The sequence below is a fragment of the Phyllobates terribilis genome, unplaced genomic scaffold (genome assembly GCF_046119375.1).
Source record: "Phyllobates terribilis strain yellow unplaced genomic scaffold, ASM4611937v1 Scaffold_1__5_contigs__length_1240528914, whole genome shotgun sequence".
Lineage (NCBI taxonomy): Eukaryota > Metazoa > Chordata > Amphibia > Anura > Dendrobatidae > Phyllobates > Phyllobates terribilis.
Genome location: NW_027362761.1, coordinates 813,315,388 through 813,531,967, shown reverse-complemented (window position 1 = coordinate 813,531,967; position 216,580 = coordinate 813,315,388). Strand labels below are relative to the sequence as shown.

General features: G+C 44.2%; 2 protein-coding genes across 2 annotated transcripts; one reads left to right on the top strand and one right to left on the bottom strand.

The window, feature by feature from the left end:
* Nucleotides 1-14,103: 14,103 nt before the first annotated feature.
* NUP54 (nucleoporin 54) lies at nucleotides 14,104-61,346 on the bottom strand. Its single transcript, XM_073637291.1, has 13 exons — nucleotides 61,176-61,346; nucleotides 59,054-59,155; nucleotides 36,577-36,666; nucleotides 35,573-35,719; nucleotides 35,000-35,229; nucleotides 27,589-27,776; nucleotides 22,663-22,859; nucleotides 19,945-19,999; nucleotides 18,459-18,552; nucleotides 18,262-18,369; nucleotides 17,430-17,549; nucleotides 17,105-17,215; nucleotides 14,104-14,660 (listed from the first exon to the last, which is right to left on the bottom strand). Exons 1-13 carry the CDS (start codon nucleotides 61,219-61,221, stop codon nucleotides 14,532-14,534), a joined length of 1,617 nt encoding a protein of 538 aa, XP_073493392.1. The 5' UTR covers nucleotides 61,222-61,346; the 3' UTR covers nucleotides 14,104-14,531.
* A 7,060-nt stretch (nucleotides 61,347-68,406) lies between these two features.
* On the top strand, nucleotides 68,407-165,456 carry SCARB2 (scavenger receptor class B member 2). The gene is made up of 12 exons (XM_073637278.1): nucleotides 68,407-68,727; nucleotides 80,241-80,398; nucleotides 105,241-105,388; nucleotides 105,768-105,968; nucleotides 114,013-114,104; nucleotides 120,440-120,559; nucleotides 123,966-124,144; nucleotides 124,820-124,938; nucleotides 143,530-143,603; nucleotides 149,238-149,289; nucleotides 154,806-154,964; nucleotides 158,124-165,456. Exons 1-12 carry the CDS (start codon nucleotides 68,611-68,613, stop codon nucleotides 158,163-158,165), a joined length of 1,461 nt encoding a protein of 486 aa, XP_073493379.1. The 5' UTR covers nucleotides 68,407-68,610; the 3' UTR covers nucleotides 158,166-165,456.
* The last annotated feature ends 51,124 nt before the right edge of the window (nucleotides 165,457-216,580 follow it).

Genomic DNA, 216,580 nt, shown 5'->3' with positions numbered 1-216,580 from the left:
GCCAGAGGTCACTTCTTAAAGTATGTCTATGAGAGCCAGAACGAGGCTTTCATAGACTTACATTGAGAATTTGTGACAGTTAGCTGTGACTTCTGGTCAGTCAGGTACTGCGGTCACAAAATGGCACAACAGGACTGAAGCAGTGCTGGGAAAAGCAGATAAGTATAATACTAGGGGCAGGGAACAGACAGTGATTCCACTCCAGTGGATAAAAGTTACCAAGTGGTGAGTGGTCTTTATTCCTCCACATAATGACTGCAGCAACGTTTTGACCAGTATGGTCTTTTTCAAGCTGACTCGTTTGAGGGCAGTGCTAGAAGCTGTGGGACAGCGCTGGTGTCACTCACTACTTTTATCTCCGCCCCCTGATGATATCTTCTTTCACAGAAACTATGGCAGTGGTGGAGACAGAGGCAGAGAGCCAGTGCTGCACTCACATCTGCCACAGAATCCATTACGTAGGATCCACAACATCTTCAGAGGAGGCAGCGAGTAACTGCAGCGCTGCCCTCTGTGAAGTCCTGTTCCAGGAAGGACGATGGATGATGGACACTGGAGGGAAGTGAGTGCAGCCTCAGCCTCCTGTGACATCATGTTTGAGACTCCTCTCATACAAAATATCACAGGAAGAACAGTAAAGAAAAAAAACACATTTAGAGATTAGCAAAATAAAGCAAGTTACAAATGTAGTTAAGGTGTAAAGATAGTTAGAAAATATATTTTAGGTGCCTGCCGGACCACCCAACTAAGTCCAATATATACAGACTTCGATTCATCATTTGTGTTTTTGCTGAGTGACTTTTCTTTTGTTTTCTGGTGTTGCCATTTTTGCACCAAATTTTTCAACATGGTGCAAAAATGGCGCATAAAATTTTTTGTCAATTGCAATTGAGATTACTTTTTTCTTCAGAGCACCCGAATAGACCAGTGAGCGACCCCTCTCTTTTTTCTATTAATCATTTTTGGGATCCCGCTCCTGGAGCATTGCAGCAGGTACGTGTTCACACTATTAGAAGTTTGACAGCCTTTTTTTTCTGACCATGTGTCCCTCCCATTCAGTCACAGGTGGTTTTAACTAGCTCTACCAGCCCATACATTGTAGGTTAAAAGCCCAAGCAGAGACATATTGTTCATACAGGCTTACAGCCCAAGAGTGGCATATCCAGTGGTAGAGTAGCGTAGTTTCCCATCATACGAAGGTGACCTTGTCGTGGTTGATGGGCACACATAAATTGGCCAAATTATGCGCAAAAAACCTTCATTTTTCAAAGTGACATTAGTCTGGATACAATATTTCTTATATATTCATGTATGGAGTGCCGAAGTTCTTTTTGCAATTGAGATTACTTTTTTCTTCAGAGCACCCGAATAGACCAGTGAGCGACCCCTCTCTTTTTTCTATTAAAATTTTTTGTCAATTACCCTTTTTGCACCTTTTTAGAGCAAAAAGTTGCATGCTCCTTTAAAATGTCACATGCTAGTGTTCAACTGAGCAAAAATAAAATTATAAAGACTCCAGTACTGGTGTACAATTTTGCAAGCATATTGCGACATTTCGAAAAGTCACAAATGAATTAGTCCAAAATATCTGGATAACCAAAACCACACCCATGAAACAAAACAAGAATACAAAAAAAAAGAAACAAAGTTAAAAAAGGAGCAAATTAAATAATGAATAAAGTGCAATCAAAAAAGCAATTACTAAGGTATGTGAACCAAAAAGCGCTCCATAAAATGAACATAATTTACAGTAATTTCAAAATTACTTTGCTGTGCATGTTCCATCTCGTATATCACGTATTTTAACCACTTCGGGTTTCGGAAATCTTGAAGCGGATAAAAGTAGTGACAAGTTCATTCTTAACCGTATATAGTGAGAAACACCGGAGGTGAAGCCACTGCAAGAATGGCAGCAAACTCACCTCACTAAGTAGACTGCTGGTGTTTTCCTGAAGCTGTTTCGCCTGGGAAATCTCAGCAACTACTCTGCCATCTAAATTTTTAATGGTATTTAAAGAAAAGTGCAAGTGGCGGACAAGGTAAGGTACTTGTGTTAGAGGCGACTTAGGCTATGTGCGCATGTTCAGGATTTCAGTGCTGAAAATTCCTTAAGGTTTCTGCCTCTCTTAGCAGGAAAAAAGCTGCAGAAAAAACATGTTTCGCCGCGATTTTGATGCATTTTTGTACATCAATTAACGCTTTTTGGAGCTAAATAAAGAAATGTTCGGCATCACTTTAACCCTTGGATTACCATCAGACTTGGGATGAGTATATTGGTTAATTTAAATTATTAAAGAATGTGTCTGTTGTATTTCAAATAAAGTGTTTTACTCTGTGTGTGTTTATTTAACTCTTTACTTTAGTTTACTTAGGGTAAGTAATGAAATGAGAAACCAAAAAACAAAACATTCCCTAATCAATTATACTAGCCCAATGGTGTACCAAATGGTATATAATCAAAAGCAGACGGGAATTTAAGAAAAACTGTGGGATCAGTTTGTAGGAGATAAAACAAATTTTATTTGATATAATAAATATACAACATAGAAAATATCAGTTAAAAATGGTTTGGAATGACAAAATGTACTGCAATGGCACTATAGAAAAAATTGGTCAAAGTATTTAGATGAACCAATAGAAAATAAGTAGAGACACATGGGATCCTGCTCAAACTGCATATGGCTTCCTAATTAGACTGCTCTAATAGAATTGCAAGGCAATAAATTAGATGCCCAGCAGTCAATAAAAAAGGGTTAATGATATGCAGCCTGATTATATCTTGTCTGCATAACTTCCTAATAAGGCTGCTATGATAAATTGCAAAGCAGTAACGTGTATGCCTAACTATCGATCAAAAAGGGTTAGTAGTGTGTAGCTAGATTCTGTCTAGACTGTGTGTCAGAAAAGAACTAGAAATAGCTTAAATAGTATTATATAAAGATAGGTATTATTACTAGGGACCCGTGCGACAGCCTAGAATACTGTTCAAACTACATGCAGCTTCCTAATAAGGGCTACTCTGAGCTATAATGAAGGGCAACAATATTTATGCTCAGCAATAAATCAAAGAGTTAATAGTATGCAGTCTAATTCTATCTTATCCATAAGTCAATGACCGGATAAGGGCAAGATATAAGGCATAGGAATACCTTGAGTCATGGTGTACTGAGGAGCAGGTGGTAAAGGATCCGTGCGACAGCCTCGACGCGCGTTTCACCTTCCGGCTTCGTCAGGAGGCGTGGTTAGAGGTTAAAAACAGGGGCTATTTGAGTGAATGGGTCTGGGCCACTAGCGAATCGGCGCGCAACACGTCATGTTGCTCCGCCCCGTGGCGCGGCCAGCCGGCGTCCGCAGGAAGCGACTAGAAGGAGGACAGACGTCATCCCCCCCGTCGCCCCAGCAACCCGCCCTGCCAGCGATGCCACACGGCGCGAGCAGCGCATGTACGCGGCGCGTCTGCGCTGTATGGGGACACAAAGTATGAAAATCAGGTAGATATGTCTATCAGTTTGTGCCCCAATATTAGTCATAATAGATCAAAATAGGAAAAAGGTGTGTTATATTATATCCCACAGAGGCTATATGGCTAATCCATTAGAACATAATCAATATCTGATGTAACGTACAGTACTGTGCTAGATACAGGGTTACTATAATTCATAGAGAATCCTATATCATAAGTGACAATGCCCTAATCCATACAGGAAAAAATTTTTTTTTGGACAGGTTGCTGGCTATTAATCTTGTGTGTACGTCTAAAGATATAAAAAGAGCTACGAATCAGTATTGATATTGAGCATGTGCTCGTCAGCACTATATGTATGGGGGCAATCGCAGCACAATAGAATTACTGTTAACATTGCTCCCAGCCACACAGACCGTTCGGTCATGCACATGCAACATGCACATATTGGCATAGAATGCCCATACAGGATAATACACAAAACAGGCCAGTATATGCAAATAACGACCTAATTATATGTAACAATAGTATACATGGACAGCAATAAATTATATTGACAAGACATAATAATGAATTAAGCTAACAAGCCATAGTCTAAAATGACAGTAGTTACATCATAATGTGCAGGTCAGATAAATAGAAATTATTTTAAGTGCTTGTCAAGTGGAGGCAGATGGTTAATAGCTGTCGGTCCAGAAATTAAGGGCAAACAAGATGTTCTATGTTCTTCAAACAGCTGTATAATGGAGAATCGTGGCCCAGAAAATTATAGTGCTAGAAAAAAGTCAATAAACAACAAATTAGACACTAATACACATAAAACACATATCTGGCCCATGCAATTAAAATAAAGTGCAATCGAGGAAATTAAAGAAAAGATTTGAAACTGATGGCTTCATTAAGGCCTTTGGGGACTAGCGCATCCAAAGTAACCATCCATTTGGTTTCCTTTTGCAACAATTTCTGTCTAATATTACCACCTCTGATCCCTGCGTATACGTGGTCAATGCCACAAACTGCAAAGCCCTTAGGGTTGCAATTATGATGATCAAAGAAATGTCTAGGAATCGTTTTAAGTAGATGGGGTTCGGTACTGTTGGTTGCATTTTTAATGTCCCGGATGTGTTCTTGGATCCTTGTTTTTAGCAGTCTAGTGGTCATACCTATGTATATAAACCCACAGGGGCATTTTGCGTGGTAGACCACTGCTTCAGTATCACATGTAATGTGATGGACCATTTTGAAGTCTCTATTATTTTTAGAATTAGAGAAAAATTTAGTCCTCAAGATATATTTACAGGCCGAGCAGCCTCCACAGGGGGAGCAACCCCAAGGAGGACCAGGGCTGTCAAACAGGAATTTGCTTTTAGGTGGCACGTAGTGACTTTTACAGAGTATGTCGCCCAATGTGCGTGATTTACGCCAAGTAATAGATGGGTGTTTTGGTAGTTCATATTGTAAGCTTCTGTCAGTGCGTAGCACCGACCAGTGCTTGGATAGAATCATCCCAATATCTTTCCAATTATTACAAAACGTGGTGATAAATCTTGGTGGGGCATGTGTCAGTCGACCTCTATTCTTGTTGCTACTGCCCTGTCCCATAAGGAGGGCTTGTCTGAGGTGTCTGATTGACACCTTTTCATCACCAAATAAAAGGGTTAGGTATCAGCTAAACCCAATCTCATTAGCATTCCCATTCATGTAATTTCTGGGGCAGCTGTGAGCTGGTATTGCCTAGGAAGGTGCCATTAGGCAAACATGTTCCCTGGCTATTAACAGCTCACAGCTGTTTTAGTACAACAAAATAACAATGACAGATAGGACCTTGGATGTAATAGGGGGCATACCACTGAACATTATATAAACCAGAGAACCCATAGGTATTATGAAAAAAAAAACAAAAACAAAACATAATTAAAACACCATATGTTGACTAAAAGAGATAAATGCTTTATTTATGTATTTTTCTAAGAAATAACACATAGGTATAAATAACGTGTGAAAAGACATAACATGGGCATGTGAGGCAGCATGGGATAGATAGAGACACAGCTGGTATCAAATTCACATTGGACCTATAATAGGTCACATAGTCCAACCCATACAATCCATTAATCACAGACAATGTGTGCAGAAAAAGTTAAATAACATAGATCAAGTGACCTATAACAAGTCACAGTATAAACAACCATCAGAGGTTTTTTCAGCAACACATAAAAAGTACAAACATCACATGGAAAGGGTTAAGTAAGACATACTTAGTGAAAGTAAACAGGTGACCAGCAGTGCCAGGGGAGGCCCCGACACGTGTTTCCGTACTTCCTCAGGGGGCGTGGTGGGGTGTGTGTGTATACAGGGCCTCTTATATACATATGGGTCCCATGTGAAGCAATTAGTTACTGACCAATAGCGGCGCATGTCGCCGCATAACAGCAGACATTGGTGACAGCGGCGCGGTCTCAGGCGGCGTCCAGGAAAAGGGGAACTCCCCCACTGACGTCACATGTTCCGGGACGCTGCCCACCCGAGATCGCGTCGCGGCAGCATCCGGCGCATGCGCACAAGGTCGGACCACAGGAATCGATCATGAGCATATAAGGAATAAATATGGAGCAGGACAGACTACTCAACAACGGAGAAGGAGATACATCATATCGGTGGAGTGACAAGTGTCACCCCATTCGCCCTGCACCAAAAGGTCATGCCTATAATACATAGCAGATGATGTTGCAATAAATGTCCATACTAAATAGGTATCCATGTCCGCTGCTTATCCTTAAAGGGAAAGAGTTCTATTTAGATTCAACAAATTTGTCATCCAAAAACAATCAGGTTCTCTTCCAATGGTCAGATAGGGCTCCAGATATAGAGAGAGGCCGGGGGAGATAAAAGTGAGCTGAAAATAAAAATAAAAACACACACTTACTAAAAGACAGACTGAAAAAAGAGAGATATATGGGGCAGAAATGCAGAGATAAATCGATAAAAAAAATATATATATATAAAAAAAATAAATAAATAATATTATTAAAACAGTATATATAGGGGGAGGGGGGGATTTATTGTTACCCCCCTCAAAGTGCACCAGGGGGAGGCATCCAGGTAGGAGGACTTCTAAAAATCATGTCAAAAACAGTCACAAGAGAAGTAAAAACACATACTAAATCTAATGGGTGAATCCCATAGATAATAAAGTAGCCAAAAAAACATGGGTCATGCCCGGAGGGCGCCCGTGTACCGAGGAGGAGGAGACACGGAGGGGGCAGATGACCACCAATGGCTAGAGAAAGGGGGAAAAACTCAGTCGTTTGTTTAGGCCTGCTGGTGACATAGTTCCCAGTCTATAGATCCAACGGCATTCTAATTTGGCCAATGCCTTCTTTACATCACCTCCTCTAAGGCCCAAATGGACCCGATCAATGCCGCAGATCTGTAGACTCTTAGGGTCGCAATGATGATATTGCTTAAAATGTCTTGGCAGGGTCCAAAGTGATGATACATCCTCCACCTCCCCAGCCCCCAAAATGTCCAAAACGTGCTCCCTCACGCGTCTCCTCAATTCCCTAGACGTGAGCCCCACGTAGATGAGCCCACATCTACAGGTGGCATGATAAATGACACCAACGCTGCTACAGGAAATATATTGCCTGATGTCAAAAACTCTCGTGCCATCTGCATTGGAAAATGTTTTAGTCCTGACTATGTTTCTGCAGGAGAGGCAAGAGCCACAGGGATAGCAGCCCCATTTAGGGTTACCAACATTAAAGGGCAGGGCGCTCTGGCGTACATAATGACTATGCACTAGAGTATCCCTGAGAGTCCTGCACCTCCATGCCGTCATGAGAGGACGATCCGGCAAAAACTCCCGGAGACTTTGGTCAGTTTTTAAGATCCGCCAGTGTTTATCAAGGATGCCCCTGATAGCGTGCCACTGATTATTAAATGTAGATTTGAACCTCACCACGGGTTGGCCGGTAGACCCCGAAGGCGGCTTAGGTGCAAGTAGCTCTTGTCTGGAGGCTCGCTTCACCCTCTGATAGCCCCTCTTAGTGCTCCCCTGGCACTGCTGGTCACCTGTTTACTTTCACTAAGTATGTCTTACTTAACCCTTTCCATGTGATGTTTGTACTTTTTATGTGTTGCTGATGGTTGTTTATACTGTGACTTGTTATAGGTCACTTGATCTATGTTATTTAACTTTTTCTGCACACATTGTCTGTGACTTATGGATTGTATGGGTTGGACTATGTGACCTATTATAGGTCCAATGTGAATTTGATACCAGCTGTGTCTCTATCTATCCCATGCTGCCTCACATGCCCATGTTATGTCTTTTCACACGTTATTTATACCTATGTGTTATTTCTTAAAAAATACATAAATAAAGCATTTATCTCTTTTAGTCAACATATGGTGTTTTAATTATGTTATTTTGGGGTTTTGAAAATACCTATGGTTTCTCTGGTTTATATAAAGCTCGCAGCTGTTTGTTTAGCCACTATGTCCACACGATCAGTAACCAGCAGCGCTTTGGACGCAGCGTATTATAGCTGCGTCCAAAACGCTGTGTTCTAGTGTCACACTTTTGTTGTCAATACAAGCGGATCCACCGCATATAATGACATTTCAATGGGTCAAAATCTGCAGCGGAGACTGGCATCTCCACTACAGAAATTGACAAGCTGCAGGTGAGTTTGGGTATGTGCCCACAATCGGGAGCCGCTGCGGATTTGAAGCTGCGTATTTATGCAGCGTCAAACCCGCAGCGTCCAGATGTTACAGCATAGTGGATGGTATTTCTAGAAATCCCATGTCCACTATGCGTGCATCTGAGGCTGCGGATCACCCGTGGACACTGACATGCGGCGCATCTTTCAGGACCGCAGCATGTCAAATTCTCTTGCGGAGCTGCTAGTCTCCACAACAGAAATTTGACCACTAGAATGTATACTTTTTTTGATCAAAAATAGTTCACTAAGTACCCTATATTTCATATGCAACTTTGCTTTACATTTATATATAATGGTAGGGTATGTGATAGATTTTTTGTCTTTTGTAGTTTTTGTATCTTTTTGCTAGTGTGAACATGCTCCTATTTCTTGCATGTGTACCATCTTAGACCTCAGTTCACATTTCTTGTTTTTTTGTCTTGTTTGCATTCTGTGCAAATTAGGGGTGTGGCATCCCCCTTGTTGAGCTGGTCAGTATATATGTAGCTTACCACGGGCTTAGGTGGTCTGATATTGGGACCCGGTTCTATTTGTCTACCCTTTTATATGCATCACTTCAACTCTGATATACAGTAAGGTTTTTAATATAGACAGTGTAGGACCGTCCCAATTAGGGTCACCTTGTCGCTGGTGGGACGGCTTGTATACTTTTTTTGATCAAAAATAGTTCACTAAGTACCCTATATTTCATAAATGTTCCCTGGCTATTAATTACAGCCCACAGCTGATTGCTTAGCTTTTACTGGCTAGATTACAGGGGGACCCCGGAAAAAAAAAAAATAGACTTAGGGTCCCCCTATAAAATTTAACCCGCAAAGGCTAAACAGACAGCTGCAGGCTGATATTAATAGCCAGGGAAGGGGCCATGGATACTAGCCCCCTTCGCGGCTAATAATGTCAGCTCTCAGCAGTCTCAGAAATGGCGCATCCATAAGTTGTGCCAAATCTGGCGCTTAGTCTCTGCTCTTCCCACTGCCGTGTAGCGGTGGCGAGTGGTGTAATAAGGTTGGGGTTCATATTAGCCTTGTATTGGCAGCTGACATGAAGCCCAGGTTAGTAATGGAGGGCATCTATAAGACGCCTCCATTACTAACCCCGTAGTAAAGGTTTTCAAAGGTTTTTCAATAAAGACACGGCCAGAATAAAGTATTTTATTTAAATAAAATTCCACACGATTTTAATAATTTATTTAAAAATAAAAAACACCATATACTCACTTAACGCCTAATCCTTGAATCCCTCGTCTCCTAGAAAAAAAAAACAAAAATAAAAAAACAACCATATCCTTCACCTAGAAAAAACCTGAGTCTGGACTGAAACGTAAATTGATGTGCATGCAAAATGTAAATGCATGTTCACATAAGGCCACTAGACAGAGAAAAACCAAAGACAAGCAAAATACCCAAATAACTGGAAATAAATGGATAAATCGCACAGTGCAAAAATAATAATAAAGGGTATTTAGTTAACATAATTTTGATCAAAATAATGTAAAAGCCATCCCTCCACGTCACGGTAACCCTTATGGGACAGTCCTAACTCTAATATTAAAACCTTACCATTTGTCAAGTGACATACATATGGATAAGGGCAGAGAGACTGAACCCCTAGTAGAAGTATAGACCTGAGGCAGAATGAACCTTTCAGCTCAGACAAAGGGCGGCCACACCCTTATATGTACTAAAGCACACTAAACTACAAAGAAAAAACCTGAGAGTCTGAACTTCCATATCCTTCACCTGTCCACTGTCATGACAATCTGGGTCCCATGGCGATCCGTGTCACTTCTACAGCAGCCACATCAGCAATCACTATATGACTGCTGTAGAGGACAGCACTGTATACACTGACAGGAGTTTAATCACTCCTGTCAGTGTATAGTGCTGTGCTGCAGGCTGAGTTCACCTGAGTTCATCAGCTGATCAGCTCTGGTGACCTTATTTAGTTCATCAGTGTTGCGTAGGAATATTCCCACACAGCATCGATGCCGTAACGTGAGGTCCCGGAGCTCGTCAGCTGATCTCCAGCTGATGAACTCCGGTGAACTCAGTCAAGGCAGCGTAGCAATGTACACTTCCGGGAATGAGCGCACTCCAGTTATTGTATAGCCGGCCGCCGGGTGATGGGGTCGCCAGGGACATCAGGAGGACGGCGGACAGGCGAGAATAAGGTGTTTTTATTTTAATATAGATCTTTACTTTTTTTCTTTTTAAAACAACGCACAGACGCCGGTTAAGGAGACTACTTCTCCCCTCTGCCGTGCCTGCTCCCACTGTTATCAGCGGGAAAGGCGGTCGGATGATGGGAGTAGTCTTCTTCCTTGGCCCGGGTACCATTCTTTGTGCGGCGTATTTCACTCATCGACTTGAATTGAGTCAGTCAAAGACGTAGCAAACATCCGCAGCAAATACACATTTTTATACCTGCGTTTTTGCTGCGGATTTGACTGACTCAATTCAAGTCTATGGGTGTAAAACACTGCAGAAACGCTATAAAGAATGGATATGCTGCGAATTTAAATGCAATGACAATCATGTCAGGAAAATTCCTGATCATGTGTACAGCACATCAGGATTATCATTACCTGGCACACGGATTACCTATTATTTCTGGTGCATTTCCGCACGGAAAAAATGCCGCGTAAACACATAAACGCAGTGTGCACATAGCCTTAACATTTCGGCCCGCTCCTGGGCCTTGTTCACATAGTCACTCTGGGAAAGGCTGGAATGTTTGGAGCAATATGTGAGGAATCCCCTTTTTGACCGGGCAGCACGCTGTGCGGTCGATGCCCACCATGTGGCTGCCACTGCAGCACTTGGAGCTTCTCTTATGCAGGTCGTGTAACCAGTAGCCTTTTTGGTAGCTCCCATCTTTTTTTTGCCCCATTCAGAAACAGACAGGCTCTCTCTCTCTGATAAATACAAGTTCACTCCTCTGATAAGGCCTCGATATTGAGGCAGAAACCCATTGGGTGGGCCATTTTTTAGGGGTTTATCTATTTATAATAGGCTGCACTTGGGTACTGCTCTTGCGAGAGCAGGAGACTTGCAGGGCATGACAGGGAATATTGATTTTGGCTTCTGGTATTTTTGAGAATTCGCTTAGTACCCTGAACTCACTTGACATGTGAAGCCCTGGGTGAGATTGTGATTTTATAATGAGCACTGGCACCATGAGCACTTTATCATATGATGTAAATTTTTATCATATTTGACTATGGGCGTGGATAGGAGTGAATATTCATTTTCTTTAATGACGGGCACAATGCAAGTCACAGTTGCTGGCTCCTGCAGCTGCTCGGCAATCATGTGTGCCCGCTTGTTAAAGAGAATGAACATGGGAGTGGAGATAAATAAATATTCAGTCTAATAGCGGGCACACAGGATCGCCAGGCAGCTGCAGGAGCCGGCGGCTGCGACTGACAATGCGCGCGAGCACAGTGAAACTGGGAACTACACAGCTTCACAGCATGTGCAGAGGAGCTGCTCGTCACGGCGCATGTGCAGTGGAGCTGGGAATTACACAGCTTCACTGCGCACACGTGGGGAAACACTCGTCCCAGCGCTGCAAGCTTAGCTGGCCATGACATACTGTGCATGCGCTCCATACTTACACCAGCGCAAGCCGGGAGCAGAATTCAAATGCGTGGACAGCGCCAGCCCTGACTGAATGCGAGAGTCACACCCCTATGACTAAACAAGTCGGTATAATTTCCGTATATAAAGTGCTTTATATTCATGATATTAGCGCAGATTTTAATGAAAAAAGCGTGTTAGTGATGCACTTTGCATCACTAACAACGCAATGGGGGCAGTTTACATAGTACACAGGACATGACAGGTTCCCTTTAAACAATCGGGGCAGACCACATAATGAATATATAAATTCTTGAAGAGCTATATATACGCATATAAATGTATATATAGGGCATGTACCATATTTTTCAGATTAGAAGATGCACTTTTTCCCCCCAAATTTGGGAGGAAAGAGGGGGTGGGTCTCATAATCCAAAATCCAAGGGGTAATGTTTCTCTTTGCAGAGAGTGACAAGTCAAGCATGCCAAAGTGAGGAGATTTTTAAAGCTGCAATGCTCCTCTGGGAAATATGCAAATTGTCTCTTTAGAGAGGAAGAGGATTAGAACTCTATTGCCACCTATAGGAAGTAGCAATCCTAGAAGTCAATATTGACTCTCTAACGAGCCTTGTCACATGACTTACGATAAAAGCCAGAACATCAATTTGCAGACACTGTTTCAGCGTACAGCCCCTCGTCAGTGCAAAGTGTGAGATTTGATTTGACTGGGTGAGAGGTGTCAGACTGGGATCCAAAGGGTAAAGTTTCTCCTTGAAGAGTTTGACATGTCAAGCATGCCACAGTGATGAGACTTTTAAGCTGCAATACTCCTCTGGGAAATATATAAATTGTAAGTCATGTGACAAGGCTCATTAGAGTTGATAATGGCATTTAGGATTGCTACTTCCTATAGATGGCACTAGAGTTCTAGTCCTCTTCCTCTCTGAAGAGACAATCATAATCCGAACATATGTTACCTGTGGCGGCGGGGCAGCGGGATCACAGGAGCCATGGTAGCTGATTCAGGAGGTCGGCAGAGGAGCACCACCATTTTATTTAAAAATGTTTTTTTTTCCCCCCATTTTCCACCTGGGTGCATCTTATAATCCACAAAATACGGTATATAAATATACACCGGTAATATTTTAGTGGTCCGCAAGTACACTTTCTATAAAAGGCAGCATTCAAAAGCATTACACCCAGTCTGGAATAAAGTATTTGTTTGATTTTAAGCTAAGGAACTTTTGCTGTTACAATTATATAAATATATACACTGCAGCCTTTTTCCATACCTGCCTAAAACTTTGGCACAGTAAAGGACAAATGCTTTTAAAAATAGAAGTGTTAATAGTTTATTAACATAATAAAGATTAAATGAACAAATTAGAAATCTAAATCAAATCAATGTTTGCTGTGACTGCCCTTCTTCAAAAAGACATCAAAGTATCAATTCTTATAGGAACACTTGCACACAGGTTTTTTACGGAACTCGTTCCAGGGTTCCAAACATTTTGAAGAACCAACTGCAGATCTTCTGTGAATTTAGGCTTGTGCAAATCCTTCTCCTTGTAATTCCACACAACCTCAATTATCTTGAGATTAGGGCTCTGTGGGGGCAATACCATCACTTCAAGGACTCCTCTTTCTTCTTTACACTGTATGTTGGAGGTTTTTGTCTTCTTACAGAATAAATTTGGAGCCAATCAGGCGGCCCTCTAAAGGGAATGCATTATGGATAAGCATTTGCATATTTCTCAGCATTGAGGACACAATTAATACTGATCAGATTGCCAACTACTCACAGAAACCTCCACCATGCTTAACTGTTACCTGCAGACCTTACAACCTACATATGAAAGTGATAATTCTCATTGGTTTGGTACAATTAGTTACTCATACACCTGACTATAATCCTACAAAATCCCTGACTTTCTGCAAGTGTGCCTAGAAGAATTGATGCGGTTTTGAAGGTAAAGAGTGATCAAACCAATTATTGATTGGATTTAGATTTCTCTTTTGTTCATAACCCTTTGACTTTTGTTAATAAAAAAAACTTAAATCTTCAATCAAACTTTATCTGTGCTGTAATATATATATTTTTTTCATATATAGATATTCACCTAGCCACCTATCATGAGATAGCAGAGAAGGAGTGTTATATACACTTTGGGTTGTGGGAAATATAGTTTACTATAGATGGGGAAATAAGTTGGGAAGTACTAGTTTAACATTTTCTTGAAAGGCTTCTTGTTTATCAGGGTACTTTCCATTACAAAATGTTTGTCAGTTTAAGGAACCAGCTAATTTACAGACTGAAATGATAAAACATACATAATCCGTAAGAAAAATATTTATTCACTAAATACGGTATTTCCAATAAGACCTCATATTAAATATAAACATTAAAAAAATCAAAACAGTGTTGATGTATAACTGTCCTAACACCACTGACTAACGCCCAAGATGGCATCTGATAGTTGTTTCTGCATGTCACCATTGTGGTACCAAATAAGGCTATGTTTAGCTTTTTGGATTCACCGTTTTGGAAAGAGAAGTTTTTATCATTATGCTGAAGATAATGTATGTGACACTTTTGGCGAGAGACAATTTGGAAGATAATATATTTTGTGCTGTCCCGAATACAATTTCTTTATTGTCAAAAGGGAACCCGAACCTGTTCAACGGCTTATTGTTCTAGAAAATGAAATGAAACTTTTAGTACAATCAATGTCCTCAAGAGAAAAGAAAAAGTTTATTGCATCAACTGAACATTCCTCCACGTAAAGGGACGTTATCATTCAGTCCTTGCTCAATCAGCTTGATGTCTTCCAAGTCATCTTTTATTATGTTGATTAAATGGCTCAGTCCTTCTTGTTGCTGCTTTAAGTGCTAAGTGGAAAGAAAAAAAAAAGTATTATCTAAGCACATTTGGTAATAGCATATCAATTTCTAATAATCTCACAGGATAGAGTAAAGAAGAATGGATCCAATCAAAAGTAGAAAACAGAGGTGCGTAAGGTAGACTGAATATTAGATTCTAGGTCTGCCTGAAAGAACATTAAATCCAGAGGCTCAGCTAGCCATTAAAACTCAGCCTCAATCAGGGTCCAGATAGGATAGCTGCACTGTAGCGTGTCACCACACCATCAGGGGAGAAGCTTTTACTGACTAGTTGAAACCAAGAGAGAGAGTGTCCTATAATCCAACAAGAAGCAACATAACAGTCTGGTACATTGACTGCATGATGTATATTATTAAATACACTGCTCACAACAAAATACGGCAACACTTAAAATCAACTTTGGATTGGGTAACATATCAACAGTCAGTAGAAACCAAAATCATCAACTGGGGGCCGGATACTAAATCACCCCAAATATTAAAGTAAAAAGGGCAGATCCAATTACCATGAATTTCATCATCATATAGCCCCCATTTGCCTGTATGCACTCCCAGCAACATCTGGGTGTCCAAGGAAATCTCCCAGACGTGGATCAGGGCACCAGAGAGCTCTTGGACCGTCTGTGGCACTATACAGCATCAGATGCACTGATACATAACATTTTAGAGGTTCTCAATTGGATTCAAGTCTGGGGAACCTGAGGGCCAGTCAAAGGCATTATTACCTTCATCATCCATAAACTGCCAACACACACTAGCTACGAGGTTGGGCATTGTCCTGCACAAGGAGGAACCAAGGGCTCACTGCACCAGCTTAAGGTGCCACAATGGGTTTGAGCATTTCATACCTAACAGCAGTCAGGGGACCATTGGCTATCATGTGGAGTTGTGTCCTACCCTCCAAGGATGTGGCTCCCCAGTTTTCAATGACACACCGGTGTCTCCAGATTCTTTCAGGTCTGTCAAATCCGCAGTGTGAACATGCTCTCAAGCCACAAACTCATTTGTACCAAAGCAGGTAAAATAAATAGTTACTTATTTTTACAACATGCCCAGATTACTGTCTCTGAAATGTAACTGAATTGGGGTTATACTGTGATGTGCAAGTGATCTCTTCATTTTTTTGAGCAGATTATCAAAAAAATATATTATAACCCTACATTTTCTATTAGAAAATATCACTAGCATAAATTATAATTCCCCTTGTATGCTTTAGAGAAAACCTGTCACTTGAACAAAAAATCAAGTTAAATACCCTGTAAAAATCCCTCTGCTCCCCTGATTCTACTGCTCCTTTCAGTTTTTCGCTGCATCACTACATTGCAGAGAAATGCACATTCGTTGATTTTAGAGCAGTGTGTGAAATCTCTGCTTTTAAACCAACTGAGCATTTCTTCAGTCTTCTCTGGGGTGTGTAATTTCACGCCTCCCTCACAGACTCTGCTGTGAATCACAGCTCTGCATCAGATCTAGCAGCCTCAGTCTGCAGTGACTGGCAGTGTCTGGGAGGGACAAATTTAGGCACACACCCATGAGGAAAGCTGAAGAAATGCACAACTGGTCTGCAAGCAGAGATTTCACATACTGGGCTCTAGAAGAAACAAATGTGAATATCTCTGCAATGAAGTGATGTAGCACAAAATAGAAAAAAAAAAAAAAACAGAATAAGGCTAACTAAATGATTTTTACAAGGTAATTACATTTTTTTTGAGCAAGTGATAGGTCCTCTTTAACAACAAATCTATATAAAAAAAATTTATGATTTATTGGAAAATTCATGGCGTTAAAAAGTAGACAAAAAAAAAAAAAAAAAAAAGATTGTGAGTGACTGCTTTAGGCCTCATCCAGTCATCCGTGTTTCACGTACATGTTCCATATATGGTTTTCAGGGAAAGAATATGTACTTAAAGTTTATAGGGATGTTAACGTGTTTTTTTGGCGCGGACCATGTGTCTGCAAAAAAATTACATAGACATGTGTTTTTTTTTTGTTTTTTTTTGTTATCGGCTCTTCTGATGAAAATCACCCATATAAGTCTGTGGGTCCATGAAAATCATGGGCAGTACCTGATGACATCAATATGCCATACATGTGTTGTCCGTGATTAATAAAGCAATGTATAGGAGAAGCTTTGCAATTTCTATATTTCTCCATACATGAAGATCACTGATGAAACACGGATGGTAAAAAGCACACTGACTGAATACTGATGACACGCATAATTTTTTTTTGCATACATGAAAAATCAGTGATGTCTGAATGAGGAATTATTCGATGGATGAATTTTTGACGACTTTTGTGGAAAGCTAGCTATTAGACTTATCCCTGTTGGTCACCTATGTTCTTGAGGATTCTAATGTAAATTTTAGATGATGGTTTAAACAAGTATGGCATAAAACTACTGAATGGCAAACAATGTCATGTAATCTTACCTGCTTAATTTCCCTCAATAGATCTCCATCTACATAATATTTTTCTTCTGATCGCACTGCTCCAAAATGATTCTGCATTCTGATTTGGGACATTAGTTCATTGAGCCTTCCCTGCAAAGCAAAAGCAACAGTGGGGTCATTCTGTATATGCCGCTAGAGACAGAGAACGGCATACAGCAAAATTCATACTTGCACAACGGTTCACCGTCAACTAGATTCCTAATAAAGAGATTATTTATACTATAATTATACATATAATATATACATACAATATAATATAATATACACATACACACACACACATGAATATAATGACTAGAGTTACCTTGAACTGAGTGGGTGCATTAAGTTCAGATTGGATAGTGTCCAGCTGCACACGAAGCTGTTCCTCCTCCGCTTGAATGGCAAATCCACCCTTCCGCTGAATTTCTTGCTTTATTAAAACCTGGTAAAATTGTTGTGCAAGTCTACACAATTACTATTTTAACACATTCTCAACAACAAATCAGTAAATGTGTAATGGACTTATGTTTCCAAAAATGCAGTGAATAAAATCTACAAGAAAATAAAACAGCAGAAAGAAAATTAAAATATAACCTATTTACCACACAGTAGGGCCCAATTCATGAAGATCGGTGTTGTGTATGCCAGTCCTAATGAAAGTGCGTGGTGGAGTAAGATCTTAACACTGGCGTGCACCTTCAAGCGCCTCACCAGAAATGTTACTCCAGTCAGGAACTAAAGTACATTTCCGGCATAAGCTAAGCCTCTAAACTTAAGTGGTATAACTTTTGAAGAACTTGTTGGGCAGGCAACGCCACTAACATGCTCCATCCAAAACAAGAGTTCTGGCCAAAACTGGAGCCGAAAGTTGTACATAAATTTAGCTACTTTAATGAATCGGCCCATCATGTGCAAATCAGACTCAATAAGCAGGGATAATGGAATTTGTGTTTGAAAGCATGTACATTAACAAAAAAAATACCATATATGAAGACATATGAGAAGTCGTTACTGAACATGACCCAAGGAATATAGGGGTTCACAAAATATCAAGGCCTACCAGAATCCCCCCCCCAAAAAAAGACAAACAAGAACCATTGTTCCTATTCAATGACATGCTACTACTCCCTCCCCCAAAAAGGGCAAATTTGTACCTGAAGGACTCTGTGAGAGAGTTCCATTAATTTCCTCTTGTACTGCGCAATTTTTGCCATTGTGGTTGCCTGATTTTTCTGTAACTCACTTATGTCTTCGGAAATAATCTAGAATTGGAAATTAAAATACAGAGAACTTGCAGATGAGTAGATTATCTCACTAAGAAAAAAAAAGGAAATACTGGACTAAACCTTACATCTAGCCTGGACTGGTGCTGCTTTGTCATTTGATCTTGTACTTTTAACCTTCTAAGAAGTTCCTTGAAGCCGACCATAGCAACAGGGATCAGTCTGGGGAAAAAAATAAAGACAGCATGCAATCCAATGTAATGCTTCAATAAGCCTGCAAGTAGAAGGTACGCAGAAGAAGCTTCATTACAGCCTAGAATCAGTGAGCACCATGGTTGTTGCTCTACAGAGGTCTTCTATGAGCATTGGTCCAGTCTATAACCAAAATATACATTTCCTATCCAGCTGATACATAGACATTTTAAATGTCTGTTATTTTTACTTCCACTAGGTTTTATAAGTTGTAGAGATCCCACACTATAGGAGCTCAGATGCTAAGTTACAGAACAGTTGGGTAATGGGCAGAGAAATGGAAAGTAACAGTCATCTGGTCCTACAATCAATAGGACAGGTGCATGATACCCCCCGCTTGCACAAGTGGCCCGGTAGACATCAGTAAATTTGATGTCATTGGCATCGCTCAACTAATAATGTAGAGAAGAGCAGAGTGAGAAAACCAGCATTAGAGAACACAAGCTAAAAAGAAAAAAAAATTGAATTTTTGTTCCTTTGCAGAGCCAGAACACTTGAATAAGAGACAAGGACACCAGCTAAAAAGGGTGGAAATTATGAGGTAGAGCGAGTTGGGTAAGCCCCCACAATCAGAACGTTATACCACGGATTGGAGAAAAAGAGGTGTTCTCAAGTTTGAAAGTGATCTCCAATCCATGGTATAACGTTCTGATTGTGGGGGGGTCTTACCACGGTGGCCCCAAGCGATCTTAAAAACCGGGGCTCTTCAGATTCTCGGCTGAATTGATCAGAGGGTCGATCATGCGCACTACAGTTTTATTAATTCTAACTGGAGTGCCGAAGATCAGCTGAGTGCTGTGCTTAGCAATCTCCGGCACTTCCAATAAGAATGAATGAAACGGTAGTGCGCATGATCGACCACTGCTCTATTCAGCTGGGGCTCTGGATCGCTGGAGGCCACGGCGGTCGAACCCCCCGTGATAGGAAAGTTATCCCCTACACCTGTGGATAGGGGATAAATATCAAGCTTGAGAACACCCTTTTAAAGGGACAAAAAAAATAAGTCATGTCGTGGATTTGAAACCATGAAGCATGTCCTCAAATGTACACTGGTTTTTATTAAGACCAACTCACATAGAATGCCCGATGCTTTCGCTGTGAAGTCTACACACAAACTCCACAACTAATTTGCTACATGTGAACACAGTCAAAGGTCCAGTAAGAGAAGGATCTGATGCAAGAAATGACTGGTGGTCAGTCAAATAATACTGGTAACAAAAAAGTAAATAATGTAAACAAAACAGCACTAGAGGGACTCCAGCGTTATATGTAAAGCTCGCATCAATTCTGGATTGTTGTCAAATACATTGGTTTATTTATAAATGACTGAAATAAAAAAGTAATATGTAACAAAACACTCACCTATCTGGTTCAGGGTTATCAATTTTTGCTTGGTCCCAAATGACTGGATCCACACCTTAAAATAAAAATTAATACATTAAGAGCACTAGCATCTTCATTACTACATGAAAAAGGTCTGGAAATGAAGAAGGTTGTCCTGTGTAATGTGAAAGCATTGTATACTTGACAGACACGTGGTTACATTTAAAAATGGGTTAATATTATTACAAAACCCAGGGTGAAAGAAAACAGGTGAACTGTGTATTTAACCTCTTCATGACCGGAGCATTTTGCGTTTTCGTTTTTTGCTCCCCTTCTTCCCAGAGCCATAATTTTTATTTTTTTATTTTTTTCTGCCAATATGGCCATGTGAGGGATTATTTTTTGCGGGACAAGTTGTACTTTTGAACATCATCACTGGTTTTACAATATCGCATACTGGAAAACGGAAAAAAATTCAAGTGCGGTGAAATTGCAAAAAAAGTGCAATTCCACAGTTATTTTTTGAGGTTTTTTTTTACCACATTCACTGAATGCTAAAACTGACCTGCCATTATGATTCTCCAGGTCATTACGAGTTCGTACACACGAATCATGTATAGGTTTTTTATTTAAGGAGTGAAAAAAATTCCAAAGTATGCTTAAAAAAAAAAGAACAAATAAAGTAGCACACTGTAATACTGAGTATATAGATATGAAATATGAATAGCATAACTGCTGTAGAAAATAGAAATTAAAAATTTTCATTTATTTCTATTTTCTACAGCAGTTATGCTATTCATATTTCATATCTATATACTCAGTGTTACAGTGTGCTACTTTATTTGTTCATTATATATGGGAGGTAGCTGCTCTTAGTAAGCACCTGTTCACACCTATTGCTTGTAGTGGAAGTGCCGTCATTTTCTCGGTTACTAAAAAAAAAAAAAAAAAAAGTCACCATTTTCCGAGACCCATAGCGCCTCCATTTTTCGGGATCTGGGGCCGGGTGATGGCCTAATTTTTTGCGCACCGAGCGGTCGATTTTATTGATACGATTTTGGGGTAGATCCGATGTTTTGATCGCCCGTTATTGCAATGTTGCGGCGACCAAAAAAAAAGTAATTCTGGAGTTTAGAATTTTTTTCTTGTTACGCAGTTTACCGGTCGGATTAATTCTTTTTTTATATTGATAGATCGGGCGATTCTGAATGCGGCAATATCAAATATGTGGGTTTTTTATTGTTTTATTTTGAATATGACGGTGATTTAAACTTTTATATTTTTAAAAACTTTTTTTTTTTTATTACTTTTTGCTTGCTTCAATAGTCTATAGGAGACTAGAAGCAGCACTTGTCTAATCGCCTCTGCTGCACACAGGCGATCAGATCGCCTGTATGCAGCAGACGCGCTCACTTGCTAAGAGCGCCGACCACTGGACGGCGCTCATAGCAATCTGGCAGTGACAACCACAGGGGTTTCCTGCAGACCCCGGGTTGTCATGCCAACCCATTGGCGACCCGCAATCATGTGACGGGGTCGGCGATGGGCAGGGGCCAATAACGTGCTTTCTGGAAGCGCGAGTTAAGTGCTGCCGTCAGAAATTGACAGCGACATTTAACTGGTTAACAGCCGCGGGTGGATCGCGATTCCACCCACGGCTGTTGCGGGCACATACAAGCTGTATAGATCAGCTGACGAGCCCGGAAAGGTGCAAACTCAGCGCCGGAGCCCGCACCAAACAGGGGAATCTGACATGGGGCATACTACTACGCTCCACGTTAGAAAGGGTTAAAGAGGTTGTCCATGTTTTTTTTTGTTTTTTTTACACTATGGCCATGAAAAGTAACAAGCAAGTAGCTGCCAACTGCCTACCTGTTCTACGCGGCGCTGTCACAGAGTGGTGACCAACTGCTCCTGCCAGCGATTCAGCTGCTCCATGTCAACAGAGCAGCTCTTCCGCTCGGTAGACGGGCGTGACTGTCAGCATCATGATGACTTACTTTAGCTTTCCTGCAGTTAGGCAGCAGGGAGCCGGCTGTCAATCAGCATGACTTCAGCAGTCATTCCCCGGTTAACGGAGCTGAGTGGAGAAGCCGCTACTCTGTCGATGTAATGTCAGCTAAAGCCGCTGAATAGTTGGCAGAGATTAGCGCCGGGTTAGATCTTAGGCACATTGTAAAAAAAAAAAAAAAATTGTCCCAGATATCCCTTTAATGTGTAGCCAGCAATGAAATCAATAAGAAACTCATTTAAATGGCAGTGATTTTTCTTGTACTCAAAAAGCTGACCGATATTCATCAGCACTTTGGATCTGATTTTCATCACTGTTTGGTTAATGTGTGTTTTACCATAACGATTTTTTTTTGCGTACTAAGTTTTTTTGAAGCTTCTCCTATCAAACATAACATAAAAGTCAGACAGCACACAGATGGCATCAGAGTGCGGTCGAATTTTTTTTCCACGGCCCAATAGATTGGCATTGGCGAGTTTGTTCCAGGACTCGAATCAAAATTGGACATGTCTCTGCGTTTTGGGGAGGACTACTCCGTGCACAAGAATACAGGGACCTTTGAACAGCCCCATAGATTATAATAAGTACTAGTTTTATCAGTGAAAAACATTTATGTTAAAAACTTAGGTCTGAAGGAGCCCTAACTGAAAGGACAAATTTATTATCAGAAATGATAATTCAGATATATCATGCACATAGAAAAACCATCAAGGATTATGGATCTTGCTATGTAAGAGAGTTCTTACCAGCTGGTGGATTTTGAAGAAGCTGTTTGATCTGTGCTGGGGACAACTCTGTTCGTGCAATGGTTAAAGTGACTCCAAGTTGCTGCAAATTCGATTTGATATTGTTTTGATCAAAGTGGTTGTTTAAAATAGTAGCTGAAACTCTTCGGGAGGTGCCATTAGGGGAGCGTTCCACTACATAGATGATCACCTCTGTTCTACAAAGTATAATGATGAAACAATTTGGAATGAGAAAAGAGAATGTCATTCTATGAATCACAATGCAAACGGAACTCTCTAACAGTGTCTAGGCAGGACATAACAGTAATGTAACAGCAGAAGTCGGAAACAGACTGAAAAGCTAAAGTGGGGTCTGTAAAATTCTCAAAGTTTGAAATATAGTCCAGTTCTACATATTAACCAGTGCGGTGTATCTGAGTTTATGAACAGTGCACTATGGAGGGAGTAATATATTTTGCCTGATCTATATCAAACTGATGATACATTTCTGTATTGTACCCTAACCAGGCCAATAATACTGCATATTTTACTGCTGGGGCTGGTTATTATTATTAACCCCTTAAGCCCCGCGGGTGGTTTGCACGTTAATGACCGGGCCAATTTTTACAATTCTGACCACTGTCACTTTATGAGGTAATTACTCTGGAACGCTTCAACGGATCCCCCTGATTCTGAGATTGTTTTTTCGTGACATATTGTACTTCATGATTGTGGAAAAATTTCTTCGATATCACTTGCGTTTATTTGTGAAAAAAACGGAAATTTGGCGAAAATTTTGAAAATTTTGCAATTTTCAAAATTTGAATTTTTAAGCCCTGAAATCAGAGCGATATGTCACACAAAAGAGTTAATAAATAACATTTCCCACATGTCTACTTTACATCAGCACAATTTTGGAACCAAAATTTTTTTTTGTTAGGGAGCTATAAGGGTTAAAAGTTGACCAGCGATTTCTCATTTTTCCAACAAAATTTACAAAACCATTTTTTTAGGGACCACATCACATTTGAAGTCACTTTGAGAGGTCTTTATGACAGAAAATACCCAAAAGTGACACCATTCTAAAAACTGCACCCCTCAAGGTGCTCAAAACCACATTCAAGAACTTTATTAACCCTTCAGGTGCTTCACAGGAATTTTTTGAATGTGGAAGAAAAAAAATGAACATTTAACTTTTTTCACAAAAATGTTACTTTAGACCCAATTTTTTTTATTTTCACAGGGGTAACAAGAAAAAATGGACCCCAAAATTTGTTGTGCAATTTCCCCTGGGCACGCAGATACCCAATATTTGGGGAAGAAACACTGTTTGGGCGCACGGCAGGGCTCGGAAGGGAAGGAGCGCCATTTGACTTTTTGATTGTAAAATTTGCTTGAATAATTAGCGGACACCATGTTCTGTTTGGAGAGCCCCTGTGTGCCCAAACTTTGGAGCTCCCCCACAAGTGACCCCATTTTGGAAACTAGACCCCCCAAGGCACCTTTCTAGATGCATAGTGAGCACTTGGAACCCCCAGGTGCTTCACAAATTGATTCGTAAAAATGAAAAAGTGAAAAAAAAAACACTTTTTCATTTTTACGAATCAATTTGTGAAGCACCTGGGGGTTCCAAGTGCTTACTATGCATCTAGATAGGTGCCTTGGGGGGTCTAGTTTCCAAAATGGGGTCACTTGTGGGGGAGCTCCAATGTTTGGGCACACAGGGGCTCTCCAAACGCAACATGGCGTCCGCTAACAATTTGAGCCGATTTTCCATTCAATTTGTTAGCGGACACCATGTCGCGTTTGGAGAGCCCGTGATGTGCCTAAACAGTGGAGCTCCCCCACAAGTGTCCCCATTTTGGAAACTATACCCCTCAAGGATTTTATTAAGGTGTATAGTGAACATTTTGAACCCAGAGGTACGGCACAGAATTTGTTTACATTAGGTCATCATATTGAATAAGTTGTCATTATTCTTGAGCGCAAGTGCTCGCTACTTGAGTTTGCATCGGGTACTCAGGTATGCACCATGTACAGCGTGTGCTCGAGTGACATGCTCGAGTCCCTGCTCCGCATGTTTCACGGTTATTAGGCACCCAAAAAAAAACATGCGGGGATCGCTCGTGCATGGCAGGCAATCCCCGTAAAGTTTTTTGGCCGCAAAGCATATGGGGCAGAGACTCGAGCATGTCACTCAAATACCCACGATACTCAATGCATACCAGAGCACCCGATGCAAACTCAAGTAGCGAGCACTTGCTCTCAACACTAGTCACCATATCGTCATCTTTTTTTCTTACTTTTGAAAAAAATCCCAACCCCAGCCCTAGCCCCAGCACAACCCTAGCCCCAGCACAACCCTAGCCCCAGCACAACCCTAGCCCCAGCACAACCCTAGCCCCAAACCCAGCCCTAACCCTAGCCCAATCCTAACCCAAGAGTTTATTTTTGACGCCGTTCCTTGTGCGGTATAAGTGATTAGACGACTTTATTCTTCGGGTCGGTGTGATTACAGCAATGCCAGAATCATATGGGGTTTTTATGACTGACAGCTGTCACACACTAAAAGATGCATTTTTTGTAAAATCTAGTTTTTGCATCGCCATATTTTGAGAGCTATAATTTTTCCAGATTTTGGCAGACAGTCATGTGACGGCTCGTTTTTTGCAGGATGACTTGACGTTGTTATTGGTGCCATTTTCAGGCACGTGACATTTTTTGATCGCTTTCTATTCCGATTTTTGGGAGGCAGAATAAACAAAAACCAACAATTCAGGAATTGTTTTTTTTTTTTAATTTTTATTCTGTTCCGCGTGTGGTAAAATTGATGAGGTAGCTTTATTCTTCGGGTCAGTACGTTTACAGCGGTACCACATTTGTATAATTTTTCTATGTTTTGGCGCTTATACACAATAAAAGCTATTTTATAGAAAAAAATATTTTTTAGCATCGCTTTATTCTGAGAGCTGAAACTTTTTTATTTTTCGGCTGATGGAGCTGTATGGCGGCTTGTTTTTTGTGGGACGAGATGACGTTTTCAGCGGTATCATTTTTATTTATATGCGTCTTTTTGATCGCGTGTTATTCCACTTTTTGTTTGGCGGTATGGTGATAAAGCATTGTTTTTTGCTGCGTTTTTTTTTTTACCGTGTTCACTGAAGGGGTTAACTAGTGGGACAGTTTTATAGGTCAGGCTGTTCCGGACGCGGCGATACCAAATATGTGTACTTTTATTGTTTTTTTTTTTATTTTTTTTATAATAATATTTATTGATGGGTACATTATATTTTTATTTTTGGTGTATTATTTTTTTTATTTTTTTATAATATTTTTTGCACATTTTTTTTTTTTTTTTTTTCCACTTTCAGACAGTTTGTACACCTTATTACTTTGTCCCACTCTGGGACTTTCACTTTTTTTTTTCTGATCGCCTGCATGGCATAGGAATGGAGCACCATCCCTATGCCATGCAGGCTGTCAGAAGTGCACAGTGTTAAGATTGCTTAGAGATGCACTGCGCATGTCCAAGCAATCTTCCTGCTCTCTGGTGACCCGGATGTTGTCATGACGACATCGGGTCGTCATGGCAACACCCGGGAAGCCGCTGCAGTCTGCGCTGGAAGCCGGAAGAGGAGGTGAGTATCGCCGATCACCTCCCCTTGCCCCCGCAATCGATTTCGATCGACTTCGATCGCAGCATAGCGGGGGTTAATGTGCTGGGAGCGGTGCAGGACCGCTCCCTGCACATAGTACCGGGTGTCAGCTGTGACAATCAGCTGACACCCGGCGGCAATCGCGCCCGCACAGCGCGCGCGATCGCCATGACGTACTAATACGGGTCTGGCTCTTAAGTCCCAGGGCACAGACGCGTATTAGTACGTCAAATGTTATTAAGGGGTTAAAGCATATACTAAATGGATGCAAAATGAACAGCCTAGTTTTCCAAATGAAAAAAAAAAATTGTTGAGTTAAAGATGTATTTTTTGAGGATTTCTGTTTTAAAATGGATCCATTTAATTCCAGAGGACGGTAACCTCGGACCCACAGGCTGAAACTATTTTGTCGGCCCTCTGGCGTATTCCAGGTGGACTACAATGCCACTGACAGCACCAGGCCGTTCTTTGTGGGCATAGTTAGCACGTTCTGCGCTCCTGTCCTATGTGATGTGTCCCCTATGTTCTGTATGCACCAGCCTCCAAGAATCCTATAGGATGTACACAGCATTCACAGTGTATGCTACGTGATGTATAAAGCAGTCACAGTCTGTCCTATGTGAAGTATGCAGCAGTCTCTGGGTATCCTATGTGGTATATACAGCAACCACAGAACATCTTACGTCATGTATAAAGCAGTCTTCATGTCTCCTATGTGATGTATATACAGAGAGAGACAGAGATATATACATACATACACACACACACAAGTCTCTCCAATGAGATGGATCCACGTGACTGTCCTGTTAAACCCACATCATATCCTATTCTGATTTGTTCTTTCAGATCAGAACCAGCCATTTAGGGTATGAGAAAAGTTAACCATCTGTTTTGAATGGAACCATTTTTTTTTTTTTTTTTTTTTTGCAGGCACAAAAAAAAGAAAGTCGATGGAAAATGTACAAGTGCAGATACCATTCCATGGAACAACTGATTTCAAAACTTGATGGTGAAGGAACCTAATTTAAAGAGTTTGCTCAAATTTATACATACTTGCTCAATATACATCTAAAAAACACATATATATGTCAGATCTACCAGAGGTAGAATCACATTCAGGTCACTGTTAGGTGATTTTTAAATTAGGGGCTAATAAGACACATGGGGGTTATGGACAAACTCTTTCATACATACTGTTTGTGCAATGGTTGCCATTTACATTTCTTGCTTCTCCAACAAACAAATAAACCATTTTCAGGATCTGTAGAGAATATCAAATTTCATTGCTTACTGGTCATCTGGTATCGCTTTCACCCCCTCAACATTGACAGTGAGGGTCTGGTGTCCTCCCAAGACTTTGTGCAAAGATTCTACTAACTGCTGCTGCTGAGCACGGATGTCGGCTTCCTTCTTATTAAACACAAGTTCCACAAGACCATCTTCATCCTTGTTGTTCGGAATGCAACTGAAGCCAACGGACTACAGGAAAACAGTAAGAACACTTACTGATATATATTCTGTTAGCAAATGAGAAACACAGTATGGGGAGATAAGAATATAAAGGGTAACTATAACTGTCCACCCTTACAGTGCAGAAAGATACAGGTAGATTGATGTGTGGTATAGTATAGACAATTGTTTCGCCAAATGTGCTGCCTACATCTCTCTATCCCAATATATACATATATCGAAACATACTTGGCAAAATCAAGATTTTTGGTACTCACCGTAAAATCTGTTTCTCGACAGTCTTCATTGGAGGACACATAGAAATATGGGATAGTCTGCTGCCACTTGGAGGCTGACACTATTATTACATTCTAAATTAAAATTGGCTCCTCCCCAGCAGACTATACCTCACCTGCTAGCCTCAGGCTCCCTCAGTTAAGTGAGAAAGCTGTAGGAGAAGCAAAAACACTAAAGCATTTGGACAAAAATAATTCAATTACAACCAGAGAGAAGAAAACAACATAAATGCACGCCCAGCCAGGCAACTAAGGGTGGGTACTGTATCCCTCAATGAAGACTATTGGGAAACAGATGTTAAGGTGAGTACCAAAAATCTTAATTTCTCGGTCGCTTCATTGGGGGACACAGAATTATGGGACTTCCTAAAGCTGTCCCTGGGGTGGGAAAAATAAATAATATACTGTTACCACAAAATTTTCCACTCTTGCTTAGTCCGAAGCCTGAGCAACTGCCGCTTACAAAATCTTCCTGCCAATACTTGCATCTGCAGAAGCCAAGGTGTGGACTCTGTAAAACATGGAGAAGGTATGTAATGATGACCAGTAGCTGCTGAACAGTGTTTCAGCACCGATGCCTGGTGGCAAACTGCCCAGGGAGCACCCACTGCTCACGTAGAGTGCACCTTAACCCTGAAAGGTTCGCTCTATAGGCCTGAATGATTGTTGTTCTAATCCAAGGAGCAATCGTTGTTTTAGAGGCGGCTAGGCCCCTGTGAGGGCCATCTGGTATGACAAACAAGGAATCAGATCAGAATGTCTAATTGGACGGTGGCTGATAAATAGCTCCATATGGCCCTGACAAAATCTAATTTGTGCAGCGCTTACTCGATCGGATGAGAAGGCGCAGGGAAAAAGTAAGGCAAGACAATGTCCTCGTTAAGGTGGAAAGCCGAAACCACCTTGGAGGGGGGGGGGGGGGGACACACACACACACACAAAAGGTCTCAACGCTACCTTTATCCATCCTGGTGCATGATGAGGAAAGGTGCGCAACAAGAGAGGAGCAAGCTCTCATACTCTCCTAATCGAAGTGATGGCTATAAGGAAAGCTACTTTGTAGGCAAGATGAAGAGCATAAATCTCTCAGGGCTCAAATGGTGGAGACTGAAGAGCCTTCAAGAATAGATTAAGGTCCCACGGATCAAGGGGAGTAGCGCGCACTAGACCACCCTAAGAAAAGTCCTGACCGGAGGTCTAGAGCCCACATCTCTCTGAAAAAAAGACAGCCAAGGTGTACACTTGTCCTTGGAGACAACCAAGCGTCAATCCTGACTGCAGCCCTGACTGCAAGAATAGCAGTACAGGAAGAGAAAAGGAACTTGGAGAAATTCCAGAAAACTCAAAAGTGAAAGTAAGTGCAGTGATAGATGCGCAGTGAGGAGGGCTTCCGTGCCCGGACCGTGGTTTGGATGACCGATTCTGACAAATCTGCTGCCCTCACAATCGTGGCTTAAACAGCCATACCATTAAATTGAGCCACTGTAAATTCTGGTGGAAGAAAGGACTCAGACAGAAGATTTGGACGGTGAAGTAGAGTCCAAGAGGTATCTGCCAAAAGGTTGATCATGTCCACGTACCAGGCCCTCAGAGGCCAATCTGGTGCGATGAGGATAACTGGAATCCCTTCTGCCTTGACCTTCTTGAGGAGCCTGGGCAGAAGAGGTAGAGTCGGGAATAGGTAAGGCAGGAAGAAATGGGATCAGGGAATTGCCAATGCGGCGGTCGTGACTACCTGAGGATTCAGAGATCTTGCAAAAAATCTTAGTACCTTGTGGTTTAGTCTGGATGCCAATCAGACATCTGGTGTGCCCCACCAATGACAAATCTGCTTGAACACCTCTGGATGAAAAGCCCATTCTCCTGCCACTACCTGCTGGCAGCTCCAGAAGGCTGCCATCCAGTTGTCCACTCTGGGTATATGAACCGTAGAGATCAGAGGAATTTTGTCCTCTGCCCATCTCAGTATCTCTGCCACCTCTGACACGGCGGACAGACACTGCATCCCTCCTTGATGGTTGATATAGGCCACTGCCATGGCATTGTCTGACCGGATCTTGATGGGCAATTCTAGCACCAGGTGCTTCCAATGTATAAGAGCCAGACGGACGGCTCAGAGTTCCAACACATTGATCAGCAGGAGTCTCTCTGAACCGACAAGTGGTGGAAGATGGCCCCCTCACCCGATAAGGCTGGCATCCGTGGTCAGAACCTGCCACTGGATGGGGCGATCATGGATTAATAGGGGCGACGTCAGCCACCACCTGAGAGACTGGCAACAGTGAAGTGGAAGTACTGGACTGTCTAAAGACTGTATTGACCTGTCCCAACAGGCCAAAAGTGAATTCAGGAGGGGCCTTGAATGAAATTGTGCAAACGGGACTGCCTCGAACATCGCTACCACCTTCCCCAGATTGTTGTTTGTCCAGATGAAGAAGTTTTAACACTTCGAAACGCGTTGACAAATAAACCGCATTACTTGGATTCCGGTCTTATCCTTCGATGGCAGAGCAGGTTAACATATTAATTTCCACTTTCTTCCTGTAAGAAAGATTGACACTTGTACCTTATCGAATATCATCCCTAGGAACCGAAGCCGCATTGTTGGAATGAAATGTGGACTTTGCCATGTAGGCAATCTATCTGAATTGTTCCAGAAAATCTAAAATCTACACACTCTCCACATTCTGGGAAAAGGAAGGAGCATTGACCAGAATATCGTCCAGGTAGGGGTTTACCACACCCGCTAGTCAAAACCATGACTGGGGCCAGGACCCCTGCAAAAAACCCTGGGCGCAGGTGCCAGCCTAAAGGGAAGGGTCCTGAACTGAAAGTGATCCTGGTTGGCTGCAAAGCGAAGATACACGAAGATAGGAATCCTAAATGTCTATCGAGGACAGAAACTCCCCAGCCTCCATGGACGCCGCGACTGACCAGAGCGATTCCATCCTGAAGTGGCACAGCCGTAGCCATTTGTTCAGCCCTCTTAGATTAAGAATGGGTTCTACCGAACCATCCTTTTTGGGGATGACAAATAGGTTTGAATAGAATCCTCTGAAATGTTCTGAAGGAGGAACCCTCATGATTACTCCTGCTTAAAGCAGGTAAGCTATCGCTTGATCAAAACTGGCTCTTATACTGAGGGAAGTGATGGGACGAGATCTGAGAAAACGATCTTGCGGGAGAGCGACAAACTATTCTGTAGCGAGAAGAGATGACCTCTCTGACCCATAAATCGCTGACTGCCCCCAGCCATGTCTCTCTGAAGAGGAGGCAGCTGCCACCCATCCAAGAAGAATACTCAAGCGGGGGCTGCCCGTCATATACTAAGTTCTTTACTGCTTCTGGAACCAGAGGGCTTACCACCCGGACCGAGGGGACATCCGGTGGGAGTGGGTTTAAAGGATGACCTCCGGAAAACTCAAATGCAGGAAACGGACGAAAGGGGCAAAATTGCAAAGCCCCTTCCCCGTACCCCTTTCTTCGAAATGGATGGTTGGGCCTAGCCTGGGGAAGCAGAGTGCTTCTGCAGTGGCGTCAGCAATGATCTTGTCTAGTTTAGTACCGAACAAGCGATACCCCTGGAAGAGCAAACCTGTAAGCGACTTCTTTGAAGCAAAATCAGCTCTCCATACCTTGAGCCATAAAATATGATGAATGGCTACACAACTGCTTGTCGCCTGGGAAGAACATTCAGCTGCATCTAATGATGTCGAACCAAAATATCTGTCTATGCGATCTGAGCCGCAATATCTGCCTCCTGGGAACCAGCCAGAATACTGCGCCGTAACTACTTTGCCCAAGCAGTAACTGCCTTGGATACCCAAGTAGCAGCGAAAGCAGGGCAAAGCCTGATGCCTCAAAGGCATATATAGCCACAGACTGTATACATCTGTCTGTGGGGTCTCTAAGTGCAGCTACCTTAGAAAGATGTAAGGTGGTTGTCCTGGATAGGCGAGATACGGGCGTATCTACCACAGGCAGAGCAGAGAAAGATACCACCAACTCCACTGGAAACGTGTGCAACACCTCCATACAACTGCATTTTTGAAAACTCCTGTCAAGAGTATTCCCATGCCTTCTGTAGGACTTCTCCAAATTTCTCACGGTAAGAAAAAGATCTAGCCACGCACTTGCCTCTCCTAAAGAAGTCTGTTTCAGTGGAGTGCGTGGAAGGGGTCACCTGCCAACACCCCTAGAGTTGAGTCAACAGCCAACGTCAAACTTTCTACCATCTCCCTCAACTTCCCCATCTGACATAGGTCTAAAATGGACTCTGAGCTGGAACTTGAATACGAGAATTGGTAGGGCGGCGGGGGGAGATCTTGGACGTTTTCCGAGAGGGAGACCTGGAAGATGAGGAAAAGTATGTCCGCTGGGACCGAACATACTGGTGCAGCGTGGCAGGGGGGGGTTCGACTCACTCATACCGGCGGTTGGGACTCCTGGAGCATCCAGGACACCCTAGTTAGTTTGGCTACAGACTGGGCTAGATCACAAGCCCAAGCAGGCGGGATTATACTCTCTGACATTACAGAGGTCCCCTGACCAGGTATAAGCAAGGAGGGAGGTGGAGGCATACAGGAGGTACAGTAGACCACCGACTGCCCCACGGAAAACTTATTACAGGCTAAGCATGCATAATAAGTGACAAGCGCGGGCTGCGCCGAAGGGCGTGCAAGGTCTTCTCTGGATTTTGACATTATAAGAGCCAAAGAGCAGGAAAAAAAAATGGACTTTGAGCAATGCTTTAAGAAAAGTTGCTGAGGAGAACCAATAATAAGCTCCCAAATGTGAACAGCCTACCCTGTCCGCAGTCCCAGAAGAGGACCCATGTCACTGGCATCCATTATGCTTCTGTGAGTGCCGGAAGCAGGACTATGAATGAGGCATCGTCAAACTACTGCCGCACTATATACGGCAGTAAAGCGCTGCTGATAAGACGGCACGTCCGGCTGTAGGCTGTGCGGATTGGTCGACTCAGCGACAGCGCGGACTGGCTACAGCACGCCAGAGAATCTGGCTGGCCAGCAGCGGCACAGCTGCAGCGCTGCCATAGCAGCAGTGATGCCACACAGGACAACCACTCCGGGGCACAGGCGATGCCGCCGAGCAACAGCCGCATGCATTCCATCCCACCTTACCTAGGTAATCACACGGCCACAACAGTGAAATGTTACCCCACCCGGCAGCGCACTGGAACCCCGAACCGCAGGAAGGACCTGGCAGCCGGGCATGAAGACTCGAGCACTCCTCGTAACCAATGACTGCCAGCAGTCTGTACCCTACTAATAAGTAAAAAAAAAAAAAAAAGGGAGCAGGGGAGGGGGAAAAAGTGAGGAAGGGAATGGGAGAGAGGTGGTGGGATGGGGTGAGGGTCACACAAACACACAACAGGGCTGTACTTACCTGGCCTGAATACCCAGAATCCAATCTTCTGCTCCATGCAACAAGCGCACGCTATGTGGGGCGGGTGGGCAGGAGCTAGCTGGCTTACGAACCGCCATACTGGTGCTAGCTGGTCCGGCCATACTGACGTGAGAGGATACAGACTGTACAATTATAGCCTGTACGCTCAGTTACTGTGTAGGTGAAACAGAGTGCACAATTACACGCTGTTACACTGAACACGATCCAGCTGAAAAACACAGAAGCAACACAGTTAACGTCCAACGACTAAGACAGGTCTGCGACGGACCTTGCATCCTACTAACACTACACAAAACTGAGGGCGCCTGAGGCTAGCAGGCGAGGTATATTCTGCTGGGGAGGAGCCAATTTTCATTTAGAATGTAATAGTGTCAGCCTCCAGGTGGCAGCAGACTATCCCACGGCTCGCTGTTTCCCCCAATGAAACAACCGAGAAACTGATACAAGTCTTGTACCCAGTGCACAACCTAAACTGAAGGTAATCTGTCACCAGGTTATTGCTATGTAATCTGAGAATAGAATAATGTAGAGGCAGAGAACCAGATTCCAGTTAAGTATCACTTCTTGGACTGCTTGATGCAGTTTTGATAAAATTCCTAATTTCTCTGCTGTAGATGCAGCAGTGCTCAGAATGCTGAGCAGTGTATAACCCCATGCACACCACTGATTGACAGCTTTCTGTGCACATGATCAGCAAGCTGCCAATCAATGGTGGGACTGGGCTATACAGAGTAGCAGGACTGCATGGCACGTGACAGCTAGTCCTGCAGTAACCATCTCCTGCTGATTGTATTGAAACTACAGCAAGCTGCTGAGCAAGTGACACATTGCTGGAATCAGGCTCTCTGCCCCTACATTATGCTGCTCTCAGATTAAAAGAGACAGATTCCCTTCAATCATTCTCTCTGTGATTTTTATTACTGGAGTCATAGAGTGCCCCTGATTACACTGTCACTCTGAACTAGCCATAATACATATATGTGACTATAATTGCATAGTGTGACATGATTGAAGTAGTTCTCTGTCACATGCCTGAAAAACCGGCACTCAGTAGAGCATCACATGGGATTCCAGCGTCAATGCACCACAGTAGACAGGAGAAGCCACACGTCTGAAAATGTAAACTATTAGATACAAGTAAAGGCTGACCCAAGTGAAGAACAAATATATAAAAAAAAAAAAGATAAACCTCTCAGCCATTTGCTGTAATTAGAGATTTAGGAGCTCAAAAAGACCTGCTCTATATACCAGAAACAGGGTGGAGCCCTCAATCTAGATCTCTGAATTCTGAAGACGGGTTCGTTCCCAAAGGGCATGTGCCCCAAAGTTATAAAATGCCCCACACCAAGCTTCTTTGAAGAAGTACTGATAATAAGTGTGATAATTTTAGGGGCATCCCTATGGCAATGATGTTGGAAACAGCTGCTATTAATCTGCAACAAAACGATAAGTTTCCACTAAAATAAGAAACCCAAGTTAGAAGACAAAAGCTACAGCACGATGAAGTACATGGATTCAGAGGTTTACCTTAAACCTACAAAAAGGATTTTCCTGGGTGAACTCCACAGGTGGAATGTTATTATTGAAGTATCCTTTCCCAGTTCCCCAAAAAGCTTGAAGTTGGTTCCACTTGGCCAAGATGGCATCTCTCTCATCCCCAAGCAACGTTGGTGCGGACAGTGCGCTTGCCGTATTGATCAGCTGATTTGACTGTTGAGGATTTTGCACAGGTTGGTTGAAAAGACCACCGCCGAGGGCTAATCAGAGGGAGACAACACGTGACATAATGCCATTATGAAGAGTTATGTGTAAGCAAGTAAAAGGAGAAAAATGCTAAGAGCACCCATACACATTAGTGAAAAATCTAATTCTGATTCTCCCTTGACAGATAACGTAGTGATAGAGGAGCGGAGCATGCTGCCCCTCTACTGAAAACACATGTACACTTTGCCAAACTGAGCATGTGTATGGTAATTAGGAGAAATAGAAGCCAGTCAAAGAACTGGTTGGCAGCCAGCATTTGAAGGTGTATGGGCACTTTAAGAAGGTACATCAAAGACTCCCAAACTAGGGAGTGACAGCACAAGACTGTATACTAACCGCTCTGTTGCTGCTGTTGAGGTTGGGCGCCAAAACCGCCAAAGCCCAGGCCAGTTGATAACCCAGTATTGAGACCAGTGGTTGCGCCTGTTGTACCAAAAGCACTTCCAAATCCAAATGCTTTGTTTTGTGTGTTACCAAAGAGACCTAAGCATCCACAAAAGAAGAGGGATTTCATTGTATGAATTTGTCATTACAGGGAAGATCGCCAATTCTACTGACTGGTCTGCAGTGGAGTCAGTGACGTATTATGCAGACCATAGTACGGGTGGGGCTCAGGTTGTGCAACCAGCAGCACTCCACTCATTAGATGCCCCAGCACATTACTATACACTTTTAAAACAATGTAGCGTCACACTTTGTAAGTGAATGTCATACCTTTTCAACGCAACTTAGTATTTAACATAATTTAAACTGCAATTATTAATCATTTTTTACGCTCACGGGGAATATTGGCTGTCTGATGGCGTTCTACAAGCACAGCGTCCGTAGTGGTTCTCACAACTGTGACTGGCACCTATTTATTAACCGAAGTGGTAACGTACCGTGCCACTTCCTTTTTTTCTTTTCAACTTATCTCAGTGTTTTCTGCAGGTCTCCAAAACATTCGATGTGGATCCAATGACAGTAGTTTCTTAGTTCCCCTTTTACCTCATCCAAGTTGGTGGTTAAAGCGCTAGTGACCCTCACCAATCAGACAATGATGACAGAATCTAGTCATATGCCATCATGGGATTTTAAGGGTTTATCTCAGTACAACTGCTGCACAAACACAAAATCCAGTATATTGCAATATACTAAACTAGTCTGAGATCTAAGACAGATGCTGTACCTGTCTCTAGTATTTTGGCTAGGGTTCTCATCAAAGGCTTGTACCACATACACAATTTTTTTTCCCTGTGCCACTCATTTCCTAATTTGTTGTACTTCAAGACATGGGAAAAAGGGAAACCTTGTATTACAGCAAATGTCTATTCCCAACACTAGATGTGCAAATCCCTTACCGGTTGTGCCAGTGTTGGTTGGAGCGGAGAAGCTAAAGCCAGTGCTAGAAGGTGCTGTAGTTGTTGTTGCTCCAAAGCCTCCAAATCCACCTGAACCAATAAAGAAGAAACATAAAAGATATGAAACTGAAATCTTTTTTGGGGGAATTGTTTGCATCCAAAAACTGACCAATGATAAGATGAATAGCCGGCAAAACAAGTGAAAGAACAAACATACAAATGAGGAAGATGGCTACAAGAGGATGGCGGTGTTATTTTACCAGTTGCCAAATTTGATAACTCAAAATAATGAAGCTCTTCACAAAAATTAATTGGGTAAAAGCTCTGAAGTTTTCCTATTCTAAAAAGCAGGCAATTATCTTTTTTGTAATTTAGTCGCTTGCTGATAATACAAGAGAGTTGAAATTTGTGGAGCTCTGCGAGCTGGCATTACCACAGTACCTAGCATGGGGAGACCCCTGTATTTTTCTAACGATTCTGCCCCTTTCCGCTTTAAAGGAAACCTGTCACTCGATTCATGCTGCCCAAACTACAGGCAGCATGAAATCAGAGCCTTGCTGCGAGAATGCAGTCAGGCATGTTTTATTCAGAAATGCTCCAGCATTTCACATAAAGATCCGGCCGGGGACAATAAGAGACCACGCTAATCCGTTGCTGCCCCCAACTAGCTTTTCCTTGCCCTACTCTAGTTGATTGACAGGTCTCTGTAGGAAGAAACCTGACAATCAACCTGGAGCAATGCGGGGAGATGCGGGCCTAGGACCATAGACAGAGACAAAACTAGTTACAGATCTTTCAACTATGGCTGCCTGTGGCTTGGGTAGCATGGATCAGCTGACAGGTTCCCTTTAAGCAGAGATCACCAAGCTAAATTAGGTGGGCTAGCCGCACACTTCAGCATGTAGCTCTGCGCCTGCTCACTCCTCAAGCCCTACAATCAGTGTACAGAGGCAGAATATTAAAGGGAACCTGTCACCAGAAAAACGCTATTAACCTACAGACATTTGGTTAACCTGCAGGTTAATAGTGTTACTAACCTGCCCGGCGCCTGCACGTAGCCAAACACTGCAGGGAGAAAAAGTATTTTATTCTCCACAGTAGTATTTTGGTTCCAGTCAAGGGGGCAGCTCCGGCGCGGGTTCAGTCACTGCTCGGCAGTAACGACGCCCCCGGCCCTGACTGACTGCCGACCCTAATGCAGAACCAGTGTCCGTCAGGGCCGGGAGCGCGGTTACAGCCTCCGCTCTGTTTTCTTAGAGCGGTGACTGAACCTGTGCCGGAGCCGCCCCCGTAACTGAAACCGGAATACTGCCGGGGGGAAAAGGTCATTGTGCATTGATGTCCTTTGCTCTGCCTGCAGTAGAGCTTTTACTAGCAAAGAGGAGGAACAGACGCCGCAAGGACGCCCATCGGACCGGACATAGTCTCATTGAAATACAGCGCGGGAGCAAATCAAAAGGTAGGCAATGTAATCATTTTTGAAATGCAGAACAGCAGCAAAAAAAGGTGGTGCCATTTGTTGGAATACTAAAAAACTGGTGAGGTTCCCTTTAATGAGATCAATGAAAAGCCTTGGAAAAACAAAAGCAAGCAAAAAATATAGGTGCAATCAATACACAAAAAATATCACCCCTACTAGGAAGAATTGTTTGAGATAATCATAGAAAAGCAGCATGACAAACACAATAAGATAAAATGCACAGGACTGTGAACTCTGTCAGGGAGTACCTACTGTTTAAAAGGGTTAAAGGATACACGTCTCCTCCTTTAAACCTTCATAAAGTAAAAGGAGACCAAAATATAAAACCCTTTGTCAAATATATAGAGTTAAAAAAGCTAAAACATTCCAGTAGGATCTAGTGATAAATCTGGTCATTTTTTTTTATAAAAAAAGAAAAAAAAAAAATGGAGTGAAGTCAGGCTCTCTGCTGTCTCACTATTTGACAGCTGTGTACAACTTCCTGTATCGGAGCTGTGAGATACCACTATATGGTGTGGGGGAGGGCACGAGATTTGGAATGTGCAGCATGGATATAAAGAGGGGATCTGTGCTTACTTCATGCTGGATGTAGTTCTGAGATGGATTCCTGTGTATTATGGAACAGCAGGAGGCAGCTAAAAACCACAACGGACAGATTAACCGTTTACAGGAAGCGGATTTCATCTTTTCCAGTTTTCCAGACGTTTTGCAAGCAATGATGTCCCCTTCGTGCAGATTAACCTTTTACAAACAGCTGTATCCTGCTCTTTTATCTGGGCTGCATTGTACACAGGGACAGCTTATTACATGGCTAATAAATAATATTTAGTATAAAGTTTAGGCTATTGGTTGAAGTTGTGGCAAATTGTCGAGTGATGTGCTTCATTGATTCAATGTCCATAGGGATGTATTGATTAAAGAATTCACCACATTTGTCTTTTGCACTCGCTTGTAAAGTGAAAGAGTAAAACCAGTGCCCCTGTAAGGGTATGTGCGCGCGCTGCAGATCTAGTGTTTTTTTTTTTTTTTTTTTTTACAAAACCTGAAGCAAAGCCTGACGCCAGCAAAGTGAATGAGAAACCTGAAGCGTCATGCACACATTAAGTATTTTTGATTTGCAGATTTAGTGCAGAAAATAAATTGCAGCATATCAATTCTCTGTGCGTTTTTGCCTGTGTCTTTCGGGCACTGAAAAAACGTAACTTTTTTTGAGGCTGTGTTTTCCTGCCAAGAGATGTAGAAATGGTGCAGAAATTTCTGCACCAAATACTCAACGTGAGCACATACCCTAGAGAAATCATCTGATTTGTTAATGACATATTTAAGAAAGGTCTTATAATTTCATCTACTTCTACTGCCACTTTTTATAGGTCCTCTTTAAAGGGTTTTTCCAGTTAAAGGATACTGACAATTTATCTCTGGAATAGACTTTAGATATGTCAGTTATATGGCACACTACTGTTAGAAATAAATGAAAACATTTACAGGTGCATCTCACAAAATTAGAATATCATCAAAAAGTTAATTTATCTCAGTTCTTTAATCCAAAAAAGTCAAACTCATTATATAAAGTCATTACAAACAGAGTGATCTATTTCAAGTGTTTATTTCTGTTAATGTTGATGATTATGGCTTACAGCCAATGAAAATACAAAAGTCATTATCTCAGTAAATTACAATAATTAACAAAACACATTTGCAAAGGCTTCATAAGCGTTTAAAATGGTCCCTTAGTCTGTTTCAGTAGGCTTCACAATCACGGGGAAGACTGCTGACTTGACAGATGTCCAGAAGGCAGTCATTGACACACTCCACAAGGTCCCAGAGTTCCACTTTTCATTGGGAAATCAAGGTCCCAGAGTCTGGAGGAAGAGTGGAGAGGCCACAATCCAAGCTGCTTGAGGTCTAGTGTGAAGTTTCCACAATCAGTGATGGTTTGGGGAGCCATGTCATCTGCTGGTGTAGGTCCACTGTGTTTTATCAAGACCAAAGTCAGCACAGCCGTCTACCAGGACATTTTAGAGTACTTCATGCTTCCCTCTGTCGACAAGCTTTTTGCAGATGGAAATGTCATTCTCCAGCAGGACTTGGCACCTGTCACACTGCCAAAAGTACCAATACCTGGTTTACACACAACAGTATGGCTATGTGCACACGATGCAGAAATGAAGCAGAAAATTTCTGCATCTCCCTGGCAGAAAAAACGCATGCAGATTGTGCCTGCGTTTTTCCTGCAGAATACATGCGGATCCACATGCAGATTCACAAGCGCTTTCCAGGCGATTTTAGCATCACTTGGAAAGTGCTTGACAACTAGGTCACACTATATAAATCCATGCAAACAGCATGGATTTATATAGTATGACCCGAGAGAGTGTATATACTTACCTCCGATGGCCCGCGCTGTCCTGCTCACTCCGTTCTCCCGGCTGCCGGCAACTTTGAATTGAAAGACCTGCCGACGTCAGCGTCACGTGACCCGTCACATGACTCTGACGTCACCGCAGGTCCTACAACTCACTGCAAGTGCCGGGAAGCAAGCAGGAGCGGTGCGCGGGCCGACAGATGGTAAGTATATATATATATATTTTTTATTTTATTCTTGTTTTTACAGCTTTTTTAATGGTACCTGGGTGTGGATGAGACTCTCCTCTCCTCCACACCCGGGTACCATCCGCACATTAGAACGCACCAATTACGCAAGTACAGATGCAGTCTTGCGGAATTGGCGCGTTCTAATGCAAGTCAATGGCGGCGAAAACGCCGCGTTTCCGCAAAATTAAATGACATGCTGCGGATTTTTGAGCGCAGCGTTTACGCTGCGGAAAAATCCGCATCATGGGCACAGCACATGCGGATTTCAATTGGGGAACATTGCTGCCCTTCTACCATGCGTTTTTCATGCGTTTCCGCTGCGTTTACGCAACTGCAAAAACGCCGCGGAAACGCATGAAATACGCATCGTGTGAACTCAGCCTATCACTGTGATGATTAGCCAGCAAATTCGCCTGACCTTAACCCCATAGAGAATCTATGGGGTATTGTCAAGAGGAAGATGAGAGACACCAGACCCAACAATGCAGACAAGCTGAAGGCTGCTATCAAAGCAACCTGGGCTTCCATAACACCTCAGCAGTGCCACAGGCTGATCACCTCCATGCCACGTCGCATTGATGCAGTAATAGATGCAAAAGGAGCCCCAACCAAGTATTGAGTGCATTTACTGAACATACATTTCAGTAGGCCAACATTTCAGATTTTAAGAACATTTTTCAAGCTGTTGTCATAAAGTATTCTAATTTACTGAGATAATGACTTTTGTGTTTTCATTGGCTGTAAGCCATAATCATCAACATTAACAGAAATAAACACTTGAAATAGATCACTCTGCTTGTAAGGACTCTATATAATATATGAGTTTCACTTTTAGGATTGAAGAACCGAAATAAATTAAACTGTTTGATGATATTCTAATTTAGTGAGATGCACCTGTATTCACGTGCAATCTAAAAACAGAACATGTGTGAAGTTTCGATCTACATTTCCAGATCTTCATCTGACCCAACGAATTGCGGGGGGAAGCAGAGACTAGACAGCTGTTAGTGCAGATGAAAGAGCTATAGGTTAAGCAACCCTTAGCGCCATCACACAGCCTAGGTCCGAAATTGTGGACCGGAACGTCATGTTTTCTTTTTTCTTTTTTTTTTTACACTGCACATCAAAAAAATGTTCTCATCTACTTCTAACAGGGGTATGACAAGATCTTTATTATTTATCAATCCTGGGATAGGTCACCAATATCAGATTGGTGGGGGTACAACACCTGGCGCTCTCGTCGATCAGTTGTTGTTTACTCTGGCTGGATGTAAATACAGAAAAGAATAAAATAATAGATAGATTCAACAGCAGGAGCTGTTCTGCAGTACTCAGCAGTGGCTGTTACACATTGAAAGTAGTTTTGCTGCGCAGCTCCGCTCCATGCGCTTACGAATAATAGCTGTTTAGTGTGGGTGCAGGGTGTCACATCTTCACATATCAGATATTGAAGACCTAGCCAATGGAGAGGTCGTCAATATCCTCTAATCAGATAACCCCTTTAAGAGTTTGGATCCTGTTCTCTGCCTATATTAACCTGGTCAGGCCCCAATGGCTTCATGATGGAGCTATGGCTTCATGAGGGCTGCCCAGTCCTGATATTTTTCCCCATTAGTCTCAAATTCATCAGGGGGATTTGGGAGATTTAAAAATGGCAGCTACAATGAGGTTACAATATTTCTATTCACTACTACTTTGTGTGGTCTGAATGGCTCAGGCTATTGCCAACTACTCTGCAACTTGCTTCCAGAGTTGGGGCTCCTCAGGAGACGTGACGGTGTTATAATAAGCAATAGGGACCATCAGTATGAGTGTAAGACCTGCATGTTTAATCTTTTTGTGTTTGTCACATTGTCTTGCTGTGAATCCAGCAAATATTGTATTCACACTGCAATTCAGAGGTAATTAATCAGAATTTCCAGGTGTGTATGTATATGTGTATATATTATATATATCCTCCTATTAAAAAAAAAAACACAAAACAAAAAAACAATATATCTATATATATATATATATATATATATATATATATATATATATATATATATATATATCTTTTCTTTTTATTGTGGCACGCCTCTTAATGGATTAGTGCAGCAGATGACACTACTCCATACAGATGACACTTGGTGTATATCAGCCTGACTAAAGTATGGTTGAAAACTAGAAAGATCGAAAAAAAAAATTTAAATTGAATAATTTTAGGCACAATGGCCAATCACCATGTAAAAACAAAGTGAAACCAATCTATATTGTGAAGATCATGCAATGGCATGGTTCATGGAGATGGAAGACCGGTACGGTGTCTGTAATAGGGTGCTATTACATCTGCATTAGAGGTTTATCGCTAATTACTGGGCTGTAACTGCACTTGCAGCCTGAAATAATGGCAAGTCCAAGAGCAGCCCACTATTAGTGGTAATACTCCTGCGCTACCCACGCCTGTCAACGCTCACGTAATAGGACCCTTACGTAAAGCGCACCATCAACACCTGCTTCTAATTTTAACACATAGGTGAGAACTGGAGCAATTAAAGAAACTATCCATGTCATATTGAACATAAAGACAAGAGTGAAGAACATGGAGACATATCTTTGACATACAATTTAATGTCAATTTATCTAATAAGGTGGAGCATTTCCATCATAATACCTTACTATGGTACTTTGAATTCACAGCTGGGGTACAAGGAACATGTACTTCCAACAAAACATAGATGGCAACGGGTGGGATGTGTGATAAAATGCAGTGGTCCAAGAATACTGGCAACATGTAAGCAAAATGTGAACTCTATAGCATTTCACCTATTCCATACAGATACTAAAGAGGTTATGCAGCGCCTCTTACATCAGCATATGAAGGTAAAATACGCTATCTACACAGCGTCCAACGGCGGCAGGTTTGGTGCACCTGTCCTGTTAACTAGAATTTGGACGTGTGCAAGAAACCTGTTGGGCTGGCAAGAGCCCCAACATTACCTGTCAAAAGGCCAACAGATGGCCCCGCAACACAGAATTGAGAGACAAACCCCTTGGAAATGTATATCTTAAGATAAGTAAGATGTTAGCTGACATGAGGGAGTTTGGAATGACCAAATCTACGAGAGAGTCTACACCGGACAAAAAAATAGAATGCTTAGGGGTCGCCCCAATTTAATCAAGTAACTGTGTCCCCTAAGCTCATTTCACACTTCGTCAGCAGAATACGTTTACGGCATGTACCGGGCAAATAGTCCCCCATTCACAGGACAATAGTGACTTTTCTTCCTCCATCTGGCTTTTATATTTTGGGGTTTCCAAATTTTGGTCATTGGGAAGAAAATCTCACTGACATTCCATACAGAGGCATAAAAAAAAAAGACATCCTTTTATACATTTTGAGCTTTTTATGATGTATATGATAAATGTATGTAATATTGCCTATAGGCATCAGGTAAATGTATACATCTCAGGATTCCTGTGGGAATTACTCTAGATGGAAATCTAGGATGCGCCCAGAAGACACCATGGGCCCTTGTACAATTCATATACGAGCAGTCTCTGACATTTAGGCCACGGCCCCACTATCAGTATTTTTTCTCAGGAGTGGGAGCCAAAACCAGGAGTGGGTGATAAATGCAGAATTGGTGACTTGTTTCTATTATACCTTTTCTCTGATTGTTCCTCACCTGGTTTTGGCTCCCACTCCTGAGAAAAAAATACTAACTGAATACTGACCAAATACTGATAGTGGGGCGGTGGCCTTAAGCCCCCATCTCACATAGCGAGATCGCTGCTGTGTCACGTTTTGGTGACGCAACAGCGACCTCACCAGCGATGTCGCTATGTGTGACACTTTGCAACGATCAGGCCCCTGCTGTGAGGTCGCTGATCGCTGCAAAGTGTCCTGGACCATTTTTTGGTCGTTGCTCTCCCGCTGGTCAGCACACATCGCTGTGTGTGACTAGCGGGAGCAGCGATCAGGCTGGTAACTATGGTAAACATAGGGTTACTAGGGCACACGCGCACTTAGTAACCCGCTGTTTATCATGGTTACGAGCCTGCTAAAGTGAGCGGTAACCTCCCGCTCACTCTAGCAGAGTGGTAACCATGATAAACAACGGGTTACTAGGAGCGCGTGTGCCCCTAGTAACCCGATGTTTACCATAGTTACCAGCCTGCTCCTGCTTCAGCAGGCTCGTAACCAGGAGCAGGACATGGTGGAAAGATTCTTTCCACGATGTCGCTGCTCCCCTGATCGTTGGTGAGCCTGCCTGTTTGACAGCTCACCAGCGACCACATAGCGACGCAGCAACAATCCCTGACAGGTCGTATCATTGTCGGGATCGCTGTAGCGTCGCTAAGTGTGACGGGGCCTTTACATTCAGATCAGTCCTCTTTGCATTAGGTCCTGCCACTAGATCATCCAAAAGAAAACATGGATTAAAAAAAAAAAAAGAAAGGATAGGATGGAACAAGTCTTAGGCTGTGTTCACATATCCAGTAATAATCAGAACAGATCCAGCAGCAATCCGTTGACAAAAAAAGTTGTGCAGACACAACTTTAGTCCGGCTAACAAAAAGGATTTCAAACTGGATCCATTTTTTGTTTTTGTTTTTTTACATTGAGGTCTACAGAAAAATGATCCGTTATATAGCCATCCATTTTTCTTTCATTTGATAAGGATCCATTTTTTGCTTACTGGATTAGTTTTTTCAATGAAGATTCGTTACAAAACCTGAATTGATTCCTGATGTCAGCAAAGTGAATGAGAACCCTGAAGTCTCGTGCACATGTTGCTTATTTGTGCCTTGCAGATTTGGTGCAGATTTAAGTCTGCATCATGTCAATGCTTTCAGCGTTTTTTACTGCAGATTTCACTCCTACTAATTAGTGGGGAAAAATCTTCACCAAAAAAATTTCACATGTAGTATCACCCTAACTGGTGCCCTCCATTTGTTTCCCCTGCACTTTTGGGGACTTTTTTTTTTATTTGAATGCAAATTTTTGGAGTAAAAGTTTGTTTTTTTACAATTGTGTTCAATTCAAAATGTTTAGCTGTTACAGGCTATTTGCATATTCAAGTTAGATGTGGTCTATAGTCATGAATGAGCGAAGAGGCACTCAAAAAAAGAATTATAGATAATCTACTAAGGACACATTCTGACTTCCAATTTTTTTAGCGTACGAGAAAATCTGATAGATTATTCTGATCAGAGTTTGATCAAAGTGTGGTACGAGTGTCATCCGATTTTCTTGTACGTGGAGAGATAAAAAAACAAAACAAAACACTCCACTTGGATGTAAATCGGAGTACAGTCCGACTTTTCCACGGACCCATTGAGTTGCATTGATGATTTTTATCCGACCCTCACATGAAATTCAGACATTTCTCCGATATTTTCCGCGGACCACTCGGTCTAAGGAAAAATATCGGACATGTGAATGGCCTCAGACTATCATAGGTACGAATGCTTTCAGTGAAAAGCTGGAATAGCATGTCAGAACGAGCTCATAGATGAATTCTCAGTTAAGTCATTCTGCAACCAGCAATAGATAGTACAACACCACAACTATAGAAAGCAAATTGTGCAACATTTTTAAACAAACCCAATTGCAAAAATGATTTTTAGCCCCAAATACATGCATTTATTAAAAATAAATTGGCCCCAAAGCTAGACAACCCCTTTAAGTTCCTTATGCTTCCAAAATTGGCACAAGAGTGGGGTGAGAAGTTTGGAAGTCAATCATGCCTCCCCTGCCTTTCCTATACCCACAGCACATGGCTTAGACTTACTGCTGCACTCCCTCTGCCCTACAATTGGAAGCATGTGCAGAACGCAAGGTTCCCTTCTCAAATGTTAGAACAAAGAGGCCTTAGGGCATGTGCACACAACGTCTTTTAGACACGTGTACCCGGTAAGTTTTTCAGGAGGAAGATGATGCAGGACACTTGTCTTTTCTCCTGAAGCTTTTCCCCACTACTCGGCGTGGAGGACTACGTGGGGCCCACTACTCGGCGTGGAGGACTACGTGGGGCCCACTACTCGGCGTGGAGGACTACGTGGGGCCCACTACTCGGCGTGGAGGACTACGTGGGGCCCACTACTCGGCGTGGAGGACTACGTGGGGCCCACTACTCGGCGTGGAGGACTACGTGGGGCCCATTATTCTGTATACTGGTTGGCCCACGATTTTGTCCACGTTTTTCACTTTGGCCCTCTGTGTTTGAATTTGACATCCCTGCTCTAGCTGCTTGTGTAGGAAAACACATTGTGGTCTTATCATTGAAGTTTTCACATGCAGTTTTATATGGCACAGTCTTACCCTCAAAATCAATGGTTAAAAAAAAACCTGACACACAGGGTATACTGGGACTACAAATGACTGACATGCCCCAAGAACTGCTTGGTTCTTCACTGTGAAAAGGGAATAGCGAGGTAGACAGAAAAGCTGTGAAATTTAAGTGTTCTAAAAGGCAGGGCAATGTTAACATTTATACAAATAAAAAACAAAATCATCAAAGTTTAGTTACAGTGAAAAGTTTGTAAGAATTCTTGTTTTCATTCATTTTTTTTCCTTCAGACCAATGTGGGCATCTCCACCATTTTTCCTTTATGCCAAGATTGCGATCATTTCTTCCTTTGTTAGGCACTTGCTCTGCACATGTAAGACACATGACTGCTAGGTATGGCAAATATTCTGAATTTTTCAATACGGTAAATAGCCCAACACTAACCACTGAAACCATCGCAAATAAAGCAATCGCTAGGTCATAGGTTACTTCCTGCTACTTCTTGGATCACTGCATTAAATAGATCATGACAGACATCACATACATTCGTTTTTCTCTACCTGCACTTGCCAGGGTGTTACCAAAATTGAAGGGTGGCGCTGGAGCAGAGGACACACTGAAATTCCCAATGTTAAAGTTTAATGTAGGGTTAGCAGCTAGTCCGAACCCACCAAAGTTAAACCCAGTGGTGTTGGAGGTCGCTGACTCAAGCCCTCCAAATCCTGACGAGTGGGAAGCATGAAGAAAAGGTGGCAGGAATTAAAAACAAGTTTAGAAAAGGAGAAGAGAAATAAAATATACAGATGAGTGAAAGAGTGACATGTACAACACAATCAAATAGTTACATGAAGGCTGGAATTAGAGAGTTTCGATCCATGACTACCAGTCTTACCGCATGTGGTGCAGTCATGGCCGAAAGTTTTGGCACCTTTGAGATTGTTCCAGAAAATGAAGTATTTTTCCCAGAAAATTATTGCAATTACACATGTTTTGTCATACAAATGTTTATTTCTTTTGTGAGAATTGGAAAAACACAAAAAGACAGAAAAAAGGCAAATTGGACACAATTTCACAAAAAAAAATAAAAAAATGGGCCAGACAAAATGGTAGGCACCTTTCCAAAATTGTGGGTTAACAATCAGGCTGTGTGCCCACTACGCGTTTTTTAAGCATTTCCGCAGCGGCAATTCCGCTGCAGAAACGCTTAAAACGCTTGGTAGAAGGCCTGCCATGTTCCCCAATGATAATCCGCATGTGCTGTGCACATGCTGCGGAAATGTCCGCTGCGGATTATCATTGCGGAAAAATCCACAGCACTACCAATTTGCGTAAACGCTGCGTTTCAATGTGCGGATGGTACCCGGCTTTGGAGAAGACTCTCCTCCGGACCCGGGTACCATAGTACCTGTAAATAAAGAATAAAATAAAAAATAAATATTATACTTACCTTCTGATGGCCCCCGGTGTCCTTAGCGATGCGTCTTGGCTGGCCGGCAACTCACGATGGTCTGAAAAGGACCTACCAGGATGTCATTTAGTCATGTGACGGGTCACGCGACCGCTGACGTCGGCAGGTCCTTTAGTGTACCGCGAGCTGCCGGCAAGCCAGGACGCATGGGATAAAGACACCAGGGGCCATCAGAAGTTAAGTATAGATTTATTTATTACCATTCTTTACGGTCACACTATATAAATCCATGCTGTTTGCATGGATTTATATAGTGTGACCAAGTTGACAAGCACTTTCCAAGTGATGCTAAAATCTCTTGGAAAGCGCTTGACAACCCGCATGAGGAAATGCATGTGAAGAACGCTTCACATCCGCATGTCCCTGGCAGGAAAAACGCATGCACAATCCGCATGTACAATCCGCATGCATTTTTTATGCCAGGGAGATGCAGAAACGCTCAGGAAAAAATCCAGAGCATTTCTGCATCGTGGGCACATAGCCTGACATGTCCTTTGAATGCTGTGTATACACAACTATATCAGGTTAGCATAACCTTGTTTTTAAACATCCTTATCTCCCCCGGATAAGACCCTATTGTGCTGTTTTTCTCCTCCTAATTTCTCCTTGAGGCTATGTGCCCACGGTGCAGAAATGCTCTGGATTTTTCCTGAGCGTTTCTGCATCTCCCCGGCACAAAAAACTACTCCTCTTCTCCAAACCCGGGTACCATCCGCACATTGAAACACATGGATTCTGCATGTACAGATGCAGTGATGCGGATTCCATGCGTTCCAATGCAAGTCAATGGCGGTGAAAACGCGATTCCGCAAAATAATTGGTAGTGCTGCGTTTTTTTCCACAATGATAACCCGCAGCGGAAATTTCCGTAGCATGTGCTCAGCACATGCAGATTATCATTGGGGAACATTGCTGACCTTCTACCAAGCGTTTAAGCGTTTCTGCAGCGGAATTGCCGCTGCGGAAACGCTTAAAAAACGCATAGTGGGCACACAGCCTGACTATGTGCAAGGAATCATGAAATCTGAAGATCACCAAAGGATTTTGGGTCGCTATTTAGTACCCAGTGTCAGAAAGCTGGGTTTGCTTCATGGGTCTTCCAGCAGGACCAATGACCCCAAACATGCTTCAAAAAGCACCCAGGAATGGATGGAAACAAAGCGCTGGAGAGAGGTGCCCAGAAATTGGTCTTTAAATCTCATTGAACACCTAATGCACCCGTAGAAGTGCAGTTTGGTGCGCGAAACAGCCGTTGTTCTCATCTCACACCCGCACCCTCTTGCCATCCGCTGTTACTGAAATGTCAAGTCTGGATTAAAGGACTCTCTTTCAGCGACTGTTGGCGAGTGCTGTCTTTCTGTTCTCATCACACCTGTGGAGAGATCTGTTGGGAGAAGGCAGCCTTCAACTATGAGGGACCTGGAGCAGTTTGCAAAAGAAGAGTGGTCCAAAATTCCAGTTGAGAGGAGAAAGAAGCTTGTTGATTATAGGAAGCGATTGGAATAAATAACTGCAATCAAAGAGTGTGCAACCAAATATTAAGTTGAGGATGCCAACAATTTTGTCCGGCCCATTTTTGGGGTTGTGTGTGAAATTATGTCCAATTTGCCATTTTTTCTCTGTTTTTTTGTGTTGTTCCAATACACACAAAGGAAAAACGTGTAATTGCAATCATTTTCTGGGAGAAATTATTCAATTTCTAGAACAAATTCAAGGGTGCCAATACTTTCGGCCATGATTGTATTATCAGTCACTGTTCATAAAATAGCTCAAGATTCCTGTTGTAATTGGAGCGTAGAGGGCAAGGAACCAAACACAACACTCTACAATATATATATATATATATACACTTACCATTACATGGCAATCCAGTCTCTGCTAATAGGGTCTGACATTATCTTTGTACTCAATCTGGTAGGTCCAAGGCCAGTCATCTGGTAGCCATATACAACTACATCCTGCATCGGTCATAGAAAAACTTGTCTGGTTACATCTCTACTCCCTTCCCCAGCAAAATGAGTTGTTTGATGGAAGTTGGACCTTTAGCTAATTGTCTATTCAGAGAGGGTGTATTCCGAAATATGCCCGTGTTCACCACAGACTGGACACAGACTGCACACGCACGCATTATAGCCAGTGTGTCAGCGCACATGGCTGATTTTCTACACACAGTCTGCATAGGGGGAATAATTACAACATGAGCTACTTTGGCCAGATTTATGGACCATGCTAACGTATATAAATAGTAGGCACCTCCTGCATTCGTCTGTTATGTGGACAAACACAGAGTTGCAGACATAAGGGTGTTTTTACATGCATTCTCGCACATGTTTGGTGACCCCGACGGGGCTTACGTCTGAACTTCCCACAAAACGTATGGGGCCATAGACTATAATAGTACTGGCGGAGCGCACGTTCGCTCTGACGTGCATAATTTTCGGGCGTATACGCCTACTGGAGGCGGACACTCAGACACAATCTACTATATCTGAGTGTCCGCCTCCAGTAGGCGTAAACGCTCGAAAATGTACGGAAGAGCGCACTTTCACTTTGCCGGCACCATCATAGTCTATGGCCCCGTCGGCACAAACGTAGAGAAAGCACCCTTATAGTGAACCTGTCACATAAAAAAAATGTTGGTACAATCTGAGGGCAGGAGGAGCGGAGCAGATTGAGAGATTGTTTTTTTGGAAGGAATTTCATTCATTTAATCTCTGCTCATTCTAGGCGATGTCAACTGAAATAAAGCGCCAACATTGGCAGCCACTGGACCAAATCACGATCGTCAAGGAGTCTACAGTGCCTGCAAGGCCGCATGTGCAGAAATTTTTTTTTTTTTTACGTGCATGTGAAGGTGACGGGGATGCGGGCACACTACTACAAGACGTTTGCCAGAATTACTATATGGTGCTAATTGTAAGACAATATTACTGTATGTGTTCAACTGGGGGAAACACAATTGTAAAAACAATAAATACAAATTTTCAAAACAAAAAGCACGAAAAAAATATTTTACCACTAAAAATGCTGTTTTTCATATAAACTAAAGTAAACAAAAAAGTGTACTTTTGTTATCTCCACATCCATAACAACCCAAGCTATAAACTGTACCATAACCCATATGATGAATGGCATTTAAAAAAATATAAAATAAGCATGCCAAAAATGTTCCAAAAAATGATCAAAAGATGTATAGAAAAAAAAAAATGGTATCACTAAACATGTCACTTTGTCCAGCAAAGACTGCAGCCCCACCCCCAAATTAAAAAAAAAATAAAAAAATAATTATGTGCGGCCCATAATCCAGCAGAATTTGAGATCCCTGCTCTACAGGTACCACCTAGCATGTCTAGCAGATAGCTTATAGTCCGGCACCTGGGACCTCAACCTAGTGATCACATAGCTACTGAGACGGCAGAAGAACTTGCACAGAGCGGTGAATGAGCTCAATAGAAAGTCTATTCCACTCTGAGTACAGACTCAAACTTGGATCACTGCATTAAATACATCATGACAGACATCCTATACATTAGTTTTTTATGAATGAATACCGATTGGCAGCTTTCTGCCTATGCACAGTTTACACAGAAAGCAGCCGGTCAATGGTGAGGGTGGGGTAACACAGAGCTCAGAATTCAAAGTACCTCTAGCTCTGCAGCAGATAAAACTGTGATTTTATCAAAACTACAGAAAGCAGCCCAGTATGTATAAAAATAAAAAAAAAAGGAATTAGTCTTACCGGTAATGATGTTTCCAGGAGTCCACATGACAGCACCATAGGAGAAGTAATCCCATATCCTGTGTAGGGACAGGAAGCACAAGAGGTTAAAAGCCCTCCCACCCCCAACCTCCTCAGTGATTTTCCAAGAACCACATCGGCTGGGTACAACAAAATTTTATTTTTAGACTTGCTTAGACTTATGTTAGAATCACATACAGTAGCAATATAAGGAGGGAAATAAGGGTGCTGTCATGTGGACTCCTGGAAACATCATTACCGGTAAGACTAATTAAGGTTTTCCAGTACGTCCCCATGACAGCACCATAGGAGTATATCCAAGAACTCATAGCTTAGGGTGGGATAACTGCATGAAGTACCTTCCTACCAAACGCAGATCTCTGCTGTGAGAGAACATCTAGCTTGTAGTGTTTGCAGAAAGTAGTATGTCCTGACCATGTGGCTGCGGTAAATATCTGTTCAATGGTAGCCCCTGCTCTAGTTGCCCATGAGGTGGAAATTGCTCTGGTGGAATGGGCTTTAATAGGTTCAGGGGGAGGCTGTCCTTCTGAAAGATATGCTAGATTAATCATGGATGTAACCCATCTAGCTAAGGATGGTTTTGAAGCCTTCCTGCCTCTATTTTTCCCCCAAACTGTATAAAAAGATTAGAGTCTAATCTCCAGTTCCGAGTGGCTTCCAAATAGGTCAACACTGCTCTGCGGACATCGAGATGGTGGAACTCTTCCTCCCTCGGATTCCTAGGGTTTTCGCAGAATGATGGAAGAACCACTTCTTGGTTTAAGGTCATTGATGACACCACCTTCGGGGAGAAACTTGGATCCAGCTTCAGAATGATGCAATCATTCCGAATCTGCATACAAGGCTCGACAATAGATAGAGCCTGGATTTCACCCAACCGTTTAGCCGTGGCGATTGCCACCAAGAAGACTGTTTTCAGAGTCAAGTTCTTTATTCCCAATTCATTAACTGGGCCGAAGGCAGGCTTACAAAAGGACTCTCAGGACAAGATTCAGATCCCACGGAGGGGAAGAAATTCTCTGGGTAGGCCTAAGTCTCTGGATTGCCTTGACAAACCTGATTATCCAGGGATGCGAGGACAATGATGTGTCGAAGAAAGCACCTAGTGCCGCAATCTGCACCTTCAAGGTACTTGGTCTAAGACCTGCGTCAAATCCTGCCTGCAAGAAATCAAGGATCGTAGGGATGTCTGGCTGAGAGGTGTCTACCGTCCTATGGAACTGACAAAAGGTCTTCCAGACTTTTTTATATATGGCCTGAGTTACAGGTTTTCTACTAGACTGCATAGTCGGGATCACTCTGGCAGATAAGCCCTTATTCTTCAGGATCTCCCCTTCAGAAGCCAGGCTGAGAGCTGGAGTTGTTGAAGATTCCGATGCAACAGTGGACCTTGCGTCAGAAGATCCTCCTGAAATGGTAAAATGATTGGGTCTTCCAATGCTAGATGACGTAGAAGGGAGAACCAACTCCTCCTTGGCCAGAAAAGGGACAATTGCTATGACTGTCGCCCGATCTTCCTGAATATTCCGCAGCATTCTCGGAATTAGAGGGGCAGGTGGGAAGGCATATGTTAGGCCTTCTCCCCAATATTGTGAGAGAGCATCCACTGCCAGAGGATGATCTCCTGGGTCGAGAGAGAAGATAGATGTTGTCTTTGCATTCATTCTGGATGCAAAAAGGTCTAGGTGCGGCTGACCCCATCTGCGAGTTAGTTGCTGGAACACCTCTTCGTTCAGTTCCCATTCTGAAGCCTTCATCAGACGCCTGCTGAGAATCTGCCTCCTGATTGTCGGATCCCCGAAAGTGAGCTCCATTTCAGCAGTTCACCATTTTCTCTATCCCTAAGAATATCCTTTTGGTCAGGGACTGGAGAAGTGGATGTCTTGGTCCGCCCTGATGTTTGATGAAGGAGACTGCCGTGATGTTGTCCGACAGGATTTTTACATGTCTGTCTCTTAAGACCGCCCGGCTTCTCTGTAGGGCTTCCCAGATCGCCTGTAGTTCACGAAAATTTGATGATCAGGTTTGAATTTCTGTGGACCATGTTCCTTGGAGACAAGAATCTCCCACTCGAGCTCCCCATCCTGAGAGACTTGCGTCCGTGGTCACTAAAAGACAAGGTTCCAGGATCCACTGCACTCCCGTCCGTAGATTCTTCTGGTCGAGCCACCAGTGTAGAGAGTCCTGGGCGTCTCTGGACAAAGACATCCTCCTGTCTAGGTAATTCTCATGTCCGTCTGTCACTTCCAGGATGCATTTCTGTAGAGGCCTGGAATGGAACTGGCTCCATCTGACGCAGGTGATACATGACGTCATAATTCCCAAAATACTCATTGCCTTTCGGATTGAAGGCCTCTTCTTTCTTGAAAAAGAACGAATCCTTTGTGGAATTGAGAGCATTTTGTCTTCCGGGAGATAAGACATTCCCCTTCGGGAATCGAGCTGGACTCCCAGGAAGATGTGTGCAGTACTGGGGATAAGATTGGATTTTTCTTTGTTCACAATCAAACCCAGGTTGGTAAATGTCTGTAGGACAACTTCCAGATGTTGCGTCATACCTAGAGGAGATCCTGCCACCACCAGGAAGTCGTCCAAGTACGGAATGATGGTAATATCCCCAAGTCGGATATAGGCCACCACCTCTGCCATGATCTTCGTAAAGATTCTGGGAGCAGATGACAGGCCAAAAGGGAAGACATCGGAACTGGTAGTGTAGAATCTGACTGCCTGATGGTAGTGCAAACCTCAGATATTGCTGACTTGAGGAATGTATTGGCAGGTGGTAGTATGCATCTCTGAGGTCCAGGGTGCACATTACCGCATCGGCGTCTATTAGAGGATTTCTTGACAACTTTAGCCACTGGGACGTCAATTTTAGGAACAGTGTCTCACACGTTGATGTCCTCTGGGTCAAAAGATAGTCGGGCGCGGAAGTCTCGTGGTATAGAGAGTCTCTTCTCCGCATCTTCCCATTCCTCCAGTATCATGTCCTTCACATGAGCATTAACAGGAAAAAGCATGGATCTCTGGGTTTTAAGACCACCAAACATCTCATTCTGAATGTTACTGCTCTTCTCCATTTCCTCTACTTGCATCGTGTTTCTGACGGCTCGTAGAAGAATATCCATACCATCTGACTGGAACATATATCTTTTCCGTTCCCCGCCCTGAGGTAGACTAATGGTCTCACTGTCAGAGTCACCAGATAGGTCGATTTCACCCTCAGAAGATGGTGCTATATCTTCTCTGGGTCTTTTGGGTCCTGGGACTTCCTGGACTCCTGTACCTGGGGGCTGTAGAGACATGATAGAAGCCTGAACGTCGTCTTTAATTATACTGAGCATCTCATTTAATAAAGCCCTGTGCTCCTCCTTTAGCATGGAGGCTCTACATTCAGCAGACGCTTTGCATATGAGTCGGGAAGTTTGATGTTACAATCCAGGCACCTCTTGGATTTTACTGTGGCCTTTTTTCCCGTATCCTTATTTTTTTCCAGAAGGAGGTGGTAACTGCCCAGAGACATCCAATAAAATATATGGAGGGACTGGTAAGCGTAAGCTCCATTAGCCATATAAAAAGGAGTAATGGTACACTTACATGACTCTGGGGCGATCCAGGGTGGGTATCAGGGTGTGACACGTCAGCCACTGTACTGCCAGGGGTGCCAAAGCTGTAAGCCTGCCTATGCTGCTTCCCTGCCCCCCTTCTTATACCTTACCTGGTCGTCCAGTCATTTTCTCCTGCTCCCTGGAGTCTGGTCTAACCGCGGTTTGAATTTCCCACGCGACCGCCACCGGAAGTCGTCATCTCCGGACTTCCGGTTTCGAAGCCGGGCGGTCCTGGAGCCGGGAGAAGCCGGACCCGCCCAGAGCAGGACGCCGAGAGCCCCGGCGATGGGGAAGCGGCACCCGGAGGCTCCAGCACACCGGAGGGCTGAGGGACTCCCGGCAGGGAGTGTCAGCCCAGGACCCGCTTGACGGCGGGAAGGAGAGAGCCGCGGACCCCCTGATCCCCCGGGGTCAAAACCTTTTCTTCAGTGGTCCTGCACCAGCGCTCCTCCTGCACTCCCTGTCCTGTGTAGGGACAGGAAAAACACTGAGGTTGGGGGTGGGAGGGCTTTTAACCTCTTGTGCTTCCTGTCCCTACACAGGATATGGGATTACTCCTCCTATGGTGCTGTCATGGGGACGTACTGGAAAACAATGTTCTTTTTAAGTTTCATTAATATGTTTTCATAAATACATCTATATATTTAGTTAATTGGTATAATTTTGGAGAACATTTTCTTTTCTTTTTTTTTCCCCTTTTTTGTTGTTCACTGGGCGGGATAGTTTCCTCATTTTATTGTTCGGGTGGTTACAAACTTGGCGACACCAAATATGTATTGCTTATTTATATCTTAATTTTTTACAATAAAATTTAATTTTGAAAAAAAAAAAAATGTTCTACTTGTTCACATATTGTAAGAGCCTTAAGAAAAGAGGGCTTGTTTTAGGCAGAACTAAGTATAGTTTTTATTTGTACAATTCTTGTAACTGACTGCTTTCTGTGCAATTTTTTTTTTTGGAGAAAGATGACAAAAACAAAGCAATTCTGGCTTTGTTTTTAATTTTGTCTTTCTTTTTTATAGCGTTCACCGGGCGGGTTAAATGGCATACTGGTTTTAGGCCAGCAACACCACATTTGAATCACATTTTTTTTATTAGGTTTTTTTTTTTTTTTTTTTTTACAGATATAAAGTACCTTCAAAAAGAGAAAGCGCCATTAAGTTTTTATATATTTTTGTTTTCGAAAATATTTTTTAAATTTGTGCTTACCTCTAGTTGCCATGGTAACCACTGGCACACCATGATTATATCAGCTAGCAACAAATGTGTCAGCTAAGTGTAACAGCTGATACCTTCTTTCAAGTGCAGGCTTCACTCCTGAGCCCACACATGACTGGCATTAAATCCCACCCGTCCATGACATAAGACTACATTATAGGGCAGGAATATTTTAACCCCCTTCACAATCTTGGACGTATAGGTACATCCAATGTCGTGTCCCTACCTTTGATGCAGGCTCTGACGCTGAGCCCGCATCTTTCTCAGCACATAACAGCTTATTTGATCAGTTGTCATGTGCCTCCAACCAGTTAATCAGTTAAAAGCCGCCATTAATCCCTGACAGCGGCATTTAACATGCGCGGACCGAGAGCAATTCATAAGTCCCAACCATCGACGCCTCTGTCACGTGATCGTGGGGCACCGATGGGTTGTAATGACAGCCGGGGGTCTGCAGAAGACCCCCGTGCCTGTCATTGTGAATATCCTTCATTCATAGGAGATCGTGATTTTTACTACACATAGCAGTGCGGATGATCGCAGCTTCAAGTCTGCTAAGGGGACTATTGCAGCCAGTAAAAAGCAAAAAAAATAAATACATTTTAAAAAATATTAAAATAAAACAAGTTCAAATCACCCCTTTTTTTCCCCATTGAAAGTAAAACAAAAAAAATACACATATTTGGTATCACTGCGTTCAGAATTGTCCAACCTATTAAAATATAAAGTAAATTAATCAGATCGGTTAATGGCGTAATGAGAAAAAAAAACTAAACACCAGAATTACGTTTTTTTGGCCACAGCAACACTGCAATAAAGTGTGATCGAAACATCGTATGTACCCCAAAATGGTATCAATAAAAACATCAGCTGGTGCCACAAATAAGCCCTCACAAGGCCCCAAATCCCGAAAAATGAAGACACTATGGGCCTCGAAAAATGGCGACATAAGAAAATTTTTGTTTTCTTACAAATTTCGGATTTTTTTTCACCACTTAAAAGTGGTATTCCCTTCTCCAAGATCCTATCCCAATATGCAGTAGGTGTAATATTATAATATTATTATTACTATTAGCAAATATCTCCAATTACAAATGTAGTATAGTTTTCTGATTCGCTATGCCGCTTACCTCATGTGCAGGCATCGCAGGACCATAGGGTATCCATTGTTGCGACCACTAGCAACTAACTGTCACTATATCAGTGGTCATAAATTGATATCTAAGGTTCTGCAATGCCTGCACATGAGGAATAAGACATAGCGAATCAGAAAAACTATACATTTCTAATTGTAGGTATCTGCTAATATTATTAGTATTATTATTATTATTCCTCCTACTACATATTGGGAAAGGATCTTGGAGATGGGAACACCCCTTTAACTAAAAAATAACCTATACATGTTTGGTATCTGCATACTCGTACTGACCTGGGGAATCATATTGCCAGGTCAGTTTTAGCATTTAGTGAACATGGTAAATAAAGAACCCAAAAAAACAATTGTGGAATTGCACTTTATTTGCAATTTCACTGCACTTGGATTTTTTCCCCCCCGTTTTCCAGTACACTAGATGATAAAATCAATCGAGTCATTCAAAAGTGCAACTTGTCCCGCAAAAACAAGTCCTCACATGGCCATATTGACGAAAAATAAAAAAAAAAGTTATGGGTCTGGGAAGATGGGGAGCAAAAATCGAAAAGCACAAAAACGGAAAATTGCAAGGTGGTGAAAGGGTTAAAATAGTTCTAGACGCTGCTTTATTATATAGATGCAAGGAAAAATGATCAAGTATTGCAAAAATATTACTGGCTATATAGATGACAAGATTTTCATACAAAAAAAAAAAAATATTCTAGGAAAGGCAAATTCCTACTGCACAAACATATAAAAACACAACACTTTTTTGCAATGTGATTTTTTTTACTCAGTCATTTAACCCTGTCAAGTGAGGAACGCTGAAGACCAGCTTGTTCATGTCATTTCTAAGCCCCGGATACAATATGGAGTGATCTCACCAATTAAATGTAATTACAGATATTCTTACAAAAGAATTCATAAAACACTGTCATTACCGCCAAATCCTGTGGATGATGCTGTGGTAGTAGTGGTGCCAAAGCCAAAACCCGATGCAGTGGTTTTTGGAGTAAAGTTTCCCAGGGAGAAACCTGTGGTACCTATTGGATATATTGGTGCAGTGTCAGTCAAAGATACAGCAAAGTAACAGTAAAGTAAAATATATCACAAAGCTATAAAAGGGGAAAAAAAACCTCAATCAATAGTCAAACAGATATGGTTCCATCCCCTACCCTTTTACTATATTACATTACCACGGGCAATGGTCAGTACAGACAGCAACTTTACTCTGAAACGCTGAGCAGGTTTTTGGAACCAGGAGATGTGTCAGCTGAGCAGCTACTCGGATAAGCTTGTTTGGCAGGTTTCTCACTAATGGAGTATTTATAGACACCAGAGCCAGAGGTGAGCCTCCTCTCTATGGCAAGGATGTCAAACTCAACCACACAGAGGGCCAAAATGAAACATGGACAAAGTCGTGGGCCAACCTGTACACAGAATAAAGGGGCCCCACATAGTCCTCCGTGCAGAATAAAGGGGCCCCACATAGGGGTGGTGGTTCTGGTGTCGCAGGCCAAATAAATAGCAATAGCCAGGACCAGTATTAACTAGAATTCTGGTCATTTAATCCCTTAGATGCTGCCATCAGCAGTGACTGCAGCCTGTAAACATAAAGGCAATATTTTATCCCTCGCAGACAGACAGCCTCCAGAGGTGTTCCGCCATTGAAATAAAGGCACGTGGTTGGCTGATCTGGAAAAACAGCAAATAAGCAAGCGACTGTTCAGTTGCCAACCGTCACAGTACATGGCATGTGTCTGATAGAAGCGAGTCCCTCCATCTCAGTCAGGGGGTTCCCTATTCTCTCTCGTGCCTGCTGTTAGAGAAGCACTGGCCTCACATGCACGACTCTCTCCATCGACCTCCATAGAAAAGCAGAATGTTGCCAAGCAAGCTCTAAAGGATTTTAAATCTCATGTCTCTAGTGGTAATCAGAAGTGTATGTAACGCTCAGTCATCTTGATGCTGATTAGATTGTATAGACGAGCACCTATTCGCATTTATTTTTTGCCTAAGATGTGTTCGCATGGCCTTTATGTTTGTCATGCTCTCACCTAAAAGTATATATCCTATCACCTCATTATCTGCATAGGCTGAGGGCCGTATGTAAGGTCGTGGCTGTGCCCGATACCCCATAGATCTGAGGGGAGGTGTGGATGGATTTTCCATCAGTATTTACCATACCGCATTACAGCCACGACTCCCTCATACATGGCTCATGTGTAAGTGATAAATTTACTGTAGCACAGATTCATATCAGCTAAAAGTCTAGACCCTTAGATCAGGAATAGGACATTTCATAACCATCCCAAATTCTTATGAAAAAAATATTCCCCACAAACTGCATTGAACTACTGTACCCAATTTATTACGGTATATATTTTAGGAGTCAGTCCGTTTTATACCGACTCCACAGCCCTGATTACAGCAGCACATCGGATGAGATCTCACCCAAACATGGCTATAAGGAAACCTGTGAATAATAGGGACGTAACTAAGCGATGGTCGGGATATTCCATCCGCAGCACAATCTGTCGCGCATACAGCGGATTTCACCCTTGTGATACCCAATACTCGGCTGTATGTAAGGAGGGGGCATGCAGGTCTGCACAGACCCCAGAACAGTACACATTACCCTGCAGCTTCGTCTTTGGGCCGTCTTCACCTTCTGCTTCTATCCCCTGCAGTTGTCTACAGCTCCGCTTGCTGTCAGTGAATGGGATCTTTCATCCACATGATGGAAACCCTTTACAACTCTCATTTTTCACTAGAGAAATCCTCTGCACTCATTCCCTTTCACTTGATGTTGACGTTTATTAATGAAATGTAACCTGCAGTCCTATGTAACTGAGCAGGGAGTGAGCACTGGTGACATGTCGCCAGGCCTTCTGGGTAATCCCAGGCTCGCCTCTAGCAGACATGTAGGTCAGCAGCACACCGTGTACCCCGAAGCACAGCACACACTGGCCTTTATGGCTGCTCAGCTCTTCCGTGTCTACGTACAGACCACACGATCACACCTCGTGTTTCCCTCCACTCACATTGCGACCACTTCCTTACCCTGGGTGGCGGTGGCCCCCGTCGTACTTCCGAAGCTAAACGCCATGTTACGAGTGGCCACACAACCGGTCAGCAGTCAATTAGCGACGAGCTAGTGAAAAACGCGCTTCAAAGAGCACCAGGACGTTGATGAGGCATTGCGCATGCTCGCGTAGGTCACGCAGGGAACGTGACTACGGACGTTCTCTTTAAACGTCACCACAAATCAGCCATCTTGGAAATGGGCAAAGGGAATTGACAGCGCCTGTCACTATTAAATTATTACTATGCGCCTCACACTGCTAGACTTGTTAGTCATTGCGCATGCGCGCGTAGGATATGCAAAGCACATGATCACAATACGTCCTCTTTAAACGTCACTACACTTCCGCCATCTTTGAAATGGGCAAAGGGAATTGACAAATCCTGACAGTGTTGGGTTATTAAACTCAGACAGTGGATGTGTGGGTGTTCTAATGTTATTGCTCAACATAATATATCAATTAACTCCTGAGTGCCCTGAAATGTACGTTTTTTAAATAGATGTTATTTTGGTTCTATGTTTTTATGGAAAGCTGGGTGACACCCAATATGGTCACCGCTGTAGTACCTATTGTTATGTGATGAGATGAGCAATGTGTTTCACATTATTCTCTAGTGCCTATATTACGATGAGAGAATGGATTTTCTGGTGGTGGTCTCTGGTGCTGCACCACAGCTCCTATAGAGGGGAATAGGAGATCAGCTACAGTACCAGAGAATGGCCACTACACAGATGATGGCGCTGTTTACAATTGTTTGCAGTAAGATCTAATGACAGTTGATTGGTGCATGTGCCCTCCAATATGATATTAAAGAAGTTTCTACTACTCGGAGAAACCTCTTCTCAATCATTATATTTCCCCCATGTACATTAATAACAGCTATACTCACCTCCGGTGCCGATGCCTTTCCAGTGATGTCAGCACCTGCTCTCCCGGGGCTCACATGACATTATGTCACACAAGCCCTGCAACTAATCATCGGCCACATGCCTCTCACCTTCCTTAGACGAAACTGACATCAGGAAGAAGTGAGAGCTGCTGCTGCTATCTGACTTTCTCCAGATCTTAGTTATGTCCAAAGGAGGTGAGTGTTAACCAGCCACTGATTGGCTGTAATAATGTCCTGTGTCCTGGCCTCATTCCGTAATAATGTCCCCCATCTTGGACCCTTCCAGTAATAATGTCCTACATTCTGTAATAATGTCCTCCTGTCCTGTGATAATATCCCCCGTCCTGTAATAATGTCTCCCATCCTGTAATGATGTCCCCCATCCTGTAATAATGTCCTCTGTCCTGGCCCCATCCTGTAATAATGTCCCCCTGTCCTGTAATAATGTCTCCCATCCTGTAATGATGTCCCCCATCCTGTAATAATGTCCTCTGTCCTGGCCCCATCCTGTAATAATGTCCCCCTGTCCTGTAATAATGTCTCCCATCCTGTAATAATGTCCTCTATCCTGTAACAATGTCTTCTGTCATGGCTCCTATCCAGTAATAATATCCCCCTGTCCTGTGATAATGTCCCCCGTCCTGTAATAATGTCCTCCATCCTGTAATAATGTCCTCAGTCCTGGCCCCACCCTGTAATAATGTCCCCTGTCTTGTAATAATGTCCTCTGTTTTGGCCCCATCCTGTAATAATGTCCCTCTGTCCTGTGATAATATCCCCCATCCTGTAATAATGTCTCTCATCCTGTAGTGATGTCCCCCATCCTGTAATAATGTCCTCCATCCAGTAATAATGTCCCCCTGTCCTGTGATAATGTCCCCGTCTTGTAATAATGTCTCTCATCCTGTAATAATGTCCCCCATCCTGTAATAATGTCCTCCATCCAGTAATAATGTCCCCCTGTCCTGTGATAATGTCCCCGTCTTGTAATAATGTCCTACATCCTGTAATAATATCTCCCTGTCCTGTGATAATGTCCCCCGTCCTGTTATAATGTCTCCCATCCTGTAATAATGTCCCCCATCCTGTAATAATGTCCTCCATCCTGTAATAATGTCCTCTGTCCTGTAATAATGTCTCCTATCCTGTAATAATGTCCCCCATCCTGTAATAATATCCTCCATCCTGTAATAATGTCCTCTGTCATGGCTCCTATCCTGTAATAATGTCCCTCTGTCCAGTAATAATGTCCTTTGTCCTGTAATAATGTCCCCTGTCCTGGACCCTTCTTGCAATAATGTTGTAGATCCTGTAATAATGTTCCCTGTCCTGGCCACATCCTATAATAATATCCTCCATCTTGGCCTCATCCTGTAATAATGTCCTGTATCGTTATAGAGCGCTATACACACACTGTCACGATTCCCCTCTGTTCCCAGAGTAGTGACTTCAAGTCTGCAATCTGCATAGTTGTGGTCACATCCCGACTAGAGTCTCAGCTTATTATCTCAGTAGAACATTGATAGAGTAGCGGATGAGAATCTAGTCGGCATTTGACTGCAACTAGGCATATCACATACTTGAGAGCGGAATAGCGAGGAATCGTGGCAGTGTATGAATCATTGTCAGAGTACAAAAACGCCTTTAAGGGTATGTGCACAGCACACAATGTCTGTTCAGCCAAGTTCTTCTAGGCGAAGCCGCTTCAGGAAAACACAGTCTTTTTCCTGAAGCAGCTGCACTGGTGGCTTTGCCGTAGTTTTCTCTTTATTTTATACTAGAGTGGAAAGCTACTTCGGCAAAGAACGAGCGTGTCACTTCTTTTAAACCTCTTCACTGTTTCCGAACCATAAAGTGGTTAAAAGAAGTAACAAACCACTGAATATGGGCACAGCAATGTTGTTTCATATTGCTGTGCGTTATGTTTATTTTTTGCGTCGATTTTTCAGGCAGATTCCAGGCAAAATCTACCTGAAAAAGATGTGTGCTCATAGCCTAAGCTTGGTTTTGGTACCATATCTGTGTAGTTAGCTTAGTTCTAGTACCGTTTCTGTGTAGTGAGTGTCAGATCTTTGGTGACAATGTTTCTGTCTGGGTCTGACGTATTGAGTCCACTCAATGGTGAATTTCATGCTGTCAAAACAATAAGGTTGGGCCACTGCTGTGTGCTTGCCTCCCAGGCCAAAATTTGCCAGCCAGCCTCTGTAGATAACCCTTTTAATGACCTATTCTAAGGTCCCTGCTGCTGCTGAGATCTCACACTGCACAGTACAAGCTGCAGCTGGGTGGGCGAGAGGAGAATGACTGCACTTGGACTTATGAGCTCTGTCACTTCTTAACAGGACTCATAAAATATCTTTGGGTGGAGTAATTTTAATATCAGGATCACATAGCTGCCAACAGTCCCAGATTTGATGGGACTGTCATCTTTTTCCAGATACAGTCACAGCAAATTCAGATTATACCAGACTGAAAAGGGGCGAGGTTTATGTAAACTGCCTAAGGACTTGTTCACACTGCATTTTGCTGCGCTTTTTTCCACTGAAATAATGCTGTGTTTATAGTACCAACAAAGTGAATATGATTTCTGAAACTCGTGGACATGCTGCTTATTTTTTCTTTGCAGATTTGAATCATTTTTTTAATCTGCAGCATGTCAATTCTTTCAGAGTTTGTGCAACATTTTTCAACCCGTTCAAACGAGTGGGAAAAAAAGCACATAAAAAATGCACACAAAAACAGGTAAAAAAACGCACATATTTTATGCAGCATTTTTCCTGCCAAATCTTCTACAAATACTCATCATATGCACATTCCCTTAATGGAGGGAATACCCTGGGCACATCGGGGCATTCCAAGGCAGGACTTACACATTGTTATTCTCCCAACACTAATGTTGGCAATGATTAGATCATACAGCTATTTTGACATGGATTTTCAAAGTAAGTACACCTTTCTCGTCAGGTCTAATGGCACTCTTCTATAATAAATGCAACTTGTTTTGTGAAATCTGGTGACAAATTTGCATTAAGTATTAAGTAAATATGCAGCTAAATTCAGGAAACATTTGGCAAATTCTTTTTCAGGTAGTTTTTTGTCCATTTCAGAGCCTCTCACCTAGCCAAATCAGTTCTCATACTTTGCACTGACGAGGGCCAACAGCCCAAAACACCGTGTCTGAAAATTGAGATTCTGATTTGGCTTTTATCCTAAGTCATATTGCAAGACTCGTTAAAGGGTTGATTGTGGCTTGTACGATTGCTGCTTCCAATAGGCGGCACTATAGAGTTCAAGTCCTCTCCCTAGCTGAAGAGGCAATTTGCATATTAAATTTCCCAGAGGAACATTAAACGGTGGATAAGCCTCTTTACCTTGGCATGCCAGGGCCGGTATGTCACTCTCTACAAGGAGCAATATTACTGTTAAAATTCTATAGGACTGTCATGAAAAGGTCAGATTGTGCCCAAATCATTGTTATGAGGAACCTTCCCCTTCCAACAGCCAATTATCATTACACAGTATAAAATAGAACATTATGACTTTAGGGTAAATTCACACTCTACAGAATTTGTTGCAGAAATTTCTGTGGCTGAAAATTGGTTTCATTGTTCTGAATGGGGTTTTTACAGATAATTAGGTGAGTAGCAGAACTTCCCTCAGCTAAATTCTCAGCTAATCCACAAAGTGTGAACTTTAGCCTAAAGGATCCTGCATGCTGTACGTAGCAGTAATGATTTGGATTTTCCGCAGCATATCTGCAGCAAAATCATTGTCTTATATGCAGATTTTGTTGCGGATTTCCCCCTACTAACACTCTTATCTTATCTCTGCAGTCGCACAGCACACTGCCGACTGAGGCACCCATATATTTGTCTCCATGACTTAATTTATTTAGGGTTCTAACACTCACCTGAACCCATATCTAATTGCCTTCATATACCTATGCTCCCAATGAATCCTACTGGTGGACGAAATGCGTCGGGATGATTAGGGACCTTTCGTGGGATAGGACCATACTTGGGTACTGTCCTTGTCAGGACAGGAGACTACACACCGGGCACGACAGGGAGCTCAATAGTGCCTCACTAGTCATCATTCCCCCCTGACCTTACTCTTACTCTTACGGCTTACTCTGGTCATCAAAAGGGTGAGACCGAACAATTTTTTTTATCTTGCACTGGTGGTTTGTGCACTTTGTATATATTTGTGTGTTTTTCCCATGCCTTTGTTTAGCCCCCCACACCCCACCTTAGTTAGGTTAGGTTTTAACTTATCCTACACATATCTATCCTTGCTGATAACATTAACACAGACACTAAGAACAAACTCTGATGACAATGATCAACAACACTGATGAAAAACAGACCTTTTTTTGCGTACGAAAAAAATCACTGAAGTCTGAATGAGCGCTAAGAGGGAATTCCCTCTCTGAGGGTTTTTTCTACGACTGAAAATCAGTTTAATTTATCTAAATGAGGTTGTTTCAGATGAATGGGATGAAAAAATCAGCAGCAAATCCACAATGTGTGAACATTCCCTTACTGGTCAGAGTACACTAAAGCCCCCGTCACACTAAGCGAGATCGCTAGCGAGATTGCTGCTGAGTCACAAGTTTTGTGACGCAACAGCGACCTCAGCAGCGATCTCGCTACGTTTGACACTTAGCAGCGACCAGCCCCCTGCTGTGAGATCGCTCGTGTCGGAATGGTCTGGACATTTTTTTGATCGCCGAGGTCCCGCTGGGTAGCATGCATCGGTGTGTTTGACACCTTATCAACGACCTTGTTGACGACTCAGACACAGAAACACATAGGCGTGCATCGTTATACAGATCGTTACGGGTCGCCGCATCGTTGCTGCGTCGTTGGGAAGATCTGACTGTTTGACATCTCACCAGCGACCACATAGCGACGCAACGATCCCTGACAGGTCGTATCGTTGTCGGGATCGCTGTAGCGTCGCTTAGTGTGACGGGGCCTTAAGGGAACGCTCACACTTTGCAGGGGTGCTATGGATTTTGTTACGCAAAGTCCTACAACTTGTCTGAAACAACCCCATTCAGATCAATAGAACCGTTTACCAGGCGTATTAAAAAACCCTCGGCGTGGGAATTCACTTTTTCACCCATCCGATTTTCTCATGTCGCCTACCTGTGTTTTCCATGGACAGAACACGCACCTTTTATAGACTATAAGCACATTCACATGTCTTATTTTTTGCTATCCGAGCGTCCGAAACTTCCCACCCACCCAAGAAAAAAATGGAGATATTTTGATCTGATTTGATCTGATTTGTGGTCAAAGTCATCCATTAAGTTAATAATTCTGGAAAAATTGGACGGCACGTTTCTTATATTAATTGGACGGCAGAAGCTGGGATCATTTTATCCCTTATTGTTTGCAGAAGTGAAAAGGGGATGGTACACTGATGGTGAAACATGGACTCATGGAGCAAAAATTGGGTAAAAACACTGATTCATTTTTATCATATGCAAAAAAATAAAAATAAAAAATGAAAAAATGACGGTGAGACATGGCGTAAAATAAATGGAAACAGGTCTAGGGTTAGCTGTGATGCCCCTTGCTGTTGAATGGGGGCACAGCTGTGCATGACATAGGGCTGCCATTCTGACCCACCATGGGGAAGCTTGGGAACTCGCACTTGGGTACAATGTAGCTGGGTGGATTTATGCTGGGGCCAATGGAGGTATTCTGGCTGGTAATTGGGGGCTACAGCTGACATGTGTGGTCATGCACCTTTTAGTCAGGGCATTAAACAGACTGGAAGGGCTTGTGGGGCTATTATTGACACAAAAATTGTGATTGGGGACAATGGCTGACCCCAGGGTGACACTGGCAGGGCAGAAATTGTGATTTGTGGCAATGGCTGACCCCAGGGTGACACTGTCAGGGCAGAAATTGTGATTGGGGGCAATGGCTGACCCCAGGATGACACTGGCAGGGCAGAAATTGTGATTGAGGGCAATGGCTGATCCCAGGATGACACTGGCAGGGCAGAAATTGTGATTGAGGGCAATGGCTGAGCCCAGGGTGACACTGGCAGGGTAGAAATTGTGATTGAGGGCAATGGCTGACACCAGGGTGACACCGGCAGGGCAGAAATTGTGATTGGGGGCAATGGCTGACCCCAGGGTGACACTGGCAGGGCAGAAATTGTGATTGGGGGCAATGGCAGATCCCAGGGTGACACTGGCTGCTTTTAGGGTGATTTCTAGTACTTCACTGCTGAGCAGACATGTTTGTAGTACGATAAAGCTTCATGTCGGCTAAGTCGTCATTGTCCTGCGACATGGGGGTGGGAGACACTCTGCCCCTCAGGGTGGGAGACGAGACTCCACAGAGCTGCAGAATGAAAGTGAAGCGCCCTGACCCCACGCTGCACCGAGCTGGGCGGACGCTGCTGTGTGAGGCGTCGCCAGGAGCCTGTAAACAGCAGACAGCCGCGTCCTGGGAGCCAGTGTTCGCGGCTCCATTATCTCTGCTGCTGGCCGCCGGTGCTCGCCATGGGGCGCAGGGTCATGTACTCATGCGGTGCCCTGTCTCTGCTGCTGCTCATCATTAGCATCGTGCTGCTGGTGGCTCACACCTTCATGGACATGGTGGAGACTGAGGTGAAGAAGGTCAGTGTCCGCGTCGTCTATGGCTCGGTGTCAGCAGTCTCTGGCCACCTATACAATGTCATTGGCTTTATTGTAGTTGTTCTTAGTGTGCACTACAAGGTCCAGCGCTGTCAGCTCCTTCTCATACACATGTGCCAGGGGTAGTTGTTTGGTTGCCAGTGCCCATCATGGGCTTGTGTGTGCCAAAACGTGCCATCTATACCCCTTCTAACCGGTCCCATAATGACGAACAAAAAAATCCAGGTTAAATTAACATCAGCAATGATGAATCGGGGCCTAATATTGATGAAGTGTTCAGTGCTAGAAGAGGGGAATTAAAGGGGTGTTCCAGTTTAAGCTATTGAATGAAAACCAATGTAGTTTAGTTTATACTTTGTGTAACAGTTTTTTTTACAACTTTCAGGATCTCTGCTTGCTGTCATTTAGGCGTCAGTCAGGCATCAATTAGTCCCGTATGTTTTTCTGTCCTTGTTTTACACTGATAGGACCCATACCCATTATAATCTATGGGCCTGTTCACTTGTCTGTGTTTTTTTTTACGGATCAAGTGGTCATGAAAAAAATCACTGAGACAGGTCCGGGTCTTATCCGATCAAAATTGCTTATAAAAATCCATGGATTCATGAAAGTGCTATCAGTGCGCATCCGTGTGCTATCCATGATTAACATTGTAATGAATAGGAGAAACTTTCTCATTTATTTTTTCATCACTGATGGTAAAAATGGACACACTGACCTTAAGATAAATTCACACATATGTGTGTCATGGTCTTGGCATAGAGCGGCCACTGGTCGCCTGACCCGAACTCAGCAGCCTCATGGGCATATATGAAGCTACTGAGTTCAGGTCAGGGGTCCTGCGGCCGCTCCATGCATCGCGGTCCATGCTCGGAACGTGACACATGGATGTGTGGATGTAGCCTTAAGGCACACTCAGACGGTCGTATAAATCACTAACTAACAAAGTTGCATTCTGTAATGCTATAGCATGTAAACATGAAATATATGAAATTGGAATTACATTACTGTTGTAGAAAATAGGAAAAAACAAAGATACTTAGCACATAAATTGACCGATCCATGTATGCCCAGCAGTCACGTCAAGGCGATCTTCTTTGCTGGGGACCTAACGTGACAACTTCATATATTACTATGCAGCTGTCACACTTGGGCCAGGATAGCCGCCAGCCAGTCTGTGCACTCCACTCCGATCTCGGTCCGATTTACACAGCCGTCTGACTACGCACTTACATTGATGTAAATCGGATCCAAAACACTAGTAAATAACAGTCCACATTTTTACATACAAAAAAAATCACGGCTGTGTGAATGAGGCCTTAGTAGAAGCCTTCACTGTTTAAGGTGCAACCACCTACTGCAATTGGCAGTGAGACTGAAACTCCACCAATCCATGGAAGGTACAATTCTGGGTTTTTTAAGACTAGAGTACTCTTTTAAATGAAGAAGTTTTCATCTGTGAATACTCACACATCTGAGAAGCACGGAGCATGCTTCGATTGGAAGACCAGGACCAAATGCTGGTTCTCCTGAACTGAGCTAACTGCCTTATAAACATACATCGGGTGAAATAAGTATTAAACACGTCAGCTATTTTCTAAGTAAATATATTTCTAAAGGTGCTATTGACATGAAATTCTCCCTAGGTGTTGGTAACAACCCAACCAATCCACACAGGCAAAGAAATCAAACCAAAGATGTCCATAAATTATGTGTAACAATGAGAAATGACACAAGGAAAAAGTATTGAACACATTAAGAAAGAGAGGTACAAAAAGTAATGACACCAGCTGAAATCTGTCAGTAATTAGAAAGCAATCCTGTCACTTAGTGAAAAATAATATCAGCTGGTTCAACTGATGGCCTATAAAAAGGTGTCTCATTACCAAGGTGCCACACAAGAAACATCTCATGATGTGTAAAGCCAGTGAGCTGTCTCAAGACCTTCGCAACCTTATTGTTGCAAAACATACTGATGGCATTGGTTACAGAAGAATTTCTAAACTACTGAAGGTTCGTTCCAGTGAAAACTGTTGGGGCCATAATCCGGAAGTAGAAAGAACATAATTTCACCATAAACCAGTCACGACCAGGTGCCCCCGCAAGATTTCAGACAGAAAAGTGAAAAGAATTATCAGAAGTGTTTTCCAAGAGCCCAAGAACACCTGTGGAGAACTACAAAAAGACCTGGAATTAGCAGGTACAATTGTTTAGAAGAAAACTATAAGTAATGCACTCAACCTCCGTGGCCTGTGTGCACGATCACCACGCAAGACTCCATTGCTGAACAAAAAGCTTGTTCAAGCACGTTTAAAGTTTGCTCAACAACATTTACAGAAGCCTGTGAAATACTGGGAGAATATAGTCTGGTCAGATGAGACCAAAATTGAACTCTTTGGATGAAATAATACACATGTTTGGAGGCCAAAATGGTACTGCATATCACCCAAAACTGTCATACCAACAGTGAAGTTTGGAGGTGGGAACATCATGGTGTGGGGCTGTTTTTCAGCATCGGCACTGGCAAACTTCATATAATTGAAGGAAATTTACCAAGACATTCTTGATAAAAATCTGCTGCCATCTACCAGGATAATGAAGATGAAACGCGGGTGGACATTTCAGCAAGACAATGATCTCAAACACACAGTCCAGGAAACTCTCAATTGGTTTCAGAGAAAGAAAATAAAGCTGCTAGAATGGCCTAGCCAATCACCTGACCTGAATCCAATAGAAAACTTATGGAAGGAGCTAAAGCTCAGAGTTCATAGAAGAAGCCCATGAAACCTTCAGGATTTGAAGAGGGTTCGTGTGGAAGAATGAACCAAAATCACACTTGAGCGATGCCTGTGACTAGTTTCTCCATACAAGAGGCGTCTTGAAGCTGTCATCACCAACAAAGGCTTTTGTACGAAGTATTAAATTAACTTCAGTAAGCGTGATCAATACTTTTTCCCTGTCATTTCTCATTATTACATATAACTTAATTTATGGACATCTATGGTTTGATTTCTTTGCCTGTGAGGATTGGATGAGTTGTTATCGACATTTGCTGAGAATTTCATGTCAATAGCACCTTTAGAAACTTATTTACTTAGAAAATTGGTGATATGTTCAATACTTATTTCACCCGCTGAATATGAAGCGGGAAACCCAAGTCTTCTGATTGAGCATGTTTTGTGTTTCACAACGTGTTAGACCAGCCTCAGTCATAATTTTTTTGCCTTCAACTCTCTAGCACCATGGGCTATATTCTATTATCAAAAAATTACTTAAAGGGAACCTGGCATAATTGTAGCAAGGGATATTTTTATCTGGAATGCTTCGGCACTTCAGAGAAAATGTGGTTTGAAGATCCAACTGGGGACCATAGGGATACATGAGACTTGTCCGGGTCTCCTCCATCTGTGTATTTAATGAGAGACCTGGAACGGCACGGGAAGAAGCCAAGTGGGGGGTGCCAGACTAGTCTCGTCTCTGCTTATGGTCCCTAGCTCACTCTGCAAACTACATCTGTGCTGAAACGATAGAGCATTTCATAGAGAAATGTACCTGACTGCAATCGCTTAGCCAGTCTCTGACTCATGCTGCCCCTGGTTTGGGCAGCATGAATTGAGTGATAGGTTCCCTTTAGGGGCATTCCTATTGCAGTTATTACTAATTGAGTCTTTCAGATTCTTTAGTCAGTATTTCAGGCTCTGTTGGCTATGCAGTGGCTGAAAATTAGTCAATGACATGGATCCGGCATTTGTTCTTCTTCTATGACAAATTAGAACAATTAAATAAAAAACTCATGTGAATAGAGTCTTAGATTTCTTATTGAACTAAGCCTCCAGGTTCAGTTTTCATTAAAAGGAACCTGTCACCAGGTTTGACCAATATGAGATAAGGCCACCACCTTTTAGCCCTGATATACAGCATTCTAATATGCTGTATATATGCCCACAATCCGACCTGCAAGACAAGAAAAACACCTTTCATTATACTCACCTGAGGGGGGACGGTCCGGTCCGAGAGGGTGTCGCTCATCTTGGTCTGGCGCCTCCCTTCTTCTTTCGAAGCCCTTCTCCTACTTGCTTCATGTGGATGATGCGTCCCTACGTCATCCACACAGTCTCCCCGGCATCATGCTCCTGTGCAGGCGCACTTCTCTGCCCTGACTAGGGAAAAGCAAAGTACTGCAGTTCGCAGGCGTCGGGGCTCTTTGACCTTTCCCTGGGCATGTGCACTGCAGTAGTATATTACCTTCCATATCTTCGTTCCTGATCGCTGAACAAGGGCTGTGTATACAGAAATAGGAAGAGGGCTTCCACCTCCAGGCCAAGCGATCATGTGATCACCGGGTGAAGGAGAGAGCAGGAGCTGCTGGGTCCTCACAAACCCTGTAACTGGGGCTAAGGCCACGGCCCCACTATCAGTATCTGGTCAGTATTTTTCCTCAGGAGTGGGTGATAAATGCAGAATTGGTGACTTGTTTCTATTATACCTTTTTTCTGATTGTTCCTCACCTGGTTTTAGCTCCCACTCCTGAGAAAAAATACTGACCGAATACTGACCAAATACTGATAGTGGGGCCGTGGCCTACCATGACGGCCCTGTAGAGGTCGTCGTCTCACCAGCTGCACCTGCTCATCCTTTCTCCTTGACTGAATGTTTCACAGGCCTTCAATAAATGGGTGATTTTACACGGAGAGTGCCGCTTTCCTTTCCTTTTGGCTTTTGCAAGATTTTTTTCCCCGTTGTGGGAACTTGGTAGCCGAGCACAACTGTTTTTTCACTGGCTTATTTTTGTCATGCTATGTGCGCATTTGCTGACAGCTCCATTTGAGCAGCACTGATAATGCCGAGGTGTTTCCTTTGCGTTTCCAGAAATAGGAAGAGATTTTTACTCTTTCTTTTTCTTTTTAATACCGTGCACAGACTCTGGCTCGGTTGAGGAGACTACTTCTTCCCGCAGCCGCGCTGCTCTCGCTGTTATCAGCGGGAGTGGCGGTCAGATGATGGGAGAAGTACAGTTGTATGAAAATAGTTTGGGCACCCCTATTAATCTTAAGCTTAATGTTTTATAAAAATTGGTGTTTTTGCAACAGCTATTTCAGTTTGATATATGTAATAACTGTTGGACACAGTAATGTTTCTGCCTTGAAATGAGGTTTATTGTACTAACAGAAAATGTGCAATCTGCATTCAAACAAAATTTGACAGGTGCATAAGTATGGGCACCCTTATCATTTTCTTGTTTTAAATACTCCTACCTACTTTTTACTGACGTACCAAAGCCCTTTTTTTGGTTTTGTAACCTCATTGAGCTTTGAACTTCATAGCCAGGTGTATGCAATCATGAGAAAAGCTACTTAAAGTGGCCACTTGCAAGTTGTTCTCCTGTTTGAATCTCCTCTGAAGAGTGGCATCATGGGCTCCTCAAAACAACTGTCAAATGATCTGAAAACAAAGATATTCAACATAGTTGTTCAGAGGGAGGATACAAAAAGCTGTCTCAGAGATTTAACCTGTCAGTTTCCACTGTGAGGAACATAGTAAGGAAATGGAAGAACACAGGGACAGTTCTTGTTAAGGCCAGAAGTGGCAGGCCAAGAAAAACATCAGAAAGGCAGAGAAGAAGAATGGTGAGATCAGTCAAGGACAATCCTCAGACCACCTCCAGAGAGCTGCAGCATCAACTTGCTGCAGATGGTGTCACTGTGCATCGGTCAACTATACAACGCACTTTGCACAAGGAGAAGCTGTATGGGAGAGTGATGCGAAAGAAGCCGTTTCTGCAAGCACGCCACAAACAGTCGGCTGAGGTATGCAAAAGCACATTTGGAGAAGCCAATTTCTTTTTGGAAGAAGGTCCTGTGGACTGATGAAACCAAGATTGAGTTGTTTGTTCATACAAAAAGGCGTTATGCATGGCGGTAAAAAAACACAGCATTCCAAGAAAAACACTTGCTACCCACAGTAAAATTTGGTGGAGGTTCCATCATGCTTTGGGGCTGTGTGGCCAATGCCGGCACCGGGAATCTTGTTAAAGTTGAGGGACGCATGGATTCCACTCAGTATCAGCAGATTCTTGACAATAATGTTCAAGAATCAGTGATAAAGTTGAAGTTACGCAGGGGATGGATCTTTCAGCAAGACAATGATCCAAAACACTGCTCCAAATCTACTCAGGCATTCATGCAGAGGAACAATTACAATGTTCTGGAATGGCCATCCAAGTCCCCAGACCTGAATATCATTGAACATCTGTGGGATCATTTGAAGAGGGCTGTCCATGCTCGGCGACCATCAAACTTAACTGAACTGGAATTGTTTTGTAAAGAGGAATGGTCAAAAATACCTTCATGCAGGATCCAGGAACTCATTAAAAGCTACAGGAAGCGACTAGAGGCTGTTATTTTTGCAAAAGGAGGATCTACTAAATATTAATGTCACTTTTCTGGTGAGGTGCCCATACTTATGCACCTGTCAAATTTTGTTTGAATGCAGATTGCACATTTTCTGTTAGTACAATAAACCTCATTTCAAGGCAGAAACATTACTGTGTCCAACAGTTATTACATATATCAAACTGAAATAGCTGTTGCAAAAACACCAATTTTTATAAAACATTAAGCTTAAGATTAATAGGGGTGCCCAAACTTTTTCATATAACTGTAGTCTTCTTCCCCGGCTGCAGAAACGCTACAAAGAATGGACATGTTGCGTATTTAAATGCAATGACAATCCTGAGCGGAAAATTCTGCATCATGTGCACAGCACAGCAGGATTGTCATTGCATTAGCTGGCAGACGGATTACCTAGCGTTTTTGGGCATTTCCGCAGGGAAAAAACAACGTGACAATGCATCAAAAACGCACAGTGTGCACATAGCCTAACTGTGGCTAACATGACGGCCCCAGTTACAGGAGAAATCAAATGTATAAAAAAATGTTTTTATGCTCAGATGCCCTCCAAATGTATTTAAAGGTGGCAAAATGTGTTATATAAATAAATAAAAAGCAAGAAAAATAAATAAAAAAGCCACTGCCAGTCCGAATCGCTAATAGGCCACATTCACACGTTCAGTATTTGCTCAGTATTTTACATCAGTATTTTTAAGACAAAACCAAGTGAGGAACAATCAGAGGAAAAGTATAATAGAAACACCTCACCACTTCTGTATTTATCACCCACTGCTGGATTTGACTTACAAATACTGATGTAAAATACTGAACGTGTGAATATGGCCTTACTATCCCTGCCCACGTTGAAAAAAAAACTATACATAAAATTAAGTGTTATGGAAAGAGCAATAAAATGTAAAATTGAATTTAGTGGTCCTTTGTGGAAACCTATGAAAGTACCTGATAATGCATTTGGCTGGTAAATGGCCTGGTCATGAACTAGTTTATTTATTTATTTTACACACTTATATAGCGCCATTAATTCCACAGCGCTTTACAGACATTATCGTCACTGTCCCCATCGGGGCTCACAATCTAAATTCCCTATCAGTATGTCTTTGGAGTGTGGGAGGAAACCGGAGAACCCGGAGGAAACCCACGCAAACACAGGGAGAACATACAAACTCAAAGGAACTGTTTGGATAAAACATTCCCTGTTTGGTTTAGTTCATAGCCTAAGGACTCGTGCACAGTCATCATAGCTCCTGGTAAATAAAAGAACATATCAGTTTTAATTGCAGCTTTTAGCAAGATGTACTCCTAAGCAGGGCCGGCCCCAGGTTTTTGTGGGCCCTGGGCGAAAGAGTCTCAGTGGGCCCCTTTAACACATACCACGATTCATGATGCACAGATACGGCAGAGAAATATAGATATAGTACAATGCCAAAGATTTCACTTCTTACATTACATGAGTGATATCTATTGTAAATTCTACAATAATTCAGAAACCGGCGAATCCTAGAAGCGCACAGTACAGACCCGACAATATAGTTGGCGCTATATAAAAATAAAGATTATTATTTTTATTATAGTCCTCCATACAGTATTATGGGCAGCACTAAGTCCTCCATACAGTATTATGGGCCCCATATATTGCTCCATACAGAATAATGGACCCCATATCATGCTCCATACAGTATACTGGCCCCCATAAAATGCTCCATGCAGAATACTGGCCCCCATATAACGCTTCATACAGAATACTGGCCCCCATATCACGCTCCATACAGAATACTGGCCCCCATATAACGCTCCATACAGAATACTGGCCCCCATATAACGCTCCATACAGATTACTGGCCCCCATATAACGCTCCATACAGACTACTGGCTCCCATATAATGCTCAATACAGTATACTGGCCCCCTTATAATGCTCCATACAGAATACTGGCCCCCTTATAATGCTCCATACAGAATACTGGCCCCATATAATGCTCCATACAGAATACTGGCCCCCATATAATGCTCCATACAGAATACTGACCCCCATATAATGCTCCATACAGGATACTGGCCCCCATATAATGCTCCATACAGAATACTGGCCCCCATATAATGTCCCATGCAGGCTGGGCCCCCATATAATGCCCCATGCAGGCTGGGCCCCCATATAATGCCCCATGCCTCCTGGGCCCCCATATAATGCCCCATACCTCCATACATAAAAAAATCAAATCCTCACCTCACCTGCTGCCGCTGCTACTGCTCCAGACTCCTCAGCCGCCCCGCCGTCTTCCCGCTCTGCACTGTGACTGCTCAGTAGAGCGCGCGGTGGAAAGAAGTCATCGCCCCCTCTGACCTGAGACGTCACAGTGCTGCAGCCGCGGAAGACACCGAAGCTGCTGCGGAGACACGGGGAGAGGTAAGTATTGTGCCGGGGCCCTGAGCAAGCTGGGTGGGCGGGCGCTGGCATCGATCTCCTCCGCTCACGGGTCCCATAGCGCGCCGGAGTGCCCGACGGTGAGTGGGCCCCCCCCGCCTGCTCAGGGCCCCAGCACTTGCCCGGGTGCTGACACCGGGCCTGCTCCTAAGACCTAAGGCCACAGCCCCACTATCAGTATTTGGTCAGTATTCGGTCAGTATTTTTTCTCAGGAGTGGGAGCCAAAACCAGGAGTGGGTGATAAATGCAGAATTGGTGACTTGTTTCTATTATACCTTTTCTCTGATTGTTCCTCACCTGGTTTTGGCCCCCACTCCTGAGAAAAAATACTGACCGAATACTGATAGTGGGGCTGTGGCCTTAGGGTTGTTATGGTCACACTGAGTTTTTAGGAGTTTTTGTAGCTGAAACTCTCGAAATCCTCCTCAAAAATTTAGGAGTTTCTGCTTAATTGCTGCTGAAAAAAACTCAGCAAAAAGACTGTGTGCACATACCCTTAGCGACGTGAAAAGATCTTTCTAAACTTAGAGCTATTAGTCAGTTGTTGCGTCATATAAACTCTCATGCTATATACAAATAAATGCACTAGTATCCGCAGGACGTATCTAGATCACCAAAGTGTCTGGGCCAATGTCCGTCGATCAGCCCATCCATTGTCTGTTGAAAGCCAAAATGTTTTTTTGTTTTGTTGGCAAAGTAATGTAATTTGGCCTGTGAATGTTCTGGTACAAAGCTCACTTAAAGGAAATTTGGACTTGTGTACAGACCAGATTTTATTACTCTGACCAAACAAGGGCAAACACTTGATGTTGAGCAATACCATGCAAGCTCCAGATTTATATACCTGTGGATAGCATTGAAGGCTTCATCCACATTAATTTTTGTTCTAAAAATGGACTTCTCTATGGTTGATCAGTCAGGACACATAGGTGGGAGCAGTGACGTAGCTAGGGGTTCAGCTCAGGGGGGTGCGATACATCTGAGTGGGCCCCTAAACGGTAACCCTGATTACAACTTTGGTAGATACCAGTCCTGCAGAACATATAGCAGATTACAGAACAGTTATATATAGTAACTTACAGCTGATGTTCTTTCTGATGGAGTTGTTCATTTTTCCTGTCTTTTCCACCTGTACAGACCAAAATGGCAACTTCTTCAGCCAGGACTCTTCTGCAGAGATTACAACAAAGACACATTTGACATCTCACATTTTCAGCACCGTCCCCATCTATTCCCAACCTGCACAAATGCCTCATCCTACTGATACCCCAATACTGAGCCACTGCTGCCATATGTGTCACCTATTACTGCACCTGCTGTTTGGCACAATAACAGCACTCCTCTTATTGCCCAGCATAATAATACCCACCGCTGTTCCCCTTACATAGTAATAATGCCACCTTTGTGCCCTTTAGATAGTAAAATTGCCCTCTAGAAAATATTAATGCCTTTTGCAAATGCCATAGAAAACAGTGTCCCCATTTTGCTTCTTTGACAGCCACATTATTATATAATAATAATGCTTCTTAAGTGCCCACTTAACATTTAATAATGTCCACTGAGTCCCCCAGTGTACAACTCCTCTATACACAGTATGTTGGGCCCACAGCTCTTTTATACAGAGTATGATGTCCTCACAGTTGCCCTATACACAATATGGTGGGCCCACAGGTCGATACACAGTATGATACCCCTACAGCTCCTCTATACATAGTATGATGTCCCCACTGTTCCCCCAAAACACAGTATAAGGACCCCCACAGAAGCCCTCACACTGTATAATGGCCCCCACATTAGCCCCTAAATTGTATAATGGACCCCACATTAGACCCCAAACTGTATAATGGGCCCGACATTAGCTATAATATATGAGTTTCACTTTTTGTATTGAAGAACAGAAATAAATTAACTTTTTGACAATATTCTAATTTTGTGAGATGCAACTGTATCTAGAATAATCAGCTTCCTGCTTTGGCCAATGGAACAACACCACTCCCTACTTATACTCCCTGTTTACTGCTCGGGAGCTGCCATATATAATGTATCTACTCTGGTTCAGTCCTTTACTCGTTGCTTCTTTGTATTCCTGTTGACTAACCGCGACCTGTTTCCTGACCATTCTTCTGCCTTCTGATTTTGTACTATCAGCCAGCAGCTGGCTCCGTGGTCCCAACCCAAGGGCCTCTGTAAATTTAGATCCCTGTATGAGGATTAAAGGGTGAAGGCCAGGCCAAACCCTTGGATCTGGTAAATGGAGTGACTTGTGATAAGCCTGTTCGTGGTTGCCATCTTAGAGCTGCCAGGCGACCACTGACAGGCCCACGGATATAACTGTAGCTAATTTTAGTCCAACCATGCCAATTTTTCTAAAGTGTATTCCACCTTTAGCCTTATAAGATGTTGGTTCTTCAGTCTTGTTTGTTCTGCCTTGTTACAGTTAATACTTAATAGCATTAAAGGGGTAATTCACCCAATTACTAGCTGCCATTTCCTAGAATATCGCTGAAAGCCGTAGTTCAAGGAATAACCTCAATGTAACTATAGAATAAGATCTGACACTTTTGTCTCATGGTTTCATAAGTTTCCATTGTTGTATTGCTACTGCATCGAACACTTTAGTTACATTTATGACATATCTGGTAATTGTGTACATTTTGTTCCAGGCTACAGTTTTAAAGAATGGGACAGAGGTCTTCAATGATTGGGTCGACCCCCCACCCCCAATCTACATGCAGTTCTATTTTTTTAATGTAACTAACCCACTGGAAGTCCTAGGTGGAGAGAAGCCAGTAGTAGATGAAATTGGACCATATACTTACCGGTAAGTTCATTGAAGGGAACCTCTCAAGTGTTTTAGGGTTACCAAAACAGAAAGTCATATAAGACAAGATCCTAATCTTCCTGGCCACAAATTAATTTTCCATCAATTAAAATATCAACTTTTAATTTTGATGTAAATGAGGCTGCAAGTGCACCGAGCGCAGCTGAATCCTAGCTAGTGCTTTAAACCTGCCCTTAGTGCACTTGCAGCCTCATTTACCTAAAGATTCAGTGTTGAAAGTGAGAAGAGAAAGTATTTTGGTTGTACAGAATGCATAAAAATATAAAAAAAAATAATTTGAAATAAAAAATAAATATATGTAACAGTGGACCCTTTGCTTTTTGACCCTCGAGTCTAACCTTGTTGATGCTACATTAAAGAGGTTGAATGTGAGCACACAAAAAGGTCTGCATTTTTCCAAAAACAGCAATGCACAATATGAAATGACTGCATAGTTATATTACAGGATATCCGTGCAGCCCCCACACCACATTACTCAGTTTGTCCAAATGTGACCTTTTCTGTCTGTTAGTATGCACTGAGTAACATCCAAAGTGATTCAGTGTTACATCTGAAGGCCACATCTCTGCATGTCTATGAAACCTGATTTCTGCAGGTTCCTGTAAAGGGAACTACCAGCCTGCTGTGTTTTATTGCACCTTTCAATCTATTTATAATGTTCCATGGTACTTATAATGAATATATTGCATTACGGTGATTTTGTTAATATGTAATGTTATTTATTGCTGCCCACTTCTCCAACCCATATCATTGTCTATAACCCTAGACCTAAATGTCTCATGAGTATTTGGCAAGTAGAAACCTGCTGTGTATTCACTCTTTGCACACTTGCAGAACATGTGGTAACAGGCCCGAGTGTCTACGACATTGTGACTAATTCTAATTGGCTTGATTTGTAAGAAGCCTGCTTACCTCTAATTATCTCTACAACCTGGAATTATGTCTACAGCCATCCTTTTCTCCGTCTCTTACAGCCATACTTTTCTCCGTCTCTTACAGCCATCCTTTTTTCCGTCTCTTACAGCCATCCTTTTCTCCGTCTCTTACAGCCATCCTTTTCTCCGTCTTACAGCCATCCTTTTCTCCGTCTCTTACAGCCATCCTTTTCTCCGTCTCTTACAGCCATCCTTTTCTCCGTCTCTTACAGCCATCCTTTTCTCCGTCTCTTACAGCCATCCTTTTCTCCGTCTCTTACTTTGCCATTCTGGCTTATAGAGGACATATGGAGAATTTGCACTGACGAGCAAGTTCAGATGACCATATATATTTATGGCCATCAAATATAAAGTATCTGGCTAGTAATCTATAGCTACATTCCCAGTAGTTACCAGATATAATAGAAATTACATTACAAAGAAAAAATCTGTGTAATTGAAGGCCGTGTAATAATAGTACATTAATAAGGAAGGAAAGTTTCATGCCAAGCTTATGATGCAAAAATCCCAAAGGTTCCCTGTGCCACCTTTGGGCATAATAAGAATTAATTATATATTCCTCTGTCTATATTCTCATTTCCATTACCATATGTTGAGATGAGATACTCACCTACCAGAGGAATATATAAAAAAGGACATGTACAGTCATGGCCAAAAGTATTGAGAATGAGACAAATAGTAATTTTTCCAAAGTTTACTGCTTCATTTTTTGTAATGGCAATTTGCATATACTTCTGAATGTCAAAGAGTGATCAGCTTAACAGCAATTACTGTACTTGCAAAGTCAATATTTGCCCAGAAAATGAACTTTAACCCCCAAAACACATTTCAACATCATTGCAGTCCTGCCTTAAAAGGAGCAGCTAACATCGTTTTAGTGATTGATCCATTAACACAGGTGTGGGTGTTGATGAGGACAGGGCTGGCGATCAATCAGTCATGATTAAGTAAGTAAGACATCACTGGACACTTTAAAAGGAGGCTGGTTCTTGGTATCATTGTTTCTCTTCAGTTAACCATGGTTATCTCTAAAGAAACACGTGCAGCCATCATTGCACTGCACAAAAATGGCCTAACAGGGAAGAGTATCGCAGCTACAAAGATTGCACCTCAGTCAACAATCTATCGCATCATCAAGAACTTCAAGGAGAGAGCTTCCATTGTTGTCAAAAAGGCTCCAGGGCGCCCAAGAAAGACCAGCAAGCGCCAGGACCGTATCTTAAAACTGTTTCAGCTGCGGGATCGGACTACCAGCAGTGCCGAGCTTGCTCAGGAATGGCAGCAGGCTGGTGTGAGTGCTTCTGCACGCACTGTGAGGCGGAGACTCTTTGAGCAAGGGCTGCTTTCAAGTAGGGCAGCAAAGAAGCCACTTCTCTCCAGAAAAAACATCAGGGACCGACTGATATTCTGCAAAAGGTACAGGGAGTGGACTGCTGAGGACTGGGGCAAAGTCATTTTCTCTGATGAATCCCCTTTTCGATTGTTTGGGACATCTGGAAAACAGCTTATTCGGAGAAGAAGAGGTGAGCGCTACCACCAGTCTTGTCTCATGCCAACTGTAAAGCATCCTGAAACCATTCATGTGTGGGGTTGCTTCTCAGCCAAGGGAATCGGCTCGCTCACATTTTTGCCTAAAAACACAGCCATGAATAAAGAATGGTACCAGAATATCCTCCAAGAGCAACTTCTCCCAACCGTCCAAGAGCAGTTTGGCGCCCAACAATGCCTTTTCCAGCATGATGGAGCACCTTGCCATAAAGCAAAGGTGATAACTAAATGGCTCATGGAACAAAACATAGAGATTTTGGGTCCATGGCCTGGAAACTCCCCAGATCTTAATCCCATTGAGAACTTGTGGTCAATCATCAAGAGACGGGTGGACAAACAGAAACCAACAAATTCTGGCAAAATGCAAGCATTGATTATGCAAGAATGGACTGCTATCAGTCAGGATTTGGTCCAAAAGTTGATTGAGAGCATGCCAGGGAGAATTACAGAGGTCTTGAAGAAGAAGGGGCAACACTGCAAATATTGACTTGTTGCATTAACTCATTCTAACTGTCAATATAACCTATTGGTACTCATAATATGATTGCAATTATATTTCTGTATGTGATATAAACATCAGACAAGCACTAATAAAAACCAGAGGCCAGCAGATCATGTGAAAATATAATTTTGGTGTCATTCTCAAAACTTTTGGCCATGACTGTACTCTACTGTACATTGAGCATTGCCAAAGGATGCCAGGAATGTTGCCATTTATCCTTTCACTACTTAAAGTTGGCATTAGAATAGCTAGATAATAAGTCTTTGATCCTAAAGAACCCCATACCAATTAGAGTAATATTGGCTGAACCTGCTGATATCGACGAGTTTGGCTGACACTCTAATCCAGGGCTGTACAACATAAAGCACATGGGCCCTCCAAAGGATTTTCTGCGGCTTGCAGGAACCGGGAGACACTGGTTCCTTTTCTATATTCAAATGTATTTGTGTCTTTCAGATGCGAATACATTTGAACACTTGAGCACCGGGAATGGGGCATAGAAGAACCCTGTAACCCCCGGCCCCGACGTGCAGCAGCGTGATGATGTCAGTTATCTGGCTAGGTAGCAGCACTCAGTGGGCCAGTGGCCTTGAATACACCGAGGCCTCATTCAGACATCTGTTTTTCACATACATGTTCTATCCATGTTTTTCACTGATGTGTACTCATTATAATTTATGAGGCTAGCCCATTCAAGTCTTTGTTTTTTCATGAGTCTGTAAAAAATGATGGAGACATGTCCTTTTTGATCCGAGTCAGAAATCAAAATCACCCATATGGATCTGTGAAAATTAAAAACAGCTGCATGGAATAACAGACACACTGATGAATATTGTTTTTTTTTTTTTCACATACAAGAAAATAACGGAGGTCTAAAGCTGAGGTCCCACTTGCAATCATCGCATGTAAGGTGCTTATCGTCAATGACTGCAGGGTTTTGCAGAAAACATACAACAATTAATAATAAGTAAGCATAATAATAAGAGGGAAAGCCGTTAACCGCTCCTAGTCAGGTATAAATGTTCACAGAAAATGTTTTAAAGCAGATAACTTGAATTAAAAAAAACATTTCTATAGGTTTTCTTTTTTGCTTGTACCCCCTTCATGTCCTTTATGAAAATCATAGAATATTAGAGTTGGAAGGGACCTCCAGGGTCATCTGGTCCAACCCCCTGCACAATGCAGGATTCACTAAATCATCTCAGACAGATATCTGTCCAGCCTTGGTGTGAAGACTTCCATTGAAGGAGAACTCACCACCTCTCTCCCTATCAGTTTCATTCCATTGCTTTCCGTGTTTCCATGTGCAAATGAGAATGAGGATAATCCCTCTATACTGTGACATCACTTCAGATATTTGTAAAGTGCTATGTCTCCTCTGAGACTTCTTTTTTTCAAGCTAAACATTCCCAGATCCTTTGCAGTCCGCTCACCATCCTGGTAGCTCTTCTCCTGCTTCCTTGCCAGGTAAATTATCCTGTGGGATTTAAGTGATTCTACATAAGAGTTGGGCACAGAGCTTTCTATTGGGAAAACATTGTTTTTTTCTCCCACTCCTATTTACTTAGTAGTTATTGGGATTATGTTGTTACTCTGTGATCCTTACTCCAGCTCACGTGTTCAAATTTAGCATTTATAACATTTACTACCCTTGTGGGCAACGTGCAATCATATTAACCCATGGGTTTATTGGGACTATAATACCATTGATCTATTTTTACCTGTTAGCACTTTATCATCTGATTACCTCATTGTCTGAATTTTTAACTATCTTTACTGTGTATTATTCAATAAATACTTTTTGCAATATATGCTGAGCTTTTCTCCTCTTTGTCTAGATTATAATGAGGGCAATCTGGGCTACCGTCCGGAGCTCCAGGGGGCCCAGGGCTCTGGGGGGTCCATGGCCAGATTGCCCTCATTATAATATGTGCGGCGCCGCAGCACATACCGGCAGTCAGAGGCAGGGGGCCCCCGGACCGCTCCCTCAGCAGCTGTGCAGTGCTCCTGCTTCTTCTTCGGCCGCGTCACAGCTAGGAGACACGGCCCTGTGCGCAGCCGTGTCTGCTAGTGTGACGTCACGCAGTGCTCGCCCTGCACTGCTACTTACCACCGGAGAGGGGCTGGAGGACTGGAGCTGAGCCGGGGGATGGTGAGTGTGTGAGTGAGTGAGTGTGTGTGTGTGTGTGCAGGCAGATATCATTGTGTGATGTCTGTTTATATGTATTTTTGTGTTTCAAATGCGTGTATGTATGTGTCTGTATATGTTTGTGTGTGTGCGTGACTGCGTGCGGCCTCCCACTGGGTATAGATGGCATCGTGCGGCCCCCTGCTGTGTATACATGGCTACGTGCGGCCTCCTGTTGTGTATACATGGCTACGTGCTGCCTCCTGCAGTGTATAGATGGCTACGTGTGACCTCCTGCTATGTATAGATGGCGCCGTGCGGCCTCCCGCTGTGTATAGATGGCTACATGCGGCCTCCCCCTGTGTGTAGATGGCTACGTGCTGCCCCCTGCTGTGTATAGATGGCTACATGCGGCCTCCTGCTGTGTATAGATGGCTACGTGCGGCCTCCTGCTGTGTATAGATGGCTACGTGCGGCCTCCCGCTGTAGATAGATGGCTACGTGCGGCCTCCCGCTGTGTATAGATGGCTACGTGCGGCCTCCCGCTGTGTATAGATGGCTACGTGCGGCCTCCCGCTGTGTATAGATGGCTACGTGCGGCCTCCCACTGTGTATAGATGGCTACGTGCGGCCCCCTGCTGTGTATATATGGCTATTTGCGGCCTCCTGCTGTGTATAGATGGCTACGTGCGGCCTCCCGCTGTGTATAGATGGCTACGTGCGGCCTCCCGCTGTGTATAGATGGCTACGTTCGGCCTCCCGCTGTGTATAGATGGCTACGTGCGGCCTCCCGCTGTTTATAGATGGCTACGTGCGGCCTCCCGCTGTGTATAGATGGCTACGTGCGGCCCCCTGCTGTGTATAGATGGCTACGTGCTGCCTCCTGCTGTCTAGATGGCTACGTGCGGCCTCCTGCTGTGTATAGATGGCTACGTGCGGCCCCCTGCTGTGTATAGATGGCTACGTGCGGCCTCCTGCTGTGTATAGATGGCTACGTGTGCTCAATATTAAGCCATGCAATTAATGTAAGGCTATGTGCCCACGATGCAGAAATGCTCCGGATTTTTTTTGAGCGTTTCTGCTCTCCCTGGCAGAAAAAACACATGCGGATTGTACATGCATTTTTCCTGCCAGGGACAAGCGTATGTGAAGCGTTTTCCACATGCATTTCCGCATGCGGGTTGTCAATTTCTTTCCAAGCGATTTTAGCATCACTTGGAAAAGTACTTGACAACTTGGTCATACTATATAAATCCATGCAACCGGCATGGATTTATATAGTGTGACCGTAAAAGAATGGTAAAAAATAAATATATATTTACCTTCTGATGGCCTGCCGACGTCAGCGGTCGCGTGACCCGTCACATGACTAAATGACGTCCCCACAGGTCCTTTAGTCTACCGCGATCTGCCGGCAAGCCAGGACGCATCGGATAAAGACACGGGGGCCATCAGAAGGTAAGTATGATATTTATTTTTTATTTTATCCTTTTTTTTACAGGTTCTATGGTACCCGGGTCCGGAAGGGAGTCTCCTCTTCTCCAAACCCGGGTACCATCCGCACATTGAAACGCATGGATTCCACATGTACAGATCCAGTGATGCGGATTCCATGCGTTCCAATGCAAGTCAATGGCGGCGAAAACGCCGCGCTTCCGCAAAATAATTGGTAGTGCTGCGGATTTTTCCGCAATGATAATCCGCAGCGGAAATTTCCGCAGCATGTGCACAGCACATGCGGATTATCATTGGGGAACATGGCAGGCCTTCTACCAAGCGTTTTTTAAGCGTTTCTGCAGCAGAATTGCCGCTGCGGAAACGCTTAAAAAACGCATAGTGGGCACACAGCCTAAAAAAAATTATTATAATTAATATATTAATATTGTGCCAAATTAATTTCACGTGAACTATCACATGATCTATCACAGGAGATCATGTGACATGTGATACATCAGGTGTGTGTGTGTGTGGGGGGGGGGGATCCCGCGCCTTCTAAACTGCCCGGGGCCCTTGCTACTCTTAATCCACCCCTGGTTGCTGCCCATTGTTCAAGCTTATCTAGATCCTTCTGAATCCTTTCTCTGTCTTCTCTAGTGTTTGCTATCCCTCCTAGCTTTGCATCATCTGCAAATTTGATTAATTTACCTTCAGTTCCCTTATATACTGTAGATCAGGGGTCTCAAACTCAGCTGGGCATATGGGCCGCACACGGAATAACATTTAATTTGGGGGGCCGCATTATTTGCATGACAAAGTGACATTTTTAGTGATACCATTTTATTTTCTATACACCTTTTGAACTGGTCCTCATCTTGCAGACATGGTCTCCCCTCCAGGTCCCCCATATTGCAGACATGGTCTCCCATCCAGGTCCCCCATATTGCAGATATGGTCTCCCATCCAGGTCCCCCATATTGCAGACATGGTCTCCCATCCAGGTCCCCCATATTGCAGACATGGTCTCCCATCCAGGTCCCCCATATTGCAGACATGGTCCCCCATATCGCAGACATGGTCCCCCATCCAGGTCCCCCATATTGCAGACATGGTCTTCATATTGCAGACATGGTCCCCATATTGCAGACATGGTCCCCCATCCAGGTCCCCCATATTGCAGACATGGTCCCCCATCCAGGTCCCCCATATTGCAGACATGGTCCCCCATATTGCAGACATGGTCTCCCCTCCAGGTCCCCCATATTGCAGACATGGTCCCCCATATTGCAGACATGGTCTCCCCTCCAGGTCCCCCATATTGCAGACATGTCCCCCATCCAGGTCCCCATGTTGCAGACATGTCCACCAGGCCGCCCCCCCCATACTGCGCACAGGGTCCCCGTCCCCCCATACTGCTCTCAGGGTCCCCGTCCCCGTCCCTCATACTGCGCTCAGTGCCCCCCCCTATACTGAGCACAGGTCCCCTGTGCATATTTCACATGACAGAGAAAAAAAAAAAAGGATTCTCACCTGTCCTCCGTTCCCTCGGCGTCCTTTCTGCACCTGTGGCCCGCAGGCACATAGACCCCGTAACGATCGCGGCTCTCTCCAGCCGCCGACATCAACGCTGTAGCGCAGTGTATTGCCGCGCAGAGACCGGCTCTCTGCACAGCAATACCAGTGTCAGCCGCCGGCCTATCAGAGGCCAGCAGCTGACATCTGTGCATGGCAGTGACGTCATACGCCGCTGCGCTGGGACGCAGATGCAGCTGCAGGCCTCTGATAGGCCGGCGGCTGACACTGGTATTGCTGCGCAGAGAGCCGGTCTCTGCGCGACAATACACTGCGCTACAGCGCTGATGTCGGCGGCTGCTGGAGAGAGCCGCGATCATTACGGGGTCTGTGCCTGCGGGCCGCAAGAAGCAGCCGGAGGGGCCGCATGCGGCCCGTGGGCCGCGTGTTTGAGACCCCTGCTGTAGATCATTTATAAAAATGTTGAACAGCATTGGGGCCTGGACAGAACCGTGTGGTACCTCACTTAAAACACTCTTACAAATGGATGTGCATCCATTTATTACCACTCTCTGAGTACGATGACTGAGCCAGTTATGAATCCATTTAAAAAGGAGAGGTTGTGAGGGAGATTGCAAGAAAGCCCATGTGACAGCAGCTGCCTCTCCTTCACTGGCTCAGCTGCCGCCTTACTGCCGTTATAGTCTCCTTCCCTACTTCTGTGCTGAAATAGTCCCTTTCTATATTGCACCTTGACAGGAATCCAATTTTTTTTCTAATAATGATGTGTGCGCTCACTATTTCTCCTCCCAGAAATACTCTCCTGTCTAACTCCTTGTCATTACATTCTTGAATATGAATATATTTATATATATCTATAGTTAGGTCCAGAAATATTTGGATAGTGACTGAATCTTCATGATTTGGTCGCTGCATATCACTATTTTTTGAACAAAAATATCCTGTGAAACATTTAGGAATTGCAACCATGTTTCTACAAAGTCTCTTCATTTTAAGGGCTCAAACAAATTAACTTTACAGTAAATAAAATGTTCATTTTTAATACTTTGTAGAGAATCCTTTGCGGGCAATGGCTGCCTGAAGTCTGCAAGCCATGGACATCACCAAACCCTGGATTTCTTTCTTTCTGATACTTTGCCAGGCCTTTACTGCAGCTGACTTCCGTTGTTGCTTGTTTGTGGGTCTTTTTGCCTTAAGTTCTGTTTTAAGCATGTGAAACACATGCTCGATGGGGTTGAGGTGGTGATTGACCCAGCCAGCAAAATATTCCACTTCTTTGCATTAAAATAACCTCCTGGGTGGCTTTCGCAGCAGGGCTGTGGAGTCGGAGTCGGTGTCCATTTTGGTGGCGTCGGTATAAAATGGACCGACTCCTATAATATATAATAAATTGGGTACATTAGTTCAACGCAGTTTGTGGGGAATATTGTTTCATAAGAATTTGGGAAAGTTATGAAATGTCCTATAAATGTCTGTCTTATTCCTGATCTAAGGGTCTAGACTTTTACAGTTTTTACAGTGATATTTCAGTTTTTCCTTTTTAATAAATTTGCGAAAATTTATACATTTCTGTTTTTTTTCAGTCAAGATGGGGTGCAGAGTGTACTTTAATGAGAAAAAAATGAACTTTTTAGAATTTACCAAATGGCTGCAATGAAACAAAGAGTGAAAAATGTAAAGGGGTCTAAATACTTTCTGTACCCACTGTATATGTATCTATATATACACACATTATATACACACACAATTCAATTGAAAAATAAACTGAAGTCTTTTCAAGTGGAAAGAGAAAAATAAAGAACTGAATGTGGTTGCATAAATATACACATCCATAAACTAATACTTTGTTGTACTACCCTTTGAATTTATAACAGCAGTCTGTCTTTTTGGATAGGAGTCTATCAGCATGGCACATCAAGAATTGCCAATATTTGCCCACCCTTTCTTACAGTAGTGCTCCAAATCTGTCAGATTGCGAAGTCATCTCCTATGTACAGCCTCGGGTCAATCCACAGATTTTCAATATGGATTCAGTTCTGGGGTCAAGCAGGGCCATTCCAAAATTTTGATCTTTTAGCGGAGCCATCCTTTTGTTAATTTGGAGGCATGCTTCGGGTCGTTGTCATGCTAAAAGCTGAAATTCATCTTCAGCTTTTTAGCCTGTAGGTTTTGTTGCAAAAATGACTGATATTTTTAACCTTTCATAATTCGCTCCACATTGACTAAATCTCCAGTTACAGCTGCCAAAAAAAACCCCCAAAGCATAATTCGCCTCCACCATGCTTCACTGTGGGTAATGGTGTTCGTTTAGTGATGTGCAGTGTTTTCTTTGCACCAATGATACCTTTTGGAATTATAGCTCAAAAGTTCAACCCTGCTGTGCATTTTCCCACATGCTTTTGGCAGGCTTAATGTCAATTTTGGCAAAACCTAGCCAGGCTTGAATGTTTTTGGGGTTTTTTTGTAAGAAAAGGCTTCTGTCTTGCCACCCTCCCCCACAGGCCAGACTTATGAAGAATACGGGATCTTGTTGTCACATGCAGTATACAACCAGTACTGACCATTTTTTCTTCTTTTCAACAATTATTGTGGGAGGTCCAGTTTTAGGTAATGTCCCTTTTGTGCCACATTTGAGCCACTTAATGACTGTCTTCACATGTTCCATGGTATATGTAATACCTTGGAAATTTTCTTGCTCTCTTCTCCTGACTTATAACTTTCAACAATGAGATCCCTTTGCTGTTTGCGGACCATGGCTTTTGCTGTAAAATTCATCTAAGAAAATGTCAGGAAAATATTACTAGAACAGCTAAACTTTATATGGAGTTAAAACTTAATCAGAATCCTTGTAAATGATGGCAGCTGCGTACTGACTACTATTTAATATAAGTTTAAATGTGATTGGCTAATTGTGAACACAACCACATCCCAATTATAAGATTCGCACTTATTCACATTATTTTAGTTTTGTTACTGTTATTTTTTCCAAGATAACACTTAAGATAGAAACAAAATGAACATATACCCTGCTATAAGTAAGTAAAAAGCAATAGTGCATACAAATAACATAGGATAATTGGTAAACACTGTTTTTGATAAAAAAAGAGTAAAAGCCATCCCACCAGCGTCAAGGTGTACCCAGTCAGGAATGTCCTATCCTCTAGTATTAAAACCTTACCACGTGTAAAAAATTACCTCAATGTGAATAAGGGCCGAACAGATCCGGGGCCCGACTGTGGACACCCAGCCATGGGAAGCGATATAAACTTAATGTCTAGCTCAAAGAAGGGGGAGGCTATGTGTTTTTTCCCTCCAAAATTATTTCAGTTTGTTTCTTAATGGATTTGTACAGATTATGGGCGACACAAAGATGGAAAAATTGAAACCTTAATGGTATGATTTTTTTTACATGACAAAAACCTGGCATTTTAATGGGTGTGTAGACTTTTTATATCCACTGTACCATCTCCTGTATGTATATACACTATCTTAGCACTCATTTCTTATCCCTCTATTCCATGCTTGTTGCTGAAATTTCTGCCACTGTGGTATTAATTTAAAATTAATTCAGATGAAAAGGAACGGATATCCAAATGCAGAAATTTCTGCAACAAAATCTGCAGCTTGTTGCACACAGTGCGGAAACACAGCAGAATAAAATCATAGCAAAGTAAATGAGATATCTGTAATTTCTTGTACACATTACTTTTTTCTTTTCCACTTTTTAGGTAAAATATATGTCAATCATTGCCGTGTTTTTGATGTGTTTTTTCCTCCGTATACATCAATAGGGAACACTTTTGGTGCATCAAAAAATGCATGTACACAGTGGCATAGCCAAATTAAACTATTGGCTGATCCCACCAATATCAGCGGGTTCGACAGACATCAGATCTATTTAAATTATTATTATTATTCAATGACAGACTGGTAGAGAGCGAGAGAGGCTTGTACTGTTGAGGGCTTACATTTGTAGGAAGGGGACAGTACATTGGGGAAGGGGACAGTACATTGGGGAAGGAGACAGTACATTGTGGGGTTGAAGCTGCTCCGGTGGCAGTGAGGTGGCAGCAGTGTTATTGCAGGCTGCAGGCTTTCCTGAAAAGATGAGTTTTCAGGTTGCGTCTGAAGATGTATGGACATGCTGAGGCACTGAATCACAGAGAATAGGGAATGCTCAGGAAAAGTGTTGGGGGAGGAGGAATGTACATGTGTGGAGGAGAAAAGGAGATCTTGGAAGGACCGTAGATTACGTGTGGGAAGATATCAGGAGATTGGTTTAGAAATATGTGGAGGAGACAGATTAAGATAGCAGTTTGTATTGTGAAATGTGCTGGCGGGTCCTCTGAAATAATATTTAGTCAAAGCTATATCTGTCGCTGTGTAGACTATTTTATACACATTCATATTATTTCATAAAGGGCATTAAAGAGCAAGTGAGCTTTTGTATGGCTATTAATACACTTATATACCGTATTTTTCAGACTGTAAAACACACTCCCCCCCCCCCCTCCCTCCCCAAATTTGGTGGGAAAATTGGGGTGCGTCTTATAATCCGAATTGAGCGGTTGAGCTTACCGGCTGCGGTGGAGTGGGGTCCCAGGGTCGCTGCTACCGGAAGCTTCTGGCGGAGGCTGGAGTCGGGAGATGGCTTCGGTGGTGCAGGTGCTCCGCTGACATTTTGTGAAAGCTGGAGCCCGCACCGTCCACATGCTCAAATTGTGATTGGTAGACGAGATCTCAGTGCCGAGATCTCAACCTGAGAATGCGACACCTCCGCACCGCATAGAACAGTATGGAAGGTGTGGGGCTCTGGTTTTCACAAAATGTCAGCGCAGCCTCCGCACCACCGAACACCTCATCCTACCAGTGTAGTGTCCGCAGCCATCTTCCGACTCCTGCCTCCGCATCATCTCCTGCCTCCACCAGCAGCGACCCTGCCACCAGGGACCACACTCAACCAAAGTCCCCCCCCCCCCTCCACCAGGTAAGCTGGTAAACACACCGATTCCTATTTTCATCTCCAAAATTTGGGGTGCGTTTTATAAACCGGTTCTTCTTATAATCCGCAAAACACAGTAGTTTATTTGGTAGTAGTTGCTATTAAGGTTTACATTTTATAAAAATCCATCAGCTTTTGCTTTGTTTGGGTTATAGTCCATAAAATACATCTCTATTGTTCCAAACACACTATGCAGGTGATCACTAAGATAAGTATGGCCGAAAACTGTTCTATATGCATGACTGTTGTGAATATCTTGTACCATATTTTCTATGTATTTTGACACTTGTCATACGTCCGGGTTCGAAGCCTCAAGCCTGTGCTTTGTGGTCGGCTTCTCTATCTGCAGGTCCACAGCAGTCACACTTTTTCTACGGGTATTTAGTTTCTGTCATCCTTGCTTTAGTCTTTTTAGGTTAACAGGTGTTTTCATTTATTCATTTGTCTGCCCAATCACCTTTCGGGTGCGGCTATATATACTTTGCCCCTGTGGGTGTTTCCTGCTGGTGATAGTCATTGCCATTCTTATAGTATTGGGTTATTTAGGTTTCTGCATGCTGCACTCTTCTTGACTTGAAAGATGACAAGCTAGGATGCTTGCTCTGAAAGCTTATGTGGACAGAGTGTAAATCAGATGACTGACAGGTTCTCTTTAAAGGGAACCTGTTATGTTGAAAATGGTATCTGATGTGTAGGCAGGATGATAAAGAGCAGGAGGAGCTGATCAGATTGATGTACATTTTTGTAGGAAAAGTTTCAGTAAAACTTATATTGAATCCAATGAATGCCCCCTGTGTGAGTGTGCATGCAGAGATTGCTGTCAATCCCTGAATAGGACCGCTCACTTGGCTCATATGCATAAATCATTTCTCACAATACTTTATATCATTCTGCTCAGCCTCTCCATATCTATTACATGCTGTCCACAGATCAGACTGCGTGCACAACGTGACAGGTTCCCTTTAGAGGGATTGGTCTACCTCGCACTTTCATCTCTCGTCTGGTTCCTTAGCCAACTACTTCCGCTTGATCTGGTGGACAGTACATTTGTGCTTCACTGACACGGGCTATAGAACAGCTCCTGAGCTACTGCACATGCCCAGGAGCTGCTCCATAGAATTCAATAGCACTGGTGAAAGATGGCTGGGTGAGGGGCAACCACAATCCCAGACACCCTCACTAGAAAATACATTGTGCATCTCAGTGGTGGTTGGACTCCTTGGTAATGGGATCTATGACAATATCTAGAAAATGGGGGAGAATAGAATATATATATTTTTGCATTGTCTATAATTTTAGACAAAATTGAGGAGATGGGAATACTTCTTTAAGTCATCACTCCTTACAAACAGATTCACAAAAAAGGCTAATTCATGACCTCGAGACCTGTGTACAGAGTATTCCTATGCAACTCCTTATAAATAGAAGTTCCCTAAGGGTATGTGCACACGATGCAGAAATGAAGCAGAAAATTTCTGCATCATTTCTGCATCTCCCTGGCAGAAAAAACGCATGCTGATTGTACATGCGTTTTTCCTGCAGAATACATGCGGATCCACATGCGGATTCACATGCGTTTCCGCATGCAGATTGACAAGCGCTTTCCAGGCGATTTTAGCATCACCTGGAAAGTGCTTGACAACTAGGTCACACTATATAAATCCATGCAAACAGCATGGATTTATATAGTGTGACCCGAGAGAGTGTATATATACTTACCTCCGATGGCCCGCGCTGTCCTGCTTTACACTCCGTTCTCCCGGCTGCCGGCAACTTTGAATTGAAAGACCTGCCGACGTCAGCGTCACGTGACCCGTCACATGACTCTGACGTCAGCGCAGGTCCTTCAACTCACTGCAAGTGCCGGGAACCAAGCAGGAGCGCTGCGCGTGCCGACAGATGGTAAGTATATATATATATATATATTTTATTTTATTCTTGTTTTAGGCTGAGTTCACACGATGCGTATTTAATGCGTTTCCGCTGCGTTTTTGCAGTTGCATAAAGTCAGCGGAAACGCATGAAAAACGCATGGTAGAAGGGCAGCAATGTTCCTCAATTGAAATCCGCATGTGCTGTGCCCATGATGCGGATTTTTCCGCAGCGTAAACGCTGCGCTCAAAAATCCGCAGCATGTCAATTAATTTTGCGTAAACGCGGCGTTTTCACTGCCATTGACTTGCATTAGAACGCGCCAATTCCGCAAGACTGCATCTGTACTTGCGTTATTGGCGCGTTCTAATGTGCGGATGGTACCCGAGTGTGGAGAAGAGGAGAGTCTCCTCCACACCCAGGTACAATTAAAAAAGCTGTAAAACAAGAATAAAATGAAAAATATATATATATACTTACCATCTGTCGGCACGCGCAGCGCTCCTGCTTGGTTCCCGGCACTTGCAGTGAGTTGAAGGACCTGCGCTGACGTCAGAGTCATGTGACGGGTCACGTGACGCTGACGTCGGCAGGTCTTTCAATTCAAAGTTGCCGGGAGAACGGAGTGTAAAGCAGGACAGCGCGGGCCATCGGAGGTAAGTATATATACACTCTCTTGGGTCACACTATATAAATCCATGCTGTTTGCATGGATTTATATAGTGTGACCTAGTTGTCAAGCACTTTCCAGGTGATGCTAAAATCGCCTGGAAAGCGCTTGTCAATCTGCATGCGGAAACGCATGTGAATCCGCATGTGGATCCGCATGTATTCTGCAGGAAAAACGCATGTACAATCAGCATGCGTTTTTTCTGCCAGGGAGATGCAGAAATGCTGCAGAAATTTTCAGCTTCATTTCTGCATCGTGTGCACATACCCTTACAGCTTTTTTAATTGTACCTGGGTGTGGAGGAGACTCTCCTCTTCTCCACACTTGGGTACCATCCGCACATTAGAACGCGCCAATAACGCAAGTACAGATGCAGTCTTGCGAAATTGGCGCATTCTCATGCAAGTCAATGGCGGCGAAAACGCAGCGTTTACGCAAAATTAATTGACATGCTGCGGATTTTTGAGCGCAGCGTTTACGCTGCGGAAAAATCCGCATCATGGGCACAGCACATGCGGATTTCAATTGGGGAACATTGCTGCCCTTCTACCATGCGTTTTTCATGCGTTTCCGCAACTGCAAAAACGCAGCGGAAACGCATTAAATACGCATCGTGTGAACTCAGCCTTAAAGTGGTTTCATTAGTCATTGAAATTGATGCAAACACACAGTGTAAATGGACAAATCCTATAGATGTGCTATCTAAGAAATACAACAAGAAAGTTCTTCTTTTATGCACAAATGCCAGGAAGAATCACCAGCATTTGTTTCAAGAATCATCCTATTATTAATTTCAGTGCACACAATGGCCATGTTTGTATGATGTGGCATTCTAGGGGATGGTATTTTGGGGACATTAGTGAATCCAGTACATTTTTAACATAATTTAAATACACCTAGTTTATCTGAGGTCATAGAGGCTAAACAGTTTCCCTGATGCAGTAAGATTTGGTGGAAGGTGAGCGAGTTGCAGGGTATGACTGGGCATACACAGTACACATCTACAGGTGCTTCTCACAAAATTAGAATATCATCAAAAAGTTAATTTATTTCAGTTCTTCATTACAAAAAGTGAAATTCATATTATATTATTATATAGTCATTACAAACTGAGTGATCTATTTCAAGTGTTTATTTCTGTTAATGTTGATGATTATGGCTTACAGACAATGAAAACACAAAAGTCATTATCTCAGTAAATCAGAATAATTAACAAAAAACACTTGCAAACGCTTCCTAAGCTTTTAAAAAGGTCCCTTAGTCTGTTTCAGTAATCTCCACAATCATGAGGAAGACTGTTGACTTGACAGATGTCTAGAAGGCACTCATTGACACACTCCACAAGAAGGGTAAGCCACAAAAGGTCATTGCTAAAGAAGCTGGCTGTTCACAGAGTGCTGTATCCAAGCATATTAATGGAAAGTTAAGTGGAAGGAAAAAGTGTGGTAGAAAAAGGTGCACAAGCAACCGGGATAACCGCAGCCTTGAAAGAATTGTTAAGAAAAGGCCATTCAAACATTTGGGGGAGATTCACAAGGAGTGGACCGCTGCTGGAGTCATTGCTTCAAGAGCCACCACACACAGACGTATCCAGTACATGGGCTACAAGTGTCTCATTCCTTGTGTCAAGCCACTCATGACCAATAGACAACGCCAGAAGCGTCTTACCTGGGCCAAGGAGAAAAAGACCTGGACTGTTGCTCAGTGGTCCAAGGTGTTGTTTTCAGATGAAAGTAAATTCTGCATTTCATTGGGAAATCAAGGTCCCAGAGTCTGGAGGAAGAGTGGAGAGGCCACAATCCAAGCTGCTTGAGGTCTAGTGTGAAGTTTCCACAATCAGTGATGGTTTGGGGAGCCATGTCATCTGCTGGTGTAGGTCCACTGTGTTTTATCAAGACCAAAATCAGCGCAGCCGTCTACCAGGAAATTTTAGAGCACTTCATGCTTCCCTCTGCCGACAAGCTTTTTGGAGATGGAAATTTCATCCTCCAGCAGGACTTGGCCCCTGTCCACACTGCCAAAAGTCCCAATACCTGGTTTAAAAATAACAGTATCACTGTGCTTGATTGGCCAGCAAACTCGCCTGACCTTAACCCCATAAAGATTCTATGGGGTATTGTCAAGAGGAAGATGAGAGACACCAGACCCAACAATGGAGACGAGCTGAAGGCTGCTATCAAAGCAACCTGGTCTTCCATAACACCTCAGCAGTGCCACAGGCTGATCTCCTCCATGCCACACCACATTGATGCAGTAATTGATGCAAAAGGAGCCCCGACCCAAGTATTGAGGGCATTTACTGAACATACATTTCAGTAGGCCAACATTTCGGATTTTAAAATCATTTTTCAAGCTGGTTTTATAAAGTATTCTAATTTTAATGAGATAATGACTTTTGTGTTTTCATTGGCTGTAAGCCATAATCATCAACATTAACAGAAATAAACACTTGAAATAGATCACTCTGCTTGTAATGACTCTATATAATATATGAGTTTCACTTTTTGTATTGAAGAACTGAGATAAATTAACTTTTTGATGATATTCTAATTTTGTGAGAAACACCTGTATATGGATATATAGAACACACTAGCGCTCCCACAGGAAAAACATTCTGGGGTCACCTGCAACAATAGATAAATTGGGTACTTGAAACCTGCTCAAGGTAGCAAAATGAATACAAAAATAATGAAATCTATGATAAAATTTTTCTTATATATTGGAAATTCAGTCTGTTTGTGCACCCATTCGCCTGGGTCTACGCAGTTAGTAACTTTAGCCATGACACCTGTTGCGCTGCAAACATCGCTAAATGTCACTGCTACATCGCAGCACAATACAAGTAGATGGGGTCGCAGCGTGACCCCAAGGGTACTTCGACCATAACAAGCAGGATTTTTTGCAACTTACTTGTCGTAAGACCCTTGCCATCGCATTGCCACCCCATTCACTTGTATTGCACTGCAATGTATCAGCGCAACACAGCTGTATCGTGGCTCAATATGCCATGCTCAAGCCATAAAGCCAATGCAAACAATATATACAGTACAGACCAAAAGTTTGGATACACCTTCTCATTTAAAGATTTTTCTGTATTTTCATGACTATGAAAATTGTACGTTCACACTGAAGACATCAAAACTATGAATTAACACATGTGGAATTATATACTTAGCAAAAAAGTGTGAAACAACTTTAAATATGTCTTATATTCTAGGTTCTTCAAAGTAGCCACCTTTTGCTTTGATGACTGCTTTGCACACTCTTGGCATTCTCTTGATGAGCTTCAAGAGGTAGTCACCAGAAATGGTCTTCCAACGATCTTGAAGGAGTTCCCAGAGATGCTTAGCACTTGTTGGCCCTTTTGCCTTCACTCTGCAGTCCAGCTCACCCCAAACCATCTCGATTGGGTTCAGGTCTGGTGACTGTGGAGGCCAGGTCATCTGGCGTAGCACCCCATCACTCTCTTTCTTGGTCAAATAGCCCTTACACAGCCTGGAGGTGTGTTTGGGGTCATTGTCCTGTTGAAAAATAAATGATGGTCCAACTAAACGCAAACTGGATGGAATAGCATGCCGCTGCAAGATGCTGTGGTAGCCATGCTGGTTCAGTATGCCTTCAATTTTGAATAAATCCCCAACAGTGTCACCAGCAAAGCACCCCCACACCATCACACCTCCTCCTCCATGCTTCACGGTGGGAACCAGGCATGTAGAGTCCATCCGTTCACCTTTTCTGCGTCACACAAAGACACGGTGGTTGGAACCAAAGATCTCAAATTTGGACTCATCAGACCAAAGCACAGATTTCCACTAGTCTAATGTCCATTCCTTGTGTTCTTTAGCCCAAACAAGTCTCTTCTGCTTGTTGCCTGTCCTTAGCAGTGGTTTCCTAGCAGCTATTTTACCATGAAGGCCTGCTGCACAAAGTCTCCTCTTAACAGTTGTTGTAGAGATGTGTCTGCTGCTAGAACTCTGTGTGGCATTGACCTGGTCTCTAATCTGAGCTGCTGTTAACCTGCGATTTCTGAGGCTGGTGACTCGGATAAACTTATCCTCAGAAGCAGAGGTGACTCTTGGTCTTCCTTTCCTGGGGCGGTCCTCATGTGAGCCAGTTTCTTTGTAGCGCTTGATGGTTTTTGCAACTGCACTTGGGGACACTTTCAAAGTTTTCCCAATTTTTCAGACTGACTGACCTTCATTTCTTAAAGTAATGATGGCCACTCGTTTTTCTTTACTTAGCTGCTTTTTTCTTGCCATAATACAAATTCTAACAGTCTATTCAGTAGGACTATCAGCTGTGTATCCACCAGACTTCTGCACAACACAACTGATGGCCCCAACCCCATTTATAAGGCAAGAAATCCCACTTATTAAACCTGACAGGGCACACGTGTGAAATGAAAACCATTTCCGGTGACTACCTCTTGAAGCTCATCAAGAGAATGTCAAGAGATTAGCAAAGCAGTCATCAAAGCAAAAGGTGGCTACTTTGAAGAACCTAGAATATAAGACATATTTTCAGTTGTTTCACACTTTTTTGTTAACTATATAATTCCACATGTGTTAATGCATAGTTTTGATGCCTTCAGTGTGAATGTACAATTTTCATAATTATGAAAATACAGAAAAATCTTTAAATGAGAAGGTGTGTCCAAACTTTTGGTCTGTACTGTGTATATATATATATATATATATATATATATATATATGCCTTCCCTATGTGTAACCAAAGCAAAACACAAACTGCGGATTTATTGCATATGATGGTGTGCCCAAGGCTATTGAGGTGGTACTGGCGAAAGATGGTCAAAATTTTTCACATCAGTTACCATATAACCATCTATCTTGAATAGCTGTTAGTCTGTGTTCTGGGATGGGTGATGACATACCGACAACTAATGATGAGAAATTGGCGGTAGCAAGACTATCATATATTAGCTCAAGGAAAATCCTCCCATTGCAAGAGAATTTAAAGATAAGGTCAACTGGCTTGTCACAGTGGGGAAGGGTATCAATCTAAAAAGAAACACAATTTATAAATACAAAAAATTGTGAGTAAAATGGTTGGATAACCCCTGGATTTTAATCAGATTAGAGATATAATACTCATCCGATGATCTGTGTTCATGATGTGCAATAAAATGTGGGGATAGCTTCTTGATTCGCCGCTCAGTTTGAGAGCATCGCATAATATGGGAGGGACACTAGAGTAGAGAAGAGATAAAGGCAAGGATTTGCCGTGGGGTACAATTCCTAACAGAGAGAACTGATTTGAACAAAATTGTCCAAATTAAGGCCATGTTCACAATGGTAATTAAGCCCCAATTTTTCCCTTATAGTTCAAAAATCGCTGAGTTATTAATTACTGTAATTTCAAAAAATTACAGCAAAGAAACACAGTGGGAGTGCATCATTTGAAAATGGCATAAAAGGGAAAACAATTGTAAAAACAGGGAGTGGTACAGAATGATAATTATAAGAAAAAACAATATCAATCCTCCACCTATCGAGCGTTGCTGCTCTGGTGGTCCCCACTAATTTCTGGTTATTTTGCTTTGATGATCTTGTGCTTTACACCCATGTGAGATCTACAACCAAATCAATGACCTTAGTGGTCGTCTCCTGTCCATATACAGATAGAGCAGTGATTGGCTACAGTGGTCACGTGGCATGTGATTGCTACAGCAAAGCAGATACTGGAACGGTATTGGAATATGACACAGAAGTATTTTTTATTTTATACTATTCCCTGCTGTTAGAATTTTTCTTTTAAATCCCAGTCAGCCCCTTTTCTAGGTTGTCTCTGTGCTGATTGTCCAGATCATCCAGAGTGAGAGATTATTTTTTGTCACACTTCACTTTGTTAATTTATAATTCTACAACAATGTACCCGAATATGGGATTTATAAACAAGACAATTCATTTAATCGGAGAAAGCATAAAATACAGTGTGTCCCATTATTAATTTGGTTCTTTCTTTGTTTCTGTGTTACGTGCGGTCAGGTTTTAATTATTATTATTTTAGGGCACCATTGCCTAGTCGACTAGCTTGTTTTTCCTTTCATTTGCTTGTAAGGCTGCGTGCCCACTATGCATTTTTCAAGCTTTTTTGCCGCGGAATTTCCGTAGCGAAAACGCTTAAAAAACTTAAAAAACGCTTGGTAATACGTGCCCCATGGTCCCCAATGATAATCCGCATGTGCTGTGCACATGCTGCGGAAATTTCCGCTACGGATTATCATTGCGGAAAAATACGTAGCATGTCCATTAATTTTGCGGACACGCAGCGTAATTGCCGCCATTGACTTGCAATGAATCGCTTGATATCCGCATGACTACATGTGCACATGCGGATATCACACGGTTCAATGTGCGGATGGTACCTGGGTCTGGAGAAGAGGAGACTCTCATCCAGACCCGGGTGCATAAGTACCGGTAAAAAAAAAAGAATTTAAAATAAAATATAAACATTATACTTACCTTCTGATGGCCCCCAGTATCCTGTATGATGCGTCCTGGCTCCCCTGCGTCTCGCGATGGTCTAATAGGACCTTCCATGACGTAATTTAGTCATGTGACAGGTCACGCTACCGCTGACGTCGGCGGTCGCGTGACCTGTCACATGACTAAATGACGTCATGAAAGGTCCTTCTAGACCACCGCAAGCCGTACAAGAGACCGGAGCACCGGAGAAAAGACCGGGGCCATCGGAAGGTTAGTATAATGGTTTTTTTTGTTTTTTTTTCCCATTTTTATTCTTTATTTCAACTATTAACTTGGTCACACTATATAAATCCATGCAGGTTGCATGGATTTATATAGTGTGAACAAGTTGTCAAGCACTTTTCCAAGTGATGCTAAAATCGCTTGGAAAAGCGTTTGATAACCGCATGCGGAAATGCATGCAAAAACGCTTGACAAACTCTTCTACCTGGCTATAAAAACGCATGTAAAATCCGCATGCGTTTCTCCTACCAGGAAGATGCAGAAAAAATCTGCAGCACTTCTGCATCGTGGGCACTTAGCCTAACCTTGAATAGGAGGGGGATTGTGGGTGCAATAATTTATTCTTTCCTCCTGTCATACGCCTTACATTACTGTCAGCAGGGAATCGGTCAGCAGTATTTCATACCTCAAACTATTTGTGTGTGCAGCACTTTCAAAGACAAGTCCAGCAATACCTTTACATGGCCAGTTCGTTCCTCCATTACTGAGAAATCAGCATTTGAATTGATAGCAACATGAGGCTGAAGAGCTGTTTGTAGATCTGAAGCCTCTGTCACTCCAGATCTACTTAGCCTCCTTCTGATTGACTGACAGCTCCTTTGCCTGAAGTCACACAACATACAGCATGTCAGTCAATCAGCAGGAGGTGGCGCTGAGTGGGGAACATTGCTGGAGTGGCAGAAGCTTCAGATCTACCATAGCTCTTCAGCCTCATGTGCATGTAAGTTCAAACGCTTCTTTCTCAGTAGGAACGGACTATCCATGGTATTTCTGCACTTGTCTTTGAAAGAGCTACATGCATATAACTAGTTTGACAGATTCTCTTTAAACAAGGGAATATGCATCTGGCAAATAATAATTTTCTGCCTTCTTAGGAAATGCAATGAATTGACAAACAAACGTTTTGTCATTTGATTGGTGAGCAGTTTTACACTGGTTAGTGATCGGAAGCAAACAATCGTAAATGCTGTCAACGCCCTTTGTAAAAGGCCCTTAACCCAAGCTATAAGCAGTGTTCATCTATATATCTATTTTATGTCTGCCCTTCCAGTAGCATATTATGTCATTCGCTCTTATTAACCTGCTCAGTTAGCTGTGTTGAATGTACTTCCATAGTATCAAATGCCCCTTTTATGAGCAAATCAAAAGCACACTGACCAATGCAAGTCAATGTGGTAGTTCACAAGAATGCTTTTACACACGGACCGAAAGCCTGGGTGTACAAAATCACTAAATCGGAGGCTATTGTTTATTGGTTTCCCATTACACACAGACCAGTGACTTGTCTCAGACCAAAGCTTGTGATGAGGTCAGGAATATCTGATCTCTTTGCATGCATATACAATTCTTTTTATATTTCTAATAATATAAGTGAAAGTGAGCCTGACAAGTAAAAGATGGCTTCAAGCCACAAATTGACTTATGCAATGGATTTCAGGGGAATCATCTAACAATCTATTCTTCTCTGATGACCGCCATTTTAGGAACCAAGAAACGTAACAATCCAACTTGCACTTACAGCCAGAGCTGTACATATAGACAGTAAGAAAATAGAGATTTCACTATTGTGATCAAAAACCATTTGACCCCCAGTGATCTGATTATGGTTTTCTCTACCATTGGGACCTTAAAGAAGTTGTCCACTACTTTTACATTGATGCCCTATCCATAGGATAGGGCATCAATGTATGATCGGCCGGGGTCCGACATGCGGCACCCCCTGCCGATCAGCTGTTATCGGCGGCGGCCGCCGGCCGGAATTGCTCACCTACGGATGGGGCATCAATGTAAAAGTAGTTGACAACCCCTTTAAGGCCCCAATGGTAGAGTAGAGAAAACCATAATCAGATCACTGGACTAATGTCGGCTGAACCCGCCAATATCGATGGCCAGCTAACTGATGGTCGGGAGAGATGTCTATCGTGTATGTCCAATTTCAGACTGCGGATCACATTGTTCTCCCTGAGATAAGCCGGTGGCCGACATGTCAGTCAGTGTTTTTTTTTTTTTATAGAGAACACAGGTTCTCATCTGAGCAAATGCGCCTGTGTTGGCTGAGATGGCTGTGGGCCAAGCGATCATTCAGGCATCCAGTGTGTATGACCAGCGTTAGTCAATTCCCATTTTCATGTGTTTAAATGGACCAGTAATGAAATCAGTGTTATAACTTGGGCCAGATGCCTGTCTTTTGTGTTTTTTTTGCCATTTTACCCTATAGATCCCATTGAGAAAAATGAATGAAACCATTGTCATTATATGCAATAACACAATCATGGTGGCTCATACAAGCATTTGTAGAACATTCCCTGATGTGACACCTGAATATCAAATATTAAGCTGTAGAAATATATGTGACCCTTTTTATATTGTTAGAAGGTTTTTATACATTGTTATGTAATACAGGCACATATGCTTATAATAAAGTGCTTATTTTAGGAATATTTAATTTGCTTTCTTTAATTGTAGGGAATATCGACCTAAAGAGAATGTAGAATTTCTTAGGAATGGTACGGAAGTCTTTGCTGTTAGTCCAAAGACTTACATTTTTGAACCCAACAAGTCTGTGGGGGACCCTAAAGTGGACTTAATACGAACAATCAATATTCCTATTGTGGTAAGTCTTACTATATCATTGTCTAAGCAGAAGTTTAGTTGTGGTCTAAAAAACTGTATTTCAGAGGTTGTTCAGCAAACAAGTATAAATAACTAATATGCTTCAGCTATGCCAGGTTCACAAATGGCAATCCCCCAAAAATGAATCTTTTTGCATTTTCTCGGTCTACTTTTACCATGTCTCCCACAAGGTTTACTGTAGAGTGCAGTTGGACCTCCATTTCTCACATATCGTCCGGCTTTTTGTGGCTCTTTAAAATGTGGATTATTGTTCCTATTTCAACCTACTGAAGAATTGTTTTCTTGTAGTTAATATCTTGTCTCATTTGTTTGCCAGATTAGATCATACTTATCGGTGATTGCGTTGTTCTTTATTTCAGACCCTGTTGGAAATGTCCAGAAATAATAAGTATTTTAAATATATAAAAGCAATAGTTGCTGCGGTTTTGAAGACTTACAATGAAAAGATATTTCTTACTCGATCGGTGGATGACCTGCTGTGGGGTTACAAGGATCCTGTACTTTCTTTGGTGCACACTGTAGTCCCCGAAATTAGTGAAATGTTTGGCCTCTTCTACAATGTAAGCTTCATGGGTGGTGGGAAGTGTATTCAAATGCTTTGTAAAGTAAAAAAATTATCTATATACCACATTTTTAAGAAACTTTCTAAAGATTTTCCATATTGATACCAACGTGTGACATGAAGCCCATGCTACAGACCCACCAGGATTCTATATAAGGGGCCTATGTCTAATTAATGTGCAGTTATATGTTATCTATTGGTGCTTGGGAGCAGTCATTTAAAGATGCATTAGGAAGTGTGCCTCATTGGATCAGTGGCAAAAAAAAAATAAAAATGTCTGCTTCCATAATCGCAAATATACCTATAATATATATTGTGACAAAGTCACTGGCAGAATACTGGAGGGGAGATACGTGTCTCTGAGACTTTTTGCTTCAGTGACGTAAAACATGGAGGTTTCTCCTGCACATCAGGTGCAGAGAGGGTTAATAGCCAGAGTTACAAGGGCATGTTTTACAGGTGGCTAGCTAAGTGCTGGGAGGGAAGCTATCCACCCTATCTCCACTCCAGGGAGTGGTTTAGGGGCTATAAAAAGCCAGCCTTTTGACTCAGGAGGTGGTCAGTATCTGGAGGCCAGCTCCAGAGAGAGGAGCGTGTGTTTGTTCCTGCCAACCCTGAACCGTGTGGTTTTTGCTAACCCGGAGTGACCGGACCCCGGCCGGTGCAAGGACTTTGCTGGACTCTTTTCTTATTTTGTTTGCCGTTAGGCCGGATGGGCTGTGTTTCTTTTAATGAACTTTACATTGGTTTATGCTGCTCAAATAAACCAACTGAAAATTTAAAGAGACAGTGTTCTGTTTATACCTCAATGCATAGCCGAGTGAGCCGATCTACCACAATATATATTATATATATATATATATATATATATATATATATATATAGTACAGACCAAAAGTTTGGACACACCTCATTTAAAGATTTTTCTGTATTTTCATGACTATGAAAATTGTACATTCACACTGAAGGCATCAAAACTATGAATTAACACATGTGGAATTATATACTTAACAAAAAAGTGTGAAACAACTGAAAATATGTCTTATATTCTAGGTTCTTCAAAGTAGCCACCTTTTGCTTTGATGACTGCTTTGCACACTCTTGGCATTCTCTTGATGAGCTTCAAGAGGTAGTCACCGGAAATGGTCTTCCAACAATCTTGAAGGAGTTCCCAGAGATGCTTAGCACTTGTTGGCCCTTTTGCCTTCACTCTGCAGTCCAGCTCACCCCAAACCATCTCGATTGGGTTCAGGTCTGGTGACTGTGGAGGCCAGGTCATCTGGCATAGCACCCCATCACTCTCCTTCTTGTTCAAATAGCCCTTGCACTGCCTGGAGGTGTGTTTGGGGTCATTGTCCTGTTGAAAAATAAATGATGGTCCAACTAAACGCAAACCGGATGGAATAACATGCCGCTGCAACATGCTGTGGTAGCCATGCTGGTTCAGTATGCCTTCTGTTTTGAATAAATCCCCAACAGTGTCACCAGCAAAGCACCCCCACACCATCACACCTCCTCCTCCATGCTTCATGGTGGGAACCAGGCATGTAGAGTCCATCCTTTCACCTTTTCTGCGTCGCACAAAGACATGGTGGTTGGAACCAAAGATCTCAAATTTGGACTCATCAGACCAAAGCACAGATTTCCACTGGTCTAATGTCCATTCCTTGTGTTCTTTAGCCCAAACAAGTCTCTTCTGCTTGTTGCCTGTCCTTAGCAGTGGTTTCCTAGCAGCTATTTTACCATGAAGGCCTGCTGCACAAAGTCTCCCCTTAACAGTTGTTGAAGAGATGTGTCTGCTGCTAGAACTCTGTGTGGCATTGACCTGGTCTCTAATCTGAGCTGCTGTTAACCTGCGATTTCTGAGGCTGGTGACTCGGATAAACTTATCCTCAGAAGCAGAGGTGACTCTTGGTCTTCCTTTCCTGGGGCGCTCCTCATGTGAGTCAGTTTCTTTGTAGCGCTTGATGGTTTTTGCCACTGCACTTGGGGACACATTCAAAGTTTTCCCAATTTTTCGGACTGACTGACCTTCATTTCTTAAAGTAATGATGGCCCTTCGTTTTTCTTTACTTAGCTGCTTTTTTCTTGCCATAGTACAAATTCTAACAGTCTATTCAGTAGGACTATCAGCTGTGTATCCACCAGACTTCTGCACAACACAACTGATGGTCCCAACCACATTTATAAGGCAAGAAATCCCACTTATTAAACCTGACAGGGCACACCTGTGAAGTGAAAACCATTTCCGGTGACTACCTCTTGAAGCTCATCAAGCGAATGCCAAGAGTGTGCAAAGCAGTCATCAAAGCAAAAGGTGGCTACTTTGAAGAACCTAGAATATAATACCTGTTTGGGAGAAGGTATAATCCGCCATACACTTTCTACTGTCTACTCCATGCTTGTAAATCCATTGGATCAGTCTCCTCCTGGTTTTTTGACCCAGTAGGAGGATGATTTAGGTATTTCCCTTTCCGCTGATTGGAAGGCTAAGGTTTTATCCTTGGCTCATAAATCTTTAATAAGCTCAAGGCTCCAGGAATCTAAGTATAAACTTCTGTCCAGATGGTACAGAGTCCCGACTAATTGAACAAATGTTCCCATCCATTGATCCAATGTGTTAGAGATGTAGATGCCACAAGGGAAATTATCTCCATATCTTTTGGTCTGGTGGTTGGGGGCAGCCCGATCCTGCCTGCTGTACCTGGCTGGACACAAATATAGGGCGAAGCCCCACATCAATTTTTTTTTTAAATTATTTCATGAATTTCCTGAAATAATAAAAAAAAAAATGACGTGGGGCTTCGCACTATATTTGTGTCCAGCCAGGTACAGCAGTCAGGAACGGGCTGCCCCCAACCACCAGCTGCCTATTTGTACCTGGTTGGACACAATGATATAGGGAAGCCCTTTTTTTCTTTATTATTTCATGAATTTCATGAAATAATTTAAAAAAAAAAATACGTGGGGCTTCGCCCTATTTTTGTGTCCAGCCAGGTACAACTAGGCAGCTGGGGGCTGGAATCTGCAGCGCAGGGAGGCCCAAGCTTTCTGCCCCCCCCGCTGCAAATTGCAGTCCGCAGCCACCCCGGAAAATGGCGCATTCATAGAAGCGCCATCTTCTGGCGCTGTACCCAACTCATCCAGGGCCCTGGTGCGGTGGCTCACTGGGCAATAAAGGGGTTAGGGCCAGCTTGGTATTATCAGCTGGCCCTAAGCCTGAAATTCATGGGGTCACGCCAATATTAGACATGACCGCTATGAATTTCTAGTAAAGTATTTAAAAAAAACACAACACCCAGAATAAAATCCTTTAATTGAAATAAACACACAATTCTTTATTGTTCTAAATTAAACCATACTTACCATCACGCCCATTCCAGCTGAAGCCAATGATCTCCTTCAATAAAAGAAAAATAATAAAAAACCAACATCATCCTTACCTTTCCATGGTTCCCAGGACAGCTCCAGCTCTGCTACATCGAGATGACAGGCTGGATCGCAGCAGAAAGCTGCCATCCAGCCTGTCATCCCGCGGACACTGAGAAGCGCAGGCATGCTCGCGCTCCTCAGTGTCAGGCTGTGACGGCATCCAGATGAACCGAGTCTCTCACGCTCACCGCATGCGCAGGAGAATTCTCCCACGCTGTCAGTGACGTGCATGAGGTGAGCTGAGTTCATTGTCGGCTCATTTGGATGCCGTCACAGCCAGACACTTAGGAGCGCAAGCATGCCTGCGCTTCTCAGTGTCTGCGGGATGACAGTCTGGATGGCAGCTTTCTGCTGCGATCCAGCCTGTCATCTCGATGTAGCAGAGCTGAAGCTGTCCTGGGAACCATGGAAAGGTAAGGATGATGTTGCTTTATTATTTTACTTTTATTGCAGGAGATCGTTGGCTTCATCTGGAATGGGCGTGACGGTAAGTATGGTTTAATTTAGAACATTAAAGAATTGTGTGTTTATTTCAATTAAAGGACTTTATTCTGGGTGTTGTGTTTTTTTTAAATACTTTACTAGAAATTCATGGTGGCCATGTCTAATATTGGCGTGACCCCATGAATTTCGGGCTTAGGGCCAAAGGATAATACAAAGCTGGCCCTAACCCCTTTATTACCCAGTGAGCCACCGCACCAGGGCCCTGGATGAGCTGGATACAGCGCCAGAAGATGGCGCTTCTATGAACGCGCCATTTTCTGGGGTGGCTGCGGACTTCAGTTCGCAGCAGGGGGGGCCCACAAAGCTTGGGCCACCCTGCGCTGTGGATTCCAGCCCCCAGCTGCTTAGTTGTACCTGGCTGGAAACAAAAATAGGGCGAAGCCCCACGTATTTTTTTTTTTTTACTTATTTCATGAAATTCATGAAATAAAAAAAAAGGGCTTCCCTATATTGTTGTGTCCGGCCAGGTACAAATAGGCAGCTGGGAGTTGGGGGCAGCCCGTTCCTGGATGCTGTACCTGGCTGGCATACAAAAATATGGCAAAGCCCACGTCAAAATTTTTGGAAAAAATTAATTAAAAAATAAATAATAATTTAGGGACTGCATCTTTATTAACCCCTCAAGTGTCATTTAGTGTTAAAATAAAGGATTTATTAAAAAAAAAAATTGGCGTGGGATCTCCCATAATTTTAGTCTCTAGCGGAGGTTAAGCAGACGGCTGGGGCAGATGTTTGAAGCCTGGGAAGGGGGTAATACCCACGGAGCTTCCCAGGCTACTAATATCAGCCCCCAGCTGAATACCTAGCCTTTACTAGCTATTAAAATGAGAGACCCCCCAAAAAAAAATGACGTGGGGTCCCCCCTATTTTAATAGCTAGCAAAGGCTAGGCAGACAGCTGGGGGCTGATATTAATAGCCCAGGAAGGGTGCCATGAATATTGGCCCCCTCCCAGGCTAGAAACACCAGCCGTCAGCCACCCCAGAAATGGCGCATCCATAGGATGCGCCAATTCTGGCACTTAGCCTCGCTCTTCCATGCCAGCTGCCATGAAGCCCACGTTAGTAATGATGGGCGTCTATAAGACACCCCCATTACTAACCTACAAAGTGTTAAAAATAAAAAACACACACTACACCCAGAAAAAAAAAATTATTTGAAATAAAACACACCATTTTATTTAATTCTTAGTTTACTAAAAAAAATAGTTACCTGTCCACGTTCCTGCGCTGATCTCCCATGCACAGCTGTCACATCTGGAGATGGTGACAGCTGTGCATAGCTGCTGTAAGCTCACGCTGCCGGGAACACGTTTCTCCCGGCAGCGTGAGCCCCTGACTGAGGTCACCGGAGTGCATTCAGTCAGCGCAGCTCCGGAGACCTCCTTTACGGCACTGCTGTACCCTGGGAATTTCTCACGGTACAGCAGGGCCGTAAAGGAGCTAACCGGAGCAGCGCTGCCTGAACTCCGGCGAACCCGCTTATGCAATGACGGGGCTGCTTTACGACCCCGTCATTCTAGCGGCGGCAGCGGTTCAGAGCGGTCACATTCTATGTGGCTGCTCTAAACTGGAGATCTTCGTGGGACACTCGTGGACTACCACGGAGGGGTAAGGATAAGGTTGTGGTTTATTATTTTATATTTTATTACAAGAGATCGATGGCTTCGGGGAATTAGGTGTCTAGGTGAGTGTAGATGTAGTTTTTTATTTTTTACTTTATTTTAGGTGGCGATCGGCAGGGACAGGTAATGTATAAACTAATTTATTGTAGGTAACCACTGGCCACCAATGACATGTACTTAAAATTTATTGGGGACCAAAAAAAACATGTTTGGGGGCAAAAATAGCACATGGGGCAGTTTAAATAGCAGGATCAGGCTGATGGGAACTACTGCTCCCATCGAGCTGATCCTGCTGGCACTAGTGGATGGGGGACAGACATAGGCCGATGGGAGTAGTAGTATCACATCGGCCTATGTCTGCCTGCACGCACACACCCGCAGACATCGCACAGACACCGCGCACACATCGCACAGATACCGCGCACACCCGCAGACATTGCACAGACACCGCACACACCCGCAGACATCGCACAGACACCCCGCACACACTCGCAGACATCGCACAGACACCACGCACACACTAATCATGACGGGCTGATGGTCTGGGAGGTGAGGCTGACCTGTGTGGCCGTGGGAAAGTTCATGTGAGTTCATACAGTCAAGCATGAACTCACATGAACCCTCTTGAGGGCACCGCGGCTACTTCAAATGAACAGCTGATCAGCATCAGCGGATACCTCAGCTGTTCATTTGATATAACCGGCGGGAAAGCCAGCACAGAACGGGAAAGCCGGCGGTGAAGTCTTTTCACTGCCGTCTTCCCCGCCCGGGTCCTTCGCTCCCCGCTCCTTGGTGCTGTGCTCCCCGCCCGGTCCTAACTTACGATCGGGATGGGAGGTGGCGAGGGGAGCGGAGGATCGGGGTGGGAGGCTGCGGGGAAGCAGTATGGGGCTGTGTGATTGTTTAAAAGCCGGCGGCTTTTTACCGCCCACCGGCTTTTAAACAATCAGGAGAATTCTCCCACGCTGGGATGGCATTCTGATGACAGGCTGGATCGCAGCTGAGCGCTGCCATCCAGCTTGTCATCCTTCAGAGACACTGCAGAGCGCAGGCATTATGGGAACTTCCGATTCCAGTATTCGATAATCTAAAAGTATCGGAATTAAGTATCGGAATTCCGATACCGCGAATATCAGCCGATACCCAATATTTCAGTATCGGAATGCTCAACACTAATTATGATGCCCTATCTCACTTTTGTCATTGATGGTTTGTCAATTTCATTCATGTTTTGTTACTGGTTCTCACATAAATAAAGAATTATAAAAAAAAACAATCTGGATAAGGGTGCACGGCCCTGTGGACGGCCACATTCCCCTATGTAGAATGAAGAAAACATAGGACGAGGCAAGTACTCCTACAGTATTAAATTCATTTGCAGGAGTGCTTATGCCATGGCTAATATACTAACATATACTAACAAAATTCATCAGCACAATGCAATCCTAGCTCTTCCCTAGTTTATTTGAGGCTTTCTTAAACATATGGAGGGGTGAGTCACTAGAATAAGGGTTTATCCAATGAGGCCACCTTGAATCTGGTGGATGGCTTATACACCTTTGATCAAAATATGATGACTAAGTACCTGACATTTTTTATACTTATAGCTATACTGGAATTCATGTATGCATTAAAGGGGTTGTCCAGGACTAAGTTTTTAGGACCATAGTAAAAAACAAAAAATAGGCAGCTAGTTGCTAACAGAGGCAACTACCTGCCTGTTCTACCTGCTCTTCTTCTTCCGGGCTGCTCTGTCTATGAGGCATGACTGACGACGTCATGCTGATTAACAGCCGGCTCCCCGCAGTTAGGCAGCGGGAAGCTGGCTGTGAATCGGCACGACATCGGCAGTCACGTCCCATCAACAGAGGAGAGCGGATTAGAAGCCATCTGCAGAAACCTCTGAATTTGCCAGCAGGAGCGGTCTGTGACTGCTCTGTGCTGGCAGAGATTGGCGCTGGGCACAACAGGCATACTACATGACTGTTAGTTCTTAGGCCCATAGTAAAAAAATTAAATAGTCCTGGATAGCCCCTTTAATTGATAAGTGTTTACACCAGAAAATTTTGCAACTTTTGTCATTTTCAAGCCAGCTTCAGGCAGCTCTGCCACAATGGGTGGAGTTGTTGAGGGGGCATGGCTATGCCCACCCGTCAGATTCTTCAAAAGCCCCAAATCAGCATTTCCAAAGCTCAAAATAGTACGAAGACATACAATGTGCAACCTTCATGAATTCAGTGCTGCTTCTCCGTAAGGGCACCTCAGTCCCCAATCATAGGCTTCCAATCATGGAACATTATGACTGAATTCCTATTGTGAATGTATTGTGATGTTTTTTATTTGTTTGTTTTAAAGGAACCATTATTATATAGGTTTCAAACTTATTTTGTACAGCTAAGAAGACTCTGTTTGAGTGGTCTTGACTTTATAGACCTCATTTATCAACTGCCTTATGTCTTCACATCACATTTCACTTTTTGCAGATGAATACAACAAATGATGGGACATATGTGTTTCTTAGTGGTTCTGAAGGATACCTGGATTTTGCAAAGATTGTGCAATGGAATGAAAACAGGTAGGAATAGTATGTTTTCTTAGCTCCTTCTACAAAATATTATGTACCTATGTATGTAGTGTAAAAGGTCATGAGGGTCATGGATTTCATAAAGCACCCTCAGACTGTGTCCCCACGGCCAGGTAACAAGGATGCTACATAATCATAGAGTTATACATTCTTTACTGTTAGAGCAGTGAATCTATGCAGCTCACTGCAGGGAAGCTTATCATAGCTCATATATGAAAAGAGATTAAAATGATCCTGCATACCTTTCATGAGTGTATTAAAGGCAATCTGTCAGCAGTTTTTTTCTACGTAATCTAAGAGCAGCATAAAGTTGGGTCAGAGAGCCTGATTCCAGCATTGTATCACTGGACTGCTTGGTTTAGTTTTGATAGAATCCATGTTCTCTCAGTTGTAGATGTACCAGTGCTCAGAATGCTGAGCTGTGTATAACCACGCTCACACCCCTGATTTGCAGCCTCCTGTGCACACTGTACATAATCAACAAGCTAAAAATTAGTGGTGGGGGCGAAAGTATACAGATTAGTCTGACTACCTTGGACATGACACACCTAGTGCTGCAGTGATAATCTCCTGATGATAAAACACTATTGTATTGAAACTACATCAAGCTGCTGAACAAGTGACATATCCCTGGAATCAGGCTCTCTGCTCCTTGATTATGCTGCTCTCAGATTAAATAGCAAAAACCTTCTAACTGTTATGATCTGCTACAAGAACTAAGGAAAGATAGGAAAACTGTCCCTACAATAGGACTAAGCTGATTCCCTACGATGCAGCAGGCAACCTGTTCCTTGTGAACAGACCCGCCTTCGTCCTCCGCTAGTCTGAACGCAGACCTATAGATTTAAGGGAGGGGTCCCTAAAAGTACTAAGGACTGGGACAAAATTGGACACCTCCTAGCAGAAGTTGAAGCGGAGCAAAAAGACAAACAGACAAAAATACTTAGAGGTCCAAGGACCAAGCAAACTATAGAGATAGGTACAAAGCACCTGGCTTGATTAAGAGTCAAAGTAACACTGAAATCCAGCAAAGAGCCAGAAGGGTGGAGCTGGAATAAATAGGCAGCAGGTCACGTGACCACAAAATAGAAAAAAAAAACGAACAGGAGGGTTCTAACAGTACCCCCTCTTCTATGAGGATCCTCCGGATCCTCCAGGCCCAGGCCTATCAGGAAACCTCCTGTGAAACGCTCTGATAAGTCTAGGAGCAGAGACATCATCTGCCCTTACCCAGGAGTTATCCTCAGGACCGAAACCTTTCCAAGCGACGAGATATTGCAATCTCCCTCTATGCCTTCTGGAATTCAGGATACGAGAAATTTCATATTCGCCGTCTTCCACCACAGGAGGAACTGTGACAGTGGCATCCCTATCCGATACATCAGCTTTTTTCAACAAGGAAACATGAAACACCGGATTAATCTTCAAGGAGGAGGGAACCTCCAACCTAACAGCAGACTGGTTAACCACCTGAAGCACCTTAAATGGTCCCACAAACTTCGGACCCAATTTCTTAGAAGGAATCCTCAACCGCAGATTCTTTGAGGACAACCAAACCATGTCACCAACAGCAAACAAAACCTCTTGACGTTTCCTGTTAAAATACTTCTTAGACTTTTTGTTAGTCTCTTGAAGGTTACCACGTACATCAGTCCAAACTCTCTCCAAATCACCGGAAAATTTCTCCTCCTCCGACACAGCCGACACCAATTTGGAGAACGAACCAAACGACGGATGTCTCCCAGTACAACAAAAAAACGGAGAACACCCAGCAGAAGAGGATGTATGGTTGTTAAGAGCAAATTCAGCAAGTGGCAGAAACTCAGACCACCCCTCTTGATTGTCTGCCACAAAACAACGCAAAAACTGCTCAACATCCTGGTTCTTTCTTTCCGTCTGTCCATTAGACTTAGGATGATACCCAGATGAAAATGACAAATGGACTCCCAACCTGTCACAAAAGGCACGCCAAAAACGAGCCACAAACTGAGGTCCCCTATCAGAAACAATTTCGGTGGGAACGCCATGGAGTCTTGACAATTTCCTTGACAAAAGCCTTAGCGAGTGTCTTAGCGCAGGGTAGTTTAATGAAAGGAACCAAGTGACACATCTTGCTAAAACGGTCCACGACCACCCAGATGACAGTGAGACCCTCGGACACAGGAAGGTCAGTAATAAAATCCATTGCAAGATGCGTCCAAGGTGCACTAGGAACCTCCAGAGGGCAAAGCAACCCCGCAGCAGGAGCATGTGAAGCCTTTGATCTAGCACACACCGTACATTGACGCACCCATTTAATGATTTCCTTCTGCCACCCAGGCCACCAAAAAACTGCGACCTACCAGTCTCTTAGTCTCAGAAATTCCTGGATGACCTGCCAACCGAGACTCATGATACTCCACAAACAACTCTCTCCTAAAGGTTCTAGGTACAAACAACCTCCCATGGGGAGTGTTAGATGGGGCATCCTCCTGGGCTTTCAGAATCCCATCTTCCAAAACGGAGTCCAATGCTGCTATCACAACTCCTTCCTGTAAAATGCTCTCCTCCTCCTCGGTACCAACCGTGGGAGAAAAGCTGCGAGATAAAGCATCAGCTTTAACATTCTTAGTACTCGGGATGTAAGTAACAGAAAAATTAAACCGCGAAAAAAACAGTGCCCACCTAGCCTGACGGGCATTCAAGCGCTTGGCAGCATCTAGATAGATCTGATTCTTATGATCAGTGAAAACCTGAATGGGAAATTTAGCACCTTCCAAGAAATGATGCCAATGTTCAAATGCGAGTTTGATAGCCAGCAATTCCCGATTACCAACATCGTAATTAAGTTCGGTTTCAGAAAATTTTTTCGAAAAAAAAGCACAGGGATGAACCCCATCCTTGTTCTCCTGAAACAAAACCGCACCGACCCCCACCGAAGAAGCATCAACCTCGACCAAAAAAGGCTTGGTCTCATCAGTCTGCATAAGGATGGGGGCTGAACTGAACCTCTCCTTGAGATACACAAAAGCTTCAATGGCCTCAGTAGTCCACTGGACCTTATTCGCACCTTTCCTGGTGAGATCGGTCAGCGGCTTAACAATTATAGAAAAATTCTTAATGAATTTTCTGTAATAATTGGCAAAACCCAAAAATCTCTGTATCGATTTTAAACCAATAGGCCTAGGCCATTCCTGTACAGCCTGAACCTTCACCGGGTCCATCTCAAAGCCCTCGCTGGAGATAATGTAGCCCAAAAAACTAATTCTCTGCATAGCGAACTCGCATTTCTCCAGCTTAGCAAAAAGTGAATTGTCACTTAATAACTGCAATACCTCACGTACGCTCTGCCAATGAGACTCCAGATCTGGCGAATAAATCAAAATGTCATCCAAATACACCACCACATTCTTACCAATTAAAGGTCTCAGGATGTCATTAATAAGGTTCTGAAAAAACGCTGGTGCATTGGTAAGACCAAAAGGCATAACCAGATTCTCAAAATGACCCACCGGAGTGTTAAGAGCAGTCTTCCATTCATCACCCTCCTTCATTCGCAACAAATTGTATGCCCCCCGGAGATCAATTTTAGAGAACCACTTGGCCCCCACTAACTGGTTAAACAAGTCAGGAATTAACGGCAGTGGGTAGGAATTGCGTACGGTAATTTTATTAATTTTGCGAAAGTCCAGACATGGACGTAAACCGCCGTCTTTTTTTTTTTACAAAAAAAAAATCCAACAGCCACAGGTGACTTAGAAGGTCTAATGTGACCAGCAGCCAAGCTCGTCTGTATGTATTCCTCCAAGGCTTTTCTTTCAGGGATAGTAAGATTAAATAAGCGACTCTTGGGAAGAGTAGCTCCAGGAACAAACTCAATGGTGCAATCATAGTCCCTATGAGGAGGTAGAATTTGCGACTCCTCCTCTGAAAAAAACTTCCAAAAATCCTGAATAGGTACAGGTAATTCCCCTCTTTCCACAGCAGCAATGTGACCGTTACAACATTTATCATAACACTTAGGACTCCAAGATTTAATCTCATTAGTAGACCAGTCCAGTAAAGGATTGTGCAGTTTTAACCAAGGCAAACCTAACACTACTGGAGAAGGTAAATTATTTAATAACCCTAAATCCAAATTCTCTTGGTGAATACCATTAATAGTGAGGGGAAATTCAAAAACCTTGTGAGTAACACATTTCAAAGGAGTGTTATCAACAGCAACCACAGAAATAGGAGATGACAAAATTTTAGGTTCCAATTTAAGTTTTTCCAAAAATCCCTTATCAATCACATTCAGTGTAGAACCACAATCCACAAAAACCTGAAATTCAATCAACTCCTCCTGCAATGAGGTGCTCCCTGAAAGAAATACTCCCTTAGAGTTTAAACAAGCAATAAGGGCGTAACTAACCTTTTTTTTTTTCTTTAACAGAAGCTCACAGTTCTTAACAAAATGGTCAGATTTACCACAGTAAAAACACAATCCCTTGGAAAACCTGCGGTCTTTTTCCTGAGAGCGGAGTGGCATCGCCCCAATCTCCATCGGTTCTCCGTCGTCCATGCAGACCCTTTGATGACTAGGAGCTGCCATAGCAGGAGTTTTCTCCTCATTAATCCTGGCACGCATTCTCCTGTCCACCCGTATAGCTAATTGCATGGCTTCTTGCAAGTTTCCAGGTGCAGGGAAAGCAATCAGCAGATCCTTAACCCTTCCACTTAGACCAGCAAGAAACAAACATTTTAACGCCGAATCATTCCATCTCACTTCAGAAGACCACCTTCTGAAGTGTGTACAATAATTTTCAACATCACCTGACCCCTGCTTTAAACGTCTCAGTTGTGTCTCAGCAGAAGAGACTCGATCAGGATCGTCATACAACAACCCCATAGCAGAAAAAAAATCTTCCACTGATCTAAAACACGGATCATTAGGTTGGAGAGAAAAGGCCCATCCCTGTGGTTCCTTGCGCAAAAGTGACATGATAAACCTAATGCGCTGTGATTCATTCCCAGAGGCCCTGGGTCTCAAACGAAAATATAATAAACAAGCATTTTTAAAGGAAAAAAAATCTTGTTGTTTACCATAAAAAAAATAAGGCAGTCCTACCTTCGGTTCAACAAAATGCGCTCCAGGACAGCTACTCATGTGTTGCTGGAGCTCGGCCACCTCAAGAGACAATCCCTGTAGGCGTTGAGCCAATTCCTGAACAGACACCATGCTGATCTCCGGATCTCGTTCCTTAGGATTTTTTCTTTTGATTTTGGGCTGGACTTACTGTTATGATCTGCTACAAGAACTAAGGAAAGATAGGAAAACTGTCCCTACAATAGGACTAAGCTGATTCCCTACGATGCAGCGGGCAACCTGTTCCTTGTGAACAGACCCGCCTTCGTCCTCAGCTAGTCTGAACGCAGACCTATAGATATAAAGGAGGGGTCCCTAAAAGTACTAAGGACTGGGACAAAATTAGACACCTCCTAGCAGAAGTTGAAGCAGAGCAAAAAGACAAAAATACTTAGAGGTCCAAGGACCAAGCAAACTATAGCGATAGGTACAAAGCACCTGCCTAGATTAAGAGTCAAAGTAACACTGAAATCCAGCAAAGCCAGAAGGGCGGAGCTGGAATAAATAGGCAGCAGGTCACATGACCACAAAATAGAAAAAAAACTAACTGGAGGGTTCTAACACTAACCAATTCCCTTTAATTTTGCAAGTATTGTTTATTGGGCGACCAGGCATTTATTCTGATTGCTGTAATTGGACTTGAGATAACATTTTTCCCTAAGATGAGGAAAATTGGGTTTTGTTTCTATTGGGATTATTTTGCCTTCATTTGAATGTACATTGCTCAATAGTAGCTTGAAGTTGGATTAGATGGTTTATTTTACTAATTCTGGCATGGGACTTTGCAAAAAATGTGAGCATAATCAAATGATCGAAGTTTGTAGATAGCGGCACTCACCACCGATGCATAAAAAACATCACTTTTTCAGTCAACAGCTGTTTTGCGTGATCTCGCGCTTCTTCTGGCTTGTGAAATCGTAAGATCACTCTTGTTTTTCTCTATGTCTGTGCCCCTCATGCGTTGACTGAATAAAGTGCTGTTTTTTATGCACCGGTGGTGAGTGCCGCTATCAACAATTTTCGATCTTTTGATTATGCTTATATATTGACTTTTAATAGCTGAGCACCAGAGGTTCTGGTTTCCTGGATTGTTTTTGCAATATTTGCTTCCTGGAATTGTTCTAGCAGTGCTAGCGTGGTTTGTCTCATTTCTATTATCAACATAAAATATGATTTGTTCTCCTGTTGATATATTTTTTCTCTTTTATTTCTCAATTAGAAGTCTTTCATGGTGGACGACAGACACGTGTAACATGATTAATGGAACAGATGGAACTTCCTTTCACCCATTAATAAATAAAGATGATATCATTTACTTATTTTCATCAGATCTATGTAGGTAAGGAAAGTCTTCAATATACTTACATATTCGGAATGACAACAACATTAGGTACTGCAAATCTATACAAACAGTCTTCTGCCACCACTTAATTCATAAATTATGGTAAAAAGCTTCAGCTGATGCCCTGAGAAATGCAAAAATGCTCTATGTGACTGTGCTTATTCCCTAGAAGATTCAATTTCCAGGACTGTTGGATATTTCTTCTGGGATTAAAAGGTTACTTGCTACTTTTTATTCGACAGCTCAACTTGTAACTGAAAGCTGCATACAAGTGTCATCATGGAGCCAAAGCCCAAGTATCAGAATAGAAAAGAAATGTGATAAGCTAAGATTAAACAATTGCAAAAGCCAAAAGGAAAGGAAAGCGGTACTCACCGTGCAAAATCACCCATTAATTGAAGTCCTTTAAGACATGCAGTCAGGGAGAGAGGATGAGGAGGTGCGGCCGGTCAGACAATGGAGGATTAGTGTATAGAGACGCTTCTATGGGTTTATTACGCTTCTAATTTATTACACATATTCTTGACTCCTTTTTTCAGTGGTAACCCACATCCAGTCTCAGAGATCTTTCTGGATCGACTGTATAGAAGGGTTGGACAGGAGCATTATGGGCGTCTATATTCCTTTACCTTAGTGTTACATCAATAGTAACACAATGTCACCTAGTGAGAGCCTACATTGCTGTGATCTCACTCCTTTTTGTAGAAAAATATATTTTACTGTAGGTATGCATAAGAAGGGGGAGGGGACGAGGAGAGAGTTGCAAAATGTATAAAAGTGTACCCCTGTGTGCTATTATTGTTACCGGTATTACATGAGTGCCATTAGTATTAGTATTAGTGCCATTACAGTACCTGTCATTGTCACCATTGTACGGCCGCAGCGCCTCCGGCCCGCCCCTGCATCTCCTTGTGACCGGCACTACTGCGCAAGTGCGCCTGTGCGAGCTCTGTGTAGACAAGGGGCGGGCCGGTCACGCCGAAAAGGCTAGCACCCCTGTTTTGCTGCTGATGTTCGCCGCAGCCACGCTGATGACCCGCCGCGGCCGCGCTGGATATCGCGCAATACTGGATGGTATGTAGAATGAGGTGGGCGGGCATCGGGAGGCCACTATGGGCACCGGGCGAGCATCGGAAGGCCACTATTGGCAGCTATGTCCAGGGGCGTACATAGAAATAATGGGGCCCCATAGCAGAAGCTCTAATTGCCCCCCCCCCCCAAAAAAAATAATAATAATTTTTTGTCTGTGTCACAGAAGAGCAGATCTCACAACTTTCCAGCCTTTACATTCTAATTTTCCTCCTGCTGAAGTCCTAGATGCCTCTTTCATTGCCCCATAAAGTATGATGCCAACAAAAGTGCCCCCCAAACACAGTATGATACCCCCATGGTGCATTCCTCCACATGCACAGTGTAATGACCCTGCTGTACCCCAATTCAATTCCCAAGGAAAAGTATCGTGACCCCAACACAGTATGATCCCCCAACTGTGACCCCCACACAGCTCTCCATACACTATAATGGCCTACATACAGTATAGTGGCCCGCACTAGCCCTGATGGACCCCACACAAACCTTCACACCGTATAATTGCTTTCGTACAGTATAATGGCCCCCCACATAGCCCTCAAAATATTATAATGCCCCACATAGCCTTCCATATAGTATAATCCGCCACCCATAATCCTCCATATAGTATAATGAACTTCCCATGGTCCGCCATAGAATATAATGCACTCCCCATAGTCCTCCACACAGTATATTACACACCCCATAGGGTAAAATGCAGCCCCCATATAGTACAATGCAGCCCACAGTCCTGCAGTGTTATGGGCACCACGTACTCACTGATTTTTAAAATAACATATATTTTAAATAAGCCGACCCGAGTATAAGCCGAGGCCTCTAATTTTAACACAAAAAACTGGGAAAACGTATTGACTCAAGTATAAGCCTAGGGTGGGAAATGCTGCAGCTGCTGGTAAATTTCCCAATCCTGGCACGCATGGCACCCCTCATCCCCAATCCTGGCACGCACGGCAGTCCTCATCCCCCAATCCTGGCACGCACGGCACTCCTCATCCCCCAATCCTGGCATGTGTGGCCTCCTCAATCCCCCAATCCTGGCATGTGTGGCCTCCTCAATCCCCCAATCCCTGGCATGTGTGGCCTCCTCAATCCCCCAATCCCTGGCATGTGTGGCCTCCTCAATCCCCCAATCCCTGGCATGTGTGGCCTTCTCAATCCCCCAATCCCTGGCATGTGTGGCCTCCTCAATCCCCCAATCCTGGCATGTGTGGCCTCCTCAATCCCCGAATCCTGGCATGTGTGGCCTCCTAAATCCCCAATCCTGGCATGTGTGGCCTCCTCAATCCCCCAATCCTGGCATGTGTGGCCTCCCCAATCCCCGAATCCTGGCATGTGTGGCCTCCTCAATCCCCCAATCCTGGCATGTGTGGCCTCCTCAATCCCCCAATCCTGGTATGTGTGGCCTCCTCAATTTCCCAATCCTGGTATGAATGGCCTCCTCAATCTCCCATTCCTGGCATGTGTGGCCTCCTCAATTCCCCATTCCTGGCATGTGTGGCCTCCTCAATTTCCCAATCCTGGCATGAATGGCCTCCTCATCCCCCAATCACTGCACACACAAGAAAAAATAAACACTTATACTCACCTTCCTTTCTCACCTCTGCTCCAGCGCTGCTGCGTCCTGTCTGCCAGCACTTCATGTCAGCAGCATCTGAGCAGCGCGCTCTCTCAGATGCGGAGGTGAGCTGCTGCCGGCATATTCACTCCTCTCCACGACGAGACTATGGGCATGGAGAAGCGTGAATATGCATGCTCTTTAGCAGCGGGCACACACTGTAGTTCCGCTCCTCCACCATTGCAACCTCCCTCCCCCACCACTATCCACCAATACTCACCTATACAACTAGTCTCCCCTGCTGCTTGGGGCCCCCAGCCAACTGAAGTGCACCTGGCGTATAAGACGATCCCCCCCACTTGGAGGCATGTTTTTCAGGGCAAAAAAGTCGTCTTATACGCTGGCAAATACGGTATTTACTTCCCGGAGCTGCCAGCTTTCAGTCATAGAGGTGTGTTCAGAGCGGATACAGCCAAAGCTCACAGCTCCACTCACTAAACTATCAACGGCGGCTGTAAGGACACTCCGACACTTTGATTGACAGAGATGCGCTGTAGAGCCGGCTTTCAATTAAAGTGCCATTGTGTGTTTACAGCCATTGCTCACAGTATAGCAAGCGGCACTGTGAGTGGTGACCGTAGCCGCCCCATTCACGCACCCATCTCTGAAAAAGAAAAGGAAATGAGATTTTAGAATCGCTCATAATCTGGTATTTTCCGTACAGTGCCCAATGAATTCACACCGCTCCTCTTTCCCCAGATCTATCTTTGCAGTTTATGAAGCATCTGACAGTGTAAAGGGCATTTCCGTTTTCCGTTTTACCCCACCAGCAAAGGTTTTTGCCAATGTCACTGTCAATCCAGACAATGCCGGATACTGTGTTCCAAAGGGTAATTGCCTTCCATCAGGCCTACTCAATGTCAGTGTATGCAAACAAGGTATGTAAAGTGGGTTATTAAGCTGTCAAAAGGGTTAAATTGGAACATTGTAACCATATCGGGTGCATGAGCAAATGTTATACTGACCATTCCTTTTTCATGATGTATAGGTCATCAATATAAGATCTTCGGAGTCTAACACCCAGCACCCGTAATGATGAACTGTTATCTCCTCCACCGGTGGCCGGATGTAAACAATGTAGAGAGCAGCGCCATTCACTATTTAGTGGCTGCTGCCAGGTACTGCAGATTAGTTCCCATTTACTCCACAATACCTGGCAGCGACCAGTAAAAAGCCTTTGAAGCTATTTTGTTCTGAACCTTACATTATGTACATCCAACCACTGCTGGAGCTGGCAGTACGCGATCGGAGGTAGAGAGTGTCAGGTGTCAGAGTCCTAGAAATAGGTCATCGATGTAAAAGTACTGAACCTTTAAGCCAGGTTCTTGCAATATTTTTTTAAGCCTAGCCAAGGAGTGGATCCTGAAGGATGGGGGGGGGGGGTAAAAGAATAAGAGTTGTCTTTTTGTATCTTTTCTCTGCTTTTGTTGAAAGCATCATAAAAATGTCCATGTGTGAATCCATCTGTAGATGAAGCAAATGGCAATTAAATACCCTTAATGGTCTCTCTTTTTGTAAACCTTTATTTGTTTTTATTATTTTTACTTTGACAGATGCTCCTATTATATTATCCTCTCCCCATTTTTACCAAGCTGAAGAATTTGTCATTAACAGTGTAATTGGAATGAAGCCCAAGAAAGAAGATCACGAAACATTCATGGACATCAATCCGGTATGATAACATTACAAGTAATTCAGTATTAAAATGTACAGAGTTATTCTTGTCCAATATTTAATTATGGTCATGCTAGTAAATCATCAAACTGAAATCAAAACACGAATAAAGTAAAATGTCAGCACTTTCTGGATTTTATGCTTTTACATGTAGGCATGTGAAGAAAATCTGGCCTTGTCGTCCAAGGCAACTAATTTGAGCTGAGCTTTCCTTTCGTATATTGCTCTGGAAAATTTCTCTTCAAAGCTGCACTGTAATTGGTTATTATAGGCAATTTTAATTTGTTAGCCAGTGTTGATGAATGACACCATCAGCCCTCAGTTTCTAATACAGTCTATAGTTATTGAGAATAAATTTAGACCAGGCAGTCTGTAGATGCAGTGCAACATGCTAAGTGATAGATTTGATGCATCTTGATAGACGTTAAACACTTGAGGCCCGATATGTTATTGCATTTGTTCCTATTTTATGTCTTGTTTTTCCTGTATTAAGGCTATTTTTTGTTTTGCACAAAAAATATTCATTTAAAGGGAATCTGTCAGCAGGCTTTTGCTATGTAATCTGAGGACAGCATGAGGTAGGGGTTAAAACACTGAGCTCAATGATGTATCACATGTATGGGTATGTGCTGTTGTTTACTTAGACTGAAGGATTATGGTGACTATCAGTCATGCGGGCAATCGTCCGACTCCGCCCCTTCTGTGATAAGTAGCTCACTGTCTATAGCTATGTACACTGAGTGTGGGCGGGGTTAGCTTTCCCAGCTCTGCTGCATTGCTAAATCGAAAAGCTCTGATTGTATCAGAACTGCTGCACCCAGTAAGCCAAGTAATACATCGTGGATTCAGGTTCTCTTTGCCTACATCATGATTATCTCAGATGAGGTAGAAAAACTTGCTGACAGATTCCCTTTAAGAAGTTATTATGTTTTTTCTCTGTTCGTCATTTTTAGTGTAGTTTTTATAATCTACATGTTTGCAGCCAATTTATTTGCAGCCAATTCATTATTTAGGACTTTTGCAAAAATGATAGAATTGCATGCAACATTTTAACTGATCATTTGACTTTTTATTCTAAAAAGGTGCTAAAGCGATAAAAGACAAAAATAAAGAACATTTTTTTATTTTGCACAAAATTCATGAACCTGTATGTGCTATTTTAAAGAATTTAACACTAAAAACAGAAGCAAATACCACATGACAAAAAAGAAAAGCGACTTAAAAAATGAAAAGAAAATGATGAATTGGGCCCTTCATTTTATGCCGAATCTTAGCTTGGCTTATATTGGGCTGTTAATATGCTTCAGAAGTAGTGCACATCTATAATAAATTTGGTAGATACAGGCTTAGCAATACCCACATTTCATACAAATCAATTATCAAACCTGGCACAGAGGGGCATTTAAATGCTTTTCACCAGCATTTTGATGCTAAATAAACCAAAAACTGGCACAGCCACCTAAGCAATCGTGTTGTTTTCAGAAAGGCTTTAAAAATGTATGCATTCTAAAATGAGTATAAAGAAATGTAATTGCCAACGGTATCAATTTTCACGAGACTGTCCTGCAAACTGGACCATACAAATGGGCCAATTTCTCCCAAAATGTGTGGCTTAAATTCCCTTCGAGATCTGACTTTGAAATGTTAGTAACAATCTTCTCCTTAGGGATTGATCTTTCGTTTATTGCTCATACCTCTTTCATTTATTACTCATACCTCATTCATTTATTGCTCATACCTCATTCATTTATTACTCATACCATGAGAGACACAGCTGCTATCTGGATGTACTTTGCTCGATTTATTTAGCAATAATGAATACTAAGTAATCACAAGACTAATGTGTCATACCTTGTGTTAGCACATTGTTAGGCTTGAACTTTCCCTGTGTTTTTAGGCAACTGAAACTAATAGAGGAAATAAACTATAAAATCACATCAGCTATTTTAGCATAATATGTTAGTGTGTGCTTGATACTGGCGTTGTGAAAAAAAAAAGAGAAAGAGTGGGCATGATAAAAAAAAACTTTAAGGGAATCTGTCAGCCAAACTGATAATATAAACTTAGCACATCGCCTTGTAAAGCGTATAGCCCTTATAAAAATTGCACCATTAGTGTTCTAATCACTGTCATCATTCTGCAAAAACTGACGTCTAATTATTTGCGCTAATTAGGGTGCTCGGTGCACCCTTAGTGTGGCCAAGATGCTCAGTGCACTATTCACCAACTAATTTTGTATGTCATTCCTTACTGGTGCTTGACAGCACTTGCTTGTATGAGCTTTGCAGACACTGTTTGTTTCAGGAAAGCTAGCGCTGTCAATCACAGATGAGGGAGGCGAAAAATGCAAAATCAGTGGGTACACTGAGCCTCTTGGCCATGTCAGGTGAATTGAGCAGTCTTATTAGCATAATCAATTAAACTTAAGTTTCTGTAGAATGGAGGCAGCAATTATAACACTAAGGGCTCACTCACACTGGCGATTAACATCCGATGATTCATGCGAGAGAATCGGATGCTATATGGAAATGACCCTTGTCTCAAACTCTGCTGCGAGCGCGAGCCAAGTGTCATTTTACTGTGATCTAATTCTCTTGTATGTGAGAATCGGATCACGGGTGTGGAGAAGATGGAGAACTTAATTTTTCCATCTTCCCCAGTCTGAGAGTTGGCTTATATCCATGTGCAGTCTAGTGTTTTGCACGCTTCTATAGACTTGTGTGGGTGCGCGCCGAGTTATACGCTGGCTACTCGCCAGTGTGAGCGAGCCCTAAAGCTGTGATTTTTATTGGTGCTATATTCCCTACCAGGTTGTGAACTTAGTTTATACTCTTAATTTTGCTTGACAGATTACCTTTCAAGGGGGTGTTATCAGAGAATTTTCACTGAGGGCGTGTACTTTTCTCACTGTATGATGTTAACCAGTCATGAGCAGGCAGCAACATATAGCAGAAAAAGAACACGCACCACAATAGCTGAGAGAAGGTTTATCAGTGTGTGAATTGTAATAACACACAGTCCTGAACTTCTGGCCTAACCTCCTGCGTGTTTAGAAAGCACTGGGTGTGGAGCATAGATGACTAACACCTTTCAGGTAAGTTCCAGGCAGTCAGTGTGCGGAAGGGTAGCACAGCTGAGTTTAGCTGTGTCACCTTACAAGCCCTTCAATCAGCTCTCCTCCTATCATGGCACTGTCACCTCTGCTGTACTGCCTTTCCCCCCAGGCTGCCTCTCCAGGAATGTGTCAGCAATCATACCTTTGTCTTATGTGCTCACAGCTGACTGGCTTGTTGCAGTGAGATCAAAGCTGTCATTATGTCTCACACACAGTAATCTGCCTGTTCCAGACTACTCCTACATGAGATGTAATGACAGCCTGCTCTGGTCTCATTGCAGAGCGATTACAAGTTACTGTGAGCACAACCGACATAAGTGGGATACTGACATCATTCGCTTCTCGGCTCCTGACAGGCAGTGTGGGTGAAGGGGTGCAGGAGGAATAGCTGTCACTCAGGAGAATATAAATGACTGCTATCATGTGCCCACCATTAATACCAAGCGTTGTTTATTAGTCTGTATGATTATTATGATTGTATAGCATCTGTTCTTAGAACTGTGCTGTCCCCCTATTATTGCTTCTGGAATTGTATGAGTTGTTTGGATATAATTATAACTAGCTCCTTTTTGTAATAGGAAACTAAGCCCACTGATACATATACACACATGGTCAAAATTGTTGGTACCCCTCGTTTCATGAAAGAAAAAACCCACAATGGTCACAGAAATAACTTGAATCTGACAAAAGTAATAATAAATTAAAAATCTATGAAAATGAAAAAATGAAAGTCAGACATTGCTTTTCTGCTTCCACAGAATTAAAAAAAAAAATTAAACTCCTGAAATAGGTCTGGACAGAAATGATGGTACCCTTAACTTAATATTTTGTTGAACAACCTTTTGAGGCAATTACTGCAATCAAACGATTCCTGTAACTGTCAATGAGACTTCTGCACCTGTCGACCGGTATTTTGGCCCACTCCTCATGAGCAAACTGCTCCAGTTGTCTCGTGTTTGAAGGTTGCCTTTTCCAGATGACATGTTTCGGCTCTTTCCAAAGATGCTCAATAGGATTTAGGTCAGGGCTTATAGAAGGCCACTTCAGAATAGTCCAATGTTTTCCTCTTAGCCATTTTTGGGTGTTTTTAGCTTTGTGTTTTCGGTCATTGTCCTGTTGCAAGACTCATGACCTGCGACTGAGACCAAGCTTTCTGACATTGGGCAGCACATTTCTCTCTAGAATCCCTTGATAATCTTGAGATTTCATTGTACCCTGCACAGATTCAAGACAGCCTGTGCCAGATGCAGCAAAGCAGCCCCAGAACATAACAGAGCCTCCTCCATGATTCACAGTAGGGATAGTGTTCTTTTCTTGATATGCTTCATTTTTCCGTCTGTGAACTTAGAGCTGATGTGCCTTACCAAAAACTTGTCTATAATTTTCTTTCTAATCTCCTGAGACAACTCTTTCCTTTGCTTCCTCTGGTCCATGTTGAGTGTGGTACACACCATGTTACCAAACAGCACAGTGAGTATCTGTAGCCCTATATACAGGCCCACTGACTGATTACAAGATTGTAGACACCTGTGATGTTAATTAGTGGACACAACTTGATTAAACATGTCCCTTTTGTCACATTATTTTCTGGAGTACCATCATTTCTGTCCAGGCCGATTTCATGAGTTTAATTTTTTTTTAAATTCTGTGGAAGCAGGGTTGAAAAGCAATGTCTGACTTTCATTTGTTCATTTTCATAGATTTTTAATTTATTGTTACTTTTGTCAGATTCAAGTTATTTCTGTGACCATTGTGGGTTATTCTTTCATTAAACGAGGGGTACCAACAATTTTGACCACGTGTGTATATATTATAAATATATATATAATGTATCTGTCTGTGGGATTAGATACCTATTAAAAAGACTGGTTATATCTGGATAACAAATCAGTCATACATTTCAGTCACTGGCATTCAAATGACTATGTGGCATATATTGGAAATGAGATTCTTCTGATATCGTCCTATTGTTTAACACTCCTAGACCTTTTATTATTTCCTGTGTATAGCTGGAGGACAGGCTGCATTTACACTGCAAGATAATCGTGAACAGCAATATGAAAAACGTTTGCTTCACGATTATCTTCCCGTGTAAACAGGCTGCCGATCACTCTAAGAACAAGCAAAATGCTTGTTCATCGGGCGAAATAGTCTTTTACGTAGCATAAAAGATCATCATTCTCAGTGCTGCATCGTTCTGTGTAACCAGGACTCGCACTGACGAGAACAATGGCAGCCTATGGGCATATAGATGGCTCAGTGTGCATTCTTTACTTTGGTCTGTCTGTGTAAACAGGCATCAAATGACCACTTATGGGTAAACGTTTATATTGTCATTGGTGGTATTGTGCCACTGGTCGGTGTGTTAAATGTCTTATCATTTTTTTCTTTTTTTACAATTTCCTTCTCTGTGTAAATCATACATGTTGAAATAGATAAAGGGTCAATGCTGGGACTTTAGTCTGGGTCTTATGTGATGTTTTAAATACAAAGAGCATGCCTTCTAAGCAACGATTTGGTAATCAAATGTCTCTTAAACAATGATTTTGCTTTCAGAGCAGAAGCTGAGCGCAAGGTCTCCAAATCCTCGTCAAAAACATGGAGTTTCTGCTCAGTTTCCACTCCAAAAAGTCAGCAAAAATACTCCCTTATAGTTTGGAGCAGAACAAGAAAGATTTGCCCAACATGGCAGTGATGCCAAAATGCATCTCATATTTCTTGGAATGCATTAAAGACATTTTGTGCAGCCCCCAAGCCATTTTACGGACCCAGATATTTAGATAGTATTTTCTGATGGCCACCCCAGAGACCCTGCTTTTTACATGATAACGTTTCATCCACTCTGATTTTCATTTATCTTCCTGTAAGAGTTAGTTTCCCAAAACTAGGGATGGCTGCTCCTTCACAGCATCCTGGAGGTCAGTAAGGACTCATTCACAATTAGCAGTATAAGACAATTTGTGTACAATACAATAGGTTTAAGATGTATGACTGGTGTCTTACAGACTTTGTAGTTTTTAGAGCCTGTTGTATATTAGTGTTGGATCACTAATCAAGAAAGTGGACCCCAAACTCTCTTATATTCCTAAAATAACACATAGAGCAAATACTCACCCTCCCTGGGCCCTTCACCGGCTCCCCGCCACTGCTCGGGTATAGGTATTTTGGCTGCAGCAGTGACAGTTGACTGCTGTAGCCAACCACCGAGTTCAACAAATTGTGCCGCCTACCTGGCACGGCTGCTTCCCTCCGTGATTGACTACATCAGTGATGCTCGCTGTTGGCGTAACATCATTGCTGCAGTCAAAACACCAAGATCCGAGCTGCTGCGGGAAGCCAGTGCTGGACCCGGGGAGCCAGTGCTGGACCCGGGGAGGGTGAATATCTAATTAATTTGTTATTTTAGAGCGCTTGGGGTCCAATTTCCCGAAAATAAAAAATCCCTTTGCCTACTACTTGCCTTACGAAGTAAAGCTTTTGTATCTAAAAACACTCAGTTCTATATGAATGCTAGACATCCATATTCATGGCCTCTTTGTTAGGACCTGCTGACGTCACAATGCCTCCTTGTAGTTTGTAATGAAATGCTCTCTGTCATCTGCAACATTTGCACTTTAACCAGCATTGACATTGCAACAGTGTGCGCAAGAAGTGAACCTTTACCGGTCATCAGGTTATCAGGATGTAAGCTGTCTCACATGGCCTCTTTCAGTTCCTTAAAAGCGGATCTAATCCTTAGTTTCATAACTCTTAAGAATATTCAATCAATTCAATTTGCAGGAAAATAATCTGACATTGTTTATTAACTATACACATCCATGCTGGTCAATAATGACTAGTATATATACTGTGACTACTTATTACATGAATTGTATCATAGATAAAGAAAGATGATACAGTGGGTACTGAACGTATTCAGACCCCTTTAAACTTTCACTTTGTTTCATTGCAGCCATTTGGTAAATTCTAAAAAGTTCATTTTTTTGTCATTAAAGTACACTCTGCACCCCATCTTGACTGAAAAAAAAAACAGAAATGTAGAAATTTTTGCAAATTTATTAAAAAGGAAAACTGAAATATCACATGGTCATAGGTATTCAGACCCTTTGCTCAGACACTCATATTTAAGTCACATGCTGTCCATTTCCTTGTGATCCTCCTTGAGATGGTTCTACTCCTTCATTGGAGTCTAGCTATGTTTAATTAAACTGATAGGACTTAATTTGGAAAGGCACACACCTGTCTATATAAGACCTCACAGCTCACAGTGCATGTCAGACCAAATGAGAATCATGAGCTCAAAGGAACTGCCCAAGGAGCTCAGAGACAGAATTGTGGCAAGGCACAGATCTGGTCAAGGTTATAAAATAATTTCTGCATTACTCAAGATTCCTAAGAGCACAGTGACCTCCATAATCCTTAAATGTAAGAAGTTTGGGACCACCAGAAGTCTTCCTAGACCTGGCCAACCAGCCAAACTGAGCAATCGTGGGAGAAGAGCCTTGGTGAGAGAGGTAAAGAAGAACCCAAGATCACTGTGGCTAAGCTCCAGAGATGCAGTAGGGAGATAGGAGAAAGTTCCACAAAGTCAACTATCACTGCAGCCCTCTACCAGTTTGGCCTTTATGGCAGAGTGGCCCAATGGAAGCCTCTACTCAGTGCAAGACATATGAAAGTCCGCATAGAGTTTGCTCAAAAACACATGAAGGACTCCCAGACTATGATAAATAAGATTCTCTGGTCTGATGAGATTAAGATAGAACTTTTTGGTGATAATTCTAAGTGGTATGTGTGGAGAAAACCAGGCACTGCTCATCACCTGCCCAATACAATACCAACAGTGAAACATGGTGGCGGCAGCATCATGCTATGGGGGTGTTTTTCAGCTGCAGGAACAGGACAACTGGTTGCAATTGAAGGAAACATGAATGCGGCCAAGTACTGAGATATCCTAGATGAAAACCTCTTCCAGAGTGCTCTGGACCTCAGACTTGGCCGAAGGTTCACCTTCCAACAAGACAATGACCCTAAGCACACAGCTAAAATAACAAAGGAGTGGCTTCAGAACAACTCTGTGACCATTCTTGACTGGCCCAGCCAGAGCCCTGACCTAAACCAAATTGAGCATCTCTGGAGAGACCTGAAAATGGCTGTCCACCAACGTTCACCATCCAACCTGACGGAACTGGAGAGGATCTGCAAGGAACAATGGCAGAGGATCCCCAAATCCAGGTGTGAAAAACGTGTTGCATCATTCCCAAGAAGACTCATGGCTGTACTAGCTCAAAAGGGTGCTTCTACTCAATACTGAGCAAAGGGTCTGAATACCTATGACCATGTGATATTTCAGTTTTTCTTTTTTAATAAATTTGCAAACATTTCTACATAGCTGTTTTTTTTCAGTCAAGATGGGGGTGCAAAGTGTACTTTAATGAGAAAAAAAATGAACTTTTTAGAATTTACCAAATGGCTGCAATGAAACAAAGAGTGAAAAATTTAAAGGGGTCTGAATACTTTCCATACCCACTGTATTAAAACGAAAATTGCCTCGATTGCCTGTTCATAACTAAATTATTATATCAGTAAGATTTCATTAAGCCTCTTACCAGCTATTCTGAATGTATAAATACATTATCATACATACCTTTCACAAGACTGCTCAGTCTCATCGCTGCCATTGGAGAATCCTCACAGCATGCGCTTCGAGGATTCACAAGTCTGCAGTCACATAGAGTGACTGCAGACTTTTGTGAAAAGCCTGGACAACCCCTTTAACCAAAGTCACTAATAAAGCTGCAATCTGCCAAAGCCTCACAACATAACTCCATGTTCATTCTAGATTTGTACTCTGCTTTCAGCACAGCCAACCACTCTGTTTTGTTACAGTCTCATTCCTTGGCATCAGTGGCTTACGCCAATAGTAAGACGTTGTGGAAACAGTATGGTGTATGTGGGGGGCTATGAAGGCCAACTTATTTTGTATTTGGGGCTATGTGGGCCATCATACTGTTTGGTGGAGTCTGTGGGTAATTATACTGTGTGTTGGGGGCTGAGTGGGGCATCATACTGTGTAGTTGGGCTGTTAGGGCATCATACTGTGCTGTGAGGGCATCATACTGTTTTGGGGGCCACTGGGGTCCTCATTATGTGTATTGGGCAACTGAGGGGGCATAATACTGTGGGGCCTCATAATGTCTATTTCGGAACTGTGGATACATCATACTGTTTGACAATAAATGGCTTCACCCAACCAATAACCATGAGTGGAGAAAAAGTTTTTTTTTGTTATCATTCATATTCTCTGAAACAAGGCCAAGAAAGGAAAAATTCTGCCGGGGTATGTAAACTTTTGAGCAAAACTGTATACTGTCATTTATATGTACCCCAAAACAGTGCTAGAAAATAATACAATTCGTCCCTTGTAAGAGAAAGCTTTATACAACCACAGTCAGTAAAAAAAAAAATAATAATAATAATAATTTCTGCTGAAAATGGAAAATCCCAAAAATGTCTGGTCTTTAACCCCTTCCCGACTAGCCGATTTTCCGTTTGCACTTTAGCTTTTTCCTCATCTTTTCCAAGAGCCATAACTTTTTTATTTTTCAATTGACATAGCCGTGTCATGGCTTGTTTTTTGTGGGATACGTTGCACTTTTGAACGATGATATCAATTTTATCATGTGCATTTCTATAATTTGGCCAGGAAGCAAAGGGCACTTAAAAAAAACTACAAAAAAAAACTACAAAGTAAGGCTGTGTGCCCACGATGCGTTTTTTAAGCGTTTCCGCACTGGCAATTCCGCCATGGAAACGCTTAAAAAACTCTTGGTAGAAGGTCAGCAATGTTCCCCAATGATAATCCGCATGTGCTGTGCACATACTGCGGAAATTTCCGCTGCGGATTATCATTGCGGAAAAATCCGCAGCACTACCATTAATTTTGCGTAATCGCTGCGTTTTCGCCGCCATTGACTTGCATTGAATCGCATAATATCCGCATCACTACATGTGCACATGCGGATATTAAGCGATTCAATGAGCGGATGGTACCCCGGTCTGGAGAAGAGGAGCCTCTCATCCAGACCCGGGTACCATAGTACCTGTAAAAAAAATAATTTTAAATAAAAAATAAACATTATACTCACCTTCCAATGGCCCCCGGTCTCCTTAGCGATGCATCCTTGCTCCCCGGCGGTTCGCGATGGTCTAAAAGGACCTTCCATGACGTCATCTAGTCATGTGACAGGTCACGTGACCACTGACGTCTGCGGTTGCGTGACCTGTCACATGACTAAATGACGTCATGGAAGGTCCTTTTAGACCACCGCGAGCCGCCCAACACACCGGACGCACCGGAGGAGGAGACCGGGGGCCATTGGAAGGTGAGTATAATGTTTATTTTTTAACATTCTTTTTAACTGTAGGAAGTAGAATAGAAAAACTCCAGCACCTTCTCCGTATCCATCACAAGAAATGTAAAGTTAAAACGTCGATTTTATTAGTTCCATTAAAAGAGCGCCATATGTAAGGCAGACCTTACGCGTTTCGAACCAAACAGGGGTTCTTAACCGGTTCAGGACCGCTCACTGTACATAAATGTCGGCGCTGCCTGGGCTCTGTGCAGCGCTGACGTTTAAAAACGGTGGGTGGTCCCGCAGCGCTCAAGACCCCCAGGGTCCTGGAAGCTCTGCGGTTCCGGTTCAGAGCGATAGCTCTGACAGGGGACATCATCGGGACCTGATTGGATCAGGTCCCAATGATGTTAATCCTTTCCTATCTTCTATATGCCGCGATCTATAGTGATCGCGGCATATAGAAGATAATGAGCGGAGAGGGGGTCGTCCACTTACCTCTCCGACAGCCCCCTGATGCCTTCCAGGACCTGCCGTTGTTATGGCAGCTGGAGGTCACATGACCGCCTCCAGATCTGCCATATATGGTGTCCTGCTGAGCTCAGCCTGCAGCTGAACTCTAGCAGTAGACAGACAGTGTAAAACTGTCAGCAAAGATCTCATCCAATGCAATACATGTCTATTGCATTGCATGAGATCAGTGATTAGAAAAATAAAAATTAATGTCCCATGCAAAATGTAAAAAAAATGTTTTCAAACTGTTAAAAAAAGTCACAAAATAAATAAATAAAATATTAAACCAATAAATCCGTATATTTATGCAAAAACAAAAAAGTACACATATTTGGTATCGCCGCGTCCGAAAAAACCCGATCTATAAAACTGTCACACTAATTAACTCCTTCTGTGCACACCGTAATAAAAATAAATAAAAAACGGAGCAAAAAGCTATGCTTTTTCATCATATCGCCAAACAAAAAGTGGAAAAAAATGCGATCAGAAAGCAAAATGGAAATAAAAATGGTACCGCTGAAAACGTCATCTTGTTCCGCCAAAAAAAAGCTGCCATACAGCTCCATCAGCCGAAAAATAAAAAAGTTATAGCTCTCAGAATAAAGCGATGCAAAAAGAATATTTTTTCTATAAAATTGTTTTATTGTTTAAAAGCGCCAAAACATAAAAAAAATGTACAGTAAGTGTAGTATCACTGTAAACGTACTGACCCGAAGAATAACGCTGCCTTATCACTTTTACCACACGCAGAACGGCAAAAAAAAACCTCAAAAAACAATTCCTGAATTGTTGGTTTTTGTTCATTTTACCTCCCAAAAAACGGAATAGAAAGTGATCAAAAAATGTCACGTACCCAAAAATGGTACCAATAAAAATGTCAACTCGTCCCGCAAAAAACAAGCCGTCACATGACTCTGTCGGCCGAAATATGGAAAAATTATAGCTCGCAAAATATGGCGATGCAAAAACTAGATTTTGCAAAAAAAAGTGTCTCTTAGTGTGTGACAGCTGTCAGTCATAAAAACCCGATATAAATCTGGTATCTCTATAATCGCACCGACCCGAAGGATAAAGTAATCTCATCACTTATACCGCACGAGGAACGGCGTAAAAAATAAATAAAATCAATTCTTCACCTGCTACTGATTTGTTTATTATGTCTCCCAAAGATCGCAGTAAGGCTCTGCTCACATTTATCCTGCGCTCTGCGCTGAGCACTTACACCAGAGTTTCCGTGTAAATCTCTGAAATTCGTGATTCAGACGGAACCCATGATGGAAGATTCCCTGTAATGAGGCAGATATAGGCCACTGTGGATGCCGTCTGGCCTGTGATCCCACGGTGTCAGTTTTTTTAGGCGTGCATAAAAGTGCGGTTGTCCACAGTTTTGTGCACTTCTGATAAAAAGGACACCGCTAAACAGAGGCCAAGCGGAGTCCAGAGTAACTCTGCTGCCTCATTACAGTGAATGGATCCCACAGGGGTTTCATCTGAATTACATCACTTGGAAATTTAGATGGAAACCCCGATGTAAGTGCTCAGCCTAGAGCGCTGGATAAATGTTACGTAAAATGTTCCCAATAAAAGCTTCAACTCATTCCTCAAAAAAAGCTAGTCCCCACTCAGGTCCGTCATCTGTTAAAAATATTGCAAGTTACTGGTAGCAGAAAGGCTCTGGAAAAGCGAAATGGCCCTTGCCCCTCAAAAGAAATTCAGAAAATTTTGTGCTCCCAAATCCAAATGCCTATTCTACAATAATTTGTTCTCCAATTGTCAAATAGCACTCCGTCCCTCCCAGATCTCGCCGCATGGCTAAGCGGTACGATACAGCCACATATGGGGTATTGCCACGTTTAGAAGAAATTGTGTGACACATTTCGGCACCATTTTTACCCATTGCCCTGCGTGAAAATGTAAAATCTGAGGGTAAAACATTTTTTTGTGGTAAAAATATAATTATGTTTTTTTCACTGCCCAATGGTATAAATTTAAAAATTAAAAAATACTCACTACTTCCCTAGATGAATTCCTTGAGAGGTGTAGTTTATAAAATGGGGTCACTTGTGGGGGTTTCTGCTGTTTCGGCATGTCAGCGACTCTTCAAATGTGACATGGTGTCTGCAACCTATCCCAGCCAACATAGCGCTCCTTTCTCTTCCGAACCCTGCCGTACACCAAAGCAGTGGTTTTCCCCCACATATGGGGTATCGGCGTACTCAGGAGAAATTGCACAACAAATTTCATGGTGCAATTTCTCCTGTTACCCTTATGATAATGCAAAATTAGGGAATGAAAAACATTTTTTGTGGGAAAAATGTGAAAATTTAATTTTTACGGCTCAATATTATAAACTTCTGTGAAGCACCTGGGGGTGCAAGGTGCTCACCACACATCTAGATAAGTTCCCTAAGGGGTCTAGTTTCCAAAATGGTGTCACTTGTGTGGGGTTTCCACTGTTTAGGCACATCAGGAGATCTCCAAACGCAACATGGTGTCCGCTAATTATTCAAACAAATTTTACATTCAAAAAGTCTAATGGCGCTCCTTCCCTTCCGAACCCTGCAGTGCGCCCAAACAGTGGTTTTCCCTCACATATGGGGAATCAGCGCGCTCATGAGAAATTGCACTACAAATTGTGTATTCCATTTTTTCCTGTTACCCCTGTGAAAATAAAAAAATTGGGTCTAAAGTAACATTTTTGTGAAAAAAAGTTAATTGTTCATTGTTTACTTCCACATTCCAAAAATTCCCGTGAAACACCTGAAGGGTTAATAAAGTTCTTGAATGTGGTTTTGAGCACCTTGAGGGGTGCAATTTTTAGAATGGTGTCACTTTTGGGTATTTTCTGTCATAAAGGCTCCTCAAAGTCACTTCAAATAAGATGTGGTCCCTAAAAAATGTTTTTGTAAATTTTGTTGGGAAAATGAGAAATCGCTGGTCAACTTTTAACCCTTATAGCTTCCTAACAGAAAAAAATTTGGGTTCCAAAATTGTGCTGATGTGAAGTAGACATGTGGGAAATATTATTTATTAACTATTTTGTGTGACATCTCTCTCTGATTTAAGGGCATGAAAATTCAAAGTTTGAAAATTGCAAAATTTTCAAAATTTTCGCCAAATTTCCGATTTTTTCACAAATAAACACAAGTGATATCGAAGAAATTTTACCACTATCATGAAGTACAATATGTCACGAAAAAATATTCTCAGAATCAGGGGAATCCGTTGAAGCGTTCCAGAGTAATTACTTCATAAAGTGACAGTGGTCAGAATTGAAAAAATTGGCCCGGTCACAAAGGCAAAAACAGGCTCTGGCGCGAAGTGGTTAATCACAATCATTCTTTTTAACTATTAACTTGGTCATACTATATAAATCCATGCCGGCTGCATGGATTTATATAGTGTGACCAGGTTGTCAAGCACTTTTCCAAGTGATGCTAAAATCGCTTGGAAAGCGCTTAATAACCCGCATGCGGAAATGCAAGTGAAGAACGCTTCACATCCGCTTGTCCCTGGCAGGAAAAACACGTGTACAATCCGCATGTACAATCCGCATGTACAATCCGCATGCATTTTTACTGCCAGGGAGATACAGAAACGCTCAGGAAAAAATACGGAGCATTTCTGCATCGTGGGCACATAGCCTAAGAAGTACCGCGCCCAAACAGTAACATTCAGAAATGTTTATTAGTACCAACAATAAAAAACAAGCAAATATTAAAAAGTGTCGATTGTGTATAGAGAAACTACTTCACTCAGGTGACTAAATAATCCTATTAATCACAACAATTGATGCATAAATGCCATAAATCCAAAACACAAAAAAAGATTTTAAAATTGTTATTAGAATGCTGCTGCAAAGTATTTCAGTGGCAAAAAATATACTTCTTATTTTGTAGGTTTCTTCATTTAATCATGTGATGTACTGGAAAGAGTGAAAAAAAAATACAAGTGCAGCGTAATAGCAAAAAATGTGCAATTCCGCAATTGTTTTTTGTTTTTATTTCATTTACAGCGTTGATTAAACGGTAAAAATGACATTGAAATATTATTTTCCAGGTCAGTACAATTAGAGCGATACCAAACATGCATAGTTTTTTATATATATATATACGTTCCAAAAATACATTCCTAGTTTTATTTTAAAGGACCGGGCAAGTGCCCCAAATTAAAGCTATACAACTCATATAATTTTTAGAAAAAGGAGGAGAACACTGAGTAAAAGCTAAAAATATAATTTTTATTTACTACATTTGTTAAAATATTGCATATTTAATTTAAGTCATTCAATATCAAAATATAAAGATGAGTAACTCTCCATAGGACTTTCTTGTTTGATAATAGTAAGGCATTGCAGCACGGATTACCCACGAAGTTACTTACCCCCGGTGCACCGTGCTTTTTGTGCTACTACTCATTTTTCCTCATCATGTGTAATTTATGCAGCTGATCTTAGCTACCTATGCTTGTGCACTGTGATTGGGTGCTCCAGCCTTGCACTGGGTTACTCATCTTTACATTTTGATATTGAATGACTTAAATTATGTATGCAATATTTTAACGAATGTAGTAAATAAAAATTATATTTTTAGCTTTTACTCAGTGTTCTCCTCCTTTTTCTAAATAGTTTTTTTTTGAGTGGTAAAAAAAATTCAGACATTTATAGAGAAAACATTTTTCCTTATGTCGCTATTTTCCAGGAGTCGTAACGTTTTCAATTTTTGGGTGATAGAGCTGTGTGAGGGCTTATTTTTTTATGCCTTCAGATGAAGTTTTTATTGATACTATGTTGGTGAGATACAATGTTTTGATCGCCTTTTATTGCATTTTTTGCACTGTCGCGGTGACTGAAAAGTCACAGTTTTTGCATTTTGACTTTTGTTCTTGCAACACCAATTACCGATTGGGTTAATTCATTTTAGATTTTGATAGATCGGACTTTTACGAATGTAGGAATACCACACTTGTATTTATTTAAAAAAAAATTATAGTTCTTCATTTTGAATGGGGGAAACAAAGGGTGCTTTAAACTTTTCAGATTTTTTATATTTTTCAGATTTTTTTTAAAACCTCTTTTTTTTATTTATTGTATTTGTTAGTCCCCTTGGGGGTCTTGAACCTGCGATCATCCGATCGCTTCTACTATATACAGCAATACCATAGTATTATTGTATATAGCTAAAATCACAGTCATTTATGAACCCTAGCCACTAGCTGCCTTTCACCAGAGTTGTAGTCATGTGGACACTGTTGAGTTGTTAGAACAGCGCCTCCCCGGGATATGTACAGCTGTCACGAATTGACAGAGGCATAAAACAGGTTTACATTGCAGCATGACGCACTTTTACCTAGGCAAATATGCCAACTGAAATTTTTATCATGACTGAAACACAATTCATGATAAGAGTATATTCACATACAGTGTTAATTGTGCGGATCACTACACTGCCAGCTACATGTGCTTCTCACAAATTTAGAATATCATCAAAAAGTTAATTTATTTCAGTTTTTCAATACAAAAAAGTGAAACTCATGTATTATATAGAGTCATTACAAACAGAGTGATCTATTGCAAGTGTTTATTTCTGTTAATATTGATGATTATGGCTTACAGCCAATGAAAACACAAAAGTCATTATCTCAGTAAATTAGAATACTTTATAATAACAGCTTGAAAAATGTTTTTAAAATCTGAAATGTTGGCCTACTGAAATGTATGTTCAGTAAATGCACTCAATACTTGGGCTCCTTTTGCATCAATTACTGCATCAATGTGGCGTGGCATGGAGGCGATCAGCCTGTGGCACTGCTGAGGTGTTATGGAAGCCCAGGTTGCTTTGATAGCAGCCTTCAGCTCGTCTGCATTGTTGGGTCTGGTGTCTCTCCTCTTCCTCTTGACAATACCCATAGATTCTCTATGGGGTTAAGGTCAGGCGAGTTTGCTGCCAATCAAGCACAGTGATACTGTTGTTTGTAAACCAGGTATTGATACTTTTGGCAGTGTGGACAGGTGCCAAGTCCTGCTGGAGAATGAAATTTCCATCTCTAAAAAGCTTGTCGGCAGAGGGAAGCATGAAGTACTCTAAAATTTCCTGGTAGACGGCTGCGCTGACTTTGGTCTTGATAAAACACAGTGGACCTACACCAGCAGATGACATGGCTCCCCAAACCATCACTGATTGTGGAAACTTCACACTAGACCTCAAGCAGCTTGGATTGTGGCCTCTCCACTCTTCCTCCAGACTCTGGGACCTTGATTTCCAAATGAAATGCAAAATTTACTTTCATCTGAAAACAACACCTTGGACCACTGAGCAACAGTCCAGGTCTTTTTCTCCTTGGCCGAGATAAGCCGCTTCTCGCGTTGTCTATTGGTCATGAGTGACTTGACACAAGGAATGCGACACTTGTAGCCCATGTCCTAGATACATCTGTGTGTGGTGGCTCTTGAAGCAATGACTCCAGCAGCAGTCCACTCCTTGTGAATCTCCCCCAAATTTTTGAATGGCCTTTTCTTAACAATCCTTTCAAGGCTGCGGTTATCCCGGTTGCTTGTGCTCCTTTTTCTATCACACTTTTTCCTTCCACTCAACTTTCCATTAATATGCTTGGATACAGCACTCTGTGAACAGCCAGCTTGTTTAGCAATGGCCTTTTGTGGCTTACCCTTTTTGTGGAGTGTGTCAGTGAGTGCCTTCTGGACATCTGTCAAGTCAGCAGTCTTCCCCATGATTGTGGAGCCTACTGAAACAGACTAAGGGACCTTTTTAAACGCATCAGAAGCCTTTGCAGGTGTTTTTGTTAATTATTCTAATTTACTGAGATAATTACTTTTGTGTTTTCATTGGCTGTAAGCCATAATCATCAACATTAACAGAAATAAACACTTGAAATAGATCACTCTGTTTGTAATGACTCTATATAATATATGAGTTTCCCTTTTAGTATTGAAGAACTGAAATAAATGAACTTTTTGATATTCTAATTTAGTGAGAAGCACTTGTATGTTTGAATTTAAATGTGAGTTCAAAATACATGAAGATAAAAAGACAACATATGCAAATATAGGGGTTTTTGAAGGAGTTTTTAGCAGTATTCTTCCTAAAATAGAAAAGGTAATATATTTTGTGTAGCAAATTGGCCTCTGAGATAAAATCTGCTGGAGGACTAATATAGTCTTAGCTACATATGTTAATATGGAGTGTGTCCACACATGCATATATGGAATACAACTGGGATACAACACTTTGTACATAGCTAAGGGTAGGTTTTCTATTGAAACACACAAATGCAGACCAACAGCTATTCCTCCTGACCACCATACACATGCATGCTTAGCAGACAGGAATTGGTCACTGCCAGATGCGCCTGGTAACAGTAACAGGCGGCGTTGGCCAAAGTTAGTCCAATGTAAATGGGAACTTTTGCTACTGGCCCTAAGATCTCTTATTGAAAGGTTTAATTGGAACACGCAATGTACTACAGTGTTTATATTCTTTGGTGTACTCATTGAAACAAAGTCTGTTAGGTCAAGAAAACTCTATAACATCCTAAAATACACACAATATTTAACATTTTTGTCAATAACCATGTTCCACCTTCTTTTCAGCTCACGGGGATGTTAATTCGAGCTGCCAAGCGCATGCAGGTCAACGTCTATGTAAGGAAGATTCCTGAGTATGTGTAAGTATCACTGCAGATTTCTGTCTGACATATACAAATATAAGAAATATAAATGTGTCGATCAGTGGCAACTGAAATCTTTATGTCCGGGCTGGAACATCAGCTCTGATGTACAAGGTCACCATCAGTCGTGTACATTGGATACATACACTGTTTGCTGCATTGAGATAGAATAAGGAGGCTTACATAGAACTGCTGCCCAAGAGAACCGGTCTCCTCAGAAGACTGCCATCTAATGTCTGTAATAATACATTAGTTGCGTGGACTCAAACAATATATTTACCATGTTTTTGTTATACCATATCAGGTGAGGTTAATTCCCTAAGCTGTAGGTCAGGGTGTCCAGCATTGATGCAATGTTGTTGGATTAGTTGGACGGCACATGGAAAAGCAGGGATCAGTAGAAGTGAATATGCTAGACAACACATGGATCGGCAGAGATGGATATACTTGATGACATATAGAACAGCGGGACTGGAGATATAGACTGGTCACTGGTGCCTTAAAATTGCAAAGCTGAGTGTATGGACAGCACCCAGGAGAGCCAGATCAAAGGACATAGGCAGGCACTTTTGTATAGCAGAACCAAGTGTGTGGACAGAACCATTGAGCAGCGGGGCAATATATGTAATTAGGCACCTTAGTACAGCAGAGCCAAGTGTGCAGACAGCGCCATAGAGCAGTTGAGCTTTGTAGGCAGGCAGGTACCTCGAGGCAGGAGAGACAAGTGTGTGGACAGTATTTGGAACAGCCAAGCCAAATGGACAGGCAGGTCCCTTGTTGCAGCATAGCTGAGTATATGGACAGCACCTTGGAATAGCAAAGCTCATGTGGCAAACAGACACCTTGGTGTGGCAGTGCTGAATGGAACAGCAGAGCTGAAGCGGTAGAAATGCCAGGAGCTAGTAGAGCCGAATGTGCGGACAGTACCTTGTAACCACAGATTTAAGACTGCAGATAGGTACTTTGATGTAGCAGAGCCAAATGTGCTTACGACACCTTTGGACAGCAAAGCTAAGATGACAGACAGGCACCCTGATGTAGCAGAGCTAACTATGCAGATAGCACTTTGGGACAGCAGAGCTAAAAGTTAGATGAAGTGTGCAGAAGAGCCCAGGAATAGCAGAGCTGGGTTAGTAAAGTGATGTGGTACTGTTTATATACTTGGTAGCAGCTGGTGCTACTACCTCAATTGTAATGCGGTGAGGAGTTGCCAGAGTGGGCTTAAAAGGTCTACAGAGATGACATCAGAAAGGTGTGTCATGTTACCCTGACAACCTGACATGAATAAGAGCAGAGACAGCCGAGAAAATGTGCAGACTTGCACTGGAGCCAGGAAAGGTGAAAAACAGCTTTATAAGGCCACAGGCCCCGTGGTCAGTATTTTTCTCAGAAGTGGGAGCCAAAACCAGGAGTGGATGATAAATGCAGAATTGGTGACTTGTTTCTATTATACCTTTTCTCTGATTGTTCCTCTCCTGGTTTTGGCTCCCACTAGTGTTGAGCAAGCGTGTTCATTTAACCCTTTAAACGAGCATGCTCGGGTGCTCGCCAAGTAGTTTCGGCGTGCTCGGCATCTAGGTTTGATCCGCCGCGGCTGCTTGTGTCGCGGCTGTTATGATCTGCAACATAGGCTAAGGAAAGAAGGGGAGAGCTGTCCCTACAGTAAGACTAAGCTGAGTCCCTACGTTGTAGCGGGCTACCTGTTCCTTGTGAACAGACCCGCCTTCGTCCTCGGCTAGTCTGAACAGAGACCTATAGAGTAAGGGAGGGGTCCCTAAAGGAACTAAGGACTGGTACAAAAATGGGACACCTCCTAACAGAAGTTGTTGCAGAGCAAAAGATGAACTGACAAAAAGTACTAGAGGTCCCAGAGGACCAAGCAAACTAGAGATAGATAGGCACAAAAGCACCTGGCTAGAGAGACAGTCAAAACAACACTGAAGTCCAGCAAAGCCAGAAGGGCGGAGCTGGAATATATAGGCAGATGGTCACGTGACCGCAAAACACCAGATAGAAACAAAAACAAACAGGAGGGTTCTAACAGCGGCTATTAGACAACTGTGACACATGCAGAGATTGCCTAGCAAACAGGCTCAAACAGAGATGCTGAGCACGCAGAAACTACTCGGCGAGCACCCGAGTGTGCTCATTTAAAGGGTTAAACGAGCACGCTCGCTCAACACTAGCTCCCACTCCTGAGAAAAAATACTGACCAAATACTGATAGTGGGGCCGTGGCCTTATGGATATTTCAGAACCACCCGGCCCTAGAATAATAAAATTCACTGCACTTTCTTAGACAGCAATAGAAATTGAATCCTGCCCTAAGATTATAGATATTCCTAGCTTTGATTTCATAGATATCTCACAATTTTTAATATAAAAATTAAGCTTTCAAGATGGGACTCCTCCCACCATTTTTTTATGGGGGCAGAGCTGCTGTCTAGTTTCAGGAGGTACATATCCTGTCTGCAGTCCATCATAATGGATAATTGTATACATTGGTTATTTTCCTTAACAAGGAATATATTGGTTTTTTTTTGTATCTGATACACCTGTTACATAGGAGGTGACATAGCATAGATTCTCTTCTGTGAATTGGCTTTAGTTTTCTCTTATTTTTAGCACATTATTAATCCATTTTAACCAAAGCAGTCATATTGGACAGGATTGGTTGTAAGGGATATACTGCATAACCAATTACATAGAGTGGTCAGACAGTATGTCTCCACAAAGCAGTAATGTAGATAGAGAATTCAACCTATGGTGCCCCATACACAATACTTAGCTGTTGACCGTTTGATTGTTCGGTCGGCAGTTATCTCTCCCAACTCCTCCATACTCTGCCGAGTATTCCTGTGTTCTATAAGAGAGAACAGCTGCCACACTCCTCTGGATTATATGACCAAGAAAAAAATCATATATCACCTGTTGGAGGATCATTGGGAGGCCCCATAGACATTAGACAGTCGGCTGAGCCCACTGATATCGGTGGTTTTGGCCAATGTTAGTCTAATTTGTATGTGGGCTTAAGGGGAACCTGGTACAGGATTTCCCCCTCCTCCCCATATTTATATGTAGCTTTTGCAAAGTCCAGCCATACCTTTAGTTAGCCAGTCTTCTCTATTATTGAGAAATCTTCATTTAAATCTATATGCAAATGAGGCTGAAGTGCTCTCGGCGCGTGGAAGCTTTTCCCAAGTGCCCTCTCTCCCACCTTGATTCCATGCCCAGCGCTGCCTTCTCCTACTTGACTGACTGCTCATTTGGTGTGTGACTTTATAAATAGGAGCTTCAAGATAAGTAAACAACATTCAATCTAGGGTGATAATTCCAAAAGACAAAAGTTTATTCCACCAATACATAACGTTTCGACATGTTATAGGTCTTTATCAAGTACACACAAAGACATATAGGGTTGGCTTATATAGTGTGGCTAACACACATGCACTAATCACCATATAGGCCAAACCCACTTGTATGAAATACATCAATTACAAAAACATCAATGCAAGGAACATATTCCCTAACAATAATATATGTTAGCAACATATTGTGAGATAAAAAGATGGAAAATAATCCCCATATTTAATTATACAGCCATTATTTACATTGAAACATCAGGATGATCACTCAATCAAAAAATGGCATTCAATTGCAGGAATAAATCCTGGTTCAGACACGACAGGTTCAGGAATAGATCCTGCTTCAGACACGACAGGTTCAGGAATAGATCCTGGTTCAGACACGACAGGTTCAGGAATAGATCCTGGTTCAGACACTACAGGTTCAGGAATAGATCCTGGTTCAGACACTACAGGTTCAGGAATAGATCCTGTTCAGACATGACAGGTTCAGGAATAGATCCTGCTTCAGACATGACAGGTTCAGGAATAGATCTTTGTTCAGACACGACAGGTTCAGGAATAGATCCTGGTTCAGACACGACAGGTTCAGAGGTAGATCCTGGTTCAGAGGTAGATCCTTGTTCAGACATGACAGGTTCAGAGGTAGATCCTGGTTCCAACATGACAGGTCCAGATTTAGATCCTGGTTCAGAAACGACAGGTCCAGAGGTAGATCCTGGTTCAGAAAGGACAGGTCCAGAGGTAGATCCTGGTTCAGAAACGACAGGTCCAGAGGTAGATCCTGGTTCAGAAACGACAGGTCCAGAGGTAGATCCTGGTTCAGACACGACCGGTTCAGAGGTAGAGCCTGGTTCAGACACGACTAGCTCAGAGGTAAATCCTGGTTCAGACACTGACAGGTTTAGGAATAGACCCTGGTTTAAACACAACAGATTCAGGGATAGATCCTGGTTCAGGGATAGATCCTGGTTCAGGGATAGATCCTGGTTCAGACACAACAGGTTCAGGGATAGATCCTGGTTCAGAGGTAGATCCTTGTTCAGACATGACAGGTTCAGAGGTAGATCCTGGTTCAGAGGTAGATCCTTGTTCAGACATGACAGGTTCAGAGGTAGATCCTGGTTCCAACATGACAGGTCCAGATTTAGATCCTGGTTCAGAAACGACAGGTCCAGAGGTAGATCCTGGTTCAGAAACGACAGGTCCAGAGGTAGATCCTGGTTCAGAAATGACAGGTCCAGAGGTAGATCCTGGTTCAGACACGACTGGTTCAGAGGTAGAGCCTGGTTCAGACACGACTAGCTCAGAGGTAAATCCTGGTTCAGACACTGACAGGTTTAGGAATAGACCCTGGTTTAAACACAACAGATTCAGGGATAGATCCTGGTTCAGGGATAGATCCTGGTTCAGACACGACAGGTTCAGGGATAGATCCTGGTTCAGACACGACAGGTTCAGGAATAGATCCTAGTTCAGAGATAGGTCCTTGCTCAGACATGTCTTTAAAAGAGCTACATGTGCATATAAATAGTTTGGAGGATGAAATCCTACTGACAGACTCCCTTTAAGGCCACGTTCACAAGTTCAGTATTTGTAAGCCAAAACCAGGAGTGGAACAATCAGAGGAAAAGTATAATAGAAACACGTCACCACTTCTGTATTTATCACCCACTCCTGGTTTAAGCTTACAAATACTCAACGTGTGCACATGGCCTAAGTGCAGTAGGCATCAGGGCTGTGGAGTCGGTAAGCCAAACCTCCGACTCCAACTCAGACTCTTCAATTTCCATGACCCTGACTCCGACTCCCTCATACATGGCTCATGTTTAAGTGATAAATTTACTGCAGCACAGATCCATCTCCGCTAAAAGTCTAGACCCTTAGATCAGGAATAGGACAGACATTTATAGGACATTTCATAACTTTCCCAAATTCTTATGAAAAAATATTCCCCACAAACTGCATTGAATACTGTACCCAATTTATTATATATTTTAGGAGTTGGAGTCGATCCATTTTATACTGACTCCAATTCCAACTCCGACTCCACATCCCTGGTAGGCACAGGACTGTTGTAATGGTTCTTCTAGAGATAAAACATTTTGAGGGCTTTCCACATGGTAAAAATGAGAGGAAATAATGATGTAAATATTCTATTCTACTTAAGCCATCTACTATAATCACAACCATTCCTGTTCTTCTATGTCTACATTAAAAAACAGTTTTTTCTTTTTGCAGATACTAAATTTTTTATTTTTTTTCAGAATTACTCAGCAAATACAAACTCTCTATTTTCCAGTAATGTATCTTAATGAGGTAAGAAGATTTGATCCTGCAAAAGGCTCATAGACTCTTAGGAGCCATATGTGCAGAGATTGCACCAAATTTACGATGCTATTTTGATAAATTTGATCCGATTTTGCACTATTTTCACCTACCACTACTGTACATTAATACATCCTGTGACACTATCAATCATTATCCACCAATTTCATTATGAAGCCTTTTTTTTTTTTTTTTTTTTTTTTTACACAATGTGTTATTCATATTCATTATTTTTTTTAAGTAACAACTCAGGCATTTAGCCCATGGGATTGCTGCGTCCTGGGCTAGACAGACTAATCAGGATCAGCAAGCCTCAACCAGCTTTATTGTCTTATCAAAATAACACCGCAAAATAACTCCTACACTCTAACCACTAACTAACCACTAACTAAACACAATTATTCCCTGGGTTTCTGGTGAAGATTTACTACTGAGCACCTCAAACAAACATACAATGGCCTGTAAATACAGTACATGAAAATTCTACTTCTGTGTTAGGGTATGTGCCCACGATGAGTTTAAGGGCTCATACCCAAATGTGAGAAAAAAAACATTCCGATATCAGGACTGAAAAAATGGATGAGTGTCATGCGAGTGCTATGTGATTTTCTCACCTAGCATCCAATTTACATCCGATTGCAGTGCGATTTTAACATGGGCTTTTACATAAGGGAATTGTCTAGATCATTTACACATAGTTTTCTATGGAAATATTCTTCACTACATATATAAATATGTAAAAAAAAATAGGAAACAGCACAAAAATTATGTTTTTGGTGCAAAAAAAGCCCCCCAGGTACATACCAGTCCTTTAGATATCCATGCAAAAATGGAGGCAGCACACAGAGTAGAATAAAGTGATAAGTTTTAATAGCCACATGGGCTATTAAACCTTATCACTTTACTCTACTCTGTATGCTGTCTCCATTTTTGCATGGATAAATAAATATGTGTATGTATATATATATGTATATGATAGATCTATACACATAGACAGATACATACACAAATTTAGAAATATATACACAAAGATATAAATATGTGAGTGAGATATATATTCAGTGTTTTGTATGTCTTGCTTACTGTACATGTAATTTATTGTTAAATTAAAGATTTTTTTTTTTTTAAATGGTGTGGGGTCCCCCCGTAATTTTACACACCAGCAGAGGATAAGCAGACAGCTTGCACACCTCAGTGACTCGCAGTGCCGTCATCAAGTTGAGCGGGGTTCATGTCATATGAACTCAGTTCACTTCATTGGCGTGGGAAATTTCTCAGTGCGCATGCGCTCACGTCATTTGCCCGCACCGCGAGCGTGAGAAGTTTCTCACGCTCGCGCTGATGTCAATGAGGTGAACGGAGTTCATATGACATGAACCCCGCTCAACTTGATGACGGCACTGCGAGTCACTGAGAAGCGCAAGCATGCGCTCCTCAGTGTCTCTGCTGGATGGCAGGCTGGATGGTCGCATCAAGCTACTATGCAGCCTGCCATCTAGATGTAGAAGATTTAAAAAATGCTGCAATTCACAAAATGTCAATTCTTTCAGCGGTTTTGCAGCTTTTTTTCACCCATAGAAAGCAATGAAAGTGCAAAAGCGCTGCAAAAAACTGGTGAAGAAAACTAACTTTATTAAGCAAGTACTTTAGACAAAGCACACATATATTCTGTAAGCAAAAACGCTAGAAAAAAAATGCAGCAAAAACGCCGAAAAACATGCGTTTTGAATGCAGCGTTTTTACTGCCAAGAGAGCAGGTTTTAGCTGCAGATAAAAATACACACAGCCTTTACACTGCAAGATAATTGTGAATGAACGTTGTTAAAAATGCTCGTTTCAATATTATCTTGCCATGTAAACAGCCTGTCGATTACCCGATAAACTAGCAAAATGTTTTTTCATCGGGTGAAATAATCATTTATGCAGCATAAAAAAAATTTCTTTCTTGGTGGTGCATCGTCCTGTGTGAATATCACTCACGCTGCCGAGAACAATGGCAGCCTATGTGCACTGAGCAATCTAGCATAGATCGCACAGTGCGCATCGTTTACTTTGACATTCAAACACCCGCCGATCGGTAAAAGTTTACCAATCGGCGGGCATATCGCGCTGCCAGTTAGTCCGCCTAATTGGACCCTAAGTCTTCTTTTCCAGGAAAATACACTATATAGCACATTTTTACTTGAATGAACCACTAGTAAGAATACATACCATTCTTTTAGCACAACATCACATTTCGCATCACCATTGCTCCACTGTATTCAGAATTCAGATAGAAGCCCGACAGTGAGAATGAAAGATTGTTGGGGGGGGGGGGGGGGTGTATAAATATTATTACTTTTCAAAATATTACATATTCAGAATTATTTAAAAAATTCCTTACTTGTGTCACTTTCATTATGCACACAATCTGACTCCCGCAGGATTAGGGCTTCAGTTTATCACTGCTTGCATAACCAACTAGCTGGCGCACAGTGTGAGACTCTGACTAAGGCCGGGGTCACACTAGCATATAGCATCAGATGTGATGTGCTAATGACACTCGGCTCCAGCTCTGCTGCAAGCAGGAGCCGAGTGTCATGCTACTGTGCTTAGATTCTCCCACATGAGAGAATCGCAGCATAGGTGCCGGGTGCAGAGGAGACGGAGAAAGTAATTTCTCCATTGCCTGTCTTGGCGTATATCAGACTGCACTGGGATGACTTCCGAGTGCAGTCTGATGTTTCACACGCACCCATAGACTAGTATGGGTGTGAGTGAGCCGAGTCTCACTGCCAATCGCAGCATGCTGCTATTGTTTTCTAATTCCGAATCGGTATAGGAAAATAATCGCTGATGTGCACTGCCCCATAGTGTACTCTGGACCGAGGGCTATCCAATAAAACATTGGAGAGCACTCAGCTGTGTTATACGCTCATATGAGCGAGGCCTTACTGCCAATACTGCCCATATACCATACGATGTAAAGCCTAGTGCACATTGGTATATGCATACATTTTTACCACAGAGTTCTATCTCCCTTTATTAGAAAAAAAATAGGCTTTAGGGTATGTTCCCACTATGAGTATTTGGTGAGTTTTTGATGTTGCAGCATTTCTGCAGGTATTATGTTAAGGTATTTGCGTTTTTGACTGTTTCTTTACATGCATTTATATCGCTTTTTTGGCTTTGCGTTTTTTGTCTCTTGTTGGTATGTCATCTTTTAGACAAAGCTGCTTTGTTTTTCATTTTGCCTGGTTTTTGGCTTTGACAAAACTATATTGATACAGTCGTGTGTATTTCATGTGTATAAAAGCACTAAAAATACGCGTGTTTTTTACCTGCGGATTTTCCACATCTAATGCAAGTCTATGGGGAAAATCTACACATAAAACTCAGCGTACCCACAAGAGAAATTGACATGTTGCGAATTTGAAACACACACCACAGGTCAGTTTACGCAGCGTAAAAATAAGTGGGTAATGAGGTTTCTATATCCCTTATTTTTCGGACTATAAGACGCACCGGACCATAAGACGCACCTAGCTTTTAAAGGAGGAAAATAGGAAAAAAAAATTTAAGCAAAAAATGTGGTCATGATGCCCTGTTATGGGGGAGGGGGTCTGCTGCTGACACTGGTATTGGGGTAATGTCCCCCAATTCTGTTAATATCCTCCATCCTAGTATGTTTGGCCCCTCCTTCCTGGTATAAGTGGTCCCCATCCCATCCTGGTATGCATGGCACCCCTTTATCCCCCATCCTGGTATGCATGGCACCCCTTTATCCCTCATCCTGGTATGCATGGCACCCCTTTATCCCCCATCCTGGTATGCATGGCACCCCTTTATCCCCCATCCTGGTATTCATGGCACCCCTTGAGCCCCCATCCTGGTATGCATGGCACCCCTTGAGCCCCCATCCTGGTATGCATGGCACCCTCTGAGCCCCCATCCTGGTATGCATGGAACCCCTTAAGCCCCCATCCTGGTATGCATGGCACCCCTTTATACCCAATCCTTGTATTCATGGCACCTCTTGATACCCCATCCTGGTATGCATGGCACCCCCTGAGCCCCCATCCTGGAATGCATGGCACCCTCTGAGTCCCCATCCTGGTATGTATGGCACCCCTTGAGCCCCCATCCTGGTATGCATGGCACCCCTTGATACCCCATCCTGGTATGCATGGCACCCCTTGAGCCCCCATCCTGGTATGCATGGCACCCCTTGAGCCCCCATCCTGGTATGCATGGCACCCCTTAAGCCCCCATGCTGGTATGCATGGCACCCCTTGAGCCCCCATCCTGGTATGCATGACACCCCTTGAGCCCCCATGCTGGTATGCATGGCACCCTCTGAGCCCCCATCCTGGTATGTATGGCACCTGCTGAGCCCCCATCCTGATATGTATGGCACCTTCTGAGCCCTCATCCTGGTATGTATGGCACCTTCTGAGCCCCCATCCTGGTATGCATGGCACCCCTCTGAGCCCCCATCCTGGTATGTATGGCACCTTCTGAGCCCCCATCCTGGTATGCATGGCACCCCTCTGAGCCCCCATCCTGGTATGTATGGCCCCCATCACGCTGCCCACAAAAAAAAAAAAAAGAACAATCATACTCACCTCCTCTCTCCTCCAGCGCTGTCCCGCTCTGCTGCCGACACTCTCACTGTGTGAGCCGCGCATGGAAGGGCGCGCATGGGCGTGGAGAGCAGGGAATATTCATCTTCTTTAGTAGCGGGCAGAGCTAGGCTGTTGCTGGCGGCTGCTGCCTCCTGTGCCCCGCTGATCTCCCGCTACCGCTCCCCCACACCCACCACCATGCAGCCATACAATAATATAGTATTCGGACTATAAGACGCACCCCCCACTTTCCTCCAAAATTTTGGAGGATAAAAGTGTGTCTTATGGTCCGAAAAATACGGTATCTCATCCAATTTGCTGGAACCTTGTAAGACTTCGTTTTTGACGCAGCGAAAATACCAATCGTCAAAAACTGTGTGCCACGATACATTTTTGACACAGCGTCAAAAATGCAATTAAAAAGCATGTTAAAACGCACACACTACAAAATACGATGGAAAAACACAATTAACCTAATTTACTTAAAGAAGTTGTCCACTACTTTTTCATTGATGCCCTATCCATCAATATTTGATCCGCCGGGGTCCCGCACCCGGCACGCCCGCCGATCAGCTATTCAATTCAACAGGAGGCAAGTGTGCAGTACCCCGCGTCGGCCACTACAGCTAGACGACCAAGCACCGCACTTAAGAATTTCCGGCCGGGTGCCATCGCCACGATAACAGCTGATCGGCGGGTGTGCCGCGTGCGGGACCCCGGCCGATCAAACATTGATGCCCTATCCTATGGATAAGACATCAATGAAAAAGTAGTGAACAACTTCTTTAACAGATGCGGAAAATCTACAACGTTAATAACTCACCTAATACTCATCGTGGGAACGTAGCATTAACTAAATACATTTGTTTTTCCCATTATAATCCACATGAAATGTCTCCCCAGAGTGTCCTCATTGATGATCATTCTGCTGGAAAAATGAGGTCCGTTCTTCTGGAAACCAGAGTGGTAGCTAATGTTCCTTTCATCATCATGGCGTTTGGGATTATATTTGGCATTATATTTGTTGTCCTGGCGTGTCGTCCTTCCAGAACAAGGGAAGAGGTTGGTAACATTTTAAGTCTACATGGAATGCAAGGGGTTGTCCGGGACATGAATAAAATTTGTGAGTGATTGTAACATGCTAAACCCTAACAGTATGTAATGCACTTACTGTTAGAATTCTGCTTTTTCACACTTTTGGCTTGAGACCATTGAGAGAAGTGCAAGAGAAAGCGGTTGTTACATGATTGCAAGTCTGCTGATCGCATATTGAGCAGTCATATGTCTTATGCCCGGTGTATGAAACAGCGGAGTCTTAACAGTGAGTATATTACACTGTTAACATATAGCATGTTACAGTCCCTTGGAAGAGTTCTACACATCCCAGACAACTCCTTTAAATGGAAGCCGTCATACGAAAATGACCTATTGTTTAAATAAGTTTTTTGTGTTACATGTATATTTTAAAAATTGTATTTTTTTTTCATATGATATGATCTTTGTTTAGTTCCACAAACTCTTTATGTTTGTAGATGATATTTCGCTTATACTCACCTCAACCCAAACTTAACTCCCCGCCTTGTTACAGACACTGTGTAGTTTTGAAATTGTTTCCGGTGTAGAGGTCAAGCAATGAAAAAATCTCAGGCCCTCAACATTTCATTCAAAAAGTTTTCCTATCAGTAGATGCAGGACTACAATGAAAGGTTACACCTCTGTATACAGCGGGATCCACAAAGCAGAATAGGCAATGTCACACCTAACCCTGCTCCACCTCCCTACACAATAACCTTTGCACAGGCTTATTAGACATTTCAATATAAATGATAGTGTTGGGATCCAACCATTGTGGCTAATGTACATGTGTTATTACCTGAAATAAAGTCAGTATAAAAAAGCCCCAGTGGCCAGTGTGAAAATTGCAAGATTTCTATTTTTTTATTTTTAATACAGATTGTGGTATGTAAAACAAAAAATTGTTACCAGAAATTAAATATATATATATAAATATATTTGACACAAAAAACATATTTAATCAATAGGTCATCTTCTGTTGATCGCCTCACTTTAACTGATCAAAGTTTTTACATTTGTTAAAGAGCACCTGTCATTTGTGAGGAAATCACATTGCTTAATTGGAAAGAGAAATATAACGTTTTTTGATGTTTTATTAAATGGACATATAATGGTTCAAGTCAGTACCCAGTTTACTTTTTACTAGTATTGATTGCTTGGCTTATTTCTAGATGTATTGCTTTAGGACAGGGGTCCCCAACCTGTGGCTCGTGATCCCATGAATTGCGGCTCGTGGCTGTCTGCCAATTTGGTGCTCTGGTTATCATTGTACCCGTAGTGGGGGCTTTGGTTGCCACCACAGTGAGGGGGGCAGGAGCTGGATGTGGCTCATGACCCTCTCTCAGAGCTGGAGGTGGCTCACGACCCTCTCTCAGAGCTGGATGGATGTGGCTCACAACCCTCTCTCAGAGCTGGAGGTGGCTCACAACCCTCTCTCCGAGCTGGATGGATGTGGCTCACGACCCTCTCTCTGAGCTGGATGGATGTGGCTCACGACCCTCTCTCTGAGCTGGATGGATGTGGCTCACGACCCTCTCTCTGAGCTGGATGGATGTGGCTCACGACCCTCTCTCTGAGCTGGATGGATGTGGCTCACGACCCTCTCTCTGAGCTGGATGGATGTGGCTCACGACCCTCTCTCTGAGCTGGATGGATGTGGCTCACGACCCTCTCTCTGAGCTGGATGGATGTGGCTCACGACCCTCTCTCTGAGCTGGATGGATGTGGCTCACGACCCTCTCTCTGAGCTGGATGGATGTGGCTCACGACCCTCTCTCAGAGCTGGATGGATGTGGCTCACGACCCTCTCTCAGAGCTGGATGGATGTGGCTCACGACCCTCTCTCAGAGCTGGATGGATGTGGCTCACGACCCTCTCTCAGAGCTGGATGGATGTGGCTCACGACCCTCTCTCAGAGCTGGATGGATGTAGCTCACGACCCTCTCTCAGGGCTGGATGGATGTGGCTCACGACCCTCTCTCAGAGCTGGATGGATGTGGCTCACGACCCTCTCTCAGAGCTGGATGGTTGTGGCTCACGACCCTCTCTCACAGCTGGATGGATGTGGCTCACGACCCTCTCTCACAGCTGGATGGATGTGGCTCACGACCCTCTCTCAGAGCTGGATGGTTGTGGCTCACGACCCTCTCTCAGAGCTGGATGGTTGTGGCTCACGACCCTCTCTCAGAGCTGGATGGATGTGGCTCACGACCCTCTCTCAGAGCTGGATGGATGTGGCTCACGACCCTCTCTCAGAGCTGGATGGATGTGGCTCACGACCCGCTCTCAGAGCTGGATGGATGTGGCTCACGACCCTCTCTCAGAGCTGGAGGTTGCTCACAACCCTCTCTCAGAGCTGGATGTGGCTCTCAAGGTCAGAAAGGTTGGGGACTACTGCTTTAGAACATAGCTATGAGCATTAATTGCAATTTAGGCTAGGTTGAGACTAGTAAAGTGCTCAAATGATTAGGAAGCGGATTTGCAGTACCCGTCTACAACCACTATAGACAGCTCTGATTTGTTCCAGAATGATCCGAGAAACGTTCATTGGCGAGGATGCCAGGTGTTGCACCCCCTGATGAAATATTGATGGCCTATCATAAGTATAGGCCATCAATGAAAAAAGGAGTGGTAGTTGTGACCCCCTTTAATTTCTCTGGTATTTCAGAGAAAACATGGTTTGAAGATCTGAGGACCATAGGTAGAAACCTGACTAGTCCAATGACTTTCCTGGCTTGTTTCTCCCCAATCAACTCTGGTTGATTGATAAATTTATCCCTATGTATATACATGGAAGAGACCTGACAATCACCTGGAGGGGTGTAGGGAGAGACTGGTCTGGGATGGCCCCGTACTAGTGTCATCTTTGGCTATGGTCTCTGTCTGGATAGTCGAACTCTATGTATTGTGAGATGGCCATGAAAAACATACCTGGCTGCAATCAAGCAGCCAGACTCCTTCAAGGTGCCCGTGGTTTGGGCTGCATGAATCGAATGACAATATTTATTTTGTATTATTAGAAGGGTAGCAGGTAGGTAGCAGATTTATTCTGATATTTATTATTTTATCTCTTAGCTTCATTTTAGCATCTACTTATGCTACTAGCCTTATGAATATAACTAATCATGTCTCTCCTTTTTTATTTAGGGCACAGAAGATGAGAGAGGACCACTTATAAGAACATCCTAATTACTACAAAAGTACTAAAAAACAAACTATGCAAAAATAATTATGTCCATCCGGACTAGAAAATGAAGATTTTGTAAGGGACTTAGACTCAGACCCCCTCTCCCTTGTTTCTGAGCAATTTTTGTTGGAGTATTTGGCAACATTAAACCCTTACACTTAATTATCAGCGAACTGTCCCTTTACAACACTGCTATGGAATACTAAGCACAAGTTAACATACACATTTATTAAGTGCTGATCTGATTAATTTTCATAATGCCATTCTTTAGTGTGATGGTAATTAACAATTCACTATCATGAACAACTGATGAAATCATGCTGTAATTCATGACATTTGCTTTTGTTATATTTCACTGTGTACTGTTTGTCACAAAGTATGGTTAGAGATATGGCCCACTGAATGCAGGATTTGACTACAACATTCACTTTATAGATGACACGATAAACTTACGATTTGCAAATCACTTTATTTGACAGTTATGTTCTCTTACCCTCACAAAATCACTTCAATGTGCCAGCCATTGGGCGTCTCCTTTCTGTCAAACTTGCTGTTTCACTGCTTGTTGTCAAAGGTACCGTAATCTGTCTCTTTCATCAGAGAGACCAAGACGTCTTTGTCTCTACTCCTGCTCATCAAACTTCATGACATAATGAGATGCAGGCTTTCAGTTCAAGACAGGCAATCTACTGGGCAGGACATGCTAAGGAACAAAGGAAAGGACAGTTCAGCTCCTATAGTGCTGACAGAATGTGCACTTAAAATAAGTATGAAAATTGGGACAGTTCTTGTACATATTAGACTGGTTTGTGCACCAAAGGAAGTTTTAACTTTCTGAGAGCAGCCAGATCATGCTTTAATTTCGGCTTTAGATCAAAGGATAGGTACACTTTAAGTAATCAATAACCTAATATTTTGACACTGTGATAAGAGGACTAACGAGCAGACTATTCACATAGTAGATCTCATTGTATAAAAAAACTAGTGGACCAGAGAGTATCCTTGATCGTTTTGATGTCCTGGATTACATAGTCAGTACATTTCTTTTCCTCAGTATAATACTGGTACTTATAGAACATTTTTGAGGATGCAAAAGCCACTAGAAACCTATGTACTTTGGATACCTGAGTCTGTGAGACTCATTGAACTAATATTTTACCAGACACTTTGTTCTTCCACCGTCAACTCCAAAGTGTAATGTTATATTGGACCGTGTCTCACAGGATCTGGCAAGCCATACTGGAGTTCGTTGGACATTAATGGACATGCAGTACTTTATCAAATCACTATTGGAAATCCTCCCTAGTATGGACTGGACAGGCATTTTATGTCTTACTTATAACTGAAATATACCAAAAAAGAGGCACGCATTCTCCGGGCCAGAAACAGTTAATGAAGCACTCCAACATTTTTTTTACTTTTCTGTAGTTTTCACAGAGGATTTGAACCTACAATTGTTTGATCGCTTGTACTATATATTTCAGTACTTCAGCATTGCATTATATAGTTAATTTTATCAATCTTATGTGAAGCCCAGCTAGTTCTGGTTTCTGTTAGCAACAGGTGCTGGCTGTTTAACACAGCTCAAACCCACCATGGATGGGGCGAGTTCAGATCCCATGGCAGCTCCATACTCCCTCAACTGACATGTGCCGTACATGAGGGGTGGATATCAGGAAGGGATTAAAGAGCGAAAATATGTTTTTAAAAGGTTTTTTTTTTTTTTTTTTTTAATTTGAAGATTAAATAGCAAGAAGGAAAAATGAAGAACAAAATCAATAAAACAAAAATTAATACAAGTTTGACAATATTCCACATTTGAAGTTGTACAAACATTGCCAAAATAGCTTCTTGGAGCCGCTCATCCATTAAAGGCATATTATAATAAAGATTTATGTTAAATCATATCTCCATGAAAAATTTGTGCTCAACACTGCCTTAACTCTAGTATATATATATTCATTCAGAATTATATCCTATAGCCTTCATACACATAGCCGTCCACACAACTCCTTTTCTAATTACAGTTTTTTTTTTTGTTTTCTTTTAAAAGAAAATATAAGTGATGTATTCTATGTTACTGTACCTGTGGCCGTGGCTCTGTTGGAGACCGAATCTGTCCAAATCTTGTCGAACTTTTGAGGGCATTTGCAGTTGATATACAGGGTCTTGTAGTTAGAGACATATGAGTTCACTAATTGGAACTACTGTTCCAGGGAGGGGAAACCGGTGCATTTCCATCCCATTGTAATGCATCTTAAGTGCACAAAAAAGGAGAAATCTAAAAAGTCATTTATAGGTTAATACTTTTAAGATCACCCAATAGGCATACCTGGGGGAATTAGACTTATAGAAAGTCAAAGTGCAAATTTAAAAAGGTGAAAACTGAAGACCAAAATGGCAAAACTCTGTTATAGGACCATATGCCATGAAGGAAAGTGCCCTGTTCAGTATGATTGCTAAAGTATAGATCGTATCAAGAAATGCTCAAAGACTTCAATTTAGTAAGAGTGCAGCAACTTATCGGATTTCTCTGGCATTAACTACTGAGCTTAAAGGGGTATTCCCATCTCCAAGATCCTATCCCAATATGTAGTTGGTGTAATAATAATAATAATATTCGCAAATGCCTCCAATTAGAAATGTAGTATAGTTATTCTTTTTCAAACAATTTTATTACATTTTTAATTAACATACATTTGGATAGGAAAGGGATAGGGGTTATTTGGGGAAGATGCAACAAAATAGGTTCCAACATTGTTTTATTGGGGATATTCAACAGGAAAGTCAGAGGGGATGAGGGATAGGAAATATAGATACATATACAGTATATAACCTTAACAGTAATGTTTTCGTACATATAGTCGTTAAACCATCTTAAGATTAAGTTTACTAATCGTAATTATAGTTAGAGAGGAAAATAAATAGTCAATATTAGGAAGAGTAGCAAATCCAAGGTTTCCATCTTTTGTAATATGATTCGTAAAAATTGTTCGCTATTGCGTAACTTCTTTCATAAGAGTCGTGTAAAGTAATTTTGTTAGTAATTTCACTAATAGTAGGTACCGATTTTTCTTTCCATAGTGCTGCTATAGCATTTTTGGTTACTAAGAAAATATGGATTATAATTGGTTTATAGTTTGGGTTGATATTTTCCAGGTCAAGGGAAAGTAAAGCCATTTGAGGCTTTATGGCCAATTTTAGTTGTGTAATATTATTAATTAACGTTTTTACCTCGTTCCAAAGGGGAAGTAATCTAGGGCATCCCCAAAACATATGGATTAAATCCCCTTTTGAACAGCAGTCTCTCCAACTAGAGGCGGATTGATCTGGAAAAGCCTTAGCTAGTTTTGCTGGAGTGAAATACCATCTCGATACTATTTTAAAAAAGGATTCATGTAGTGAGGCACAAATATTAGATGAATACGTAGATTTAAATGAAGATTGCCATTGTTCTGAAGTAAAAGTAATGTTTAAATCTTTTTCCCAGTTCTTTATAAAAGGTGTTTTGTTGAGTTCTGAATCCAGATTTAGGAGATCACAAATATTCTTTGATTTCCAATATAGATTGATTATTATTGGGGTTACATAACAAAGAACTAATGGACTCCGTGACTAACGATTTATTTTTGAGAAGAAAATGTATTAATTTTTTTATTGCTTCAAAGGAGATGAAGTCCTCATTAGTAAAGTTCTTTTGATCTTTTAATTGTTGGTATGAGGTAAAGTCATTACCGTTGTGAAGGTCTTTAATTTTATTTATGTTTTTTGATTTCCATGTATCAGGAAGTTTCTCGTCCGAGATTAGTTCGAAGAACTTTAATGATACATTTTTTAATTGGTCATACCCACAGGTCCCTTTGTTTTGTTGTTTTGCAAAATATTTCCATGCCTGGATAGTAGCTGACAAAGTGGGGGGTGTTGGAGAATCTAGGGAAGGTGACAGTAGATGGTTTAGAATTAGCTCTTTTAATGGCATGCTTTTATTTAAGTACTGCTCAATTTCTACCCAGGCTGGAAGATTTTCCATTTTGACCCAATTTACAGATTGTTTGATTAAATTTGTGTTATAGTAGTTAATGATAGTAGGGAGAGCGAATCCTCTGTTGAGTTTACTCTTAACTAATGTTTTACTTGCTACTCTGGCTCTCTTTTGGTTCCATATAAAACTGTTCAGAATAGTTTGAAGTTTTCTCAAGGTATTGATAGGAATAACCAATGGAATGGCCCTGAAGATATATAGTATTTTTGGTAAAGAGAATAGTAGCATAGTTTTTCTGATTCGCTATGTCTCTTTCCTCATGTGCCGGCATTGCAGGACCTTAGGTATCCATGGTTACGTCCACTGATATAGTGACAGTTAGTTAGCTAGTTGCTAGTGGTCGTAACCATGGATGCCTAAGGTCCTGCAATGCCTGCGCATGAGGAAAGAGACCTAGTGAATCCAAAAAAACTATACTACAATTCTAATTGGAGGTATTTGCTAATATTATTACACCGACTACATATTGGGATAGGATCTTGGAGATGGGAATACCCCTTTAAACCATAGTATCTTGCCAACTACTGAGCTTAAACCGTAACATACTCCCAATTATCATCAGAGAGTTCAGGGATACCATCTTTCCTCCTGCGATAGGCCTTCTCTTATAGCCTGGGGCCACTAGAGTGAAGGAGATTGTGGGTAAAGGTTAAAGGTTTGTCTAGTCCTGGGCTTCGGAGCAAATCCTCCACATATGAGCTGGAAAGAGGAACCAAATTCTAGTTGAATGGTGGGGAATAGTTGCAGGCACTGAGAAAAGTATTGGAGTTAGAAATGTGATACAGTTCCTACATGCTTTGAATGGACAGAAAATTAGATTGACTGGGAAATAGTTGTTCTAGATATTGAATTGCATGGGAAGCCCAAAAGGTCATTAGGCCATTCCCAATGTTTATACTGATGTGGATAGTTGAGTTGAGCCAAATAGGAGTTTTGGGAAAGGTTGAGAGATTACTATTATTACTAAAATAAAATGCTGAAGTGTTCCTATAAAATTTACGGGCGATATTAGTTTTTTTTTTTAAAGTTACTTTTTGTGTGAACTCTTGATCCCAGGTGACTATGTTCCATATATCAGCAACCACTCTCATAAATATTTTTCTTTCTATACCAATTTTTCCAATATTTTTTCAGAATTACACCGTGAAATGTTTTCATTATTAGCCCTAATAATTTCAGTTATATATGTCTGATGGCAGATGTCGGTTTGCTTCAATTAGTTTCTTTTCTGATAGTCTACTATGCTAATCCACACAGTTATATCGAAAAGACAAAATAGCAACCTTCATTCTTTTATGTTAAAGTCAATGGCATCCTTATCTATCCACCAGAAATGATTGCCTTGGCAGAGATGCATGAATGGCCCTGTACTGGAGGTGGATGAATGTAACGGAATCTCCACAAATTTTCAAATAATTATTATTTTCTTTCTTTAATATGTGTAAAAAAAGGTCTTAAATTGGTAACACTGTCTCGGGATATCTCTGAATGGCACCTCTTGGACTCATTTATCTTGAAAATAGGGTCCCTTTCTTCCCTTTTCCTAGGGCTAGAAAGGTGTCTCCATTCATGGCTCCCCAATTCACTTCTAGAGAGGTTAAAAAAACTCCAATCTTAATATATTCCAGTTTTTATTCTGTCCACGAGAGCAGGCACATTAGCTGACACTCTCTGCAGCCACCTTGTCCGCAGTGTTCTCTCTAAGCTTTGTTCATCTGTTCTGTTGAGGTTAAGAAAACCCAATAACAGCTCTATTTAGTGGCAGGGAGCGACGCTGTGCAGGAAAAATCAGTGAAGGAGTTGAATTTTCACCTTTAAATATTTCTTTCACTTTTCTCACAGAGGATATGGAGGGCTTCAAATGAGATGAGAAATACAAGTCTGCTATTTAATTGTCCTAACTCTGCCCATAGAGAAGTGGTACATACGGTATTCGGGTATCCTCTTTCAGGCAGCTCCAGCCTTCACAATCGCTGGATACTCACCAACGTATTGACACCATAACACATCTGTGATCCTTTCCGTTTAGCTTGTCTTCTATGTTGCTGACCTCGGTGTATGTGCTGTGCCACTGAAGTGTTGAAAGTCTGCAAGGGATCATGCATAGGGCATCCTTTGGATCTCTACCTTGGTCATTCAGGCAAAGGACTATAGTCTTGAGGTTATAACAGGTTAGTTTTGGTTCTGTAGCATCTTAAAACTTTGCAGTGTCACATGTTTCTAAATAGAGATGAGTGGGTTGCTTTGCGTAACCCATGTCATTGTTCTTTGGCCGTTGACTGGAGATGTGCAAACCTCCTGAGCTTCTGGATTCCCCAGCACGGTGTTTGATTCACCGACCTGGAGTGACGGACGGCTTATCATAAGCCAAGCCTGGGATTCCTGAAGGTCAAGAAATGTGCGCAGCTCCTATCCACGACCAGGGAACACTGACCAGGATTGTGGCTCAGCAAAGTGATCCACTCATCTCTACTCCTAAGCTTCCATGATCAAGGCTCCTGAATGACAGCTAGTTACTTTTGCTGATCCCAAAAGGAGACTGGTCCACCAACCCTCTATACAGTGCTCGGTTAATAGGTCCTGATATTTTAAGTAGGAGCAATACAAGACACGAATGGGTATGGGAGGGACTATATAACAATTTTGTTTTTTCCACCTAGTTGAACATATGTATCAAAACTGCCTCAGAGAGAAAGAATTCTGCTTCCTAGTGGCACCATCCTCATATATTCTTCATGCTATGATGCCCATTATGTTTCCACAGTGAATATATCATTCTGTGTTGTACAATTGAAAAATGAAGCAAACTATTCTAAACATTCAATATTGCACAGTGTTATGTTTACAAACTCCCCAAACCTTTTGGGGTTGTTTTTTTTTCTCACTAAGGTTCACTTATCATTACCTATTCATTCTCAGTGTCTTAACACAATTGTAGTTGTAAAAATCTGTATTTTCCACCAAATATCTGGTCTTCAAATGTGATTTGAATAAAAAGGAAATTTGTCGAGAATAAAAATTACAATCAAAAAGGGATAATGATAAGATATAATGAATACGAGAGAGCAAAATGAATTTTTGCTCACAGCCATGGAGTTTCTACGCATGCCCAGACCAAAGAATGTAGAACATCAGTAAAGATTAAACAACGCATAAGCAAAACATGAACAATTATTCGTTTTCAAGGATAATTATGTTGCAAAAGACTTTGAGGCATCTTGTTTCTATGAAAATATCTTATTTACAGAAAAGCACCTTACAGAACATTGTAACAATATCGGCAGACCTAGCCATGGTTTTATATAGCAAGTAAAATGACATATTGGCAAATTATGGATTATAATAGCTGTATTGATTATTTTCTTTATCATAATTAGTGTTGAGTAGTGTTGAGCGATACCTTCCGATATCGGGAAATATCGGATCGGATTGGATCGGACCGATACCGAAAAAGTATCGGATATCGCCGATTCCGATACCGGAAACCAATGCAAGTCAATGGGACATAAATATCGGAATTAAAATAAACCCTTTCTTTCCTTGTAGGTTATTTCTACATGAAGGAAAACAACTAAGAATAATGTAGAATGTATTGGGGGAGGTGGGGGAGACAATAAAGGCATAGAGGTTTAGCCCAGTCAAATGGAATAGCAGGAATTAATATTTTTTTATTATGTTCTGAGTTACGGAAATATTAACTATGTTAAGTATTTTTATATTTTGTCAGATATTTATGTTTCACTACTTCCATGCTCTTCACCTTCTTTTTTACTTCTCCCACACTTTCTCCTTCATCATCCTCAGCATCTTTTTCATCCACTTCTTCTTCACCTTCTTCTTCTTCACCTTCTTCGTATTATTCTTTTTTTTACATTCTTCATATTCTACTTCTTCATCTTCTTCATATTCTTCTTCTTCATCATATTCTTATTTGTGACAGGCATTCCTGTAGTTGTTATCTATAAAAGGTTGGACATTACACCTTTCGTTCTGCCCGTCACAAAAGATTTACAACAGGATTTGTCCGCGTTCAGTTTGGCCTGCAGCAGCAGGTCTTTTCCAGGGGCACCACGAGGAGGAACGGACTCACCCCCATACACTGCTTAGTCATCTTCTGCTTATAATTTAGATATTATCTTTTGCTCTGATTTTTAGTCTTATGCTTAATGTTCTTCCGCTTTTTGTTCTGCAGCTTCTTGTATTTCTGCTTCTTGGTTTTCTGTCTCTTGTTTTTCTGTATCTTGGTGCTTGTCTTCTCTTCTTTGTCTTCTTGGTCAACTTCTTCAGGGTCATCTTCTTGGTCTTCTTCGGGGTGGTCTTCAGGGTCGTCGTCTTCGGGGGTCCTCGTCTTCGGGGTCCTCGTCTTCTTCGGGTTGGTCTTCTGGGTCCTCGTCTTCGGGGTCCTCGTCTTCTTCGGGGTGGTCTTCAGGGTCCTCGTCTTCTTCGGGGTGGTCTTCAGGGTCCTCGTCTTCTTCGGGGTGGTCTTCAGGGTCCTCGTCTTCAGGGTCATTGTCTTCGGGGTCCTCGTCTTCTTAGGGTTGGTCTTCAGGGTCCTCGTCTTCAGGGTCCTCGTCAGGGAGATCCAGAGTGATTACCAAGAACCATTTCAAAAAGCTTGAACTTGGAAATGTAGCAGAAGGTACAAGAAAGCTGAGGAACTACCGAGGACCAGCTGACGGTACTGGAACCCGGATGGATAGCAGAAGGTACAAGAGCCAATGGAACTACCGAGGACCAGCTGATGTTACTGGAACTCGGTTACTAAGCAGGAGGTACCTGTGCCAGAAAGCACTACCAAGGACCAGCAGACGTTGGTGGAACTTGGATACCGAGAAGGAGGCACCTAATCCAAAGGCACTGCCGAGAACCAGCTGACGGTACTGGAACCCGGATGGGTAGCAGAAGATACAAGAGCAAATGGAACTACCGAGGACCAGCTGACGGTACTGGAACCCGGATGGGTAGCAGAAGATACAAGAGCAAATGGAACTACCGAGGACCAGCTGACGGTACTGGAACCCGGATGGGTAGCAGAAGGTACAAGAGCCAATGGAACTACCGAGGACCAGCTGATGTTACTGGAACTCGGTTACTAAGCAGGAGGTACCTGTGCCAGAAAGCACTACCAAGGACCAGCAGACGTTGGTGGAACTTGGATACCGAGAAGGAGGCACCTAATCCAAAGGCACTGCCGAGAACCAGCTGACGGTACTGGAACCCGGATGGGTAGCAGAAGGTACCCATGTAAAAAAAAAGTTCAAGGCCGCGAGCCGGCCGCAGTTACCAAAACCCACAGTCCTACAGAGGGTGCTTGTCCTATTGGCACTATGGAACCAGCCTTCATTGCCAGATCCCGCAGCCCACATAGGAGTCACCTAAACTGCAGGCACCATAGAGTCGGCTAACCCGACCGCAACACGACAGGACAACGCATTGGAGGCAAAGTGACGTTGACACTACCCGGAAACAGCTGGCGTGCTGGAACCAGGCTGGGCAGGAGGGAGTACCCGTGCCAAAGACACTGCCGAGAACCAGCTGACGGTACTGGAACCCGGATGGGTAGCAGAAGATACAAGAGCAAATGGAACTACCGAGGACCAGCTGACGGTACTGGAACCCGGATGGGTAGCAGAAGATACAAGAGCAAATGGAACTACCGAGGACCAGCTGACGGTACTGGAACCCGGATGGGTAGCAGAAGGTACAAGAGCCAATGGAACTACCGAGGACCAGCTGATGTTACTGGAACTCGGTTACTAAGCAGGAGGTACCTGTGCCAGAAAGCACTACCAAGGACCAGCAGACGTTGGTGGAACTTGGATACCGAGAAGGAGGCACCTAATCCAAAGGCACTGCCGAGAACCAGCTGACGGTACTGGAACCCGGATGGGTAGCAGAAGGTACCCATGTAAAAAAAAAGTTCAAGGCCGCGAGCCGGCCGCAGTTACCAAAACCCACAGTCCTACAGAGGGTGCTTGTCCTATTGGCACTATGGAACCAGCCTTCATTGCCAGATCCCGCAGCCCACATAGGAGTCACCTAAACTGCAGGCACCATAGAGTCGGCTAACCCGACCGCAACACGACAGGACAACGCATTGGAGGCAAAGTGACGTTGACACTACCCGGAAACAGCTGGCGTGCTGGAACCAGGCTGGGCAGGAGGGAGTACCCGTGCCAAAGACACTGCCGAGAACCAGCTGACGGTACTGGAACCCGGATGGGTAGCAGAAGGTACAAGAGCCAATGGAACTGCCGAGAACCAGCTGGCGGTGCTGGAGCCCAGGGTAAATACTAAAAACAGAAGAGCCAGAGGTGTATTTGGAGGAGGTTTTAAATCCGTACTACAGTGGATGTGGACAAAGCAGGAGAATTTGCCGGACACACAGCTGGGGATCAGCTGACGTTACTGAATCCCAATAACACTGGAGCAAGCGTTGACTGTGCAGACGGCACTTCTGAGCAGCAACTAGCGGTATTGGAGCCCAGGGTAAATACTAAAAACGGAGGAGCCAGAGGTGTAATTGGAGCAAGTTTTAAATAAGTAGCACAGTGAATATGGACAGAGCAGGAGAAATTGCCGTGAACACAGCAGGGGAACAGCTGACGTTACCGAACCCCAATAACACCGCAGCAAGTGTTGACTGTGCAGACGGCACTTCCGAGCGCCAACTGGCGGTGCTGGAGCCCAGGGATAAGAATGAAAACAGAGGAGCCAGAGGTGTAATTCGAGCAACTTTAAAATGTGTAGTACAGTGGATGTGGACAAAGCAGGAGAAATTGCCGTCCGCACAGCAGGAGAACAGCTGACGTTACTGAACCCCAATAACACGGCAGCAAGTGTTGACTGTGCAGACAGCACTTCCGAGCGCCAACTGGCGGTGTTGGAGCCCAGGGTAAATACTAAAAACGGAGGAGCCAGAGGTGTAATTGGAGCAAGTTTTAAATAAGTAGCACAGTGAATATGGACAGAGCAGGAGAAATTGCCGTGAACACAGCAGGGGAACAGCTGACGTTACCGAACCCCAATAACACCGCAGCAAGTGTTGACTGTGCAGACGGCACTTCCGAGCGCCAACTGGCGGTGCTGGAGCCCAGGGATAAGAATGAAAACAGAGGAGCCAGAGGTGTAATTCGAGCAACTTTAAAATCTGTAGTAGTGAGAATGTGGACAGAGCAGGAGAAATTGCCGTCCGCACAGCAGGGGAACAGCTGACGTTACTGAACCCCAATAACACGGCAGCAAGTGTTGACTGTGCAGACAGCACTTCCGAGCGCCAACTGGCGGTGTTGGAGCCCAGGGTAAATACTAAAAACGGAGGAGCCAGAGGTGTAATTGGAGCAAGTTTTAAATAAGTAGCACAGTGAATATGGACAGAGCAGGAGAAATTGCCGTGAACACAGCAGGGGAACAGCTGACGTTACTGAACCCCAATAACATGGTAGCAAGTGTTGACTGTGCAGACGGCACTTCCGAGCGCCAACTGGCGGTGCTGGAGCCCAGGGATAAGAATGAAAACAGAGGAGCCAGAGGTGTAATTCGAGCAACTTTAAAATGTGTAGTACAGTGGATGTGGACAAAGCAGGAGAAATTGCCGTCCGCACAGCAGGAGAACAGCTGACGTTACTGAACCCCAATAACACGGCAGCAAGTGTTGACTGTGCAGACGGCACTTCCGAGCGCCAACTGGCGGTGCTGGAGCCCAGGGATAAGAATGAAAACAGAGGAGCCAGAGGTGTAATTCGAGCAACTTTAAAATGTGTAGTACAGTGGATTTGGACAAAGCAGGAGAAATTGCCGTCCGCACAGCAGGAGAACAGCTGACGTTACTGAACCCCAATAACACGGCAGCAAGTGTTGACTGTGCAGACGGCACTTCCGTGCGCCAACTGGCGGTGTTGGAGCTCAGGGATAATACTGAAAACAGAGGAGCCAGAGGTGTAATTGGAGCAACTTTAAAATCTGTAGTAGTGAGAATGTGGACAGAGCAGGAGAAATTGCCGTCCGCACAGCAGGGGAACAGCTGACGTTACTGAACCCCAATAACATGGTAGCAAGTGTTGACTGTGCAGACAGCACTTCCGAGCGCCAACTGGCGGTGCTGGAGCCCAGGGATAAGAATGAAAACAGAGGAGCCAGAGGTGTAATTCGAGCAACTTTAAAATCTGTAGTAGTGAGAATGTGGACAGAGCAGGAGAAATTGCCGTCCGCACAGCAGGGGAACAGCTGACGTTACTGAACCCCAATAACACGGCAGCAAGTGTTGACTGTGCAGACAGCACTTCCGAGCGCCAACTGGCGGTGTTGGAGCCCAGGGTAAATACTAAAAACGGAGGAGCCAGAGGTGTAATTGGAGCAAGTTTTAAATAAGTAGCACAGTGAATATGGACAGAGCAGGAGAAATTGCCGTGAACACAGCAGGGGAACAGCTGACGTTACTGAACCCCAATAACATGGTAGCAAGTGTTGACTGTGCAGACGGCACTTCCGAGCGCCAACTGGCGGTGCTGGAGCCCAGGGATAAGAATGAAAACAGAGGAGCCAGAGGTGTAATTCGAGCAACTTTAAAATGTGTAGTACAGTGGATGTGGACAAAGCAGGAGAAATTGCCGTCCGCACAGCAGGAGAACAGCTGACGTTACTGAACCCCAATAACACGGCAGCAAGTGTTGACTGTGCAGACGGCACTTCCGAGCGCCAACTGGCGGTGCTGGAGCCCAGGGATAAGAATGAAAACAGAGGAGCCAGAGGTGTAATTCGAGCAACTTTAAAATGTGTAGTACAGTGGATTTGGACAAAGCAGGAGAAATTGCCGTCCGCACAGCAGGAGAACAGCTGACGTTACTGAACCCCAATAACACGGCAGCAAGTGTTGACTGTGCAGACGGCACTTCCGTGCGCCAACTGGCGGTGTTGGAGCTCAGGGATAATACTGAAAACAGAGGAGCCAGAGGTGTAATTGGAGCAACTTTAAAATCTGTAGTAGTGAGAATGTGGACAGAGCAGGAGAAATTGCCGTCCGCACAGCAGGGGAACAGCTGACGTTACTGAACCCCAATAACATGGTAGCAAGTGTTGACTGTGCAGACAGCACTTCCGAGCGCCAACTGGCGGTGCTGGAGCCCAGGGATAAGAATGAAAACAGAGGAGCCAGAGGAGTAATTGGAGCAACTTTAAAATGTGTAGTACAGTGGATGTGGACAAATCAGGAGAAATTGCCGTCCGCACAGCAGGAGAACAGCTGACGTTACTGAACCCCAATAACACGGCAGCAAGTGTTGACTGTGCAGACGGCACTTCCGAGCGCCAACTGGCGGTGTTGGAGCTCAGGGATTACAGTTCAGGTGGTAGAAACATGAACAGAACAGGAGACCTGGATACTGTTGCCAACCAATTATTTATTCTGGAAGAGGACTGGCAAATTCATGAGAGATCCAGGCCTTGTTCATTTTGAGAAAAGTAAGCCGGTCAACGTTATCGGAGGATAGTCGCATGCGACGGTCTGTTAGTACACCACCTGCGGCACTAAAGACGCGTTCCGATAATACACTAGCAGCAGGGCAAGCTAGCACCTCCAGTGCATACTGACTAAGCTCTGGCCATGTATCCAGCTTACAGACCCAAAACTTGAAGGGAGAAGAGCCGTCTGGGAGTACACTAAGAGGGCAAGACATGTAGTCTGTCACCATCTGACGGAAACGTTGCCTCCTGCTGACTGGAGCTGTCTGTGATGGTGTAGACATTTGTGGCGGCGGGGACACAAAACTTTGCCACATTTCGGCCATACTGGTCTTGCCTTGTGCTGAGGCGCTGCTTCTGCTCCCTCTTTGTGCAGAGCTTCCTCCACTGCCTCGACGCACTGAGCTGCTTTGTAAAGCACTAGCAGCACTGCTCTCGGTTGGAATGGAGAACATGATGGAATGCACCAGTGCGTCTTGGTACTCCCGCATTTTACGCTCCCGGTTCAATGGTGTTATGAGGCTTTGTAAGTTGTCCCGGTAGCGAGGATCTAGGAGGGTGGACACCCAATAATCAGCCGTGTTGAGAATGTGGGCGATGCGGCGGTCGTTTCTGAGGCACTGCAGCATGAAATCAACCATGTGCTGCAGACTGCCAACTGGCCAAGAAACGCTGTCCCCTGCTTGAGGCGTGATCTCTGCCTGCTCTGCATCACCCCACCCTCGCTCTAGATACTGACTACTAGAGCATTGTGTACCTCCCTCCTCTGGACAGATGTCTTCCTCATCCATTGACTCCTCCTCATCCTCCTCACAAAGTGTCCCCTGCCTAGGCCTTTGTGAGGAACCACGTTGCGCAGACTGTAGAGAAGCAGATGGCATTTGTGACTCCTCATCCTCCACCTCTTCCAAAACCTCGTCCCTTAGTGCTTGCAGTGTTTTTTCAAGCAGGCAGATAAGGGGGATAGTCATGCTGACTAGTGCATCATCTGCACTCGCCATCCGCGTGGAATAATCGAAGGCACGCAAAACGTGGCAAATGTCCTTCATAGAGGCCCACTCAGTGGTGGTGAAGTGTGAACGGCGCGCACTGCGACTTGTTTGCGCCTGCTGCAGCTGGTACTCCATTACTGCTGCCTGCTGCTCACACAACCTCTCCAACATATGTAACGTTGAATTCCACCTGGTGGGTAGGTCACATATGATGCGATGTTCCGGAAGACATAATCGGCGCTGCAGAGCTGCAATGCGTGATCTTGCATTGCTGGAACGCCGCAAGTGAGCGCACTCTATGCGGACCTTGTGAAGCAGTGCATCAAGATCCGGATAGTCCCTCAAAAAACTCTGCACGACCAAGTTGAGCACATGTGCCAGACATGGGATGTGAGTGAGGTTGCCTAGGCCCAGAGCTGCCACCAGATTTCGGCCATTGTCACACACTACCATGCCTGGCTGGAGATTCGCTGGCACAAACCACACGTCACTCTGCTGCTTGATGGCATTCCAGAGCTCCTGCGCTGTGTGGCTTCGATTCCCCAAAGAAATTAATTTTAATACGGCCTGTTGACGTTTGGCCACGGCTGTGCTCATATCGGTCATCATAACAGGTAACCGTTCACGGGTCGATGTGGAGGTAGACCGTGACGGCTCCTGCAGCGCTGATTCAGAGGAACTGGAGTATGAGGAGGAGTCAATGTGTACAGACTGGATTCCTGCAATCCTTGGAGTTGGCAGAACACGTACAGCGCCACTCTCAAGATCTGTACCCGGCTCCACAACATTTACCCAATGGGCAGTGAGGGAAAGGTATCGTCCCTGTCCATGCTTACTGGTCCACGCATCAGTGGTCAGGTGGACCTTGCTACTGACGGCGTTTTGTAGCGCATGTTTAATTTTTCCCTCCACATGATGTTGCAGGGCAGGGACGGCTTGCCTGCTGAAATAAAAGCGGCTGGGCACGTTGTATTGTGGGACTGCCAATGCCATAAAGTTACGGAATGTGTCAGTCTCCACCAGCCTGAATGATAGCATTTCAAGGGCCAGTAGTTTAGCAATGCCAGCATTCAGAGCCTGTGCTCGGGGGTGGTTTGCCGAGTATGGGCGCCTTTTCTCCCATGCCTGTGCTAACGATGGCTGTAGACTGGCCTGGGAGTGTGAGGATGACTGGGAAAGTGGTGCTGTGGGTGGAATTACACTGTGTCTCTGTACAACAGTGCCAGAGATTCTTCCATGGCGATCCTGTGAGGAAGCCGAACCAGCTGTGTGTGAGCTGGAGGAAGAGGCTACAACACGAGCTGAAGAGGTGGTAGGTGGCGCTGTAGGTTGGCCTAGGTCTTCAGTGTGTTTGTGTAACTCCACCACGTGCTTGGTCCGCACATGTTTCCACATATTTGTGGTATTGAGGTTGCTGACACTTTTCCCTCTTTTCACCTTCTGATTACACAGCTTGCATTTGACAAAGCAAATGTCATCTGCAACTGTGTCAAAAAAGGACCAGGCACTGCAAGTCTTGGGAGCGCCCGCTTTGGATTTTGGAAGAGCCATGCTCCTAATGGGTGCCGAAGTGGAGGCTACAGGCAACCAAGTCTGCCCCCTCCCTCTCCCTCCTTTTTGGGCCGTTCGGGGAATCTCTTCCTCAGAGCTGCTCCCACCACCTTCCTGTCCCTCACGCCATGATGGGTCAAGGACCTCATCATCTACACCACCCTCTTCAAACAACTGCTTCTCCTGGGTAGTCTCGACAGCACAGTACGCACCAGAAAGTGGCACCTGAGTCTCATCATCAGATGCGTACTGAGGTGTGCTGCTGACCATAGGCACTGGCCCACCCGCCTCTTCAGATTCAGAGAGACAAAACGGTTGCGCATCACTGCATACTACCTCTTCTTCAAATTCTCGAATTCTGCTTGGCTGGCCCCCTCTTTCCAAGCCAAGAGATTCAGAGAACAGAAGTAGAGATGGCTCCTGTCCAGGGCTCTCTGACTGCCTGGGCAATTTGGCAGGTGGTGAAGAGACAGATGGGTGCTCTTCAGTGCTCAGGACCTGAGAGGATCTGGAACTAATTGAAGTCGATGCGTTAGCTGCCATCCATCCGACAACGGCTTCAATTTGGTCCTCGCGCAGCAGTGGGGTACGGCTAGCTCCTACAAAGCTGCGCATAAAGGACTGTTCCCTGGTAAAACTGGGGGATGCTGAGTCACTGGTGCCCGCAGCAGGCACAGAATCCCCACGTCCTCTCCCTGCAGGCACAGAATCCTCACGTCCTCTCCCTGCAGAAACTCCACGCCCACGACCACGACCACATGCCTTACTCCCTGCCTTCTTCATCTTGGTAGACTGATAAAGATAGGCAGAAAAGTACTAAGGGCTTAGTGTGCTTATTCCTGAACAGCTGCTAACAGGTATAAGAAACACTAATTTTATAAAGTGTGGACTAGACTTTAATATGAGCTAATGTGGCCTACACAACTGTAAAGTGGAGTGTTTGGTGAACTTTATTTAGGTTTTTTTTGTCACAAAAAGACACTGGATGTGCCTAAAGATGTAATAACGATAGTATCACAAACTTTTTGTAGCTATTACAATGTAGGAAGGTAACCTACAATGCAATAGATGAGGCTGCAAAAAATAGGCTAATACTAATCTGGCTGGGGCTGCAGGGCCCAATGCTGCAGAAAGGCTCCTCTATCTACTCCTATATAGTGTGTTTGGAATCAATTTAGCTGAATATGGATGGAACCACCACACTAATAGGAGATATCAGGAAAAATTATGAATTGGCAATAAAGGACAATGTATGAGGCAGTGACACACACTGAGTGCACTACAACCAGACGGGGTTGAAGCACACACTACAGGGTGAGCTGCACTCACACACCAGACCTTGCAGACAGCGGTGAACAGTACAGATGCAGAGCACTGTGCACTAGTGCTGCAAGACGGAAAAAAATTTCTCTATCTACTCCTATATAGTGTGTTTGGAACCAATTTAGCTGAATACAGATGGAACCACCACACTAATAGGAGATATCAGGAAAAATTATGAATTGGCAATAAAGGACAATGTATGAGGCAGTGACACACACTGAGTGCACTACAACCAGACGGGGTTGAAGCACACACTACAGGGTGAGCTGCACTCACACACCAGACCTTGCAGACAGCGGTGAACAGTACAGATGCAGAGCACTGTGCACTAGTGCTGCAAGACGGAAAAAAATTTCTCTATCTACTCCTATATAGTGTGTTTGGAACCAATTTAGCTGAATACAGATGGAACCACCACACTAATAGGAGATATCAGGAAAAATTATGAATTGGCAAAAAAGGACAATGTATGAGGCAGTGACACACACTGAGTGCACTACAACCAGACTTGGCTGAAGCACACACTACAGGGTGAGCTGCACTCACACACACAGACCTTGCAGATAGCGGTGAACAGCACAGGGAACTGTGCACTAGCACTGCAAGGCACAGTGATTTAGAAAGTAGCTTGGGTAAAGCAGTATAGAGCAAATAGGTAGCTAAAACTGTCCCTCAGAACAACAGCGTCCTATCCCTAACTGAATTCACAGCAGAGTGAGCTCAAAATGGCGGCGGTGGCTTTTATAGTGCATCATGACATCATTTCAGCAGCCAATCACAGCCATGCCATTAGTTAAGATGCCTACATGCCTAACAGGATGTGCCCACACTTCTTAGGATCCTCATTGGCTGAATAAAATGAAAATGTCTCATTGCATTATGGGAACTTCCGATTCCGGTATACGATATTGCAATAGTATCGGAATTAAGTATCGGAATTCCGATACCGCGAATATCGGCCGATACCCGATATTTCAGTATCGGAATGCTCAACACTAGTGTTGAGCGATACCTTCCGATATCGGGAAATATCGGATCGGATTGGATCGGACCGATACCGAAAAAGTATCGGATATCGCCGATTCCGATACCGGAAACCAATGCAAGTCAATGGGACATAAATATCGGAATTAAAATAAACCCTTTCTTTCCTTGTAGGTTATTTCTACATGAAGGAAAACAACTAAGAATAATGTAGAATGTATTGGGGGAGGTGGGGGAGACAATAAAGGCATAGAGGTTTAGCCCAGTCAAATGGAATAGCAGGAATTAATATTTTTTTATTATGTTCTGAGTTACGGAAATATTAACTATGTTAAGTATTTTTATATTTTGTCAGATATTTATGTTTCACTACTTCCATGCTCTTCACCTTCTTTTTTACTTCTCCCACACTTTCTCCTTCATCATCCTCAGCATCTTTTTCATCCACTTCTTCTTCACCTTCTTCTTCTTCACCTTCTTCGTATTATTCTTTTTTTTACATTCTTCATATTCTACTTCTTCATCTTCTTCATATTCTTCTTCTTCATCATATTCTTATTTGTGACAGGCATTCCTGTAGTTGTTATCTATAAAAGGTTGGACATTACACCTTTCGTTCTGCCCGTCACAAAAGATTTACAACAGGATTTGTCCGCGTTCAGTTTGGCCTGCAGCAGCAGGTCTTTTCCAGGGGCACCACGAGGAGGAACGGACTCACCCCCATACACTGCTTAGTCATCTTCTGCTTATAATTTAGATATTATCTTTTGCTCTGATTTTTAGTCTTATGCTTAATGTTCTTCCGCTTTTTGTTCTGCAGCTTCTTGTATTTCTGCTTCTTGGTTTTCTGTCTCTTGTTTTTCTGTATCTTGGTGCTTGTCTTCTCTTCTTTGTCTTCTTGGTCAACTTCTTCAGGGTCATCTTCTTGGTCTTCTTCGGGGTGGTCTTCAGGGTCGTCGTCTTCGGGGGTCCTCGTCTTCGGGGTCCTCGTCTTCTTCGGGTTGGTCTTCTGGGTCCTCGTCTTCGGGGTCCTCGTCTTCTTCGGGGTGGTCTTCAGGGTCCTCGTCTTCTTCGGGGTGGTCTTCAGGGTCCTCGTCTTCTTCGGGGTGGTCTTCAGGGTCCTCGTCTTCAGGGTCATTGTCTTCGGGGTCCTCGTCTTCTTAGGGTTGGTCTTCAGGGTCCTCGTCTTCAGGGTCCTCGTCAGGGAGATCCAGAGTGATTACCAAGAACCATTTCAAAAAGCTTGAACTTGGAAATGTAGCAGAAGGTACAAGAAAGCTGAGGAACTACCGAGGACCAGCTGACGGTACTGGAACCCGGATGGATAGCAGAAGGTACAAGAGCCAATGGAACTACCGAGGACCAGCTGATGTTACTGGAACTCGGTTACTAAGCAGGAGGTACCTGTGCCAGAAAGCACTACCAAGGACCAGCAGACGTTGGTGGAACTTGGATACCGAGAAGGAGGCACCTAATCCAAAGGCACTGCCGAGAACCAGCTGACGGTACTGGAACCCGGATGGGTAGCAGAAGATACAAGAGCAAATGGAACTACCGAGGACCAGCTGACGGTACTGGAACCCGGATGGGTAGCAGAAGATACAAGAGCAAATGGAACTACCGAGGACCAGCTGACGGTACTGGAACCCGGATGGGTAGCAGAAGGTACAAGAGCCAATGGAACTACCGAGGACCAGCTGATGTTACTGGAACTCGGTTACTAAGCAGGAGGTACCTGTGCCAGAAAGCACTACCAAGGACCAGCAGACGTTGGTGGAACTTGGATACCGAGAAGGAGGCACCTAATCCAAAGGCACTGCCGAGAACCAGCTGACGGTACTGGAACCCGGATGGGTAGCAGAAGGTACCCATGTAAAAAAAAAGTTCAAGGCCGCGAGCCGGCCGCAGTTACCAAAACCCACAGTCCTACAGAGGGTGCTTGTCCTATTGGCACTATGGAACCAGCCTTCATTGCCAGATCCCGCAGCCCACATAGGAGTCACCTAAACTGCAGGCACCATAGAGTCGGCTAACCCGACCGCAACACGACAGGACAACGCATTGGAGGCAAAGTGACGTTGACACTACCCGGAAACAGCTGGCGTGCTGGAACCAGGCTGGGCAGGAGGGAGTACCCGTGCCAAAGACACTGCCGAGAACCAGCTGACGGTACTGGAACCCGGATGGGTAGCAGAAGATACAAGAGCAAATGGAACTACCGAGGACCAGCTGACGGTACTGGAACCCGGATGGGTAGCAGAAGATACAAGAGCAAATGGAACTACCGAGGACCAGCTGACGGTACTGGAACCCGGATGGGTAGCAGAAGGTACAAGAGCCAATGGAACTACCGAGGACCAGCTGATGTTACTGGAACTCGGTTACTAAGCAGGAGGTACCTGTGCCAGAAAGCACTACCAAGGACCAGCAGACGTTGGTGGAACTTGGATACCGAGAAGGAGGCACCTAATCCAAAGGCACTGCCGAGAACCAGCTGACGGTACTGGAACCCGGATGGGTAGCAGAAGGTACCCATGTAAAAAAAAAGTTCAAGGCCGCGAGCCGGCCGCAGTTACCAAAACCCACAGTCCTACAGAGGGTGCTTGTCCTATTGGCACTATGGAACCAGCCTTCATTGCCAGATCCCGCAGCCCACATAGGAGTCACCTAAACTGCAGGCACCATAGAGTCGGCTAACCCGACCGCAACACGACAGGACAACGCATTGGAGGCAAAGTGACGTTGACACTACCCGGAAACAGCTGGCGTGCTGGAACCAGGCTGGGCAGGAGGGAGTACCCGTGCCAAAGACACTGCCGAGAACCAGCTGACGGTACTGGAACCCGGATGGGTAGCAGAAGGTACAAGAGCCAATGGAACTGCCGAGAACCAGCTGGCGGTGCTGGAGCCCAGGGTAAATACTAAAAACAGAAGAGCCAGAGGTGTATTTGGAGGAGGTTTTAAATCCGTACTACAGTGGATGTGGACAAAGCAGGAGAATTTGCCGGACACACAGCTGGGGATCAGCTGACGTTACTGAATCCCAATAACACTGGAGCAAGCGTTGACTGTGCAGACGGCACTTCTGAGCAGCAACTAGCGGTATTGGAGCCCAGGGTAAATACTAAAAACGGAGGAGCCAGAGGTGTAATTGGAGCAAGTTTTAAATAAGTAGCACAGTGAATATGGACAGAGCAGGAGAAATTGCCGTGAACACAGCAGGGGAACAGCTGACGTTACCGAACCCCAATAACACCGCAGCAAGTGTTGACTGTGCAGACGGCACTTCCGAGCGCCAACTGGCGGTGCTGGAGCCCAGGGATAAGAATGAAAACAGAGGAGCCAGAGGTGTAATTCGAGCAACTTTAAAATGTGTAGTACAGTGGATGTGGACAAAGCAGGAGAAATTGCCGTCCGCACAGCAGGAGAACAGCTGACGTTACTGAACCCCAATAACATGGCAGCAAGTGTTGACTGTGCAGACAGCACTTCCGAGCGCCAACTGGCGGTGTTGGAGCCCAGGGTAAATACTAAAAACGGAGGAGCCAGAGGTGTAATTGGAGCAAGTTTTAAATAAGTAGCACAGTGAATATGGACAGAGCAGGAGAAATTGCCGTGAACACAGCAGGGGAACAGCTGACGTTACCGAACCCCAATAACACCGCAGCAAGTGTTGACTGTGCAGACGGCACTTCCGAGCGCCAACTGGCGGTGCTGGAGCCCAGGGATAAGAATGAAAACAGAGGAGCCAGAGGTGTAATTCGAGCAACTTTAAAATCTGTAGTAGTGAGAATGTGGACAGAGCAGGAGAAATTGCCGTCCGCACAGCAGGGGAACAGCTGACGTTACTGAACCCCAATAACACGGCAGCAAGTGTTGACTGTGCAGACAGCACTTCCGAGCGCCAACTGGCGGTGTTGGAGCCCAGGGTAAATACTAAAAACGGAGGAGCCAGAGGTGTAATTGGAGCAAGTTTTAAATAAGTAGCACAGTGAATATGGACAGAGCAGGAGAAATTGCCGTGAACACAGCAGGGGAACAGCTGACGTTACTGAACCCCAATAACATGGTAGCAAGTGTTGACTGTGCAGACGGCACTTCCGAGCGCCAACTGGCGGTGCTGGAGCCCAGGGATAAGAATGAAAACAGAGGAGCCAGAGGTGTAATTCGAGCAACTTTAAAATGTGTAGTACAGTGGATGTGGACAAAGCAGGAGAAATTGCCGTCCGCACAGCAGGAGAACAGCTGACGTTACTGAACCCCAATAACACGGCAGCAAGTGTTGACTGTGCAGACGGCACTTCCGAGCGCCAACTGGCGGTGCTGGAGCCCAGGGATAAGAATGAAAACAGAGGAGCCAGAGGTGTAATTCGAGCAACTTTAAAATGTGTAGTACAGTGGATTTGGACAAAGCAGGAGAAATTGCCGTCCGCACAGCAGGAGAACAGCTGACGTTACTGAACCCCAATAACACGGCAGCAAGTGTTGACTGTGCAGACGGCACTTCCGTGCGCCAACTGGCGGTGTTGGAGCTCAGGGATAATACTGAAAACAGAGGAGCCAGAGGTGTAATTGGAGCAACTTTAAAATCTGTAGTAGTGAGAATGTGGACAGAGCAGGAGAAATTGCCGTCCGCACAGCAGGGGAACAGCTGACGTTACTGAACCCCAATAACATGGTAGCAAGTGTTGACTGTGCAGACAGCACTTCCGAGCGCCAACTGGCGGTGCTGGAGCCCAGGGATAAGAATGAAAACAGAGGAGCCAGAGGTGTAATTCGAGCAACTTTAAAATCTGTAGTAGTGAGAATGTGGACAGAGCAGGAGAAATTGCCGTCCGCACAGCAGGGGAACAGCTGACGTTACTGAACCCCAATAACACGGCAGCAAGTGTTGACTGTGCAGACAGCACTTCCGAGCGCCAACTGGCGGTGTTGGAGCCCAGGGTAAATACTAAAAACGGAGGAGCCAGAGGTGTAATTGGAGCAAGTTTTAAATAAGTAGCACAGTGAATATGGACAGAGCAGGAGAAATTGCCGTGAACACAGCAGGGGAACAGCTGACGTTACTGAACCCCAATAACATGGTAGCAAGTGTTGACTGTGCAGACGGCACTTCCGAGCGCCAACTGGCGGTGCTGGAGCCCAGGGATAAGAATGAAAACAGAGGAGCCAGAGGTGTAATTCGAGCAACTTTAAAATGTGTAGTACAGTGGATGTGGACAAAGCAGGAGAAATTGCCGTCCGCACAGCAGGAGAACAGCTGACGTTACTGAACCCCAATAACACGGCAGCAAGTGTTGACTGTGCAGACGGCACTTCCGAGCGCCAACTGGCGGTGCTGGAGCCCAGGGATAAGAATGAAAACAGAGGAGCCAGAGGTGTAATTCGAGCAACTTTAAAATGTGTAGTACAGTGGATTTGGACAAAGCAGGAGAAATTGCCGTCCGCACAGCAGGAGAACAGCTGACGTTACTGAACCCCAATAACACGGCAGCAAGTGTTGACTGTGCAGACGGCACTTCCGTGCGCCAACTGGCGGTGTTGGAGCTCAGGGATAATACTGAAAACAGAGGAGCCAGAGGTGTAATTGGAGCAACTTTAAAATCTGTAGTAGTGAGAATGTGGACAGAGCAGGAGAAATTGCCGTCCGCACAGCAGGGGAACAGCTGACGTTACTGAACCCCAATAACATGGTAGCAAGTGTTGACTGTGCAGACAGCACTTCCGAGCGCCAACTGGCGGTGCTGGAGCCCAGGGATAAGAATGAAAACAGAGGAGCCAGAGGAGTAATTGGAGCAACTTTAAAATGTGTAGTACAGTGGATGTGGACAAATCAGGAGAAATTGCCGTCCGCACAGCAGGAGAACAGCTGACGTTACTGAACCCCAATAACACGGCAGCAAGTGTTGACTGTGCAGACGGCACTTCCGAGCGCCAACTGGCGGTGTTGGAGCTCAGGGATTACAGTTCAGGTGGTAGAAACATGAACAGAACAGGAGACCTGGATACTGTTGCCAACCAATTATTTATTCTGGAAGAGGACTGGCAAATTCATGAGAGATCCAGGCCTTGTTCATTTTGAGAAAAGTAAGCCGGTCAACGTTATCGGAGGATAGTCGCATGCGACGGTCTGTTAGTACACCACCTGCGGCACTAAAGACGCGTTCCGATAATACACTAGCAGCAGGGCAAGCTAGCACCTCCAGTGCATACTGACTAAGCTCTGGCCATGTATCCAGCTTACAGACCCAAAACTTGAAGGGAGAAGAGCCGTCTGGGAGTACACTAAGAGGGCAAGACATGTAGTCTGTCACCATCTGACGGAAACGTTGCCTCCTGCTGACTGGAGCTGTCTGTGATGGTGTAGACATTTGTGGCGGCGGGGACACAAAACTTTGCCACATTTCGGCCATACTGGTCTTGCCTTGTGCTGAGGCGCTGCTTCTGCTCCCTCTTTGTGCAGAGCTTCCTCCACTGCCTCGACGCACTGAGCTGCTTTGTAAAGCACTAGCAGCACTGCTCTCGGTTGGAATGGAGAACATGATGGAATGCACCAGTGCGTCTTGGTACTCCCGCATTTTACGCTCCCGGTTCAATGGTGTTATGAGGCTTTGTAAGTTGTCCCGGTAGCGAGGATCTAGGAGGGTGGACACCCAATAATCAGCCGTGTTGAGAATGTGGGCGATGCGGCGGTCGTTTCTGAGGCACTGCAGCATGAAATCAACCATGTGCTGCAGACTGCCAACTGGCCAAGAAACGCTGTCCCCTGCTTGAGGCGTGATCTCTGCCTGCTCTGCATCACCCCACCCTCGCTCTAGATACTGACTACTAGAGCATTGTGTACCTCCCTCCTCTGGACAGATGTCTTCCTCATCCATTGACTCCTCCTCATCCTCCTCACAAAGTGTCCCCTGCCTAGGCCTTTGTGAGGAACCACGTTGCGCAGACTGTAGAGAAGCAGATGGCATTTGTGACTCCTCATCCTCCACCTCTTCCAAAACCTCGTCCCTTAGTGCTTGCAGTGTTTTTTCAAGCAGGCAGATAAGGGGGATAGTCATGCTGACTAGTGCATCATCTGCACTCGCCATCCGCGTGGAATAATCGAAGGCACGCAAAACGTGGCAAATGTCCTTCATAGAGGCCCACTCAGTGGTGGTGAAGTGTGAACGGCGCGCACTGCGACTTGTTTGCGCCTGCTGCAGCTGGTACTCCATTACTGCTGCCTGCTGCTCACACAACCTCTCCAACATATGTAACGTTGAATTCCACCTGGTGGGTAGGTCACATATGATGCGATGTTCCGGAAGACATAATCGGCGCTGCAGAGCTGCAATGCGTGATCTTGCATTGCTGGAACGCCGCAAGTGAGCGCACTCTATGCGGACCTTGTGAAGCAGTGCATCAAGATCCGGATAGTCCCTCAAAAAACTCTGCACGACCAAGTTGAGCACATGTGCCAGACATGGGATGTGAGTGAGGTTGCCTAGGCCCAGAGCTGCCACCAGATTTCGGCCATTGTCACACACTACCATGCCTGGCTGGAGATTCGCTGGCACAAACCACACGTCACTCTGCTGCTTGATGGCATTCCAGAGCTCCTGCGCTGTGTGGCTTCGATTCCCCAAAGAAATTAATTTTAATACGGCCTGTTGACGTTTGGCCACGGCTGTGCTCATATCGGTCATCATAACAGGTAACCGTTCACGGGTCGATGTGGAGGTAGACCGTGACGGCTCCTGCAGCGCTGATTCAGAGGAACTGGAGTATGAGGAGGAGTCAATGTGTACAGACTGGATTCCTGCAATCCTTGGAGTTGGCAGAACACGTACAGCGCCACTCTCAAGATCTGTACCCGGCTCCACAACATTTACCCAATGGGCAGTGAGGGAAAGGTATCGTCCCTGTCCATGCTTACTGGTCCACGCATCAGTGGTCAGGTGGACCTTGCTACTGACGGCGTTTTGTAGCGCATGTTTAATTTTTCCCTCCACATGATGTTGCAGGGCAGGGACGGCTTGCCTGCTGAAATAAAAGCGGCTGGGCACGTTGTATTGTGGGACTGCCAATGCCATAAAGTTACGGAATGTGTCAGTCTCCACCAGCCTGAATGATAGCATTTCAAGGGCCAGTAGTTTAGCAATGCCAGCATTCAGAGCCTGTGCTCGGGGGTGGTTTGCCGAGTATGGGCGCCTTTTCTCCCATGCCTGTGCTAACGATGGCTGTAGACTGGCCTGGGAGTGTGAGGATGACTGGGAAAGTGGTGCTGTGGGTGGAATTACACTGTGTCTCTGTACAACAGTGCCAGAGATTCTTCCATGGCGATCCTGTGAGGAAGCCGAACCAGCTGTGTGTGAGCTGGAGGAAGAGGCTACAACACGAGCTGAAGAGGTGGTAGGTGGCGCTGTAGGTTGGCCTAGGTCTTCAGTGTGTTTGTGTAACTCCACCACGTGCTTGGTCCGCACATGTTTCCACATATTTGTGGTATTGAGGTTGCTGACACTTTTCCCTCTTTTCACCTTCTGATTACACAGCTTGCATTTGACAAAGCAAATGTCATCTGCAACTGTGTCAAAAAAGGACCAGGCACTGCAAGTCTTGGGAGCGCCCGCTTTGGATTTTGGAAGAGCCATGCTCCTAATGGGTGCCGAAGTGGAGGCTACAGGCAACCAAGTCTGCCCCCTCCCTCTCCCTCCTTTTTGGGCCGTTCGGGGAATCTCTTCCTCAGAGCTGCTCCCACCACCTTCCTGTCCCTCACGCCATGATGGGTCAAGGACCTCATCATCTACACCACCCTCTTCAAACAACTGCTTCTCCTGGGTAGTCTCGACAGCACAGTACGCACCAGAAAGTGGCACCTGAGTCTCATCATCAGATGCGTACTGAGGTGTGCTGCTGACCATAGGCACTGGCCCACCCGCCTCTTCAGATTCAGAGAGACAAAACGGTTGCGCATCACTGCATACTACCTCTTCTTCAAATTCTCGAATTCTGCTTGGCTGGCCCCCTCTTTCCAAGCCAAGAGATTCAGAGAACAGAAGTAGAGATGGCTCCTGTCCAGGGCTCTCTGACTGCCTGGGCAATTTGGCAGGTGGTGAAGAGACAGATGGGTGCTCTTCAGTGCTCAGGACCTGAGAGGATCTGGAACTAATTGAAGTCGATGCGTTAGCTGCCATCCATCCGACAACGGCTTCAATTTGGTCCTCGCGCAGCAGTGGGGTACGGCTAGCTCCTACAAAGCTGCGCATAAAGGACTGTTCCCTGGTAAAACTGGGGGATGCTGAGTCACTGGTGCCCGCAGCAGGCACAGAATCCCCACGTCCTCTCCCTGCAGGCACAGAATCCTCACGTCCTCTCCCTGCAGAAACTCCACGCCCACGACCACATGCCTTACTCCCTGCCTTCTTCATCTTGGTAGACTGATAAAGATAGGCAGAAAAGTACTAAGGGCTTAGTGTGCTTATTCCTGAACAGCTGCTAACAGGTATAAGAAACACTAATTTTATAAAGTGTGGACTAGACTTTAATATGAGCTAATGTGGCCTACACAACTGTAAAGTGGAGTGTTTGGTGAACTTTATTTAGGTTTTTTTTGTCACAAAAAGACACTGGATGTGCCTAAAGATGTAATAACGATAGTATCACAAACTTTTTGTAGCTATTACAATGTAGGAAGGTAACCTACAATGCAATAGATGAGGCTGCAAAAAATAGGCTAATACTAATCTGGCTGGGGCTGCAGGGCCCAATGCTGCAGAAAGGCTCCTCTATCTACTCCTATATAGTGTGTTTGGAATCAATTTAGCTGAATATGGATGGAACCACCACACTAATAGGAGATATCAGGAAAAATTATGAATTGGCAATAAAGGACAATGTATGAGGCAGTGACACACACTGAGTGCACTACAACCAGACGGGGTTGAAGCACACACTACAGGGTGAGCTGCACTCACACACCAGACCTTGCAGACAGCGGTGAACAGTACAGATGCAGAGCACTGTGCACTAGTGCTGCAAGACGGAAAAAAATTTCTCTATCTACTCCTATATAGTGTGTTTGGAACCAATTTAGCTGAATACAGATGGAACCACCACACTAATAGGAGATATCAGGAAAAATTATGAATTGGCAATAAAGGACAATGTATGAGGCAGTGACACACACTGAGTGCACTACAACCAGACGGGGTTGAAGCACACACTACAGGGTGAGCTGCACTCACACACCAGACCTTGCAGACAGCGGTGAACAGTACAGATGCAGAGCACTGTGCACTAGTGCTGCAAGACGGAAAAAAATTTCTCTATCTACTCCTATATAGTGTGTTTGGAACCAATTTAGCTGAATACAGATGGAACCACCACACTAATAGGAGATATCAGGAAAAATTATGAATTGGCAATAAAGGACAATGTATGAGGCAGTGACACACACTGAGTGCACTACAACCAGACGGGGTTGAAGCACACACTACAGGGTGAGCTGCACTCACACACCAGACCTTGCAGACAGCGGTGAACAGTACAGATGCAGAGCACTGTGCACTAGTGCTGCAAGACGGAAAAAAATTTCTCTATCTACTCCTATATAGTGTGTTTGGAACCAATTTAGCTGAATACAGATGGAACCACCACACTAATAGGAGATATCAGGAAAAATTATGAATTGGCAAAAAAGGACAATGTATGAGGCAGTGACACACACTGAGTGCACTACAACCAGACTTGGCTGAAGCACACACTACAGGGTGAGCTGCACTCACACACACAGACCTTGCAGATAGCGGTGAACAGCACAGGGAACTGTGCACTAGCACTGCAAGGCACAGTGATTTAGAAAGTAGCTTGGGTAAAGCAGTATAGAGCAAATAGGTAGCTAAAACTGTCCCTCAGAACAACAGCGTCCTATCCCTAACTGAATTCACAGCAGAGTGAGCTCAAAATGGCGGCGGTGGCTTTTATAGTGCATCATGACATCATTTCAGCAGCCAATCACAGCCATGCCATTAGTTAAGATGCCTACATGCCTAACAGGATGTGCCCACACTTCTTAGGATCCTCATTGGCTGAATAAAATGAAAATGTCTCATTGCATTATGGGAACTTCCGATTCCGGTATACGATATTGCAATAGTATCGGAATTAAGTATCGGAATTCCGATACCGCGAATATCGGCCGATACCCGATATTTCAGTATCGGAATGCTCAACACTAATCATAATGCAACTCGATGTAAAGCACCTGAAATAATCACAATAATACAAATACACTATGTCTGATGTAAACTTGGTTTATACAACAAATCTTATTGAAATAGTAACATTTCTAATGCAAATAAAGAGGATTTATACTGTTTGTGGTTAAAATTATTTTTCTAAACCTCCCTAAATAGTAGGTTATAGTAGCTCTTTATAGACTCAGTCCCATGATGACGCCAGTATTGTGAAACATGTTGGGGAGGTTAATGGTTCACTTTTAATTGCATAGGCAATGGCAGGATTTAATTAATACATATAGATAGGAATTAGAATATACTGTAGTGGTCTGCAGCCCCACAGCCTACAGACATAGACAATCAATGGTCAATTACCTTCCTATACTTGGGGTTTAATACTTTGGGGAGATGCCTATAAAAGATAAGCTAATCCCTTTATAGGTTAACTATCCATCACACTGTGTTTTTATGATTAATAATTATTCAAATTATTTAATTGATAGAATAAAAGTTAATTTTTAATTTAAGTCTTTAGTTAGGGGAACTTTTTGCCTTTGGCAATATGTAATTGAATAATGTATTACCCCTATGCTGACTGAGAAACAGTACCTAGTTCATGTCTTAACTAGTAGGGTAGGATCTCATGTACAGTAGTTCTTGTAGCTTCATAGCAGCCTGTTACAGCTGCCGATATTACTGGAACCTAGGTTGGGCCTCCTTCACACGTTCTGGTGATTCCTGTACAGGAAAAAACAGTACTGGTGAGATCCGTGTCCGTGTGCCATCCTTATGTATGTATGTGACATTCGTGTGACATCTGTGTATCCGTATGTCCGTGAGATACATCCATGTGCTGTCCGTTTGACACGTACCGGCACCTGGGAAAAGCATTACAATTCATGCTGATCCCAGGCGCCGGCTAATGAAGGCAGCTCTCATCATTGTCCCCTGCTCGCGCTGAGATCAGCGCAAGCAGGAGACAATGATTGGAGTTGTATTCAGCAGCCGCTGTGTACATGTGTCATGCAAGGTGTCTGAAAGACTAAGTGCAACACAAAGGGAAGGGGGAAAGGGAGCCCAGACTCTAGGAAAAGGGGGAAGTGGAGACCTCCTAGGCTGATCTTATATCACCCTGTCTCCACTAACGTCCCTATATTGGTTCCTCACCAATCGCCGCACGTGAACCTAAACCCTGTATTTCCCTAGCGCTTGGCCCTGGATAGGGAAAGGGGGGTGAGTACTAGTCGATCCCCACTAACGACTAAAGATAACAAGGGAGACAAACACGGGGGAAAGTAGCTTAACTTTAGCCGACTACAGAGAGATAACTCCAAGCGTCTTCCTAGCACCACAAAAGAAGATAGCAGTCTGAGAGCTCCAAGTACTCACAAGGAAACATGTGAATAGGACTGTCACCTTCATGCTGCAAAGTGAAACTAAACACCCAGGCCAGGGTGTCAATTAGCAGGAAGGAGGTAGCCGCTGGGTCCTAGAGTGAAACAGCTAAGAAGGTGTCTGTAATGCCAAACAAAGAGATCTTCTGCAACCAACTGCAGGGTGACTGTCTGACACACCCGTGACAGCCCCCCCCCCCCCCCTCTATGAGTGGACTCCGGGCAAGTTTCCCAGGATAAGAGGTGTGGAATGGACGAACCAACCTGGGCACATTCATCTCTGATGCTGAAACCCACATCCTCTCCTCTGGACCATAACACTTACAGTGCACCAAGTATTGTAGAGAACGGCGTTGGAGACAAAAATCTACAAACCTCGAAATCTGAAACTCCAGATTACCATCAACCATTACTGGGTGTGGCGGTAGACGTGAGGGCTCAAGAGATTCCACATACTTCTTGAGTAAGGACCTGCGGTTATTTTATAGGGACCAATAAACCTAGGTCCCAACTTACAAGAAGAAACTTTCAATCTTATACTCCTGGTAGACAACCACACGAAGTCATTCACATTCAGGTCCGGACCTGGCAAGTGTTTTCTGTCAGCCATACATTTATACCTGTCTCCCATGATCTTTAAATTACTCAGAACCCCCTGCCACACCAAGGAGAGCGACGAAGCAAAACGTTCCTCCTCAGGAACTCCCGAAGCCCCTCCCCCACTAAAGGTACCAAACTGTGGATGGTAACCGTATGCACCAAAGAACGGTGACCTGCCAGTGGATTCTTGAAGATTATTAATGGCAAATTCTGCCAGTGGTAAGTAGGATGCCCAATCCTCCTGATTTTCGGAGACAAAAAACCTGAGGTAAGTCTCCAAATTCTGATTGACACGCTCGGTCTGTCCATTCGACTGAGGGTGGAAGGCAGAGGAAAAGGACAGCTGCACCCCTAGTCGAGAACAGAATGCTTTCCACAACTTGGAAACAAACTGGGACCTCCGATCTGACACCACATCGGAGGGAACCCTGTGAAGCTTCACAATCTCATTTATGAACACCTGAGCAAGTGTCTTGGCATTTGGAAGTGCAGGTAATGCGACAAAGTGAACTATTTTACTGAACCTATCAGCACAACCACCAAAACCACCGTTTCGCCTACAGAAACCGGTAGGTCAGTAATAAAATCCATGGACAAGTGTGTCCATGGCCTACTAGGGATAGGTAGCGGAAGAAGAGTACCAGACGGATGGGTATGCGTAACCTCAGAAGGCGCGCAAATACTACAAGCTGACACGTGTTCATTAACATCCCGATGCAACCCCGGCCACCAAAAACGACAAGACAGGAGGCCGCAGTTGCCTTACCACCTGGATAACCAGCAAGCACAGAGTTATGATGTTCCTTAATTACTTTGCGGTGCTGATTAGATGGTACAAATAAACTTCCTGAAGGGCAGGAGGCAGGGGCGTCCCCCTGAACCTCCAACACCTCATCCTCCAGTTCAAGATATAATGCCGAAATGACTGCCCCCTTCTCTAATATCGGGGCCAGGGGTGGATTAAGAGTAGCAAGGGCCCCGGGCAGTTTAGAAGGCGCGCCCCCCCCACACACACACACACACACACACACACACCTGATGTATCACATGTCACATGATCCCCTGTGATAGATTATGTGAAATTAATTTGGCACAATATTAATATATTAAATTATAATAATTTTTTTAGGCTGTGTGCCCACTATGCGTTTTTTAAGCGTTTTCGCAGCGGCAATTCCGCTGCAGAAACGCTTAAAAAACGCTTGGTAGAAGGTCTGCCATGTTCCCCAATGATAATCCGCTTATGCTGTGCACATGCTGCGGAAATTTCCGCTGCGGATTATCATCGCGGAAAAATCCGCAGCACTAGCAATTATTTTGCGGAAGCGCTGTGTTTTCGCCGCCATTGACTTGCATTGGAACGCATAATATCCGCATCACTACATGTGCACATGCGGATATCATGCGGTTCAATGTGTGGATGGTACCCGGGTCTGGAGAACAGGAGACTCTCCTCCGGACCTGGGTACCATAGAACCTGTAAAAAAAAGAATAAAATAAAAATTAATATTATACTTACCTTCTGATGGCCCCCGGTGTCTTTATCCCATGCGTCCTGGCTTGCCGGCAGCTCGCGGTAGATTAAACGACCTGTGGTGACGTCATTTAGTCGTGTCGGGTCACGCGACCGCTGACGTCGGCAGGCCATCAGAAGATAAGTATATATTTATTTTTTACCATTCTTTTACTGTCACACTATATAAATCCATGCAGTTTGCATGAATTTATATAGTGTGACCAAGTTGTCAAGCACTTTCCAAGTGATGCTAAAATCGCTTGGAAAGCGCTTGACAACCCGTATGCGGAAATGCATGTGAAGATCGCTTCACTTCCGCTTGTCCCTGGCAGGAAAAACGCATGTAAAATCCGCATGCGTTTTTTTCTGCCAGGGAGATGCAGAAATGCTCAAAAAAAATCCAGAGCATTTCTGCATCGTGGGCACATAGCCTTACATTAATTGTATGACTTAATATTGAGCACACGTAGCCATCTATACACAGCAGGAGGCCGCACATAGCCATCTATATACAGCAGGAGGCCGCACGTAGCCATCTATACACAGCAGGAGGCCGCACGTAGCCATCTATACACAGCAGGAGGCCGCACGTAGTCTTCTATACACAGCGGGAGGCCGCACTAAGCCATCTATACAAAGCGGGAGGCCGCACATAGTCTTCTATACACAGCGGGAGGCCACATGGTGCCATCTATACACAGCGGGAGGCCGCACGCAGTCATGCACACACACAAACATATACATACAGGCATAAACACATTTGAAGCACAAAAATACATATAAACAGACATCACACCATGATATCTGCCTGCACACACACACACACTCACTCACTCACCATCCCCCGTCTTGGCTCCAGTCGTCCAGCTCCTCTCCGGTGCAGCAGTGCAGGCCGGGTGCGCACTGCGTGACATCACACTAGCAGACACGGCCGCACACAGGGCCGTGTCTCCTAGCAGTGGCGCGGCCAGGCCAGCAAACAGGGAAGTTAACAGGTGCAGTGCTGGCCCAGCCGAAGAAGAAGCAGCGGCCATGCGCCGCTGCTGGGGGAGCGGTCCGAGGGCCCCCCCACCACTGTCTGCTGGTATGTGCCACTGCGCCGCACATATTATAATGAGGGCAATCTGGCCATGGACCCCCCGGGCCCCCCGGCCCTGGGCAGTAGCCCAGATTGCCCTCATTATAATCCGCCTATGATCGAGGCAGAGTTCTCATGGGCACCGCCACAAGGAAAGCTCCGGGACAAAGCATCTGCCTTGACATTTTTGACCCCTGAACAAAAAGTGACAACAAAATTGAACCTAGTAAAAAACATGGACCATCTGGCTTGCCTAAGGTTGAGACGTTTAGCTGACTGGAGATATGACAGGTTCTTATGGTCAGTAGTAGGATGGACAGCGACCTACAACCAATGTCGCCATTCCAGTTTGATTGGCAAAAGTTCCCTATTACCCACGTCATAATTTCTCTCAGCCGAAGACAATTTTTTTTAGAAAAGAAGGCTCATGAACGCCATTTACCAGGGGACAGACCCTGAGACAACACAGCCCCAACCCCCACACCCGACGCATTAACTTTCACAATAAAGGATTGAGAAACATCAGGTTGACTGAGTATAGGTGCAGTGGCAAAATAATTCTTTAACAATCACTGAGTAATTTTGAATGAATTTCTGGTAAAAAATTAGTAAAGCCCAGAAAACGTTGTAGAGCATTCAGGTTCTCGGGACGGTCCCAATCAAGGACTGCACGGATCTTCTTCGGATCCATCCAAAAACCCAAAGATGACAACAAGTACCCCAAAAACTGCACCTCCTGAACTGCGAAAACACATTTTTCTAGTTTGGCATAAAGTTTGTTATCCCTTAATATCTGGAGCACATGTTTAACATGCCCCTGATGTGTCTCAAAATCAGGTGAATAAATCAAAATATCGTCCAGATAGACCACCACAAACCTCCCCACCAAATGATGGAAAATATCATTTATGAAATGCTGGAATACCACAGGTGCATTGATCAAACCAAAAGGCATAACCAGACTCTCAAAATGTCCTTCTGGGGTATTGAACTCTGTCTTCCATTCGTCCCCTTCTCTGATTCTAACCAGATTGTAGGCTCCCCTTAAATCCAACTTGGAGAATACCTTAGCTCCTACAACCTGGCTGATCAAATCAGCAATCAGAGGAAGAGGGTGTGGATCTCGGATGGTAATTTGATTTAATTCCCAGAAATCTAAACAGGGACGTAGACCGCCATCTTTTTTCTTCTCAAAGAAGAACCATGCCGCCACAGGCGAAGATGAAGGCCTAATGTGTCCGTTCTCCAGACTTTCCACAATGAAATCCTTCATGGCTTGTCTCTCAGGGCCAGAATGATTATACAGTCTGGACTTTTGTAGTTTAGCTCCGAGGGTCAGGTTAATAGGAGAGTCATATGCACGATGAGGAGGCAGATCTTGACACCCCCCTCTCAGAAAAAAGTCCTCAAAACCAGACAGAAAAGCAGGTAATATTTCCGTAGAGACTCTAGCAAGGGAAATATCTAAACAGTTCTCATGGCAGTAATCTCCCCATTCAATAATCTCCCCGGTTTGCCAATCTACCAACTGATTATGTTTCACCAGCCAGCAAAGACCCAAAACAATTGGGATTTGAAGACTGTCCAGGACATAGCAAGGGATTATTTAGCAATGAACCGACCCCACCCTCAGTTTTACATTATATACAATATGAATAAATGCTTTCTGTGCAAGTGGCACCGAGTTGATGGCGAAGATGGAAATAGGTTTAGCTAAAGTACAGCAAGCAAGACCATGAGTTTTCACAAACTCAGCATCAATCATGCTGACTCCAGCTCCACTGTCAGCAAACACAGAAATTTTCTCGCTTTTGCTCGCTAGCATCATCTCTGCTGTCAGGACAAACCGGGAACTGCAGGTTGGCGACAAATGCACCCCTTGCTTATCCAGCTTCTAAGGCAGCGCTAGTCATCATACTGGGGGACACTCGCTGCACCGGGTTAATTAAAGCACACATGCCATGTCTTTCCGGTATTGCACAATGCAGCAGTTTATTATTTTATCATAAACCGCATATCACACATATAATGTCCATGAGCCTTTTCAGTGGCAGCTACGCCCACTTGACTCCAGGTACAGCCTTCAGCAAGGTACTAACATAAATGTCCACAATAAGCAGTGTCTTTACCTTTGACGGGTTACAGCTGCTTCAGTCCATTTGGTTTGCCACCACTGTGGCTTTGCGGCTTCCCAGATGGGGGTCTCTAGCCGTCGTCCCGTCCAAGGCTACTGGTATGTTTTCTCACCTACAACATCCAGCCTTCGCCTTCCAGGACTCTTGCCTTCCAAGCCGGCTTTCCCTCCAAGGCCACTGGCATCTACACAAGATCCAGCCTCGACCTTTCAGGCTACACCAGGCCTCACTAGGCCTCACTCTATAACGGTGTCCCACACGGGAACGGGCCTCATGCCTTTTCACACCCCCTGTGTCAAATCTACCAGGGTTTATATATCCACCCAGTGCACACACACACACACACACACACACAGGACCTGAGCTGATGTCACAGTCATGTGTTCAGACCTTCTGGGTGCAAAGGACCTGTGTGATGTCACAGTCATGTGACCAGTCACCTGAGGGGGAGGTACATGGTGAGCCAAAACACACACTGGACCATTTACAGTAATGCCACTGCATTACATATCCCCCTCTCTGTTCAAACTTGTGGGGTTGAACACATAATATACACAATCCCCTATAACCCACAGTTCACACCGAGACCATGTACCTGACACTTGTGTTGTCCAGCCCCTGGAACATTAGTCATCGACATTAGCCCATTCCTTAGGGACCTACCATTTGTCAATGTCACTGACTTCGTCAGGTCACCTTTCCGGGTCGTAACCTTGTCAGAGCTCCCCCGCTCCCAGCGGTCAGTCGTAACCTTGTCAGACCTTCCCCGCTCCCAGCGGTCAGTCGAAACCCTGTCAGGCCTCCCCCGCTCCCAGCGGTCCATACAGCAGTGTGACTCACATGCCCTGGTATTTAAGGTCCGGTTCGACTCCGTACTGTCCTGTACTCTATTGGGTCGCTTGTATGGGCCTCTCAAACCTGAGTTACTGGAGGTCTCACTACCTCTAAACCCACGCCCACTACTCTCAGGACATCTTGAAAGGTCCCTAACTTCAGCTGTAGCTGTTCTGTTATTTAGGGGGCCCCTTCTCTGTCTGGTCTCACAATTTCTAGACGGCTGCCACCTTTTGCTGCTCAGGCGATGCTGCCTTTCCATTCGCAGTCTGGCGAGATGCAACTGTTCTACCTCTCGCAGGTAGGTCACTCGGTACTCTATCAGCATGCTCATATATGCAAGACTTTCTTCCGTTCCTACAGCGGAGAATGACACCATGCCGTCTTCGTCTGGTATCCAGTGTTGACGATCACGTGGACTGCTTACTTTCACCACACCAGACTTCTTGACCATCATCTGCATGGCTCGACCATTTCTCCCAATGAGCTTTCTCACCAGAACATGAGGCACCCGGATGACCTCTTCCCGCAGACTGTGAGCTTTTCTCATAAGCTCCAGTCGTCTAACGGCTTGTTCCGTCTTCAACCGGAGAAACCGCTTCGTGCGAATACTTTGCCAGTGCATGTCACTTAGGATCGCCACCCTCTTCACTGTGACTTCGGTCATGGACAGGACCGCCACCTGTTTAGCTTCTGAGGTCAAGTACACCTTACAGGCTCCCACGGCCTTCTTAAACTCTTCATGCACGGACTCACTGGTACATTCTTCCCTCAAATCCTCGGGTACATCTATGAGGCATTTGTAACAAGACGTTTCTGTCTCACCAGTGGTTTCCAGACGATCAACCAGCTCAGGTTTCAGGGACAACTGACTTTCAGCTTCTTCACCCTGTATGCTTCCCCTGAGCTGACTCACCGCTACAAATTCACGAATTTTCCTCTTGACCACTTCCATTTCATATTTATCTTCTGTTAACACTCTCTTAGCTCTCCTCAGGTCCACCTTCTCATGGTATAAGGGAGTGAGTGCAACGTGTTTGCCCTTTTCCTTCTCCAAGGAGGCCTCGTTCACTGAGTGATACTTTGCCAGGCGACTTTTGAGTTCTCTCAGATCTCTCTGTCTCCAATGCGCCCACTCGGCTCTCAACAGCCAGTCTCTCAAGCTTCTCTTGCTTCCAATGGGCTTGTAGCGACTCCTTGAGCTCCTTGATCTCGGCTCCTACATCCACCGAATCATCCGAGCTCGCATCACTCGAGGAGGTATCTGCTTCATACCTCCCATCTACAGTGGCCAACTCCTGGCCCTGGTCTGTGGCTGCTCCGATAGACTCCATCTTTTCCCACTCAGCTTCCACCTTGCTGATTCTTTCCTTAAGGCACTTCTCTGCCCTCTGGAGATTATCACAGAACGTCTGCAGCTCCTTCACCTGAGCTTCCAGACCTAGCGTCTTTCTGCGGATGTAATGACCGGAGGTCCGAGAGAGATCCAGTGAGTCACAAACGGAGACAGAGACAGAAATAAACAACACTTTCTTTACTAAAACAGGGATTAGACTAAAATTCAGTATTGAATGAATCAGTCTCAGGTTCTGCCTGGGACACTGACTCTACTAAATACACACAATCAGCAAAAGCTGAAATCAATGTGCCAATCTCAAGGTTTCCAGCTTATGTGAATTATTCTAGAGATCTGGAACAATTTTACCTAAACACTGTGTCAGTCTAGTGAGGGCGGTCTATGGGGACCCCCTGAGATGGCACACTGCATACAATCCTACCACTGTGAACAATAACAATGCATGAAACTATATCAATTGCTCTTATACCCTTATTATCAGGATATCGGGATATCTTAAAGTTATGGTACCGTTAACCTCAGATGCAGTCTATCACAGGCCTGTGAATCACGGTGGTTGCAGCTAGTCCCGGAAAACTTTGGCGCCAAAACAAAAACAAAGTTCACAAAACAGCAAAAATTCCTTGTCTTGTAAGCCGATGCAGAGCCCACACGCCGGGGACTTTAGTCCTGTAGCCTCAGATTAAGGTCTGGGAAGATCTCTTCACAAAGTCTTGTCAATATCCTCTCAGTAGAAATGGCACCAGAAACCTTCTTTCCTCCCGAAGTCTCTCACTGTTATCCAGTACACCAACCGCATGCTCAGTCACAGAAATGGATTCCTGAGTCCCTTCATCACTCGACACGTGACTCCTTCAGCACAAAGTCTATAATCCACTCAGCATGGACCTCCACAAAACTCCACAGAGCCACACAGCTTCCCCAGCTCAGCACTTGTCCTTAAACAGAGAAAGGGGTAAACAAACTCCACATGGAAGAGTGTAAAGACAGCGTCTTATTGCAGCTCCTTTTCACAGACTTCCTGTCTAGACTCACACATCAGATGCTCTTAGAATACACACAGTTTCTAGCACTGCCCCTCCTCTGAGCCCAGCCATGCAAAAGTCACAGGGTCCTAGTGCTCTCCTGGTGTTATCACATTTCACACTCTCACATGCCACCCCACTAGAGGTTGGCGTCCTCGACACACCTCCCCACTCAAAGTCGTCTTGTGCATAGCGTTGTGGAGGTATACTCGCCGTAGCTCGAGTAGTTCTCCTGAGACCCACTCCAACAGGCTCGGCTCCCGAGGGAGCAGAAGTCTCTTCAACGGGAGCCAATGAGGCTGCTCCCTCCTGAGGTGTGGCGCCCGGTGTCACATCATACGGATCAGGTAACTGACCTGATTCCCCGTTCTCTGAAGGACATATCACATTCTCAATACGCTCTCCACACGGGGACAGATCGGTCGCAGGGGGCCAGTAAGCAGGGGCGGAGACAGACCCACCATCAAATTCGAGAGTATTAGGGATGTCCACCCCTCGGGACACGGCCTGTGGTTCCGGGGAAACGGGGACGGCATCTTTAAACCAGCACCGTTGTAGCATGTTACGATGAAGATTACGGGATGGTCCCCCTGTCCCCACCGGTTCAACCTCGTAGACTGGAATCTCAGAGCTCAGTCGTTTTTTTACCAGGTACGGAGTCACCTCCCACCGTTCACTCAGCTTTCCAAACCGTCGTTTGATTCTCACCAACACTCTCTCCCCCGGGGAGAAAGGCTCGGTTTGCACGGGGCGCGTGTCCCTATGGGTCACCTGACTGAGTCGATCACCCACCACCTGATACACCACCCTCAATCGCCGCCAGTGTTCCCGAACCCATTCTGATGCGGTCCGAGGGGGATTGGAGGAGGGATCTGGCATGCTCAAATCCTCAATGTCCTGCCCTGGCCTCCCGAACATCAACATGTGTGGTGAGTAGCCAGTAGTGCTGTGTACACTATTATTGTAGGCCCACATCAATTCGGGAAGATACTCAGGCCAGCGTACCTGTTGTTTACCCTCCAACGTCCTCAACATCTGCAAGAGAGTCCGATTAAAGCGCTCACAAGCTCCATTACCTTGGGGATGGTAAGGTGTCGTTCTCGACTGTGCGACACCATAGAGCTGGTACAACTCCTTCATCAATGCCCCCTGAAAACATGCCCCTTGATCCGAGTGTATTCTTTGCGGACACTCAAACACCTGAATGACTCCGCCGTCTGATCTCTTGTCGGCACTGCTACAGCATACTTGGTGAAGTGGTCTGTCATTACCAAGCAATAGGAATACCCAGACGTTGAGTATCCTATCAGGACATAGTCAATCATGAGCAGCTCTAAAGGAGCGGAAGTCTTAATAGATTGAGTGGGCGCCCGCTGCTCAGGGCTCTTACTGAGACCACAGACCCGACACTGCCGACACTGCCGACACGCCTCTGTCACCATCTCCCCCAATTCAGGACAATAGAGGACTCGCTGTAGCCACTGGAGTGTCTTTTCACTCCCAAAGTGGGCCCCCTTCTCATGCGCCTCGCGAGCGACTACCGGACCCATCCCCATACGAATTACTAGCTGGTTCTGGTGCTGCAGCTCAGATGGCAGGTACACCTTACGGTACAAGAGGCCCTGTTCCACGCACAACTTGTACCACTGTCGCAGTAATTTCACTCCTTCCACGGACAGCTGGGCCTTTTCCTCTGCACGCGGCCAGACCCCTTTTTGTACCCAACTGCGCACTAGTGCAATGTCCGAGCAATCGTTCTGGTCCTTCGCCCAATCCGAGGGTGTTTTCCCCAGAACACACGGCATCCCTGACGCCACCCCACTTGAATGTACCACACTTCGGAAGATAGGTACCTGCCCCAAGTCAGGGGTTTCAGTGTCCTCCAGCTGGTCATCAACATTTTCCCCCGAGGACCCAAGGGGCACCCTTGAGAGTGCATCCGCATTTCCGTTTTCCCGCCCAGATCGAAACTTAATTCGATAGTTAAACTTAGCAAGGCGAGCGACCCACCGCTGCTCCAATGCTCCCAGCTTTGCGTTTTCTAGGTGAGCCAGAGGGTTATTATCAGTCATGACCAGCACCTCAGCTCCCGTTAAATACTCGGCAAAGCATTCCATCATCGCCCACACCAGGGCCAGTAGCTCTAGGCGAAATGAACTGTAGTTAGCTGGGTTGCGTTCAGTGTCTTTCAAAGACCTGCTGCCATAGGCGATTACTCGCTCCTGACCATCCTGCACTTGTGCTAGTACCGCCCCCAGCCCATGCAGACTGCCATCGGTATATAACAGGAAAGGGGAATCGAACCGGGCATATGCTAACAACGGAGCACTCGTTAGGGCGGCCTTCACCTCCTCAAATGCCTTTCGTTGCTGGGGTCCCCATGGGATGGGGCGATTTTGGGGGCCTTGTGCCGTCCCTCTTAAGAGCTCATTCAGGGGACTCACTACTTGTGAAAACTTAGGTACAAATCGCCGATAGTACCCCCCTAAACCTAAGAAGGCCCGAACCTCTCGCAGGGTACGGGGGGGTGGCCACTCCTGCACAACTATGACCTTACTGGTCACGGGCAGAACCCCGTCCGGAGTCACCACGTGACCTAAATACTCAATCTGACTCTGTAACAGTTGGCACTTCTTTGGTTTTATTTTTAGGCCATAACAACTGAGCCGCCGGAGAACTTGACGTAACTTCTCAAGATGGTCTTCAAATGAGGCCCCAAACACCATAATGTCATCTAGGTATATCAGGACTGATTCAAAATTCAGATCACCTAAGCAATGTTCCATCAGGCGCTGAAAAGTTCCCGGGGCGTTAGTGAGCCCGAAGGGCATCCGGTTGAATTCAAAGAGCCCCATTGGTAGGACAAACGCCGTCCTGGCTCGATCTTTTTCGGCCATTGGTACCTGCCAATAGCCACTTGCTAAATCCAACGTCGAGAAATATTTGGCCCGACCCAATGCCGACAGAGACTCTTCTATGCGAGGTAATGGATATGCGTCCCTCACCGTGTGAGCATTCAATTTTGCGATAGTCCACACAAAACCGAAGGGTCCCATCCTTCTTCCGCACCAAGACCACAGGGGCCGCCCAGGGGCTCTGGCTTTCTCGGATCACTTGGTTGTCAAGCATACTGGCCACCATGCGCTTCACCTCTTGATAGAGTGTTGGGGGAATTTGACGATAACGTTCCCTAATAGGAGGAGCATCCCCTGTGGGAATCTCATGCTCAATCGTCCGGGAAAAACCGAAATCCTCCGCATGTCGCGAAAAGGTCTCTTGATGTTCCCACAAGACCTTCTCCAGCTGCTCCAATTGCACGGGGGTCAGTTTCTCCCGATCCACTCCCATCTGGTCCATGATCACACGACCATTCCATTCTTCGGTAGGAGATTCGGTCTGGCCTACTTCAACCGCGAATGTCCAGGAAGACTGTTCATCTGAGCGAAGTTCAAACACTGTCTTATCAGGCACCTTTCCTGCTGGCACAAACAATTCAGCCAGAATGGTCCCAGCAGGAATTGTAACAGCCTCATCTAAAACGCTGATACATCTGACTGCCACCCGTCCATTCTTCACAATCGCCAGAGGCCGGGCCACATGCGCCTTGGCGAACGAGGACTTCTCTGGGGCTGGCTCGATGAGTACTTCAAGCCCATTTAGTCTCTGCACCGGTAACATTAAGAGTTCTTCATGCCGGGGCGCTAGCGAGATCGTGGTCCGCGATGGCACTCGGACCAGGCCCACCAGAGCCCCAGGGGCCACACTCTTCAGGAGATCGCAACTCAGCACTAGACGGTGTAACATTCTCTGGGTGGGTCGATGGTGGGTAGCACTTGCCCAGTATTGGGGTCCCTCCCTGGCATACATCTGATGATTTAAATCTCGCAGAACGTTCATTCCGAGCGTCACCTCCATCCCTCTTCTGGGAGGGTGGTCCACCAGCACTATCCCTTTCTGACCCAGCTCTTGACCAAACATTTTCAGTTGCATCCACACGATCCCCTTCACCGTCAGTTGGCCATTGTTAGCGGCTGTAAGCCTCATCACTCGGCCGTCCTCGGGAACCACGAGTTGACTGAAGTGCCTTTCGTACACCTCTAAGGGCATTATGGTACATTCGGATCCTGTGTCGACCAAGCATCTCATCTTCCGCCCTTCAAACTCTGCTTCCAGCACTGGACTGCATGCGAACAAATCTTGTTCTTCCCGTCGAGGGCTTTGTGGGGAGTGGGCCGCTGCTGCTCGCCCTCTCATGGCAGCGGCTGGGAGTTTAACGCCGGTGAAGGAGGCTCCGGGGCTGCAGACATCCGGCAGTACCGGGAGATGTGTCCCCGACGCCCACACCTCCAGCAGGTGACTGCTCCTCTTGGACGAGAACTTGGATCATTCGAGGGGGGCGACCTGGCAGACTGTGGAACCACCATTCCAGAGGACGGGGCAGGTGGCCCTTCCGTAGGAGTAGGGACCGGCCCAGCTCTGAGTTTAGACACCTCCAGCTTTAACTCCTTCAGTTCGGCACGCAGAGCCTGTACAACGTTTACCAGTCCACCCCCTCCTGAAACTGGCGCCAGACCTCCCTCCAGCTGTGCACTGTCCACTGCCCCCTCGGCCACCAGAGTAGACTCCTCCTCCCTTTCCACCGCGGCCCGATAAATCTGCCAGAAGGATAATTCCGGGGTAGCTCGGGACATCTCCATCAGTTTGTCTCGAAGGAGTCTATTGGCTAACCCCGTTATGAATTGTTCCCGGAGTAGGCGGTCTACCTCTTGGAATGCCCCCATGGCCCCTGGGTCTAGTCGCTGCACCTCATTCAACGTTTCCTGTAAAGTGTTCGAGTACTGCATCAAAGTCTCACATTCCCTTTGGGGTCGATTGAAAAACAAGGAACGAAGCTGGGCCACACGAGCCCAGCCTCCTGAACTCCCCTCTAACAGCTCCAAGATTTTCTCTAACGTGCTCCTCTCTGACTCTGGACGTACCATCACCATCCGCCTAGTGTCGCCCTCTAGTGCATTTAATGCCAACTCTGCCCGTAATGCGGGGGCCAGATTACACATCCGCAGCACACTCCGAACCCTCTCAGCCCAATCCTGCAACGGCATGTTACGTCCGTCGTATTTCGGCATGTGCTTGAGTAAAGCTCCTACCGGCACATATCCTCCCACAGTCGTCGCGGCTGCCAGGGGTTCCGCTACCAGCGGGGGGGCTGCTGGTGCGGCAGAGTCATTTCTTCCCTCGTCTGACAAGCACTGGATCCTGCCGACTACGCCAAAAATGTAATGACGGGAGGTCCGAGAGAGATCCAGTGAGTCACAAACTGAGACAGAGACAGAAATAAACAACACTTTCTTTACTACAACAGGGATTAGACTAAAATTCAGTATTGAATGAATCAGTCTCAGGTTCTGCCTGGGACACTGTCTCTACTAAATACACACAATCAGCAAAAGCTGAAATCAATGTGCCAATCTCAAGGTTTCCAGCTTATGTGAATTATTCTAGAGATCTGGAACAATTTTACCTAAACACTGTGTCAGTCTAGTGAGGGCGGTCTATGGGGACCCCCTGAGATGGCACACTGCATACAATCCTACTGTAGCGCCGGCGTCCCTGCCCTCTGCTAGGCAGGGACGCTGTTCCCCTCACCTCTCTGCTCCGTGCCCGGCGTCCTCCTCCCGCTCTGCTGGCAGCGCGCGCTCCTTCCCGGCCACTGTGCTTAGGGCGCGCGCGCGCTCTCCCTCCCTCATAAATGAGTTCAAGTCTCCAGGTCCAGATGAATTACACCCCAGAGTACTGAAGGAGATCGTAGAAGAAATTTTAGAACCACTCTCCATAATCTTTCAAAATTCTTGGAGAACAGGAGAAGTCCCAGAAGACTGGAGAAGAGCAAATGTTGTTCCTATCTTCAAAAAGGGGAAGAAGGTGGACCCAGGGAACTATAGGCCGGTGAGTCTGACTTCTATACCAGGAAAGATCTTTGAACAAATTATTAAACAACATGTATGTAAGTACATGGATAAGAATGAAGTGATTAACCAGAGTCAGCATGGGTTTGTAACTAACAAGTCATGTCAGACTAACTTAATTTCCTTCTATGACAGAATCACTGACTGGGTGGATCAGGGAAATGCTGTAGATATAGTATATCTTGACTTCAGCAAAGCATTTGACAAAGTATCTCACACCATCCTTATTGAAAAAATGACCAAGTATGCAATGGACCAGGCAACTGTTAGGTGGATTCATAACTGGCTTAGTGATCGGACTCAAAGGGTGGTTGTAAATGGCTTCACATCCAGCTGGATGAATGTCTCAAGTGGGGTACCACAGGGCTCCGTCCTGGGACCTGTATTGTTCAACATCTTTATCAATGATTTAGATGAAGGAATTGAGGGTAAACTGATTAAATTTGCTGATGATACAAAGCTAAGAGGGATAGCTAATACTAGAGAAGAGAGAGAGAGGATTCAAAAAGACCTAAATAAACTGGAGCAGTGGGCAGCAACCAACAGAATGGTTTTTAACAGGGAAAAATGCAAAGTACTACATCTGGGCAATAAAAATGAAAAAAGCATATACAGAATGGGAGGAATAGAGCTAAGCAACAGTACATGTGAAAAAGACTTAGGTATACTAATAGATCATAGACTGAACATGAGTCAACAGTGTGATGCAGCAGCAAAAAAGGCAAATACAATTCTGGGATGTATTAACAGAAGCATACAGTCTAGATCACGTGAAGTCATTATCGGTCTTTACTCCTCTTTGGTCAGACCTCATCTGGAATACTGTGTACAGTTTTGGGCACCACATTTTAAAAAAGACATAGACAAACTGGAGCAAGTTCAGAGAAGAGCGACCAGAATGGTGACTGGTCTGCAAACCATGTCCTATGAGGAACGGTTGCAGGATTTGGGAATGTTTAGCTTGCAAAAAAGAAGACTGAGAGGAGACTTAATAGCTGTCTACAAATATGTCAAGGGCTGTCACATTGTAGAAGGATCATCTTTATTCTCATTTGCACAAGGAAAGACTAGAAGCAATGGGATGAAACTAAATGGGAGGAGACACAGATTAGATATTAGAAAAAACTTTTTGACAGTTAGGGTGATTAAGGAGTGGAACAGGCTGCCACGAGAGGTGGTGAGTTCCCCTTCAATGGACGTCTTCAAACAGAGGCTGGACAGACATCTGTCTGAGATGATCTAGTGAATCCTGCTTTGAGCAGGGGGTTGGACCAGATGACCCAGGAGGTCCCTTCCAACTCTACCATTCTATGATTCTATGATTCTATGAAAGGGGCCGCGCGCGCCGTCCTAAGGAGTCCCCGGCCAATGGCCGGAGGACTTCACCATATATAAGGCACCTCCTCCAAAATGGAGGTGCCCGAGCAATGTTGTTGCACTGTTCACTACTCTGCTTCAGCCCTCAGGTCCCGTTGCCAGTTACCTGCCAGATTCCTGCCAGCTTGCTGTCTTATTCCTGCCTGATATTCTGCTACCTGCCTGCTAGCCTGAGGTCCGACGGTCTGCCTTACAACTCCTGTCAGTCTGTCTATGGACCAGCTTGCCCGCTCACCTGGGAGCGCACATCAGCTACCTGCCTGCTTGCCTGAGGTCCGACGGTCTGCCTTCCAACTCCTGTCAGTCTGTCTATGGACCAGCTTGCCCGCTCACCTGGGAGCGCACATCTGCTACCTGCCTGCTAGCCTACCTGGAGGCTCCGCCGTCACGTGCGGTGACCACCTGCCTGTCCAGTGACTCCTGCCCGCTCACCTGGGAGCGCTCATCTGCTGCCTGTCTGCTAGCCTACCTGGAGGCTCTGCCGTCACGTGCTGTGACCACCCGCCTGTCCAGAGACTTCTGCCCGCTCACCTGGGAGCGCTCATCTGCCGCCTGTCTGTTGGTCTTCCTGGAGGCTCCGTCGTCACATGCTGTGACCACCCGTTTATTCAGAGACTCTCGCCTGCTCACCTGGGAGCTCACGTCTACCATCAGCCGCCACAGGTCGTACCAACCCTTTACCCAGAGACTGCCCCGGTCACTTGCCGTGACCATCTGCCCGTTCATCCAGAGACTGCCCCGGTCACTTGCCGTGACTGCCTGGTCGCCACCCGCTCCCTTACAAGGACCGCCCCCTTGTATAGTAGCTCAGAGGTTCCGCCTCCCAGACCCGTTACACCTACCACTGTGAACAATAACAATGCATGAAACTATATCAATTGCTCTTATACCCTTATTATCAGGATATCGGGATATCTTAAAGTTATGGTACCGTTAACCTCAGATGCAGTCTATCACAGGCCTGTGAATCACGGTGGTTGCAGCTAGTCCCGGAAAACTTTGGCGCCAAAACAAAAACAAAGTTCACAAAACAGCAAAAATTCCTTGTCTTGTAAGCCGATGCAGAGCCCACACGCCGGGGACTTTAGTCCTGTAGCCTCAGATTAAGGTCTGGGAAGATCTCTTCACAAAGTCTTGTCAATATCCTCTCAGTAGAAATGGCACCAGAAACCTTCTTTCCTCCCGAAGTCTCTCACTGTTATCCAGTACACCAACCGCATGCTCAGTCACAGAAATGGATTCCTGAGTCCCTTCATCACTCGACACGTGACTCCTTCAGCACAAAGTCTATAATCCACTCAGCATGGACCTCCACAAAACTCCACAGAGCCACACAGCTTCCCCAGCTCAGCACTTGTCCTTAAACAGAGAAAGGGGTAAACAAACTCCACATGGAAGAGTGTAAAGACAGCGTCTTATTGCAGCTCCTTTTCACAGACTTCCTGTCTAGACTCACACATCAGACGCTCTTAGAATACACACAGTTTCTAGCACTGCCCCTCCTCTGAGCCCAGCCAGGCAAAAGTCACAGGGTCCTAGTGCTCTCCTGCTGTTATCACATTTCACACTCTCACAAGGAGATCACCATTTTCATCACGGGTGTTCTGCAGAGTGGTCTCAACCACTTGGCGCATGTGCTCTGCATCCGCCTTATCTTCCTCTAGCTTTTCTTTAACCCTGAGGAGATCCTCATAATCTCTCTTAATTTGTTGCAGTTCCTCACTGTGTTCACCATATTCCTTCTTGGTTTCACACAGTTCCTGGTTGAACTGTTCGCGCAGTCGTCCTAGGTTTTGTTCACGCCCAGAAACTTCATCCTGCAGCGCCTCCTTCTCAAGCTTCAACTGCAAAACCTCCTCCTTGGTTTTGCGGCGGTCCTCCTTAATTTCCTGGATCATTTCCTTCCATTGGTTAATTTCCTGGTTGCTTCCCTCCAGGTCTCGCTGTAAGTTCCTCACTACCTGGTATATTTTCTGCCGTTCAGACTCCAGGCTCCGGTGGTCTGAGGACACGTTCTCCAGGTTTTCACATAGTTGCTGCACGTCACTCTGACACTGCTGCCTGATAGGCTCCAGCTCTTGGTCATGACTGGCCACCTCCTCTTTCAGGGCTGTCAGATCCTGATCCTTCTGTCTCAGTACGGTATCGGAGGTTGCTACCGGCAACGTCACCTCCTCTTCTGCCTCTGAAGGAGGATCCACACTTGAAACAAAGGCACACAGTCTCCGTCAGCTACGGGGTCTGTGTCACTCCCCATGGTTTTGTGGACTAACAGGTCACCTCCCCCTTTGACGTCAACCCCTTCTACTGGAGCTACCCCGTTATCAACGGTCAAATTGTCATTTTTAGGAGGTACCAACCCACAACCAGTAGCAATTTTTAGTTTTCTATATTCCACACTCTTGTGAAAATCCGCCCCTTTTTTAGATTCTGCCCCCTTTTGAACAACCACACCAGCAGGGGAATTTTTACAAAAAAAAATCAGCAATAGTCTTAGGACTCAGTTCACAACATCTCTTACCACCTCCCCGGGCACTCTGGGACAATACTGGCGCCCCCGGAGAATTCATAGAATGGTCCACTGCCGCCATTCTATACAGTGCCCACAGCTCCTGCGGTTCCTGCACCATGTCCTGTAGAGGTTTCTCAAATACCTGCTCCGGTTTTAACCGGCCCTTTAATCGCTCAATAGCTTCAGACACATTTGCTGCTTCGTTCACAGCCATCGCAGTACGCTGTTCACACTAGAACTTCACCGCTGTCCCCGGAAAATTTTCGTGGCCCCGCTGAGCCACACCAAACCAGGTTTGAGTGCGACGACAATTTTCGCAACCCCTGCCGAGTTACCGCAAGATGCTTTAATCTTCGTGACCCCGCCGAATCACAGCAAGATGCTTTAATCTTCGTGACCCCGCCGAGCCACAGCAAAACCGGGTTTGAGTGCGACGACAATTTTCGCAACCCCTGCCGAGTTACCGCAAGATGCTTTAATCTTCGTGACCCCGCCGAATCACAGCAAGATGCTTTAATCTTCGTGACCCCGCCGAGCCACAGCAAAACCGGGTTTGAGTGCGACGACAATCTTCGCAACCCCACCGAGTAGCAGCCAGATGCTTTAATCTTCGTGACCCCGCCGAGCCACAGCAAGATGTTTGCATCCACACTCGCCGTTCAATGCCGTTACCTCTAGCAACAAGGCTGCCATTGCACCTAGCAACCGGGCTGTGGTTGCCCCTAGCAACCGGGCTGCAGCTGCCCCTAGCAACCGGGCAATTGCCCGCATTCTCCACCATATGTAAGGCAGCGCTAGTCATCATACTGGGGGACACTCGCTGCACCGGGTTAATTAAAGCACACATGCCATGTCTTTCCGGTATTGCACAATGCAGCAGTTTATTATTTTATCATAAACTGCATATCACACATATAATGTCCACGAGCCTTTCCAGTGGCAGCTACGCCCACTTGACTCCAGGTACAGCCTTCAGCAAGGTACTAACATAAATGTCCACAATAAGCAGTGTCTTTACCTTTGACGGGTTACAGCTGCTTCAGTCCATTTGGTTTGCCACCACTGTGGCTTTGCGGCTTCCCAGATGGAGGTCTCTAGCCGTCGTCCCGTCCAAGGCTACTGGTATGTTTTCTCACCTACAACATCCAGCCTTCACCTTCCAAGACTCTTACCTTCCAAGCCGGCTTTCCCTCCAAGGCCACTGGCATCTACACAAGATCCAGCCTCGACCTTTCAGGCTACACCAGGCCTCACTCTATAACGGTGTCCCACACGGGAACAGGCCTCATGCCTTTTCACACCCCCTGTGTCAAATCTACCAGGGTTTATATATCCACCCAGTGCACACACACACACACACACACACACACAAGACCTGAGCTGATGTCACAGTCATGTGTTCAGACCTTCTGGGTGCAAAGGACCTGTGTGATGTCACAGTCATGTGACCAGTCACCTGAGCGGGAGGTACATGGTGAGCCAAAACACACACTGGACCATTTACAGTAATGCCGCTGCATTACAAGCTCCAGACTACCAAGAGTTAATGGAGTCTCCTTTTGTTTAGGAATTGAAAGACAGGTCCCAACAAAATGTCCCTTTTTCCCACAAAAAAAACATATGCTTTTTTTCTTGCGAATCTCCGGGGAAATGTATGATGTAAAGGCACCCCCTAACTGCAAGGGTTCCTTCACTTCCCCCACTACTGATTCACTGCCAGACCGCTCCCTCGGCCGAAGTACATAACCCCAACAAGAAGGCCCCAGAGAAGGTGGTCTCACCCGTCTATCCCGAAGGCGTCTATCAAGACGTATGGCCAACGACATGACAGCCTGAGGGGTTTCATATACTGCCAAGGCATCTTTCAACCTTTCAGTAAGACCCTCACAAAATTGGCTTCTAAGGGCTGAGTCATTTTATTTAGAATCTGTTGCCCATCTACGGAATTCAGAACTGTACGTCTCCACTGGATTCCCCTGCTGAAGGAGACGTAGCCTAAACTCAGCCAAGGCGACTCGTCAGGGTCATCATAGATTAGGGCCAGAGCCCCGAAAACCCCTCTACAGACCGAATCCTGCGGTAAAGAAAACGCCCAGGACTGAGGATCTCCCTGTAGTAGAGAGATCCCAATTCCTACTCGTTGCTCCTCACTTCTGGAGGAATAAGGACAAAAGTTTAAAATACAGTGTGCAGGCCTCCTTGAATACAAAAAACGTATCCCTACATCCTGAAAACTTGTCCAGGAGGGCAACCTTGTGTTCAGGCTGGACAGGCCTACCTGCAGAGACCCCAACATTAGTGACCTGTAGCCGCTGATGCTGTTGCTAAACCTCACAGAGGAGGTCATTCACCTCCAGAGACAGACTGTGCACAGCCGGTAATAATGTCACGCAAGTTGTGTGAAAGTCCAAATGCAACACAAAGGGAAGGGGGAAAGGGATCCCAGACTCTAGGGAAAGGAGGAAGTGGAGACCTCCCAGGCTGATCTGATATCACACGGTCTCCACTAACGTCCCTGTATTGGTTCCTCACCAATCGTCTCATGCGAACCTAAATCCTGTATTTCCCTAGCGCTTGGCCCTGGATAGGGAACGGGGGGATGAGCACTAGTCGATCCCCACTGACAACTAAAGACAACGAGGTAGACAGACACAGGGGAAAGTAGCTTAGCTTTAACCGACTTCAGAGAGATAACTCCAAGCGTCCTCCTAGCACCACAGAAAAAGATAGCAGTCAGAGTTCCAAGCACTCACAAGGAAACATGTGAGCATCACCGGCCCCTCCCTGCTGCAAAGTGAAACTATTTAAACACCCAGGCCACGGTGTCAATTAGCAAGTGGGAGGTATCTGCTGGTTCCTAGAGTGAAACAGCTAAGAAGGTGTCTGTAATGCCAAACAAAGAGATCTTCTGCAACCAACTGCAGGGCGACTGTGTCACATCTGACACACCCGTGACAGGGAGGGAGCCAATATCCATGGCACTTCCCTAGGCTATTAATATCAGCCCCCAGCTGCCTGTCTAGCCTTTGCTGGTTGTTAAAATAGGGGGACCCCACATCAATTTATTTTGGGGATCCCCCATTTTAATAACCAGTAAAGGCCAAGTATACAGCTGAGAGCTGATATTAATAGCCTGGGAAGCTGAATGGGTATTACCCCCTTCCCGGGCAACAAATATCAGCCCACAGCTGTCCACTTTCCCTCTGCTGGTTATTTAAATTTTTTAAAAAAATGACTTTTTTCAGAAATTTATTAATTTAATAAATAAATAACATGTACAGTAAGCTACACACACAAATCACTGATGATATGCAGTGAGAAATAAGTATTTGATCCCTCTGGCAAACAACAATTAATACTTGGTGGCAATACCCTTGTTGGCAAGCACAGCAGTCAGACTTTTTTTGTTGTTGATGATGGTTGCGCACATGTTGGGAGGAATTTTGGTCCACTCCTCTTTGCAGATCATCTCTAAATCATTACGAATTTGAGGCTGTCGCTTGGCAACTCGGAGCTTCAACTCCCTCCATAAGTTTTCTATGGGATTAAGATCTGGAGACTGGCTAGTCCACTCCATGACTTTACTGTGCTTCTTTTTGAGCCAATCCTTTGTTGCCTTGGCTGTATGTTTTGGGTCATTGTCTTGCTGGAAGACCCAGCCACGACCCATCTTCAATGCTCTTACTGAGGGAAGGAGGATGTTGGCCAAAATCTCGCGATACATGACCCCATCCATCTTCCCTTCAGTACAGTGCAGTCGTCATGTCCCCTTTGCAGAAAAGCACCCCCAAAGTATAATGTTTCCCCCACCATGCTTCACGGTTGGGATGATGTTCTTAGGGTTGTACTCATCCTTCTTCCTCCAAACACGCGAGTTGAGTTAGTGCCAAAGAGCTCAATTTTTGTCTCATCTGGCCACAGCACTTTCTCCCAATAACTCACAGAATCATCCAGGTGTTCATTGGCAAACTTCAGACGGGCCTGCACATGTGCCTTCTTGAGCAGGGGACCTTGCGGGCACTGCAAGACTTTAAACCTTTAACGCGTAACGTGTTACCAATGGTTTTCTTGGTGACTGTGGTCCCAGCTGCCTTGAGATTATTAACAAGTTCCCCCCGTGTAGTTTTAGGCTGATCTTTCACCTTCCTCATGATCAAGGATACCCCACGAGGTGAGATTTTGCATGGTGCCCAGGGTCGGCTCCAGGTTTTTGTGGGCCCTGGGCGAAAACGTCTCAGTGGGCCCCTTTAACACATAACACGATTCATGATGCACAGGTACCGCAGAGAAATATAGATCTAGTACAATGCCAAATATTTCACTTCTTACATTACATGAGCGATATCTATTGTAAATTCTACAATAGCTCAGAAACCGGCGAATCCTCGCAGCACACAGTGCAGACCGGACAGTATAGTCCTCCATACAGTATTATGGGCACCACTAAGTCCTCCATACAGTATTATGGGCCCCATATATTGCTCCATACAGAATAATGGACTCCATATATTGCTCCATACAGAATAATGGACCCCATATATTGCTCCATACAGAATAATGGACTCCATATATTGCTCCATACAGAATAATGGACCCCATATAATGCTCCATGCAGAATACTGGCCCCCATATAATGCTCCATGCAGAATACTGGCCCCCATATAATGCTCCATGCAGAATACTGGCCCCCATATAATGCTCCATGCAGAATACTGGCCCCCATATAATGCTCCATGCAGAATACTGGCCCCCATATAATGCTCCATGCAGAATACTGGCCCCCATAAAACGCTCCATACAGGATACTGGCCCCCATATAACGGTCCATACAGGATACTGGCCCCCATCTTCATACAGGATACTGGCCCCCATATAACGCTCCATACAGGATACTAGCCCCCATATAATTCTCCATACAGAATACTGGCCCTCATATAATGCTCCATGCAGACTGTGCCCCCCACATAATGCCCCATGCAGGATGTGCCCCCCACATAATGCCCCATGCAGGATGTGCCCCCCACATAATGCCCCATGCAGGATGTGCCCCCCACATAATGCCCCATGCAGGATGTGCCCCCCACATAATACCCCATGCAGGATGTCCCCCCACACATAATGCCCCATGCAGGATGTCCCCCCACATAATGCCCCACTCAGGATGTCCCCCCCTCATAATTCCCCATGCAGGATGTCACCCCCCATATAGTGCCCCATGCAGGATGTCACCCCCCATATAATGCCCCATGCAAGATGTCACCCCCTCATATAATGCCCCATGCAGGATATCACCCCCCATATAATGCCCCATGCAGGATGTCATCCCCCCATATAATGCCCCATGCAGGATGTCATCCCCCCATATAATGCCCCATGCAGGATGTCATCCCCCCATATAATGCCCGATGCAGGATGTCACCCCCTCATATAATGCCCCATGCAGGATGTCACCCCCTCATATAATGCCCCATGCAGGATGTCACCCCCCCATATAATGCCCCATGCAGGATGTCACCCCCCCCCCCCCACATAATGCCCCATGCCTCCATACAGAAAAAAATAAAAAAAATATTCACCTCACTTCTCCTCACCTGCTGCTGCAAATCTGCTCCGGACTCCTCAGCGTCGCAGTTTTCAGGCTCTGTGCTGTATAGTCCTCCATACAGTATTATGGGCCCCATATATTGCTCCATACAGAATAATGGACCCCCTATAATGCTCCATGCAAAATACTGGCCCCCATAAAACGCTCCATACAGGATACTGGCCCCCATAAAACGCTCCATACAGGATACTGGCCCCACATAATGCTCCATGCAGACTGTGCCCCCCACATAATGCCTCATGCAGGATGCCCCCTCCACATAATGCCCCATGCAGGATGTCACCCCCCTCACATAATGCCCCATGCAGGATGTCACCCCCCTCACATAATGCCCCATGCAGGATGTCACCCCCCTCACATAATGCCCCATGCAGGATGTCACCCCCCTCACATAATGCCCCATGCTGAATGTCACCCCCCTCACATAATGCCCCATGCAGGATGTCACCCCCCTCACATAATGCCCCATGCAGGATGTCACCCCCCTCACATAATGCCCCATGCAGGATGTCACCCCCCTCACATAATGCCCCATGCAGGATGTCACCCCCCCCCACATAATGCCCCATGCAGGACGTCACCCCCCCACATAATGCCCCATGCAGGATGTCCCCCCCCACATAATGCCCCATGCAGGATGTCACCCCCCCCATATAATGCCCCATACAGAATGTCACCCCCCCATATAATTCCCCATGCCTCCATACATAAAAAAAAAAAAAATACCTCACTTCTCCTCACCTGCTGCCGCTGCTCTGCTTCGGACTCCTCAGCGTCGCCATCTTCAGGCTCTGCGCTGTAACTGCTCAGGAGAGGGGGCAGTGAAAAGACGTCATCGCGCCCTCTGACCTGAAACGTCACAGTGCAGCAGCCGCGGAAGACACCGGAGCTGGTGTGGAGGCACGAGGAGGGGTAAGTATTGTGCCAGGTCTTGAGCAAGCAGGGGGGAGGGCGGGCGCTGGCACCGCTCTCCTCCGCTCACGGGTCCCATAGCGCGCTGACGGCAAGTGGGCCCCCTCCGGGTGCTGATGCCGGGACTGATGGTGCCCCAGATCGATGTCGATTGACAGTCATTTTGTATTTCTTCCATTTTCTTACTATTGCACCAACAGTTGTCTCCTTCTCACCCAGCGTCTTACTTACGGTTTTGTAGCCCATTCCAGCTTTGTGCAGGTCTATGATCTTGTCCCTGACATCCTTAGAAAGCTCTTTGGTCTTGCCCATGTTGTAGATGTTAGAGTCTGACTGATTAATTGTGGACAGGAGTCTTTTATACAGGTGACTATGTAAGACAGCTGTCTTTAATGCAGGTAACGAGTTGATTAGGATACATGGTCCGAGTGCCGTGCGATTTTTTTCACGCACCCATTGACTTGCATTGGCGAGTCTTGTCCAAGATACGAGGACAATCGCAGCATGCTGCAATTTTTTTCTCAGTCCGATTTCAGCTGAGAAAAAAATCGTAGATGAGATGTCACTCATTGATTAACATTGGTCCGAGTGCAATCCGATTTTCTATCGGATTGCACTTGTCCATTTTTCTTGAAAATGAGTATAAGCCCTTAAAGGGACTCTGTCAGCACAGAATGACTGTACAAACCAAGTACAGGCGCTCGGTGCTTCATGGCAGGGCCAATCTTTTACATACACCTTCTCACCAGCTTGTTTTCCATCTATCTCCACCCTTCTCTGGCTCTATGGAGCCAGAGCTGTCAATCAATGATCAAGGGGGTGGAGATAGAGGGAAAACAAACAAGTGGGAAGGTGTATATAAATGACTGGCTCCGCCATGAAGCACAGAGCGCCTGTGCTTGGTTTGAACAGTCATTCTGTGCTGACAGAGTCCCCTTGAGGGTATGTGCACACGATGCAGAAATGCTCAGGATTTTTTCCTGAGCGTTTCTGCATCTCTCTGGCAGGAAAAAACGCATGCGGATTGTACATGCGGTTTCCTGCCAGGGACATGCGGAAATGAAGCGGTCTTCACTTTCATTTCCGCATGCGGGTTGACAAGCGCTTTCCAAGCGATTTTAGCATCACTTGGAAAGTGCTTGTCAACTTCACACTATATAAATCCATGCAGCCGGCATGGATTTATATAGTGTGTGATGTCAAAAAATAAAAAATAAATCTATACGTTACCATCTGATGGCCCCCGGTGTCCTGCTTCATCGGTCCCGGCTGCCGGCAGTGAAGACTGTAGGACCTTCCGACGTCAGCGTCACGTGACCCGTCACATGACTCTGACGTTAGCGAAGGTCCTTCATTCAACCGCGAAGTGCGCGGGAAGCCGGCAGGACGCAGCGTGGGCCGTCAGAAGGTGAGAATATATATATTTTTTATTTTATTCTTTTTTTTTAATGGTACCTGGGTCTGGATGAGAGTCCTCTCCTGCACACCCGGGTACCATCCGCACATTAAACCGCATGAAAAGCGCATCAACATATACAGTGATGCGGATTCCATGCGGTCTAATGCAAGTCAATGGCGGTAAAAGAGCAGCGTTTCCGCAAAATTAATTGACATGCTGCGGATTTTTGACCGCAGCGTTTACGCTGCGGAAAAATCCGCATCATGGGCACAGCACATGCGGATTTCCATTGGGGAACATTGCTGCCCTTCTACCATGCGTTTTTCATGCGTTTCCGCGGCGTTTACGCAACTGCAAAAACGCCGCGGAAACGCATGAAAAACGCATCGTGTGAACTCAGCCTAACTATTCAAGCAAAGTGGTTGTGATTTCATGAAAACTGCGCCCACTGTGCATCTAACGCTGAACTGTGCAGTTTTGGTGCTTTTTTTTCCTTTTGTCTTCTATGTGGAGCCTAAAAAAGGATGTACAAAACTGCAGATACTTTTTTAGGTGCAGAATCAAAACTTTTCTGTTCCATAAAAAACAGTTTCACATCTGCACCAAAAACACATCTAATAAGAGGGAAAAGGCATAAAATAATGCAGCACAAATGCAATAATCAGAGGAAATTGTTATTACATAGTTTGGTGCGGATCCTGCAGAAAACAAAAAACACACGATTTACACTACATGTGAACACGGCTTTACAGACACAAAAAAAGCCAAATGTCACATAGTGAACCTTACATAAAAATAAGCACATTCTGATAGCTGAGACTGTGAATGAATGAACAAAAAATAAATCCATAGGTTCCAATTAGAGATGAGAAGGACGCACAGATGATGACGCACTGCGCGGTCTAATCAAAGCCGCGCCGGGGACGCCGGAAGGTAAGAGATTTGCGGCCTCACGTCCAGCCACCAGCTAGCACTGACCTGGACACTGGACCAGAGACCCATGAATCGATCCGCTCATCTCTAGTCCCAACTGTCATGGATACAGCAGGACAGTCCCGGATTTGGGTCTACGCCCTGCAGTCTAGGGAGTCTGCTGAATGTCCCTCACTGCCAGAGCCCCTCTGAAAACTCCTCCTGCCA

Coding starts and splice junctions, on each gene's coding strand:
- NUP54 (XM_073637291.1), bottom strand. CDS start 61,221: ATGGCGTTTAGCTTCGGAAGTACGACGGGGGCCACCGCCACCCAGG. Junction 17,216..17,429: donor ATGCACCCACTCAGTTCAAG/GTAACTCTAGTC, acceptor TTTGCTTTGCAG/GGAAGGCTCAATGAACTAAT. Junction 14,661..17,104: donor TATTGAGGGAAATTAAGCAG/GTAAGATTACAT, acceptor CTTTCCACTTAG/CACTTAAAGCAGCAACAAGA.
- SCARB2 (XM_073637278.1), top strand. CDS start 68,611: ATGGGGCGCAGGGTCATGTACTCATGCGGTGCCCTGTCTCTGCTGCTG. Junction 68,728..80,240: donor TGGAGACTGAGGTGAAGAAG/GTCAGTGTCCGC, acceptor ATTTTGTTCCAG/GCTACAGTTTTAAAGAATGG. Junction 120,560..123,965: donor TTTTCATCAGATCTATGTAG/GTAAGGAAAGTC, acceptor CTCTTTCCCCAG/ATCTATCTTTGCAGTTTATG.